Source organism: Pseudophryne corroboree, chromosome 3 (genome assembly GCF_028390025.1).
Source record: "Pseudophryne corroboree isolate aPseCor3 chromosome 3, aPseCor3.hap2, whole genome shotgun sequence".
NCBI classification, from domain to species: domain Eukaryota; kingdom Metazoa; phylum Chordata; class Amphibia; order Anura; family Myobatrachidae; genus Pseudophryne; species Pseudophryne corroboree.
In genome coordinates this window covers 545,517,416-545,805,773 of record NC_086446.1, presented here as the reverse complement: position 1 = coordinate 545,805,773, position 288,358 = coordinate 545,517,416, and the positions used below count along the sequence as shown (strand labels likewise).

Genomic DNA, 288,358 nt, shown 5'->3' with positions numbered 1-288,358 from the left:
AAAAGAATTCTCAGGGAGTATCCTTTCCCTAATGGGGCCAGGATACAATGGGAATCTTCCCCTAGGGTGTACAAGGCATTGACACGTTTACCCAAAAAGGTAGCGCTGACTTTACAGCTATCCGCAGGGATCCTGCAGATAGCATGCAGTAAAAGTACTTTGAAGTCCATTTACACACATTCTGCTACACTACTTAGACCGGCGATTGTGTCGGCATGGGTTTATAGCGCTGTAGCAGCATAGACAGATATCTTATCAGCGGAGATTGAAACCCTAGATAAGGATACCATGTTGTTGTCCCTAATATATATATATACATATATATATATATATTTATATGTAAAAGATGTTGTCATATATATATAAGACATGCCCAAAGAGACGTTAGCCTACTGGGTTCTAGAGTCAACGCTATGTCGATTTCTGCTAGACGTGTCCTGTGGCACATCAAATGGACAGGTGATGCCGACTAAAAGAGGCATATGGAGTTGTTGCCTTACAAGGGTGAGGAATTGTTCGGAGAGGGCCTCTCGGATCTCGTCTCCACGGCTACGGCAGGTATTCCCTCACAATCTAAGAAAACGCCTCATTATCAAATGCAATTCTTTTGTTCCAATAAAAACAAGAGAGCACGTGGTTTGTCCTTTCTTGCCAGAGGTAAGGGCAGAGGGAAAAAGCTGCACAACACAGCTAGTTCCCAGGAACAGAAGTCCTTCCCGGCCTCTGCTAAATCCACCGCATGACGCTGGGGCTCCCCTGAGGGAGTCAGCTCCTGTGGGGGCACGTCTTCGACTGTTCAGCCACGTCTGGGTCCACTCACAGGTGGATCCATGGGCAATAGAAATTGTTTCCTAGGGTTACAAGCTGGAATTCGAAGAAGTGCCTCCTCGCCGGTTTTTCAAATCGGCCCTACCAAAACAACCCCTGGAAAGGGAGATAGTGTTACATGCGATTCAAAAATTGTGTCTGCAACAAGTGGTGGTAGGGGTTCCCCTGCTTCAAAGAGGGCAGGGGTACTACTCAACTCTGTTTGTGGTTCCGAGACCGGACGGTTCGGTCAGACCATTTTAAATTTAAAACCCCTGAACCTTTACTTAAAACGGTTCAAGTTCAAGATGGAATCACTCAGGGCGGTCATTGCCAGCCTAAAAGGGGGAGATTTTTTTGTATCTCTGGACATAAAGGATGCATACCTGCATGTCCCCATATATCCTCCTCATCAGGCGTACCTGAGATTTGCGGTACAGGATTGTCATTACCAATTTCAGACGTTGCCGTTTGGGCTTTCCACGGTCCCGAGAATTTTCACCAAGGTAATGTCGGAAATGATGGTGCTCCTGCGCAAGCAGGGTGTCACAATTATCCCGTACTTGGACGATCTCCTCATAAAAGCGAGATCACGGGAGAAGTTGCTGAGCAGCGTATCACTTTCACTGAATGTGTTACAGCGACATGGCTGGATTCTCAATATTCCAAAGTCGCACCTGAATCCTACAACTCGTCTGCCCTTCTTGAGCATGATTCTGGACACAGACCAGAAAAGGGTTTTTCTTCCGAAGGGAAAAGCGCAGGAACTCATGACTCTAGTCATGAACTTGTTGAAACCAAAACAAGTGTCAGTACATCATTGCACTCAAGTTCTGGGAAAGATGGTGGCAACATACGAAGCCATTCCATACGGTGGTCCGGGTCGTATCTGCAATTGCGTCAGCGGATCACCCTGTCCCCCAGGGCCAGAGTATCTCTCCTGGGGTGGCTAAACAGTGCTCACCTAGAGGGCCGCAGGTTCGGCATTCAGGACTGGATCCTGGTGACCACGGACGCAAGCCTCCGAGGTTGGGGAGCGGTCGCACAGGGAAAAAATTTCCGAGGACTTTGGTCAAGTCAAGAGACTTGTCTTCACATCAACATCCTGGAACTAAGGGCCATATACAACGCCCTACGTCAAGCGGAGATCTTATTTTGCAATCGACCAGTTCTGATCCAGTCAGACAACATCACCGCAGTAGCTCATGTAAACCGCCAAGGCAGCACAAGGAGCAGAGTGGCAATGGCGGAAGCCACCAGAGTTCTTCGCTGGGCGGAGAATCATGTAAGCGCTCTGTCAGCAGTGTTCATTCCGGGAATGGACAACTGGGAAGCAGACTTCCTCAGCAGACACGCTCTGCATTCGGGAGAGTGGGGACTTCATCAGGAAGTCTTCGCGCAGTTTGCAAGTCGGTGGGGACTACCCCAAATAGACATGATGGCATCCCGTCTCAACAAAAAGCTACAAAGGTATTGCGCCAGGTCAAGAGACCCTCAGGCGGTAGCTGTGGACGCCCTAGTGACACCGTGGGTGTTCCAGTCGGTATATGTGTTTCCTCCTCTTCCTCTCATACCCAAGGTGTTGAGGATAATAAGAAAAAGAGGAGTGAGAACAATTCTCATTGTTCCAGATTGGCCACGAAGGACCTGGTATCCGGATCTGTAAGAAATGCTCACAGAAGATCCGTGGCCTCTTCCTCTAAGGCAGGACTTGTTACAACAAGGTCCCTGTCTGTTCCAAGACTTACCGCGGCTGCGTTTGACGGCATGACGGTTGAACGCCGGATCCTAGCGGAAAAAGGTATTCCGGATGAGGTCATTCCTACGCTAATAAAGGCTAGGAAGGACGTGACATCTAAACATTATCACCGAATATGGAGAAAATATGTTTCTTGGTGTGAGGCTAGGAATGCTCCTACGGACCAGACTATACCCTATGGTACTAAATGGACCCCATTGTCCTCTAGGAAGGACGTAAGGGAAAATATATTAAAAATAAAAAAACTAAGAAATCACTTGTACATAAGTATTCACAGTCTTTGCCATGAAGCTCAAAATTGAGCTCAGGTGCATCCAGTTTCCAATGATCATCCTTGAGATGTTCCTACAGCTTAATTGGAGTCCACCTGTGGTAAATTCAGTTGATTGGACATGGGCCCTCATTCCGAGTTGATCGGTCGCAAGGCGAATTTAGCAGAGTTACACACGCTAAGCCGCCGCCTACTGGGAGTGAATCTTAGCTTCTTAAAATTGCGACCGATGTATTCGCAATATTGCGATTACTAACTACTTAGCAGTTTCAGAGTAGCTCCAGACTTACTCTGCCTGTGCGATCAGTTCAGTGCTTGTCGTTCCTGGTTGACGTCACAAACACACCCAGCGTTCGCCCAGGCACTCCCACCGTTTCTCCGGCCACTCCTGCGTTTTTTCCGGAAACGGTAGCGTTTTCAGCCACACGCCCCTGAAACGCCGTGTTTCCGCCCAGTAACACCCATTTCCTGTCAATCACATTACGATCGCCGGAGCGAAGAAAAAGCCGTGAGTAAAAATACTTTCTTCATAGTAAAGTTACTTGGCGCAGTCGCAGTGCGAACTTTGCGCATGCGTACTAAGCGGATTTTCACTGCGATGCGATGAAAAAGAACGAGCGAACAACTCGGAATGAGGGCCATGATTTGGAAAGGCACACACCTGTCTATATAAGGTCCCACACTTGACAGTGCATGTCTGAGCACAAACCAAGCATGAAGTCAAAGGAATTGTCTGTAGACCTTCGAGACAGGATTGTCTCGAGGTACAAATCTGGGGAAGGATACAGAAAAATATCTGCTGCTTTGAAGGTCCCAATGAGCACAGTGGCCTCCATCATCTATAAATGGAAGAACTTCGGTATTGTGTGTAGAATTTTGAGGGAAAAAATTAATTTATTCCATTTTGGAATAAGGCCGTAACATAACAAAATGTGGAAAAAAATGAATACTTTCCAGATGCACTGTACATGTGTGAATACAGTACAATGATCATTGGCTGGAAAGCCCAGGGGCCATATTACTTACAACGGTTGTGAGCAACATATAAGATGCTAATTATCTGGAGAGACTCCAAGAAACATGAAGGTTTATGGGACAAAGTGTGAACTGTAAGCAGGCATGAAAGAAGCAGGTCTGAGTGTGTTTCAGTATAGGCAGATTATATGGGTATGAGGCAGACTAGCACTGGCAGGGTTGTGAGGGATACGTCAGTCAGACATCTGGAATCTGTGCCAAGGGGATCAGGGGTGAGAAGGAAATCTCATAATGCGCTATTGAAAGCTAACTGCTATACAACAGGGAGAAACAGTGAGACTCAGGCCATGGACAGTATTAAACCAACCTGCTTTATCTACATATAACCAAAATCTCACAAGATTATTACTAAGGAAATACTGCCATTGACTAAATAGTGTATAAACAGCACAGAGCCATACTGTAAACACTTGGTAGTATTTGTATTTTTCTTGCACCCTATACAGTAGTACTTTACTGCCTCGTTATAATGTGTGACATATGTGTCTAACACCAAATAGACACGTATCCTGTGCTGAAGATTGTGTATCTTCTCCTGAAGAGTCTATTCCATGTACTCAGGACTGCAATGTGCTTTCCCAACATGTCGAATCCGAACCCCCGGATTTCAGGGTATGATATCACAGATTTCATCAAGGATGTCACATAATGAGAAGAAACGCAGTTTTTGAGAAAGTCTGTAGAGGGTTTGCAGCATACAGCTCCTACGCCCTCAAATACCCCACCTACATACCCTAAAAAACGTACACTTGCCCAAATAATGCAAGTTGACACTGATACCGACTCTGACACAGGGGACGGTGATGGGGATATGCAGGGGGGGGGGGATGCATCCCTTGCTAAGGTTGTGAAGTTGATGATTGAAGCCATTAGGGATGTTTTGCATATTACTGAGAAGGTACCTGAGCAAGAAGAGGAATCTTATTTTACGGAAAATAAGAAATCCTCCCTTACCTTCCCTGCTTCTAAAGAGCTGAACTCTTTATTTGAAAACCCAGAGAAAAAATTCCAGATCCCCAAAAGAATTATCATTGCTTTTCCTTTCCCTGATGAGGATAGAAAGAAATGGGAAAACCCACCTATAGTAGACGCTTCTGTATCTAGGTTGTCGAAAAAGGTGGTTTTACCTGTCCCTGGTTCAACCTCCCTAAAGGAGCCGGCTGACCGCAAGATTGAGACTACGCTCAAATCTCTATACACTGCTACAGGCGTGGCTTTAAGGCCCACTATGTTTGTGCGTGGATTTCTAAAGCCATAGTAAAGTGGTCAGGCACATTACTAGAGGACTTAGATACTATGGATAGGTGTGACATTGATTTGTTTTTGCGTCACATACAGGATTCTGCTGGGTTCGTGGTGGAGGCCATGAAAGACCTTGGAATGCTAAATGCAAAGGCTACTTCCATGGCGGTATCAGCACGCAGAGGACTCTGGCTATGCCAATGGACTGCAGATGCAGAATCTAAGAAAAGTGTGGAGAACCTACCCTTCACATGTCCTTCACATGTCAGGCTCTGTTTGGGGATGCGTTGGATGCGTGGATTTCCACGGCAACTGCTGGGTAATTCAACCTTTCTTCCCTCAGCAGTTCTACCGACTAGGAAATCTTATCCTACGTCCACACTGCAGTCCTTTCGGAGCGCAAAATTTAAAAAATCAAAATCCCCTTCCACCTTCTTAAGGGGTGGTCGGGAAAAATCAAAAAAACCTGCACCAACAGGTTCTCAGGAACAAAAACTAGGTTCTGTTTCCTCAAAATCTTCAGCATGACGGTGGACCTCCCAACCTGGAGATCGGGCAGGTGGGAGCGAGACTAAAAAATTTCAGTCACATCTGGGCGTCATCAAGCCTAGACCCCCTGGGTGACTGACATTGTTACCCAGGGCTACAATCTGGAGTTTCAGGAACTCCCACCTCACAGATTCTTCAAATCAGGCTTACCAGTTTCACTGACAGACAGCCATTCAAAAATGGTAAAAACAAATGTTATTGTCCCAGTTCCACCTCATCTACACCACAGAGGTTATTACTCAAACCTGTTTGTGGTGCCAAAACCGGATGGTTCGGTAAGGCCGATTCTAAACCTAAAGTAATTGAACCCCTACTTAAGGGAATTCAAATTCAAGATGGAGTCTCTGAGAGCGGTGATCTCAGGTCTGGAGGAGGGGGAATGCCTAATATCCCTGGATATCAAGGATGTGTACCTTCACATTCCGATCTGGCCACCTCACCAGGCTTAGCTCAGATTTGTGCTGCTGGATTGTCACTATCAGTTCCAGGCACTGCCTTTTGGCCTCTCCACAGCACAGAGAGTGTTCACCAAGGTCATGGCAGAGATGATGCCACTCTTCCGCAGGCAATGAGTGAACATAATTCCATATCTGGACGATCTCCTGATAAAAGCATCTTCCAGGGAGAGATTGCTGCAAAGTATTGCTCTCTCAGCTCAACTACTCCAGAATCATGGGTGGCTCATGAACCTTCCAAAGTCACATTTTGGAACTGACAAGGAGACTGCCTTTCCTGGGGATGATACTCGACACGGAAGTGTAGAGGGTGTTTCTACCGGTAGAGAAAGCGTTGGTGATCCAATCAATGGTACGGGATGTCCTCAAGCCAGCCCGGGTATCGGTTCATCAGTGCATTTGCCTTTTGGGGGAGATGGTAGCCTCTTATGAGGCTCTTCCCTACTGAAGATTCCATGCGAGGTACTTCCAACTGGATCTCCTAGACAAATGGTCGGGATCACATCTTCACATGCACCAGCGGATACGCCTGTCGCCTGAAAGCCAGGATTTCGCTCCTCTGGTGGCTGCAAACTTCTCACCTCGTCTAGGGTCACAGGTTCGGGATTCAGAATTGGATCCTTCTAACCACGGATGCAAGTCTCAGAGGTTGGGGAGCGGTCACCCAAGGGGAAAACTTCCATGGAAGGTGGTCAAGTCTGGAATCCATCCTTCCGATAAACATTCTGGAACTAAGGGCCGTATATAACGGCCTTCTACAAGCGGCACATCTTCTACAAGACTAGGCCGTTCCGGTTCAGTCGGACAATGTAACGGCAGTGTCCTACATAAACCGACAGGGCGGAACGCAGAGCTGCAATGTCAGAGGTAACAAGAATCCTCCTCTGGGCAGAAAAGCACGCAGTGGCGCTATCAGCAATCTTCATTCCGGGAGTGGACAACTGGGAAGCGGACTTCCTCAGGAGACACGATCTCCATCCAGGAGAATGGGGCCTCCACCCGGAGGTATTCGCAGAGGTGACAAGCCATTGGGGCGTACCTCAGGTAGACATGATGGCCTCTCCCCTCCACAAGAAGCTTCGCAGGTACTGTTCCAGGTCGAGAGACCCACAGGCTGTGGCGGTGGACGCACTGGTAACTCCGTGGGTGTTCCAGTCGGTGTATGTGTTCCCTTCACTTCCACTCATCCCAAGGATTCTCAAACTAATAAAAAGAGTTTGGGCGATCCTCATTGCTCCGCACTGGCCAAGGAGGGTTTGGTATGGGGATCTTCTGGAATTACTCCTGGAGGATCCGAGGCCACTTCCTCTTCGCGAGGACCTTCTTCAACAGGGGCCGTTCGCTTATCAAGACTTAGCGCGGCTACGTTTGACGGCATGGAGGTTGAACGCTAGATCTTAGCTCGAAAGAGCATTCCGAAAAAGGTCATTCCTACCTTACTTCAAGCTAGGAAGGGAGTTACATCTAAACATTATCATCAAATTTGGAAAAAAGATGTGTCTTGGTGTGAATCCAAGAAGTTTCCAACTGTAGAGTTTCAACTGGGACGGTTTTTCCTCTTTCTACAGGCAGGTGTGGATGTGGGCTTACCCTTGGGCTCCATAAAAGTCCAGATTTCGGCTTTGTACATTTTCTTACAGAAACAATTGGCTGCCCTCTCTGAGGTTCAAACATTCTTGAAAGGGGTTCTGCACATCCAACTACCCTTTGTGCCTCCTACGGCACCTTGGGATCTTAATGTGGTGCTGCAGTTCCTGCAATCGGATTGGTTCGAGCCTTTGCAGGAGGTGGACGTCAAGTTTCTTACTTGGAAGGCGGTCACACTGTTGGCATTGGCATCTGCTAGACGTGTGTCATAATTAGGGGCATTGTTATGCAAGAGCCACTATTTGATTTTCCATGAAGATAGGGCTGAGCTCAGAACGCATCAGCAGTTTCTTCCAAAGGTTGTGTCGGCTTTCATATCAACCAACCTATTGTGGTGTCAGTGGCTACTGACTCCTCAATTACCTCAAGCTCTTGGATGTGGTGAGAGCTTTGAAGATTTATGTGAAGAGAACCTCTCGTCACAGGAAGTCGGATGCTTTGTTCGTCCTTTTTGATCCCAACAAGGTTGGGTGTCCTGCTTCTAAGCAGACAATTTCTCGTTTGATCAGGTTTACTATCCAGCATGCTTATTCTACGGCAGGCTTGCAGTGTCTACTCGTAAAGTGGGTTCTTCCTGGGCAGCTTCCCAGGGGTCTCAGCTTTACAGCTTTGCCGAGCAGCTTCTTGGTCTGGGTCAAACACGTTTGCCAGGTTCTACAAGTTCGATACTTTGGCCTCTGAGGACCTAAAGTTTGGTCAATCTGTTCTGCAGGAACCTCAGCACTCTCCCTCCCGTGTTGGGAGCTTTGGTACATCCCCATGGTACTAAATGGACCCCAGCATCCTCTAGGACGTAAGAGAAAATAGGCATTTAATTACCTACCGGTAAATCCTTTTCTTGTAGTCCGTTAAGGATGCTGGGTGCCCGCCCAGTGCTTCGTATTCCTGATTTGTTACGTGGTTCAGTATTGTTGTTTCAGCCATTGCTGAATTGTTCCAAGTTGGTTAGCTTGGCTTTCCTTTTTGTTATGTGTGAGCTGGTGTGAATCTCGCCACTATCTGTGTATTTCCTTCTCTCGAAGTATGTCCGTCTCCTCGGGCACAGTTTCTAGACTGAGTCTGGTAGGAGGGGCATAGAGGGAGGAGCCAGCTGACACTATTAAACTCTTAAAGTGCCAATGGCTCCCAAAGGACCCGTCTGGACCCCAGCATCCTCTACGGACTAGGAGAAAAGGAGTTACCGGTAGGTAATTAAAGTCCTATTTTCTCTAGCATCTGTAAGGGATATTGAGGGATTCTAGTACGATGGGGTATATACGGGGTCCAAAGGTGCCTCCCCTCTATGCCCCCTCCCACAGGCAGTTTAGAAAAAAGTGCCCTCAGAAGAGGTTGCATACTCTGGGAGCTCCAGAGAGTTTTGTTCAGTGTCTTTTAAAACTTTTATTATTTTTGGTATGCTGTTTGGGCAACAGCATACCTGCACCGTGGGAGTGGGGGGTGGGGTCACCAGCTTTGCGAGGTGTCAGAGCCGCTTCCCCGCTGCAGGACCACCGTCCTAAGAGGTTGTTGTACAGCGGTGCACTGCCCCTTGGCGGTCACAATCGCAACACGCCGCACACCCCTAACAATAGCCTGAAGGTGACGACAGTGGTGAGTACAAACCAGGGGGCCCCGCTAGGGGGGTCCCCCGATTCAAGGTGCAGCTGACACGCAGGGGAGACATACGGGACCCTCCTGGGGGGACCCACTATATCCCTCTGTGTACACTGGCTAGCGGTGGCTTAAACTAACACTTGTGTGATGTTTTTAAGCTGTTTGGGATACACTGCCAGTATAAAAAACACTGTAGCTCCGGCGACATTGGGGGGCGGAGCTACCTCAGAGCGGGACCAGCGGCGTTTGGTGCCTTCCTCTGCTTACAGCTGCAGCAACAGACACACACAGCTCGTCCAGATTCTCAGGAAACACTGGAAAACTGGTACAGGGGTGTAGCAGAGGGGGAGAGCCACTATTGAGAACAATCTGTGTCCTGTAAGTAATCATAGGTGTAATATTAGCTTGCAGCCTCACTGGGGCTGTTTAGCTTTGTTGTGCTGTTCCCTTCCTTTTGTCTCCCTCTCACATACAGTAAGGGCAGGCTTGCTCATTTATTACTTGTCTGTGTGTATGTGGATGTAAGTGTGATTTACTGTGACCATGCTAAAATACAAATTATGCAGTGTGTGTCACACCAGATTTTCTCTGACGTCCTAGTGGATGCTGGGGACTCCGTAAGGACCATGGGGAATAGCGGCTCCGCAGGAGACTGGGCACAAAAGTAAAAGCTTTTAGGTCACCTGGTGTGCACTGGCTCCTCCCCCTATGACCCTCCTCCAAGCCTCAGTTAGATTTTTGTGCCCGAACGAGAAGGGTGCACACTAGGTGGCTCTCCTGAGCTGCTTAATGAAAAGTTTAAGTTTAGGTTTTTTATTTTCAGTGAGTCCTGCTGGCAACAGGCTCACTGCATCGAGGGACTAAGGGGAGAAGAAGCGAACTCACCTGCGTGCAGAGTGGATTGGGCTTCTTAGGCTACTGGACATTAGCTCCAGAGGGACCGATCACAGGCCCAGCCATGGATAGGTCCCAGAGCCGCGCCGCCGGCCCCCTTACAGAGCCAGAAGACAGAAGAGGTCCGGAAAATCGGCGGCAGAAGACGTCCTGTCTTCAACAAGGTAGCGCACAGCACTGCAGCTGTGCGCCATTGCTCTCAGCACACTTCACACTCCGGTCACTGAGGGTGCAGGGCGCTGGGGGGGGGCGCCCTGAGACGCAATAAAACACCTTGGATGGCAAAAAAAATGCATCACATATAGCTCCTGGGCTATATGGATGAATTTAACCCCTGCCAGAATACACAGAAAACGGGAGATAAGGCCGCCGAAAAGGGGGCGGAGCCTATCTCCTCAGCACACTGGCGCCATTTTCCCTCACAGCTCCGTTGGAGGGAAGCTCCCTGGCTCTCCCCTGCAGTCACTACACTACAGAAAGGGTTAAAAAAGAGAGGGGGGCACTAATTACGCGCAGTATTAAATAATACAGCAGCTATAAGGGGAAAAACACTTATATAAGGTTATCCCTGTATATATATAGCGCTCTGGTGTGTGCTGGCAAACTCTCCCTCTGTCTCCCCAAAGGGCTAGTGGGGTCCTGTCCTCTATCAGAGCATTCCCTGTGTGTGTGTGCTGTGTGTCGGTACGTTTGTGTCGACATGTATGAGGAGAAAAATGATGTGGAGACGGAGCAGATTGCCTGTAATAGTGATGTCACCCCCTAGGGGGTCGACACCTGAGTGGATGAACTGTTGGAAGGAATTACGTGACAGTGTCAGCTCTGTATAAAAGACAGTGGTTGACATGAGACAGCCGGCTACTCAGCTTGTGCCTGTCCAGACGTCTCATAGGCCGTCAGGGGCTCTAAAGCGCCCGTTACCTCAGATGGCAGATATAGACGCCGACACGGATACTGACTCCAGTGTCGACGGTGAAGAGACAAATGTGACTTCCAGTAGGGCCACACGTTACATGATTGAGGCAATGAAAAATGTTTTACACATTTCTGATAATACGAGTACCACCAAAAAGGGGTATTATGTTCGGTGAGGAAAAACTACCTGTAGTTTTCCTGAATCTGAGAAATTAAATGAGGTGTGTGATGATGCGTGGGTTTCCCCCGATAACAACTGATAATTTCTAAAATGTTATTGGCATTATATCCTTTCCCGCCAGAGGTTAGGGTGCGTTGGGAAACACCCCCTAGGGTGGATAGAGCGCTCACACGCTTGTAAGAACAAGGGCTCTACCCTCTCCTGAGATGGCCGCCCTTAAGGATCCTGCTGATAGAAAGCAGGAGGGTATCCTAAAATGTATTTACACACATACTGGTGTTATACTGCGACCAGCAATCGCCTCAGCCTGGATGTGCAGTGCTGGGTTGGCGTGGTCGGATTCCCTGACTGAAAATATTGATACCCTAGATAGGGACAGTATATTATTGCCTATAGAGCATTTAAAAGATGCATTTCTATATATGCGTGATGCACAGCGGAATATTTGCCGACTGGCATCAAGTCTAAGTGCGTTGTCCATTTCTGCCAGTAGAGGGTTATGGACACGACAGTGGTCAGGTGATGCGGATTCCAAACGGCATTTGGAAGTATTACCTTATTAAGGGGAGGAGTTATTTGGGGTCGGTCTTTCAGACCTGGTGGCCACGGCAACAGCTGGGAAATCCACGTTTGTACCCCAGGTCGCCTCTCAACATAAGAAGACGCCGTATTATCAGGCGCAGTCCTTTCGTGGGCAAGCGGACAAAAGGTTCCTCATTTCTGCCCCATGACAGAGAGAGAGGAAAGAGGCTGCAGAAATCAGCCAGTTCCCAGGAACAGAAGCCCTCTCCCGCCTCTGCCAAGCCCTCAGTATGACGCTGGGGCTTTACAAGCAGAATCAGGCACGGTGGGGGCCCGTCTCAATGAATTTCAGCGCGCAGTGGGCTCACTCGCAAGTAGACCCCTGGATCCTTCAGGTGATATCTCAGGGGTACAAATTGGAATTCGAGACGTCTCCCCCTCGCCGTTTCCTAAAGTCGGCTTTACCGATGTCTCCCTCTGACAGGGAGGCAGTTTTGGAAGCCATTCACAAGCTGTATTCCCAGCAGGTGATAATCAAGGTACCCCTCCTGCAACAGGGAACGGGGTATTATTCCACACTGTTGTGGTACCGAAGCCGGACGGCTCGGTGAGACCGATTCTAAATCTAAAATCTTGAACACTTACATACGGAGGTTCAAATTCAAGATTGAGTCACTCAGAGCAGTGATTGCGAACCTGGAAGAAGGGGACTACATGATGTCTCGGGACATCAAGGATGCTTACCTTCATGTCCCAATTTACCCTTCTCACCAAGGGTACCTCAGGTTTGTGGTACAGAACTGTCACTATCAGTTTCAGACGCTGCCGTATGGATGGTCCACGGCACCCTGGGTCTTTACCAAGGTAATGGCCGAAATGATGATACTCCTTCGAAGGAAGGGAATTTTAGTTATCCCTTACTTGGACGATTCCCTGATAAGGGTAAGATCCAGGGAACAGTTGGAGGTTGGTGTAGCACTATCTCAGGTAGTGTTGCGGCAGCACGATTGGATTCTCAATATTCCAAAATCACAGCTGATTCCGACGACTCGTCTTCTGTTCCTAGGGATGATCCTGGACACAGTCCAGAAAAAGGGTGTTTCTCCCGGAGGAGAAAGTCAGGGAGTTATCCGAGCTAGTCGGGAACCTCCTATAACCGAGCCAAGTCTCAGTACATCAATGAAAGGGTTCTGGGAAAAATGGTGGCTTCCTACGAAGCAATCCCATTCGGCAGATTCCACGCAAGAACTTTCCAGTGGGACCTGCTGGACAAATGGTCCGGGTCGCATCTTCAGATGCATCAGCGGATAACCCTGTCACCAAGCACAAGGGTGTCTCTCCTGTGGTGGTTGCAGAGTGCTCATCTTCTAGAGGGCCGCAGATTCGACATTCAGGACTGGGTCCTGGTGACCACGGATGCCAGCCTGCGAGGCTGGGGAGCAGTCACACAGGGAAGGGATTTCCAGAGCTTATGGTCAAGCCTGGAGACATCACTTCACATAAATATCCTGAAGCTAAGGGCCATTTACAATGCTCTAAGCTCAGCAAGACCTCTGCTTCAAGGTCACCCGGAGTTGATCCATTCGGACAACATCACGGCAGTCACCCACGTAAACAGACAGGGTGACACAAGAAGCAGGAGGGCAATGGCAGAAGCTGCAAGGATTCTTCGCTGGGCGGAAAATCATGTGATAGCACTGTCAGCAGTATTCATTCCGGGAGTGGACAACTGGGAAGCAGACTTCCTCAGCAGACACGACCTCCACCCGGGAGAGTGGGGACTTCACCCAGAAGTCTTCCACATGTTTATAAAACTCGACAAGTATTGCGCCAGGTCAAGGGACCCTCAGGCAATAGCTGTAGACGCTCTGGTAACACAGTGGGTGTACCAGTCAGTGTATGTGTTCCCTCCTCTGCCTCTCATACCCAAGGTACTGAGAATCATAAGATGGAGAGGAGTAAGCACTATATTCGTGGCTCCGGATTGGCCAAGAAGGACTTGGTAACCGGAACTTCAAGAGATGCTCACGGAGGATCCGTGGCCTCTACCTCTAAGAAGGGACCTGCTCCAGCAAGGACCCTGTCTGTTCCAAGACTTACCGCGGCTGCGTTTGACGGCATGGCGGTTGAACGCCGGATCCTGGAGGAGAAAGGCATTCCGGATGAAGTCATTCCTATCCTGATCAAAGCCAGGAAGGATATAACCGCAAAACATTATCACCGCATTTGGCGAAAATATGTTGCGTGGTGCGAGGCCAGTAAGGCCCCGACGGAGGAATTTTCAACTAGGTCGATTCCTACATTTCCTGCAAACAGGAGTGTCTATGGGCCTGAAATTGGGGTCCATTAAGGTTCAAATTTCGGCCCTGTCAATTTTCTTCCAAAAAGAACTAGCTTCAGTCCCTGAAGTTCAGACGTTTGTAAAAGGGGTACTGTATATACAGCCTCCTTTTGTGCCTCCAGTGGCACCTTGGGATCTCAATGTAGTTTTTGGGTTCCAAAAGTCACATTGGTTTGAACCACTTAAATATGTGGAGTTAAAATATCTCACATGGAAAGTGGTCATGCTGTTGGCCCTGGCCTGGGCCAGGTGCGTGTCAGAATTGGCGGCTTTATCCTGTAAAAGCCCTCATCTGATTTTCCATTCGGACAGGGCGGAATTGAGGACTCGTCCTCAGTTTCTCCCTAAGGTGGTTTTCAGCGTTTCACCTGAATCAACCTATTGTGGTGCCTGCGACTACTAGGGACTTGGAGGACTCCAAGTTGCTAGACGTTGTCAGGGCCCTGGAAATATAGGTTTCCAGGACGGCTGGAGTCAGAAAATCTGACTCGTTGTTTATTCTGTATGCACCCAACAACCTGGGTGCTCCTGCTTCTAAGCAGACTATTGCTCGTTGGATTTGTAGTACAATTCAGCTTGCACATTTCTGTGGCAGGCCTGCCACAGCCAAAATCTGTAAAAGCCCATTCCACAAGGAAGGTGGGCTCATCTTGGGCGGCTGCCCGAGGGGTCTCGGCTTTACAACTTTGCCGAGCAGCTACTTGGTCAGGAGCAAATACGTTTGTAAAATTCTACAAATTTGATACCCTGGCTGAGGAGGACCGGGAGTTCTCTCATTTGGTGCTGCAGAGTCATCCGCACTCTCCCGCCCGTTTGGGAGCTTTGGTATAATCCCCATGGTCCTTACGGAGTCCCCAGCATCCACTAGGACGTCAGAGAAAATAAGAATTTACTTACCGATAATTCTATTTCTCGTAGTCCGTAGTGGATGCTGGGCGCCCATCCCAAGTGCGGATTGTCTGCAATACTGGTACATAGTTACCAAAAAATCGGGTTATTGCTGTAGTGAGCCATCTTTTCTAGAGGCTCCTCTGTTATCATGCTGTTAACTGGGTTTAGATCACAAGTTATATGGTGTGATTGGTGTGGCTGGTATGAGTCTTACCCGGGATTCAAAATCCTTCCTTATTGTGTACGCTCGTCCGGGCACAGTATCCTAACTGAGGCTTGGAGGAGGGTCATAGGGGGAGGAGCCAGTGCACACCAGGTGACCTAAAAGCTTTTACTTTTGTGCCCAGTCTCCTGCGGAGCCGCTATTCCCCATGGTCCTTACGGAGTCCCCAGCATCCACTACGGACTACGAGAAATAGAATTATCGGTAAGTAAATTCTTATTATCTCCCTCAACATCTGATTCTGTATCCTGTGAACAATGCAGCCAATCTTCACAACTCAGTGAGGGGGCTGGAGGGGAGGGTCAAGAGCCTTCCTGGCTAGGTGCCATTAAAACTTTGATGTCATCTCAACTCACTGCTAATGCACAAAAAACTCAGCTACTGCATCAGTCTGTTGCAGACCTCGCTGCAAGGGCAGGTGCTCCACAAACCCCCCCCTCCCACTCGGGACCACAGAAACGTGGGTTGCCCGCTTTTCTCTTAGATTCAGATGAAGAGGTACAGGAGGACGGGGAGGACTTGGATCCCATTAGTGGGGATTCCCCTCATTTTGGCTATACGGGACGTGTTAAAGCTCCCTCTAGAGGACGCTGCGGCACAGCAGTCGTTCTTCTTTACACAGAATAAGCAAAGTGTAACTTTCTCCGATTCTGCAGAGTTAGATCTATTTAAGTTAGCCTGGAAAAATCCAGATAAATACCAAGTGTCAAAAAGGTTTTTGAACACTTTCTCATTTGCTCCTGAACGCAGGAAATTCTGGGAAGAGCTCCCGGCTGTTGACGTATCAGTCTCTCGCCTATCTTAGAAGGCGATCCTGCCTGCCCCGGTCTCCTTTACCCTAAGGGACACTGGGGACAGAAAAATAGAGACTACGCTGAAGTCTATCTACACTGCAGTGGGTGTATCACACGTGGGCTACTCAAATTCAGGAGGGCCTCTCCGGCGATATGCCCCTGGTTACCACAGTGACTCTCCTAAGGCACATTCAGGACATGGCTCACGTCCTGTGTGACTCTCTCAAGGAGATGGGCAATATTAATGCTAGGACCTCTGTCATTGCAGTGTCAGCACTCAGGGCCTTGTGGTTGCACCAATGGATAGTGGACGCAGAGTCCAAGCGCAGTGTGGAGTCTCTCCCCTTTACTGGGGAACGGCTCTTCGGGGTTGAGTTAGATACGTGGATTTCTAGAGTTACTGTGGGAAAATCCACGTTTCTCCCCTCTGGGGCCCCGCCGGCTAGGCGTACCTACCCGGGGCCTTCTGTTCAGTCCTTTCGGTCTAACAGATTTCATTCTAGGGCCAGAGGTGCCTCCAGTGCGGCTAGAGGTGCCAGAGGTAAGACAAGAAAACCAGCGATCGCCGGTTCTCAGGATCAGAGCACTGGTTCAGCTTCCACCAAGGCCTCAGCATGACGGTGCCCATCCGCCCCGAGGGGATCACGAGGTGCGGGCTCGGCTGCATCACTTTAGTCGCATCTGGGAAGGGTCCTGCCAGGATGCCTGGGTACGGGACCTCATTTCTCAGGGCTACAAGCTGGAGTTCGATGGTACTCCTCCCAAATCAGCTTACCAGCTTTGGAGGATACACAAGTTACGCTGCAGCAGGCCATCCTAAAGTTGGTCCAGTCCCAAGTCATTGTTCCAGTGCCAATACAACAACAGGGAAAGGGTTATTACTCCAACCTGTTTGTGATACCGAAACCGGACTGTTCGGTAAGGCACATTTCTCTAACGTCCTAGTGGATGCTGGGAACTCCGTAAGGACCATGGGGAATAGCGGGCTCCGAAGGAGGCTGGGCACTCTAGAAAGATTTAGGACTACCTGGTGTGCACTGGCTCCTCCCACTATGACCCTCCTCCAAGCCTCAGTTAGATTTCGTGCCCGGCCGAGGTTGGATGCACACTAGGGGCTCTCCTGAGCCCTTAGAAAGAAAGTATAGTTTTAGGTTTTTTATTTTCAGTGAGACCTGCTGGCAACAGGCTCACTGCAGCGAGGGACTAAGGGGAGAAGAAGCGAACTCGCCTGCTTGCAGCCGGATTGGGCTTCTTAGGCTACTGGACACCATTAGCTCCAGAGGGATCGACCGCAGGCCCAGTCCTTGGTGTTCGGTCCCGGAGCCGCGCCGCCGTCCCCCTTACAGAGCCAGAAGCAAGAAGAGGTCCGGAAAAACGGCGGCAGAAGACATCAGTCTTCTCCAAGGTAGCGCACAGCACTGCAGCTGTGCGCCATTGCTCCTCATGCACACTTCACACTCCGGTCACTGAGGGTGCAGGGCGCTTGGGGGGGGGGCGCCCTGAGCTGCAATAAAAACACCTTGGCTGGCAAAAATACCACAATATATAGCCCTAGAGGCTATATATGTGGTAAATACCCCTGCCAGAATCCAGAAAAAAGCGGGAGAATAGGCCGCGGAAAAGGGGCGGAGCTATCTCCCTCAGACACACTGGCGCCATTTCTCCTTCACAGATCCGCTGGAAGGAAGCTCCCTGGCTCTCCCCTGCAGTCTACACTTCAGAACAGGGTAAAAACAGAGAGGGGGGGCACTAAATTTGGGCGCAATACATATATAGTATAAAAAGCAGCTATAGGGGACATAACTCAGTTAGTCCCTGCATTATATAGCGCTCTGGTGTGTGCTGGCATACTCTCACTCTGTCCCCCCAAAGGGCTTTTGTGGGTCCTGTCCTCATTCGGAGCATTCCTTGTGTGTGTGCGGTGTGTCGGTACGGCTGTGTCGACATGTTTGATGAGGATAATGATGTGGAGGCGGAGCAGATGCCTTTAGAAGGGATGTCACCCCCTGCGGGGCAGACACCTGAGTGGATGGGCTTATGGAAAGTAATGAGTGCACGTATAGACTCCCTATATAAGAAAATCGACGACATGCCAAATGTGGGACAGCCGACTTCTCAGCTCGTGCCTGCCCAGGCGTCGCATGGGTCGTCAGGGGCTCTAAAACGCCCGCTACCTCAAGCAGACCCAGATGTCGACACTGATACTGACACCAGTGTCGACGACGATGAGTCAAACCTGATGCCCACTAAGGCCATTCACTGTATGATTGAGGCAATGAAAGAGGTGTTAAACATTTCTGATATAACTACTGGTACCACTAAAAAGGGTATTATGTTTGGAGAGAAAAAACTACCCGTAGTTTTTCCCCCATCAGATGAATTAAATGAAGTGTGTGAAGAAGCGTGGGCTTTCCCTGATAAAAAATTGGTAATTCCTAAGAAGGTACTAATGGCGTTCCCTTTCCTGCCAGAGGATAGGTCACGTTGGGAAACACCCCCTAGAGTGGATAAAGCGCTCACACGTTTGTCTAAAAAGGTGGCACTACCGTCTCCGGATACGGCCGCCCTCAAGGAACCTGCTGATAGAAAGCAGGAGGCGATCCTGAAGTCTGTATATACACACACAGGCATTATACTTAGGCCAGCTATTGCGTCAGCTTGGATGTGCAGTGCTGCCGCTGCTTGGTCAGATAAACTGTCAGAAAATATTGACACATTAGACAGAGACACGATCCTGTTAACCATAGACCATATAAAAGACTCAGTCTTATATATGAGAGATGCACAGAGGGAAATCTGCCGACTGGCATCTAAAGTAAGTGCATTGTCCATTTCTGCTAGGAGAGGCTTATGGACTCGCCAGTGGACAGGAGATGCAGATTCTAAAAGCACATGGAAGTGTTGCCATATAAGGGTGAGGAATTATTTGGGGATGGTCTCTCGGACCTAGTTTCCACAGCAACGTCTGGGAAGTCAGCATTTTTACCCCATGTCCCCTCACAGCCTAAGAAGGCGCCGTTTTATCAGGTTCAGTCCTTTCGGACCCAGAAAAACAGGCGTGGAAAAGGCGGGTCTTTTCTGTCCAGAGGCAGAGGTAGGGGAAAAAGGCTGCAACAAACAGCAGGTTCCCAGGAGCAAAAGTCCTCCCCCGCTTCTTCTTCCAAGTCCGCCGCATGACGGTGGGGCTCCACAGGCGGAGCCAGGTACGGTGGGGGGTCGCCTCAAAAATTTCAGCGATCAGTGGGTTCGCTCACAGGTGGATCCCTGGATCCTGCAAATAGTATCTCAGGGGTACAAGCTGGAATTCGAGGCGTCCCCACCCCACCGGTTCCTAAAATCTGCCTTGCCAATTGCTCCCTCAGACAGGGAGGCGGTGCTAACGGCAATTCACAAGCTGTATTCTCAGCAGGTGATAATCAAGGTACCCCTACTTCAACAAGGCCGGGGTTATTATTCCACACTATTTGTGGTACCGAAACCGGACGGTTCGGTGAGACCCATTCTAAATTTGAAATCCTTGAACACATACATAAAGAAATTCAAGTTCAAGATGGAATCGCTCAGGGCGGTTATTGCAAGCCTGGACGAGGGGGATTACATGGTATCCCTGGACATCAAGGATGCTTACTTGCATGTCCCCATTTACCATCCTCACCAGGAGTACCTCAGATTTGTGGTACAGGATTGCCATTACCAATTCCAGACGCTGCCGTTTGGACTGTCCACGGCACCGAGGGTATTTACCAAGGTTATGGCGGAAATGATGATACTCCTTCGAAGAAAGGGAGTTTTAATTATCCCGTACTTGGACGATCTCCTAATAAAAGCGAGGTCCAAGGAACAGTTGTTGGTGGGAGTAGCACTATCCCAGGAAGTGCTGCACCAGCACGGCTGGATTCTGAATATCCCAAAGTCACAGCTGGTTCCGACGACACGGCTACTGTTCCTGGGTATGATTCTGGATACAGTCCAGAGAAAAGTGTTTCTCCCGGAGGAGAAAGCCAGGGAGTTGTCATCTCTAGTCAGAGACCTCCTGAAACCAAAACAGGTATCAGTGCATCACTGCACGCGGGTCCTGGGAAAGATGGTGGCTTCTTACGAAGCAATTCCTTTCGGCAGGTTCCATGCCAGAATCTTTCAGTGGGACCTGTTGGACCAGTGGTCCGGATCGCATCTTCAGATGCATCACTTAATAACCCTGTCTCCAAGAACCAGGGTGTCTCTACTGTGGTGGCTGCAGAGTGCTCATCTTCTAGAGGGCCGCAGGTTCGGCATACAGGACTGGGTCCTGGTGACCACGGATGCCAGCCTTCGAGGCTGGGGGGCAGTCACACAAGGAAGAAACTTCCAAGGACTATGGTCGAGTCAGGAGACTTCCCTTCACATAAATATTCTGGAACTAAGGGCCATCTACAATGCCCTAAGTCAAGCAAAATCCCTGCTCCTACACCAGCCGGTGCTGATCCAGTCAGACAACATCACGGCAGTCGCCCATGTAAATCGACAGGGCGGCACAAGAAGCAGGATGGCGATGGCAGAAGCCACAAAAATTCTCCGATGGGCGGAGAATCATGTACTAGCACTGTCAGCAGTGTTCATTCCGGGAGTGGACAACTGGGAAGCAGACTTCCTCAGCAGACACGACCTCCACCCGGGGGAGTGGGGACTTCACCCAGAAGTCTTCCAGATGCTGGTAAACCGTTGGGAAAAACCACAGGTGGACATGATGGCGTCCCGTCTCAACAAAAAGTTAAAAAAATATTGCGCCAGGTCAAGGGACCCTCAGGCGATAGCTGTGGACGCTCTAGTGACACCGTGGGTGTACCAGTCGGTTTATGTGTTCCCTCCTCTGCCTCTCATTCCAAAGGTATTGAGAATAATAAGAAAGCGAGGAGTAAACACAATTCTCGTGGTTCCGGATTGGCCAAGACGAGCGTGGTACCCAGAACTTCAAGAGATGCTCTCAGAGGACCCGTGGCCTCTACCGCTCAGACAGGACCTGATACAGCAGGGGCCCTGTCTGTTCCAAGACTTACCGCGGCTGCGTTTGACGGCATGGCGGTTGAACACCGGATCCTAAAGGAAAAAGGTATTCCGGAAGAAGTCATTCCTACGCTTATTAAGGCCAGGAAAGATGTTACGGCAACGCATTATCACCACATATGGCGAAAATATGTTGCATGGTGCGAGGCCAATAAGGCCCCAACAGAGGAATTTCAACTAGGTCGATTTCTGCATTTCCTGCAAGCAGGAGTGGATATGGGCCTAAAACTAGGCTCCATTAAAGTACAGATCTCGGCTCTGTCGATTTTCTTTCAAAAAGAACTAGCTTCAGTACCTGAGGTTCAGACTTTTGTAAAAGGAGTGCTGCATATTCAGCCCCCTTTTGTGCCTCCAGTGGCACCTTGGGATCTCAACATGATGTTGAGTTTCTTAAAATCACATTGGTTTGAGCCACTAAAAACCGTGGATCTGAAATATCTCACGTGGAAAGTGGTCATGTTATTAGCCTTGGCTTCAGCCAGGCGAGTGTCAGAATTGGCGGCTTTATCATGTAAAAGCCCTTATCTGATTTTCCATATGGATAGGGCAGAGTTGAGGACTCGTCCCCAATTTCTCCCTAAGGTGGTGTCAGCGTTTCACCTGAACCAGCCTATTGTGGTGCCGGCGGCTACTAGTGAATTGGAGGACTCCAAGTTGCTAGACGTTGTCAGGGCCCTGAAAATATATGTTTCCAGGACGGCTGGAGTCAGAAAATCTGACTCGCTGTTTATCCTGTATGCACCCAACAAGCTGGGTGCTCCTGCTTCTAAGCAGTCTATTGCTCGCTGGATTTGTAGTACAATTCAGCTTGCACATTCTGTGGCAGGCATGCTACAGCCAAAATCTGTAAAGGCCCATTCCACAAGGAAGGTGGGCTCATCTTGGGCGGCTGCCCGAGGGGTCTCGGCTTTACAACTTTGCCGAGCAGCTACTTGGTCAGGGGCAAATACGTTTGCAAAATTCTACAAATTTGATACCCTGGCTGAGGAGGACCTGGAGTTCTCTCATTCGGTGCTACAGAGTCATCCGCACTCTCCCGCCCGTTTGGGAGCTTTGGTATAATCCCCATGGTCCTTACGGAGTTCCCAGCATCCACTAGGACGTTAGAGAAAATAAGAATTTACTCACCGGTAATTCTATTTCTCGTAGTCCGTAGTGGATGCTGGGCGCCCATCCCAAGTGCGGATTGTCTGCAATACTTGTAAATAGTTATTGTTAACAAAAGGGTTATTGTTGAGCCATCTGTTGAGAGGCTCAGTTGTTTTCATACTGTCAAACTGGATATAGTATCACGAGTTGTACGGTGTGATTGGTGTGGCTGGTAAGAGTCTTACCCGGGATTCTAAATCCTTCCTTATTATGTCTGCTCGTCCGGGCACGGTGTCCTAACTGAGGCTTGGAGGAGGGTCATAGTGGGAGGAGCCAGTGCACACCAGGTAGTCCTAAATCTTTCTAGCGTGCCCAGCCTCCTTCGGAGCCCGCTATTCCCCATGGTCCTTACGGAGTTCCCAGCATCCACTACGGACTACGAGAAATAGAATTACCGGTGAGTAAATTCTTATTTTCTCTGACGTCCTAGTGGATGCTGGGAACTCCCTAAGGACCATGGGGAATAGCGGCTCCGCAGGAGACTGGGCACAAAAGTAAAAGCTTTAGGACTACCTGGTGTGCACTGGCTCCTCCCCCTATGACCCTCCTCCAAGCCTCAGTTAGATTTTTGTGCCCGGCCGAGAAGGGTGCACACTAGGGGCTCTCCTGAGCTTCTTAGTGAAAAGTTTAGTTTTAGGTTTTTTATTTTCAGTGAGACCTGCTGGCAACAGGCTCACTGCATCGAGGGACTAAGGGGAGAAGAAGCGAACTCACCTGCGTGCAGAGTGGATTGGGCTTCTTAGGCTACTGGACACCATTAGCTCCAGAGGGACCGAACACAGGCCCAGCCTCGGAGCTCGGTCCCGGAGCCGCGCCGCCGGCCCCCTTACAGAGCCAGAAGCAAGAAAAGGTCCGGAAAAATCGGCGGCAGAAGACATCAGTCTTCAACAAGGTAGCGCACAGCACTGCAGCTGTGCGCCATTGTTACTCAGGCACACTTCACACTCCGGTCACTGAGGGTGCAGGGCGCTAGGGGGGGGGCGCCCTGAGCAGCAATGTAAAACACCTTGGCTGGCATAAATACACCACATATAACCCCCAGGGCTATATGGGTGTATTTTAACCCCTGCCAGAACTTACCAAAAAAGCGGGAGAAAAGGCAGCCGAGAAGGGGGCGGAGCCTATCTCCTCAGCACACGGGCGCCATTTTCCATCACAGCTCCGCTGGAAGGACGTCTCCCTGACTCTCCCCTGCAGTCCTGCACTACAGAAAAGGGTAAAAAAGAGAGGGGGGCACTAATTTGGCGCAGTTTTATACTAACAGCAGCTATAAAGGGAAAAGCACATTTTATAGTGGTATTCCTGTATATATATAGCGCTCTGGTGTGTGCTGGCATACTCTCCCTCTGTCTCCCCAAAGGGCTAGTGGGGTCCTGTCCTCTATCAGAGCATTCCCTGTGTGTGTGCGGTGTGTCGGTACGATTGTGTCGACATGTTTGAGGAGGAAAATGAGATGGAGGCGGAGCAATTGCCTATTATACAGTTGTCACCCCCTAGGGAGTCGACACCTGAGTGGATGAGCTTGTGGAAGGAATTGCGTGACAGTGTCAGCTCCTTGCGACAGACAGTTGACGACATGAGACAGCCGGCTACTCAGCTTGTGCCTGTCCAGGGGTCTCAAACGCCATCAGGGGCTTTAAAACGCCCGTTACCTCAAATGGCAGACACAGACACGGATACTGACTCCAGTGTCGATGATGAGGAGACAAACGTGACTTCCACTAGGGCCACACGTTACATGATTGAAGCAATGAAAAATGTATTGCATATATCTGATAATACAAGTACCACTAAGAAGGGTATTATGTTTGGTGAGAAAAAACTGCCTGTAGTTTTTCCTGTATCCGAGGAATTAAATGAAGTGTGTGATGAGGCGTGGGTTTCCCCCAATAAAAAACTGATAATTCCTAAAAGGTTATTGGCATCGTACCCTTTCCCGCCAGAGGATAGGGCACGTTGGGAAACACCCCCTAGGGTGGATAAAGCGCTCACACGCTTGTCTAAACAGGTAGCACTACCCTCTCCTGATACGGCCGCCCTGAAGGAACCTGCCGATAGAAAGCTGGAGAATATCCTAAAATGTATATACTCTCACACGGGTGTTATACTGCGACCAGCAATAGCCTCAGCCTGGATGTGCAGTGCGGGCCTGGCGTGGTCGGATTCCCTGACTGAAAATATTGATACCCTAGATAGGGACAGTATATTATTGACTATAGAGCATCTGAAGGATGCATTTCTATATATGCGTGATGCACAGAGGGATATTTGCCGACTGGCATCAAGAGTTAGCGCGCTGTCCATTTCTGCAAGAAGAGGTTTATGGACGCGGCAGTGGTCAGGGGATGCGGATTCTAAAAGGCACATGGAAGTATTGCCTTATAAGGGGGAGGAGTTATTTGGGGTAGGTCTATCAGACCTGGTAGCCACGGCAACTGCTGGAAAATCCACATTTTTACCCCAGGTAGCTTCTCAACCTAAGAAGACGCCGTATTATCAGGCGCAGTCCTTTCGGCCCCATAAGGGCAAGCGGGCAAAAGGCGCCTCATTTCTGCCCCGTGGTAGAGGGAGAGGAAAAAGGCTGCAACAAACAGCCAGTTCCCAGGAACAAAAGCCCTCTCCCGCCTCCGCAAAGTCCTCAGCATGACGCTGGGGCTTTACAAGCGGACTCAGGCACGGTGGGGGCCCGTCTCAAGAAGTTCAGTGCGCAGTGGGCCCACTCGCAAGTGGACCCCTGGATCCTTCAGGTGGTATCTCAGGGGTACAAATTGGAATTCGAGACGTCTCCCCATCGCCGTTTTCTAAAGTCTGCTTTACCGACGTCTCCCTCAGACAGGGAGGCAGTATTGGAAGCCATTCACAAGCTGTATTCCCAGCAGGTGATAATCAAGGTACCCCTCCTACAACAGGGAAAGGGGTACTATTCCACACTATTTGTGGTACCGAAGCCGGACGGCTCGGTGAGACCAATTTTAAACCTAAAATCCTTGAACACTTACATACAAAGGTTCAAATTCAAGATGGAGTCACTCAGAGCAGTGATTGCAAACCTGGAAGAAGGGGACTATATGGTGTCTCTGGACATCAAAGATGCTTACCTACATGTCCCAATTTACCCTTCTCACCAAGGGTACCTCAGGTTTGTGGTACAGAACTGTCACTATCAGTTTCAGACGCTGCCGTTTGGATTGCCCACGGCACCCCGGGTCTTTACCAAGGTAATGGCCGAAATGATGATACTCCTTCGAAGGAAGGGAGTTTTAGTTATCCCTTACTTGGACGATCTCCTGATAAGGGCAAGATCCAGGGAACAGTTCGAAGTCGGGGTAGCACTATCTCAGATAGTGCTGCGCCAGCACGGTTGGATTCTCAATATTCCAAAATCGCAGCTGATCCCGACAACACGACTTCTATTCCTAGGGATGATCCTGGACACAGTCCAGAAAAAGGTGTTTCTCCCGGAGGAGAAAGCCAGGGAGTTATCCGAACTAGTCAGAAAGCTCCTAAAACCAGGCCAAGTCTCAGTGCATCAATGCACAAGGGTTCTGGGAAAGATGGTGGCTTCTTACGAAGCAATCCCATTCGGCAGATTCCACGCAAGAACCTTCCAGTGGGATCTGCTAGACAAATGGTCCGGGTCGCATCTTCAGATGCATCAGCGGATAATCTTGTCTCCAAGGACAAGAGTGTCTCTCCTGTGGTGGTTGCAGAGTGCTCATCTTCTAGAGGGCCGCAGATTCGGCATTCAGGACTGGGTCCTGGTGACCACGGATGCCAGCCTGAGAGGCTGGGGAGCAGTCACACAGGGAAGAAATTTCCAGGGCTTGTGGTCAAGCCTGGAGACATCACTTCACATAAATATCCTGGAGCTAAGAGCCATCTACAATGCTCTAAGCCTAGCAAGACCTCTGCTTCAAGGTCAGCCGGTGCTGATCCAGTCGGACAACATCACGGCAGTCGCCCACGTAAATAGATAGGGCGGCACAAGAAGCAGGAGGGCAATGACAGAAGTTGCAAGGATTCTTCGCTGGGCAGAAAATCATGTGATAGCACAGTCAGCAGTGTTCATTCCGGGAGTGGACAACTGGGAAGCAGACTTCCTCAGCAGACACGACTTCCACCCGGGGGAGTGGGGACTTCACCCAGAAGTCTTCCACATGATTGTGAACCGTTGGGAAAAACCAAAGGTGGACATGATGGCGTCCCGCCTCAACAAAAAACTAGACAGGTATTGCGCCAGGTCAAGGGACCCTCAGGCAATAGCTGTGGACGCTCTGGTAACACCGTGGGTGTACCAGTCAGTGTATGTGTTCCCTCCTCTGCCTCTCATACCCAAGGTACTGAGAATCATAAGAAGGAAAGGAGTAAGGACTATACTCGTGGCTCCGGATTGGCCAAGACGGACTTGGTACCCGGAACTTCAAGAGATGCTCACAGAGGACCCGTGGCTTCTACCTCTAAGAAAGGACCTGCTCCAGCAGGGACCCTGTCTGTTCCAAGACTTACCGCGGCTGCGTTTGACGGCATGGCGGTTGAACGCCGGATCCTGAAGGAAAAAGGCATTCCGGATGAAGTCATCCCTACCCTGATCAAAGCCAGGAAGGATGTAACCGTACAACATTATCACCGTATTTGGCGTAAATATGTTGCGTGGTGCGAGGCCAGGAAGGCCCCTACAGAGGAATTTCAACTGGGTCGTTTCCTGCATCTCCTGCAAACAGGACTGTCTATGGGCCTAAAATTAGGGTCCATTAAGGTTCAAATTTCGGCCCTGTCGATTTTCTTCCAAAAAGAACTGGCTTCAGTTCCTGAAGTACAGACGTTTGTCAAGGAGGTACTGCATATACAACCTCCTTTTGTGCCTCCAGTGGCACCTTGGGATCTCAATGTAGTTTTGGGGTTCCTAAAATCACATTGGTTTGAACCACTCTCCACTGTGGACTTAAAATATCTCACATGGAAAGTGGTAATGCTGTTAGCCCTGGCTTCAGCCTGGCGTGTCTCAGAATTGGCGGCTTTATCCTATAAAAGCCCTTACCTAATTTTTCATACGGACAGGGCAGAATTGAGGACTCGTCCTCAATTTCTCCCTAAGGTGGTTTCAGCATTTCACTTGAACCAGCCTATTGTGGTACCTGCGGCTACTAGGAACTTGGAGGACTCCAAGTTGCTGGACGTAGTCAGGGCCCTGAAAATATATGTTTCCAGGACGGCTGGAGTCAGAAAATCTGACTCGCTGTTTATCCTGTATGCACCCAACAAGCTGGGTGCTCCTGCTTCTAAGCAGTCTATTGCTCGCTGGATTTGTAGTACAATTCAGCTTGCACATTCTGTGGCAGGCATGCTACAGCCAAAATCTGTAAAGGCCCATTCCACAAGGAAGGTGGGCTCATCTTGGGCGGCTGTTATTGTTACAAAAATCGGGTTATTATTGTTGTGAGCCATCTTTTCAGAGGCTCCTCTGTTATCATGCTGTTAACTGGGTTCAGATCACTGGTTGTACGGTGTGATTGGTGTGGCTGGTATGAGTCTTACCCGGGATTCAATATCCTTCCTTATTGTGTACGCTCGTCCGGGCACAGTATCCTAACTGAGGCTTGGAGGAGGGTCATAGGGGGAGGAGCCAGTGCACACCAGGTAGTCCTAAAGCTTTTACTTTTGTGCCCAGTCTCCTGCGGAGCCGCTATTCCCCATGGTCCTTAGGGAGTTCCCAGCATCCACTACGGACTACGAGAAATAGAATTATCGGTAAGTAAATTCTTATTTTTGAATCTAAAATCCTTGAACCCTTACCTAAAGGTTTTCAAGTTCAAGATGGTATTCTTGCTAGCAGTGATTGCGGGCCTGGAAGAACAGGAATTCATGGTCTCCCTGGATATCAAAGATGCCTATCTCCATATTTCAATTTGGCCACCTCATCAGGCTTACCTGAGGTTTGCCCTACTGAACGATCACTACCAGTTCCAGGCTCTACCCTTCGGCCTGTCCACAGCTCCGAGGGTGTTCACGAAGGTAATGGCGGAGATGATGTTCCAGCTCCGGGTCCAGGGGATCAATGGTTGTCCCTTACCTGGACGTTCTCCTGATAAAAGCAAGATCCAGGGAGCTTTTATTGCTCCATATCGACCGCACTATCCAACTTCTGTCACACCATGGGTGGATTCTCAATTTACAGAAGTCCCACCTGGAGCCAACTCAGCGGCTCCTGTTCCTGGGGATGTTGCTGGATACTGTGGCCCAGAAAGTGTTCCTCCCTGGGACAAAGTGAGAACATTTCAGGAGATGGTCTGCATGGTTCTCCGACCTGCTCGAATATCCGTCCATCTTTGCATAAGGTTGTTGGGGAAATGGTAGCCTCATACGAGGCAATCCAATATGGAAGGTTCCATGCCAGAACATTTCAATTGTATCTCCTGAGCAAGTGGTCTGGATCATGTCTTCAGATGCACCGGATAATACGGTTGTCAACTCAGACCAGGATTTCCCCCCTGTGGTGTCTGCAGTCCTCCAACCTACTGGAAGGCCGGAGTGATTGGATCCTCCTCACAACAGATGCGAGTCTCAGAGGATGGGCAGCTGTCACCCAAGGGGCTCCGTTCCAGGGCAGGTGGTCAGCCCACGAAGCCCTCCTTCCGATCAACAATCTGGGACTTAGGGCGATCTACAATGCTCTGATTCAGGCCTCTCCTTTACTCAGGGATCACGCGACCGAAGTAGTCGGACAACGCCACGGCAGTGGCGTACATCAGTCGACAAGGAGGGACAAAGAGCAGGGCCTGCATGTGAGAGGTGTCAAGGATACTCCTCTGGGCAGAAAGAAATGCAAGAGCAATGTCCGCTATCTTCATTCCAGGAGTAGACAACTGGGAAGCGGACTTCCTGAGTCGTCATGATCTCCACCGGGGAGATTGGGGGCCTCACCATCAGGTGTTTCAGCAGATCATTGACCGGTGGGGCTGTCCACAAATAGACATGACGACTTCTCGACTCAACAAGAAGCTTCATTGGTATTGCTCATGAACCAGGGACCCTCAGACCAGGGCTGTAGATGCACTGACGTCGCCTTGGCCTAACTGGCTGGTCTACCTGTTTCCTCTGATTCCATTGCTCCCAAGGGTGCTCAAGCGAATCAGGAATCAAGGAGTTCAATTCTGATTGCCCCGGATTGTCCCTTGAGGGCTTGGTACGTGGATCTTCTGGGCATGTCCCTCGAAGACCCTTGGCCTCTACCACTGAGGAGAGATCTTCTTCAGCAGGGACTATTCGTCTACCCAGGCTTAACGGCGGCTTCGTTTGACGGCATGGAAGTTGAGTGGAACATCCTAGCTCACAAGAGCCTTTCCAAAAAGGTTATTGCTACCATGGTTCAGGCCAGAAAACCTGTGACTTCAAAACACTATCATCATATCTGGAGGAGATATGTCTCTTGGTACGAGGACTGCACGTATCCGCCTGCGGAGTTCCACTTGGGAAGTTTCCTACGTTAGCTGCAGGCTGGTGTGGATAATGGCTTACGTCTGGGTTCCATCAGGTCCAGATTTCAGCTCTCTCCATCTTCTTCCAGAAGAAATTGGCAGTGTTGCCAGAAGTTCAGACTTTCTTGCAAGGGGTAATTCACATACAACCTCCTTTTGTGCCGCCCACGGCATCCTGGGATTTGAATGTAGTGTTGGAATTTCTACAATCCTACTGGTTTGAACCTCTGATGACGGTAGAAGACAAGTACCTCACGTGGAAGACCGTGATGTTATTGGCCCTGGCTTCTGCTAGGCATGTCTCAGAATTGGGGGCCTTATCGTGTAAAAGTCCCTACCTGGTCTTTTACAAGGACAGAGCGGAGCTCAGGACTAGGCAGCAGTTCCTGCCGAAGGTCGTCTCTGCGTTCCACTTGAATCAACCTATTGTGGTTCCGTCAAGTTCTGGCACTTCTGCTCCTTCAGAGGCATTGGATGCTGTGCGAGCCTTGAAGATCTATGTCAAGAGAACAGCTCGGATCAGAAAGACTGATTCCTTGTTCGTTCTATATGATGCACAGAAAAAGGGTTGCCCTTCTTCTACGCAGTCCATTGCTCGTTGGTTTAGGTTTACTATCCAACAGGCCTATGTGTCGGCAGCCTTGCCCGTTCCACAGTCTCTGAAAGCCCACTCTACAAGATCGGTGGGGTCTTCCTGGGCGGCTGCCGTGGAGTCTCGGCCTTGCAACTATGCCGAGCTGTTACCTGGTTGGGGAAGAACACCTTTGTGGAGTTTTACAGGTTTGATACCCTGGTCAAAGAGGATCCCCAGTTTGGGCAGGCGGTGCTGCAGACGTCTCTGCACATTCCATCCCGTTCTGGAAGCTTTGGGACATCCCCATCCTACTAGATTCCCCCAATATCCCTTATGGATGCTAGAGAAAATAGGATTTTAATTACCTACCGGTAAATCCTTTTCTCGTAGTCCATAAGGGATATTGGGCGCCCGCCTCAGTGTGTTGACTTTTCTGAAGGTTGTCTCTTATATGGTTACCTGTTCAGTTGTTGCTGTTTTGTTACTGGCCGTTGCTGGTTGTTTTATGTTAGTGGTGTGCTGGTGTGTAAATCTCACCACTCTTTGTTCTTATGTTCCTTCTCTCAAGTATGTCCTTTCTCCTTCGGGCACTGTTTTACCTATAACTGCCTGTGGGAGGGGACACAGAGGGGAGGAGCCAGCACACCCAGCTGAAGAAATTTAAAGTGCACTGGCTCCTTTGGACCCCATCTATACCCCATCGTACTAGATCCTTCCAATATCCTTTATGGACTACGAGAAGAGGATTTACCGGTAGGTAATTAAAATCCTATTTTCAAAAATCTAAAAAAACTTTTTTTATATTGTCATTATGGGGTATTGTGTGTAGAATTTTGATGAGAAAAAATTAATTTATTCCATTTTGGAATAAGGCTGTGACATTGCAAAATGTGGAAAAAGTGAAGCGCTGTGAATACTTTCCGGATGCACTGTATGTTTACTGTTTATACACTAGTTCTTTAAAGTAGACTAAAAAAACATTGATATTGAAGAAGTATTCCTGCTTATTAGAAAACAGAACATGGTTTGTAGAGGAACCTTTTCATCACTTTCTGTGTATATAAATAATAGCTGGTACAGAACCTTGGAATAATGGCAATTTGTGTTTTAATGATTAAGTCCTAGTGATTGACCCAGCCAGTGTTCACCATGTAACGGTGGGAGAAGAGAGATAAAAGGTCTTGTAATCTGCCACTTAACCTTATAGAATTGGGATGCGGTCAGCATTCCGGCAGATCCTACTTGGATAATTACATGATAAGAAATAATAGTCTTTTCATAAGTTCTTATTTATTGACTTTCGTTGCTTCAGTCTAAAACTACTACTTCTAATATCCTGTAGTCTTCTGCCTCCGATAATTCAAAACCTATACGGAAAGAGAACATATCACCTTCACCACGTGGCCACCACATGAAGGGTGCTCAGCCCGTTCATTCTCCGGCTTCCTGGAAAGAGGGTGACACATCGCTGCGGGACGTTTGGAAAATATTGGATATGGGATCAAGCCCTTCACTGATCAGCTCTGAGGAAAGCAATCATCGTGGTAAGAATGGCACCTAGTTATGTATTTTGTTCTATTCAGTAAGAGAATTAATTTCACCGATATATTCCTCAGTGTGTGTCCTGATGCACATATAATACAGACTCATACTGCACCACCTACTTCATTCCTGAACGTACAGATCTGTCCTATATTGGGCATTTCCTCAAATATATCTCAAAGCGATATTTTCCAAGTTAGTGTAAGGTTAGTGCAAAGCAGCTCCTTATCCGTACTGTATACATGCATTGTCTCATTACACCCATGAAGGTGTGGGGTGTTTATGCTATTCAGAAGACTTTAGAGCAGGCATTCCCAACCTTGGCCCTCAAGGCACACTAATCGGTTATAGTGATATTTGAACCGAACTACAAGAAAGAAAGGCGCCTCCCTGAACCTATGTTGAAAATGCTGCCTGCCGCTCCCAGAGGATTAGGGTATTAGCAGTCCCTAAGCAAGTGAAAAACCAAAACTAGACAAGAGCGCAGGCAGACTCCACTGAAATATCACAATTTTAATATACACAGTGATCACATAATAAAGTATACATAATTAATACTAATTAGAGCCAATAAAAATCAATAAAATTCAATAAAAATCCGCACTAAAATTTCATATAATTCCACACAATTTAGTGCACTGATAACCTGATATGATGATAATGTATGGATTAATATGTCCTGAAAGTTGGCAGCTGATGTTTAGATGTTGAAAGTCTGGATATTATCCATATAGCAGACTGATATTTGAAAATGCTTTGTTCAGGTTAAAGTCAGATGAATACAAAACAAGTGCACTGTTGATTATAGATTAGACCTCTATTATCCCAAGTCGACACCGCACCAGTTCTGCTCTGTTTAGTGTAGCAGCATAATGTGGTGATATCGCTTACCACTTCCTCTGTGTATATAGAACACTGACAGGTGCTCGGGTGCCGCTAGCTCCGGCGGCTGAGTCCGATGCTCTCTCCTTACTGCAGCGTATCAGACCAGTGGTCGCTCGCCGCTTCTACGGATCATCTGGCGGTACTGTATTTATCCAGAATGCCGCTGATCCGAGGTGATGAGCTGGCAGCCACGGTCCCCGTATGGCAAAAGGGACCAGTGCAGGTGGCTTTGCTCGGGCAGATTTAACCCGACAGTGGAGTAGAGCTGGAACGGGTGAAAAGCCGTAAGAGGTTAGGTGGTCAGATGAAAAGTGGTCGGATCCTGAAACAGCGCTGACGCGTTTCTCGACCGGCACAGTCTGGTCGTTTCCTCAGAGGGTTATCATGATCCCATCCTACTGGTTCCTCACATTTAAAGGACTCCTGGGATGGTCATTATTACAGGCACCTGGAAAGCACCTGTTTGGCTCATTAATAGACGTGGGTGCAGGCGGAGTCATAATCAGCTCCACAGACAAACAAACATATCTATACATACTCATTCCTAACTGAATAAATAAGCAATTAAATAGAATACCATAAAGTAAAAATTTACTTATAATTATTATTCTGATATAGTTCTTTAATATACTTTTTCTTATTGGCAGAGCGGGAGACAGCAGTATAACACTCTTAGTACAATTATTATGACAAATCCATATTCATAAATTAGATTAAACATACATATAATGGATAAATCAATACAACTGAGACAGTCACTAGTCAAATATATTCTTATCAATGCAATATGAATTTTCCAGTAATAGATCAGACATATTTATATTAATATTTATAATATTATAGGACTCTTCTAAGCCCTATATCTATAGGGGAAATATTCCCACTCGAATTTATCTGACCATAAAATATCGCACCTTATAGGGCACAAATACAAAGGAATCCATATGCACTCCATATAGATAAAAATAGAAAAATTAGAATGCACATAGAAAAAATATATACATTCCTATTTGTTACATCTAGACAATTGGATAGGTAAATACAGATAACATTACCTTAATGGTACAGAAATTGATAGGGGGAAAAAATTTGATAGGGGAAAAAAATTGAAAATCTATCCTCTTCCTCTCCCCTTTTATAGGAAAAAAGGGGGAAAAAATGTATTTATACTGAATCGGGGGAATGGACGAACCCACCCCAAAAGGGCAGAGAGATATATTTAAACTCAACCTGCCAAAATGGGGTGGGTAAATCGTCCACTCCCCCGATACCCACAAAGGGACAAACAAAAAAACCAAGTACAGAAATATAGAGGGCAATTCTTGGGGATAACTATACTTTACCCCATAATTGGGGACAAAACCTTCCCCCACCACTCACATTGCCTATCAAAATTAATGTAGAAGGAGAGGTTAATTAGATAGCATTGAGTTCCACCGTGTCGTTAAGACCATGTGGACTCAATGTGTGTAATTGAAAAATCCAGAATGCTTCGCGCATGCAAAGTTTTCTATATCTATCGCCTCCCCTCATGGTTACTTTTACGTGTTCTACTGCTCTAATGGTCAAACCATTAACAGCACCCTTCTGACACCAAGAAACATGACTGGACAGACTATGGGTTTTAATATTCTTTGTGATATTCCTCTTATGTTCCATAAACCTTTCATGGAGGGGGCGGATAGTGCGGCCAACATACTGTATGCCGCACTTGCATTGAATGACATATATCACAAAGTTGGTCCTACAGTTCATAAAACCTTTTATCTCAAACTCTTCTGATCTACTAAAGGATTTGATCTTTGTACACTTATTTTCTGCAAAAAGACAGGTTACACATCTGTCCTTACCACATTTAAAGAATCCATTAGGTTTAGGTGGTAATCTCAAAATGTTTTCTCCCATTTCTTTAGATTTTCTTTTAAATAAACTTGGTGCTAGTTTTTGCTTCAATGAATCAGCTTTTCTAAACACCACCAGATTTTTTCCGGTTAATGTTGTCTCTAAAAGTTTATCTGATTTCAGAATGGCAGAATTTTTAGTGATAATTCTTTTGATATCCTTTGCAGCTGTATTGTACTGCGTAATAAACGCTATTTGTCTATCATTAGGTTCTTGTTTCTTAACTGCCGAATGGACCAATGTATTCCTAGATTTAAATTGGGTCTCTATGAGGGCTTTATCCAAAATCTGTGCAGGATATCCCTGCCTTCTAAATGCATTATACATACTCTCTACTTGATTCTTAAAGGCCTCCTCAGTGGAACAGTTCTGTCGTAACCGTTGGAACTGTCCTTTAGGTATATTTAGTTTCCATGGTTTATAGTGACTGCTAGTGAAGTGTAGGTAATTGTTACAATCCACATCTTTGATGTATGTGGAAGTAACTAGTCTACCATCCTGAATAGTGACAGTGATATCAAGAAAATTGATAGATACTTTACTAAAAGTGTTAGTGAATTTTAAACCAATTGTGTTTGAATTAAGAAGACCAGTAAGATGTGAAAAAGGTGAAACATCCTCATCCCAAATAAAAAACAAATCGTCTATGTATCTGCCATAGAGGACCAGGCCCGCACCGAGACCCCCACCCCAGATGAGGCGCTCTTCAAAGCACCCCAAAAAAAGGTTGGCAAAGCTCGGCGCGAATCTGGTCCCCATGGCAGTACCCTTGATTTGTGAATAAAACTGTGAATCAAATGAAAAATAATTGTGTTCCAAAATAAACCTCATAGCTGACAAAATAAAAGTGCGAAGAGAAACATTAACCTCTGTGTCATAATATAGATAATGATTAACCGCCAAAAGACCCAGATCATATGCTATATTAGTGTAGAGGGATTCCACATCGTATGTCAAAAGTATGTAGGAATCCTTCCAAAGTATATCCTCCAGTTTTTGAAGGAAATGTGTCGTATCCCTAATGTAAGAAGGCAGGGCCTGAACATATTTTTGTAGGTGTGCATCTATATATGCAGATAGATTAGATATTTTTTCTATGTGCATTCTAATTTTTCTATTTTTATCTATATGGAGTGCATATGGATTCCTTTGTATTTGTGCCCTATAAGGTGCGATATTTTATGGTCAGATAAATTCGAGTGGGAATATTTCCCCTATAGATATAGGGCTTAGAAGAGTCCTATAATATTATAAATATTAATATAAATATGTCTGATCTATTACTGGAACATTCATATTGCATTGATAAGAATATATTTGACTAGTGACTGTCTCAGTTGTATTGATTTATCCATTATATGTATGTTTAATCTAATTTATGAATATGGATTTGTCATAATAATTGTACTAAGAGTGTTATACTGCTGTCTCCCGCTCTGCCAATAAGAAAAAGTATATTAGAGAACTATATCAGAATAATAATTATAAGTAAATTTTTACTTTATGGTATTCTATTTAATTGCTTATTTATTCAGTTAGGAATGAGTATGTATAGATATGTTTGTTTGTCTGTGGAGCTGATTATGACTCCGCCTGCACACACGTCTATTAATGAGCCAAACAGGTGCTTTCCAGGTGCCTGTAATAATGACCATCCCAGGAGTCCTTTAAATGTGAGGAACCAGTAGGATGGGATCATGATAACCCTCTGAGGAAACGACCAGACTGTGCCGGTCGAGAAACGCGTCAGGGCTGTTTCAGGATCCGACCACTTTTCATCTGACCACCTAACCTCTTGCGGCTTTTCACCCGTTCCAGCTCTACTCCACTGTCGGGTTAAATCTGCCCGAGCAAAGCCACCTGCACTGGTCCCTTTTGCCATACGGGGACCGTGGCTGCCAGCTCATCACCTCGGATCAGCGGCATTCTGGATAAATACAGTACCGCCAGATGATCCGTAGAAGCGGCGAGCGACCACTGGTCTGATACGCTGCAGTAAGGAGAGAGCATCGGACTCAGCCGCCGGAGCTAGCGGCACCCGAGCACCTGTCAGTGTTCTATATACACAGAGGAAGTGGTAAGCGATATCACCACATTATGCTGCTACACTAAACAGAGCAGAACTGGTGCGGTGTCGACTTGGGGTAATAGAGGTCTAATCTATAATCAACAGTGCACTTGTTTTGTATTCATCTGACTTTAACCTGAACAAAGCATTTTCAAATATCAGTCTGCTATATGGATAATATCCAGACTTTCAACATCTAAACATCAGCTGCCAACTTTCAGGACATATTAATCCATACATTATCATCATATCAGGTTATCAGTGCACTAAATTGTGTGGAATTATATGAAATTTTAGTGCGGATTTTTATTGAATTTTATTGATTTTTATTGGCTCTAATTAGTATTAATTATGTATACTTTATTATGTGATCACTGTGTATATTAAAATTGTGATATTTCAGTGGAGTCTGCCTGCGCTCTTGTCTAGTTTTGGTTATAGTGATAGCCAGGCTCCAGCACAGATGGTTAAATCAAAATAACTGAGATACTACTTAAGACACCTGCTCTCATGCATGGATATTACTAAAACCTGGACTGTATATTGTGCCTTGAGAACTGAGGTTGGGAGTGCCTGCTATAGAGTGCAAGCTTTGACGTAGAGATTCATCAATGGGAAATAGCCGTAATGCATTGGATGCTGCACCTGAAATGAGCCTTTAACAGTTTCTGTTGGAGATTGGGCATATTTTAATTCTGTCCTGATTTTGAATGGCACACTGCGTGAAAGGTGGGGAATAAACCTTGGTACAAGTAAATTATGTCTTAAAATGATCAGTTTTAACCCTGTATATTTACTACACTATGAGGTATTATGATTCGGGGGTGTTGCTAACGACAACCGGTAAAGGTAATTGAAAACAACAAGAAAAAGAAAAGACGCTGTCATAAGGTAGTGCCACCTTATGACAACTTATTTTCTTTTTCTCTAACGTCCTAGTGGATGCTGGGGACTCCGTAAGGACCATGGGGATAGACGGGCTCCGCAGGAGACATGGGCACTTTAAGAAAGAATTTAGGTTCTGGTGTGCACTGGCTCCTCCCTCTATGCCCCTCCTCCAGACCTCAGTTTGATACTGTGCCCAGACGAGCTGGGTGCTTTTCAGTGAGCTCTCCTGAGTTTGCTGAGAGAAAGTATTTTGTTAGGTTTTTTATTTTCAGGGAGATCTGCTGGCAACAGACTCCCTGCATCGAGGGACTGAGGGGAGAGAAGCAGCCCTACTCTCTGAAGCTAGGTCCTGCTTCTTAGGCTACTGGACACCATTAGCTCCAGAGGGATCGGTACGCAGGATCTCACCCTCGCCGTCCGGTCCCAGAGCCGCGCCGCCGTCCCCCTCGCAGAGCCGAAAGACAGAAGCCGGGTGAGTATGAGAAGCAAAGAAGACTTCACAGGCGGCAGAAGACTTCATGATCTTCACTGAGGTAACGCACAGCACTGCAGCTGTGCGCCATTGCTCCCACACACCTCACATACTCCGGTCACTGTAAGGGTGCAGGGCGCAGGGGGGGCCGCCCTGGGCAGCAATATAAACCTCTTATTTGGCAAAAGGAGCATATATACAGCTGGACACTGTATATATGCAGGAGCCCCCGCCAATTTTACACTTTTAGCGGGACAGAAGCCCGCCGTCCAGGGGGCGGGGCTTCTCCCTCAGCACTCACCAGTGCCATGTTTTTTCTCCACAGCACCGCTGAGAGGAAGCTCCCCGGTCTCTCCCCTGCTTATACCACGGTAGAAGAGAGGGTTTTAAAGAAGAGGGGGGGCACATAGTTCGGCGCAGATAATAACAGCGCTACTGGGTAAACATTAAATTGCTGTGTTTTTTCCTGGGGCATATAGCGCTGGGGTGTGTGCTGGCATACTCTCTCTCTGTCTCTCCAAAGGGCCTTGTGGGGGAATTATCTTCAGATGAGCATTCCCTGAGTGTGTGGTGTGTCGGTACGTGTGTGTCGACATGTCTGAGGTAAAAGGCTCCCCTAAGGAGGAGATGGAGCAAATGTGTGTGTGAGTGGTGTCTCCGTCGACAACGCCGACACCTGTTTGGATATGTGAAATTAAGTGCTAAGGTAAATTTATTGCACAAAAGATTAGAGAACAGACAGGGAATCTACCCATGTCTGTCCCTACTGTATGTCGCAGAGACCTTCAGAGTCTCACAACGCTCACTATCCAAAATAATAGACACTGATATCGACACGGAGTCTGACTCCAGTGTCGACTACGATAATGCAAAGTTACAGCCAAAACGGCAGGAAAGTATTCAATATATGATTATTGTGATAAAAGATGTTTTGCATATCACTGATGACTCATCTGTCCCTGACACGAGGGTACACATGTTTAAGGAGAAGAAAGCTGAGGTAAATTTCCCTCCTCTCATGAAGAAAAAGAGCTGGAATCTCCAGACAAGAAGCTGCAGCTTCCCACAAAGAATTCTCAGGGAGTATCCTTTCCCTACTAGGGCCAGGATACAATGGGAATCTTCCCCTAGGGTGGACAAAGCTTGTCACGTTTACCCAAAAAGTAGCGCTGACTTAACAGCTATCCTCAGGGATCCTGCAGATAGCATGCAGTAAAAGTACTTTGAAGTCCATTTACACACATTCTGGTACACTACTCAGACCGGCGATTGTGTCGGCATGGGTTTATAGCGCTGTAGCAGCGTGGACAGATACCTTATCAGCAGAGATTGAGACCCTAGTATGTGTGTGTATATATATATATATATATATATATATATATATATATATAAAACATGCCCAAAGAGACATTAGTCTACTGGGTTCTAGAGTCAACGCTATGTCGATTTCTGCTAGACGTGTCCTGTGGAACATGCAATGGACAGGTGATGCCGACTAAAAGAGGCATATGGAAGGTTTACCTTACAAGGCTGAGGAATTGTGTGGAGAAGGGCTCTCGGACCTGGTCTCCGCAGCTATAGCTGGTAATTCTGATCTTTTGCCTTATATTCCCGCACAGCCTAAGAAAGCACAACATTATCAAATGCAGTCCTTTCGATCACAAAGAAACAAGAAAGTCCGAGGTGCGTCCTTTCTTGCCAGAGGCAGGGGCAGAGGAAAGAAGCTGCACAACACAGCTAGTTCCCAGGAACAGAAGTCCTCCCCGGCCTCTACAAAATCCACCGCATGACGCTGGGGCTCCACAGCGGAGCTAGGCCCGGTGGGGGCACGTCTTCGAAATTTCAGACACAAGTGGGTTCACTCCCAGGTGGATCCCTGGGCAATAGAAATTGTGTCTCAGGGATACAAGCTGGAATTCGAAGAGATGCCCCCTCACCGATACCTCAAATCGGCCCTACCAGCTTCCCCCCACGAGAGGGAAATAGTGTTAACTGCAATTCACAAATTGTATCTTCAACAGGTGGTGGTCAAGGTTCCCCTCCTTCAACAGGGAAGCGGTTATTATTCGACCATGTTTGTAGTCCCGAAACCGGACGGTTCGGTCAGACCCATATTGAATTTAAAATCCCTGAACATATACCTGAAAAGGTTCAAGTTCAAGATGGAATCGCTGAGAGCGGTCATCGCAAGCCTGGAAGGGGGGGATTTTATGGTGTCTCTGGACATAAAGGATGCATACCTTCATGTCCCCATTTATCCACCTCATCAGGCGTACCTCAGATTTGTGGTACAGGATTGTCATTACCAATTTCAGACGTTGCCGTTTGGTCTCTCCACGGCACCGAGAATATTTACCAAGGTAATGGCGGAAATGATGGTACTCCTGCGGAAGCAAGGGGTCACAATTATCCCATACTTGGATGATCTCCTCATAAAAGCGAGATCAAGAGAGCAGTTGCTGAACAGCGTATCACTTTCTCTGGAAGTGTTATGGCAACACGACTGGATTCTAAATATTCCAAAGTCGCAGTTGGTTCCTACGACTCGTCTGCCTTTCCTGGGCATAATTCTGGACACAGACCAGAAAAGGGTTTATCTCCCAATAGATAAAGCTCAGGAACTCATGACCCTGGTCAGGAACTTATTAAAACCAAAACAGGTGTCAGTGCATCACTGCACTCGAGTCCTGGGAAAGATGGTGGCATCATACGAGGCCATTCCCTTCGGCAGGTTCCATGCGAGGACCTTTCAATGGGACTTACTGGACAAGTGGTCTGGATCACATCTTCAGATGCATCGGTTAATCACCCTATCCCCCAGGGCCAGGGTGTCGCTCCTGTGGTGGCTGCAGAGTGCTCACCTTCTCGAGGGCCGCAGATTCGGCATTCAGGACTGGGTCCTGGTGACCACGGACGCAAGCCTCCGAGGTTGGGGAGCAGTCACACAGGGAAGAAATTCCCAAGGTCTGTGGTCAAGTCAAGAGACTTGCCTTCACATCAACATCCTGGAACTAAGGGCCGTATACAACGCCCTGCGTCAAGCGGAGAACTTGCTTCGCGACCAACCGGTTCTGATTCAGTCAGACAACCTCACCGCAGTGGATCATGTAAACCGACAAGGCGGCACAAGGAGCTGAGTGGCGATGGCGGAAGCCACCAGAATTCTTCGCTGGGCGGAGAATCACATAAGCGCACTGTCAGCAGTGTTCATCCCGGGTGTGGACAACTGGGAAGCAGACTTCCTCAGCAGACACGACCTCGAAGTCTTCGCACAGATTACAAGTCGGTGGGAACTGCCACAGGTGGACATGATGGAATCCAGCCTCAACAAAAAGCTACAGAGGTATTGCGCCAGGTCAAGAGACCCTCAGGCAGTACCTGTGGACGCCCTGGTGACACCGTGGGTGTTCCAGTCGGTCTATGTATTTCCTCCTCTTCCTCTCATACCCAAGGTGCTGAGGATAATAAGAAAAAGAGGAGTGAGAACAATCCTCATTGTTCCAGATTGGCCACGAAGGACTTGGTATCCAGATCTGCAAGAAATGCTCACAGAGGACCCGTGGCCTCTTCCTCTAAGACAGGACCTGTTGCAACAGGGGCCCTGTCTGTTCCAAGACTTACCGCGGCTGCGTTTGACGGCATGGCGGTTGAACACCGGATCCTAGCAGAGAAGAGCATTCCGGATGAGGTCATTCCTACGCTGATAAAGGCTAGGAAGGACGTGACAGCTAAACATTATCACCGTATATGGCGAAAATATGTTTCTTGGTGTGAGGCCAGGAATGCTCCTATGGAGGAATTCCAGCTGGGCCGTTTCCTTCACTTCCTACAGTCCGGAGTGAATTTGGGCCTAAAATTGGGCTCCATTAAGGTCCAGATTTCGGCCCTATCCATTTTCTTTCAAAAGGAGTTGGCTTCTCTACCAGAAGTTCAGACGTTTGTAAAGGGAGTGCTGCATATTCAGCCTCCTTTTGTGCCTCCAGTGGCACCTTGGGATCTTAACGTGGTGTTAAGTTTCCTGAAATCCCACTGGTTTGAACCACTTAAAACGGTGGAGTTGAAATATCTCACATGGAAGGTGGTCATGCTATTAGCCTTGGCTTCGGCTAGGCGTGTGTCAGAGTTGGCGGCTTGTCACATAAAAGCCCCCTATCTGGTTTTCTATATGGATAGAGCAGAATTGCGGACCCGTCCACAATTTCTGCCGAAAGTGGTTTCATCTTTTCATATGAACCAACCTATTGTGGTGCCTGTGGCTACTCGTGACTTGGAGGATTCCGAGTTGCTTGATGTGGTAAGGGCTTTGAAGGTTTATGTAGCCAGAACGGCTAGGGTCAGGAAAACAGAGTCGTTGTTTATCCTGTATGCATCCAACAAGCTTGGTGCTCCTGCTTCAAAGCAAACTATTGCTCGCTGGATCTGTAACACGATTCAGCAGGCTCATTCTGCGGCTGGATTGCCGCTGCCAAAATCAGTTAAGGCCCATTCTGGGCTCTTCTTGGGCGGCTGCCCGAGGGGTCTCGGCATTACAACTTTGCCGAGCGGCTACTTGGTCAGGTTCAAACACTTTTGCAAAGTTCTACAAGTTTGATACCCTGGCTGAGGAGGACCTTGTGTTTGCTCAATCGGTGCTGCAGAGTCATCCGCACTCTCCTGCCCGTTTGGGAGCTTTGGTATAATCCCCATGGTCCTTACGGAGTCCCCAGCATCCACTAGGACGTTAGAGAAAATAAGATTTTACTTACCGGTAATTCTATTTCTCGTAGTCCGTAGAGGATGCTGGGCGCCCGTCCCAAGTGCGGACGACTTCTGCAATACTTGTATATAGTTATTGCTTCAATAAGGGTTAAGTTATGGTTGCATCAGGGTTGACCTGATGCTCTGTTATTTGTCATACTGTTAACTGGTTGTTATAAACTCATGTTATACGGTGTGATTGGTGTGGCTGGTATGAATCTTGCCCTGGATTACCAAAATCCTTTCCTTGTACTGTCAGCTCCTCTGGGCACAGTTTCTCTAACTGAGGTCTGGAGGAGGGGCATAGAGGGAGGAGCCAGTGCACACCAGAACCTAAATTCTTTCTTAAAGTGCCCATGTCTCCTGCGGAGCCCGTCTATCCCCATGGTCCTTATGGAGTCCCCAGCATCCACTACGGACTACGAGAAATAGATTTACCGGTAAGTAAAATCTTATTTTCTTGGTGTTTGCAATTTGAATGACACAAGGCAAGTCTGTATTACCCGCTAAAAGAGTCTTAAAAAAAAAATCTGTACTTTTTTCATAATTTTCAAGCCAGAGCAGGGAAATAAGGGTATTCCTTACTGTGCACAGCGACAAGAGCCATTTCCACACCACAAAAGCACCTTGTCTATGCATAGTATATCAGAGCTGGTAATGACACAGTTTGCCCCTCCCTTTGCTTTTCTAGGTGCACTTTATCTTATGTAGAAAATATAAAAAAGTTTCAAACACAACTGTTAAATGTAATAATGAGGCTCAGTACCTCCTCGTTCTTATGATTAATTTAAGCCAAAAGCAAGACTAAACCAAGGAGTATTATAAGAGATACACTAAAACGTGTTGCTCAGTATTATGTGTAGTGTAAAGCGGTAGAGGTTGGACCTTGATGTAGTGATTACACTTTTGCACAGTGCCTCTCTCCAGATATTCCCGCCTCCTGACAAACCCAGGTGCATTTCTACTCTGTGGAAGTATCACCCAAGAGCAGATAGTAGACACACACCTTGATATGCACTGGTGGAGGACATCTTGGTATTAACCAAGGTCATTTCTCATCCAATGCGCTTTATAAATGAGGTCTATTGTAGATTTGGGGGGGGATATAATATTTCTCCTGTAGGGTCCACGGGTTACCCACAGGATCAACATCGAGATATGAGGTAGCGACAGCGGATTGGCACCAACGATCAAAGCTTTCAGCCTCCCAGAATGCAATGGGCTAGTCCCCTATATCCCCGCCTCCTGGCTGAGGAAATTCAGTTTTTTGTTTGGTGCGACAGGAGCCAGACTATGGTCAAATGGGCTGCTGGTTTAGCAGCCATAAGCTTTTTATTATTTTATTTATATAGTCTTACTCTTTTTTTTTTTGAGTGATCTTTCTGAAAAGCGTCTTATACGTACCTTAGAAAGAGTCGCTCCAGCAACTCCCCGAGTCGCGACAACGTTTACCCACGTGTACAGTGCTGTTTCAGCATCTGTGGCATCTGTGTAGGATGTACTAGCAAGTCCAGCAGACGTTACCAGGCGGTGGCTGGATCATGGGGAGAATGTGCGGCACCATTTCCGCTTAGCAGGGGAAACGCATAATACGGCCGCTCTGTTTCGGGATGGAAACTACCGAACAGTCGCTGACACGGCTGCTGCCTCGGGTGCACAAGCGCTAGGCCTCAGGGATCATAGGCTCCAGGGGTATGAGGCCGCGATTCCTGGGGTTGATTTTATTTGTGGGGAGTAAGACGCTCCCCCTGTTGCCCCTCCCCCCGGTTCATGACCAGTTTACTCCAAGTTTCCCGCCATGAACTGGTTTCCCGCTTCCATCTGAGACGCTGTGTATCTAAAAGTACCCAGTCGCACCATAGGCGGCTGTATGACAGGTGCGTCGGTGTTCACTTGGGCGTCTGTGTTCACTGTGGGTTCACGGGACGGTTGTGTATACTAATAGCGTCTAGATCCACTCAGCATTCACTAACGTTTTGATCGATCCTGGAAGCGGGGTGAATTCTCCCCGTATCCCACTTTCCTGAGCTGGGTGATACAGCACTATGGGGGTCATTCCGACCCGTTCGCACGCAGCGGTTCTTCACTGCGGCGTGAACGGGTCTGGAATGCGCATGCATGACTTTGCAGCCGGGCAACGACGCTTACAGAGAAGAAAGCGGTCGCAGCGTCAACCGCAAGAAGATTGACAGCGGAGAGGCGTTCAGTAACGAGGTGCAGCGCAGCGGTAGCGCTGCGCTCCATGCTCCCACACACATCGCCAACGGCACTCGCAGGGTGCAGGGCGCTGGGGGGGAGCGCCCTGGGCAGCAGTTACTGAGGTCACCCAGACTGGCTAAAGGCATATTCGGTGCCCGGGCACCGTATATAATACCCCCGCCAGTATAAATTATCAAATTTGAGCGGATCTGAAGCGCGCCGGGAAGGGGCGGGGCTTATCCGCACAGCTCACCAGCTCCATTTTCTTCTCTCCACAGCCGCTGCAGAGATGCTGGCCCGGGACCTCCATGCTCCTCACAAGTAAAAGGGAGCAAAACGGGGGGGGGGGGGGGGGCACAGATAAATTGGTGCTTTTCTGATTATTTCAGCGCTACTGATATATATTATACTTGTGTAGTATATGGGCGCTGGGGTGTGGGCTGGCACACTCCCTCTGTGTTTCTCTCTCCAGGCTTCCCTGTAGGCTGTCCCCTTTATTGGCCAGTGTGAGTGTGGGGGTGTCGGTACTACGTGTCGGCATGTCTGAGGCTGAGTGTTCCTCCCCGGAGGAGGTTACTGGGGGCGCAGAAAAGGGGCTGGAGATGGCTCTGTCGGCACAGCCGACTGCTGATTGGGTTACTATGTTAAGTACACTTAATGCTAATGTGGCTTTATTGTCTTAAGAGGCTTGATAAATCTGATGCTCAGACTCAAACAAAGAGAAAATCCATGGAAGATGCTTTGGCTCAGGTGCAGACCCCCTCAGGGTCACAAAAACGTTCATTTAACCAGATGGTAGATACAGATGCTGACACGGACTCGGATTCTGATGTCGACTTTAATGAGGCTACTTTACACCCAAGGGTTGTTAAGAGTATTCAGTACATGATTGTGGCTATTAAAGATGTTTTACATATCTCTGACGAACCTACTGTTCATGAAACAAGGGTTTGCCTCTTTAAAGGGAAAAACCCTGAGGTGAAGTTTCCCCCCTCTCATGAAATAAATGCTCTTTGTGAAAAAGCTTGGGAGTCGCCGGACAAGAGGTGGCAGATTCCCAAGAGAATTTTTATGGCGTATCCTTTCCCCTCTGATGACAGGGAAAAATGGGAGTCGTCTCCAAATGTCGACAAGGCTCTATCCCGTTTGTCCAAGAAGGTGGTGCTTCCGTCCCTTGACACAGCTGCTCTCAAGGATCCGGCGGATCGCAAGCTGGAGACGTCTTTGAAGGCCATTTTCGTTAATACTGGTACATTGCTCAGACCTGCTGTGGCGTTGGTATGGGTGAGTAGTGCTATTGCTAAATGGGCTGATAATTTAGCTTCTGATATGGATACCCTTGATAAAGATAATATTCTTTTGACTCTTGGTTATATCAAGGACGCTGCAGATTACCTAAAGGATGTGGCGAAGGATGTTGGCCTCTTGGGATCAAGAGCCAATGCCATGGCGGTCTCGGCCAGGAGGGCGCTGTGCAGAGCCGGCCCTAACCAATATGATGCCCTAGGCAAGATTTTGGCTGGTGCCCCCTAGCACCACCGCTGGTTCTGCCTCTGACCTTGTACCTCTTTCCCAGCACCATCACCCCTCACCCATAGCAGTCCTTGTACCCCCTATATTTTAAATAGGAACAGTTCACACATTTGACGCACAGCCCAAAAAGGGGCATCTTCTTGCTGGGAAGGGGCATGGCCACACAATAGTAACCCCAATTCCAATTACGCCACACAGTGCTGCAATTTTATTCACATTTTACCTTGCGATAGTGTCCATAATTCATATTACATCCCACAGTAGTATCACTTTACCTTATAAACGTTACTCCTCACAGTAGAGCCCCTTATTCACATTACATCACACTGAATTGCTCCTTATTCACATTACACCACACCTTATTGCTCTTTATTCACATTAGACGACACAGTAGTGCCCTTTCAATATGCAACGCCACATAGTAGAGCACCTTATACACATAATGCCATACATTAGTAATGCATTTATACACAATTCCACACAGTAATGCCCCTTACACATATGAGACACATTAATGTCCTTATAAACATAATGCACCTTACACATTATGACAACCTTTATTAATGCCCTTTTACACATTATACTGAACAGTCTGAAGTGGCTAAGTGCCCATGGATCCAAGTGTCTAGTTCCCTTCGTGGAGAGGACCTTTGCTGTGCGGTGCGCGATGACGTCAACGCGCACCGCACATCATTACAGTAAAGGTCCTCTCCACGAAGGGAAACTAGACGCGTAGCGTCTAGTTTCCCTTCACAGCGGGCAGCGGCACGGGGGGCACAGCAGCAGCGGATTTTGCCATGGTGCGGCGCCCCGGGCAAAAGTCCTGCTTGCCCGTGGCAAGATCCGCTACTGCATGGGGTATAGACAGGTCCACTTGGATCCATGGGGACTATAGAAGTTTGCTAATGTGTGCTGGCTCCTCCCTCTATGCCCCTCCTACCAGACTCAGTTTAGAAAATGTGCCCAAAGGAGCCGGTCACATATCTGGAAGCTCCTGAAGAGTTTTCTGCATTTAATTTCAAAGTTTGTTATTTTCAGACAGGAGTGAATGGCACCAGCCTGCCTGCTTCGTGGGCACTTAGACACATAAAGCCAGTATAAAGAAGAGCGGGAAGACCGCGTGCCATTGAAGGGAGCAGGGATTCACTATGAGCGGATCCAGCAGCTCACAGGCGCCATTTTGCCCTACTGCAGCTACACAGATGCTGACTACAGGGACGCACTACTCCTCTGGAGAGCCTCCAGATGACATCAGCGGTACCAGTGGGTCATAGTAGGGTGGAGCAATACACTAGTGTACTAAGTCCCTAATCTAGGTTCTTAGTCTGCGACCCAGCTAAGCTTGGCTTTAGCGATAAGGGCGCCGTGTGCTGGTTCTATCCTCTCTCTGTGTCTCATTAAAAGGGCTCTTTGTGGGTTAATTGTGCATTTAACCTTTTCCTGTGTATGTGCTGTCACTGCTGCAGTATGTCAGGCAAAGAGTGTGTTTCATGTAAGGCACAGTGTTCCTCTTCTCCAGGGGGTTCACTAGCGTGTACTCAGTGTAGTATCCCTTCTCAGGCTAGTGGGGCGGAGCCAGCATGGCTGGACTCCATTAGGGGGATGATTTCCACCATCTCTACTAAATTATCTTGTAATGAGAAAGAGACACTGTACTTAAGACAGTCTATGGCTGAGTTATGCAAAAGGACTCAGTACTCAGACCAGCGTCTCAGTCCTCTACCATTTGTCCACAACAACGTACTTTGGCCCATATACTGCATTCTGACACTGATAATGAAGGGTCAGAAATGGAGGAAGGTGAGGTGGACATAGAGGTGTGGGGTGGACATAGAGGTAGGGGAGGGAACTCTGTCGCAGGGTGTTGAGGCTCTCATAGATTCTATCAGAGAAGTCCTAAATATCCCTGATAAGGTGACAGAGGAGTGTGAGGAATCTTCAGCCACTTTTCCCGTATCAAAGGAACTAAATACCCTGTTTGAAGAACCGTGGGTTAATCCAGATAAGAAATTTCAAATTCCTAGGCGGTTATTATCATCTTTTCCTTTTCCTCCTGAGGATAGGAAAGAGTGGGAGAATCCACTGATAGTGGATACATCAGTATCCCGACTCTCATGTAAAATAGTATTACCTGTTCCTGGGGCAGCCTCCCTAAAGGATACAGCTGATCGTAAGATTGAGACTACACTCAAATCTTTGTATAGAGCTGCAGGGGTGGCCCAGAGACCCACTATAGCATGTGGGTGGATTACTTGAGCCATTGCTAAATGGTCTGGTAATTTAATTGTGGGGTTAGACACCTTACCTCAAGAGGAATTTGTTTTATTCCTGCAGCACATACAAGACTCTGCAAACTTTAAGGTGGAAGCCACTAAAAGAGATAGGTTTGCTTAATGCACGCACTACAGCTATGGCAGTGTCGGCACACAGGGGATTATGGCTGCATCAGTGGACTGCTGACGCGGACTCCAAAAAAGGTATGCAAGGCCTGCCTTTCACAGGTGGGTCATTATTTGGCAACAAACTCGACAAGTGGATCTCACAAGCTACTGCGGGTAAGTCCACTTATCTACCTTCTGCAGCTCCGCCAGCTAGGAGGGCCTACTCAGGACACAATTTACAGTCCTTTCGGACTGCCAAGTTTAGGGGCAGGAACAGAGGTTCTTCTACTGCCGCCAGAGGTGCTAGAAGTAAGCCACGCAAACCAGCATCTGCTGGTTCACAGGAACAGCTCAGGCTCTGCCTCCTCAAAACCTTCTGCATAACGGCGGACCGCGATGACTGGAAGACAGGCAGGTGGGAGCCCGGCTAAAATTCTTCAGTCTCACCTGGTCAAGATCTTGCCAGGATCCCTGGGTCATAGACCTTATATCCCAGGGCTATAGGCTGGAGTTCCAGGATCTCCCACCTCACAGATTCTTCAAATCAGGCTTACTAGTATTACAAGAAGCAAGAGTAACCTTACAAGGGGATCAGTACTAAATCCTGCTGGACGGGATCCCGGCAGTCGAAATACCGACGCCAGAATCCCGACCACACAATCCCGACAGGGGTGGTGAGCGGAACACAGCCCCTTGCGGGCTCGCTGCGGGCACGGTGCCTCGCTACGCTCGGCACACTAATTTATTCTCCCTCTATGGGTGTTGTGTACACCCACGGAGGGAGAATGTCGGGATTCCGGCATCGGGATTTCGACCGCCGGGATTCCGTCCGGCGGGATCTTGACCGCATCCCCTTACAAGAAGCCATTCAAAAACTGTACCAGTCCCAGGTCATTGTTCCAGTTCCACCTCATCTACAAAACAAGGGATACTATTCCAGCTTGTTTGTAGTTCCGAGACCGGACAGTTCGGTAAGACCGATTCTGAGTCTCAAATCATTGAACTCATACTTGCGAGGGTTCAAGTTCAAGATGGAGTCTCTGAGAGCGGTGATCTCAGGTCTGGAAGAGGGGGAATTCATGGCATTTCTGGATGTCAAGGATGCGTGCCTTCACATTCCGATTTGGCCGCCTCATCAGGATTATCTACGGTTTGCACTGCAGGACTGTCACTACCAGTTTCAGGCCCTGCCATTTGGTCTCTCCACGGCACTTAGGGTGTTCACCAAAGTGATGGTAGAGATGATGATGTTACTCCGCAGACAGGGGGTAGACGTAATTCCTTACCTGGACGATCTCTGTGTCCAGGGAGCAGTTGTTGGAGAACATTTGTCTCACGACCAGATTACTCCTGGATCATGGGTGGATTTTGAACCTACCAAAATCTCACCTAGAACCAACGCAGAAGCTTCATTTCCTGGGAATGATAATGGACACAGAGTCTCAGAGAGTGTTCCTTCCCTTGGAAAAGGCAATGGTGATCCAGTCGATGGTTCGGGCTGTCTTGATGCCGACCCGAATCTCAGTACATCTGTGCATCCGCCTACTGAGGAAAATGGTGGCTTCTTACGAAGCAATTCAGTACGGAAGGTTTCATGCGAGGACCTTCAAGCTGGATCTGTTGGACAAATGGTCCAGATCGCATCTTCACATGCATCAGAGGATTAGTCTGTCGCAAAAGCCAGAATATCCTTCCTGTGGTGGCTACGAACTTCTCACCTAGTGGAGGGTTGAAGGTTCGGGATTCTGCTAACCACAGACACAAGCCTCAAAGGTTGGGGTGCAGTTTCAAGGAAGATGGTCAAGTCAGGAAATCGTTCTTCCAATAAACATCCTGTAACTCAGGGCTATCTACAGTGCCCTTCTGCAGGCCTCATCTCTTCAGAATCAGGCCATTCAAGTTCAGTCGGACAACGTGACAGCGGTGTCTTACATCAACCGACAGGGCGGAACGAAAAGCAGGGCTGCAATGTCAGAGGTGTCAAGAATTCTCCTCTGGGCGGAAAAATACGCCGTGGCATTGTCGGTGATCTTCATTCCGGGAGTAGACAACTGGGAAGCAGACTTCCTCAGCAGATACGACCTGCACCCGGGGAAATGGGGCCTCCACCCGGAGGTGTTCCAGTTTCTGACACGTTGGTGGGGTTATAGATCGACATTATGGCCTCTCGACTCAACAAGAAGCTCAAGCGATATTGTTCCAGGTCGAGGGATCCACAATCTGTATCGGTCGACGCCTTGACAACTCCATGGGCCTACCAGCTGGTGTACTTGTTTCCTCCCATTCCTCTGATCCCAAGAACAAATAAGGAAAGAGTTCAAGCAATTGTCATTGCTTCGGACTGGCCATGAAGGGCCTGACATGCGGATCTTCTCGAGATGCTAATCAAAGAGCCATGGCCTCTACCTCTTTGAGAGGATCTTCTGCAACAGGGCCCATTCGTCTATCAAGACTTACCACGGCTACGTTTGACGGCATGGAAGTTGAACGGCTGATTCTAGCCAGGAGAGGGATTCCTGACAAGGTTATCCCGACTAAGATCCAATCCAGGAAGGGGGTAACGTCAAAACATTACCATCGTATCTGGAAGAAATATGTGTCTTGGTGTGCGAGCAGACAATATTCTACGGTGGAATTTCATCTGGGACGTTTCCTGCTTTTTCTGCAGTCGGGAGTTGATGTTGGCCTACGCCTAGGCTCCATAAAAGTTCAGATTTCAGCCTTGTCTATTTTCTTTCAGAAACAATTGGCTTCTCTCCCTGAGGTCTAGACGTTCTTGAAAGGTGTTCTTCATATCCAACCTCCCTTTGTGCATCCCACGGCACCTTGGGATCTCAATTTGGTTCTGAAATTCCTCCAATCGGACTGGTTTGAACCGTTACAGGAGGTAGACGTAAAATATCTTACGTGGAAGACTGTCACGCTATTGGCCTTGGCTTTAGCAAGACGCGTATCGGAGCTGGGGGCGTTGTCTCACAAGAGCCCCTACCTGATTTTCCATGAGGACAGAGCTGAACTCAGGACTCGTCAACAATTCCTTCCTAAGGTGGTGTCAGCGTTTCATTTCAACCAGCCAATTGTGGTTCCGGTTATTACTGACACCTCTGCTACATCAAAGTTTTTGGACATTGTAAGGGCTTTGAAGGTATATGTAAAGCGAACTGCTCATCACAGAAAATCGCTGTTCATTCAGTGATGCCAATAAAATTGGGTGTCCTGCTTCAAAGCAGTCTATTGCACGCTGGATCAGGTTCACTATCCAGCATGCTTATTCCACGGCAGGTTTGCCGATTCCAAAATCTGTACTGGCACATTCTACTAGGTCGGTGGGTTCCTCTTGGGCGGCTACCCGGGGGGGGGGTTTGGCATTACAGCTCTGCCGAGCAGCTACTTGGTCGGGTTTGAACACGTTTGCCAAGTTTTACAAGTTCGATACCTTGGCCTCTGAGGACCTTCAGTTTGGTCAGTCAGTTCTGCAGGAACCTCAGCACTCTCCTACCCAGTTTGGGAGCTTTGGTACTTCCCCATGGTACTGAATTGGATTCCCAGTATCCCCTAGGACGTAAGAGAAAATAGGATTTTAATTACCTACCGGTAAATCCTTTTCTCATAGTCCGTTGGGGATACTGGGCGCCCACCCAGTGCTTCGTTCTTCCTGCAAGGTTACTTGTTTAAGTGCTGTTTTTGGTTCAGCTGTTGCTGTCCTTGTTTTCAAGTTTGGTTAGCATGGCTTTCCTCTTGTTCTGGTTGTGCTGGTTCGTAATCTCACCACTTTCCTTCTCTATTTCTTTCTCTCAAAGTATGTCCGTCTCCTCGGGCACAGTTTCCTAGACTGAGTCTGGTAGGAGGGGCATAGAGGGAGGAGCCAGCACACTTTATCAAACTTCTATAGTGCCCATGGCTCCAAGTGGACCCGTCTATATCCCATGGTACTAAATTGGATTCCCAGTATCCCCTATGGACTACGAGAAAAGGGTTTTCCGGTAGGTAATTAAAATCCTATTTTTGGAGTCAGAAGCAGACTCCAAGAAAGTGAAGTTTCCTTCTACACACAAATCCAAACCTAGATTTCCAGCTTTTCTGACTTTTCGGACTCAAAGAAAAGCAAAAGGAAAGGGTAACTAAAAAGCATTGGGCTACCAGAGGGCCGGCTTCCAAGTCAGAAGATAAGCCATCAGTTTAATGGTGTGGGCCTCCACCTGGAGGACCCCAGGGTGGAAGGCCGAATTCTCAGTTTGCACAGATCTGGCAACAGTCTACCACAGATGCTTGGGTGCAAGAAGCAGTATCTCACGGTTATGCGTTTGCTTTCAAGAAACACCCTCCTCAAATGTTTTTTCGTACCAGCCCGTCTTCAGTGGAAACGAAGGCCAGGGCTTTGCAAAAGGCGGTTCAGAAGTTGCTTCAGTCAGGTGTGATAATTCCAGTTCCTCCTGCACAACGAGGACAAGGTCTTTATTCCAACCTGTTTCTAGTCCAGAAGCCAAATGGGTTGTTCCAGCCTATACTCAATCTCAAAGTGCTGAACAAGTACATTTGGGTGCCTCGGTTTCATATGGAGACTTTACGTTCCATTATTTTGGCCATGGAGCTGGAGGATTTTATGGTATCCCTGGATATCCAGGTTGCTTACCTGCATGTTCCTATAGCACTGTCCCATCAGCTCTATCTCAGGTTTGCTATCCTCCTGCAACATTATCAGTTTCGGGCCCTATCATTTAGACTGGCCACAGCTCCCAGAGTATTCCCCAAAATAATGGTGGTAATGGCAGCTTATCTCCGTCAGCAGGGAATAATGATTTTTCCATACCTTGAGGACTTATTCATCCTGACACAATCTCAGGAATTGTTTCAGTGTCATCTGCGGCAGACAATAGCTTGTTTGCAGAGACATGGTTGCCTCATAAATTGGGCAAAGTCGTCCCTGGTTTCGTCACAACGGATGACTCACTTTGGGGATGTGTTAGATTCAGGTCTTCAGAAAGTAATTTTACCTCTGAACAAAATATCCAAAATTCAGTCGAGGATCCAGGAGCTGCTACACAGTCAAAGGGGTATCCATTCACGCAGCAATGCGCATGATGGGATTGATGGTGTCGACATTCGACATGGTGAAGTATGCTCAGTTTCTCTCGAGGTCTCTGCAATGTCTGATCCCAAATGGAATGGTTTTCATCAGACAATAAAAACGCAGACTTTGGTCCTTCCCTTGGAAGTAAGGAGGTCATTAGCCTGGTGGCTACAGACATCTCATCTAAACAAAGGGAGACCCTTTTGGATATCAGATTGGGAAATTCTGACAACAGATGCCAGTCTTCAGGGCTGGGGAGCAGTGTCAGGAAGAAGTTGCTTCCAAGGACAGTGGACCAAGGAAGAAAGTTGCCTCCCAATAAATATATTGGAACTTCGGGCCATTTATATGCCACTCATTGAGGCAAAGGACATTCTTCAGGGGAAACCAGTTCAAATTCGCTCAGACAATGCAACAGCAGTAGCGTACCTCAATTATTAAGGAGGAACTCGCAGCCAAAAAACAATGAAGGAGGTAAGCCGCACGTTAAGGTGGCAGAACTTCATCATCCAGCCTTGTCCGCAGTGTTTATTTCAGGAGTCCTAAACTGGGAAGCGGATTTTCTCAGTTGACACGCCATTCATGCAAACGAATGGGCTTTACACCCCAAGGTCTTCCAGACTCTGGTAGACAGGTGGGGGTTACCGGAGATAGATCTCATGGCTTCCCGTCAGAACAACAAAGTTCCCACATACGGGTCAAGAACAAAGGATCCCAGAGCAACCTTTGTGGATGCCCTGTCAGTTAGATGGGACTTTCGTCTGGCCTACAGTATGTGTTTCCACCGATCGCCCTGTTGCCCAGGGTGATGCGATAAGTAAAACAAGGAAAGGGCGCCGTGATACTAATAGCTCCGGCTTGGCCCAGAAGACATTGGTACACAGATCTGCAGAGGCTGTCGATAGATGCTCCATTTCTACTCCCTCAACGTCCAGATCTACTGTCACAGGGTCCTTGCTATTTCAAGCACCTGGATCTACTGATTTGACGGCGTGGCTCTTGAGACTTCTATTCTGAAAGCAAGAGGATTCTCACAACAGGTGATTCAAATGCTCGGAGCAAGGAAACCACCCTCAGCTCGCATTTATCAACGAATATGGCAAGCTTATATTCAACGGTGCAGTGACTGGAAATTTGACCCTAGGTCTTTCAGAGTTTCCAGAGTCCTAGCATTCCTTCAGGCAGGAATGGACAAAGGGCTATGGGTGGCTTCCTTGAGAGTGCAGGTGTCAGCATTGACTGTAATGTTCCAAAAGAAAATTGCTAACCTACAGGATGTTTGCACTTTCTTCCATGGAATGCTTCACATCCAACCTCCCTTTGTTCCTCCTGCAGTGCCTTGGGATTTAAGTTTAGTCCTAAAGGCCCTTCAAGTTGCTCCATTTGAACCACTAAAGCAAGTGGATCTTAAATGGCTGACAGCTAAAGCTTTCTTTCTACTGGCTATTGCTTCAGCTAGAATAGTTTCAAATTTAGGGGCATTATTATGTCACCCTCCTTTTCTGATTTTTCATCCAGATACAGCGGTTTTTAGAACCAAATCTGGTTATCTTCCTAATGTGGTGTCTAAATTCCACCTTAATGAAGAAATTGTTGTCCCGGCCTTCCAAGGGCCAGACCTTTCTGCGGGAGATGCATCACTGGACGTAGTCCATGCCTTAAGGATCTACGTGGATCGTACCAGTGCCATAAGAAACACAGACACTTTATTTGTTCTCTACGGATTTCACAAGAGTGTCTGCTTGCCTGCTAACAAGCAGACACTGGCGAGGTGGCTTCGGGTGACGATTTCAGAAGCATATTCCCAAGCTGATCTCCCGATTCCGGCTAATGTCTCTACTCACGCTACTCGTAAGGTAGGTCCATCATGGGCAGCACAACGTGGTGCTTCAGCTGAACAGATATGTAAGGCAGTTACATGGTCTTCCATTAACACATTCATTAGACATTATGCCTTTGATACATTTGCCTTTCAGTACACTGAATTGAGGCGAAGGATTCTCCTGTCCAATCAGGAGCGTCCCCACCACTAACTTTGCTTTGGGACATCCCTTCTTGTATGGAAGTGTGTGCATGTGTGTTCTTCTCGCCTGATTAGGGCTCTCTGTGATGCTCCTGCCCTGAGCTTTGAAAAATAACTGAATTGCCTATGACAGGAGGCTGGGATATAGGGGATTGGCCCGTTGCATTCTGGGAGGCCGAATGCTTTGATTGTTCGTGCCAATCCGCTGTCACTACCTCATATCCCAGTGTTTATCCTGTGGATATTGTGGACTTAGGAGAAATAGAGTTATCAACGGTAAGTCTACCATAACTATTACCGTATATACTCGAGTATAAGTCGACCCGAATATAAGCCGAGGCACCTAATTCTACCACAAAAACCTGGGAAAACTTATTGACTCGAGTATAAGCCTAGGGTGGGAAATGCAGCTCTAGCCGTACACAGCCCTCAGTGCCAGATATGCCCTCATAGTGCCAGATATGCCCCCACAGTGCTGCCAGATATGCCCCCACAGTGCTGCCAGATATGCCCCCACAGTGCTGCCAGATATGCCCCCACAGTGCTGCCAGATATGCCCCCACAGTGCTGCCAGATATGCCCCCACAGTGCTGCCAGATATGCCCCCACAGTGCTGCCAGTTATGCCCCCACAGTGCTGCCAGATATGCCCCCACAGTGCTGCCAGATATGCCCCCACAGTGCTGCCAGATACGTTCCCTCCCCAAGTGCCAGGTATGCCCCACAGTGCTGTTACTTACCCCTCCGTCGATCCCGCGCTGTCTTCTGGAGGGACACGAAGCACACAGCGTGCGCGGCTCTCCTGTGTCCCTCCTGCATCTTCGGCGGCCGCGGCGGGTCTATTATAGGAAGTGCCGGTTCGTGATCAGAGGTCACGAACGGGTATTTCCTGTAATAGAACCGCCGCTGCTGCCGCCGGAGATGCAGGAGGGACACAGGAGCGCCGCGCGCTGTGCGCTCCATGTCCCTCCTTCACACTGCTCTGCCTCTGCCTGCACTGACTCGAGTATAAGCCGAGGTGGCTTTTTCAGCACAAAAAAAAGTGCTGAAAAAGTCGGCTTATACTCGAGTATATACGGTATTTGTAATATTGACAGCCTCTATATCTCCTTACTTAGTGGTGACCTCTTCACTGGGGCAGGACATGCAAATTTGAGTGGTACTTCCACAACATTATTGATCACGCTGCTCAGGTTTACACATGGAAAATGAAAATGGGGATGTGTGTGTGCTGACCACATTTACAGTATATGTGCTGACCACATTTATATGTGCTGATCATTAAAAATATACATATTATACTGTACTGTGGACACACTTCCTAGTCTATTGAAATGGACTTCAATCAAAAGATGATTTTGAAGCATTACAACATTAATCTCCCTGTTGTCATGCACTGTAACTTTATTTTTTAATGTTTATTGAAAATATTTATATATATATATATATATATATATATATATATATATATATATATTTTTTTTTTATATTTTTTTTATTATTATTATCATTATTATTTTTTTTAAAAGGTAACAGTAGAAAGCGGGGTAGTATACAGAAAGAAAGGGGAATGCAGCCAGCAGTATACATGTGCACAATATATATTGGACTTTGACCAAAGGACAGCACAACAATGAAACAAAGAAATATATACAAGATGACATGGGTCATTCATTACAATTACAGATTACAATTGTGGAATTACAATAGTAAGCAAAAGTCAAACGGTTCACAGGTTAGCTAAGCTCTGGGCAGAATCACTCAACAGGAAAGAGACCAAATGGACTTTGTAATACTCTAGCCACAGGGACCTATTTGCAGAAAGTGTAACCAGAGTGTTAGCAATCTTACATAAGAGAGGTATTAGTTTATAAACAATCCATGTACTCTTTGCAATAGGGTAGAGGGAGAGAGGAATAGTCCACTTTTTAAAAAAATAAAATAAAAAAATAATATGACATTTAGTAGCATTTACAAGATGTCCAATTTATTGTTGAATGAATTTTTGGGGCTATCCGGAATGTATTCTCCCAACAAGTAAAGAATGTGTAGAAGTAAGAAGCATCCAAACTTTGGTGATAGTAACGGTAAGCTGATGAACTGCTTTCCAAGAAGACACAGCTTCATTGACGCCAACGTAAAGATAAAGCATCCAGAAAAATCTTCTATACTGTACGTATGTACCAGGACACCAAGTACCACTGAAAGAAAACATTTGCGTGAATTGTCTCTGCTACATACACTGGATGCAGATATTGATCCTTATATTTGACCAGGTTACATAATACAGCTGGTATATTGTAGAAAGCAAACCCTTCTCAGAAGATAAAACCTGTGGCGTGCATAGGTGTTGTACTTGGCCAATGCATGTTCTGCTGAGGAGGTGTAGTTTAACTGCATGACTTGTCTAACTTGCTGATACTGGTGGGATTGTCCTCTCTCAAAGATGAACAAGTCTTCTAGGTTAGTGAATCTGTACCTGTACTGGGGAGTTCTCAGGCACAATGCATCTGCTTGGACAATTTGAAGAACATGTGTGAGAATGGGCATTGGGAACGGTGGTTTGCCACCAATGGTAATGATTGGAGAGGGTGATGGGGACAAATTGGCCATCTTGCCCAGATTAATAGGTAGAGGAGGATCACTGGATGTGTGCAAGTAAGAGACATCTGTCGGTTGACATCAGCCAAAGAAGAGAACACACTACTTAAGTTTCCATGTCCACCCATACTACGGTGGAGGGGGAGTTGCCAGAGAACACAGCCAATCGAGCTGCGTAATATTTTTGCAAAATTTAAGAATGCCCATGCACGTGCCCCTGTGTGAGTGCTAAAAAAATGTGAGCTTGGGTAGTTTGACTATTCAAGGCAGTCAAGTCATTCTTAATGTAGTTCAAAGGGAGAGGATAATTGGAAAGTACTTCAACCTTCTTGGGAAGCATGATCCCCATGTATTTGAGCTGATTAGCATACCAGTTAAACGTAGAGTTAAGTTGCAAGAGCTGATTTTGTTTCAAATGCGACCAAGACATATGTCTTGGTTGTATGCAACTTGAAATTGGAATAGGCGTCAAAGCGTTGAATCTTATTAAGTACACACTGGTTTGAGCTCAGAGGATTTGTTGCAGTCAGGAGAATGTCATCGGCATAGTATTCTACTTTGTAATTGGAGGAAGAACGATATACACCTGCCACATCTCAATTTGATCTCATTTTAGTGGTCAAGCTCAATAGCAAAAGCAAAGCTAAGAGGAGGTGGGGAGCACACCTGTCTAGTGCCATTACTGATAAGGAAATGACTGGATTGCACCCATTAAGCCACAGTACATAACCCTGTAGCATTTTGAGATGTCTTCTGCAGTTAATCTCCTGTGAACATTAGACATACAGTAATGTACAGTGCGTGCGATAGAAAATAATAAATGTAAAGCAGGGGTCAGTTATAACCCCCTCATTTGATGACTGCCAGATTAATATAATAGTAAAACAAGCCATGAGTGATGACTTTTCATTTTAGTTTTTATTATGCATGCATATTTGCTACACAGGACAGCTTACAGCAGCAGCATGTGCATGTTTTACCCGTCCATACTCGGCACAAGATGGCGTTCGGCGTGGTAACGTGGAAATATTTCATAGTCGCTAGTAAATTCAGACTAACCGTTCTAAAACAAGTGCCACTCCCCAAACAAGTACCTCCCCTGCTTAATGGGAAATTCACCACTGGTTTTTTTTTTTATGATTATTTAAAGAGATATATCAAAATGATCATTACGTTGAAAGCAGCCTGCTACTTGTGCAATATACCTATCTGAGAGCAATATGCTTCCAAATGTTGCTGACAGCAAAAAGCAAGTGCATCAACATTGTGTGGTAAATTACATACTTTATTAGACTGACTACTTGGTATTTAGAGGAGATTTTTAAATGAAAAAATATAATAAATAAGATCAATTTATCAAGAGAGCGCAAAAGCAATTTATTATATCAATAAATTTCCATAAAAATTACTCAGTTTAAAATACACACACACAGACAGTAAAACATTACATACAATAGTACTCTGTAATGGTAATAATAAAACTATAGCTCCTATAATGAATATGGAGTCGTTATAATCACCATTTGTTTATAAATTCCTTAATTCAGCTGGATCCAATCCATTTGATGTGCTTAAAAGGGCTAATTGTTAAATGCTTGTAACAAACAGTATACCGTTCACGTCTCCTGTAGGGTACACCTGTTAATGACAAGTTGAATCCCTGGTGCTAGAATCACCTTACTACGCTTTCACAGGTATTAGCAGAGAAGGACTATGGGCCTAATTCAGACCTGATCGGTGCTGTGCGTTTTCACACAGCAGCGATCAGGTCTGAACTGCGCATGCCAGACAGCCAACGGCTGTCTCAGCCCTGCGATCGCCTCTGCCTGATTGACAGGCAGAGGCGGGAGGGGGTGGGCCTGTGGCGTTTGGCCACCGCTCAGGGGGCGTGGGCCGGGCAATGCAAGCGTGCCCAGACCGTTGGGGGGTGGCGGACCGCGACAGCTGCGACCCTCACAGCGGCGAGTAGCTCCTGTCAGCAGCGCGCAGGAGCTTTGCTGGCAGGGAGCTACTATTCCAGTACAAAAGCATCGCTGTGTGATGCATTTGTACTTGTGTGGGGGGGTTGGACCTGACGTGGGGGGACTAGCTCTGTGCCGGGCGTCCCCCCACATGCCAGGGAAGCTGATCGTAGATGTGCTAAATTTAGCACATCTACGATCAGGTCTGAATCACCCCCTATATGTGATGAGGAGACACAGTGTTGTACGCTTCGTAGCCCTGATTGCAGTCAGATATTGTCTCTAAGAGACAGGGCAGGGAGGGCGCTATAAGCGCTGGAAATCACAGCATTATGCTCGACCCGTCTCTACAGAATGCCGCTGCACTTGTCATGTATAGGAGTTCAACGTATTACTTCCAGCTGGGAGATGAGTTTATTTGCAGACCTCTTGGTTAGGTTATTTAGCGTACCTGCCGTTCCTTAGTTCGCCTGCGTAATGGTTGGGAAGAATGAACTCCAGTACACTTGGGGACCCGCTGAGAGTAAGTTCAGTGCAAGTCCAAAATGCCTATTTCTCCTTCCTTACATGTTTCTCTGCCGATATGCAATGGCAGTTTCATCAACTTGTCATTAACAGGTGTACCCTACAGGAGACGTGAACGGTATACTGTTTGTTACAAGCATTTAACAATTAGCCCTTTTATGCACATCAAAAGGATTGGATCCAGCTGAATGAAGGAATTTATAAACAAATGGTGATTATAACCACTCCTTATTCATTATAGGAGTTATAGTTTTTTTATTGCCACTACAGAGTAATATTGTATGTCTTTTCTAACTCTGTGTGTGTGTGTGTGTGTGTGTGTGTGTGTGTGTGTGTGTGTGTGTGTGTGTGTGTGTGTAAAATTGCTAATGCGCTCTCTATTTTTTTCCAGTCTCTTTATTGTTGCAACACGACTCATTGGACAAAATGCAGATTGGTGGGGCCACAATGTGTGTTCTTTTCCTAGCCAACCAAATAGCTACCCAAGGTTAATCTCTTATCATTAGTTCAGAAACTGATGTGCTGTGAATATTAAGAAGGCACTCTGTTGTTGAAGTCCAATGTCAATATTTGACCTGGTCCTTACACCTGTGTTTTGCAACACAATTGGTAGATTACATAAACTGTGAGTTTCATTGGCCTGCTGTATGATTGCATCACACAGATTACAGCTGTCATTGGGTTATCTGTGCACTTCCCCATCAGACACAATGTCAACAGTGTTCACATCAGGCTATTGGGCTATAGTGAGCTGTTGTCTGGGTGAAATGCTACACATTGCTAAGTATTAGTAAATCATTTACTAGCTAAACATCTCCTGAGTCTACTGCAGAATAACTGGCTGCATGTGAAGATGACAATTCTACCTTTCTACATACAGCATTGTATGCTATCCCAGGCTATTTATACTAATACACTAGTGAGAGGATAGACCATTACGATTTTATTTAAAGGGCTTATAGTGTGTTTGTAAGATTACGAATGTAACAAAATAACACTTCACAATATGTATAATGAGTCCATTCCTCACTTTTTGTTATGTCCAAAAAATAAGGGTGATCCAGAAAATAAAGACCGTTTGGCTGTTAAAATAAAAAACAAAATTGTTTATTTTTTAAACACAAAGTACCTATTTCTCTACATAATCACCTCCTTCATTTAAGCAATTATCATATCTGTCCACGAACTTTAAAATCCCATTGTTGTACTCTGCTGCCTCCATTCCATTGACCCAGTTGCTGACTGCAAGCTTCAACTCAACATCACATACAAAAAGTTTTCCCCCAAGGAACTCTTTGACCTTAGTGAAAAAGCAAAATTGATTGGAACAAGGGGCCAATTCATGTTTATACGCAATGGCCGTTGTTCACATAATGGAGTGATTATTATGCGCATGTGTCATGATCGCAATGCGCATGCATCAAGGTGCCGCTACGATTTCTCACGCAATGAGAAATGCATGGAGAAGTGATTGACAGGAAGTGACCGTTTGGAAGTGTTAATGGGGAGTGGTTGGAAAAACATAGGCCATTTTTTTTCGGTGCGTGTATCTGCTGTCAGCTGTGAATTTGTACATACACAAAACATGGCGCCTGCGTAGCTACTGCTTCGTCCAGTCTGCGCAGCCATAGGCCAACCCTTAGCCTCATTGTTCCCCTTATTTGCATACAGGTTTCCGAATGTGTATGCAATTGTGAATGAGTGTGCAATGGCTGTGGTGGTTGTCTCTTTTCGTTCCTGGGCGGCAGTTTCACTTGCTAACATTAGCAGCTTCGTAGCCTAGAAAAATCGCAATTGCATTTGCGTACAAACATGAATTAGACCCAAGGTCTGGACAGTAGGGTGGTTGATCGAAAACCTCCCACTAAAACTTTGACAAGTCATGGGTTGAACTTCAACTTATACGTTTGTTCGTCCATTAATGAGCATATCACACCACATTCTCACATCACCATACACCTGCTTTAATTGGCATACATCTCAGCAGGCCTCGCTTTCTGCGCATTCAAGATATGAAAAACACTTCTCACTTCACAGTCGGATGGATTGTGTATTATAGGGTTCATTTTAACAACACACAACGTTACCAAAAACAACCATACAAACTCGCCACTCACAGAGAAAACAGGTTAGGGAGAGCGCCTGGTCATGATTTGAGGAGGGCAAATGACGTGTGCTGTGGGATTACGCAAACTGTCTTACTTTGTGGATTACCCTTGTATCTTGGTTATGTTTTGAAGCTTACCATCACTACTTGTCATTATAAAAAAAATAGTGTTTCAATAAATACCAAGCTTACATCAAGTAATAACACATTCATACCACTTAGTTTCTTAATGAGCATTTAAGGTCTAATGCTCTTACTAATTTGTTTATGTCTTACACACAGTAGTTTCTACAAGAGACCAGCCAAGACCGGGAAATACAAGTAATAAAATATCTTCATTGAACACATTGAAGAAAAGTCCTGAGAAGATCAGCAGACCAGTGATTACCAGACACACAAAGAGTCGCGGTTCCAACACCACCCCAAAAATCCGGAACTATAATTTAAGAGACTAATGAAATAACTGGACATTTATAGGAAGGGTGGTCTTCAGTATGCCGCCGGCCGGGATCCCGGCAACCAGCATACCGGCGCTGGGATCCCGACCGCCGGCATGCCGACACATATTCTCCCTCTTGGGGGTCCACGACCCCCCTGGAGGGAGAATAAATAGCAGTGCCCGCAGCGTGGCGAGCCTGCAAGGGGCTTATTAGCGCTCGCCCATCTGTTGGTATGCCGGCGGTTAGGATCCCAGCGCTGGTATGCTGGCCCCCGGGATCCTGGTCGCCGGCCACTCATACTACACCCTATAGGAAAACTGCTGTCCTCATCTTGAAGTTCAAATGCACTATTACATCTCTATCCAATGGATAGTTTTATTAGCAATAAATATAATAACAAATACCATAATTATAAATCTGAATGTTTCTTTTGGGGAAATCAAACAAGTGACTGTAAATATTGTAAGCTAGTCAATTTCAAGGTATACTGTAATTGGTTATTGCTTTATGGTTTCATCTTTTATTTGGATACAGTGTATTTGGAATTGCATATTATGTACAAATGTGTCCTCATACATTAGTGCTGTAGTCAAACACAGGCCCTCTAAGCGTGCTGGGTACCATTAGATTCTGCTAGCGTCAGGCATCTTTTTGCCGAAAATGTGTCTTAGTCTCAGTAGGACTAGGATGCACCAGGAGACTATGCTGATTACTTTGATATGCAACACTGTGTGTGACTGAGTCTGTGAACCTGTATTCAAAGTGCTATAATGCAGTGGGTGCAGCTATTTTTCCATGCCAAGTTCCATTGTGCTTCATATACAGACTCAGTTGCACACGATATACAAGTGTCCTATATCAAATGAATTAGCATAGAGATGCATTTCGTTAAAAAAAAGTGCCTGTTGCTAACCAATTTTCATGGGACCTGACCGCTCACTCATGCCAGGCTGTGTCACATATTGAGGTTAGATGTGTGAGGACACATCTGTTTATCCATGAGAAGTTCTTTATAAAGTTTTTGGAGTGAATTCAATTGGGTGCGAGGTAAAAAACCTTGGGTACCTCGCACCCAATTTTGGATTACTGCGGGTATACACGTTCCCAATATCTGCGTTCTCATTAAAAAAAATGTGGTACCTATCCGGTGGTCTCCCCTTCATCTTGCCACTGTGGAGGGGGCTGCTGGGAGTCCCAGGAGTACAGGGAAGCGCAAGGACTGCTGGGAGATGCAGTTCTTCCAGTGGCTTGCTCTGGAGGGATTATTACACTGCACAGGGGGATTCACACACGCCGAAGGTCATTGACACACACACACACACACACACACACTATTACTCACTGCTGCTATAGAGGTCTGGCTCACAATTTTAGAGGAAGATCCCACTTCAGGAATATTGACTAAGCTAATTTGAAATTTCCAAGTGCTTAATTTGTCCTCAAGGGGGGATGCCGCCAAGTTAAGTCCTGGTGATTTTTCCTAAAAATAAAGGTTTTAGAAAAAATCAGACTTACTCTGGAGGTGTGTGAAAAAAGGTGCAGTGATTTCTATAGAAATCACGTCCCATTTTCTGTCCCACAATTGAATACCAAAACCCTGCACTGCAGGAAAAACCCCACCGGCAATTCGATTTCGCCATTGGTGTTTTGGATTTTTTGTAGACCTCATTTTATCAAAAGATACAACAACTAATACCCCTTTCAGACTGACAGAGTCGGGTCACACCCGGGAATGTGTTCCGGGACGCATCCCGGGATTGACCCCTTTCAGACTGCACTTAGACCTGGAATCGACCCGGGACAGCCCCATTCATACTGATCCCTGGAAATCCCTGCAAATGCATATGTATGTAATTAGAAATGGACATTTTTCTGGCCTGGCTCACATAGATGAGGTCACAATAGGAAAGCAAAGGGAGGGTGGGGCCTGCTCATTGCTGTTGTGTACGTATAATGGGGGTAATTCCAAGTTGATCGCAGCAGGAAATTTTTTAGCAGTTGGGCAAAACCATGTGCACTGCAGGTGTGGCAGATTTAACATTTGCAGAGAGAGTTAGATTTGGGTGGGTTATTTTGTTTCTGTGCAGGGTAAATACTGGCTGCTTTATTTTTACACTGCAAATTAGATTGCAGATTGAACACACCCCACCCAAATCTAACTCTCTCTGCACATGTTAAATCTGCCTCCCCTGCAGTGCACATGGGGGGTAATTCCAAGTTGATCGCAGCAGGATTTTTGATAGCAACTGGGCAAAACCATGTGCACTGCAGGGGAGGCAGATATAACATGTGCAGAAAGAGTTAGATTTGGGTGGGGTGTGTTCAATCTGCAATCTAATTTGCAGTGTAAAAATAAAGCAGCCAGTATTTACCCTGCACAGAAACAATATAACCCACCCAAATCTAACTCTTTCTGCACATGTTATATCTGCCTCCCCTGCAGTGCACATGGTTTTGCCCAGTTGCTATCAAAAATCCTGCTGCAATCAACTTGGAATTACCCCCATGGTTTTGCCCAATTGCTAACTAAATTCCTGCTGCGATCAACTTGGAATTACCCCCAATGCCTCTTGCTTCAAGCAGTTTTGCAATATTTTTACAAATGACTGTATCCTTCACTGTGCCTGTGATCTGTTTTATAATTTCCTCCTCACCCCTTATGCTGAGCAGCTCTTTCACCTCCTGATCTGTCCAGGTTGCCATGACTGTCTCCTCCGCTTCCTGGACGCTTCCCCGGGCTCTGGATGATGACATCATCTTTTCTGAGCCCAGGGACGCTCCAATGAGAGGCCTTTTAACAGTCCCGGGTACTGAATACCGGGTAGGGCCCATTCACACTACACTGCATCCCGGGACGATCCCGGATTCAACCCTGGTCGAGACCTGGGATGAAATACCGGGACGCTCGTCCTGGGATATTGTTCCTGTACCCTTTCACACTGAGCAATTTCCCGGGTTGATGCGCGTTCATGTGCAATAACCCGGGAAATTTTTGTCAGTCTGAAAGGGGTATTCGTAACATAAAAGGGGTTTATGTAATAGCCTGCGAGACGCAAACTCTGTTGAGATTCCGTTGAGTCTAGCTGTATTTATAAAGGGGCAGCTATTTAAATAGTAACAACCTGGCATTGCCTGTTTAAATAATTGCCGATTTAAAAATACAGCCAGTCTTGCTGGAATCTCGCCAGAGCATGCATCTCGTAGGCTGTTCCATAAATCCCAAAGTCTTTCCCAAGCGTGCTATACATACAGGGACAAAAGTTTCATGTTCTTGCTCCAGTAAGCCTTGTACTTAGAGGATGCAAAAATAAAGGGATAATGGAACAAAAGTCTCCAGGCCCCTCTTATAATAGGCCCAGTGACATAATGCAGCATTCTGAACGGAAATAATGCAGCTATTTACCACTTGCAGTGACTGGCTGGAGCACAAGTTGCTCATCAAAGAAACAATTATGAAAGCTTGCCCTTCTTTGGTGGTTTCCTGATTAATTAGTGTTGATTGTGCCGTCTGATGCAGCAGCTGTTGATTTTGTCACACACATACCTGCTGGTTGTTCTGAAAGGGATGATTAGTTCTGTGTACAACATGATGCATTTGTCATTGTATAATGGCAACAGAATGGGATTCTGCGTAGTGATAACCAGAATGCAACTGTTGTATAATGTTTTTTTGACAATGGTCTCTATCTTGCAGGTCCCATTTTTATTCTCACATAATCTAGCTCTGAGCTCTATAGTGGTCATAATGTATGGCCCTACATTGCATAACAATCATATGACTTTCTACATTGTGCAGTGGCTAACTGGTGAGGCTCTTTATTGTACAGCAGTTATCAGATGGGTTTCTCCTATGCACGGTGGCTATTAGCTGAGGCTCTCTACTGTCAGCCACCATTAAGAAAGACTCTTCATTGAGCAACAACCATAAAGTGAGACTCTTCAGTTTACAGCAGCCATCAGATGAGGCTCTTTATTATACAGCTGCTGTCAGGTGACCTTTTCATTGTACATTGCCAACACAGCCTCTACATCACACAACAGATGTGCATCAGCCAATAGAGGACGCTCTCCATTCTGCAGTCATCCCGTATGTTCTCCACTGTACAGCATTTGTCAGATAAAGCCCTCTATTCTATATCATTATCACATGAACTCTCCATTGCACAGTGCTTATCATATGAGGCTCTCAATCTTACATACACTAACAAATGAGGCTCTCTGTTGTACAGCGTCCATTATGGTTGGCCTTCCATAGTCACTATAAAGTTTTGCCATAGTACAGTGACCATTAGTGAGACACTCCATTATACAGCAGCTATCTTGTGAAGCTTTCTATGGAAACATAACGTTTTCCACTGGGTGACTCCACTTCCATTCTGACTGGTTAGGGACGGCCATCGGTGGGTTATTCATCGATGGTCACCATTGATGGTTAAGCTTGATGGTGTGAAACCATCTGCAAAGGAACCATCGATAGTTTCACCCACCGATGATCACCCCTGCTTTATTATTTATTAAGCTATGGGCCAACAGAGCCTGTGGGCAGAGCTAAGCTCTGTCCCAATACCTTAAAAAATATATAATTGGTAACTGTGTTTCATCGATGGCGGGGAACCATCTGTTTCTCCCCCATCAATGGAAAAACTATTCTACATCAGCCATAGACCATGTTCAATGGACATCCATATGACCTCCATGTGTGTACACCTATTAATGCTGACCAAAAAAAGCTGCAGCACCTATGCCTGCTGTACCACAGTATAATTAGAATCTCTTTTTGGAGAAAATAACTCAAATTGTACTATAGGGAATTTGCTCATTGCCAGCCGAAAAGGGGTGTGGCCTCATGGGCAGGGGCATGAGCTGATGACCTGGACCGCCGTTTTTGTCACTCCAGGGGTACGAGAGATGCGGGCTGCCTCCGGTGACATCTGTGACTGCAGTGCCGGCTGATACACTGTGATAGAAGCTGGGTGATGCACGTAATGTTACAGTGCAGCACCCGGCTCCTGTCACTGAGCAGGAGTCAGCACTTTGCTGTCAACCCTCAGCAGGTGACACTCGGGTGCGGCCCACACCCCCCTAGTGAGGCCACTGAGGTTGCGTAGTCTTTTAATGTAGGTTTGCTGTTACAGTGCTCAGCTTTGGTTAACATTGGCAAATATTTTGGACTCTGCAAATACGTTTGGAGCTAAATAAGGTATTTTTAGAATATTGAGAACTGACCACTTCCAGAGAGAATGTTGGGGGTTATTCAGAGATGGATGCAGATCTTGCTTCCGCAGCAAGATCTGCGTCCATATACTCACATGTTGGGGGCCGACCAGCACAGGGCAAGCCCGCCCAGCATGTGTGTTGCACTGCCCCACAATGCATTCGCAATTTAATTGCAATTGCATTGATTAGAGGACGACCCCTGCACCATCAGGCGACCCAGCACCATCTTTTGTCTCACCCCGAAAATGGTCCGGACACACCTGTGTTGTCTGAACTACGCCCACCAAACAGCAGCCGATGTCAATCCTTTCGGGATGCGGATGCATGGTGAAGGGTCACACATGCACACTATGGCCCGTGTGCGTGCTCAGACCCTATGGACGCGGCCGCTGTATGCGAACACAGCAGGCTGCGTCCATCTCTGAATAACCCCCATAATGTATCTTGCACATCACATTTCCCAGCTGTCCTGCCTATCTCCCTCCCCCTGTAAACTCTGATAATCTTGAACAGAATCTTTCCATTGTCTCACCTCACACAGGTTGAGATTTATCATAGCTTTCAGAGAGGTACTTTATATGCAGTGGTGGTGGTGGTATTTAAGATCCAGTGTATTAAATAGGTTAATGATCCCAGTAGAGAATGCATATCAGGATTATTGAAGCTGCTGAGACAAGTCCCCTTATGCCGATAAAAGATACAGGTATACACAAGGACATGCGGTGAATTATATGGCACACGAGGTAGAGATGAGCGGGTTCGGTTCCTCGGAATCCGAACCCGCCCGAACTTCAGTTTTTTTTACACGGGTCCGAGCGACTCGGATCTTCCCGCCTTGCTCGGTTAACCCGAGCGCGCCCGAACGTCATCATCACGCTGTCGGATTCTCGCGAGGCTCGGATTCTATCGCGAGACTCGGATTCTATATAAGGAGCCGCGCGTCGCCGCCATTTTCACACGTGCATTGAGATTCATAGGGAGAGGACGTGGCTGGCGTCCTCTCCGTTTATAGAGATTCGAGAAGAGAGTGAGACAGAGAGAGACACAGTAGTAATTTTGGGGAGCATTAGGAGGAGTACTACTACTACTAGTACTTGCTGAAGTGATAGAGATAGTGTGACTGTATTATCTGACTTGTGGGGGAGACACTGACAGTGGGGAGCAGTTAGAGTCTGAGAGCAGGACTCAGGACTCAGGAGTACATATAACGTACAGTGCACACTTTTGCTGCCAGAGTGCCAGCCACACTGCCATTGTTTGTGACCACACTGAACACCAGTATAATATATATTGTGATTGTCTGCTTAGGACTCAGGAGTACTACTTGCAAGTTGCTGATAGTGTGACCAGTGACCTGACCACCAGTTTAATAATCACCACCAGTTTATGAGTTATATATATATATATATATATATATATATATATATATATATATATATATATATATATATAATTGTATATAATATATATATAATATTGTATACCACCTAGCACCTACCCATGTTTTTTTTTTTTCTTTCTTCTTTATACATACTACTATAGTAGCTTACTGTAGCAGTCTGCGGTGCTGCTGAGCTGACAGTGTCCAGCAGGTCCGTCATCAGTCATTACATAATAAATATATATACCTGTCCGGCTGCAGTACTAGTGATATTATATATACATATATATTGATTTCATCTCATTATCATCCAGTCTATATTATCAGCAGACACAGTACGTTAGTCCACGGCTGTAGCTACCTCTGTGTCGGCACTCGGCAGTCCATCCATAATTGTATACCACCTACCCGTGGTTGTTGTTTTTTTCTTTCTTCTTTATACATACTACTATAGTAGCTTACTGTAGCAGTCTGCGGTGCTGCTGAGCTGACAGTGTCCAGCAGGTCCGTCATCAGTCATTACATAATAAATATATATACCTGTCCGGCTGCAGTACTAGTGATATTATATATACATATATATTGATTTCATCTCATTATCATCCAGTCTATATTAGCAGCAGACACAGTACGGTAGTCCACGGCTGTAGCTACCTCTGTGTCGGCACTCGGCAGTCCATCCATAAGTATACTAGTATCCATCCATCTCCATTGTTTACCTGAGGTGCCTTTTAGTTGTGCCTATTAAAATATGGAGAACAAAAATGTTGAGGTTCCAAAATTAGGGAAAGATCAAGATCCACTTCCACCTCGTGCTGAAGCTGCTGCCACTAGTCATGGCCGAGACGATGAAATGCCAGCAACGTCGTCTGCCAAGGCCGATGCCCAATGTCATAGTACAGAGCATGTAAAATCCAAAACACCAAATATCAATAAAAAAAGGACTCCAAAACCTAAAATAAAATTGTCGGAGGAGAAGCGTAAACTTGCCAATATGCCATTTACCACACGGAGTGGCAAGGAACGGCTGAGGCCCTGGCCTATGTTCATGGCTAGTGGTTCAGCTTCACATGAGGATGGAAGCACTCAGCCTCTCGCTAGAAAAATGAAAAGACTCAAGCTGGCAAAAGCACCGCAAAGAACTGTGCGTTCTTCGAAATCCCAAATCCACAAGGAGAGTCCAATTGTGTCGGTTGCGATGCCTGACCTTCCCAACACTGGACGTGAAGAGCATGCGCCTTCCACCATTTGCACGCCCCCTGCAAGTGCTGGAAGGAGCACCCGCAGTCCAGTTCCTGATAGTCAGATTGAAGATGTCAGTGTTGAAGTACACCAGGATGAGGAGGATATGGGTGTTGCTGGTGCTGGGGAGGAAATTGACCAGGAGGATTCTGATGGTGAGGTGGTTTGTTTAAGTCAGGCACCCGGGGAGACACCTGTTGTCCGTGGGAGGAATATGGCCATTGACATGCCTGGTGAAAATACCAAAAAAATCAGCTCTTCGGTGTGGAAGTATTTCAACAGAAATGCGGACAACAGGTGTCAAGCCGTGTGTTGCCTTTGTCAAGCTGTAATAAGTAGGGGTAAGGACGTTAACCACCTCGGAACATCCTCCCTTATACGTCACCTGCAGCGCATTCATAATAAGTCAGTGACAAGTTCAAAAACTTTGGGTGACAGCGGAAGCAGTCCACTGACCAGTAAATCCCTTCCTCTTGTAACCAAGCTCACGCAAACCACCCCACCAACTCCCTCAGTGTCAATTTCCTCCTTACCCAGGAATGCCAATAGTCCTGCAGGCCATGTCACTGGCAATTCTGACGAGTCCTCTCCTGCCTGGGATTCCTCCGATGCATCCTTGAGTGTAATGCCTACTGCTGCTGGCGCTGCTGTTGTTGCTGCTGGGAGTCGATCGTCATCCCAGAGGGGAAGTCGTAAGCCCACTTGTACTACTTCCAGTAAGCAATTGACTGTCCAACAGTCCTTTGCGAGGAAGATGAAATATCACAGCAGTCATCCTGCTGCAAAGCGGATAACTGAGGCCTTGACAACTATGTTGGTGTTAGACGTGCGTCCGGTATCTGCCGTTAGTTCACAGGGAACTAGACAATTTCTTGAGGTAGTGTGCCCCCGTTACCAAATACCATCTAGGTTCCACTTCTCTAGGCAGGCGATACCGAGAATGTACACGGACGTCAGAAAAAGACTCACCAGTGTCCTAAAAAATGCAGTTGTACCCAATGTCCACTTAACCACGGACATGTGGACAAGTGGAGCAGGGCAGGGTCAGGACTATATGACTGTGACAGCCCACTGGGTAGATGTATGGACTCCCGCCGCAAGAACAGCAGCGGCGGCACCAGTAGCAGCATCTCGCAAACGCCAACTCTTTCCTAGGCAGGCTACGCTTTGTATCACTGCTTTCCAGAATACGCACACAGCTGAAAACCTCTTACGGCAACTGAGGAAGATCATCGCGGAATGGCTTACCCCAATTGGACTCTCCTGTGGATTTGTGGCATCGGACAACGCCAGCAATATTGTGTGTGCATTAAATATGGGCAAATTCCAGCACGTCCCATGTTTTGCACATACCTTGAATTTGGTGGTGCAGAATTTTTTAAAAAACGACAGGGGTGTGCAAGAGATGCTGTCGGTGGCCAGAAGAATTGCGGGACACTTTCGGCGTACAGGCACCACGTACAGAAGACTGGAGCACCACCAAAAACAACTGAACCTGCCCTGCCATCATCTGAAGCAAGAAGTGGTAACGAGGTGGAATTCAACCCTCTATATGCTTCAGAGGTTGGAGGAGCAGCAAAAGGCCATTCAAGCCTATACAATTCAGCACGATATAGGAGGTGGAATGCACCTGTCTCAAGCGCAGTGGAGAATGATTTCAACATTGTGCAAGGTTCTGATGCCCTTTGAACTTGCCACACGTGAAGTCAGTTCAGACACTGCCAGCCTGAGTCAGGTCATTCCCCTCATCAGGCTTTTGCAGAAGAAGCTGGAGACATTGAAGGAGGAGCTAACACAGAGCGATTCCGCTAGGCATGTGGGACTTGTGGATGGAGCCCTTAATTCGCTTAACAAGGATTCACGGGTGGTCAATCTGTTGAAATCAGAGCACTACATTTTGGCCACCATGCTCGATCCTAGATTTAAAGCCTACCTTGGATCTCTCTTTCCGGCAGACACAAGTCTGCTGGGGTTCAAAGACCTGCTGGTGACAAAATTGTCAAGTCAAGCGGAACGCGACCTGTCAACATCTCCTCCTTCACATTCTCCCGCAACTGGGGGTGCGAGGAAAAGGCTCAGAATTCCGAGCCCACCCGCTGGCGGTGATGCAGGGCAGTCTGGAGCGACTGCTGATGCTGACATCTGGTCCGGACTGAAGGACCTGACAACGATTACGGACATGTCGTCTACTGTCACTGCATATGATTCTCTCACCATTGAAAGAATGGTGGAGGATTATATGAGTGACCGCATCCAAGTAGGCACGTCACACAGTCCGTACTTATACTGGCAGGAAAAAATAAGATTTTACTTACCGATAAATCTATTTCTCATAGTCCGTAGTGGATGCTGGGGACTCCATCAGGACCATGGGGAATAGCGGCTCCGCAGGAGACAGGGCACAAAAGCAAGCTTTTAGGATCACATGGTGTGTACTGGCTCCTCCCCCTATGACCCTCCTCCAAGCCTCAGTTAGGTACTGTGCCCGGACGAGCGTACACAATAAGGAAGGATCTTGAATCCCGGGTAAGACTCATACCAGCCACACCAATCACACCGTACAACTTGTGATTTGAACCCAGTTAACAGTATGATAACAATGAAGTAGCCTCTAAAAAAGATGGCTCACAACAATAATAACCCGATTTTTTTGTAACAATAACTATGTACAAGTAATGCAGACAATCCGCACTTGGGATGGGCGCCCAGCATCCACTACGGACTATGAGAAATAGATTTATCGGTAAGTAAAATCTTATTTTCTCTAACGTCCTAGTGGATGCTGGGGACTCCGTCAGGACCATGGGGATTATACCAAAGCTCCCAAACGGGCGGGAGAGTGCGGATGACTCTGCAGCACCGAATGAGAGAACTCCAGGTCCTCCTCAGCCAGGGTATCAAATTTGTAGAATTTAGCAAACGTGTTTGCCCCTGACCAAGTAGCTGCTCGGCAAAGTTGTAAAGCCGAGACCCCTCGGGGCAGCCGCCCAAGATGAGCCCACCTTCCTTGTGGAATGGGCATATACATATTTTGGCTGTGGCAGGCCTGCCACAGAATGTGCAAGCTGAATTGTACTACAAATCCAACGAGCAATAGTCTGCTTAGAAGCAGGAGCACCCAGCTTTTTGGGTGCCTACAATATAAACAGCAAGTCAGACTTTCTGACTCCAGCCGTCCTGGAATTATATATATATATATATATATATATATATATATTTTCAGGGCCCTGACAACGTCTAGCAACTTGGAGTCCTCCAAGTCCCTAGTAGCCGCAGGCACCACAATAGGTTGTTTCAGGTGAAACGCTGACACCACCTTAGGAAGAAACTGGGGACGAGTCCGCAGTTCTGCCCTGTCCGAATGGAAAATCAAATATGGGCTTTTGTAAGACAAAGCCGCCAATTTTGACAATCGCCTGGCCGAGGCCAGGGCCAACAGCATGGTCACTTTCCATGTGAGATATTTCAAATCCACAGATTTGAGTGGTTCAAACCAATATGATTTGAGGAATCCCAACACTACGTTGAGATCCCACGGTGCCACTGGAGGCACACAAGGGCTGTATATGCAATACTCCCTTGACAAACGTCTGGACTTCAGGAACTGAAGCCAATTCTTTTTGGAAGAAAATCTATAGGGCCGAAACTTGAACTTTAATGGATCCCAATTTGAGGCTCATAGACACTCCTGTTTGCAGGAAGTGCAGAAATCGACCTAGTTGAAATTTTTTCGTGGGGCCTTCCTGGCCTCACCCACGCAACATATTTTTACCACATGTGGTGATAACGTTGTGCGGTCACCTCCTTCCTGGCTTTGACCAGGGTAGGTATGACCTCTTCCGGAATGCCTTTTCCCTTAGGATCCGGCGTTCAAACCGCCATGCCGTCAAACGCAGTCGCGGTAAGTCTTGGAACAGACAAGGTCCCTGCTGGAGCAGGTCCTTTCTTAAAGGCCGATGCCACGGTTCCTCTTGGAACAGACATGGTACTTGCTGAAAGCAAATCCCTTCTTAGCTCCCGAGGCCATTAGTCCTCTGTGAGCATCTCTCGAAGTTCCGGTTACCAAGTCCCTCTTGGCCAATCCGGAGCCACGAGTATAGTTCTTACTCCTCTATGTCTTATAATTCTCAATACCTTGGTTATGAGAAGCAGAGGAGGGAACACATACACCGACTGTTACACCCACGGTGTTACCAGGACGTCCACAGCTATCGCCTGAAGGTCTCGTGACCTGGCGCAATACCTGTCCCATTTTTTGTTCGGGCGGGACGCCATCATGTCCACCTTTGGTCTTTCCCAACGGTTCACAATCATGCGGAAAACTTCCCGATGAAGTTCCCACTCTCCCGGGTGGAGGTCGTGCCTGCTGAGGAAGTCTGCTTCCCAGTCGTCCACTCCCGGAATGAACACTGCTGACAGTGCTATCACATGATTTTCCGCCTAGCGAAAAATCCTTGCAGTTTTGCCACTGCCCTCCTGCTTCTTGTGCCGCCCTTTCTGTTTACGTGGGCGACTGCCGTGATGTTATCCCACTGGATCAATACCGGCTGACCTTGAAGCAGAGGTCTTGCTAAGCTTAGAGCATTATAAATTTGCTCTTAGCTCCAGTATATTTATGTGGAGAGAATTCTCCAGACTTGATCACACTCCTTGTGTGACTGCTCCCCATCCTCTCAGGCTGGCCTCCGTGGTCACGAGCATCCAATCCTGAATGCCGAATCTGCGGCCCTCTAGAAGATGAGCACTCTGTAATCACCACAGGAGAGACACCCTTGTCCTTGGATATAGGGTTATCCGCTGATGCATCTGAAGATGCGATCCGGACCATTTGTCCAGCAGATCCCACTGAAGAGTTCTTGCGTGAAATCTGCCGAATGGAAGCGCTTCGTAATAAGCCACCATTTTTACCAGGACTCTTGTGCAATGATGCACTGACACTTTTCCTGGTTTTAGGAGGATCCCGATTAGCTCGGATAACTCCCTGGCTTTCTCCTCTGGGAGAAACACCTTTTCCTGGACTGTGTCCAGAATCATCCCTAGGACCAGCAGACGTGTCGTCGGAACAACTGCGGTTTTGGAATATTTAGAATCCACCCGTGCTGTCGTAGAACTACTTGAGATAGTGCTACTCCGCCCTCCAACTGTTCTCTGGACCTTGTTCTTATCAGGAGGTCGTCCATTTTCTTTGAAGACGAATCCTCCTTTCGGTCATTACCTTGGTAAGGACCCGGGGTGCCTTGGACAATCCAACGGCATCGTCTTGAAACTGATAGTGACAGTTCTGTACCACGAACCTGAGGTACCCTTGGTGAGAAAAGGCAAATTTTGGGACATGGAGGTAAGCATCCCTGATGTCCCGGGACACCATATAGTCCCCTTGTTCTTTGCTGTCACTGCTCTGAGTGACTCCATCTGGATTTGAACCCTTGTAAGTGTTCAAATTTTTCAGATTTAGAATAGGTCTCACCTAGCCTTCAGTACCACCATATAGTGTGGAGTAATACCCCTTTCCTTGTTGTCGGAGGGGTAATTTTATTATCACCTGCTGGGAATACAGCTTGTGAATTGTTTTCAATACTGCCTCCCTGTCGGAGGGAGACATTGGTACAGCAGACTACAGGAACCTGCGAGGGGGGAAACCTCTCGACATTCCAATCTGTACCCCTTGGATACTACTTGTAGGATCCAGGGGTCCTGTACGGTCCCAGCGTCATGCTGAGAACTTGGTAGAAGCGGTGGAGGGCTTCTGTTCCTGGGAATGGGCTGCCTGCTGCAGTCTTCTTCCCTTTCCTCTATCCCTGGGCAGATATGACTCTTATAGGGACGAAAGGACTGAGGCTGAAAAGACGGTGTCTTTTTCTGCAGAGATGTGACTTAGGGTAAAAAACGGTGGATTTTCCAGCAGTTGCCCTGGCCACCAGGTCCCATGGACCGACCCCAAATAACTCCTCCCCTTTATACGGCAATACATCTTTGTGCCGTTTGGAATCTGCATCACCTGACCACTGTCGTGTCCATAAACATCTTCTTGCAGATATGGACATCGCATTTACTCTTGATGCCAGAGTGCAAATATCCCTCTGCGCATCTCGCATATATAGAAATGCATCCTTTAAATGCTCTAAAGTCAATAAAATACTGTCCCTGTCAAAGGTATCAATATTTTTAGTCAGGGAATCCGACCAAGCCACCTCAGCTCTGCACATCCAGGCTGAGGCGATCTCTGGTCGCAGTATAACACCAGCATGTGTGTGTATACTTTTTAGGATATTTTTCAGCCTCCTATCAGCTGGCTCCTTAAGTACGGCCCTATCCGTAGATGGTACCGCTACTTGTTCTGATAAGCGTGTGAGCGCCTTATCCACCCTGAGGGGTGTTTCCCACCGCGCCTTAACTTCTGGCGGGAAAGGGTATACCGCCAATAATTTTCTATCGGGGGAAACCCACGCATCATCACACACTTCATTTAATTTATCTGATTCAGGAAAAACTACAGGTAGTTTTTTTTTTTCTCACACATAATACCCTTTTTTGTGGTACTTGGAGTATCAGAAATATGTAACACCTCCTTCATTGCCCTTAACGTGTGGCCCTAAAAGAAAATACGTTTGTTTCTTCACCGTCGACACTGAAATCAGTGTCCGTGTCTGGGTCTGTGTCGACCGACTGAGGTAAATGGGCATTTTACAGCCCCTGACGGTGTTTGAGACGCCTGGACAGATACTAATTTGTTCGCCGGCCCTCTCATGTCGTCAACCGGCTTGCAGCGTGTTGACATTGTCACGTAATTTCCATAAATAAGCCATCCATTCCGGTGTCGACTCCCTAGAGAGTGACATCACCATTACAGGCAATTTGCTCCGCCTCCTCACCAATATTTTCCTCATACATGTCGACACACACGTACCGACATACAGCACACACATAGGGAATGCTCTGATAGAGGACAGGACCCACTAGCCCTTTGGGGAGACAGAGGGAGAGTTTGCCAGCACACACCAAAACGCTATAATTATCCAGGGACAACCTTTATATAAGTGTTCCTCCCTTATAGCATTTTAATATATATACATATCGCCAAATCAGTGCCCCCCCTCTCTGTTTTAACCCTGTTTCTGTAGTGCAGTGCAGGGGAGAGCATGGGAGCCTTCCCACCAGCCTTTCTGTGAGGGAAAATGGCGCTGTGTGCTGAGGAGAATAGGCCCCGCCCCCTTTTCGGCGGGCTTCTTCTCCTGAGTTTTAGATATCTGGCAGGGGTTAAATACATCCATATAGCCTCAAGGGCTATATGTGATGTATTTTTCGCCATACAGGTATTATACATTGCTGCCCAGGGCGCCCCCCTCCAGCGCCCTGCACCCTCCGTGACCGCTGTGTGAAGTGTGCTGACAACAATGGCGCACAGCTGCAGTGCTGTGCGCTACCTGATGAAGACTGAGAGTCTTCTGCCGCCTGGTTCCGGACCTCTTCATCTTCAGCGTCTGCAAGGGGGGTCGGCGGCGCGGCTCCGGGACGAACCCCAGGGCGAGCCCTGTGTTCCGACTCCCTCTGGAGCTATGTCCAGTAGCCTAAGAATCCAATCCATCCTGCACGCAGGTGAGTTGAAAATCTCTCCCCTAAGTCCCTCGATGCAGTGAGCCTGTTGCCAGCAGGACTCACTGAAAATAAAGAACCTAAAAACTTTTTCTAAGTAACTCTTTAAGAGAGCCACCTAGATTGCACCCTTCTCGGCCGGGCACAAAAACCTAACAGAGGCTTGGAGGAGGGTCATAGGGGGAGGAGCCAGTACACACCATGTGATCCTAAAAGCTTGCTTTTGTGCCCTGTCTCCTGCGGAGCCGCTATTCCCCATGGTCCTGACGGAGTCCCCAGCATCCACTAGGACGTTAGAGAAAGAGGCAATTTGGAGGCCCTTGCACAAACTGGCTTTATTCTACCTAAGTTGCCCTCCCACAAGTGTGTACTCCGAAAGAGTGTTTAGTGCCGCCGCTCACCTTGTCAGCAATCGGCGTACGAGGTTACATCCAGAAAATGTGGAGAAGATGATGTTCATTAAAATGAATTATAATCAATTCCTCCGTGGAGACATTGACCAGCAGCAATTGCCTCCACAAAGTACACAGGGAGCTGAGATGGTGGATTCCAGTGGGGACGAATTGATAATCTGTGAGGAGGAAGATGTACACGGTGATATATCGGAGGATGATGATGAGGTGGACATCTTGCCTCTGTAGAGCCAGTTTGTGCAAGGAGAGATTAATTGCTTCTTTTTTGGTGGGGGTCCAAACCAACCCGTCATTTCAGTCACAGTCGTGTGGCAGACCCTGTCACTGAAATGATGGGTTGGTTAAAGTGTGCATGTCCTGTTTATACAACATAAGGGTGGGTGGGAGGGCCCAAGGACAATTCCATCTTGCACCTCTTTTTTCTTTAATTTTTCTTTGCGTCATGTGCTGTTTGGGGAGTATTTTTTGGAAGGGCCATCCTGCGTGACACTGCAGTGCCACTCCTAGATGGGCCAGGTGTTTGTGTCTGCCACTAGGGTCGCTTATCTTACTCACACAGCTACCTCATTGCGCCTCTTTTTTTCTTTGCGTCATGTGCTGTTTGGGTAGGGTTTTTTGGAAGGGACATCCTGCGTGACACTGCAGTGCCACTCCTAGATGGGCCCGGTGTTTGTGTCGGCCACTAGGGTCGCTTATCTTACTCACACAGCTACCTCATTGCGCCTCTTTTTTTCTTTGCGTCATGTGCTGTTTGGGGAGGGTTTTTTGGAAGGGACATCCTGCGTGACACTGCAGTGCCACTCCTAGATGGGCCCGGTGTTTGTGTCGGCCACTAGGGTCGCTTATCTTACTCACACAGCTACCTCATTGCGCCTCTTTTTTTCTTTGCGTCATGTGCTGTTTGGGGAGGGTTTTTTGGAAGGGCCATCCTGCGTGACACTGCAGTGCCACTCCTAGATGGGCCAGGTGTTTGTGTCGGCCACTAGGGTCGCTTATCTTACTCACACAGCTACCTCATTGCGCCTCTTTTTTTCTTTGCATCATGTGCTGTTTGGGGAGGGTTTTTTGGAAGGGCCATCCTGCGTGACACTGCAGTGCCACTCCTAGATGGGCCAGGTGTTTGTGTCGGCCACTAGGGTCGCTTATCTTACTCACACAGCTACCTCATTGCGCCTCTTTTTTTCTTTGCGTCATGTGCTGTTTGGGGAGGGTTTTTTGGAAGGGCCATCCTGCGTGACACTGCAGTGCCACTCCTAGATGGGCCAGGTGTTTGTGTCGGCCACTAGGGTCGCTTAGCTTAGTCATCCAGCGACCTCGGTGCAAATTTTAGGACTAAAAATAATATTGTGAGGTGTGAGGTATTCAGAATAGACTGAAAATGAGTGGAAATTATGGTTTTTGAGGTTAATAATACTTTGGGATCAAAATGACCCCCAAATTCTATGATTTAAGCAGTTTTTTAGTGTTTTTTGAAAAAAACACCCGAATCCAAAACACACCCGAATCCGACAAAAAAAATTCGGTGAGGTTTTGCCAAAACGCGGTCGAACCCAAAACACGGCCGCGGAACCGAACCCAAAACACAAAACCCGAAAAATTTCAAGTGCACATCTCTAACACGAGGCACTGTCTAGTACCAGAGCCATATTTACACACAAGATATGAGCCAAAGGGTTCGTGTGGGCATTATACACAGGTGCAGCAGTATATACATGTGGGCATTACACAGGTGCAGCAGTATATACATGTGGGCATTGCACATATGCAGCAGTATATACATGTGGGCATTACACAGGTGCAGCAGTATATACATGTGGGCATTACACAGGTGCAGCAGTATATACATGTGGGCATTGCACAGGTGCAGCAGTATATACATGTGGGCATTACACAGGTGCAGCAGTATATACTGCTGGAAATTCGATGAATTATGATTAGATATGAGTAGAAAAGATTGGGACCTGCCATAGACTTTTTACTCCAGAGTTTTGACTAAAAAATGATTAGAATAATACAAAGAAGATATTTCTAATGGGATCCGGTCTGAAGATCGACAGTGTCTAGGTCGACAATGTTTAGGTCAACCACTATTGGTCGATAGTCACTAGGTCGACATGGATGGAAGGTCGACAGGGTTTCTAGGTCGACGTGCTAGGTCGACAGGTCTAAAGGTCGACATGAGTTTTTCACATTTTTTTTTCTTTTTTTTTTCTTTTTTCTTACTTAACGATCCACGTGGACTACGATTGGAACGGTAAAGTGTGCCAAGCGGTAGCGGAGCGAAGGCACCATGCCCGAAGCATGGCGAGCGAACGCGGTGCACTAATTTGGGATCCCGGTCACTCTACGAAGAAAACGACACCAAAAAAAAAAAAATCCTCATGTCGACCTTTAGACCTGTCGACCTAGCACATGTCGACCTAGAAACCCTGTCGACCTTCCATCCATGTCGACCTAGTGACTGTCGACCAATAGTGGTCGACCTAAACATTGTCGACCTAGACACTGTCGATTTGATGAACCACACCCATTTCTAATATGTTCTTTGTATTTTTCATGTACTTTACATAGTCAAAACTCTTCATGACAGGAAAGTATGACAGGAAAGGCTCTACCTCACCTCACCGCACACAACTGGGTATATATATATGTTGATTAACAGCATCTCACAGTCCACTGCATATAGCATAATTAGTATGCTATCGGGAACCCTTCCAGATTTTAGAAGGCAGGGCATCAGTAGGCTTATTAAATAATGAACAACTTCGTGTTAGGATGTCTAAGACTGAGAAAAGAAAGAAATCTGAAATGGTTTCATTTGGCATTATTTAGCAAATGGGGTTCTGTTCATTTAGAATACTGGGAATCCTGCCACAAAGCTCAATATTCCCATGGACTATAGACCCCTATTCAATGGAGGGTCCTAGATTTCAATGCTGGCGGCTTAGCTGAGGTTGTGGTGTCTTGGCCTGCCTTCACTGGGTTTTCTTTATCAACCATCACAGAGTAAAAAGAATTCTGCCTTGTGCCTGATTAACCCCTATGCACCCAGAACCTGCATTAAAGCAAGAGAAAGCATAGGGGGTCATTCAGACCTGATCGCTCGCTAGCGTTTTTTCCAATGCTGCGATCAGGTCAGAACTGCGCATGCGTATGCACCGCAATGCGCAGGTGCATCGCACAGGTACAAAGCTAATAGTTGCTGTGCGATGGGTTTTACAAAGAATCCATTCGCACAGCCGATCGCAAGCAGATTGACAGGAAGTAGGCGCTTGTGGGTGGCAACTGACCGTTTTCAGGGAGTGGTTGGAAGAACACAGGCATGTCCAAGCGTTTGCAGGGCGGGTGTCTGACGTCCGTTCCAGTCCTGGACAGGCTGAAGTGATCGCAGTGGCTGAGTAAGTCCTGGGCAACTCAGAAACTGCACAAAGTTTTTTGTACCGCTCGGCTGCACGTGCGATCACACACTTGCACAGCTAAAATACACTTTCCTGGTGGGCGGCGACTATTGAACGCAGGACTGCAAAAACCAGCTAGCGAGCAATCAGGTCTGAATTACCCCCATAGTTCTTTGTATTTACAGTTGAAGTTGGCTGTTTGGTACAGTAGCATATACTTTGTCATGCAGCTCTTCCTGAGCTGAACACAACAGTGTCAGCAAAATATTAACTTTTTACTTTATTTTACTGGGTATATTTATCAACCAATCAGAGTTTAGCTATTAACTTCTATAAGGTGCTAGCAGGGCCGGTCCTGGGGCTCTGTACGCCCCGGGCGGCAATAGGGGGCGTGGCCATTTACGCCCCCTGTACAGACTGAAATGATATGCGGTGCGCGATGACGTCATCGCGCACCGCACAGTAAAGGACCTCCACGAAGGGAAACTAGACGCGTACTTCACAGCGGCAGCGGGGGGGCAGCGAGCAGGGGAGCAGCGGGGGGCACACAGCAGCAGCAGATCTTGCCCTGGTGCGGCGCCCTCCGGGCAAAAGTCCTGCTTGCCCGTGGCAAGATCCGCTACTGGGTGCTAGATAAATGATAAGTAGAATCTGATTGGGTTCTACTGTATGGGCAAACTCTCCACTTCTTGTAACCAACTCTTTAGTAAATATACCCCTTAGAATCAATAAAGTTATAGCACTAATAGTTCACCTGGATGAAATGGGATTTATGTCAGGCAAGTCTTAGGTATTTGTTCATGCATTTCCAATTGCCCCATGCTTGGCATCCGATGGGGAGAAGGTGGTGGTTATGGTGGCCAATCCCAGGATGGGGATGGGCGGTAATTTCTGGGATTTGGGGATAAAATTGGACAGGATTCAATCCCGGGATTCCAGGATTTGCCACCGCCTTACTTTTTTCTATGCCGGTCAGCATTGAGTGTCTTCAGGAGGCTCATATGCTGCCCAGCTCCTCCTGCTCAGCTCCCCCTGCCCTCAGCTGTGTGCACTGTGCAGTGTGACCTGAAGTCAGAGGTCATGCAGCGCAGCCAGTTGCCCATCGGAATTTACCGCCTACACTGCCCTGCATCTCAACTCTGCTCAGTAAGTGACCCACCCCACACCCCGTCAAGATTAGGGTCTGTTATGTGAGTTGGGCAGGATGTGGGGGGAGGGGGGGGGGGACAGAAAAGAAATTGACAAAATTGCCTGGGATTGGCCACCCTAGTGGTGGTGATCTCCCTGGATGCCACTGAGGAGGTCAGTTCATTGAATTGCCTTACCTGTGGCAAGGTACCTGTTGGTACAATATGCCTGCTTTTATTTTTTTTCCCTCAGACCCTTGCGCACTACAAATAAACATGAGGCCACTATGCAGACATAGGCATAGCGTCCACCTGAGTCAGGTCTATAGTTGGTTGTTGATTCAGAGTCGCACGGCATTGGCTGCATAGAGCGCACAGAAAAAAATGTGGATGTTCACTCATGTGCAGAGTTGCACGCATCTACTGTTCCGCAACTATCTGCTTGTGAAAATAGCTGTCCTCTCTATGGATAAGCAGTTGTACCAGCTCTATATCTGGTGCTAGAGATTCATCCGAAAACAGATGGATCTCTGTGTCAACTCTCCATACAGTAGCCTGCAAATTCACCCTCCCAATACTTCGCCTACATGCAAAGGTTCAGTTATCGCCAAGTTACACTTATTCACCCACAAATGGAGATGCTACTGAGATGCATACGACTCACCCATGTATGTTTTCAGAGGCGTCACCGGGTCCAGTGACAGCCGTGCACACTCTGTTGCCTCCCTTGCACGCCAGAGGCACGTGCACGCAGAAAAGAGGCATGGCATAAATTAAAGGGGCGGGCCTCGGCAGGAATGCCGGTGACATCACTGGAGAAACTGTGTTGTCCCCAGAGACCAGTGCCCGCACTGTCGTCTCCTCCTCTAAACAGGAGCCGGGCGCTGCAGGATAATGTCACACTGCAGTATCCAGCTCCTGTGACTGTGGAGAAGCTGGCATTTTGGTGTCACCCCCTTCCGAGGGTGACACCTGGGTGTGGGACGCACGTCCCTTTTGACACATCTGTATGTTTCATCCCACAATGGAGTTGCATGCAACTCTAAATAAGACCCATTCCCATAAACTGGTAAGAGTTACTTGTATAGGCATCAGTGGTGTCACAAGGGGGGTGCGGGTTGCTTCCGGGTGTCACCCTTCCTGCAGTGACAGGAGCTAGGTGCTTCAGTGTAACATTAACCTGCAGCACTTGGCTCCTGTCACACAGAAGGAGACAGCAGTGTTGGAAGAGTCTCCGGAGACAGCCCGCATACCCCCCAGAGTTAGGTAGTCAGGGGCTTCCCTCATAAAGCCACACCCCATTTAGTGATGTCAACGGGGCTCCCGTGAGATCATGTCCCTTTACATAAAATGATAATGACATAGCAAACAAGCAAAACAAGTTTTTTTCAATGGTATTTACCAGAGAGGACCAAATGCTGGGTCTAACACAAAATCTCAACAAAGATAATGTCCCACTGCTAAATGCTTATTTATGTGAGGAGGTAGTCTGTGACCGATAACAAAAGTTAAAGATTAATAAGTTACCTGGTCACGATGGAATTCACCCGAGGGTTCTTATGGAGCTGCACGCTGAACTAGCAAGACCTCTATTTTTGATCTTCATGGATTCAGTTAAATCGGGTATGGTTCCCAAAGACTGGCGTATAGTGCCGATATTCAAAAAGGGGAGCAAAACTGAACCAGGTAATTATAGACCAGTTAGTCTTACATCTACAGTATAGCGGGGAAAGTATTGGAAGGTATTCTAAGGGACAGTATTCAAAAGTTCCTTGAAGCAAATAAGGTAATTAAAAGGAACCAACATGGATTTGTGAAGGGCAGATCATGTCAGACCAACTTACTTGGCCTTTATGAAACAGTAAGTGCGAACCTGGATCAGGGTAAGGAGGTGGATATCATCTTTTTGGACTTTGACAAAGCTTTTGGCACTGTACCACACATGCGTCTAATTTACAAGCTACAAGAAATAGGGCTAGGGAGCACAATATGCACTTGGGTCAGAAATTGGTTAGATAATAGGGAGCAGCGCGTTTAGTCAATGGATCATTTTCAAATTGGACTAAAGTACTAAGTGGTGTGCCACAAGGGTCTGTACTTGGACCACTTTTGTTCAACATATTCATCAATGACCTAACAGTAGGTCTAGAGAGCATGGTATCAATTTTCGCAGACGATACCAAATTGTGTAAGGTTATAAATATGGAGGGGGATGCTGAGTCTCTTCAGAACGACCTAACTAAACTGGAAACATGGGCAGCAAAATGGAGAATGAGATTCAACACAGACAAGTGTAAGGTAATGCACTGTGGGGGCAAGACCAAAAATAACACCTACATACTAAATGGGGTCATATTAGGAGATTCTGTACTGGAAAAAGACTTAGGGGTTCACATAGATAACAAATTAAGCAGCAGTACCCAAAGTAGGAGTGCAGCAAAGAAGGCTAATAAGATATTTGCATGCATAAAATGGTGAATTGATGCAAGGGACGAGAGTGTTATACTCCCCTTATATAAATCACTAGTGAGACCTCATCTTGAATACTGTGTGCAATTTTGGGCACCATATTCCAAAAATGATATCCTGGAGCTAGAAAAGGTTCAGAGGCGGGCGACCAAACTAATCAAGGGCATGGAGACGCTGGAATACGAGGAAAGGCTTGCAAGGCTAGGCATGTTTACATTGGAAAAGAGGAGACTAAGAGGGGACATGATCAACATCTACAAATATATAAGGGGTCAATACACAGAGCTTGGGAGGGACCTGTTTTCTAGAAAATCAGCACAGAGGTCACTCGTTTAGGTTAGAGGAGAAGAGTTTCCACACATTGAGGCGAAAAGGTTTTTTCACAGTAAGGACAATACGTGTTTGGAATTCCCTGCCTGAGAGAGTAGTAACTGCGGACTCAGTAAACACCTTTAAGAATGGGTTAGATAAATTCCTATTGGATAAAGATATTCAGGGTTATGGTGCGTAGGCACGCACTATCAGAGCCGGCCCTAACCAATATGATGCCCTAGGCAAGATTTTGGCTGGTGCCCCCTAGCACCACCGCTGGTTCTGCCTCTGACCTTGCACCTCTTTCCCAGCACCATCACCCCTTACCCATAGCAGTCCTTGTACCCCCTATATTTTAAATAGGAACAGTTCACACATTTGACGCACAGCCCAAAAAGGGGCATCTTCTTGCTGAGAAGGGGCATGGCCACACAATAGTAACCCCAATTCCAATTACGCCACACAGTGCTGCAATTTTATTCACATTTTATCTTGCGATAGTGTCCATAATTCATATTACATCCCACAGTAGTATCACTTTACCTTATAACGTTACTCCTCACAGTAGAGCCCCTTATTCACATTACATCACACTGAATTGCTCCTTATTCACATTACACCACACCTTATTGCTCTTTATTCACATTAGACGACACAGTAGTGCCCTTTCTATATGCAACGCCACATAGTAGAGCACCTTATACACATAATGCCACACATTAGTAATGCATTTATACACAATTCCACACAGTAATGCCCCTTACACATATGAGACACATTAATGTCCTTATAAACATAATGCACCTTACACATTATGACAACCTTTATTAATGCCCTTTTACACATAATGTCCCTTACACATATACCGCACATTATTAATGCCCTTATACACATAATGACACACATAGTGCCCCCTACACATTTGCTGCACATTATTAGTGCCCCTATACACATAATGACACACATACAGTAGTACCCTGTTACACATATGCCGCACATTATTAATGCCCTTATACACATAATGACACACATAGTGGCCGTTTACACATATGTTGCACATTATTAAAGCATTTTTACATGACACACATAATGCTCCTTACACATATTCTGAACACTACTGCACAACCAACCCACTCACATGCACACAGCACTCACACTTCCACTAACACTGTGACCTCTGCCTCTGCTTGGATACAGATGTGTCCTCACAAATCTTGCATCAATGCTAACGTCGGGCACCTTTTTTTTTAATGAAAATGCATCTTATTTGCATTGCTATGTGGCTAGGATGCACAAGCAGCTTCTGCTGATTAAACTGATATGCAGCATGCCAATATACTGTGTGAGACTGTGGCTGTATCTGCATATGAAATGCTACATACAGAATATAGGCATGCCGCATATCATTTTAATCAGCAGAAGCTGATGATGCTCCTAGGCATATCAAATGCCCTAGGCAATTGCCTAGTTTGCCTTTGCCTATGGCCGGTTCTGCGCACTATAGTTAATATAACTAGTCCTAACATAAAAATAACTAGTCCTATAATAAGACTGCATAGGAGACCACAAATAGGTTGAACTCGATGGACAATTGTCTTTTTTCAACCTTAGTTACTATGTTACTGTAAAGCCACACCCCTTTTCAGTTACGCACACCTTCAGCACGTGCAGGGGGCCCCTTGGCTGCAACATATGTCACTGAATCCGGTACCGCAACTGCTCTGCATCTTTGTATGGGGTAATAATAGGTTAAGCTGGGAGATAAATGTGGGAATATTCAAGAGACAGAATGGGTATTAATGCTTTGTGGCTCAAAAAAAAGTCTGTGTCTTCCCTCAGATTTCAGCAGATGTGAGTTCTGTATCCCACGTGGAGCTTTACCTGTCAGAATAGTAAAACTTAGTGGTGGTCATACAAGTTGCCCTAAGGCTTGGGCCACACATAGCGGTTTAGCGGGTCCCATTCAGCGGGAGCCGCTTGGCAGGAAGGAGCGTTTTGGGTTCATACACTAGCCTTTCTGCAGGATGCCGCTGCACAGGATCCGGCCAGTGCTACGACCAGATTTCAAGTAGAACACAGTCAGGCACAGCTGCACTGTGTGAACACATACATTCAAATGTATGTGTTCTAGTTGAAATCCAGTCGTCCTGTCATCCTGCTCAACCACAGCATGCTGCGGTTGGAGCCGGTGGATACAGCACCATTGCATATCTGTGGATGGCCACATAGGAGACCATGTGCAGGCGGCTTCCTGCCAAACTAAACCATTGTGTGTGGCCCAAGCCTAATGTGGAGGACATGTCCTCCCTCAAACATTTGGGAATTGGATCTGGAAATGTCCTAAATTATAGTATTTTGGGGTAGCAGAACAGATATTGCTATGTCTTTTGCTATATCTGATCTGGGTACCTGCGTTTATGGGTTAAAAATGCCAGATAGGATAAATAAAACTGATCAACAGAATATAATCAATTTGTTTAAACTGTGTTTATTTTTGGAGTTTTCAAATTTTCACACCCAAAAATGACAATATACAGGATAATGAGGAGACATGACCAAATGACAAATAAATCAAAGATAAATTCAGAAGCCTATGATGGTAAATTAATATAAAGAGGATAATAAAAGGAGCAGCATAAAATATAACATGGCGAGCTACTGAGTTGCAGCCGGCCCGGGGCAACCACATAATAGTATCACACATAGGGGGTCATTCCGAGTTGTTCGCTCTGTAAATTTCTTCGCATCGCAGCGATTTTCCGCTTAATGCGCATGCGCAATGTTCGCACTGCGACAAGTAAATTTGCTATGCAGTTAGGAACATTACTCACGTTTTTTTCATCGTTCTGGTGATCATAATGTGATTGACAGGAAGTGGCTGTTTCTGGGCGGAAACAGGCCGTTTTAGGGGCGTGTGGGAAAAAACGCTACCGTTTCTGGGAAAAACGCGGGAGTGGCTGGAGAAATGGAGGAGTGTCTGGGCGAACGCTGGGTGTGTTTGTGACATCAAACCAGGAACGACAAGCACTGAACTGATCGCACTGGCAGAGTAAGTCTCGAGCTACTCAGAAACTGCACAGAGATGTCTTATCGCAATATTGCGAATCTTTCGTTCGCAATTTTAAGATGCTAAGATTCACTCCCAGTAGGCGGCGGCTTAGCGTGTGCAATGCTGCTAAAAGCAGCTTGCGAGCGAACAACTCGGAATGACCCCCATAATACACAGGATCGGTGGGAGGAATTTATTTAGCTACAGTAATTTACTGCAGGCTAATTGATTTCCCAGGACTATTCATTTAGCCGTGTGTCATGATCACGTTAACCAGTGACGAGAGGTGAGACAGGTGAGGCAGAGCCTTTCCTGTAATACTAACGTATACGCCAGAGTACTGACTATATAAAGTATATAAAAACTACAAAGAATATATTATAAATTTCTCCTGCAGGGTCCACAGGATAAACATTGGGATATGAGGTAGCGACAGCGGATTGGCACCGACAATCAAAGCTTCCGGCCTCCCAGAATGCATCGGGCCAGTCCTCTATATCCCCGCCTCCTGGCTCAGGCAATTCAGTTTTTTGTTTGGTGTGTCAGGAGCTGGACCATGGTCAACGGGCTGCTGGTTTTTAGTAGCCATAAGCTTTTTATTATTTTATTTTTATAGTCTTACTATTTTTTTTTTAAGCGATTTTTCTAAAAAGCGTCTTATACGTACCTTAGAGTCGCTCCAACAACTCCCCACCGGGTCACGACAGCGCTTACCCACGTGTACAGTGCTGTTTCAGCGGGCATCTGTGTAGGATGTACTAGCAAGTCCAGCAGACGTTACCGGCTGTGGCCGGAGCACGGGGAGAAGGTAAGGCATTGGTTCCACTTAAAAGGGGAAACGCAAGACACAGCCGCACTGTTTCAGAATGGAGACTACCGAACAGTCGCTGATTTGGCTGCCACCTCGGGTGCACCAGTGCTAGGCCTCAGGGATCATAGGCTCCAGGGGTAGTATGAGGCTGCGGTCCCTAGGGTTGATGTCAGCAGTGAGGAGTAAGACGCTCCCTTGTTCGCCCCCCCCCCCCCCCCCCCCCCCCCCGGTTCATGACCAGTTTCCTCTGAGTTTCCTGCCATGAACTGAGTTCCTGCTCTTGTCTGGGACGCTGTGTATCTAAAGGACCCAGTCGCAGCATAGACAGCTGTATGACTGGTGCGTCGGTGTTCACTTGGGCGTCTGTCCACTGTAGGTTCACGGGGGGGGGGGGGGGGGGGGGTTGTGGGTTGTGTACACTAGCATTTAAATCCACTCAGCATTCACTAATGTATTGATCGATCCTGGCAGCTGGGTGAAGTATCCCTGTATCCCACTTTCCTAAGCCGGGTGATGCAGCACTAAGTCTCTATCTACCTTTGAGTACAAATAGTTGGATAAGTGCCTGATGCATATGAGTCTGTAAACTATTGCTGCTGTTTCTTTCGCTGTGCGACTGAATACATTTAAAGTCCTATATACAGTAAGGTAATGCAGTAATATGTTTCTCCTATATACTTGAAATGTATCTGTAGTTGATTATGTGCTCATATTGCTTATTATACTTATGTACAACCTGTGACTGATTGCTAGTGTGATTGCTGACATTACTATAATTCTGTCAGTTTGTGTATTCCGATCTTCAATGCTGGTGCTAAGCAGGGAGGGATCGGATTGTATGTCACTTTAACAAATTTGAAAGTGATTGCAGTCACAAATTGTATAGTTAACAGGTTTGTGATATGTTTATCATGTCTAAGAGAGGCAAGGGTGAGGAGGATACACTCTCCACAGCAGCACCAACACTCATTTCATGTTTGTCTTGCAAAGCTGGGTTAACCTCTCAGGATCTGGTTCAGAATGGTTTATGTGCAAACTGTTTTAGCTTTCACCAAAGCCTCCTGAATAATCCAAGGAAGGCACAGGTTCAAGTTGAACCCCATGGGCTACTTTTGCACAGACATTATCCAGTATAGCGAGCGGATAATGTCAGCTCCTATACCAGGGTTAGGTTGTCCTTTTAACCCTTACATGCAACATTCCCCATGTGATGTACCACATCCAGTACAGGAATCTGCAGCCTTTCATCATAAACAGGCTGAAAGGCCGGTGGTAAGTAAATCACATAGACATGAAACAACATCTTCACAGTGTACACATGTTTCAGATGAGGACTCATCGGAGGATGAGGACTCATCGCACTCCGGGTCACAGAGACGAGAATGAAGGCCTCAGCTCAGTGGACATACTTGAGCTAATTAGTGCTATGAAAGCCATTCTATCCTTAGAGGAAGCAGCGGAAACTTTATTCAAATTTAAGGCACCGGTCTTTAAATGTCCCAAAACAGTTAGGACTGAGTTTCCTGGGTCAGAACAGCTGACGGAAATTATGCAAGAGGCTTGGGTTACACCCAGTAAGAAGTTTAGAATTCCAAAGAAATGGAATTCCAATTATCCTCTCCCAGCTACTCCCAAAGTAGATATGCATGTCATTCGATAGGTGCAAAAATCTTCATTACCTCTGCCTTCAACATCATTAAATGATGTCATGAATAGGAAAATAGATGGTTTTTTAAAAACCATTTTCTCCTTGTCTGGAGCAATCGTAAGACCAGCCATGGCTTCAGTCTGGATGGTAGTAGCAGTGGCAGCCTAGGCTGATGCATTGGAGGGTGATATTTCACTGGCATCTAGAGAGCAAAAATCCCATATTGCACATATTAAACAGGCGGCTATTTTTATGGAAGAAACAGCCTTGGATATGGGTACAATTGCCTCTCAAGCATTAGCATCAGCAGTAGCAGCTTGCAGAGCAACTTTGCTGCGTACATGGAAAGCTGACTCAGAATCTAAGAAGGTTCTAGAGTCTTTGCCTTTTACTGGAGATATTCTTTTTAGTAAAGAATTAAACAGTATTTTGGAATCAGAAGCAGACTCCAAGAAAGTGAAGTGTCCTTCCACATACAAATCTAAGTCTAGATTTTCAGCTTTTCTGCCCTTTCAGACTCAAGGAAAACAGAAGGAAAGGGTTATGGCAAACAGTCTCAATCTGACAAATATGGTAAGACAAAAAGCACTGGGCTACCAGAGGGCCGGCTTCCAAGTCAGAAGATAATCCATCAGCCTGATGGTGCGGGCCTCCACCTGGGGGATCTTAGGGTGGGAGGCCGACTTCTTCATTTTGCACAGATCTTTCAGCAGTCCACCATGGATGCCTGGGTGCAAGAAGCGGTATCTCACGGCTATGCGTTTGCATTCAAGAAACACCCTCCTCAAAGTTTTTTTCGTACCAGCCCAGCTTTAGTGGAACGAAGGCCAGGGCTTTGCAAGAGGCAGTTCATAAGTTGTCATCTGCGGCAGACAATAGCTTGTTTGCAGAGACACGGTTGGCTCATAAACTGGGCAAAGTCGTCCCTGGTTCCGTCACAACGGATGACTCACTTGGGGGCTGTGTTGAATTTGAGTCTTCAGAGAGTAATTTTGCCTCCAAACAAAATATCCAAAATTCAGTTGAGGATCCAGGAGCTGCTACACAGTCAAAGGGTATCCATTCACGCAACAATACGTGTGATGGAATCTATGGTGTTGACATTCGACATGGTGGAGTATGCTCAATTCCATTCAAGGCCTCTACAACGTCTGTTCCTTTCCAGATGGAATGCGTTACATCAGACAATGAAAACACAGACTATGGTCCTTCCTCTGGAAGTAAGGAGGTCATTAGCCTGGTGGCTACAGACATCCCATCTGGACAAAGGGAGACCCTTTTGGATATCAGATTGGGAAGTACTAACAATGGATCCCAGTCTTTAGGGCTGGAGAGCAGTGTCAGGAAGAATTTGCTTCCAGGGGCAGTGGACTAAGGTAGAAAGTTGCCTGCCAATAAATATATTGGAACTTTGGGCCATATATATGGCACTCATTCAGGCAAAGGACATCCTCCAGGGGAAACCAGTTCAAATTCGCTCGTACAATGCAACGGCAGTAGCGTACCTCAATTATCAGGGAGGAACTCGCAGCCAAAAAGGAATGAAGGAGGTAAGCTGCACATTAAAGTAGGCAGAGCTTCATCATCCAGCCTTGTCCGCAGTATTCATTCCGGGAGTCCTAAACTGGGAAGCGTATTTTCTCAGTCGACGTGCCATTCATGCAAACGAATGTGCTTTACACCCCGAGGTCTTCCAGACTCTGGTAGACAAGTGGGGGTTACCAGACATAGATCTCATGGCGTCCCATCAGAACAACAAAGTTCCCGCATACGGGTCAAGAACAAAGTATCCCAGAGCAACCTTTGCGGATGCCCTGTCAGTAAGATGGGACTTTTGTCTGGCCTATGTGTTTCCACCGATCGCCCTGTTACCCAGGGTGATGCGAAAGGTAAAACAAGGAAAGGGCACCATGGTACTAATGGCTCCGGCTTGGCCCAGTAGACATTGATACACAGATCTGCAGAGGCTGTCGATGGATGCTCCATTCCTACTCCTTCAATGTCCAGATCTACTGTCCCATGGTCCTTTCTATTACAAGCATCTGGATCGACTGCCTTTGACGGCATGGCTCTTGAGACTTCAGTCCTGAAAGCAAGAGGATTCTCACAACAGGTAATTCAAACAATGCTCAGAGCAAGGAAACCATCTTCAGCTTGCATTTATCACCGAATATGGCAAGCTTCTATTCAATGGTGCAGTGACCGGAAATTTGACCCTAGGGGGTAAATTTACTAAGATGGGAGTTCTATTTAAGATGAGATGTTGCCAATAGCAACCAATCAGATTCCAGATATTATCTTCTAGAAGGTGCTAGATAAATGAGAAGTAGGTTCTGATTGGTTGCTACGGGCAACATCCCATCTTAAATAGAACTCCCATGTTAGTAAATTTACCCCCTAGGGTCAAATTTCCGGTCGCATTTATCAACGAATATGGCAAGCCTATATTCAATGGTGCAGTGACTGGAAATTTGACCCTAGGTCTTTCAGAGTTTCCAGAGTCTTAGCATTTCTTCAGGCAGGAATGGACAAAGGTCTACGGGTGGCTTCCTTGAGAGTGCAGGTGTCAGTATTGACTGTATGGTTTTAAAAGAAAATTGCTAACCTTCAGGATGTTCGCACTTTCTTCCAGGGAATGCTTCACATCCAACCTCCTTTTGTTCCTCCTGCAGTGCCTTGGGATTTAAGTTTAGTCCTAAAGGCGCTTCAAGTTGCTTCATTTGAACCACTAAAGCAAGTGGATCTTAAATGGCTGACAGCTAAAGTTCTCTTTCTGTTGGCTATTGCTTCAGCTAGAAGAGTTTTAGATTTAGGGGCACTAATATATCGTATATCGCCCTCCTTTTCTGATTTTTTTATCCAGACAGAGCGGTTTTTAGAACCAAATCTGGTTATCTTCCTAAGAAGAAAAATACGCTACTGTACAATGGCTACTACCATCTAAATATGGACTCAACCATCAGCAGATTGAGTTTGATATGTTAGAGAAGACCTCAGCACTTGAACACAGGAGATATGTGTTATTTCCTGCATTCATCCTTTAGTAAATTGCAGTGACACATACTGTACATCATGAACACACCGGAGTTTCTGTATGTTTTTTTTAAGTAGGCCCCTCAGTCTACTTGCACAGTTTTAGTGAGCTATCTTTTCGGGAAGAGCTCTCCATTGCGTTATTACTACCGCTATGTATGTGGTAAGTGGCGGGATGTATTGCATCCAAAATGCGATACTTGGTACATCTCGCCTTAAGCTAGTATATAATAACTATGCTTGTATTTAAATACAAATTATTTTTTTTTAAATGGCCATTTTCAGCTAGATATGCCTTTACATGGAGATTATTTACTGGGCAGTGTGATTGTGGTTAATCACTGCGCATGGACAGAATCATTTCTGATCACTTAGTAATACAGTACAATTGTTTAACCACAAACTATTGGACCAGTTTATGGTTAAATGTGGCCAAATGTGGATATATTTCATATGACTGCATTCTGCACATTGCACCTCAAGTTTGTGCATCTCTGTATTTATGATCTGAAACTGCCGATGCCTCATTGCTTCTGTGGTCCCTGTGTAATAACATATATGCTATATATGACAATGCAACAGTGCCCCCAGAGGTTAGATTTAATGCTAAATACAATATAATACTTGCACGGTTTACTACAAATAACTTTAATAATGCTTTTATTACAATCATATAATAAGTATCTCAGTTTTATTCCACAAGAAATTATGTATATTCCTAAAACGAGTAGTATTTAAGTATAATGTCAAATGAATTACTTTTTTTACTATGACATGCTAGGACAAACTGTGGCTCTACACTATAAATCCCAGAATGTTCTGCCATAATGTAATCATCTCTTACCACTTATGATATATATATAGGCAACCATACAGAATGGCCTACCAGCCTTTTAATCACTTCTCTAGTTGTGGTATGCTAGCACAATCTGTGCCGCTCCAGCTTCTGAGGAATTCCAGTTAGTTTATTCTGGGACTTGTTGTTCCCCAGCTGCTGAAGTGCAACACAATGCCCAATCTTGGCTTATTCTGCTTGAGAGCTGTGCTGTATAGCACAGTTATAGCAGCCAATAGTTACATGCAATGCACTGCCAGCTCGTCCACTGGTGAGATAACAAAGCCAGCCTGTTTCACCCTCACTAGGCGTGCTATTTATTATTGCTCTTTACCCAGGAACATAATGTGATGAAATGTTGCAAATTCAGCTAATATTGTGTCATTGAACTGGTGGAAATCAGACCTAGTTTTTGTACTAGACTCCTGTAAAAGTGAACTGTAGTAACCCTTTAAGGATCTGATGCTGGAGGTGAATGACCTGGAGTAAGACTCAGCGGCGAGAGGCTTATATTGCATCACTGCTGGCTTCATTTCTGTAGCAAGACCTGCCCACTTGTACCAGTCATCACATCACCCTATCTCCTAGCAACACCCACACATCTCTGCTGATTGGTTAGGAAACACCCACTGCTGCACACCTCAGACGTGAATGAGGGTTGTTCCATTAACAAAATACCTAGCAGCAAGAATGATCATTTTACATTGCTAGCAGGGACTTCTAGTGATCTGCTTTACAGTAACAAGACAACAAGCAGTAATAGATTCCTGCCAAACAATATTCAAGCAGCGCTTAGGGATAAACCAATACTGTTCAGAGGGTAATCCTATATGTTTAGAAGGTGGTTTCCTGGACCAGTGACGGTGATATATGTAAATTGGGTCATCATAGCAGCACATTGGTTGAGAAGATCTGCATGACTGTAGGGAGAAGCAGGTCACACAGGGTTACCAGAGTTCAGACAGCACTTGCACTGTTGATTTACATGCAACAGAATGGGATATACAACAGAATGGAATGATTTAGAAGTACAGTTCAAAAGATCATCATATACATGTGTATCATGTATATACATATATAAAGCACCAATACACGTTTCTGTCGAAAGCACCAATACACGGTTTTGCTGTTTGAAAGTCTCCGAGTGCCGCCTCGTTTCTTCATGTATATGTGTGTATATATATATATATATATATATATATACACACACAACGCATACATACATACATACATACATACATACATACATACATACATGCACATCACTGGTGTCTCTATAATGGGTACAGAGTGTGCGGGCCCCTGAGTCCAGGAGAGCTCACACCACACACTATTCACCCATTTCTTGAAGACTTACCCCCTGGCAGCAGCGCTATTGCAATCACACTGAAAATGGTGCTGCGGCCATTTTCACAGCATTTTACACATCCGCAGGAGAGAACTCACTGGGAAAATGTACGCCGCGCCATTTTCCTGGAGATCTGCGCATGCGCATTAGAGTCTGAGCCCTCTAGTGTGCTGCCGGCAGAGAGGAGGGGGCCCGGACAGAGAAGGCTGCACATGGGCTTCCTCTCATAAAGCGCCCCTAGTACACACACACACACACACACACATACTGTACATACATACATACATACATACATACATACATGTCTTTTCAGAAATTAGTAAAAAATAAGCAAACACACATTTGTGATATTATATAGTGTTAGATTTACAGCTTAAATGGTCATTGTATACGTGTGTGTGTGTGTGTGTGTGTGTGTATATATATATATATATATATATATATATATATATATATATATATATGGGTTGGGTATGCATGACAGAGATCGCCGGTCAGCATACCTCCACCGGTATCCCGGCAGCGGAAAGCCAGTGGGGGTGAGCGCAACAAGCCCCTGGCGGGCTCGTTGGCGACCGGACAGCCACGAGTGGTAATAGTCCCTGCTAGTCGGCATGCTCTCTGTCGGGATTCTCAGGGGGAAGGATGTATGGGGAAGGTCACATAACTACATCCCATATATCTACAGTATATATGCACCTGCATTAATAATATTATTATTATTATTATTATTATTATTATTAATATTATAATCGTTTATTTATATGGTGCCACAAGGGATCCACAGCGCCCAATTACAGAGTACATAAACAAATAATCAAAACAGGAAAATAGTGATTTACAGTTGTAGACAATATAGAACAAGTACAGGATAAATAAACATAGCTACAGGCAGCAGCTGACAACGCTGACATTAGTATCAGGGTGGCAGAAAACCATGGGATTTTGTGCCGTTGAAGACTGTTTACGTAAGCAAAGGATAAGCACATAAGTGTTGAGGACCCTGCTCATAAGAGCTTACATTCTAAAAGGGAGGGGCAGACAGACCGGTGTGACACAGATGGGGTAGACGGTAAGCGTGGAACAGAAGGTTAGGATGAGATTAGGCTGGGTTTGGGGAAGCAGTGGGTCTTCAGAGCTCGTTTGAAGTTTTGTAGAGAGGTGAAGAGTCTGAGGGGAAGCGGTAGATAATTCCAGAGAAAGGTAGCAGCACACGAGAAGTCTTGAAGGCAGGAGTTGGAGGAAGTAATCAGTAGGCAGGAGAGGTGACATGCATTAGCGGAGCACAGAGGATGGGTGGGGGTGTAGAGGGAGATAAGGTCAGAGATATAAATGGGAGAGGAGTGAGTGAGGGTTTTGTAAGTGAGTGTGAGAAGTTTGAATTGGATTCTGAAAGGAAAGGGAAGCCAATGAAGGACCAGTAGGAGAAGAGAGGTGGATGTAGTGCGTTTGGTGAGGAAAATGAGCGTGGCTGCAGCATTGAGGATAGATTGGAGTGGCGAGAGGTATTTGTCAGGAATGCCAGTTAGGAGGAGATTACAGTAGTCCAGTCTGGAAATAATCAGTGAGTGGATAAGAGTCTTAGTAGCATCCTGGGTCAGAAAGGGTCTGATCCTGGAAATATTTTTTAGATGAAAACGGCAGGTTTGCGAGAGGTGCTGAATGTGTGGTTTAAAGGAGAGGGAGGAGTCAAGGATTACTTCAAGACAGCGCACTTGGGGGCTAGAGAAGATAAAAGTGCCAGCAATAGATAATGAAATTGTGGGAGGTGAGGTTGTGCGCGGGGTGGGAAGATGATCAGCTAAGTCTTGAGCTGGGACATCCAAGAAGATATAGCATAGAGACAGTTGGAGATACGAGTGAGGAGAGGAAGGGAGAGATCAGGGGAGGAAAGATACATTTGAGTATCACCATTATAGTTATGGTATTGGAAGTTAAAAGAGCTAATAAGTTCACCTAAAGATGATTAGAGAGAGAGAGAAAAGGAGAGGACCAAGTTTTATATGCACCTGTATACAAATATATATATATATATATATATATATATATATATATATATACATACACACACACACACACACACACACACACACACACACACACACACACACACACACACACACACACACAACAGGCTTGGCCCGTAGATTTTGCTGCCTGGCTACCAGATTTAGCAGGAAGGAAGAAGATCCTCTTCAGCTCTAACTGCCCCAGCGGAGATTTTTGGAGGCATGCCTATATTGCACACCAATTTCTTGCACAGGACTGCATGTGCTAAGTGTCTGTCCCGGACTGCGCCGAATGCTGTGACTCTCTGTCGCATCCTGCTCTGTCTGATGTCTCCAAACTCCAGCTGCATAGAGATCTCCAATGAGTGATTATACGTGGCCAGGGATTGCGGCTTCGGAAGGCAGGTGATGTGGCCACAGGGTAGGAGGGATTGTTTGCCCGGTGGAAGGCTGCGGAGTGGTTGTTTGCCTGGAGGTACCCGCTTATTTGTGTGACCGAGGAGGTTAGTTGCTCATTAATGTGGCCGCTGGGGAAGGTGGTTGTTGTTTGCCTGGTGGTAGTGCAGTGTGGATGTGGAGGGCTGGTATGCCAGGGGGTGGGGTATGCCTTGGTTGTGTGGCCATGGGAAATGGTTTGCCTGGGGGGCGCGGTGGTCTGGCTCCTACACTTTCATCCTGGGTCCTAGATTTGAGAAAAAATTGTCAAGCCATGTATATATATATACATATACATACATACGTGCGTACGTACGTACGTACGTACGTACGTACGTACGTACATACAGTACATACATACATACATACATACATGCCTTTTGAGTAATTAAGTAAACACACATTTGTGATATTGCATTGAGTTACATTATTACTTTTCTGCCTGTGTATAATTTAGAGTATTCCATAATTTACAGGACTGGACCCTGCATTCTTCTGGATAACTTCCATAAGTTGTTTTTATTAACACTCATATAGATATGACCAGCTGCTCAATAATCCTTTTCTCAGTAATATTTAATTTTCTGTGTATGATAAACTGTATTTTTTATTTTATTTTACTTAAATACGCTGCATATATGGGGAACTGCACAAGCGTGTATTTTAGTATATATTTAATCAGTTGTCATAGTGCCCTTTATCAGTTGTGAGGGTACATAAGGAATAACCAGATGAATATAATCAAATAATAATAATAATAATAATAATAATAATAATTAATACAAAATAATCATGAAATAAAACTGTGACTTGGTGTCTATTTGGTATAAAACACCCAAATTATATGCCCAACCTGCTGCACTAATGGGCTCAGGACATAGTTGCCTACCCTCCCTCATTCTGCAGGAGACTCCCTGAAATAGCAGCAATCTCCCTGACAACCTGAATAGACCTGCAATCTCCCTAATTTCACCATACCCCTATTCTGCAGCTGTTACATTCTTGGGGAAACAAAAGCAATCTGAGATAAACACATTTAAATGGGATCATCAGTGCCATATCCCTGCATTGCTCATAAGGCACAATGGTGGTCATTCCAAGTTGTTCGCTCTGTAAATTTCTTTGCATCGCAGCGATTTTCCGCTTATTGCGCATGCGCAATGTTCGCACTGCGACTGCGCCAAGTAAATTTGCTATGCAGTTAAGAATTTTACTCACGGCATTACAAGGTTTTTTCTTCGTTCTGGTGATCGTAATGTGATTGACAGGAAGTGGGTGTTTCTGGGCGGAAACTGTCCGTTTTATGGGAGTGTGTGAAAAAACGCTACCGTTTCTGGGAAAAACGCGGGAGTGGCTGGAGAAACGGAGGAGTGTCTGGGCGAACGCTGGGTGTGTTTGTGACGTCAAACCAAGAACGACAAGCACTGAACTGATCGCACTGGCAGAGTAAGTCTCGAGCTACTCAGAAACTGCACAGAGAAGTCTTTTCGCAATATTGCGAATCTTTCGTTCGCAATTTTGATAAGCTAAGATTCACTCCCAGTAGGCGGCGGCTTAGCGTGTGCAAAGCTGCTAAAAGCAGCTTGCGAGCGAACAACTCGGAATGAGGGCCAATGTTGGCTACATGCATTTTAAATAAGGTTTCTGGTGGCCACTTACAGTATACTTACAGTATACTAGGTGGCTCATCGCGCCCTACCGGCGCTCTTCACACCGTCGTAAGGGGCTACGCCCCCTTATCCCTTGCACGCCCTTGGGCCGTGCCATATTTAGATTATATGGAGTATTAGTTCCAATTATAATTCTGTGAATGCTTATATATTGCATGGACAAAGGGCGTGCGATGGTTAAGGGGCCGTAGCCTCTTGTGACGGTGTGAACAGCGCACGCAGGGGACGATGGGGAGAGGGTCCGGGGGTGCCGTGGGTGGGGGAGGGGTCGGTTGCGGGGGTGCTGCGAGTGGCGGAGAGTTGCAGTGGAGCGGCGGATGGGGGAGGGCCGTGTGCGGGTGTGCTGTGGGTGGGAGTCCAGAGCCATCGCGGGTGGGGGAGGGCCGCGTGTGGGTGTGCTGTGGGTGGGAGTCCGGAGCCACTGCGGGTGGGGGAGAGGCAGGTGCGGGGGTGCCGTGGGAGGGAGGGACGGTTGCAGGGGTGGCGCTGGTGGGGGAGGGACGGATGTGGGGGTGTCGTGGGTGGGGTAGGGGGTCCTTTGATGCCGCGGGTGGGGGAGGGGCGGGTGTGGGGGTGCTGCAGATGGGGGAGGTATGGTGTGCAGTGTATGTATGGTGTGTAGTAATGCAATGTATGTATGTATGTATAGTAATGCAGTGTATGATGTATGTATGTATGTAATGTGTGCAGTGTATATGTATGTATATATATACTGTATGTAATTTGTGCAGTGTATGTAGTGCAGCAGTGCACTGTATATGTATATATATATATAATGTGTGCAGTGTATGTATATATGTAATGTGTGCAATGTATGTATGTATATATGTAATGTGTGCAGTGTATGTATGTGTATGTAATGTGTACAGATGTATGTATATATGTAATGTGTGCAGTGTATGTATGTATGTATGTATGTATGTATATATGTAATGTGTGCAATGTATGTATGTATATATGTAATGTGTGCAATGTATGTATGTATGTATGTATATATGTAATGTGTGCAGTGTATGTATGTATATGTAATGTGTACAGATGTATGTATATATGTAATGTGTGCAGTGTATGTATGACTGTCCCCCCACTGTTGCCGACTACCAAGCGCTATCTCCCCCTTAGCTATGCCGCTGTGGAGAGCGGTGATGGCTGCTCGCGGCAGCAGTGTAGCTGCCCGCGGGCGAATTAGGGGAGCGTGCGGTCCACGGCAGCAGAGACAGCTGTCCACGGGCTGAGAGCAGTGGTGACGGGCGGCCTTCAGCTAAGAGGTGACCGGGGATTTCCGGGGAGCGGCGGGTGGCCAACAGCGGCAGTGAGACTGACCACGGCTTGGCGTTGAGCGGCCTCTCTCTGCCTCAGTCTGGTAGTCTCTGATGGCCAGGGAGGGCGGAGAGAGGAGGAGGCGGGGGCGGGAGACAGAGCGGCCATACATACAGCGGCGCCTCTGACTGACTGAGGGGCGCCGTCCGCCTCCTCCTATTTGTCTAGCTCTGTGACTCTGTGATTGTGACTCCACCCAGCGTTAGTCACACAGTCACAGAGTGACAGATCTGGGCAATTATATAGGAGATGTTACCTCTTGCAAAACATAATACACAAACAAATCCTGAAATATATCAGTGCCTTTTCTTCAACATAAGATCTTACTAACTTTGGGGTAATTTACATTTTCATATTAAGGGGGGTACTCACGGAGCGATCGCTTCTTAAAATCTAAGCAATCTGACTAGATTGCTTAGATTTTAAGCACGATCGCTCCGTGTGTAGCCCCCTTAGCGATAGCGATGCGCAGCCCCGCGCATCGCTATCGCTGCTGCTAGATTGGCCTGCATGCAGGCCAATATAGCAGGTCGCTCACTTCACCCGCTGGGTGAAGTGAGCGCCCCCCCCCCCCCCCGTCTCCCCCCCGCACGCTCAGCACAGATCGCGCTGTGCTGAGCGCCGGGAGAGATGTGTGCTTAGCGGTTCGCTCAGCACACATCTCTCTGACATCGGCCAGTGAGTACTGGCCTTAAGTCATTTTTATAACAGGCCTCTCAGCTGTAGCAGTACACGTCTACGCTGATAGGTGTTATTGTCACAATCTCCCTGAAATGCTTTTGCAAAAGTAGGCAAGTATGGCTCAGGAACCTCAAGTTATTTTATTTTTCATTCCAGACACTGTATTTTTTAGAATGCTCCTGGATACTATTATTTTAACCACACAAAATAAGCAGCAGCTTCAGTGCAGTATATAGAGATCAGCATGGCATGACCCCACAGTGATATGTTTCATAGGGGAGGTAAGTAAACAGCTAATAGCAAAATGAAAATCACACTGACTGCAACATTAATGCAGATATTTCATAGTGTTATCAGCACAGCGAGAAGACTAAAGGTGTCTACACACGGTGCGATGCCTGACATTGACTGTTCGACGTGGCCGGAGCCCGGCCCCGCTGATATAGTCAATGTTGGGCTGCCTGCACAGTCTATTTTTCCTTGCGATGCCAATCCCGCGGGACCGGGCATCGGCATCACATGGACTATACACATGGGCCCTCATTCCAAGTTGATCACTCGCTGCAGATTTTCGCAGCGCAGCGATCAGGTATAAAAACGGCAAAACTGCGCATGCGTACGGGCTGCAGTGCACACGTGCGACGTATTTTCACACAAAAGTATGTAGATTTACACAAGGTCTAGCGACTCTTTTCCATCGCTCTGTTGATCGGTGATTGATTGACAGGAAGTGGGTGTTTCTGGGTGGTAACTGACCGTTTTCTGGGAGTGTGCTAAAAAACGCAGGTGTGTCAGGTAAAAACGCAGTCGTGCCTGGAGAAACAGGGGAGTGGCTAGCCGAACGCAGGGCGTGTTTGTGACGTCAAACCAGGAACCAAACAGTCTGAAGTGATCGCAAGGAAGGAGTAAGTCTGCAGCCACTCTGAAACTGCATGATAAAAATTCTGCACTGATCAGCTAACCTTTCGGTCGCACTTCAGAGGGCGGCGGCTTAGCGTTTGCACTGCTGCTAAAAGCAGCTAGCGAGCGATCAACTCGGAATGAGGGCCATGGTGCGATATGCACTATATTTTCTTATGATTTTGACTATATAGTCAAAATCGAAAGAAGAATTGCACCGTGTGCATGCACCTTAAGGGGCTCATTTATCAACGAGTGATAAAACTCATTGTGGATGATAAAACTCATTGCATATGATAAATGGTGCTCCAGGCAATCAGCTCCTGTTATGTGTTTGAAAAATGACATTTAGGAGCTGATTGGATGGCGCACCATTTATTATACGCAACAACTTTAGCATTCACAAACTTTATCATCCCTAACTTTTAACTAATTACACTGCGCATGCGCCACAATAGTCTTGCAATGGTGGTCGGAGAGGGGGTTTATTTGCAAAGTGATTGATGGTCAGGGAGCGTTTGTGGGAGGTAACAGGAGTGGCAGCTCAGGCGCAGGCATGTTGCAACCATTGCAGGGGACGTGTCACAGCTTGCGACTGCTATCCTATAAGCAGTTACAATGGCTCCGGAGGCCAGGCCAATTATTAACCAATGTGCATCTGATGTCGGGTTTGACACACTGCCAGTGGGCATCTTAATACACAGCTGCAACATTTGCACATTTTCACACAGCCACTGCGTACTAGATTGCAACTGCGATGGCATTTGCGTCCATCTGTAAATCATGCGCTAAGAATCAACACACTACACTGAAACTTCAGTAGTACCCCTTTTACACCAACCAGCATATAACACGGGTTATTGCACATGAATGCGCATAACCCGTATTTCTGGTTGGTGTAAAAGGGCCGAGTTGGAATAATCTGGTTCGAGTGACCCAGTATTCCAACTCGGGTAGCTTGCAGGGTTGAACACGAGTTCAACTCGGCAAGCTGTGCTGTGTAAACGGAAGCCGGGTCGATGCGACCCAGCTCCCGTTCACAGTGTGTGGAAGGGTGGCGCTGGGAGATCATGTGATCTCCCAGCGCCGCCCCCGCTGCATCACTGGCAACATCGCAATATGCCGGGGTTGGTGACTGCAAATGAAAAGGGTGCTGACACGTGTCGCAGCCGGGCAGCACCCGTGTCAGGCTCCCGGCTGCGACCTGCGTTTTAGGTGTAAAAGGGGTTTAAGTGTTGAGAATTCCTGAAAGAGAGGCTGGAAAGGAACAGACATCTAAGAGTGGGTACACATTAGAGTGACAGCCAATCATCCCAATATCATTCTCCTGTGTAACCACCCTAAGAGGTCAATCCAATCAGCCGCGATGATCTCATGGGTGCAAGTCATATCAGCAGTGGCCACACTTTAGGGAAGCCCGAATTTGCACAAAAGTGCTCACCACCCCACAGAGGTCCGAGCAATTTTGAGCGAATTCAGGCAGAATCCAGACTGCGAATGGTGCGAGTTCGGGTGCCATTGCCTACGTTTAAAAGCTGCGGCACTTCACACCCTTCACAGCTAATTGGATTGAACACTTGGATTGAACACTAAGAGTGCTATTCTACGCATTCAGTGATCGCAGGAATAGTCATTGAACTTTTCTTACAAAATAAGTATTTGGTGTTATTAGCATTGACAAACCACCTCTCCTCTTGCTTTTATGTTATACGCTGGTCTTTTTTTCATGGCCTTATTATGTATGCATTAGAGTACACACACAGGTGTTCTCTTTGTGTCCAGTCAATCACATTAGAGAATTCAATACAAACATCACGTGTCACCAAGTCTTTATATGTACACTCATATTTTCATTCAGTCAAACGTCACTCTCAGTTCACATTGTAGTGGATTCTCAAGACCTAAGTTTATAGAAATAGTGTTGTATGTTATGATTGTGTCTCAGAGTAACAGTGAAAAGAAAGCCTCAGTGTTTGTGTGCCTATATAGGCAGATATTTATTTAATATACCATAAATACTCATAGGCAAACACAGGGGGGTTTCCTGAAAGGGATGTGAGAAATCTTATTGGGCGCTTGAAAGAATGGGGGGCAGCCTAGGTTATACCTCTGGGGTTTTCCTCTATCCCCAAAATTAGAACGAAAATTTGCAAATATGCACCACTCCATATTTGCAAACAGGGGGGTTTCCGATTGCCGGGAAACCCCCCTCCTCTTGGCAAGCGGCTCAAATTATGAAAACAATAGCAATGGTATATAATACGATAACTAGAGCTACCACCACACAAATTAGTTTAAGGGACAGAGCAGAGCTGCTGCACATGCCCAGTGGTAGCATCTTCTTCTACCAAGTTTGCTGTGTGAATACTCAATCAGTACTGGACAAGAGAGTAGCTACCAGGAAGAAAAGACAGGAGTCTTACCATGAGGTGGGAGAATGTGCGCTTAAAAAGTGCAGGACTGGTTCTATTATGTTTGTGTGTTTATTTATTATGGTATGTTTAATCTTTTTCCTGACCACTTATTTATATTATTTAAAAGTGTGATATAACCTATACTATAGACCATCTATATTGTTAAATATTAATATTGAATTCTATACAGTATACATTAATGTCCAGGGTCTTTACTAGGTTCTTCTACCGCTCCCACATACTCCCACAATTGCTTCAACGTTCCGCAGAGTGGGAGATTCTGTACTGCATTTGGAAACCCCCCTCTAGAAATCCTGCGTTTGCCACTGATACTGTAATAACAATGACTATATTCTGTGGTGATCTTGTGTTTGAGGTGTAGTACCCATATGCCCTGCTTGAATACCCAAAACTTTTCTGAACAAAAGTGAATTATTTGCTAGTTAACATATATTTGCTAGTTGGATATAGCTTTAAAAGTTGCATTACTGGTCTCTTTGTTTCAGTAAGACAGCAGGATCTTTCACATGTTGACTATGCTGTGTGCTGAGCTGCAGTGTGGCTAAGGTGGCTGATGTCTCTGAGGATTCAGTATAATATCCCCGCTGTCGGGATCCCAGCGTTCAGGAGACCGGCGCTAGGATCCCGACAGCCAGAATACTGGCGATGAGTGGAGCGTGTCCCCTCGTGGGTTCGATATGCTCACCGCGCTTTGGGCCCAGTGGTGCCCTACGGTCGCCACAGGGTTATATTGCAGTGACGTGCGGGGTGAGGCAGAGCCTTTCCTGTCATACTAACATACTTTGTGCCAGAGTTTTGACTGTATAAAGCAGGCATGTCCAAACTGTGGCCCTCCAGCTGTTGTGAAACTACATATCCCAGCATGCCCTGACACAGTTTTGCTGTCAGAGAATGCTAAAGCTGTGTCAGGGCATGATGGGATGTGTAGTTTCTCAACAGCTGGAGGGCCGCAGTTTGGACGTGCCCTATAAAGTATCTGAAAAATACAAATATGTTTGAAAGAGTTCGGTATGCGTGACTGCCGCTGGGGATCTCAGCGGTCAGCATACCAACAGCGGGATCCCGGTGGCGGACGAGCGCAACAAGCCCCTTGCAGGCTCAGCGGCATGATGCGCTCGCCTCAGGTTCTATTCCCACTCTATGGGTGTCGTGGACACCCACGAATGGGAATAGTCCCTGCTAGTCGACATGCCGACTATCGGGATTTAGAGGGGGCAGAACGTAGCCGTTGGTTATGTGACCGGTGGTCTCCTGACCGTCGGTCACATAACTACATCTCGTTTGGAATATCTTCTTTAAATATCTTCTTTCCATTATTCTAATCATTTTTATAGCCAAAACTCTGGAGAAAAAGTCTATGGCAGGTGAGGCAGTGCCTATATTTTCCAAACATCTCTGATCAAAACTCCCCAAATTTCCAGTAGTTTATACTGCTGTACCTGTGTATGACACAATTGCGGGAAATATCAATGTGCTTCTAAAAGCAGACAAACATGAACTGAATGGTAAAAATGTGTCACCACACACTTCACAATAATCAAATACAAAATATCACCACTCCTGTCCACAGGCGCTTGATGGTTAACCCAGAGCAATAATCCTCAGTGGAAATATGTTGTCTATATTTCTCATAAAAGGAACCTCGTGTCTCCACAATACAAAAAGAAAAACAAAAAAATAAGATTTTAAACCTACCGGTAAATCTTTTTCTCCTAGTCCGTAGAGGATGCTGGGGAGTCCGTAAGGACCATGGGGATAGACGGGCTCCGCAGGAGACATGGGCACTAAAAAGAACTTTAGATATGGGTGTGCACTGGCTCCTCCCTCTATGCCCCTCCTCCAAACCTCAGTTAGAGAAACTGTGCCCAGAGGAGACGGACAGTACGAGAAAAGGATTTTTGTTAATCCAAGGGCAAGATTCATATCAGCCCACACCATCCACACCGTATAACATGGAATATACGAACCAGTTAACAGTATGAAACAAAACCACATCAGCCCGAGACTGATCAAAACTGTAACATAACCCTTATGTAAGCCAAAACTATATACAAGTCTTGCAGAATTTAGTTCGCACTGGGACGGGCGCCCAGCATCCTCTACGGACTAGGAGAAAAAGATTTACCGGTAGGTTTAAAATCTTATTTTCTCTTATGTCCTAGAGGATGCTGGGGACTCCCTAAGGACCATGGGGATTATACCAAAGCTCCAAAACGGGCGGGAGAGTGCGGATGACTCTGCAGCACCGACTGAGCTAACATGAGGACCTCATCAGCCAGGGTATCAAACTTGTAGAACTTTGCAAAGGTGTTTGAACCCGACCAAGTCGCCGATCGGCAAAGCTGTAATGCCGAGACGCCTCGGGCAGCCGCCCAAGAAGAGCCCACCTTCCTAGTGGAATGGGCCTTTACCGAATTTGGTAAACTGCAATCCAGCCGTAGAATGAGCCTGCTGAATCGTGTTACAGATCCAGCGAGCAATAGTCTGCTTAGAAGCAGGAGCGCCAAACTTGGTGGCTGCATACAGGACAAACAGTGCCTTTGTTTTCCTAATCCGAGACGTTCTGGCTACATAAATTTTCAATGCCCTGACCACATCAGGGGACTCGGAATCCTCCAAGTCCCGCGTAGCCACAGGCACCACAATAGGTTGGTTCATATGAAAAGAGGAAACCACCTTAGGAAAAAATTGAGGACGAGTCCGCAACTCCGCTCTATCCACATGGAAAATCAGATAGGGGCTTTTATGAGATAAAGCCGCCAACTCAGACACTCGCCTTGCCGATGCCAAGGCCAACAACATGACCACTTTCCAAGTAAGATACTTTAATTCCACCGTCTGAAGAGGCTCAAACCAGTGAGGCTTAAGGAACCGCAACACCACGTTAAGGTCCCATGGTGCCACAGGAGGCACAAAAAGGAGGCTGAATATGCAGCACTCCCTTCACAAAAGTCTAGACTTTTGGGAGAGAAGCCAATTCCTTCTGAAAGAAAATGGATAGGGCCGAAATCTGAACCTTAATGGAGCCTAATTTTAGGCCCAAATTCACTCCAGTCTGTAGGAAGTGAAGGAAACGGCCCAGATGGAATTCTTCCGGAGGAGCATTCCTGGACTCACACCAAGACACATGCTTCCTCCATATACGGTGATAATGTTTCGCTGTCAGGTACTTCCTAGCCTTAATCAGAGTAGGAATGACCTCAGCCGGAATGCCCTTTTCCGCTAGGATCCGGCGTTCAACCGCCATGCCGTCAAACGCAGCCGCAGTAAGTCTTGGAACAGACAGGGCCCCTGTTGTAACAGGTCCTCTCTGAGAGGAAGAGGCCACGGATCTTTTCCTGCAGATCCGGATACCAGGCCCTTCGAGGCCAATCTGGAACAATGAGAATTGTCTGTACTCCTCTTCGTCTTATGATTCTCAATATCTTGGAGATGAGAGGAAGAGGAGGGAACACATAGACCGACTGGAACACCCACGGTGTCACCAGGGCGTCCACTGTTACCGCCTGAGGGTCCCTTGACCTGGCGCAATACCTCAGAAGTTTCTTGTTGAGGCGTGACGCCATCATGTCTATTTGAGGCAGTCCCCACTGACTTGCAATCTCTGCAAAGACTTCCTGATGAAGTCCCCACTCTCCTGGATGTAGATCGTGTCTGCTGAGGAAGTCCGCTTCCCAGTTGTCCACTCCCGGAATGAAGACTGCCGTCAGAGCGCTTACATGATTTTCCGCCCAGCGAAGAATCCTGGCGGCTTCTGCCATTGCCACTCTGCTCCTTGTTCCGCCTTGACGGTTTACATGAGCCACTGCGGTGACGTTGTCTGACTGAATCAGAACCGGTAGGTCGCGAAGCAAATTCTCCGCTTGACGAAGGCCGTTGTATATGGCCCTTAATTCCAGTACGTTGATGTGTAGACAAGCCTCCTGGCTTGACCATAGACCTTGGAAGTTTCTTCCCTCTGTGACTGCTCCCCTTACTCGGAGGCTCGCGTCCGTGGTTACCAGAACCCAGTCCTGAATGCCGAACCTGCGACCCTCTAGAAGGTGAGCACTCTGCAGCCACCACAGGAAAGATACCCTGGCCCTGGGGGACAGGCTGATCATCTGATGAATCTGTAGATGTGACCCGGACCACTTGTCCAGAAGGTCCCACTGAAAAGTCCTTACATGGAACCTGCCGAATGGAATAGCCTTGTAAAATGCCACCATCTTTCCCAGAACTCGAGTGCAGTGATGCACCGACACCCTTTTTGGCTTCAAGAGGTCCCTGACCAAGTTCAGGAGTTCTTGGGCCTTTTCCATCGGGAGAAAAACCCTTTTCTGGTCTGTATCCAGAATCATGCCTAAGAAAGGCAAACTGGTCGTTGGAACCAACTGTGACTTCGGGAGATTGAGAATCCAGCCGTGCTGCTGCAACACCCTCAGGGAGAGTGCTACGCTGTTCAGCAACTGCTCTCTTGATCTCGCTTTTATTAGGAGATCGTCCAAGTACGGGATAATTGTGACTCCCTGTTTGCGCAGGAGCACCATCATTTCCGCCATTATCTTGGTGAAAATCCTCGGGGCCGTGGAAAGCCCAAACGGCAACGTCTGAAATTGGTAATGACAATCCTGTACAGCAAATCTCAGGAACGCCTGATGAGGCGGATATATAGGGACATGAAGGTATGCATCCTTTATGTCCAGGGACACCATATAATCCCCCCCTTCCAGGCTGGCGATGACCGCTTTGAGTGATTCCATCTTGAACTTGAACCTTTTTAAGTATAGGTTTAAGGATTTTAAATTCAGATTTTTTTTGCAGTTGGGCAAAACCATGTGCACTGCAGGGGGGACAGATATAACATTTGCAGAGAGAGTTAGATTTGGGTGGGCTATTTTGTTTCTGTGCAGAGTAAATACTGGCTGCTTTATTTTTACACTGCAATTTAGATTGCAGATTGAACACACCCCACCCAAATCTAACTCTCTCTGCACATGTTATATCTGTCTCCCCTGCAGTGCACATGGTTTTGCCCAACTGCTAAAAAATTTCCTGCTGCGATCAACTTGGAATTACCCCCATTGTCGGGTCCATAGGGCTCGCCTAGCAGAAATCGCCATCGCGTTGGCTCTGGAACCTTGTAGGCCAACGTCTTTCTGAGCATCTCTCATATATAGGACAGCATCCTTAATATGACCCAAGGTCAATAAAATGGTTTCCTTATCCAGCGTATCAATATCAGCAGATAAGGTATCTGTCCATGCTGCTATAGCGCTACAAACCCAAGCCGACGCTATCACCGGTCTGAGTAATGTACCAGTATGTGTGTAAATAGACTTCAAGGTAGTCTCCTGTCTGCGATCAGCAGGATCCTTGAGGGCTGCGGTATCTTGAGACGGCAGCGCTACCTTTTTGGATAAGCGTGTCAACGCTTTGTTCACCCTTGGGGAGGATTCCCACCGTATCCTGTCCTTAGTCGGGAAAGGATACGCCATAAGAATCCTCTTGGGAATCTGCAGTTTCTTGTCTGGAGTTTCTCAAGCCCTTTCAAATAACTCATTTAGCTCATGAGAAGGGGGAAAGTAACCTCAGGCTTCTTTTCTTTAAACATGTGTACCCTCGTGTCAGGTACCGAGGGGTCATCTGTTATATGCAACACATCCTTTATTGCAATAATCATATAATGAATACTTTTAGCCAATTTAGGCTGCAACTTCGCATCATCATAGTCGACACTGGAGTCAGAATCCGTGTCGGTATCAGTGTCAACTACTTGGGATAGTGGGCGCTTCTGAGACCCAGAAAGTCCATGCGTCATAGTGAAAGGCAGGGCTTGACTCCCTGTACAGTCCCTGGACTCCGCTTTGTCCAAACTCTTGTGTAATAAATTCACATTTGCATTTAAAACATTCCACAAATCCAACCAATCAGGTGTCGGCGTTGCCGACGGAGACACCACACTCCTTTGCTCCACCTCCTCCTTAGAAGAGCCCTCCGTTTCAGACATGCCGACACACGCGTACCGACACCCCACACACTCAGGGAAATCTCTAATCTGGAGACAGTTCCCCAACAAGGCCCTTTGGAGAGACAGAGAGAGAGTATGCCAGCACACACCCGGCGCCAATGACCCTGGAAAAATCCCAGATATATAGCGCTTTTCTTTATATAATAACTGCGCCAAATTATGTGCCCCCCCCCCCCTTCTTTAAAACCCTCTGTCACCGTGTTCAGCAGGGGAGAGTCCGGGGAGCCAGCTTTCCAGCGGTGTGCTGTGGAGAAAATGGCGCTGGTTAGTGCTGAGGGATCAAGCTCCGCCCCCTCAGCGGCAGGCTTCGGTCCTGCTCGATTTCTTCAAAACTGGTGGGGGATTTAAATATACAGCCCGCAGAGCCTATATATCTATACAGGCCAGTCCTAGAGGTTTATTATTGCTGCCCAGGGCGCCCCCCCTGCGCCCTGCACCCATCAGTGCCTGCCGCTGTGTGTTGTGTGTGGGAGCAATGGCGCGCAGCGTTACCGCTGCGCGTTACCGCTGAGAAGATCTGAAGTCTACTGCCGCCTCTGAAGTCTTCTATCTTCTTATACTCACCCGGCTTCTATCTTCCGGCTCTGTGAGGAGGACGGCGGCGCGGCTCCGGGACGAACAGCGAGGGGAGACCTGCGTTCTGACTCCCTCTGGAGCTAATGGTGTCCAGTAGCCTAAGAAGCAGAGCCTAGCATTTAAGTAGGTCTGCTTCTCTCTCCTCAGTCCCACGATGCAGGGAGCCTGTTGCCAGCAGGGCTCCCTGAATATAAAAAAACTAACAAAATTCTTTCTTTCAGAAAAACTCAGGAGAGCTCCCTGTAATGCACCCAGTCTCCTCTGGGCACAGTATCAAACTGAGGTCTGGAGGAGGGGCATAGAGGGAGGAGCCAGTGCACACCCATATCTAAAGTTCTTTTTTGTGCCCATGTCTCCTGCGGAGCCCGTCTATCCCCATGGTCCTTACGGAGTCCCCAGCATCCTCTAGGATGTAAGAGAAAATACAATAGTGCAATACTGTATTGAAACATAGATTTAGATACTGTGTGCTGTTTATGGATTAATCTCGTACCAGAATTTTTTGTCTACTATTACGGTAGACAAAATTTGCATGTGTGTGAGAAGGTCTAGTCCTGCGAAATATCCATCCACCAAATCCTTCTTCCACTGTTGGTACTGGTATGTTCAAACCTCCATCAAAATGAGAAAACACTGGCATAGTGTAACACCATTTTTATTGCACACAGATACTAAACAATGAATAAAAACCAAGGTGCAAGTTTGACTCTCACTGTGTGGATTGTGTCTACTGGCAACAGCAGACTAACAAGACGGTATGTCAACAATAACCAGGCGTGCCTAGATCATCCCTTTGGCTCATATATTGCATGTAAATCTGGCTCTTGTGCTAGCCAGTGCCTCCTGAGCCATTTACCTCACCACACGTCCCTGTTATATTCCCCCTCGGGTGGTGGTGTGGACCACCACCCAAGTGGGGATTCTGGGCTTCAGGCGGGATTCAGACTGCCGGTATTTCACAGAGTGTCAGGATTTTTGCGGCGGTATCCTGACCGCCGGGATCCCGGCAGCCGGCAACTTGATTGCCTCCCATCTCTGAGCAGCAGTGGTCTCCTCTGCCTGTGTGGGTGAGGGTAGTATTCACACTGATTTTGCGCCCCCTCCGGGATTTGCTCCTGGCTAAGGAGCTCACAGTTTCCCTTGCCCAGCGCAAAGTGCAGCAAAATACTTTTTTCTGGATTATTTTCTAAAGGGGTGGGGTCACACCTTCTGCAATTAGGCCATGCCCCTGAAAAGTACCTGGGCCCGGCCAGGCTCTCTAGTGCCCTGGCGGCGGTCCCTCCATTTCCATTTCTAATTTTCCACGGGGGATGCGATGTTGTCAGATGTATCCAGAATTTGGTTCCCGCAGCTGGCATTAGCCCATTGTAGCCTATGGGTTACAAATTTAGCCTGCAGAGGGTTCCCCCGGAACCCACCCTAGCAATGGGCACGCCACCGCCTGGTGGCACCAGTCCTGCTACCATTCTGAACACATCGTAGATATGGGCTCCCTTCAACTGTTTATTAATACAGCAGACTGGTGTAACCGCATACTACAATGCCATTCTAGACGCTAATATTGCACCCAGATCACACGGCATGTGGAGTATAGATAAATAGACCCTTTAGTCTCTTTCAGTATAGTTTTTACAGTGATTTATTCATTAATGTGTGAGTGGAGGTATGTTAGCATCAGTAATCTCTACCCCCCATCACCTCCTAGGTATCCGGTCACTAGGTCGACCACACTTAGGTCGACAGTGTCTATTGTCTACTGTCACTACAGTAACTAGGTTGACAGGGTCTCTAGGTCAAAAGATCGACATGAGTTTTTCACAATTTTTTTTTTCTTTTTTTTAACTTTTCCATACTTAACGAGTTTAAAAAAAAAAAATTGGTTTCGTTTTCTCTGTACAGTGACTGGGAACCCCAATTAATGCACCGTGTCCCCTCGCATGGCCTGTTTCGCTCGCCAAGCTTCGGACAGGGTGCATCGCTCCGCTACCGCTGCGCTCGGCACAGGTTACTTTTCCCAATCGTAGTCCACGTGGATCGTTAAGTATGAAAAAGTTCAAAAAGTCACGATCACGAGACGCCCCTGTTTTCCATCACTATTGGGGCATGCCCAGTGTTCTGTGAGCTGCTGGCATGCCCCCAGCCCCTCTGTCTCCCCTGCTAAGCAGAGCAGTGCGTGACATGAGCCTCCCACTGTGGCCCACGGGTGGGACAGCGGGACAGTCCCAAAACAACGGGACTGTCTCACGTAAATCTGGACAGTTGGGAGCTATGCAGCACCTAACTGCCATCACAGGCTGCGTTTGAAAAACGACAGTTAGGAGCTGGTTGGTTGGCACTTTGGGGTCTATTCATGAAGCAGTGAAAAGAGTGGAGAAGTGAGCCTGTGGAGAAGTTGCCCATGGCAACCAATCAGCTGCTCCATACAATTTTATAGTATGCAAATTATAAATGTTACTTCAATGCTGATTGGTTGCCATGGGCATCTTCTCCACTAGCTCACTTCTCCACTCTTTTCACTGCTTCATGAATAGACCCCTGTATCTCTGTTCACTTTATCTCTCGCCAAGGCTTAGTACATAGACCGCTAAATCTCTCTGGCACAGCATTTAAAATATTTTATGATGCTTCAGTACAGAATATAACACTATAATAAAGTCCTATTGTCTGCGTGATGTGCATTTTAAACGTTCACGTTCCCTTTATATATGAATATTTTGTATAGAATGCATGTGTGTCGTTTCTGCAAAAGCTTTTCCCCTCAGGTTATGACTCTCACCCTTGTCTGTCTCTCCTCCTCACATTTGGGGAGGGGGGTGTGGAATCACCCCACGGCCGAGCCCCGATGCCCGGCCTCCCCTCTCATTGGATGCTAGCAGGGAAAAGCTGTCAGCCCATGTGGCGTGGCCGGCATAGGATGTCTGTCATTTAAATAGTGTGAGGAACGAGAACTAGTAGAGGGAGACCGAGAGGAGGAAACCCGGAGACAGAAATCACACGGGAGAGATAGCAGGGAGGGGAGAGAGATCACACGCAGGAGGGGAGAGAGATCACACAGGAGGAGAGGCAGAGAGGAGGAGACAGCTGTAACCTGCTGCATCAGGAGGGATAATAATACCTGCTCAGGCATTACAGACACCCGGGAGAGACATCCTCACCAGCAAGGCACAAGATCTTCTGCAGAGGTAAGTGCCCCTTCCCTTTCATGCCTCCATTATAAAGGGCGGATGCAGCAGAGATGAGAACTGGGGCACATCATGCCAGCTCACCCTGCGTATATACAATGGAGGAAGATGGAGGGAGGAGAGAGACAGCTCTACCACATAGGACAATGCGCATGCAGAGATGTTCCACCATCTGTCTCCTGCCAGGGATGGACCACTCTGTGGTGGGGATGGGTACACAATTACAGGGCAATTAGAGGTGGGCATGCATGTCAGCACATGGCACGCCGGCCGGGTTCCTAGGTGGCTTTATGTGAATGTGATGCAGTTTGGATCGCATTTGTTAGGTAGGATCCTCAGTGTTCTCTCATCGGTGAGAAGTCGGCACTTCACTGCTGTTTTCATGGCCCAGTCAGAAGTGTTATGTAGAAGGCGGTCATTGGGAGCATAGTGGTCTGATGCTTCCATGCACAGCTGTGGGTGGAATGGTCAGTAAATGTAAGGATAGAAGATGACCTCGTCACTCTCTGCAATGTATGATATAACAGTGCTCGGGGATGACCTTACTGCTGTGCACAGAGCACAGTCACTGAATGGATAGATCACACCTGAGAGATACAGCCCTTCTCCATTGCTGCTGCAGAACTGCTTTATTGCAGGCAGAACTTGGACCTCTTGCTGCTTTGCAGGGGTCATTTACTTGTGTATATTTGGATTTAGGGTTAGATGTTATATTTGGTAATTTTACAACTTGTGTGTAGATGACAAATATTTGAATAATGAACATTTCTGAAAGTGACTGTATGGGGGATATTCAATTGTTTGAAAAGTCAGTTGGGTGTCTGTTTTTTTCCTATCTGATAGACAGGAAAAAAACAGACACCCAACCGACTTTTCAAACATTTGAATTCCCCACTTAGGGGTTTATTCATGAAGCAGTGAAAAAAGTGGAGAAGTGAGCCACTGGGGAAGTTGCCCATGGCAACCAATCAGCTTCTCTGTATAATTTTATAGTATGCAAATTATAAATGTTACTCCAGTGCTGATTGGCTCTTCTCCACTGGCTCACTTCTCCACTGTTTTCACTGCTTCATGAATAGACCCCTTAATACATTGCCATGTGTAACACATCTGATTGTTCAACAAGCTTGATACAGTGTTGCAAATACCATTGAAACCCAAGCATGGTTGCACAGTCCATTAAATGGCTACATACACACTAACATTTTAAATGTTTCATGGTAAAATACAAGTAAATGCATATATTTTAATTTTATGTTTTGACTTTAACATGCATCTAAACAGGAAGTTGATGTAGTGTTCAATCCAAGCACACTTATAATTAGGTTCACCATTCATTCCCATTGGGAGGAATGGAAGTTTTCATCCGCATTGGTGCACTATAATGGGACAGGAAGAGTGTAAACTAATGTAAGTGAAGAGAACATTCTAATGCCACTTTGTATGGCCTCATTTGGTGCAAATTTATTTTTGCATCTATTTAAGTAAACATGATTTAAACGAAACTACATTATTTGACATCAGTGGGTATGTGCTTTATGTTATTGTGACTTACTGTAGTTGTAGCCTATACTTATTAGGTGATCTATAATATGCCAGACCATAAACAACATGTAGTACTATAATACAGAGCAGTCCTGTGCAATGCTTTTTTACCTTATTCAAATAAATCCTGTGCTGTGAAACTATATGCAGTACATTGTATTATATTACCTCCTTATTCTCCCATTGCAGTTATTTAGGATGAGTTATTTTATTGGCGTTAAAAACACATCACATACAATAGAATGTACTTTATACTGTGATGTGATCGCTTCTTGTTCCTATAGACAGTATCTTCCAAAATTGTCCTTTTTATCATGTACACATTGGTCTTCTGCAGTTATTCGTACTTATTTTTCCCCCATTGTTATAATTTTGACTGACTCTAGTTTATTGCTAACTAAGGCCCAGATTTATCAAGCTTTGGAGAGTGATAAATTGCAAGTACCAACCAATCAGCTCCTAACTGCCATGTTACAGGCTGTGTTTTAAAAATGACAGGAGCTGATTGGTTGGTACTTTATAACTGTGCAATTTATCACTCTCCAATGCTTGATAAATCTGAGACTCAATCATATATTTAAAGGGGAACTCCCATCAATTATTATTTCAGAAGAAGCAGATTTCCCCAGCTACTAGATCCACCCATTTACCCATGTGATGCTGGTATGTGACAACCTGTTGAGTGCACCCTGTACCCAGGGCCAGATTAACAATGGGGCGGATGGAGCTCCAGCTCCAGGCCTCCACATAAAAATAGGCCCATCATCATGGCAGCATGATGATTACTAGCCACCAGATGGCCACATGGTCGGGCATAAATCATAACTATTAAGATTGCATTTCTATTTTTCTCACAAAATTATGCATTTTATATATTTGTACATATTTAGGGAGACAGCTGATATTGTAGGGGATGTACACGCCCACATGTCTCTGGCCACACCCACACAGCACTGATCACACATCCCCCATTTCTCACAATAGACCCTTGAATATTTTCAGCTCCAGGCCCATGTGGCCCTTAATCCGGCCCTGCCTGTACCATAGGGATACAGAACATGGAACCCTGCAGTCTTACTAGTTGAGGGAAAGGCAGACACTGTGATAAATACTAACTTCTGCAGTGCGTTTAATGCAAACAATGGTCACTTTATTATGTATACTGCGGAAGTCCAATTATGCCAATGCTCAACCTTTTCCTGCTCCATAAAAACTAAATATAGTAGCTATAGGTCTTATTAAAATTACTCGTAAATACTGCATTTTATGTACAGTCTCTCAAATAGACTAAGCCAGTACAGAGATGTCATATATGATCAATGTATTACAGGGTGCAGCATATAATTTGCTAATACAATCACTTCCTATCCCAATGAGGTAATCGCTTCATCCCCTCCATCACATGAAGGTCTACGCAGTACACAACAGAAGGCTTTGTAGGCCACGATTAATCCTCAGCTGAATCCTTTCTCTGCATAACATCAGTGCCTGTATCTCCGTAGTGAAGGTATTTTCCTATGGTATCTAGAAGCATGTGCATGCTAAGATGGTGTTCGGCCCCTTATGCACTGAGACACAAAATGCCTTCCGTTACAGTAGGTGCTTGAATCAGGCTCCCATTCTCCTGGTGCACTCCCATGCACAGTTATATGTCCTAGCAAGACCATGGGAAACAGGGCCCCGTTGCTAATTCAACAAAGCTTTGTGTTCATTTCAGATGGAGCTTGAAGGGGTAGACCCCTCCCTCCTGTATTGCCCGTCTGATGGCAGGGTCTCTCTTTTATGCTTTTATATCAAATAATACTTTATTAGTCAGCTTAGGAAAATCTGTTTTCAGTTATTCTAGCTACCATCCTAATGTGTGGCAATTCCCAGAGGTACTCTGTTATTAGGAGGCTGCGTTACAGTACCAATGTCATTTTATAGCTTGGCTGTTTATATTTCAGCAATACTGTATACTATTTCCTAATGAGGGCATTCGAATTTTGGAACAAGATATGACAGCTAATGTAGATCAACCCTGCTTCTATTTTATTCTGTATACCTTAAGGTGCTTATTTCAACATGACTTTTTATAACTAGTAATTAAACACTATCAGTATATTTCTGCCAAAAGAATATTGTTATATACTAAAGCATTTTCATTTTGATATTTTTATTATAATTGCCAAAAGAATATTGTTATATACTAAAGCATTTTCATTTTGATATTTTTATTATTCAAAATATTTACTAATTGTGCCCTCAAAGCTCACAGGTAATTCCTAATCAATGACAAAGAATGGATAAAGGAGAGAAGGAAGAAGGAATAAACAGAAATTCTAGTAGACTAAAAAGCCAGAAGATGCATATATGCTGTATTGTTTTGTACACAGTCATCTAAACCAGTTCACAAACTCGGTCCTCAAGTAGCACTAATCAGTCCAGTCCAGGTTTTAAAGAGCTCTTAAGACAGATAATGAAATCATATTACCTGAGGTGCTAATTAAGGGGGAGATGTACTAAGCCTTGGAGAGTGATAAAATGGAGAGAGATAAAGTACCAACCAGTCAAATCACAGGAGCTGGTTGGTTGGTAGTTTATCTCACTCTACTTTCTCTGACGTCCTAGTGGATGCTGGGGACTCCGTCAGGACCATGGGAATAGCGGCTCCGCAGGAGACAGGGCACAAAAGTAAAAGCTTTAGGATCAGGTGGTGTGCACTGGCTCCTCCCCCTATGACCCTCCTCCAAGCCTCAGTTAGATTTTTGTGCCCGGCCGAGAAGGGTGCAATCTAGGTGGCTCTCCTAAAGAGCTGCTTAGAGTAAAAGTTTTGTTAGGTTTTTTATTTTCAGTGAGTCCTGCTGGCAACAGGCTCACTGCATCGAGGGACTTAGGGGAGAGAAGTGAACTCACCTGCGTGCAGGATGGATTGGCTTCTTAGGCTACTGGACACCATTAGCTCCAGAGGGAGTCGGAACACAGGTCTCACCCTGGGGTTCGTCCCGGAGCCGCGCCGCCGACCCCCTTGCAGATGCCGAAAAGTGAAGAGGTCCAGAAACCGGCGGCAGAAGACTTTTCAGTCTTCATAAGGTAGCGCACAGCACTGCAGCTGTGCGCCATTGTTGTCAGCACACTTCATAGCAGCGGTCACTGAGGGTGCAGGGCGCTGGGGGGGGCGCCCTGGGCAGCAATGATAGTACCTTATTCTGGCTAAAAATACATCACATATAGCCCCTGGGGGCTATATGGATGTATTTAACCCCTGCCAGGTCTCAGAAAAACGGGAGAAGAAGCCCGCCGAAAAGGGGGCGGGGCCTATTCTCCTCAGCACACAGCGCCATTTTCCCTCACAGAAATGCTGGTGGGAAGGCTCCCAGGCTCTCCCCTGCACTGCACTACAGAAACAGGGTTAAAACAGAGAGGGGGGGCACTTATTTGGCGATATGACTATATATATTAAAATGCTATAAGGGAAAAACACTTATATAAAGGTTGTCCCTGTATAATTATAGCGTTTTTGGTGTGTGCTGGCAAACTCTCCCTCTGTCTCCCCAAAGGGCTAGTGTGGTCCTGTCCTCTATCAGAGCATTCCCTGTGTGTGTGCTGTGTGTCGGTACGTGTGTGTCGACATGTATGAGGACGATGTTGGTGAGGAGGCGGAGCAATTGCCTGTAATGGTGATGTCACTCTCTAGGGAGTCGACACCGGAATGGATGGCTTATTTAAGGAATTACGTGATAATGTCAACACGCTGCAAGGTCGGTTGACGACATGAGACTGCCGGCAAACCAATTAGTACCTGTCCAGGCGTCTCAAACACCGTCAGGGGCGTTAAAACGTCCTTTTACCTCAGTCGGTCGACACAGACACGGACACTGACTCCAGTGTCGACGGTGAAGAAACAAACGTATTTTCCTTTAGGGCCACACGTTACTTGTTAAGGGCAATGAAGGAGGTGTTACATATTTCTGATACTACAAGTACCACAAAAAAGGGTATTATGTGGAGTGGGAAAAAACTACCTGTAGTTTTTCCTGAATCAGATAAATTAAATGAAGTGTGTGATGATGCGTGGGTTTCCCCCGATAGAAAATTATTGGCGGTATACCCTTTCCCGCCAGAAGTTAGGGCGCGTTGGGAAACACCCCTTAGGGTGGATAAGGCGCTCACACGCTTATCAAAACAAGTGGCGGTACCGTCTCCAGATAGGGCCGCCCTCAAGGAGCCAGCTGATAGGAGGCTGGAAAATATCCTAAAAAGTATATACACACATACTGGTGTTATACTGCGACCAGCGATCGCCTCAGCCTGGATGTGCAGCGCTGGGGTGGCTTGGTCGGATTCCCTGACTGAAAATATTGATACCCTTGACAGGGACAGTATTTTATTGACTATAGAGCATTTAAAGGATGCATTTCTATATATGCGAGATGCACAGAGGGATATTTGCACTCTGGCATCAAGAGTAAGTGCGATGTCCATATCTGCCAGAAGTTGTTTATGGACACGACAGTGGTCAGGTGATGCAGATTCCAAATGGCACATGGAAGTATTGCCGTATAAAGGAGAAAAAGACAACGTCTTTTCAGCCTCAGTCCTTTCGTCCCCATAAGGGCAAGCGGGCAAAAGGCCAGTCATATCTGCCATGGGATAGAGGAAAGGGAAGAAGACTGCAGCAGGCAGCCCATTCCCAGAAACAGAAGCCCTCCAGCGCTTCTGCCAAGTCCTCAGCATGACGCTGGGGCCGTACAAGCGGACTCAGGTGCGGTGGGGGGGGTCGTCTCAAGAGTTTCAGCACGCAGTGGGCTCACTCGCAAGTGGACCCCTGGATCCTACAAGTAGTATCCCAGGGGTACAGATTGGAAATTCGAGACGTCTCCCCCTCGCAGGTTCCTGAAGTCTGCTTTACCAACGTCTCCCTACGACAGGGAGGCAGTAGTGGAAACAATTCACAAGCTGTATTCCCAGCAGGTGATAATCAAAGTACCCCTCCTATAACAAGGAAAGGGGTATTATTCCACACTATATTGTGGTACTGAAGCCAGACGGCTCGGTGAGACCTATTCTAAATCTGAAATAGTTGAACACTTACATACAAAGGTTCAAATCAAGATGGAGTCACTCAGAGCAGTGATAGCGAACCAGGAAGAAGGGGACTATATGGTGTCCCGGGACATCAGGGATGCTTACCTCCATGTCCCAATTTGCCCTTCTCACCAAGGGTACCTCAGGTTCGTGGTACAGAACTGTCACTATCAGTTTCAGACGCTGCCGGTTGGATTGTCCACGGCACCCCGGGTCCTTACCAAGGTAATGGCCGAAATGATGATTCTTCTTCAAAGAAAATGGACGATCTCCTGATAGGGGCAAGGTCCAGAGAACAGTTGGAGGTCGGAGTAGCACTATCTCAAGTAGTTCTACGACAGCACGGGTGGATTCTAAATATTCCAAAACCGCAGCTGTTTCCGACGACACGTCTGCTGTTCCTAGGGATGATTCTGGACACAGTCCAGAAAAAGGTGTTTCTCCCGGAGAAGAAAGCCAGGGAGTTATCCGAGCTAGTCAGGAACCTCCTAAAACCAGGAAAAGTGTCAGTGCATCATTGCACAAGGGTCCTGGGAAAAATGGTGGCTTCTTACGAAGCGATTCCATTCGGTAGATTTCACGCAAGAACTTTTCAGTGGGATCTGCTGGAAAAATGGTCCGGATCGCATCTTCAGATGCATCAGCGGATAACCCTGTCTCCAAGGACAAGGGTGTTTCTTCTGCGGTGGCTGCAGAGTGCTCATCTACTAAAGGGCCGCAGATTCGGCATTCAGGACTGGGTCCTGGTGACCACGGATGTTAGCCTGAGAGGCTGGGGAGCAGTCACACAGGGAAAAAATTTCCAGGGAGTGTGATCAAGTCTGGAGACTTCTCTCCACATAAATATACTGGAGCTAAGGGCAATTTACAATGTTCTAAGCTTAGCAAGACCTCTGCTTCAAGGTCAGCCGGTATTGATCCAGTGGGACAACATCACGGCAGTCGCCCACGTAAACAGACAGGGCGGCACAAGAAGCAGGAGGGCAATGGCAGAAACTGCAAGGATTCTTCGCTGGGCGAAAAATCATGTGATAGCACTGTCAGCAGTGTTCATTCCGGGAGTGGACAACTGGGAAGCAGACTTCCTCAGCAGGCACGACCTCCACCCGGGAGAGTGGGGACTTCATCGGGAAGTATTCCACATGATTGTGAACCGTTGGGAAAGACCAAAGGTGGACATGATGGCGTCCCGCCTGAACAAAAAACTGGACAGGTATTGCGCCAGGTCAAGAGACCCTCAAGCAATATCTGTGGACGTTCTGGTAACACCGTGGGTGTACCAGTCGGTGTATGTGTTCCCTCCTCTGCTTCTCATAACCAAGGTACTGAGAATTATAAGACGTAGAGGAGTAAGAACTATACTCGTGGCTCCGGATTGGCCAAGAAGGACGTGGCACCCGGAACTTCAAGAAATGCTCACAGAGGACTCATGGCCTCTGCCGCTAAGAAGGGACTTGCTTCAGCAAGTACCAGGTCTGTTCCAAGACTTACCGCGGCTGCGTTGACGGCATGGCGGTGGAACGCCAGATCCTAAGGGAAAAAGGCATTCCGGAAGAGGTCATTCCTACCCTGGTCAAAGCCAGGAAGGAGGTGACCGCAAAACATTATCACCACATGTGGCGAAAATATGTTGCGTGGTGTGAGGCCAGAAAGGCCCCACGAAGAAATTTCAACTCGGTCGATTCCTGCATTTCCTGCAAACAGGAGTGTCTATGGGCCTCAAATTGGGGTCCATTAAGGTTCAAATTTCGGCCCTGTCAATTTTCTTCCAGAAAGAATTGGCTTCAGTTCCTGAAGTCCAGAAGTTTGTCAAGGGAGTATTGCATATACAACCCCCTTTTTGTGCCTCCAGTGGCACTGTGGGATCTCAACGTAGTTCTGGGATTCCTCAAATCACATTTTAAACCGCTCAAATCTGTGGATTTGAAATATCTCACATGAAAAGTGACCATGCTGTTGGCCCTGGCCTCGGCCAGGCGAGTGTCAGAATTGGCGGCTTTGTCTCACAAAAGCCATATCTGATTGTCCATTCGGACAGGGCAGAGCTGCGGACTCGTCCCCAGTTTCTTCCTAAGGTGGTGTCAGCGTTTCACCTGAACCAGCTTATTGTGGTACCTGCGGCTACTAGGGACTTGGAGGACTCCAAGTTGCTAGATGTTGTCAGGGCCCTGAAAATATAGGTTTCCAGGACGGCTGGAGTCAGGAAAACTGACTCGCTGTTATCCTGTATGCACCCAACAAACTGGGTGCTCTTGCTTCTAAGCAGACGATTGCTCGTTGGATTTGTAGCACATTTCAACTTGCACATTCTGTGGCAGGCCTGCCACAGCCTAAATCTGTCAAGGCCCATTCCACAAGGAAGGTGGGCTCATCCTGGGCGGCTGCCCGAGGGGTCTCGGCATTACAACTCTGCCGAGCAGCTACGTGGTCGGGGGAGAACACGTTTGTAAAATTCTACAAATTTGATACCCTGGCTAAAGAGGACCTGGAGTTCTCTCATTCGGTGCTGCAGAGTCATCCGCACTCTCCCGCCCGTTTGGGAGCTTTGGTATAATCCCCATGGTCCTGACGGAGTCCCCAGCATCCACTAGGACGTCAGAGAAAATAAGATTTTACTTACCGATAAATCTATTTCTCGTAGTCCGTAGTGGATGCTGGGCGCCCATCCCAAGTGCGGATTGTCTGCAATACTTGTACATAGTTATTGTTACAAAAATCGGGTTATTATTGTTGTGAGCCATCTTTTCAGAGGCTCCGCTGTTATCATGCTGTTAACTGGGTTCAGATCACAGGTTGTACAGTGTGATTGGTGTGGCTGGTATGAGTCTTACCCGGGATTCAAAATCCTTCCTTATTGTGTACGCTCGTCCGGGCACAGTATCCTAACTGAGGCTTGGAGGAGGGTCATAGGGGGAGGAGCCAGTGCACACCACCTGATCCTAAAGCTTTTACTTTTGTGCCCTGTCTCCTGCGGAGCCGCTATTCCCATGGTCCTGACGGAGTCCCCAGCATCCACTACGGACTACGAGAAATAGATTTATCGGTAAGTAAAATCTTATTTTATCACTCTCCAAGGCTTAGTACAGCTGCTCATAAGTTACATGTGGCCAAGCATGGATATACTTAAAACCTGGTTTGTTATTGCTCCTTTGTGAACTTAGGCCCAGATTTATCAAGCCCTGGAGAGTGATAAATTGCACGGTGATAAAGTGCCAATCAATCAGCTCCTAACTTTCCTTTTTCAATCACAGCCTGTAACATGTCAGTTAGGAGCTGATTGGCTGGTACTTTATCACTGTGCTATTTATCACTCTCCAAAGCTTGATAAATGGGGACCCGAGTTTGGGAACCACTGATCTAAAGGGTGGTCTTCAGTATGCCGACTGACGGGATTCCGGCGCACAGTATACCGGCGCCGGCATCCCGACAGCCGGCATACCGACACTTATTTTCCCTCGTGGGGGTCCACGACCCCCCTGGAGGGAGAAGGGGCTAATTTGCGCTCGCCACACTGTCGGTAAGCCGGCGGTCGGGCTCCCGGCGCCGGTATGCTGGTCGCCGGGAGCCCGACCGCCGGCATATCGTAGTGAACCCGATCTAAACCATTCAGGGTTTTGCAGAACTACATTCGGTCTTATGCAAGAGTAACACGTCTACTTCTTTTCAAGCCTTCAGATTGGTTTGTCTGAGCATATTAGGGATTTTGTCTGTTTCTAATGATCAATAATGTCTTTTTTAGTATTCCAATAATAATCACTTGTTTGTCTTGCACAAAAAAAGTCAGCAAACCAAGAAAGCACTCTAATGGGCAAAACCATGTTACACTGCAGGTGGGGCAGATGTTACATGTGCAGAGAGATTCCGATTTGGGTGGGTTATATTGTTTGTGTGCATGGTAAATACTGTCAGCTTTTATTTTTTTTATCTCATTCTTGCTGCACATGTTACATCTGCCCCACCTGCAGTGCACCTGGTTTTGCCCATTAGGGTGCTTTTTTGGTTTGCTAACAAACCTGAATAAGGCCCAGTGACTGTTATAGGCCCTACACACTGGGAGACATCACTCAAAGATATGAACGGTATCTCGTTCATTAATGAACGAGATACCGTTCATATCTTTGAGTGTGGAGGCACAAGCGATGAACGATGCGCGGCCCCACGCTCATTCATCACTGGTGCCCCGTCGGCTGTGCATGCAGGCCAATATGGACGATCTCGTCCATATTTGCCTGCACTGCTACGGAGCCGGGTGACGGGGGGAATGAAGAAACTTCACTCCCCCGGTCACTGACCCCCCACCGCCGGGACGCCCGTCGGTCGTATCCGCCGTCGGGCAGCTCGGCGGCGGATCGGCCAATGTGTAGGGCCCTTACGAGTTATTTCTTATATGTCACTGATCAATTGCACTTGGTTTAAGCAAGACTATAGTACTTATAGTCAGGTAGCTGAATTTATTGCTCCAGGATACCAACAAATAACAGGATACATTCACACCCATAATCACACCCCAAATAACCATATCTCCCACAGGTGCCTTTTTGGTTTGGAAGACTCCTGTTCGTCTTTTGTGTTTTTCATAGATAGTTATGTATAAAAATTAGTTCAGTGTCTGTAACCAAATCCAGCACATGTTATAGTGAGTTTTCACTCTGTTATTTGCATAATCAGTATCCCACTCCATTTCATTCGGCCCTATAGGTTAATGACCAAGAAAGGGATAAAATAGATTTGTTTAGTTGAAGATGACCAGCTAATGTTCCATGTCGTGTTACGCTATACAGTTTATCTGATCTGGGCAAAGTAAAGTTCAGCCCACAATATTCCCTTGGTTTCAACAAAGTAACAACACTCTCAAATAAATACAGTCCTTCTCATGGCCACTCAATGGCTGCGGCACGTGTTGAGGTTATATTTGGAGGACTGTATTTTCTATCCTGCCATTTGGTATTTTGTTTATTTATTAAGACTTTAATGATTCTTCTGGAGCTCAGTACACTATTATTTTGAGGTATTTAGATCAGAAATGGTCCATGTGTCTGTTATTTAGAACAGCTAATATGTAAGACATTGCTTGCATGGTTTAAATAACAGAATAGTGCTGTAGCTCACAGAAACCAGTCACACATTAGATTTCATTTATATATATATTTTTTTGAATAGAGTATTTTTATTCAACAGAATGGAAGAGTTACAGACATTTCAGTGTATACCGGGAGATCCGGGTGATGTTATATAACATTTATAGTTTGCATAGCCTCGCCACACCATATACACACAAGTTTAAACATGACCGGCAGACATAAGGCTATCTAATAACAACCCACCAAAACAGTTTTTTTGAAGTCTGAAAGTAAATGTCAACACATTCGTAAAACATTTTAAAATTTCTCCCCAAACTAGCTCAATTAACCCCCCAACTATAAGGCCAGATACGGCCTAGTGCACCAAACAAAGGTGCCTAAAATAACCATAATTATCCAAAAAAACACAAAAAAAAAGATAGATAAAATAAAATAAATAATAATAAACAGAAACATAAGCAGAGTAAAACAAATCAATACCATCAAGCCTATGGTCTCGTAGTCGTGCGAGGCGAGGTACAAAATCCACATAATATAAATACCAAAACGGGTGGAGGAACCCAGGTCGGTTACATAAGTCCCAGAAAACCAGGCCACCATTAAGGCACGATACGTCTCAAAGCTTGAGGGCAGGGGAGGAGTATCTAGAATTGATCCAGAAGGACCATATTTTCCCGTATTTAGAGAGAGCATTGTTTTTCATATAAACATACCGATCTTTCAATACGGTGTCGTTCACCAAGGCTTTGAATGCAGACATCGTAGGAGAATGTGGGGCCATCCATGTCCGCGCTATGCATACCTTAGCAAGGGCGCAAATGCTACGAGCATACAATCCTTCCCACCGGGGCCCAGAATCAGGCCCTCCCACCCCCAAAATGCAGAATCCCGGAGTCAGCATGCCTCTCGGTATTCCCGTATGTTCCAGAATCGACCCGACCCCAGCCCAAAACACCTGCAAGGATGGACACTCCCACACTAGATGCCAGAATGATCCGCCAGCAGTCCCGCATTTAGGACAAGTGGCAGCACCACCAGCCCCGAATCTGGCCAACCTGCTCGGCGTCATATACGATCTGTGCAGTATAAAGAGTTGAATTTGTTGGAACCGCAGTGATTTGGTGACCTGGCCGAGTTCCCCAGCGCGACCCCCCACTCCTCCACATCTATAGGGCCTAAGTCATGCTCCCAACGTTCCCGAAGGTTCGAGAGCGGGTCTGCATGAATTGTTGCAAGAAGGTACGAGTAGGTGAAGGATATCACCTTGACCCGACCCAATGCACATAAAAAGGTCTTAATGGGGAAGGGGAGGAGCGCCGGGGGAGAATCCCCGAACTGTGATTGTAAGGCGTGTCGGAGCTGCAAATATCTGTAAAAGTAAGAGTTCGGGAGACCAAACTCCTCTTTTAGGTGCTGAAAGGATTTCAGAGCACCGTCGCTATACAGCTGGGATATGGAAGTCACAGAGTACGGGGCCCACACCCCCGCTCCCTCCAAGGACCCCATCTCACGAAGCGATGCGGAGTGCCAAAGAGGAGTATCCGGGTCCATACCATCATACCCAAACATGCCTGTCAAGGCCAGCCAAATCTTCATGGCCTGAAAAACAATAGGAGGAGACAGTCGGGAAGCGCTCCCTCCCACCAATATCTGCGCCGGGGAAAGGTCCGGGTAATAGCACCTGAGAAACGCCCAACATAACTCGGCCTCCTCTCCTCTCCGTAACCAAATGCCAATGTGAGCTAACTGGGCCGCATAATAGTACAGTTGGAAGTGAGGCAAGGCCAATCCCCCGTCTGCTTTTTGTCTAGTAAGGGTAGTCAACTTTATTCTAGGCCTTTTATTGGCCCATACCAGTGATGTCAATATACTGTTTAACTTCTTAAAGAAGGCCAAAAAGACGTACACAGGGGATTGTGAAAAAACATACAGTAGCTTGGGCAAAACTATCATTTTAATAAGGCTAACCCTACCCGTCATTGTCAGTGGGAGTTTACACCAGGCCCTTGACTTGCGTACGATCATGTGTACAAGAGGGTCAAAGTTCAAGGGTATATAGTCCGAGGGGTCGTTAGTAACCTGGATCCCAAGGTATTTAAACTGGCTCGTCCAGCACAGTGGGAGGGGTATCTTCGGGACCTGGGGAGGAGAACCCATGATGGGCATTATAAATGATTTGGACCAGTTTATACGGAGACCTGAGAAGCTGCCAAAGGTCTCTATGACCTGCAGCACTACAGGCATATCCACGGCATAGTCATGTAAGAACAGCAACAGGTCATCCGCATAAAGGGCTATTTTGTCAGTGCAGGGGCCCGTTACAACTCCCCCAATGTCCGAATGCGATCTAACCAGACAAGCCAGGGGCTCGATGGCTATGGCAAATAAGGCGGGGGAAAGGGGGCATCCCTGTCTGGTGCCCCGAGTCAGGGTGAAGGAGGAGGATATATAGCCGTTGACCAAGATCCTGGCACGTGGATTTTTATAGAGTAGTTTGATCCATTGTATAAAATTAGGACCAAAGCCCATATATTTCATGACTCCCCACAGATAGGACCATTCAACGCTGTCGAAGGCCTTAGCCGCGTCCAGCGAAACTACAACCGCGTCCGAGGGGAAATCATGTGGAGCCTGTAATACAGTATAGAGCCTACGCAAATTGATGGACGTGGATTTCCCCGGCATAAAGCCAGATTGATCCCGATGTATTACCGTTTGGATAACCAGGTTAAGCCGTACCGCGAGGATTTTTGCCAGGATCTTGGCATCGGTAGGGATAAGGTAGATTGGTCTATAGGACTCCATCAATTTGGGGTCCTTGCCGGGCTTTGGCAGTACAATAATAACTGCCTCGGACATTGAGGGAGGAAGGTGATTGGAGGCAAATATATCAGTGTACATCTCAAGTAGTTTTGGGCCAAAGAACTGCACATACTGTTTGTACAGCTCGGTGGGAATGCCGTCACTTCCCGGAGACTTACCACCGGGACACATTCCTATCGCCGCCGTCATTTCCTCTAAAGTCAAGGGCGCATCTAAAGAATCCCTAGCCTCAGGGGGAAGCTTTGGAAGGGGTATATTAGACAAGTACATATCTAAGTCCCCCTCGGAGCACGTCATCTGAGAGTCATAAATCTCCCTGAAGTACGAAAGGAACAGCTGTACCATGTCAGGGGTATTGCTCACCATGGAGCCGTCAGGGCCAGACATCTGCACTATCGTATTCCCAGGACGATCATAGTGCACCAAATGAGCTAATAAACTACCTGGCCTGTCTGCCTGCATATATATAATAGTTGCCCTGAACAAGAGGGAGCGTGCATTTTTGTCGGAGAGGTGAGCCAGCCAAGCCTCTTTAGCTAACAACCACCGTACCATTAGAGCGGAAGTGCCCTCCGCCAAGTATCTGGTCTCTAGAAACCTATAGTCATACTCAAGCTGTCGCTCCATCGCTCTGTACTCTAACTTGCGGGTAGCAATTTTTTCCAATCAGTGTACCACGCAAATATGCTTTGAATGTGTCCCAGACAATATGTACCGGGACCGAGCCCACATTATCCGCAGAAAAGCCCTCCCACCTGGACTTTAAATCCGGGCATTATCATAACTGAATCAACCAGGATGGATGCAACCTCCAGTAAGACTGTCCCCTCCGGCACTCCACGTCGAGAGACAACAACATGGGCGAGTGGTCAGACACCCCGCGCGCTTCATAATGAACATCCGTTACACTAGGTAGAAGCTCGGGCGAGACCAGGGCCAGGTCGATTCTGGAGAATGTGCCATACGTACCAGAGTAGCATAAGTACTTCCTAAGTGTAGGGTGCCGAACCCTCCAAATATCCACCCACTGCATGCTATCTATAACATCCGCAAACTTAGAGTGAGAAGTTGACTGGCCACCTCCCGCCCCCGGACCTCGAGAGGACCTCCATCTATCCAGGGAGACATCCAGCACGTTATTAAAATCCCCCAGACATATAACAGGAATATGGGGGGATGAAGCAATAAACGATGCAGATTTCAGCAGGACATCATATGAAAACGGGGGGGGGGGGGGGGATGTAGACAGACAAAATGAGTAAAGCACGGGAGTTCAGCTTACATTCCATAAACACAAACCTGCCGTATGGATCAGTGTTCACCGTGATCAATTCAAACTGTACGGTTCTCCGTATCATTACCGATACTCCCCTGGAAGAGGAGGAGTAAGAGGAATGATACTCCCAGCCCACCCAAGGCCTATGGAGCGACAACAGCGTATTTCCCTCCAAATAAGTTTTGCTCAAACAGATGACGTCCGGGCCATATTTCTTAATCATTTTGAATACCAGGGACCGCTTTACTTTATTATTAATGCCCCGGACGTTCCATGCCAAAATCTTTAAAGCAGACATGTCGTACCATGCATATTCTGAGACGCAGCGCCTTGTGAAAGCCCAAGCAGCAGCATTGTCTGGGCTCCTACCTGCCCCTGCAGAGTGCTACCCCGGAACCCATGACCCCTGAAATAGCACAACCTCACCTCGCATAAGAATAGGCCATCATATGAAAAACAAAAAACAATACAAAACAGAAATAAAAACATATCAGAAAAATAAACAGCATCCCCACAATATCCCCCCTCCCCGTATACCTCCCTGAACTGTGACATACACATATCCCTAACAAACCACCAACCCTGGTAGCCCAAGAAAGCCTACGACAGCACTATACACAGCAAACAGACCCAAAGGGAAAGAAACCCTTAATACTGTATGTAAAGTCACTGCTCAACAATGTCTAGAACAACCATGACCAGGGGAAGCACCCCGGACGTATACTTGCGTATTGATGGCCCATGGAGAAAGGTAGCTGGGCGTCAGTCCGGAGCCAGCTGGCGGGCACCCGGAGCATATCTGTCCAGCCAGGCCGCCGCCTCCCTCGGAGTGTTGAAGAACTTAGTTTCCCCGTCCGCCACCACACGCAGCCGAGAGGGGAACAGCATCGAATAGGGGAGATTCAGGTCGCGAAGTCGCCGCTTGACAGGCAGAAACTGGGCCCGGTCTTTTTGGACATCCGCAGCGAAATCCGGAAATACTGACACCCGGACACCATTTCGAATCAGGGGGCCCTTCGTGTGACCCAGGCGTAGAACAGAGTCTCGGTCTTTATAGTGTAGAAACTTGGCTATAAATGTCCGCGGCGGGGCCCCTGGGGGCAGAGGCCGGAACGGTACCCGATGCGCCCGCTCCACTGCAAACTGGGATGTAAAGGATTCAGCGCCATACGCTTCTGTCAGCCAGGATTCCAGGAAGTCCTCAGGATGTGCCCCTTCCTCCTTCTCAGGCAAGCCCACGAATCTTACGTTGTTTCTGCGAAGTCGTCCCTCCATATCCAGGAGTTTAGTTTGCAGTGTAGAGACTTGCTGTGTAACCGCAGAAACAGACCGTTGGAGGGGGCCGCTGAGGTCTTCCAAATTAGAGACCCGCGTCTCCGTTTCTCCCACTCTCTCCCGGACCCGCTGAACATCCTGGCGTAATAAGGATAGGTCACACTGCACCTTCTCCATTTTGTCCGACAGTCGCTGTTCACTGGCCGTTATGGCCTCCAGGACCTGCTGAATGGAAGGAGGAGGTGGCTGCACGTCCGCGCCCGAGTCGGCCCCAGCCGGGGGAGTCGGCTGAGCAGCCGGTTGACGGGCAAACTTCTCCAATTTAGCCGCCGCCGCACTCTGGCCACCCTTCACCATGGTGGCAAGGCTCAGGCAGCACTCAAGGTCCCTGTATTCAGTGTCAGAAAGCACAGCAGAGGGGAGGAGGTATAATGTCAGCAGCACTCCAGGGCATCCAACAGGAGAGTACAGCGGAGGGGGGGGGGGGGGGGGGGGCAAAGGGGCCTGGGGCGGTATGATAATGTATAATATGTAGTGTTCCACAAAGATAGGACAGTCCATGCCCAGAGCAGTTCCCTCAGCCCTGCAGTCCCCACGAGTGCATAGAGTCACTCAGGCAGGATATGTGAGGAAAGCTGCAGCCAAGATGGCCGCCGGATTATGCAGTCTCTACCTTCCCTGTACAAGGAGCTCGATTCCAGGCTCCAGGGGGGCAGAAGCGGCTGGAAGAAACAACCAGGGGACACAGGTGAGGGGCGCCGCTCACCCCAGGCACAGGGGAAGCCAATTCCCGGCGCAAATTGAGCTCAGGGATCCTCTGGTGGCCTAGGCCCAGGAGTCGGGCGGCCGCTGGTGCAGGCTGGGAGCTCCGGAACAGGTCCGCAAATGATGCCCGCCGCCTCCCCACAGACAGTGCTCTATGCCAGGCCGGGTTTGAGCCTCAGAAGGGGCCCCAGGATGGGTTCAGGATCTATCCGTCCGGGGAGCTCCACCAACCTGCTTCCTACCTGCTCACCGCCGTGGCCACGCCCCCAGATTTCATTTATATATTTAAATTAATTTTATAATCTGGGTTGTTGTTTTAGGGGGTCATTCAGACCTGATCGCTGCTGTGCATTTTCGCACAGCGGTCGATCAGGTCCTCACTGCACTTATGCACCGTGACGGGATGGTGCGAAAAATCCAATTGCACAGGCGTTCGCAAGGTGATTAATAGGAAGAGGCCATTTGTGGGTGGAAACTGACATTTACAGGGAGTGTCATGAAAAACGAAGGCGAATATACACTTCCCCTGGAGGTGGCGACTATCTGAACGCAGGACAGCAACATTTGCAGCCCAGCGATCAGATCTGTTGACCCCCATAGTTTGTAGCTCTTTGTTACACAATGGGGCTGATGCAAGGTTTGAAAACAATTTATTCCTACACTCCGGGTGTAATAAGCAGTGTCGGTATACTGACCTTCGGATACCATACTGATCCACATTCAAAGTCAGGCTTCTGTTGTGAGTATCTTCATCATCATTCTGTATTTGCACCTGCTAGTTATATGGCCTGGACAGGTGTTTCTGTGTCTCTGTGCACCTACTTTAAACCCCCATACATCAGTGATGTATTGGGGCAGTGTCCCGATCGTTCAACAACTGGGGCGGGGAATTGGGAATATTGATACCGGTTGAAACTGCCCTGATCGGCAAATCAAGCATTTTTAACATGTTTAGATTCCCTGATAGATCGCTGATCATTGCTGGTAACTGATCCTCAAATTCGGTCGGCAGGTCCCGCTTCATCAGGGAATCGCTGGATAGATATATAGGGGCCTTTACTCAAGTTATTTAAGTCCATCCCTTTCCTCACTCATCCCGCCCCTCTAGATGGAAGCTGGAGTACTGGTCACATTCACGCAAATCTGTACAGGGGCATATGTGTGATACTCAAACTGGTTTAGGTCTCACATACAAGCATTGGGGTATATTTACTAAGGTCCCGATTTTGAGCGAGATGCCGTTTTTTCATCAAAGTGTCATCTCGGTAATTTACTAAGCAAAAATCACGGCAGTGATGAGGGCATTCGTAATATTTTGGAAGTCCTAGGAAAAAATCACGAATCAATACACCATCGGTCAAATACGCCTGCAATTTGCTAGAAATCGGGAATTTACTAAAAAGTGCAAAACACAAACACTGCCGACAATAGCCAAACACTGCCGTGATAAAATACAAATCGTGAAAAAGTGCTAAAAAAAAACAGACCTGCTTTTTTATCCCGTGTTTATATAGGCATGCACGGATCCATGAGATCCGTGCATGTTTTTCAGTGGGAACGGGGGGGAAATGTTATAAATTTTCTGAAAAAAAAATTGCGTGGGGTCCCCCCTCCTAAGGCAAACCAGCCTCGGGCTCTTTGAGCCGATCCTGGTTGCAGAAATATGGGAAAAAAATGGACAGGGGTTCCCCCATATTTAAGCAACCAGCATCGGGCTCTGCGCCTGGTCCTGGTTCCAAAAATACGGGGGACAAAAAGAGTAGGGGTCCCCCGTATTTTTGAAACCAGCACCGGGCTCCACTAGCTGGACAGATAATGCCACAGCCGGGGGTCACTTTTATACAGTGCCTTGCGGCCGTGGCATCAAATATCCAACTAGTCACCCCTGGCCGGGGTACCCTGGGGGAGTGGGGACCCCTTCAATCAAGGGGTGTCCCCCCCCCCAGCCACCCAAGGGCCAGGGGTGAAGCCCGAGGCTGTCCCCCCCATCCAATAGGCTGCGAATGGGGGGCTGATAGCCTTTGTGAAAAGTGATTGATATTGTTTTTAGTAGCAGTACTACAAGGCCCAGCAAGCCTCCCCCGCAAGCTGGTACTTGGAGAACCACAAGTACCAGCATGCGGCGGAAAAACGGGCCCGCTGGTACCTGTAGTACTACTACTAAAATAATACCCCAATAAAGACAACACACACACACCTTGAAAGTATAACTTTAATACATCCATCCACACCTCCATATACACATACTTACCTTATGTTCACACGAGGGTCGGTCCTCTTCTCCAGTAGAATCCATTGTGTACCTGTAGAAAAAATTATACTCACATAATCCAGTGTTTTCGGCCCCTCGGTAAATCCTTTTGTAATCCACGTACTTGAAAAAATAAAAAAACGGATACCCGACCACGAACTGAAAGGGGACCCATGTTTTCACATGGGTCCCCTTTCCCCGAATGCCAGAAACCCACTCTGACTGATGTCTAAGTGGGTTTCTTCAGCCAATCAGGGAGCGCTACGTTTGGCACCCTCCTGATCGGCTGTGTGCTCCTGTACTGTATGACAGGCGGCACACGGCAGTGTTACAATGTAGCGCCTATGCGCTCCATTGTAACCAATGGTGGGAACTTTCAGGTCAGCGGTTGACCGAAAGTGACCTCACCGCTGACTACAAAGTTCCCACCATTGGTTACAATGGAGCGCATAGGCGCTACATTGTAACACTGCCGTGTGCCGCCTGTCAGACAGTACAGGAGCACACAGCCGATCAGGAGGGTGCCACAACGTAGCGCTCCCTGATTGGCTGAAGAAACCCACTTAGACATCAGTCAGAGTGGGTTTCTGGCATTCGGGGAAAGGGGACCCATGTGAAAACATGGGTCCCCTTTCAGTTCGTGGTCGGGTATCCGTTTTTTTCTTTTTTCAAGTACGTGGATTACAAAAGGATTTACCGAGGAGCCGAAAACACTGGATTATGTGAGTATAATTTTTTCTACAGGTACACCATGGATTCTACTGGAGAAGAGGACCGACCTGCGTGGGAACATAAGGTAAGTAATAAGTATGTGTATATGGAGGTGTGGATGGATGTATTAAAGTTATACTTTCAAGGTGTGTGTGTGTTGTCTTTATTGGGGTATTTTTTTAGTAGTAGTACTACAGGTACCAGCGGGCCCGTTTTTCCGCCGCATGCTGGTACTTGTGGTTCTCCAAGTACCAGCTTGCGGGGGAGGCTTGCTGGGCCTTGTAGTACTGCTACTAAAAACAATATCAATCACTTTTCACAAAGGCTATCAGCCCCCCATCCGCAGCCTATTGGATGGGGGGGACAGCCTCGGGCTGCACCCCTGGCCCTTGGGTGGCTGGGGGGGGGACCCCTTGATTGAAGGGGTCCCCACTCCCCCAGGGTACCCCGGCCAGGGGTGACTAGTTGGATATTTGATGCCACGGCCGCAAGGCACTGTATAAAAGTGACCCCCGGCTGTGGCATTATCTGTCCAGCTAGTGGAGCCCGGTGCTGGTTTCAAAAATACGGGGGACCCCTACACTTTTTGTCCCCCGTATTTTTGGAACCAGGACCAGGCGCAGAGCCCGATGCTGGTTGCTTAAATATGGGGGAACCCCTGTCCATTTTTTTCCCATATTTCTGCAACCAGGATCGGCTCAAAGAGCCCGAGGCTGGTTTGCCTTAGGAGGGGGGACCCTACGCAAATTTTTTTTAACATTTAAACTTTATTTTTTTGTTAAACAAAGTGCACATTGAAGCCCAGCACGGATCTCTCAGATCCGGCCGAGATTCATTGTATTAAAGTCGGCAGTGTTTTACAAGTCACTCACGTAAAACACTGCAAAAAAAAACGAATGACATCGACATCGGAAAACCCGAAAATGCAGAATACGGCAGCTTAGTAAATTAGTCGTAATCAATTCAAAAAGTTGCATATTTACACTTTCGATGTCATTCGTGATTGAACTTTGACCTCATACGGGAAAACACGAATCTTAGTAAATTTACCCCATACAATTTGAATGTTAAGACTCCTGGAATTTTAAAATGAGTTGTACACAAAAATGTAAGTAAATATTTATATTTACAACAGTCTTGCTATTTTAACAGGCTAGTAATGCTTACCTGCGCAATATATGTCTGTATCTGAAATAGGGTTAATATATAAGAATGTTGTCGATGATGGAATGTACCACACAAGTCTGTCTCTAGAATAGGATTATTGTTAAAGAACGTTGTGGATTATGGGATGAACCACACAAATCTGTTTCTAGAATATAATTATTATTAATAGTTGTTGTGGAATATGGCAGTGGTTCCCAAACTGTGAGCCTAGGCACCCTGGGGTGCCTCGGGACACTTGCAGGGGTGCCTTGGATTGGTGGTCCAGGACCAATTCAAATTATTTATGATTAATGTAATAGGCAAAACCAGTGCTGGTGGCTGTCAATCATAGAATATGTGGACAAACAGAAGCATATCCTGTCCCTCACCACATAACTGACCCTAAGGATGACATATAAACACAATTTAATTCATTTAACATTTATTTCTAAATTTCTCAATCAGAAAATTTGGCCTGGGGTTGCCGCGTAAAAGATTCTGATACTCTAGGGCGCCATGATTCAAAAATGTTTGAGAACCACTGGATTATGGGATGAAACACAAATCTGTTTCTAGAATAGAATTGTTATTAAAGAATGTTGTGGATTATGGGATGAAACACACAAATCTGTCTCAAGAATAGAATTATTATTAAAGAATGTTATGGATTATGGGATGAACCACACAAGCTTGTCTCTAGAACAGAATTATTATTAAAGAATATTGGAGATATTGGGATGCGCTATACAAGTCTCTAGAATAGGCTATTTTAGAATATTGTGGATAATGCTAATGGAATTTACCAAACAGGTCTATCTCGGGGGGTGGTATTCAGTTTGCAGGCTGTTGGGATCCCGGCGCTCGTTATACTGGCGCCGGCATCCCGACACCCGGCATATTGACACCTATTCTCCCTCTTGGGGGTCCACGAACCCCTTGGAGGGAGATGAGCGCCACCATGTCCGCAGCATGGCAAGCGCAGCGTGGCGAGCACAGCGAGCCCGCAAGGGGCTCATTTGCGCTCGCTCCGCTGTCGGCATGCCGGCGGACGGGATCCTGGCACCGGTGTGCTGGCCGCCGGGAACGTGTCCGCCGGCAAACCATACTACACCCATCTCGAGAATAGATGTATTTTTGTACAGCATTGGTGTAATGGTTAGCATTACTACATCACAGCAATGAGGTCTTGAGTTCGATTTCTATCACCAACCTAACTGTGGAGTTTCTATAGTCTCCCGTGCTTGCGTGGGTTTCCTTCAGGTACTCAGGTTTTCTCCCACTATCCAAAATATACTGGTATATATATTGTCTACCAACAAAAATGAACCCTAATGTGTATGTGTCTACACATGATAAGGAATTTTTAGATTGTAAACTCCTTGGGCAGGAATTGATTGTGAATGGACAAATTTTCTCTATAAAGCGCTACAGAATATTTTTGCGCTATATGTTGTGGATTATAGGGTTCTTTAGAATATAATTATTATCTGAGAATGTTGTGGATGATGGAATGCGCCGCACAGGTCTATGTTTCAAAAAGGATTATTATCTAAGAATATTGTTGATAATGAGAAATATCACGCAGGTCTTCTCCATATGATTATTATCTGAAAATGTTGTGGATGATGAATTATAACCCTCAGATTTGTGTCTATAATATGATTAATATCTGGGAATATAGGGTTAAAAGGATATCACAAATATATCTTTGGATTATGATTATTTGGAAATGTTGAGGCTGCTGGAATGTACCACACTGATATGTCTCTACCATATAGGACTGTCTGTAGAATAGTGTTATTATATGGGAATGATGGGGTGTACCTAGGGTTGCCACCTCTCCCTGATTTCCTGGATTCTCCAGTATTTGGTGGCAACCCTCCAGGAGGTTTTTCGGCACATCTTCCTCAGCGTCTTCCCGAGCTGCGGTGGTGAAGTAATGCCGGCCCGGCTCATGTGAGAAGAGCAACGAGAGCTGACAGGCATGTCACACATATATTTATAATATAATGAGCATGCATGAAACAAATAGAGGCTCAAGTTATATATAGATTTATGTATATTTTTTAATCACTAACAGACACCTTTTAGTAGTGCATTTGTTTGTTTAACCTGTTGAAGCTTGATATTGATTAGGTTGTGTGCAACACTTACACTTCCATGATTCTTCCCTCTTTCACACAATCTAGTTTAAGGCACCAAATGCCTGTAATGTATCCAAGTGGCGACTATTATATTCCTATTTATATAGATACACTGTTTCATTTACATTGTTTGTATGTAAAATATTTTATAAATATGGTGCATCATTTTATTTACATGAGCATTGCTTGGGGCCGTGGGGGGGGGTTGTTGGGATTAGGGGGGTGGATCTCCAGGAATCGATGATGCATGAGGTGGCAACCCTAGGTGTACCATATACAATGACCTCTAGAGTAAGTTGTTATCCAGAATATGTGGATAATAGAATGTGACGCCCAGATCTGAAAATGATGACGGTGATGGCTGTAGAATACAATATTATAATAGTATCTAAGAATATTGTAGATAACTGGACGTATATAGATCTTTGAATAGTATTTATATGACATTGTTCTAAATGATGGTATGTTACACCAGGCATGTCTCTAGAATAAATGTATTATCTGAGAATGTTGTGGATAACGGGATGTAGCACACAGGTGTGTCTACAGAACAGAAATAATATAGCAATTTTAGGGATTATAGGATACCAGTCAGATCTCTCTCTACCATATGCAAAAATATTGTATATTATGGGATATTGTATAATATTGTATATTATGGGATTGCCCCCGCTAACATCACTGCCTCTTCATTACGGGTTCAGTCTGGATGCCTCAATACCACCAAAGCAGCCCAAACCCCACCCAAAAGAGAATCACCTAGCTTCATCAGGCTGGTGTGCCGTTCCCCAGCAAGTGTCGCCCATAGGAAAAACTACCACTGCATCTGAGACTATTGAAGATGATATTGTGTACCATACAGGTGGATCCCAGGATGGGCTCCTGGGATCCGCCTGCATGGTACACCAAGGAAAAATGCATTGTTATTTAAATTAAGAATAATAAATTAGTAATAATAACTTATGTTTTTATTTTTAAAGATTTTTTCAGTGTAATTTTTTTGTCAGCAAGTGCAAATGAAAGCTCAAGACAGAGCTTTCCCTTCCACTGTGCGTGTGCCACTGGATAGTGGGATGACTCATGCAGATATTATTGCAGACTGGACCAGTGTAGGGATGGCCATCGGTAGGTTATCCATCAATGGTCACCATCGATGGTACCATTGATGGATAACCTCGATAGTGTAAAACCATCTGTAAAGGAACCATCGATGAGTTTACCCATCAATGGTCACCCCCTGTATTACTGTTCCCTGTAATACAGGCCAATCAGAGCCAGGGTGTGTGGCTTCACAGGTGTCAGGGGGCGGGGCTAGTCTCAGTGCTCTGACACTATGAGGGAAAAAAATAATAATTCGGTAGCACTAAACCATCGATGGTGGGAAACCACCTGATTCTCCCCCATCGATGGTAAAAGTATTCGACATTGGTCATAGACCATCGATGATTTTCGAATCATTGATGGTCGATGGCCATCCCCAGGCCAGTGTGATCTTATTGCTGTTGTCTGCAGCTATGCTTATGATTTTACCACCAGTATTTAGCAATACTTACCTTACAGGGACATGTGGCAGTGTCGGCCTCCTTAACATTCTTATTTTCTTGGTTTCCAGAAGCCTGATGCTACCAGTGAAGGGTGAATGTGTAGTGCACATGCGCATAGCTGTTTATGCCAGCGGGGGCCCAGCAATGTCCCCCTATTGCCGGCAATGGGAGGGGGACCTTATCATAACACTCTATATGGAATACATATGGGAGACTGGCAGACAGGATGCCGGCTGTCAGTATACCGACAGCGGCATCCCGTCAGCTGAAATCCCTGCGGTGAGGTAGCGAGACCCCTCGCGGGCTCGCTGTGCTCACCACGATTCCGACTCGGTGGCCTCGCTTCTGATCCAGTGGCCACGCCACCATCCGAGTGGGAAAACGGTACTGCGGTTGGGATTGTGACCGCCGGCATTTCACCAGCTGTCGGGACTCCATCGTCGTTATCCTGAATGCTGGGATCCCGAAGGCCGGTATATTAACTGCATCCCCTGTATATAGATGGTGTTACCCAATGGTGGACAGCTAGGATTTCTTCCGCTTAATAAATATAGTTAAGCCACCTACCCCATAGGGTCTATGTGGACAGTGGTAATCCACAGTCAGTGCAAGTGGGAAGCCGCAACTTTATAAACTACTGCTTAATAAATAAACTCCACACAGTGAGGAACCATCTTCTCAACGGTGTACAAAACCCCTGTACGATGAACTAAAGATTTACATTTATTACTCATTGGTCCATAAGACCTTCTTTCAGTCTGCGGTAGTCCAGTAGGGAAGGGGGTATGTATTGCCCAGACAAGACTCTTTCATTTCTGCAGAACATGTAAGCTCTTATCCTATTACTTGTTCCCTGAAAATCCCTTTTTTGTACAAATGTACACTTTCTTTTATGGACTAATAAACTTTTTTTGTTTTTTTTAATCCTCTAGCAATTTGCTTTCCGTTGTACTTGTACCATTTCAGGTTATTCACTGAATTGAGCTCCTTAAATTTTAATTAAAACAGGAAAAATGGAGTAGTCTCTTTTCACGGTAGTGTATGTATACAAGTAGAGGATTCATCCATTGAATTTTGAAACTAGGGATTATAAACCTTATTAATTTGCACTAAAGGACATTAAACTATTATAGAACTGTAAAACCCCAGGTGCAGATTAAATAAATATTAATACATTTTTCATAACTGCAGATATTTAGTATCACCCAATTGTATCACAGAGAGATCGAAGCGGATATCTCCAATACCTGCTATGATCCCTCCATTCCCGACTTCAGCTGCAGCCCCCGCAGGTTTTTATTGGGGATGCGATGCTGCCAGATTTGCCAAGCCATTCCAGGGCTTGGTCCCTCGTTACCCTGTTGAAGCATATGGTCTACACTTTGCAAATTTAGCCAGGAGAGGGTTCCCCCAGAGCCCTCCCCTGCAATGGCTGCCGAGTTGTGGCGGCTCCAAAGGTGGGGTGCAACGCAGTCCAAATTTCAAATGGGGAGCCACACCAACTGCCAGTGAGTCAGTTTGGAATGACGGTGTGGTTCCCCTATTTGAACTTTGTGCTGCAGTCCCACCTCTGGAGCCACCACCACATGACTAGCATGCGTGGTCAGCAGGGACGTGCGGTGGGGTAAATGGCTCAGGAGGCACTGGTTAATACCAGAGGCAGATTTATACACAAAATATGAGCCACACAAATAAGATACAGCAGTATATACTGCTGGAAATTTGGTGAGTTTTGATCAGAGATGTGCGGAAAAGATAGGCAGAGGTCTACTCTTCTGGGATGTGGGAGATTATATTGAAATTTGTCAGAGTAGACAAAGAGTATTCAAGTGTGCCTTATATTGCTTAAAACTTTCTCATAACCAACCATAGATTTATCTGCAAGAGTTGGTTTGGGAAACGGACATATGGGAGACCTTGGAGCCACAGGTGTTGGCTTAGATTGAAGAGGGCTCCATGAAGGCCTTTATCTGTGTCCGAATAAAGGAAAGCAAATATAGAATATTATATTAATGATATCTACTCCCACCCTTCTCTGGGCCGTTTTACCAATAGCATCTGAACGCTCTTGGAGGGAGTATGGGGCTGAGGGTACCCTGGCTAATATAGGGTTGGGTAAGAAATCCCGGTGCTCAGCAACATAGCAGCCAGACATTTGCTGGTGCAGACTAGATACTGCATAATTACTGCCATTCCTCTCAGAGGGCCCAAACTTACTCTTGGCAGCTCTGTATACTAACAATTTTGTATTTTGTTTATATTTTTGTTCCTGCTTACCTCCAGTGAATTGTTATACAGTGGAGGCAACTGACTAAAAAACTGATTAACAATTAGAATAATTTGAAGTCCCTCCATAGACACAAATATGCAGATACGTTACTGATGTCCTGGAGCACAGACTTCCTATCCAAGTGCTGGCCTGTGTCATTCTCTGACTACCCACTGGGCAGATATTGATTTCACAAAAATTTGTATTTCAGGAATGTAATATATGTTTGTCTCTAGAGTTACCACAAAGTCTCCTGACCTTAAGTGTTTTTATTATTTTATGAAGGCCGTGGTGTCTGGTAGTTTCTAGGGGATCAGTGTGATATCTAGGCTGTCGAGATCCTGGAGGTCAGCTCGCCACGCATTGGGCCCGGTGGTGACCTTCAGTCGTCACACTGATCTATTCTCCCTCAGGTGGTGGCATGGACCACCACCCAAGTGGGGATTCCGGGCGGCGGGCGGGATTTTGACCACCGGCATTTCACCAGGTGTCAGGATCCCGTCAGCCGGCAGATTGCCTGCATACCGTTTCTAGCTATGCCCTTTTTGGTCATCTCTTAGCTCCCTGTAATTTACATTGCCATACTTTGCCTACCATTTGGGCGACATGAAGTGTAGCACTCAGTGTTTCAGGGGCAAAATGCAGATGCTCAAGTACTATAAAATCTGCCCCAGAGTGACAATCAAATATTCCAACACTTGTTCCAGACCCAAAGATACAGAGGAGCATGTACAGTGGTGGAGACACTTTCTGGTGCCGTGGCATTCAGCTTAAACTGCAGAATTTGGTGCCAACTCCTCTCAGTCTGTATTCTACGTAATGGACTCTTATGGTCCAGGGTTTGGAATTCTTCAATCTGAATAAATGCTTGTAAGCAGCAGACAGATGATACTGATGGATTGAAATACTTATTGATTATTACATAATCACAAATTACTTTGTGTTTCCCATCACCTCATAGAGCTGTCAATTGACATCTTCCTCAGGATTGTAGACACTCAGCACTGTTGTGACCATTGTAACTCTACTTATGTTACAGTATATACTGTCTTCTTTGCTACCCATGTGTGTCCTTTCCAATCATCATAATGAAATACAGGCATGTTGAGACCATGTTAAAAATAAAAACTAACAACAATTCCATTGGAAATCACAGAACAACTTATTGTGGGAATGATTCATGAGTGGACGCAGTAGTGGCTGCGACTTTTGCTGGATAGTAATGATGCAGCCAGGGGGCATCCTATTGAGACACCCACTGGCCTCAGCTCTAACCCGCCAATGTTCACACAAAAGTGCACCATCAATTGGACATCAACCTCACAATCGGACAGTACAGCAACCCTATAGTTGCTCAGAATGGGGGTAATTCAGACCTGATTGTTCGCTAGCTGGTTTATGCAGTCCTGCGTTCGCTTAGTCGCTGCCCACCGGGGAGTATTTTAGCTGTGCAAGTATGCGATCACATGTGCAGCCGAGCGGTACAAAAAACTTTGTGCAGTATCTGAGTTGCCTAGAACTTAGCCACTGTGATCACTTCAGCCTGTCCGGGACCGGAACTGACGTCAGACAGCCGCCCTGCAAAGGCTTTGACACACCTGCCTTTTTCCAACCACTCCCTGAAAACAGTCAGTTGCCACCCACAAACGCTTCTTCTAAATGGATTCTTCATAAAACCCATCGCACAGCAATGATCCGCTTTGTACCCATGCAATGCACCTGCGCATTGCGGTGCTTACACATGCCAGTTCTGACCTGATCGCAGCGCTGCAAAAAACTTTAGCGAGCGATCAAGTATGGATCACCCCCCATGTATGACGGTACGTGGCTACCAGCGCTAGTGAATTGCACAAACCCGCCATGCCCACCCCTGATAACCAGCCCCCAAATCACCGCCCAGGAACGCCTATTGGAATTGCATGGATCTCCATGCAATCCCAAACTGCGTCCCCAGCTGTAACCTTTGGGACACATGTGCTGAAGTAACACATCAGGAGCTAGCACCCTGTGATTTACTTGCGTACACCTCGGAATCACCCCCTATATCACAGAGAAGTACAATGTGGCCATAGTTTGCCTATTCACAGCTGTCAGTAGCTCTAATAGGTGGAATGCCACCAAATTTAGTAAGTATACCATTCAATGACACACAAGGAAATGTGTTTCTAAAATTTGCCAATAGCAGAAAATATGGCGATGTACAAGGCAAAATGCATGAGTACCAATAACTTTAAATTCAGTTTAAATTGTTTATTTTTCCTGTTTGTAAAAACTGAAAAAGAAACTGAACTGACCTTAAATTTTAATTCCAAAATCAGAAATGTGCACACTGAATTTAAGAGGGCAGGTACCTTTTCATATATTTCACCTTGTATGGCGCCATATTTTCCCCTATTGGCAGATTTTAGAACTAAATTTTCCCCCCACATAATCCTCCCAGTACCTTGAATAGTAGACTTATTACATTTGGTGACTATTAGTTAGAGCTACAGACAGATACGAATAGAGAAACTTCAATTAAGGCAACGTGGTATATAAATCTGTAGGGTGTCAGGGTGCCCCTTATAGTTTTCTTCAGCTCCTTTGTTAGTATAACCCTGTAAAGGAATGAGTTATCATGTAATACAACTACTATAAACTAGTAAAATTAATGTATTAGTCTTAAAGTGACAAACAAACAGAAACAAATGACACATAATCTCGGTTGTTGATACCTTGTGTATGGATCTTACGAGCTTCCTTTGTTTAACTAACTGACTCTCTGGTGGGTTCTATCAGGTCATCCAGCACATCTAAAGGTCTGAGCAGGTGTTCTGTAGGGATGGGCCTTGCACACGATATCAAGGGGCTTTCACTGTGACCAGTGTCGGACTGGAGCACGAAGGGCCCACCAAGGGTATGCAGTGGTAGGGGCCCATGATTAGAGGTGTGGCCAGCCTCCAAAGGGGGTGTGGACAGCCACCACAGAGGTTTGGCTAACCATTATAGAGTACCTGGTCTGGACTCCTTGATAATTTATATAGTAATTAATGCTAGTGCATGCATGATAATGTGCCAGATTAATGACAGCAATATACTCTAGAGAATACATCATAATCTTGTGCAGTATAAGGTAACATGTATAATATATAATTCAAGTGCACAGTCTAGAACCTGATCCCTAGAAGATGGAGGGCCCCCAGGCAGTGGGGCCTACCAGTGGTTTCCCCTGTACCCCTGTGGGCCAGTCCAAGCCTGACTGTGACCATCTATTGGTAACATTCTGCTACAGTAACCATCTAGTTTATTTCCATGTGGAATTGGTCTTTAAAATATAAAATAAATAAAAGTCAGTGGACATACATGAGAATAAAGTTAGAGAACATCTTGTCCTCGTGAGAGCTAACAGCCAAGAGAGAGGGGGAATATTTTACATGTCTGTGAATGCCCATAAAAATATACAAAAATACAACACTGATATACCTCTAACATTCTGCATTTGCCCCAGGTTTTTAAAATGTTTTCAGTGAATAGATTGATTGTTACCAAATCCAAACATTCACAAATCAGAGACCAAAGTGGCATAGTCTACTGAAATACTGGTCGGTTTTCATGGACAAGAGACGTGACGATTGCTGCATTTACATTATATTTAAGTTTGAAATTATGAAAATTTCTGAGAGAAAATAAAGTAACAAATAAATAAACAAAGTAACTCCCTCATATAGAACCCTGCATCAGGCATAATAGCAATGACCTTTTAGCATAGGGTTGTTCCTGGTGCATTAAGTGACCAGTCTGGACCTGCCAGCCTATGTAATGTGATGAAAGGTACGAAGGAACACTGACTATCCACTGTCAGGTGCTTAGAGCATTTTCTATATTCTACTTGTTATTGACCCTATTAATGAGGGATAAAGAGGGCAGAGCTATAAGTCAGACATGATCAAACAGTGCTTGTAATTAGTCACTATTATGTATATAAAGATTCCGGTTCAGTATGATTTCCCGATGGATGGGATGCCGGTGGTTAGAATACCGACAGCGGCATCCGTCCATCAGAGTCCCGACAGCCCCCTCTAAAATCCCCTACCCTAACCACTCCCTTGTGGGCTCCTAAACTTAACCCTCCCGGGTGACTCCTAACCATCCGGGTGGTGCCTAACCCTCCCCACTTGATAACTAACCCTAACCTCCCCTTCTGTGTGCCTAACCCTCCCTCCTGGGTTCCTAACCCTAACCTTCCGGGCCCTGCACCCTAACCCTCCTCCTGATTAAACCTAACCTCCCCACCCCACCCCCGCATCAGGACGCCAGTGCGTCCCGTTGTCAGGATGATTGGGATGCTGGCTTTTGATATTGTGATGCCGGTATCACGTGCGGCGTTGGTATCTAGACGCCGGAATTGCGTCCTCCTTTGGGATTCTGGCATCGGTATATCGATCGCCGAGATCCCGTCTGTCGGGAAGCTAGCTGCTTCACAAAGATTCACCAACCATCATACTTAACAGTCAGTGTAGTCAGTGGGGCATGTAAAGCTGGGTACACACCTATGCAGTTGTTGGGCTGATCTGGCCGTGCACACTGATCAGAGAATCACTCCGAGGAATGGAGCGTTTATTTGATCTGCTGAGTGATCTGCACGGTGTGTACCCAGCTTCAGAGTGAGGGATCTGGGACACATATTGAGGCTGATTCCAACTAGTTGGGAGCAAAACAAAAAGGGGTAACTTTGCATTTGCACCCGGGCAAACAATATTTCCATGCAGGGTAAATACTGTCTGCTTTTGCATGTAGCCCACACATACCGGTAACTTTATACGTACAATTCAATTTAGGTTTAAGCTAGGATGCGCTGCTCCCAAATGTAAATCTCTCTGCACATTTTAAATCTGCCCCACCAGAAACATGGTTGTGCCCAGGTGTATAGTGAGTTACTTGCTTTGTTTTTGCTTTGCCCCCAACTCTGAATCAGAACCAAAGTTTCAGAGATGCTTCCATCTGTAGAAAGGCCTCTTACGCCACAAAATGTGTTTCTCCTAAAGTTACAAGATGGGTAAATTAAGTAACATTACCTGTTAGCTGAAACAGAGTTCCAAACATTTTAAGGAGCTACATAGTCAAATGAAGTCCATTCTTGTAGTTTCTAATACAGTTTTCACACCGCAAACGCGGGTCGCACCCGGGAATTGTACACGGTTCCTTCTCGGGTGTGACCCGCCATGAGACCCCTTTCAGACTGGCAACGTGACCCGGCAGTATGCCAGGTCGGGTTGCCATCGGGGGCGGAGGTGGCGCTGGCGACATAGGGGGGAAGTTGCTGAGGCAGCGCTTGGAGATGAGGTCATCGTCACGCTGCCTCCTCCATAATGTGAACAGGTTCTGGAACACATCGTCCCAGGTAACCCGTTCACACCGCACCTGACCCAGTAATAACCCAGGAATAACCGTGCTTTATTCCCAGATTGAAATACCAGGTCAGGCAGCTCAGCTATTCAGGACTTACCCCTTTCACACAGCACATCGACCGGGCAATATACCGGGTTATTTGTGCGGTGTGAAAGGGGTATAAGATAGAAATAACCTTGACATAGAGAAACATTTTTATGTCAAGAACTTGGGTAAGGCACATTTAACTGGACATCTTATAAGGCTGTACATATTAGTTTTGGTACAGTGGGCTCTGTATGTTAGACTGGATTCCAGATAAGGCTCTGCATATTAGTCTTGGTACCGTGGGCTCTGTATGTTAGACTGGATTCCAGATAAGGCTCTGCATATTAGTCGTGGTGCAGTGGGCTCTGTATGTTAGACTGGATTCCAGATAAGGCTCTGCATATTAGTCGTGGTGCAGTGGGCTCTGTATGTTAGACTGGGCACCAAATGAGGCTTTGTGTATTAGTGTTGGTACAGTGGGCTCTGCATGTTAGACTGGACACCAGATATGGAGCTGCACGTTAGATTGGCACCTGATTTAAGTCTTTTTATTCGACATGACATGAATGGCTCTGCATATTAGACTGGACACCTGCGGGTATGTTTAGTAAAGATCGATTTCATCTATTTAAATTGACCAACATCGATGTTGTAGTTCTGGGTCTAAATCACACATTTACTAACAGATGATTTTTTACACTGTTTTTATAAACTATGTAAATTATGTGTGATTTAGACCCAGAAATACAACATCGATATTGATTGATTTAACTCGATTTAAAAATCAATGAAAATCAATCTTTAGTAAATATACCCCCTGCTATGGGACAGTCTATTAGACCCGGCACAAGACATGGTTTTCTTTGGGTGGCACTCAATATACCGGCTGTCGGGATCCCGACCGCCGGGATACTGACAACTATTCTCCCTCTTGGGGTGTCCACGACACCCCTGGAGGGAGAATAAATAGCGTGATGCACGTAGCGCGCTACAGTGCCAGCAGCGTGGCGAGTGCAGTGAGCCCACGCCCTGCTGCCGGCCACTCATAGTACATCCGTTTTCTTTATAGATGCAGCAAATATGGTTCTGCAAATTGATTATGCATCTTAAATGAGCACCACATACTGTATGGTCTTGCATATTACACTGGGCACCAAATATAGGCCACGCATGCAACCAGACAGACAGGGCACAAGGTACAAGTCTGCATGTTTGAGTAGGCATCAGGTATTGATCTGCATGTAATAGGCCCTACACACTTACCGATTACACTGAGCAATATGAACGATCTCGTTCATTAATGAACGAGATATCGTTCATATCGCTCAGTGTGTAGGCACCAACGATGAAACGATGCGCGACCCCGTTGTCCTTCATCGTTGGTGCTGGCTCGTTTATACATGCATGCCAATATGGACAATCTCGTCCATATTAGCATGCAGGGCTATGGGGCTGGGTGACGTCAGGGAGTAAAGAAACTTCACTCCTCCCGTCAGCGACCCCCCGCCTCCACGCCGCCGGGTCGTCTGTCGGCCATATTGGCCGTCGGTCAACTCGGCCAGTGTGTAGGGCCCTTCAGACTGTGCACCAGATATGTATTGATCTGCATATCTTTTGAGAGAGATAAATACCAACCAATTGGCTCTTGTCATTTTTCAGACACAGCCTGTAAAGTGGCAGTTAAACGCTCATATATGTATCAATGTGCAGCAATCATGGGTACTGGACATATTTGATAGCTGTGGATACTGAAGGTGCTTCTGGACCATGTTAAATGTATACTGAACTGACGCTGAACCAGGAAGCTGCTGTACAGTCATATACAGTAAGCAAGGCAGGCTCCGTCAGGCAGTGAGGGAAGGTTGCTGCTACAAGCTGTAACAATAGTTGCTGAATGCATTGTATTGTTGCCCAGGGTTCCACTTGTTTTATAAAACTAACCGTGCTGCTGCTGACTAGTAGCCTATTATAATCACTCAGTACTGTAAGTACCCTTAAGTACTACCATGGCATATTACTTGGTGTTATTGCTGTCATATCACTGGATACCTGTAGATAACTATGATATTGCTAAATAACCATGCTAGCATTTTATGGGGTGCTTATTTAAAAGGTGGTGATTGTTGGGTTTCATAAATGACTGAGAAAGAAAACAACTGGCTGTTGAATAGCGCCCCAAAATTATTTGAATGTATACACATAAATATCAATGACAATAATGATTATAATACTATCCTGGAAGACTGCGCATCCGTGAACACTATGTGTGATGTTATCAAATTGAAGAAAAAAAGGAAGGGGGGTACGGATGCGCTGAGTTTCAGGAAATAAGTAAACGTTGAGAGCCAACAATTAAACAGAACATATAAATTTATTGATATTAAAACCACATATATAACCTTAAGATAATATATTCGAAAACACCTATAAATGATCCAGTTCTAGGTGTCTAATAAGCATGAATTAGTGTTGGTTATGAATAAGAATAATGTCCATAGTTCATATAGCACTACTAATAATTTGGGCAAATAGCCGGCAGATGAAGTTAGAATGCAGTCCCAGGGTGTAACAAACTGAATTGGTTTTGAAATAAACGGCTGATAGTAAAATATCGAGCTGCAGTCTCGAAATTGTGAATGTGTGATATCACTGCATCTGAGCTGACTGTTTTACCTCTCCTGTGGGCTGGCGGCGGGCCGAGCGTCCTCGGCCAGATGTCCTGCAGTGCCCACTTGCGTTATGCAGCGTGATGGAGATGGAGGTAACCACCGAGATGTTCAGAATGGTTTCAACGATGGATTTGCAGAGCCGTGGTTAACCGTGGTTAACGGAAATGAAGGAGCTCAAGAACACTCACACTGGAATGATGCAGGTGATGAATTGTAACGACACCTGGGTGAAGGTGAAATGAGGGCGGAGTCCTAATGGACTCCGCCCTCATTTCACCTTCACCCAGGTGTCGTTACAATTCATCACCTGCATCATTCCAGTGTGAGTGTTCTTGAGCTCCTTCATTTCCGTTCACAATTTTGAGACTGCAGCTCGATATTTTACTATCAGCCGTTTATTTCAAAACCAATTCAGTTTGTTACACCCTGGGACTGCATTCTAACTTCATCTGCCGGCTATTTGCCCAAATTATTAGTAGTGCTATATGAAATATGGACATTATTCTTATTCATAACCAACACTAATTCATGCTTATTAGACACCTAGAACTGGATCATTTATAGGTGTTTTCGAATATATTATCTTAAGGTTATATATGTGGTTTTAATATCAATAAATTTATATGTTCTGTTTAATTGTTGGCTCTCAACGTTTACTTATTTCCTGAAACTCAGCGCATCCGTACCCCCCTTCCTTTTTTTCCATAAATGACTGACTACTCCTTGCTATCCACAGAGTGAACATGGAGGACATAGTGATAGCAGGAATAGCGGGGAGGCTGCCGGAATCAGACAATCTGCAGGAATTCTGGGAAAACCTCATAGGAGGAGTGGACATGGTAACAGAGGATGACAGAAGGTGGAAACCAGGTAAGTGTCACTGTTTAGCTTATTAGACTGGGTCTTAGTGAAGGACCTTATGAATAGCGCCTTTCCCAGTTTCCTGTACAGAAAAGGCAGGAGGAACATACAAATATCTATCTTTGTAATGAATTATACTGCAAATGTAACATCTCCGACTTGAATTCAGGGTCAGATTATGGAGCAGGTGGGGCTACAGCTCTAGGCCCTCACATAACAATAGACTCATCATCATGACAGCATTATGCTTAGCCACCAGCTGGCCACGTGATTGGCCATACATCAGAAGTTTTAAAATGTTATCTTTATTTTCCTCACAAAATTATGCAATTTTTCTACTTTCCGTATTTAGGGAGACATTGGGGCTGATAGTGTAGTAGATGTACACATCCAGATGACTCCGGCCACACCCACAAAGCAACAGCCACACCTACACAGCAGTGGTAACTGCTTCCCTGCTTCTCACTAGGGCCAGATGTACTAAGCCTTGAAAAGTGATACATTTCACACTGATAAAGTACCAACCAATCCGCTTCTAACTATCATTTTTAAAACACAGCCTGTGACATGGCAAGTAGGAGCGGATTGGCTGATTCTTTATCTCTGTGAAATGTATCACTTTTCAATGCTTAGTACATCTCCCCCCTATAGGCCCTTGATTTTCAGCACAAGACCCATGTGGCCTTTAACCTGGCCCTGCTTGAAATATATACATTTATAGGTACTCTTTATGTATTCACATAATAGAAAAAATTATTTCAGAAAAGCGTACAGTATCTGATATCCAATTTCAGAAATAAAAATATGTATTTTCTTTGATTTATGCTAAACCAGAAACCTGCTTGGATTGATGTTTATATATGATGTGTTTTCATTGACATTTATACATATATTTTATTTTATTTTCATCAGGACTGTATGGATTACCAAAAAGAAATGGAAAACTTAAAGAAATCAACAAATTTGATGCCTCATTTTTTGGTGTTCATCCTAAGCAAGCTCACACTATGGATCCACAGTTGCGCTTACTCTTGGAAATTTGCTACGAGGCCATAGTAGATGGAGGTGAGGTAACTATGAGTTGGGGATGGCTTATTTAAGGGGCTAATTGTAATAGTCAAAGCTTTCTCTAATAGGCTCTTCAGTCTTTTAATGATGGATGATGGTATTGTGTGCCCCCTCAGGCAATGACCTAACCATTCTTATTCACTGTTGGGTTACTAATACAATTATATGTTACTTTAAACAATGGGGGTCATTCCGAGTTGATCGCACGCTGCAGATTTTCGCAGCGCAGCGATCAGGTTATTACTGCGCATGCGTATGCACTGCAATGCGCACGCGCGTCATACGGATACAAACAGCATCGTTGTTGGGCAATGCTTCTAGCGACGAATCCATTTGCACGGGTGATCGCAAGGAGATTGACAGAAAGAGGGCGTTTATGGGTGTCAACTGACCGTTTTCTGGGAGTGTTAGGGAAAACACAGGCGTGTCCAGGCGTTTGCAGGGCGGGAGTCTGACGTCAATTCCGGGACCGGACAGGCTGAAGTGATCGCAAGGGCTGAGTAAGTTCAGACCTACTCTGAAACTGCAAAAAACGTTTTCGTCCCGCTCGGCTGCACATGCGATCGCACACTTGCAAAGCGAAAATACACTCCCCCGTGGGCAGCGACTATGCGTTTGCACGGCTGCAAAAAGTAGCTAGCGAGCGATCAACTCGGAATGAGGGCCAATATCGTTAAAGACATATTCTGTATGTAAAAAACAACAATAGAAGTGGGCTCTAGTGCACTGGCTGTGAGACACTTAATATAATTGCAGACACTTCTCATAGACTGCAGCTTCACACTTTGAGGGTCTAAACCTCAAAAAATGTATGCAGAAACTAAGAAAAGGGAAAGGAAGCGCTGCCTGTAAAAGTATCAAGCAATCCACAATTTATTACAAATACAATATATACATTCTACTGATCACACTGAACATAATAAAAAGAAAATACAAAATATATAAAACGATATAAAATCACACTCTCTTAGAGCCAGTGAATGTTCTGCAGACCCAGCGCAGAAAAAGGAAATCAATTGTATCCTTTTTCATAACTAAGGAAGGAACAGGTTTGTATCCAAATGATAAAGTTCTCCTTGTTACTTTGTAACAACAATTTGTGAAGTGTTATTTCAGGACACTGAGATTCCACACAGCGGTAGCTGATTTGTGCAAGGTAAATGCAAAGTTATTATTATTATTAACAGTTTCTTATATAGCGCAGCATATTCCGTTGCGCTTTACAATTAGAACAAAACTGGGTAAAACCAGACAGACATAGAGGTAGGAAGGCCCTGCTCACAAGCTTACAATCTATGGAGTTTGTTAGCTGATAATTTATTGTATGTTACTTGTCAGCAGAGACATTCATGTTTAACGTTGGTATAGTCGGTTAATGTAAAACATAATATGTTCCATGATAAAATGCCTCATTATTGCCTCAAACTAATGGTCTGTAACTAATCACTGTTTTTATCAGGGAGCATATTATGTTTTATATTAACCGACTATACCAACGTTAAACAGGAATCTCTCTGCTGACAAGTAACATACTGTACAATAAATGATCAGCTAACAAACTTTGCATTTACCTTGCACAAATCAGCTACCGCTGTGTGGAATCTCAGTGTCCTGAAATAACGCTTCACAAATTGTTGTTACAAAGTAACAAGGAGAACTTTATCATCTGGATACACACCTGTTCCTTCATTAGTTATTAAAAGGATACAATTGATTTACTTTCAGCGCTGGGTCTGCAGAACATTCACTGGCTCTAAGAGAGTGTGATTTTATATCGTTTTATATATTTTGTATTTTCTTTTTATTATGTTCAGTGTGATCAGTAGAATGAATATATTGTATTTGTAATAAATTGTGGATTGCTTGATACTTTTACAGACAGCACTTCCTATCCCTTTTTTAGTATATACTGTATATGTTCAATCATAAATATGATCTCAGGATAAATCCAAGGTGATTTAAATCTTATCTTATACATTTGTTCTTAATTTTGAGACTTTTGTTGTTTAAGTTTAATATAATTTGTCGGTAAGAAAGCAGTTGATAATTGAGCTGTGTACAGCACTATGAAACTTGACATTGTATGTACAAGTTGTTTTCTAATTTCTTATGTGGGAATGCAATGGTTAACGCCACATGTTCTTATAATCTAAGGACAGAATAATTATGACTTTAATAAAAACATACATACAATGTATAACAAACTGGAATAGGATATTACTCTTAACGTTTTAAGTATGAAAACTTCCATTTACTATATAATAAATCTTATGAGATCTATGAAACATTTGACATATATAAAACCTGGACTAACAAGAGTATGACTATAAAACTAATAGCACCTAAAATACATAGTAAACATCAGATGATTTTACAAATGTTTCAAGATATCTAAACTACAGTAGCCTCCAATTTCACATAATACCTATAAATGTTAACCCTTGCAATTTTAATATGGGGTTTCAGCTTTGAAAAAGCTCACCAAGCAAAACGCATGGCGCAAGTGCTCCAGTGTCATTATAGTCCCAGAATATCAAACTGGAACTCTTATGCACATATATTTAGTACAATTCACTGGTAGGTATAACTCTTGCAAATAAATTGCCAGAACTAAAAGTTTTTTAGGCCCTGATCCTGATAAGTGACAGCAGCTAATACACTTGGGGGGGGGTTATTCAACGATGAACGTATTCATCTCTGCACATGTTGGGGGCTGCCCAGCATAGGGCAAAGCTGCCCAGCATGTTTGAGGCCACCCTCTGATGCGTCTGCGCTGTCAGGCGGCCAACGGGCATCATCTTTATCAGAGCAGCTTCTCGTGATGCAGCAGCCCCAAAAACGCTCCCAACATGCGCCCGTTAGGTACACCCGCCCCCCAGCGCTGCAACGACACCCTTCTGGCGGCCACCGCTGTCAATCACATTGCCGCTGCAATGTGTAAGGTCATGCCCGAGCACTGCGGTCAGTGCGCGTGCGCAAACAAGTTGGATGCGGCCACTGCGAGCGATCACCCGACTGCATACCTCCTAAATTATATGACTTCCGACCCAGGGCTCCTCTGCTTGGATAATGCCACGACCGCCTGCCTCCTATTTTAGTCACGGAGAGGGCATGCCCAGCGCTGCCCATCTATGTCCATGGTAAGAGCGTTTGAACAGGGCAGGCTGACGTTACCCCAGTACAGCAAGGATATTTTCATGCTCCTTATGTATTATGTAGAGGGGAAACAGCCTCCCTCATGTCTTCTAGGAGGTATATCTGTTGTAGCTGCCTCCCTTTGGCACTAGATCCATAACCATACTCATCAGCAGGAACTCTGATAGACCTGGAAAAGGGAAGATGAAGAAATAAAAGGGTGCTGTAGTATATCTTGACCTATTTGCTTAAAGTATGAAAATACAAATTATATGTAATATGCACAGTTGCAGCATTTTAAAATAACCGTAGTACTTCATATTACGGAAATTGCATTTTTTTCTTTTTTTATAAATCAGTTTAGTTTTTTTTTTTTCCTGTTCTGAGCCCCAATGTGTCTATTTTAATTGAACACATATATTGCTGTTTTAAGTTTTGCTGGCAAACAGTGCTGTAATCAGTGGTTTTGAAAACCAACCAGTTTAGTAATACCCCTTCTCCACCAAAATCCCGGGTTCGACCAAGGACTTGGAACGCAGACCCCTTTCACATTGTGGCTCCGACCAGGGTTATCATCATCTCCAAGCGCCAGGAAATCCCCCCCCCCCCCCCCCTTCTTTCTTTTTGTCGCAGCTGTCAACCGGGAAGACAGGGAGGGACAGGTCTGGACCATACTCGGAGGCTGTAAAGACACCTTTTCATTTTTTACCCAATCACCATGCTGTAAATGGGACCCATTTACACTGCCTCTTAACCCGTGTCCTTCCTAAGTCCAATTCTGGTCGCTAGTAGGGTAGGATTCCCAGGTCACTGGACCCAGGATTTTTTGGAACCCCTTTCCACTGAGCTGCGTCCCTGAGTTATCACGGCAATAACCCAGGTTTTAGCATCAGTGGAAAGGGGGCATAACTAGACCTCTATATGACATATAATATAACACAATTTTACATAGTGAAAACAATTCTCTGTGACGGATAAGGAACAGACACACATGGATTAACCTGATCACAGCAAAAGCTCAATTCAAGAAACTTTAACCCAGAGTTTCCCCAAACCCCGCCACAACAGTCCAGGTTTTAAGGAAATCCATGTTTGAGTCCAGATGGTTAAATCAAATTAAGTCACCTGTGCTCAAGCATGGATATCCTTAACACCTGCACTGTAATGGTGGAGTTTAGGAAACTGTGCACGTCAATTACTTTCATCCAGTTTTGGAAATTGAAATCCACTCATATCTTTATGATATGCATATTTATTATTATAACAACTTACAATACAGTGCAGGTTGAATGTGATTTCCAGTGATTATAGGAGACTAAAGTGATTTGTGATATATAAATGAATTTAATTACCGTATTTTTCGGGCCATAAGACGCACCTGACCATAAGACGCACCTAGTTTTTAGAGAAGGAAAACTGGGAAAAAAATATTCTGACCTCCAAGAGATATTTCTGTGATTTCTCAGACTCAAGAATACAGTGCAGCCTTCTGTCAGAGCCAGCATACACAGACACACACACACTTCAGAGCGAGCATACACACACACACACTGACAGTACCAGTGGTTCCCTGCGTCTCCTGAGAAGGGAGGAGGTGGGGGGGAGCGGGGGAGTCATATGACGCCGGCTCTGCTGCTGAGATGTGGCCGCTCTGCTCTCTGATGATGACGGCACAGCAGCAGCAGCAGCAACCAGGACCCGCCGCTACCCGCCGGCCGCCGCTACCCGACAGTACCAGTGGTTCCCTGCTCTCCTGAGGAGGGAGGAAGTATGGGGGAGCGGGGGAGTTACATGACGCCGGCTCTGCTGCTGAGTTGTGGCCGCTCTGCTGATGACGGCGCAGCAGTAGCATCCAGGACCCGCCGCTACCCGCCAGCCTCCGCTTCCCGCCGGCCGCCGCCACTACCCGCAAACGTCTTATTCGCTCCATAAGACGCACATACTTTTTCCCCCACATTTTTGGGGAGAAAAAGTGCGTCTTATGGTCCGAAATATACGGTATATGCCCAAAAGAACAGAAGCCATTAGCTAATAACCAAATTAGTGTATGATAGTAATCTGGCGCAGATATGCACTGTCTGTAATATGGTTTTCAAAGTAAGATACAAAATCTAAGAAATATTTCCAATAGTAACATTGGAACAATTTTATTTTAAAACAATTTTTCTTCTTTAACACATATTCAATATTTTCATTTATTTTGATGGTGTTAGTCTACATTTATGGGAACAGAACATTTTACATTTAATTAATAAAGTAATTAAAATAAAATAAAAAGCACCATACTCCACTAATTCCATTTTTTAGCTTATCTTTGGTTGGTTACAAGTCATTCTTTATTTTAGGTTCTCAGTGACTTCCTCCTGATTTCCTTACAAAGTATAAACAGATGTGTCCTCATACACTAATATGCATTAATCACTGCGATGCAACAAAACTGTTTCAAGGGGTTAGTATCGGGATCCCGATGGTTGGGATGCCGGCAGACAGCGGCACCCTGGCCTTGAAAATACTAATTCTAACCCTAACTCCCTCTATCCCTATCTCACCTTTACCACAGCCCCCCCCCCCCCCCCCTTCCTTCACAGCCTATCCTTAACCCTCCCAGGTGGTGCCTAACCGTAACCTACCCCTTCCCGCAGCCTAAATCTAACCTCCCTCCCCCGCATCCTAACTAACCCTCCACGTTGGTGCCTAACCCAAACCCCCCTTCCCGCAGCCTAACCTTAACCCCCCCCCCCCCCCACACACACACACGCAGCCTAACCCTCTCCCCGCTGCCTAAACCAAACACCTCTACCCCCACTGCTTACATGTCCGGCTGCCTGCAACATCCCCATTCCGGGAACCGGGATAGTCATCAGTGACGAGATCCCGGTACCGGCATTCTCAGTTGTGTCGGGATTCCTGCGTCGGTATTTTGACTACCAGGATCCTAACTGGATCCTATTTCAAGAGACTGCACTGATTCATTTGATATTCAACACATGTATTATGTGTGTGACTGAGTCTGAATCTGTATATGAAGAACTACAGATTCCGTTGCGCTTCATATACAGATTCAGACTCAGTCGCACACAGATAAACAAGTGTTGCATATCAAATGAATCCGCTTGAAGTGGTTTTGTTGCATCACATTGTGGTTAGGATGCACATTCGAGTGAAAAAGACGTTACACTGCTGTTGGTGGCTCACTTGCATGAGGCGTCTGATGCAGCATGGAGTACTGAGACTAGCTTTGTAAGGACACATCTTTAAACAAGGGCTTGTGGCTAAATGGTTTTGCCTTGGAAACAATTGCTGCTCTAAAAAATGGGCAGACTTGCAGAAAGTCCCGCACCTCCGTCAACTCGGAGGTTATTACATTTAGCCTTTCAAGTGTACAGAATCACAGACCACCAGCTTTTTCTCTTTCAGCATATCATTACTTTTACAGAATAGCTGATATGGAAGTGGTTGTAGCTCTGTATAGTTCTTTTCTACTAATCAATGAAAAGTGTAGGTTTATTAGTTCACTTTACTGTATGTACTGTTTGTAAATTGTGTATTGTACAATAGAATTAGAGATTCCTTCTCATGATATTCCTGTTTTATTCATCTAGGTATTAACCCATCAGATCTACGTGGCACAAGCACAGGGGTCTGGGTAGGCGTTAGTGGATCAGAAGCGGGTGAAGCCTTTAGTCGGGATCCAGAAGAGTTGCTGGGGTACAGCATGACTGGATGCCAACGTGCCATGTTTGCAAATCGTATCTCATACTTTTTTGATTTAAAAGGTATGGTCTGACTGTGGTGTATCTCTATCTATCTATCTATCTATCTATCTATCTATCTATCTATCTATCTATCTATCTATCTATCTATATCTAACGGTGGGCATGTTGTCTGTTTTCAGGCCCCAGTTTGGCTATTGACACCGCATGCTCCTCTAGCTTATTGGCGTTAGAAAATGCATACAAAGCAATCTACCATGGGCAGTGCAACGCAGCCATCGTAGGGGGAGTCAACTTACTTCTAAAACCCAACACATCAGTACAGTTCATGAAACTGGGCATGCTGAGCCCTGACGGAACCTGCAAGTCTTTTGATGCCTCCGGTGAGTGAAGAGTGACTGTTGCAAATAATGCTTCATAGGCTTTGTACTTTGCTTTGTGCTGCACAGCCTGGTGCATGAAAACACCCTAATAGAGCAATGGTACACACCATAGAATTAACTACTACCATGACACCCAGGCTTTCAACACAGAAAAATTAAGCAATTTAAGTAAATGAATTGAGCTTAGAGTTATTAGCCACCTAATGGACAGTGCACCCAAGGACTGTGCTCCCATGGCTTGGGCTCCTAATTCTCCAGTTTTCCATGTAGAATCTAGGATATTATTTCTAGAAAGCTAGAATTTAATTTCTACACTTCTATTATTCTGCCTCTTATTGCATCTGTTTGTACTGGATTAGAGGGAATATGTTCAAATGACTCTTCATTTAATTATGACCTAATAGGAATAGTAGGGAATGTATAGCTGCCTTCATGGTACTTGTCAGGTCCACATTTTACCATTATTTAAGAAGATTGTCAACTTAATTACAGTAAATTTCTTTAGTTCATATACTCAAATTACAACTGATATAGGACCTTATTTAGCTTCCGTTGCAGTTTTACTAAAATAGCAAAAGTGCAACTGGCTGCGATCGCATGCTAGGGGCCGCTCAGCACAGGGCAAGGCCGCCCAGCATGCAAATGTCCATCATCACATTGCCTCTGCAGCCAGGCTGCGTGTGATGTCACGCGGCCGCACCGAGCCCGTCCTAGTTTTCGCCGATGCCCCTGCAACGCTGCGCTACCGCCCAGTTCTGCCTCACGAGTGCCTCTGCCTGTCAGTCTGGCAGAGACGTTGGCATGAGTGATCTCACTGTGTGTGCATACGCAGTACGGCTGCTGTGCATGCACACTTTGCACGGGATCATCAGTATGTGATCGCATTAATGATGTGTCGCATACTGGATAGGGTCCATAGGACCTTATTCAGGTTTGTTAGTAAACCAAAAAAGTTAGTAATTGGGCAAAACCAAGGGCCTAATTCAGAGTTGATCGTAGCAGCAACTTTGTTAGCAGATGGACAAAACCATGTGCACTGCAGGGGGGCAGATATAACATGTGCAGAGAGAGTTAGATTTAGGTGGGGTATGTTAAAACTGAAATCTAAATTGCAGTGTAAAAATAAAGCAGCCAATATTTACCCTGCACGGAAACAATGTAACCCACCCAAACCTAACTCTCTCTGCAAATTTTATATCTGCCACACCTGTAGTGCACATGGGGGGTAATTCCAAGTTGATCGCAGCAGGATTTTTGTTAGCAATTGGGCAAAACCATGTGCACTGCAGGGGAGGCAGATATAACATGTGCAGAGAGGGTTAGATTTGGGTGTGGTGTGTTCAATCTGCAATCTAATTTGCAGTGTAAAAATAAAGCAGTCAGCATTTACCCTGCACAGAAACAATATAACCATGCTTGCCTACCTGACCCTCTCCATGAGGGAGAAAATGCTCTGTTCCTGGACTTTCCTGGTAATGTATGATTGCCATCACCTGTGGTGAAACGCCTTTCTTATCAATTAACTAGCTCACCACAGGTGATGGCAATCATACATTACCAGGAAAGTCCAGGAACAGAGCATTTTCTCCCTCATGGAGAGGGTCAGGTAGGCAAGCATGAATATAACCCACCCAAATCTAACTCTCTCTGCACATGTTATATCTGCCTCCCCTGCAGTGCACATGGTTTTGCCCAATTGTTATCAAAAATCCTGCTGCGATCAACTTGGAATTACCCCCACGGTTTTGCCCATCTGCTAACAAAGTTGCTGCTGCGATCAGGTCTGAATTACCCCCCATGTGCAGTACAGGTGGGGCAGATGTAACACTTGCAGATAGAGTTAGATTTGGGTGGGGTGTGTTCAAACTGAAATCTAAATTGCAGTGTAGAAATTAAGCAGCCAGTATTAGCCCTGAACAGAAACCATATAACCCACCCAAATCTAATGCTCTCTGCACATGTTATATCTGCCTCCCCTGCAGTGCATGTGGTTTTGTCCAATTGCTAACTTTTTTGATTTGCTAACAAACCTGAATAACCCCCATAACCGTCAGTTTAGTCATTTGTTATGCTCCATTATGTTTTAGAATTTAATATAAGCAACTCACGGGAGGCATTTGATATGCCGCCTGTCGGGATCCCGGCACTCACCATACCGACGCCGGAATCCCGACATCCGGCATACCTACAACTATTGTCCCTCTTGAGGTGTCCACAACACCCCTGGAGAGAGAATAAATAGTGTGGCGTGTGCAGCGTGCCACCGTGCCCGCAGCATGGCGAGCGCAGCGAGCCTGCAAGGGGCTCTTTTGCGCTAACCCCGCTGCCTGCATGCCGGCGGTCAGGATCCCAGCACCGGGATCCTAAGCGCCGGCATAACATACTACACCCCAACTTACAGATGCCTTTTGACTGAATTCCTGTCATTTATGTTCCTAAAATAATGTTCATATTCAGCAATTGAAAACACCATTTGAAATTAAATTCTGAGCATATGAAATAAATTGTCCCTGTTCAATACAAATGTCACTGCTATCCAGTGGAATAAAAATAAACAATACTTTTGGATAATATAAAGGCATTAGTGAAAAGCACAGAAGGATAAAGCAATGTAAAGGCACTAAGGGACAGATTCAGTAAGCTGTAGGAGTTACCACCTCTCCTAAGGTGCAAACAAAAATCTGTGAGGATCATTGCAGGCTTACCACGGGCTGTAATTGCATAACTCCAGGCACTTAACCTTGCCGCAGTCTTACCGAGGGACATAGTTGAATAACTCTTGGCACTTAACCCATGGGATAAAATCCCATGGCAAGTCCCTTAGCTAACTGCATCTGCAGCTACATGTCTGCTGAAGGTGTGGGTTAGGTTTAAAGTGCTATTAAGAGCAATATTGTTTTCCGCGCATGGCGTACAGTATAAGCACTTTAGGCATACAAGTGAAAACATGTAAAATGACATTGTATAGTAGGATTACACGTCTGTCTAATGTGTTTGATGCTGTCGCTTACACCCACCTTTATTTCTTTGCACAAGGAAATGGATATTGTCGTTCTGAAGCTGCTTGTGCTGTCCTGGTCACTAAGAAGTCTATGGCAAAACGGGTTTATGCAACTATTGTAAATGCTGGAAGCAATACAGATGGCTATAAAGAGCAAGGTGTGTAACTTCAAAGAGGACAACTGTCATACGTATACTGCAAGTCTGTGTTTCTATGATATCCGTCACTCTAATATAGGGGGTGATTCAGACCTGATCGCAGTCTCTGCGCAGCCCAAGACTTACTCCTTCAGTGCGATCACCACAGGCTGATCGGGCCGGAGCTGACGTCAGGCACCCTCCCTGAAAACGGTTGGGAACGGCTGCGTTTTTCCGAACACTTCCAGTAAATGCTCAGTTGCCACCCACAAATGGCCACTTCCTGTCAATCACCTTGTGAATGCCCGTGCAAATGGAATTTTCGCACCATCCCGTCGCTGACCGGCGATGCCCATTGTTGTTGTCCGACGCGCATGCACATTGCGGTACATACGCATGCGCAGTTAGTACCTGATCGCCCGCTGTGCGAAAACGCACAGCAGCAATCAGAACTGAATGACCCCCATAGTACTGCATTGGTGTCTCAGTAATTTACCGTAGATAATGAATTCCTCCAGGGATATTCAGTTATCCCTGCAGCCGGTACTGATCGGGGATTTTGTTTCACAAGCCAAATCTCCGTAACCATGCATTGTCTCCTGATCATGTCTGCGAATACAGATTGGTCCGTGACTTTACATAGATTCTGTGTGTTTTCGGACAAAATAAAAACATTTTCATGCACAAAAAATTGGCACTAAAACAAAAATCTCGAAATCCCCTGTTTTTCACACCCCAAAACTTTTCGTGTCAAATTGAATATCCCCCTAAGCTGTGCAAAGGTATTTTTTCAAATATACTTCTGCGTCCTGCTTCCCAAAGCTGCTGCCACAGTTACTGTATTTTATGAATGGATATTCCTTCAAGCTGTAACTAGTGTTCAAATGAAGAAGCATAACTTCAGGGTCAGTGATAATATCATTTTATATTCTTTGTTCCTAAAGTAAATTCATGTCTATTTAGGGTAACTGAGATGTCACTCTTTCCACCAAGGATCATAAACTAATTCAGATGTTAATGACTTCCTTCTGCCCACACACAGGGCCTGATTCAGTGGTTGCATTATGCTATTGCATATTTTTCCGCCTTCGTGGCTGTGGTAATATGCAATGCTAGTTTCAGGCATCCCCTGGTATACTTGCGTGTGCTGGACTGTGCAAGCCCTGAGACGCCCACTTTCAATGGCCATGGATGGTGTACATCCGCCATTGGTTGTAGAATCATACAGTCAGGGAAACTCATGCACTGTAGAGGTTTTCAGGACTTTTTGTACAGTAGCAAATAATTGCTCAGCTGTGAAAAACTCAGCACTGTGTTTACCTCTGAATCAGAACCACACTCTCTCTATCATTTGAGCCTCCTCCAAGCACTGGCAGGATAAAAATCAAATTTTGTACTTGAGACACATGGCGGCATGTCTTGTTTCCAGAGCTCTGATTGATTAGCAGGGGTGCATCTAAAGAGGAGGAGGCCTGCGTGCATGCTCCGTCTGGGCCCCTCCTCTGTAACTAGCAGCGCTATAGCTCTGGGCCCTAGGGTCACTAGGGGACCCTAGCGCCATCGCAGAGTCTAGTGCGCATGCTCAGGTCTCTGGCAAAATGACACAGTGGCCATTATCCCAGTGATTTCCTTACTCCACATGCATGAAACGCTGGGGAAATGGCTGCCGTGCCATTTTCCTAGTGATTTCTGCAGTGCTGCCGACGCGTGACTCTGGAGGGTCAGTGTTTATTAGTGTTCTTGACGTGACAAACTCTTGTGTTGAAAAGGCCTGATTGATTGCCCTCAGCTACATTAAATTATGAGGTGAAAAAAAAGGGATGTAGATATTTGACCGGCGGTCAGGAGACTGACGGTCACATAACCTCCCCCTACATCCCACCCCCTCACAATCCCGACGGTCGGCATGCCGACCAACAGGGACTATTCTCACTCGTGGGTGTCTACGTCACCCATAGAGTAGGAATAGAACTCGCGGCGACCGTAGGTCGCCACCGAGCCCGCAATGTGGCAAGTCCAGCGAGGCCGCAAGGGGCTTGCTGCACTCACCACTCCCCACCGGGATTACACTGCCGGGATCCTGGCGTCAGTATGCTGACCGCCAGTCATGCATACCACACCCGGAAAAAAAAGTGCTGATACATAATTTTATATGGGCTTGAGTTATGTGGAGTTTTGTTTAGGATAAATATCATTTAGGGCAATGATGGGCAAAGGGAAATGGGGCCGCATGCTGCCCTCTGATCCTTCAGTTGTGGACTCCATTTTTTCCTTGTTTGTTTTTTATGGCTAGTAAAACTATGCAGACCAAGGCAAAGTTACAGGGCCACTCAATATGGCCCCTGAAGTATATCAAGTGGTCTATCATTGAGTTAGACATGTGACGCAGCAATGTGTCCCTCCTGGAAACTGTAACACACTCAAATATAGATCTCAGTGTCATATTTTACATCTTATAGTCCAGGATTGGGAAATCTGGGACTCTTTTGGTGATATAAAAGCACCCACATAAAGCTCAACATTTCTTGAACTGCAGTTTAGGCCTGTGAATTAAGGAGAACTTTTATATTTTCTTATCCATGGAGTGGAATTTGCAGGGGGGTGGGGTGTTGGTGTAAGTCATTGTACAGCAGAGCGCTCTGTGCGGAGTAATGACCGCCATCTCATCTGTATTCTGCTGTGCTGTCTTCTCTGGCTAAACTTTCTGCATATTGCTAATAGGAGTGACCTTCCCATCCGGAGAAGTGCAGCAGCAGTTGCTGAACTCTTTGTACAGAGAGGCCGGAATCCAGACCAGTGAGGTGGAATACGTGGAAGCACATGGCACAGGCACTAAGGTAGTTGCCTCAAACAAATACATCCATTGTCATCTTGTGTGCTCAAATACTATTTTAAATTGAATTGAGAAATATATTACTCATTACTGTAAAACTGTATCATGTATTGAATTAAAACAACTATTAGTCAGCATATCTAGGGATGGCCATTACCTATAGATGGTTTCCTGCCAATGGTCAAGATTTTGCCATTGATGACTGAGGTCCAGTATTTCACTGCTGTCATTGGTTGTGGCCTGATGGTGACGCAACCATGTATCACACTACTGGAATCCAGTGAACTGTGGACACCTTTCCCCGACACATTACAGGGTACATCATTTTAGCCCCACCCACCTTCTTCTATTGGCTCTACCATTGTCACGTGTCCCGTTAGCAACATCCATCGATGGGAAGCTTGGTTTCCTGCTATCAGTGGACAGTATGGATGGATACAATCAATGGATAACCCTTCAATGGAAAACCCTATTCCCACCTCTTTGCTTTAGACTGACTATCAAACTGTCAGTGATGAGATGGAGCTTCTTCTTCTTACATAACTCGGTAATAAGGAATAAAGAGAGAGGGAGCTGAAGGTTTGCATCAATGGCTGGCAATTTGGCCTGTATTTAATGGGTGGTTTAAGGTATAAAACAATGGATATTACATTTCACCTAACAGCTCTATTTAACATGCAATGCAATATTACATCCAGGTCTGTAACTAGACATTAGTGTGCTTCATAAGAATCCCCAATTGCATGAAGCCAATCATTTCTCACCTCCTCACTAATCTCCCTCTACTGATCAGTCCAAGACTGCTGATATAATGCCAGTAGAAAGCGACCACACTGGTAACCAGTGCTAGGCTTTTTTTGTTTGTTTGTTTGTTACTGTGACAGCAGCACAATCTGGTGACTACAGCGATCCAGAAAAGGAGAGAAATAGGAGCTTAGACCCCGGGTTTGTGGCCACTACTACAATGTATAGGAAGAGAAACGGTCATGAATCTCTAAGGGACTGTAATTAATGTGACTACTACATCCTATTTACACTGTGAGCAAATTCAGAGGCTTGAGTATACTTGTTGCAGATTTTGGTCATGGTTTCAGTCCATTGTAGACTGCAAATGATGTCATACTTTGAATAATGTCGCACATATCTTCTGCTAATATATTATATTGATGGAACTGTACTAAATGATAGACTCTGCTAATATATCGATGGAACTGTACTAAATGATAGACTTCTAAGCACCTGCACAATCTTACAATACACAGGTTGGAGACCCACAGGAAGTAAATGGGATTGTCAATGTTTTCTGCAAGTCAGAACGAGAGCCGTTGTTAATTGGATCCACCAAATCAAATATGGGCCATCCAGAGCCTTCCTCTGGTCTTGCAGCATTAGCTAAGGTAAGATGTAAAACATATGATGAATATTATGCTGAAGAACCAAAGGCAGGCCGCTGTAGATAGGGGAAGGTCAAGTGTAAGTGGTACAACGGACCCCATGCTAAATTCTTATGGCTTGTAATGTGTGATTGGAAGTCTGGCTACGGAATGATTCCCACACACTGCTATTCCATCAGCAATGGTGAATTTTCCATTAGGTACATGAGGCACGTGCCTAGGGGCAGCACTTGTTTGGGGGCACTTGGATGCTTGGGTTGGCACTGTTAGCTTTCAAAAAATGGTAGTAACTTCATATTTCCACTGTACTGTACCATATGCAATCTTGAATGGAGTGTAAATGGGTTGGACATGCACATAGGGCCTCTGTAAGCTGTCCTACTTAGTAAATATGTATACATAATTAAAATGTCATAGTTAGTGGCTTTTTTGTTATTCTATTAAATTCACTATCATCAATTGAGGGCTTAATACCAAACAAAAATAATAAAATTAGGCAGGCGGGGAAGGGAGGGGATGGGGGTGGGGATGGGGTGGGGTGCGGCATTACTGTTGTGCCTAGGGGCGCCCTCACCCCTAAATCCACCCCTGCCAGTCAGGTCATACTTGAGTAGATACTACTGCATGTATGGCCCAAAAGCGTGAGCCAATGGCAAACAACGAATGTTGGATGACACCATTTCTCTTTTCACAAACATTTGCCAATGTTAAATTCAATTTTGATGAACCCTAATCTTCAGGATATGTACTGTTAGGTATTTCAGCACTTTGTCATGCCTCCGATATAATCCTCTTCTCACAAATAGAAAAACATTAATAATGTGTGAAGGCGGCAATGGAAAATTAGAAGCTGGCACCCTTCTAGACCATTTTCCAGTTAGGGATGAAGGGGGCAACTTGCAATTGCGAACTGTGTAGAAACGCCAGCAACAACTGCGGAATTTGCCCCCTTCCAGCCCAATCTTGCCCCAGATTCTGGGATTTTTGTACACAGCACTATGGAGCTGAAAACAAAAATCCATTGTTGGTATGGTAAGTGCGGCACATGGTAAGTCCAGCATATAGCTATACTTTCCCGTAGGCTTCACATGTTGCGCCTAATTGAATCGAGCCCCTAGAATTAATGTCAGACACCGACTGTGGAAGCGGAATCTGGCGCACTCTCAGGTAAGAAGAAACATTTTGTTATCCCTAATGCACACTGAGTAAAAAATAATACTACATAATAATCAGATAATACGGAGATCTTAGTTGCGTATATCTGCAGATATAGGGTTAAGCCCCCAGGCCGATCGGCAAGGCGTCTCCATCACTGGGGGTCCCTAATACTAGGTGTGGGTCCGGGGTGCAGGACCCCATCACGTAGGCTACCCCAGGTCAGCACACAGGTGAAAGTTAATAAGGGTTAATAAGAAGCACATAAGTGCTATGTAAGTGAAGTGTGATTAAAATAATCCAAAAATATATACAAAGTGATAGGGAAAATCATAAGTGTTAATAAAGTGTTAGGGTGTGCCAACCTGAAGCCGCCCAGCCATACCGACACAGGGGCCACCGCACCCCACACCCACCCCATAAATAATTACACATATTTCTGGGTCTGAATGCCCAGTGTAAGGCCACATGATAATGGCTCCTACAGAATCTGAGAGCCAGCTTACCTGGAGACACCCCCAACTTCTCCAATGGCACTCTGGAGTCAGCAATCCCTCCTCATGCTGACCCATCCATGCCTCTCTAACTACAATGCACATATATTGGTAAGCTGCTCAATCAGACTGTGATGTCACTCAGGTGCTAAAAGGGAGGGGTAATTCTGTGTAAGAAAAAACAATTTGTTATCCCTAATGCACACTGAGTCAAAAATAATACTACATAATAAGCAGATAATACGATATAATACGGAGATCTTAGTTGCGTATATCTGCAGATATAGGGTTAAGCCCCCAGGCCGATCGGTAAGGCGTCTCCATCACTGGGGGGTCCCTAATACTAGGTATGGGTCCAGGGTGCAGGACCCCATCACGTCGGCACAGGTCGGCTACCCCAGGTCAGCACACAGGTGAAAATTAATAAGGGTTAATAAGAAGCACATACCGTAAGTGCTATGTAAGTGAAGTGTGATTAAAATAATCACACTCTCAGGTAATACAGATATTGTCATATAACAGCAGGTGTGATATTGAGCTTTTCTGCATGTGTAATGTTACTTTTGTCATCTTGGCAGCAGCCGCACCCCTGTTGTATAAGTGATTACGTCAGGATTTCCCGAGCTCATTGTAGTGAGAGTCATGTTTCGGGAATAGTAAGAACAGACTCCTTTTCTGTCATCTGCATCTGTAAAGCAGCTGTGTGAGCTGCACTTACATCACTCTATACACAACCTCTGAGAATATCTGCCTCTGCTTTAAAAAAACAAAAACAAAATGGAAACATGCATGAAGATTCCCTTAATTTGTTTCAGAGTGGTAGAAATTAGGGAAGTATGTATAAGTGTATTTACTATACCGTGCAGCATTAGCTAATCCTGCTTGTGGCTGTGTCATGACAAGGACGTCAGTGTGTCATAGTGGAAGCACTGCCCCTGCTGCACATGGCAGGCCAATGCCTGCTACCAAGTTATTTTATATTGTCTACACTTTGTACATTAGCTTTGATATGTGGCCATATTTTATAGCTCCCAGTATGACTTTTGGTCATAGTTGTACCCGTTGCCGATATTTGCGCAATTAACGATTATTGGTAAACTGTGCATGTGCCTCTGCAGCAATGCGCATGTGCAGCGATTGATTCGCAATTACGCTCGCACTGAGGATTCATTCGCAAGTGATTGACAGGAAGCGGACATTTTGTGGGAGGTAACAGGGAGTGGCTGCAAAAACGTAGGCGTGTCTGGACTGTTATAGGGGCGTGTATCTGCCGTCGACTGTGATATTGTTCGCAGGAGTCGCATCTTTGGTGTCTCATTTGTGACAACCATCCTGAGCGACTGTAGACTTACTTGTGAAGTTGTTGTTTTCCGGATCTGCATCGATGCTGCAAATTTTGTAATGAGTTGCAGGTAGCTCTGTGGGGCATCTCAAAAATCACATCTGCGACAGCATTAGCATACAAATAGAAATCAGGCCCTCATAGCGTAAGGAGCTAAGGGATTCAAATCATGCACTAGGACAGACCATGTAGCAGTACAAGGGCTGTAAATGCAGGGAAACTCCTGTCTGCTTTTCCATGTAGCACACACTTATTGGGCAGTGTTAAGAGGGGGATGCAGGGCATACTGTACCCCGGGCCCCTCTTTGTCAGCCCCCCCCCCCCTCCCGGCCAGAGTACACTGACATCATTAGCTTTCCCCCTTCAGCAGCAGAACCAGCAGCCAGATTGTGAGCAGGACAGTATACAGTGCAGGCAGAGACACAGGAATATCATGTTTCATGAGCTTCCGACAGAGCTTTCTGACCAGAGGAGAGATGGGAGTGTTGAGAGAGCTGTAAGCGACACATCCCAGCTTTTACTCCTCCGCTCCTGGGTGTCTGAGTCCTGTGTAAACTGTAATGCACCTAAACCAATTAGGTCTAGAGATAGAGACACACACAGAGAGTCCTCCTGAGTCCTGTCCCAGTGTGTAAGTAGTACAGAGGCTGCTGCTATTCTTGCATGTGACAAGATAAATTATTTTATTTTTCTATGTGTATTTTAAGGTTAAGTTGTCTTTGTTCCACTACAAGAAAAGTTTATAAAATAGTTGTCTTTCAATTAGGTGGAGCTATAAACAGTACCCAGGCATTATTACAATATTAGTTAAAACTAATACACACCATTGGTTTACATTTAATATACACAATCTATTCCTCCCACCATGACCCATTCCAGGAGGGACAAAACGCTCTCTACCTGGACTTCCTTCTTAATTTATGATTGCAGTCACCTGTGTTGAAGTCACTTTCTTATCAATTAAGTAGTTCAACACAGGTGACACCAATTTTATATTAAGTGGGTAGTCCAGGTAGAGAGCATTGTGTCCCTCCTGAAATGGGACATGTTGGGAGGTATGTACAATTTAAAATACATCCCCAACTTTCCATCGGGGCCCTCCTGTCTTAAGTGCGCAGGGCACCCCCAATGCTTAATCCGGACCTGGTACCATATGCCATATTGAATAGAGTGTAAATGGGTTGGACATGCCCATACTGCCCCTGTAAGCTGTCCTACTTAGTAAATAAGCATACATAATAAAATAATGTCATAGTTAGTGGCTTTTTTATTTTTCCATTAAATTGTCTATCATTAAAAGGGCTTATAACCAGTCAATAAAAATAATAATATTTAGGGTGGCAGGGGGAGGCCGTTACTGTTGTACCTAGCGGTGCCCTCACCCCTAAGTCCGCCTACTGTGATTTACATCCTCCCATCCCTGCAATTAAACATTGTTTAGCCAAGGTACAAAATTGTACTTTCTAGCAGGATTACACCTAATTGTAATGGGTTTCGTTACTTTCAGGCGTGTTTAAGCCCAAAATGTAAAAAGTCAACGCTTTCAATAGCAAAACATGCAGTGTTTATAGTAAACCCCTAAATGAGTATGTATTGTCTGTTTTATACTTCCTGAAAGTAACCTCAAAATGAATTTATATGTAAACATATACAAACAATTCGGTTATCTGCATTTTATGTATAGAGTCAAAGAAATTGTGCTGGTCGGTTGGTCAGCTTTAAAAACGTAATGACATTTTCAGGTACAGTTTCCAGGAACAAATGTGAAGTAAGGGACAGAAGATAATTATGTTATTGTGAATTCATATCCTACACTAATTATATAATATAGATGATCATATTTTTGTAAATCCTTTGAGTTGATTTTGATATGCAATATGTTATAAGTCGCTGTATGGCATGTTAAATAACATTATACGCATTCTGTTACCCATAAGAACCAGTTAGTGCCATCTCATATCTATCTATCTATCTATCTATCTATCTATCTATCTATCTATCTATCTATCTATCTATCTATCTATCTATCTATCTATCTATCTATCTATCTATCTATCTATCTATCTACCGTACGTATCTCCCTGAACTGTTACCAGCACATTAAGGCATGCTCCCTCTGTGTGATGTCCTATTAATGCAGTGTGTGGTTGTGGAACTTTCCACAAACACACAGGTGTGGTTGTGGCTTTAGATATTTGTCTTGACCATTGAATCCTAATGAAAGACATTATCTGACTGGTATCTAGGGGCTACAGAACATCCGCGCCATTTTCATGTTAAAATCAATAATCATTAGATCCAAACAAATAAACTTCAGTTCATTTCACAATTTACCCCCTTTACTTTGCCCTGTCTTATCTATTTGAGTCTGCATTTTACAGTTACTCAGATGTGTGTAAATAAGGTGCTTTCTCTCTATTAATGCTATGTAAAGAGCTTGTAGCCCAAGTATGAGTTGTTTGTATTGCGGCCACATTCACTCTTCAACAGATCTCCTCTATTTTCAGCTGCTTATGTCATACAGTATCAAAATCAGATTTCTCTATCGTCCTAGTGGATGCTGGGGTTCCTGAAAGGACCATGGGGAATAGCGGCTCCGCAGGAGACAGGGCACAAAAGTAAAGCTTTCCGATCAGGTGGTGTGCACTGGCTCCTCCCCCTATGACCCTCCTCCAAGCCAGTTAGATTTTTGTGCCCGGCCGAGAAGGGTGCAATCTAGGTGGCTCTCCTAAAGAGCTGCTTAGAAAAGTTTAGCTTAGGTTTTTTATTTTACAGTGAGTCCTGCTGGCAACAGGATCACTGCAACGAGGGACTTAGGGGAGAAGAAGTGAACTCACCTGCGTGCAGGATGGATTGGCTTCTTGGCTACTGGACATCAGCTCCAGAGGGACGATCACAGGTACAGCCTGGATGGTCACCGGAGCCTTGCCGCCGGCCCCCTTGCAGATGCTGAAGTAAGAAGAGGTCCAGAATCGGCGGCAGAAGACTCCTCAGTCTTCTAAAGGTAGCGCACAGCACTGCAGCTGTGCGCCATTTTCCTCTCAGCACACTTCACACGGCAGTCACTGAGGGTGCAGGGCGCTGGAGGGGGGCGCCCTGGGAGGCAAATGAATACCTATTTTGGCTAAAAATACCTCACATATAGCCTCCGGAGGCTATATGGAGATATTTAACCCCTGCCAGAATCCGTTAAGAGCGGGAGACGAGGCCGCCGAAAAAGGGGCGGGGCCTATCTCCTCAGCACACAGCGCCATTTTCCCTCACAGAAAGGCTGGAGGGAAGGCTCCCAGGCTCTCCCCTGCACTGCACTACAGAAACAGGGTTAAAACAGAGAGGGGGGGCACTAATTTGGCGTTAGAAATATATAAAAAAGATGCTATAAGGGAAAACACTTATATAAGGTTGTCCCTATATAATTATAGCGTTTTTGGTGTGTGCTGGCAAACTCTCCCTCTGTCTCTCCAAAGGGCTAGTGGGTCCTGTCCTCTATCAGAGCATTCCCTGTGTGTGTGCTGTGTGTCGGTACGTGTGTGTCGACATGTAGGAGGACGATGTTGGTGAGGAGGCGGAGCAATTGCCTGTAATGGTGATGTCACTCTCTAGGGAGTCGACACCGGAATGGATGGCTTATTTAGGGAATTACGTGATAATGTCAACACGCTGCAAGGTCGGTTGACGACATGAGACGGCCGACAAACAATTAGTACCGGTCCAGACGTCTCAAAAACACCGTCAGGGGTTTTAAAACGCCCGTTTACTTTAGTCGGTCGACACAGACACAGACAGGGACACTGAATCCAGTGTCGACGGTGAATAAACAAACGTATTCCTTATTAGGGCCACACGTTAAAGGCAATGAAGGAGGTGTTACATATTTCTGATACTACAAGTACCACAAAAGAGGGTATTATGTGGGATGTGAAAAAACTACCATAGTTTTTCCTGAATCAGATAAATTAAATAAAGTGTGTGATGATGCGTGGGTTCCCCCCGATAGAAAATTATGGGCGGTATACCCTTTCCCGCCAGAAGTTAGGGCGCGTTGGGAAACACCCCTTAGGGTGGATAAGGCGCTCACACGCTTATCAAAACAAGTGACGGTACCGTCTATAGATAGGGCCGTCCTCAAGGACCAGCTGACAGGAGGCTGGAAAATATCATAAAAAGTATATACACACATACTGGTGTTATACTGCGACCAGCGATCGCCTCAGCCTGGATGTGCAGAGCTGGGGTGGCTTGGTCGGATTCCCTGACTAAAAATATTGATACCCTTGACAGGGACAGTATTTTATTGACTATAGAGCATTTAAAGGATGCATTTCTATATATGCGAGATGCACAGAGGGATATTTGCACTCTGGCATCATGAGTAAATGCGATGTCCATAACTGCCAGAAGATGTTATGGACACGACAGTGGTCAGGTGATGCAGATTCCAAACGGCACAAAGGTGTATTGCCGTATAAAGGAAGAGGAGTTATTTGGGGTCGGTCCATCGGACCTGGTGGCCACGGCAACTGCTGGAAAATCCACCGTTTTTTACCCTAAGTCACATCTCTGCAGAAAAAGACACCGTCTTTTCAGCCTCAGTCCTTTCGTCCCTATAAGATCATATCTGCCCAGGGATAGAGGAAAGGGAAGAAGACTGCAGCAGGCAGCCCATTCCCAGGAACAGAAGCGTTCCACCGCTTCTGACAAGTTCTCAGCAGGGCGCTGAGACCGTACAGGACCCCTGGATCCTACAAGTAGTATCCCAGGGGTACAGATTGGAATGTCGAGATGTTTCCCCTTCGCAGGCTCCTGAAGTCTGCTTTACCAAGGTCTCCCTCCGACAAGGAGGCAGTATGGAAAAAAATTCACAAGCTGTATTCCCAGCAGGTGATAATTAAATTACCCCTCCTACTACAAGAAAAGGGGTATTATTCCACACTATATTGTGGTACTGAAGCCAGAAGGCTAGGTGAGACTTATTCTAAAAAAAATTTTTTTGAACACTTACAAAGGTTCAAATCAAGATGGAGTCACTCAGAGCAGTGATAACGAACCAGGAAGAAGGGGACTATATAGTGTCCCGGGACATCAGGGATGCTTACCTCTATGTCCCAAATTTGCCCTTCTCACTAAGGGTACCTCAGGTTCGTGGTGCAGAACTGTCACTATCAGTTTCAGACGCTGCCGTTTGGATTGTCCACGGCACCCCGGGTCTTTACCAAGGTAATGGCCGAAATGATGATTCTTCTTCGAAGAAAAGGCGTCTTAATTATCCCTTACTTGGACGATCTCCTGATAAGGGCATAGTCCAGGGAACAGTTGGAGGTCGGAGTAGCACTATCTCGGATACTGCTACAACAGCACGGGTGGATTCTAAATATTCCAAAATCGCAGCTGATCCCGACGACACGTCTGCTGTGCCTAGGGATGATTCTGGACACAGTCCAGAAAAAGGTGTTTCTCCCGGAAGAGAAAGCCAGGGAGTTATCCGAGCTAGTCAGGAACCTCCTAAAAACAGTGCATCATTGCACAAGGGTCCTGGTAAAAAATGGTGGCTTCCTACGAAGCAATTCCATTCGGCAGATTTCACGCAAGAACTTTTCAGTGGGATCTGCTGGACAAATGGTCCGGATCGCATCTTCAGATGCATCAGCGGATAACCCTATATCCAAGGACAAGGGTGTCTCTCCTGTGGTGGTTATAGAGTGCTCATCTTCTAGAGGGCCGCAGATTCGGCATTCAGGATTGGATGCTGGTGACCACGGAGCCCAGCCCGAGAGGCTGGGGAGCAGTCACACAAGGAAAAAATTTCCAGGGAGTGTGATCAAGTCTGGAGACTTTTCTCCACATAAATATACTGGAGCTAAGGGTAAATTTATAATGCTCTAAGCTTAGCAAGACCTCTGCTTCAAGGTCAGCCGGTATTGATCCAGTGGGAAAAACATCACGGCAGTCGCCCACGTAAACAGACAGGGCGACACAAGAAGCAGGAGGGCAATGGCAAAAACTGCAAGGACTTTTCGCTGGGCGGAAAATCATGTGATAGCACTGTCAGCAGTGTTTCATCCCGGGAATGGAAACTGGGAAGCAGACTTCCTCAGCAGGCACGACCTCCACCCGGGAGAGTGGAAACTTCATCGGGAAGTTTTTTCCACATGATTGTAAACCGTTGGGAAATACCAAAGGTGGACATGATGGCGTCCCGTCTGAACAAAAAACGGGACAGGTATTGCGCCAGGTCAAGAGACCCTCAGGCAATAGCTGTGGACGTTCTGGTAACACCGTGGGTGTACCAGTCGGTGTATGTGTTCCCTCCTCTGCTTCTCATACCTAAGGTGCTGAGAATTATAAGACGTAGAGGAGTAAGAACTATACTCATGGCTCCGGATTGGCCAAGAAGGACTTGGTACCCGGAACTTCAAGAGATGCTTACAGAGGTCTTAGGGCCTCTGCCGCTAAGAAGGGACTTGCTTCAGCAAGTACCATGTCTGTTCCAAGACTTACCGCAGCTGCGTTTGTCGGCATGGCGGTGGAAAGCCGGATCCTAAGGGAAAAAGGCATTCCGGAAGAGGTCATTCCTACCCTGGTCAAAGCCAGAAAGGAGGTGACCGCACAACATTATCACCACATGTGGCGAAAATATGTTGCGTGGTGTGAGGCCAGGAAGGCCCCACAAAGAAATTTCAACTCGGTCGTTTCCTGCATTTCCTGCAAACAGGAGTGTCTATGGGCCTCAAATTGGGGTCCATTAAGGTTCAAATTTCGGCCCTGTCGATTTTCTTTCAGAAAGAATTGGCTTCAGTTCCTGAAGTCCAGAAGTTTGTCAAGGGAGTATTGCATATACAACCCCCTTTTGTGCCTCCAGTGGCACTGTGGGATCTCAACGTAGTTCTGGGATTCCTCAAATCACATTGGTTTAAAACCAGTCAAATCTGTGGATTTGAAGCATCTCACATGAAAAGTGACCATGCTCTTGGCCCTGGCCTGGACCAGGCGAGTGTCAAATTGGTGTTTTTTTTTCTCAAAAAAGCCCATATCTGTTTGTCCATTCGGACAGGGCAGAGCTGCGGACTCGTCCCCAGTTCTCTCCCTAAGGTGGTGTCAGTGTTTCACCTGAACCAGCTTATTGTGGTGCCTTGCACCTACTAGGGACTTGGAGGACTCCAAGTTGCTAGATGTTGTCAGGGCCCTGAAAATATGTTCCAGGACGGCTGGAGTCAGGAAAACTGACTTGCTGTTATCCTGTATGCACCCAACAAACTGGGTGCTCTTGCTTCTAAGCAGACTATTGCTAGTTGGATGTGTAATACAATTCAGCTTGCACATTCTGTGGCAGGCCTGCCACAGCCAAAATATGTAAATGCCCATTCCACAAGGAAGGTGGGCTCATCTTGGGCGGCTGCCCGAGGGGTCTCGGCTTTACAACTTTGCCGAGCAGCTACTTGGTCAGGGGCAAACACGTTTGCTAAATTCTACAAATTTGATACCCTGGCTAAGGAGGACCTGGAGTTCTCTCATTCGGTGCTGCAGAGTCATCCGCACTCTCCCGCCCGTTTGGGAGCTTTGGTATAATCCCCATGGTCCTTTCAGGAACCCCAGCATCCACTAGGACGATAGAGAAAATAAGAATTTACTTACCGATAATTCTATTTCTCGGAGTCCGTAGTGGATGCTGGGCGCCCATCCCAAGTGCGGATTATCTGCAATACTTGTACATAGTTACAAAAATCGGGTTATTATTGTTGTGAGCCATCTTTTCAGAGGCTCCGCTGTTATCATACTGTTAACTGGGTTTAGATCACAAGTTGTACGGTGTGATTGGTGTGGCTGGTATGAGTCTTACCCGGGATTCAAAATTCCTCCCTTATTGTGTACGCTCGTCCGGGCACAGTACCTAACTGGCTTGGAGGAGGGTCATAGGGGGAGGAGCCAGTGCACACCACCTGATCGGAAAGCTTTACTTTTGTGCCCTGTCTCCTGCGGAGCCGCTATTCCCCATGGTCCTTTCAGGAACCCCAGCATCCACTACGGACTCCGAGAAATAGAATTATCGGTAAGTAAATTCTTATTTTTATAATGTATTTTTCTACCTAGAATTTAGAACTCCAGGGGGGATATATTAACTAAGCGATGGCTTTTCCCAGCTGCCGCTGTCAGCATTTCTGGCCATGGAATTTGAAAGGGCAATAATATTAAATGCAAAACCAAATGTCAGAAAGGTTTTGCATGTAATAATATCGCCCTTTTAAATACCTCAGCCAGAACCACCAACGAGCAGTGGAAATATAAACCCAATATACAGTACTTTCCCATCTACATTTTATATATATCAATCATTTATTTTAATATCTGAGTTTCCAGTTGAATTAAAGCTTTGCAGATTTCAGCAGTATGTCTTTGCAGTCCTTAATGTTTCAGACGCCATAGGTGTTTCTGGTTTAATGAGAAGGATTTAATATATGAATTTACGCTCTAGTAGTGCCTGTTTTTGAAAAAACAGTTTGGGAGCTCATAATCAGTATTTTTGAAATTGTTAAGGTTTCATAAATCCTCCCAGTCTCATTTGCTCCTCCTGTTAATTAGTGAGACTGCATCAAACAATTTGAAAGTCTCATTATTTGTGTGTTCCTACAGTATATAGCACTTATAGGGTGGTAATCAATTAGCCGTGGTAATTTACCACAGCTAATTAAATCACCTATTTGCTATCCTATTAGCCCCGATGAGGCAGATGAAACCAAAACCCTCATAAGAAACCATTTTTTCCACGACCAGACCGCGGCTGTTCATGGATCCTATGTGTTTTTTAATTGGTTGCACAAAAACAAACAAACAAACTATAAGTGGATAGCCCGATAATGACCATCGGGCAAAAATTGAGATAAAAGCCATTTCTTTCATTTGACCAATTACCCCCATAGTATGTATCAAATACTGAATGCACAGAGACCCAAACAGATGGATATTGGAGGTGTTTTGTTTGAGGTTCATGATGCATGGTATTGCTGAAAACATCATATACTGTATAATGATCACATTTCTTGCAGTGATAGAACATAGTGCCTCCTATAGGCGTGTGATGTACTGCATTCAATCAATGAATTGTCAGCAAACATCTCAATGTTTAATTTATGCAATTTTAACTATTCTATTACTGATTGCCTTTTCCATGTTCCATGTTATTGTCTTTTTAGTTCAGATCACTTACCACTATTCTACATCTTGGGGGTAATTCTGAGTTGATCGCAGCAGGAATTTTGTTAGCAGTTGGGCAAAACCATGTGCACTGCAGGGGAGGCAGATGTAACATGTGCAGAGAGAGTTAGATTTGGGTGGGTTATTTTGTTTCTGTGCAGGGTAAATACTGGCTGCTTTATTTTACACTGCAAATTAGATTGCAGATTGAACACACCACACCCAAATTTAACTCTCTCTGCACATGTTAAATTTGCCTCCCCTGCAGTGCACATGGTTTTGCCCAACTGCTAACAAAATTCCTGCTGCGATCAACTTGGAATTACCCCCCTTATTTTAACAGGTATTACCGTGATCCGCAAACTGTACTGTCCAGTTGTGTTGTAGAAACAGTTCATGCTTAGGGGAAGTTGTATCAAGCCTTGGAGAGAGAAAATGGAGGAGTTTCCCATAGTAACCTATCATCTTCTAGCTGCCATTTGTCTAGCACAGTCTAAGATATGACAGAAACTGGTTGCTTTGGAAAACGTATCCACTTTATGTCTCTCCAGAGCTTAATACATCTACCCCTTAGTGTATAATATGACACACGCTAATCTGATATTTTACCTACATGTTATAATAGGTAATTTTATCCCTGGAGCATGGTGTCTGGGCCCCAAATCTACATTACAAGAATCCAAACCAAGATATTCCAGCTTTGCAAGACGGCAGAATCCAAGTAGTGACTGAGCCCATCCCAGTTAAAGGCGGCATTGTTGGTATCAACTCTTTTGGTTTTGGTGGCTCCAATGTCCATGTGATCTTGAGACCAAACACGAAGAAGCTGACCTCTAGTGAGGGGACTCTGTCTCTTCCCCGTCTGGTTCAGGTCTGTGGCAGGACACAGGAGGCAGTTGAGTATCTGATAGAGAAGAGTCAAAAACTTGCCACAGATGCCACATTTGTGGACTTGTTGAATAACATCTCTGGGATTTCCCCCTCATCCATGACATATCGGGGTTACACACTTGTGGGCACGGAAAGTAACGTGAAGGAGATCCAGCAGACACAGGCATCCGGCAGACCCCTTTGGTACATCTGTTCAGGTAACAAGAAGTTTTCATCAAACTTATTATTATGCTTTAAAACTAATCAAGTTACCTCCTGAAAGAGCAGATTGTCCCTCCAGCCACAGCTGGTAGTTGTGTAGGGAGCAGCATGTAGTGCAGGCATCCTGTTCTATAAGGGGAAATCACAAGCACTATACTCTAAACATAAATATATTCTGTGGACATTCACAATTTCATGGGTTTAATTATAAAAGTAATGCAGCCAACCATAGAGGAAGAAAGACCAGGATATTTCACATTCATGACTTAATCCAAACTGTATTACAAATATATCAACGTCTTTTTCTGAAACAGAGACTATAGACTTTAAAACATTCATCCAATCATAACTATCTGCAAAATTTTCATAAAGCCGATGTGAAGATTCTTCAGAACTTCTCCAGACAGAGACATATCTGTAAAAGCATTGCTGAATTTTATGCTGTCTTTAATCATAGAAAGGTATCGTGTGGAAACACACTGACTGTCTGAGTTTTTAAATCTTTGAAAATAGGTTTCTTTTGGCTTAATACTTGTTTTGTTTCTGTTATTTGTTATGATATAAAGCTGGTGTCGGCTGAGTATAACAGCCGCTGATGCCGGCTTGTCAGCGCGCTGTACTGGAAGTCAGATAGACGTCTCAGGTGCAAGGTCCAATAGGTCAATGCAACGGGGCAATGCTTGACGCGTTTCTCAGCCTAATTTCATGGCTGTTTAATCAGAAGTCTGACAAGCCTGCGTCAGCGGCTGTTACACTCAGCGGACATCAGCTCTTTGTGACGGAAGCGGTAAGCTCCGTCTTTTTTGGCTCACACGGGTGCTGGACAGTGCGGCTCTATTCCACAAGCGGCTCAGAGCTCCTGTATGGGAGAGATCTAACCCCGACATTGCTAAACACCTGGATTTCAAACAAACGACAAGTGAGGGGTAAAACTTTATGGAGCTTTGAAGCGGTGAGACGTATATTAGGACTTGTATTGAAGTGTTTGCTGGAGACTTTGCTACACTTGGGAGAACCAACTAATATTCCAAATCATATATAAAGGAGTCCGCTGTATGAAATAGTACTAATTATCTCAAAAAAGTTGCAGTGCTGCTATTTTGTCATTTTTTACATTATTATTGAAAGTGATCCTACTAATAATAAGAACGCTTCTTTACCAACAGCTGTTGAGAATTTTATTGCATGCTTACCATCGACTAATGGACACTTACTAACAAATTAACAGACTGTTATATATGGAGTCAACTAACGTTTATACAGTTGGGGATTGTTTATTGTGAATGTTTTTAGACTATCTATGAAATACTTTTTAATCCATTACGTTTTCTACTTTATGGATGGCGCTTATTTAAAATCAACGTACAAACAAATGAATATTAATGAATAGTAAAATCCAGAATATTGTATAAATATCAAAGCATGTAAGGACCAAGTAGAGGGGCTGAGGCAGAAGTGGACGCTATATCGATTTTTATGCAAATGGATGATTTTTGTTTTCTTTTACTGGGAATGCGCCGAAGCCGCAGTCTACATGTCCATCAATGGTACTAGGGATCCAGTCACAGTGCCCTGGATACTAACCCTGAATGACTCTGACCATTCGGGGGCAGGTTGGGGGCTGAAATGATGAACATTTAACAAAATGGGGTGTCAATGAACCTTTTGTAGGCGTGCCAAGGCAAGTGCCTTTGTCATCCAATGCTAATGCCACCCCGATGGCGATCCCATGGTGCATCTTCGGACCGTCTTAGAGAAAAAGTTTGCGCCTTTATAATGAAGATGCCTCCTGAGGCTTTTGCACAGTATCGCACCGCATTACCATCCACCTCTGGATCAGACCCAGAATCCCTAGAGATATAAAGGTCCTTTAATCAATAGGATAATCTTATCTATATTTTGCCTTTTGCAGGAATGGGAACACAATGGAAAGGGATGGGACATAGTCTTATGAACCTAGATGCCTTCCGTGAGTCCATTATGCGGTCTGATGAAGCATTAAAAGGAACTGGACTAAAAGTGTCAGACCTTCTGCTCCATGCTGATGACAGCACCTTTGAGGACACTGTACATGCATTTGTTGGGCTTGCTGCTATTCAGGTAGGGTCTTTATTTGTCACCCACTTCATGTCTTACAAAGTTACATTTATATCAGTACAGTGTATATGACAAAGCAGAAATATTGTCACTTATATCTCCTACTAATATAGAAACCATGGAGTCATTTTTCCAGAAACAAAATCACATCTTGTAATTAGTTCCTTAGTGTCTGTGCCGTCAGAAGCTTTCTGCCTGAGATAGTCTGATCACCCTACTCAGAACAGATTCCTCTGTGTGTCTGATGAATGGAACTTCACACTGTCTTACAGATTGCCCAGATTGATATGCTGAAAGCAATGAAACTGGAACCTGATGGCATTGTTGGGCACTCAGTTGGAGAATTAGCCTGTGGTTATGCAGATGACTCCCTCAGCCATGCTGAAGCCATCCTTGCCGCTTACTGGAGAGGTCGATGTATCAAAGAGGCAAAGCTTCCGCCAGGTGGAATGGCTGCAGTTGGTATGTTCAGACAACATTGTTGTGTAACCTAATAATTAATGCTGGCAAAATAGAGCTATAGATGTGTCTGTCTCTTGTAATTACCATACTCTCACCTGTAGCACAGTTGCAGCTCCCACTCTTACTAAGAAACACAAACAAACGTTGCTGTTTAACCAGTTTCCTGGTAGTCTCCTTTCCTAAAGCGTGCATGTTGTCTTAGAACCTTACCTAACCCTTCTCATGGTTTCTGAGAGACTATCCCACTGGATGTCTCTCTCAATAGAGCTTCTTAGGCCCAGTGAAAACCCATGTCACACACTGATGAGTCCACATTATGGCTTATAGAGTCTATCCGTAGGTGCTAAATCTCTCGCCACTGGTCATTGTCTTGTTCTGAATAGATGCTTGGTAAAACATTGACCATGCGCTACTATGTACAGCAAACTAATTTTCCCAGAAGTAAGTTTTACAAAAATGAGTTGGTCATTTCTTGTAAAGCAAAATACTGTAGTATTCTATATGTACAGTACATGATAATAAACATCCATAAATACTATAGATGTAACAAAACAAAGGCCAAAAACTAAAATTGTTACTGGAGATGGCATTTCATGGGGTTATTTAGCTCTATCCACCGACAGTTCAGCTACTAATATTAGGGGTCATTCCGAGTTGTTCGCGCGTTGCCGATTTTCGCTATGCTGCGATTTGTTGCAAATTGCGCATGCGCAAGGCACGCAGGGCAAATGTGCTTAGTTATTTAACTGAAAACTTAGCAGTTTTGCTGTGGATCCTGCGGCGCTTTTCAGTTGCACTGCTGATCTGTGAATGATTGACAGGAAAGGGGCGTTTCTGGGAGGTAACTGAGCGTTTTCCGGGAGTGTGCTAGGGAAAACGTGGGAGTGTCTGGAGAAATAATTGAGTGGCTGGCCGAACGCGGGGCGTGTTTGTGACGTCAAACCAGGAACTAAACGGACTGAGCTGATCGCAATCTGTGAGTAGGTCTGGAGCTACTCAGAAACTGCAAAGAATTATTTATTAGCAATTCTGCTAATCTTTCGTTCTGATAAAGCTGAATATTTATCGTGTATATAACCCTTTATGAGGTCTAAGAAAACTGTACGCTATCTACGTAAGAAGTACCGTAAGGGTACGCAAGTTGCGTATCGATCGCTTAGCCGTGATCGAGACGCTCAGGCGTCACGTTCACTCACGGCCAAGTGATCACAGGCAGGCAGACTATTGGCTGTTGACTATCGTAATGAATCGCTATAGCGTAGCGGCGCTCGGGACCACGAGGAGATCACCAGCGATGCAGACCTCACAACGTTAAACCTTTATATCTATACCTTTAGCAATGAAATACACAGCAAACCTTAATGTAGAGACAAAGTGTAAGTGCAACCTTGTGTAACCTGATTAACTACAAAGCTGCTTGAGCGTCACCGATGCTCAGGGAATATTTAACACTAAAAAGAATACACAGATACCTGGGCTTAGGGTCCGAAACCTATTATATGTATTATGACTATTATACTTGCAAAAAGAATCACAGTACAAAGCATACACTACAATATAACATAAACCAACTAACCAGATAACTACACAGGAAATACAATACAATACAATTCAAGTCTAATCAAGGAAAAATACGAGAGAAAGAGAAGAGAGGGAGAGAGAGAAATGGCTCACAGTAAGACAATGATTACGGAGAAAACTTACGCACAAGGGGAAACGTTCGCATGCGCCTCGATATCCAGCTCCCGATTATCAGCAATGAGAACCGTTGAAGAGAGTGAAGTTGGATATGGTCGGCCTGCTATTTATGCCCCACACACAATACAATTCAATGGTCCCTACAATCTCATTGTTCATTGGACACAGGAATTCGGCTCTGCATTATAACAAAAGGTCATAGGTTGATTCATACAGGTGGGCTGTGACTGTTTCCAACTGTTCAGGTGGGTGGGATACTGGGTTTCCCGCCGCATGATTAAGTAAGAACAAATAATAGTAAATGGACATAAACTTCTTATGTCCATAACTATTCGCACGAGCGATTAATCCGCTCCAAACCAACACCGGAATATTGCTATTTAAATACTCTTCCGATGGGTACCAAACACCACTGTATTACTCCTCTCTGACCCTTCGTATCAAACAAAGAGGGATTCCTCTGTTCATAAACATTCTATATTAACCAAACTTTCAGAATCTATCAAAGGGACCATGATCTACAAAATACATTATTAGTGAAAATATGTAATGATTGAGTCGCACGCTACGATCGCATAAACTCTACCGTAAATACGCATACCATGCACCAGCGGGTGCACGCAACAGCGGGTATGCGCCTTCACGGGAGAGCGCACGCATGCGCAGCGCGGACCAGTGTGAGGTGCAAATATGGCAGTGTGTATAGAGATATTTTTCTGACTTTGACAGTCCACCCTTTGGCAGTCAATAATAACTGCCACCTTTTAAAACATTTCAAAAGGAGAAAAATATATGTCAGGGGTTAATTCATTTCCATGGTTGGGTGAGGGAGGAGAGAGGAGTAGGTGTGAAGAGGGTATGACCTAGTGTGATAGCAGAAGCATGTGTGTATGAGTCCATGTTTGGGGGGTCATGTATCATCGTGCCGTACGTGTTGTAAATCAAGCTTCGAGGTATTGCGAAGTATACATTTGAATTCCTTCTTATCCCGTGGTACGGGTCTGTGGATGGGCTGTCAAACTTTACCGAGCTCTTTTCGGATTTTGAACAAAATGGGGAGCACATTTTAGTTGATGATACATGAATGGGGGAATATGTGATTGCTGATATCTGTGCCTGTATTCCCTATACTATGTGTGTCATTACCTGAGGGTTGTAGAAATGAAGAAAAGACATAATTACGGTAAATGCGGTGGTATTCTATGTCAGGTTAATGTACATCTGTCGGTTGAAGTTTTGTTCGGTATCAGTTGAAAGTCGTCTTCTTTGCGCTGTTTTGCTCATTAGGCGTGAGCAATAAGCTTTGTCAATGCCATTAGATTTACAAAAAATGTTGGGCTAGCGTAATTTTAAGAATTCTAGGGAAACTGGGGATCCATGGCAAAGTTCATCAAGTGTCCATATCTCAAGTGGTCAAAACTTCTTCTTTGATCTATCCGTGGTCTGTATAGCGTCTCGTCAACTTCCTCGTCCAAGTGGGTCTTTTTATCTTGGAGAAAAGCAGAAAAACAGGTGAAAGAAACGGACCGTAGAAATCGCATTTTCATCACATCATTGTTTCTATCATTGGGTCATAAATCAAATCCAGGTTAATTACAGTTTCCTCACTCCTCAAACTCATCACTCTGGTACTTTGTTTGCACCTCATTAAAGCCTGCCCGCATCTAAATATCAATCCAATCGATATAACGACACCTAAGATACATAGTAGAAACTTCCCAACATCCATTATGACTCCTTGAGCCCAGTCTCCCAAACCGGAGAACCAATTTCGCGGGTTCAACCATGACACCCAACCAGTCAGCTCATTACCTACAGCAGCAAGAGTGAGATTGTGTTTTCGGCGAAATTCCCACTTTAATTGGAGAATATCGTCCATCTTTTGGTCTATGACCTCTACCGGATCCTCGGTGCTATTCGTGATATACGTGCAACACTTCACGCCGTACTGTGTTGCCAATGTAACACAATATCCGCCTGTCACTGCTGTGAGGTAATTAAGAACCATTCTATGCTGTACCAGTTCTGTTTTATAAGCTTGAAGTTCTCTTCCAGTATATCTAAACGTGTCATCATACATTTCAGTGATATTATCTAACAAATTGGCGAGTGCGGAAATGTATCTATAATTCATCACTCCTCGAGCGGTGCGAGTGAAATCTAACGCCACCAGAACCTGAATCCCGGTGGATTCATGGATCAGATCAGAGGCCGGATGCTCTAACCTTTCTGACAGTTGTCTTTTAACGAGGTGCTCGTAATGAGTGTGAGTATAAGGAGCTTGGGCACCACGGTGTATGTCTTTCATTTTGTCATGTGTTACAGTCATTACTTCAGGCAATACTTTTCCAATATAACACAATCCTTCCGAGTTTGGGGCAAGCCACTTGTACGCCTTTCTCCCGCATATGAAATATGCATCATCGGGGAGAACATATGGGACGGAGAAAGACATTACCATATTACACACCTTCCAGGTGAAATCTCCTAGCCCTAATTCTTCCATCTGCTTAATGCACGTATAAGGTTGTACGATATGTGCACAGTATCCTGGTGATACTTCTCCAACTCTAGTAATCCTATTTCCTAAGGTGTACCTATACCGGAAAGATTTTCCTCTACTGGCTATGTGGCGTACAAGCTCTGTATCTGTAGGCATTCTATCTGCTCTATGCGAAAAGGTCATGGTGTGGTTACTCCATGACACTTCCCAATTTCCCGGCTTTCTGGGATTGGAGATGTTGAAACATAATAGGGACCTATCCACGTGGTATTGGTGGAGCTTCAAACTAGGAGGGCTGGAGATATTAAACCTCCGGTCCACCGGTCTCCCACCATTTAACTCAAGTACCTCCCCTATCGTTAAAGGAAATGGTACTAGTCCTGATTTGCTATGACCTTGAGGTACTTGAGAGCATACCCAACAATCTGTTTTGTTTAACACATTACCCACTAAGGAGTGATAGTCACTCAATGGATGCCGGTCCATATGGATATTAAAACTGGATTGGCATTTCTTAATGCACCCATCTTCAATGACATTGTTACAGAGCCTACAGATACAGTTTTCCTCAGCTAACAATCCGTCACAATTTCTTCTATGATCAATGCTATCGGATCGTTTTCTGATACTCGCCTTTGCTTGTTGGTTAGGTTGATCTTGGAAAACTACGCCTCCATCTTTATCATCAGAACTCATTCCAGAACCTCTATCGACCTCCATGGTACTCTCGCCGGAACAGACTGCTCTGGTCAACATCATGGTCAACAGGAAAATCCGGATCACAGTCTCTTGGGGCAAGTCCATCTTATAGGAGGAAACGGAGAAGAATGAGAAGGAGGAAAAAAAAAATTTGAGGGAGAGGGGATGGGAAGTGGAGGAAAACAATAAAAGGGAGTGGGAAGTCGACAACAGCTCTCGGTCTTCAAGGCTCAGGTGCCGCCTCAGTCCTCCTGGAACAGACACTCCAGTGATACAACCTCTACCGTCTGTTCCTTATCACGGGACTTCTCTGGATCAGCAACCTTCTTGCAGTGGGATGAATGGACCCAAGTCTCTCTCTCAGCAACTTTCAATGCTGTAGTGCTAGTCAATAAGACCTGGTATGGTCCTTCCCATCTGTCAATAAGGCAACCTGAGCGTAGAAAATTTCGTATCATTACATAATCCCCAGGTTCAATGTCATGACAATTACTATCAGGTAGATCAGGAATCACCAACTTTAGATTATCATTTTGATTCCTTAACTGTTTACTCATGTTAATCAAGTACTTTACAGTTACTTCATTGTTACATTTCAAATCATCCTGAGGGTTAATCATGACATGCGGTTGTCGACCAAATAAGATTTCAAAGGGGGACAGATTAAGAGGGGACCTGGGAGTGGTTCTGATACTGTACAATACAATGGGTAAAGCTTCTGGCCATGTCAATCCTGTCTCTGCCATCACTTTACTCAATTTATTTTTAATAGTGCTGTTCACTCTTTCGACCTTCGCACTCGCCTGTGGACGGTACGGAGTGTGCAGCTTGCTATCAATTCCCATCAACTTACACATTCCTTGAAAGACATCACCTGTAAAATGGGTACCCCTATCACTTTCGATTATTCTAGGGATACCATATCTACATACAAATTCCTGCACAATTTTCTTAGCTGTAAACATAGCGGTATTTGTAGCTGCAGGAAATGCTTCGACCCAATTCGAGAAAACATCTATACAGACAAGTACATATTTCAAATTCCGACAAGGGGGTAATTGAATGAAGTCAATTTGTATTACCTGGAAAGGGCCGCCGGCAGGTGGGATATGGGATGGTTCTGTAGGTATTGCCTTTCCAATATTCTTTCTCAGACAGGTAAGGCATGACATTGCTCTTTTACTCGCATGAGAGGAGAATCCTGGGGCGCACCAATATGCTCTTACCAATTTGCACATTCCCTCCTTGCCTAGATGAGTCAGCCCGTGAGCTGCTTCAGCCAGACATGGAAGATATGCTCTGGGGGCCACTGGTTTACCATGTCCATCCGTCCAGAGTCCTGAGGACTCTTGGCCACATCCCTTTGCCTTCCAGACTGCCTTTTCCTGTGTGGAACACAAATTTTGCATTTCACACAACTTCTGTGTGTTAATGGTATTAAATACCATTAATTGTGTGGTGTCTGTCTGTATGGGGGTAGCAGCTGCTAACTTAGCAGCTTCGTCTGCTCGGCTGTTACCAAGTGATACTGGGTCTTGGCTATATGTGTGTGCTTTACATTTGATAACAGCCACTCTGTCGGGTTCCTGTATCGCTGTTAGAAGCCTTTTTATGTGAGCTGCATGCGCTACCGGTGTACCAGCTGCCGTCATGAAATTTCTGAGGCGCCATAGGGCTCCGAAATCATGGACTACCCCGAATGCGTATCTAGAATCGGTGTAGATATTGGCTGACTTACCCTTAGCCAATTCACATGCTCTGGTTAGGGCGACCAGTTCAGCAACCTGGGCTGAGTGAGGTGGGCCTAGTGGTTCCGCTTCTATGGTGTCTTGGTCATCTACGACTGCGTATCCAGTACACAAGTCTCCCGAGTCTGACTGTCTGTGACAACTACCGTCCGTGTAGAACGTGAGTTCTGCATCTTCCAGTGGGTTGTCACTGATGTCAGGCCTTGCGGTAAAATTTTGGGTCAAATATTCCATACAATCATGTGTATCTTCCTTTGTATTAAATCCTCCTTCCCCATCACTCTCACCTTCCACCCTTTGTGCCTGACCAGGCACACCTGGGAGATATGTTGCAGGATTTAATGCACTGCATCTCCTTATGGTGATGTTTACGGGGGCCATTAGTGCTAATTCCCATCTTGTAAACCTCGCTGATGAGACGTGTCTGGTTTGGGCAGAATTCAATAAGGCTGATACCGCATGTGGCGTATGGATTGTGAGGTTGTGGCCTAGCACGACATCTTCGCTTTTTGTCACTAGCAATGCTATCGCAGCAACGCTTCGCAAGCATGTGGGGAGGGATCGCGCTACCGTATCTAGCTGAGCGCTGTAGTATGCAACTGGCCTGCTGGCATCACCGTGTTTTTGGGTTAGTACGCCTGCCGCGCAACCAGCACTTTCTGTTCCGTATAGTTCAAAGGGTTTCCCATAGTCTGGCATACCTAGTGCTGGTGCCTGCGTTAGGCACTGTTTGAGTCTCTCAAATGCTGTTTCGGACTCGTCTGTATGCGAAATCCTATCAGGTTTGTTTGAGGAGACCATTTCCTGCAAAGGTAACGCCAAAATGGAAAACCCTGGGATCCAATTACGGCAATACCCACACATTCCTAAAAACGTTCTGATCTGTTGCTGGGTTTGTGGCAGGGTCATGTCTCTAATTGCTTGGATTCTATCAGCGGTCAGGTGTCTCAGTCCTTGTGTTAGACAGTGTCCCAAATATTTTACCTTAGTTTGGCATAATTGCAACTTGTCTTTGGACACCTTGTGTCCGGTGTCTGAAAGATGAAACAGGAGCTGTTTCGTATCCTTCAGAGATGCTTCCAGTGAATCTGAACACAGTAATAAATCGTCCACATACTGTATCAATACTGATCCACTGTCTGGTTGGAAAGACTGTAAACAATCATGCAAAGCCTGGGAAAATATACTTGGACTATCTATGAAACCTTGGGGTAGTCGAGTCCACGTGTATTGGACTCCTCTGTATGTGAATGCAAACAAATATTGGCTGTCAGGGTGCAGAGGTACCGAAAAGAAAGCGGAGCAGAGGTCAATAACAGTGAAAAATTTGGCAGTGGGAGGGATCTGCATTAGGATGACAGCTGGATTTGGCACTACGGGGAACTGACTCTCAACTATTTTGTTAATCCCCCTTAGATCCTGCACTAGCCTGTAACCCCTCCCCCCACTCTTTTTAACAGGGAAGATGGGACTATTGGCAGTGCTGGACGTTCTTACCAGAATGCCCTGTTGTAGCAAGCGCTCTATTACTGGGTAAACTCCTAACTCCACCTCTGGCTTCAGAGGATACTGTGGGATTTTTGGAGCTATCCTACCATCTTTTACTTGTACAACTACTGGAGCTACGTTTGCCATTAATCCAGTGTCCTGTCCGTCTTTTGTCCAAAGTGACTCTGGTATCTGAGATGTCATCTCTTCTACTTGGGATGGATTCCTATTTGTCATAATGGTATGTGACATTAATTTTGATGGGGAGTCTAACATGTCTCGCACTTCCTGAGCGTGATTCTCAGGTATGTCCAAGAATACACCTTCAGGAGTACAATAAATGACGCACCCCATTTTACACAGTAAGTCTCTTCCCAGGAGATTGGTTGGTGCCGATGCAGCCAGCAAAAAGGAATGCTTGGTATGCAAAGGCCCTATTGTAATCTCGGCTGGTTTGCTAACAGGGTAGTGCTGGACTACTCCTGTTACTCCCATGGCTGGAATTGTCCTACCAGTGGTTCTCATGCCCACTGTTGAATTTATCACTGACTTGGCCGCCCCTGTGTCTACAAGAAAGTTTAAAGTTTTACCAGCTACATTAATTGCGACCTCGGGTTCACTTTCAAGGTTGGCAATCAATTTCACTGGCTGCAGATTACAGGTATGGCCACACCCCTATTGGGTATGGTGACCGGCCTGTATCCCGCTGGCAGCAACTACTTGTGAGGGAGTTAGCTGGGAACTACCAGAGGCATGCCAGTCTCTGTTCGGGGGATATCTTTTTGTTTCCCCTGTATGTGGCTCATAACTCCGTTTCTGCGGACCTTGCTCCCAATGTCGTGTGTCGTGTCGTTGTCTAGGGGGTTGGTATGATCTTTGCGAATTTTTCGCTCTACAGTCTCGTGCATAGTGTCCCTGTCTTTGACAAGAATAACATGTTACCATAGTTGACTTACCCACAGGGTTGGATGGTACATACGCAGGCTGCTTTGTGGTCAGGGCCTGTATACTTACTGACATTAGCTTATCGCTCTGCGACTCCCTGTGTCTGGTGATGTTTCGGTCGTGATCAATAGCAGCCTCTCTCAAAGTGGACACTGACAGACCTCGCCAACATGGTTGCGTGGTCTGTACCCTTGCCTTTAATGTTTCCTTCAAACCATCCATTAGTACAGATACTGCTACTTCTCGATGGTTTGGATTTGTCCTAATGTCCTCTATACCAGTGTACTTTGCTATTTCTAATAGTGCCCGGTGAAAATATTCTGCAGCTGTTTCTGACTCTTTTTGTTTAATGGAAAATATTTTGTTCCATTTAACAACTGCTGGGAAATGCTCCTTTAACTGTAAGTTTATCCTTTTTACGTTATCTTTGTTGTACACATCTGTAAGAGGTACATCCAGATCTAGTCCACAATCAGCTAAAAATTGAGCTGAGTCGACATTGGAGGGTAAACAAGCTCTTAGCAATATCTGCCAATCTTTATTATTGGGCTCTAAAGTGTTTCCTAAGTCTGTGATGTATTTTTGGCTGGCAACTAAATCTTTTCTAGGGTCAGGGAATTCAGACACTATGGTCCTTAATTCCATTCGGGAAAATGGGCTGTACATGGCAATGTTCCTTATGGGAGTGGCTCCTGATACATCTGTTTTCCCATTGGGAACTGCTATTACCCTAACAGGAGTAATTCTAACAACCTCATTCTGTGTAGATTCTACAGCTTGTGGTGAAATTGTTTCAGTATAATGCATGGTGCCGTACTTACCAGTCGATACGACCTCACCTATCCCTCCGCTAGGGGCCTTTACTAATCTCGTGGGTGTTGCTGTGCCTACTGTGGTCTCTGCTATGGTGGCTGCTAGAGAGAGCGCTGAAATCGTTGTCGCTTCGTCCTCTTGATCACACTCCTGAGGAAAGTTTAAAACAGGGTACAACTTGCACGGGTTAATACTTGCATGGGTTAATGGGTTAACATTATCATTAACATTTACACAGTTACTAAGTGATTTTGTGTTACACCTTAGTGCGTCTTTCTCCGTAATCAACTTCTCTCCTGATATATATGGTGGCGGCGGGGCCGTGGCAATCAGTTTTCTGTTAGAGCCAGATCCTGCCGCCTGAGCCAAACCTCTCTGTATCTCACCTTCCTGTTGCCACAACTGTAAATAATCATAATGCTGAACTCGTCTCTTTGTTGATTTTATGAGACATATCCTCCTCCTTAAATTTTGTAACACCTCTGGGCTGAAGCTACCTATTCTTGGGAATTTCTCCCGGTCTTGTACCGTCATTCTCTCCCATTCATCACATAAAACCTCTGTGTGACTTCCATATTTCTCACACATGATATACCTGGCCGACCCAATTGGTCGGACCACTGAATCAACCCGAACCGAGGTTGATCGCCCCCTACCTGAACAACTGGCCCCCATAACTCTGCAGGCGTTGCTTGCTCTACCTCTGATCTCTATATCAAGGTCTTCAGCGAACCCTTACAGAAAACCAGATTGTTCACAATAGGCTGACGGTGGCGGTTTACCGAGTACCCCACTCACTCGCCCACGCCGACCAATGCGACCTGATCACACCGATATGGTGCTGGCGCACTCGACCCAGGGCACCTATAAAAACCGTTGTTTACTGGAACATGCGAGGGTTATCCGCAGAACACTTACTCTTTCCAGTAAAGGTGAGGTTGTCAGATAGTTCCTGAGTGACCAGCGAACTTCCCTTCTTGAAAAATAAAAAATTACACAAATCACGTCAGAATGTACAAATAGCGTTTGTGACCCCTTTACTCTAATGGTACTAGGTCAGATTACTAACTACTGTACACAATTACGTGCGGTCCAGTCGTTCAGTACACAAACAACTAAGCTTGTGTACGGAAAGACCAATGGAATCGAAACTTACGACTGCGAATTCCTTCAGCCAGAGCTTGTACGGCCTATATGGGTCTTGCACCAACCCTTCTTTTGGTGTTGTGCCTCTGAACTGTATAGCGGACTTCCCTGTTTACTGTACCTGGACCTGCTGGTCTACTATGACCTCCTGGTCTTGTTCTGTACGACCTCCTGGTCTGACCTCCTGGTCTTGTTCTATACTGGTCCGCTATACTCTAATGCTCAAATATTATGTTTAACCAAGGATGCCTCCCTAGCCACCGTGCACGTCACTTACACGCGTGTACCTCACGAGTACTCGACTTTTCTTGTGGTTCAACCTTTAAGTTATATAAACTTATGTAATACAAAAACACTCACTCATCACATGTACACTTTTGCTTCTATTTCTATTTCTGCGCAGAAATTTTTCTTTAGCCCAGCTGTGTTACCAATTAGAAGCAGGATCTGTTAATTTAAATTTCGGATTTCCAAAAATAGACTTGCGTTATTTATCGCCTGTGGCGCTATTTACCGCTTTGCGTTACTTATCGCGTTGCGTTAAAAATCAACTTATCGTGACTTGAGCTACGTGGGCGTAACCGGACGCTCCGTTGCGTAATGTACGCTGCGTGCGTCTGCCTTTGGATTGCGTACACAAGTCTTTTGTTAGGGACACGTGTACGCAAAGCAAAGATCCACCGTAACACAATTTATATTTTTATCAATGTAGATGATCCTTGATCATCTACCACACAACACACTGACTTCGCCTTATCTCCCAGGCAAAACTGTGTGTTTGTCTATCTTTTAACTATATTACCTTTACTCTTAAACTATGAAATAACAGCAAATCTTTTTTTAGCACTTTTTTTTTTTCAACTATAAAACTGGCAGACAGGAGAGTGATATACGAAAATGAAAAAGAAATGCAGATATATATGTGTGCGTGCGTGTGTACGCAAGACAGAAAAATACAGTTTTAAAAGACACTAGCGTTTTGTTCTTACCTCCGGTTCCCGGATTCCTTCAGCACTCTTTTATCTAAGCGAAGCAGACGCTTATCCCGTCAGCACTACGAGACAACCTCCCGCCCTTTGCTGAGGGATAATGTCTGCTGATCTACCTAGTGCAGATATGTGAAGGACAGGACGAGCCGCCAATTGATAAAGCTGAATATTTATCGTGTATATAACCCTTTATGAGGTCTAAGAAAACTGTACGCTATCTACGTAAGAAGTACCGTAAGGGTACGCAAGTTGCGTATCGATCGCTTAGCCGTGATCGAGACGCTCAGGCGTCACGTTCACTCACGGCCAAGTGATCACAGGCAGGCAGACTATTGGCTGTTGACTATCGTAATGAATCGCTATAGCGTAGCGGCGCTCGGGACCACGAGGAGATCACCAGCGATGCAGACGCTCACAACGTTAAACCTTTATATCTATACCTTTAGCAATGAAATACACAGCAAACCTTAATGTAGAGACAAAGTGTAAGTGCAACCTTGTGTAACCTGATTAACTACAAAGCTGCTTGAGCGTCACCGATGCTCAGGGAATATTTAACACTAAAAAGAATACACAGATACCTGGGCTTAGGGTCCGAAACCTATTATATGTATTATGACTATTATACTTGCAAAAAGAATCACAGTACAAAGCATACACTACAATATAACATAAACCAACTAACCAGATAACTACACAGGAAATACAATACAATACAATTCAAGTCTAATCAAGGAAAAATACGAGAGAAAGAGAAGAGAGGGAGAGAGAGAAATGGCTCACAGTAAGACAATGATTACGGAGAAAACTTACGCACAAGGGGAAACGTTCGCATGCGCCTCGATATCCAGCTCCCGATTATCAGCAATGAGAACCGTTGAAGAGAGTGAAGTTGGATATGGTCGGCCTGCTATTTATGCCCCACACACAATACAATTCAATGGTCCCTACAATCTCATTGTTCATTGGACACAGGAATTCGGCTCTGCATTATAACAAAAGGTCATAGGTTGATTCATACAGGTGGGCTGTGACTGTTTCCAACTGTTCAGGTGGGTGGGATACTGGGTTTCCCGCCGCATGATTAAGTAAGAACAAATAATAGTAAATGGACATAAACTTCTTATGTCCATAACTATTCGCACGAGCGATTAATCCGCTCCAAACCAACACCGGAATATTGCTATTTAAATACTCTTCCGATGGGTACCAAACACCACTGTATTACTCCTATCTGACCCTTCGTATCAAACAAAGAGGGATTCCTCTGTTCATAAACATTCTATATTAACCAAACTTTCAGAATCTATCAAAGGGACCATGATCTACAAAATACATTATTAGTGAAAATATGTAATGATTGAGTCGCACGCTACGATCGCATAAACTCTACCGTAAATACGCATACCATGCACCAGCGGGTGCACGCAACAGCGGGTATGCGCCTTCACGGGAGAGCGCACGCATGCGCAGCGCGGACCAGTGTGAGGTGCAAATATGGCAGTGTGTATAGAGATATTTTTCTGACTTTGACAGTTCGCTATTCTGCTAAGCTAAAATACACTCCCAGAGGGCGGCGGCCTAGCGTGTGCAATGCTGCTAAAAGCAACTAGCGAGCGAACAACTCGGAATGAGGTCCATTGATCCATGGTATGCAATGATTCCTGGATGTACTCATGTTCCTTTACTCTACAACGGGTACATCCTGTTTGGTGCTCACTTTTACAGCATTGGTGACTGGTTATAACCTATATGGAAATGCATTTAATAATATTCTGTAGTCATAGATGAGTTCCTGTGACATTTGACAGAACATCAGTAATAATAGATGTAATATACATATTTTAGTTATTGGAACATCAATTAGTGGTATTTACAAAACAAAACAAAAACAAAATCATTTCTGCTATAAACATGGTGAGTGCCCCTTACCAGGGCTGATCTGCAAAACATAAAAGTTCATAGTTTCCCTGATTCTGAAAAAAAGGATCTTTCATGTAAAAATCAATAAATACTTTTTGATGAGAATATTACAGGCATTGGGGACATACTGTAGGGCCGGATGTAATACCGCCTGAGTTCAGAGGCCCTGCGGAATGCCGGCCAAACTCTGACATTTTTTTTAAAGTGGCAGTTATTTACTAGGCATGGTTTTGCCTTGCAAGTGATTGCCCCTGAGTTTGGCCGGCAACCTGCAGCTTCGGCAATGTCGGACAGCATTACATGTGATCTACTTACTCAATCAAAGCATTTAATGGTTTATTTAGTGATGCGTCTAAAGCAAGTCTTTTTGTTTATTCTATTTTATATTGTTTTAAACCCAAAACTTAGGGCCCGATTCAGACCTGATCGCTGTGCTGCAAATTTTGCTGTCCTGCGATCAGATAGTCACTGCCCAAGGGGGAGTGTAAATTCGCCCGTGCAAGTGTGCGATCGCATGTGTACGCCGTGCAAAACTGTCCTTCAGTCAGCGGACAGTTGCAAATCCGTTCGCCACTCACTCACCATCTAATGGTTTTTCCACTGTGTGCAGTGTGTGCGCAGCCCAGGACTTACTCCTACAGTGCGATGAGAACAGGGTGATCGTCAGCTGACGTCACTCACCCTCCCAGAAAATGCTTAGGAACGCCTGCGTATTCCCTGACACTCCCAGAAAAAGGTCAGTTACCACCCAAAAAATGTCTTCTTCCTGTGAATGGCTGTGCGGTTGAAAGTTTTGCACCAGCTTGTCGCTGTTTGGCGACGCATGTGTGCATTGCGGTGCATACGCATGTGCAGTCAAACGATAATCGCCCACTGTGTGAAAGCACACAGCAGCGATCAGGTCTGAATCGGGCCCTTAGTTCTGATATCTTTTAGCAATCATTGCATAAATATTCACATTGCTCCTTTTAGCTATATAGTTGTGGCATGTGCCAGCAGATAAATATTCCATGTTTGCTCTTGGCAGGGTTGACTTGGGAGGAATGCAAAATTCAGTGCCCACAGGGTGTGGTACCTGCCTGCCATAACTCAGAGGACACGGTCACCATATCGGGTCCCCAGGTAACAGTTCTGTGTTATGCTATTAGTCAGTGACTAATCACTGGCAGCCAGTGTTGGCCTGTGGGAGAATGTACAGCTTGAGACATTGCTGCTCAACTCTTTGCTGTTATAGCATTCCATTGACGAGTGTCCTTATTTTCCTGTGTCTTAGGATTCTGTGCGAGACTTTGTTGCAAAACTGAAGCAGGATGGGGTATTTGCCAAAGAGGTGCAGAGTGCGGGGGTGGCCTTTCACTCATATTACATGGCATCTATTGCACCATCCCTTCTCAGTGCCCTGAAAAAAGTAAGTGAGGATGTTCCTGGTCATTATTGTTTTTTAAATTAGCTATTTTTATTTATTCTCGAGTCTTCTGCAATATATTTCGTCACATTAGAGTTTATTTTCTTGTCAAAGTCGGGTATGTAACTTAAAAAAAAGCTCCCCATCCTGAACCAATTAAATCTGAGGGATAGGAACATGACTTACCTAAATAAAAACCACTATCACCTGTTATCTAGAGAATCGGATCTCAAACTCCATCAAATCTGTATCAAGTATGTCTTTTATGTCTTCAATGGAACTCAGTTTTCAGCTTGGGTGTCATGTTCTCCTGTATCTTTCATAGCCTATAAGAGCTAATCTATTGTGCTAGTCTGTAGTCTAGCACTAAGCACACTCGCTTCTTTCAACTCCCCTTCCCCCCTCCCCCACTCGCTCCCACTCAGAGGCTATAGATAAAGGGTTTTTACTAATGAGTTTTAGCTATTTTAAATTGGTTGCATATGATAAATGGTGCTCCAGCCATTTTGCAAACACTTGACAGTTAGGAGCTGATTGGCTGTAGCACCATTAATCATACGCAATGGGCGATATGTAATGGACTCCGAGTCCGGCAGCTGTGCGGGATGCCGGCCGAACTCTGACGTTTTTTTTAAGGGGCAATCATGTACAAGGCATAGTTTAGCCTTGTACATGATTGCCCCTTTAAAAAAATATCAGAGTTTGGCCGGCATCCCGCACAGGCAACGGACTCGGAGTTCATTACATCCCGCCCAACAAGTTTAAAATAGCTAAAACTCATTGATAAATAGGCCCTAAAGAGCCATAAACCATAAAGCTTACATATGGCATTACAGATCTGGTCCACCCTCAGGATTAACCTCACAATTTGGATGTACATTTTAAAGTAAGGGTATCACTCCTGATATCAGGGTTGCTAAAATTATTGTTCACCAGTCATTCTTGAGATAACTTAGCTTGCATATATATTTAGTGGTGTATTTAATAGATGTCGGATCCTTTCCGACGAAAAAGGATCCGACAGGATTTGGCCGTTCCCGACAATGCCAATCCGACTTTTTTTAAAGTCGGATTGACATAGTCGGAAACGGGGCTAAAATCTGTCGGATTTGGCCGCGTTTCCGACAAAACACGAAAGCACGTCGATCGGTGGAATAGCCGCGGATCCACGTGTTTTCCGACAAGTCGGAATTCCCAACTTGTCGGAAAAACGGAGGGAGGATTGAATAGGTCAGAACACCTTTCCGACCTAAAAAAGTCGGAAACTGCCATCTTTCCGACAAAACGGAAGTTTCCAATTGCAATTGAATACACCCCATAATGTGCATTTACAAATATTTACTATTTCATAATTTCTTTTATGAGTTTTACTGTCTTATTTCTTGTTAATATTGTTTCCCAGGTTATTACTATTCCAAAACGGCGTTCTCATCGTTGGATCAGTACGTCTATCCCTGAGTCTCAGTGGCAGAGTGACCTTGCTCAGTTCTCATCAGCCGAGTACCACGTGAATAATTTAGTCAGTCCAGTCTTATTCCAGGAAGGCTTACAGAGCATCCCCGAAAATGCTGTAGTGGTGGAAATTGCCCCCCATGCCCTTCTTCAGGTAAATTCCTATGAAGATTGTGGGGAAAACATTGGCTGTTTTTTTTTTTTTTTTTTTTAATGTAGATTGCAAACTGCCACACATCAAATACAGTTCTCTGAGCCAAACTGCATGCACAGTGCGGAAGTGTGTAGGTGACATTCAGTTTTAGAGCAGACCATTGGTTTTCACACATAAACCTCCAACCGCACATAAATAACTCAGAATTCCCTCTGTAAAACATCTTGATTCTGTTTCTTTCTTCTGAAAGATTTAAGAATTCGAAAGCGTTATTTGGCAGCTTAATTGACATGCGCCATATATAATAATATGCACAGACACAGGCAATTATAAAAAAAACAAACAAACAAACATTTGTTTACATCAAATAAAGTATTTTCCTATTATCCATTGTTTTTATCAGTTTCTATTACTTGAGTTGTACTCAGTTTAAATCTATCAGGAGGATTCAGTTTGTGTTCTTGTGGAGCAAGATGTAATTTGCAATACAAAAGCTACTGTAAAAAACAAAACAATCCCTCTGCTGAAAACAGTATGCGCACTAAAAAAATTACATTTCTTAACATTAAAATGCATTATGCTTACTATATTAGCTATAATATTCACAGTTATTCACTTCACCATTATTATTTAGTGCCTCATTAGTATGTTTTCTGCAGGAGAATTAAAAAATAAAACTACTAAGGTACATATACTGTAGGGCCATAACTATGGGTAGTTGAGTGTTTCTGCTGGCCAAGGTGCATTGCCTAGGTAGAAGCACCGTCACTGCCCCATGACACCTGTATTTGGCATGCATGGAACCCTGCAGCCTAGAGAGCCACCGTCTGGAGTGTACTTACCACTGCAGATGCTCAGGTTCTCCCTGGGGAGTCTGGATCATTTTTGATTACTCAGCTTCCCCCAGGTCCTGGCAGCAAGCCGGCACAGAACAGCCCACAATGTCCTTAGCTGCTCCATCACCCCGCGACCTTCATTACGATGACACAGTGTCGCGTGTTCAGGGGCACAGGGCACATTTTCCCCCTGCCAATGACCATATTTGTACATATTTGTTAAAATAAATCCCGGGGCCTGAGTTAAAAAAAAGTTGGGAGTACATCTATTGATCCCCTATCCCCTACTCATCAATAGCAATCCTTTGTTCTCACATAGGGGCAGATTTATTAAGCTCGGTGATTTGATAAAGTGGAAGGTGACAACGCACCAGCCAGTCAGCGCCTGTCATTTTTCAAACCCATCCTGTAACATGGAAGTTAGGAGCTGATTGGCTGGTACTTTATCACCTTTCCCTTTGTCACTTCACCAGGCTTAATAAATCTACCCCATAGTGTATTACATACTGTAGCTTCGCCGCTCCTGTCTCAAAGCAAAACACATATGTCCATCCCATATACAGTAAATCTGGGCCCCACCCCTGTTACTTTAAAGTTTCTCTAAGTTGTTAACCCTTGTTAAACTGAATCTATATATCTATAAAGAACTACATTGCTTCTGGCACTCTCAGTAATCTTGCCACTGTTGCTTTTCTCATTATTATAATATATAAGTAAACATGGAATGAGGCGGCACTGATAAACAGCTCAGCTAGATCCAGCTTTTCAGTGTTATTGTGTACTTTCATAAGTGATACAGTACATATATAAACACTTAAATAAACCTTGTGGCACAAATTAAAGGTGTGATTTAGCATGTTGCAGCTAAATTAAAATAATATTCTTCTGTATCAGTAAAGAATAAAATGTACTGTATAGAAAAAACTACTTAGAATGATGCCTGTACTGTTATGTAAACTAGATTTAACAGATGAGAAAAAGGCTGAAAGAAATTCTAAGCACATAAGAGATGAGGCAACAGTGACATCTACTGGCTGATAAAAAGTACTAGCTTTATTTTACACAAGTCAGTGGTTCCCAAACTTTCTTGAATTATGGCTAGTGATAAATGTGGAAAAAATATTAAAGTAAGTAAACTGTGCCGATCTGTCATCCTTAGGTTCAGTTATGTGGTGGTGTACAGTTGTCCACACATTTTATGATTGGCAGCCACTAGCACTGGCTAGTTTGATTAGGTACTGGACCACTAACCCGAGGCACCCCTGCAAGAGCCTCGCGACACCCCAGGGTGCCTATGCACACAGTTTGGGAACCACTGTTTTAAGTGCATGAATACTATTGTTTCTCGGTTTATAGGTTTTAATGCTTTTAATCAATATATATAGAAGTATTTTAGTACTGATTTTCAATCTTAAGCTACAATGTTCTATATCCTAATTTTTACAGGCAATCTTGAGGAGAAGTTTGAAACCAACCAACACAATCCTCCCATTAATGAAAAAAGGACATAGTAACAATCTAGAGTTTTTTCTTGCAAACATTGGAAAAGTCTACTTGAATGGGTATGAAACATTGTTGCTAATTATTATACATTTTTACTACAGATGTTTTTGGTTTTATGTTTTTAGAGCTAAGTACAAAGTTTTTCATAAGATATTTATAAGGGAAGTGTTTTCCTTTGATAAAGCCTAATATTTATCTTACTTAAAACCCTCTAAAAGGTGAAAGAACACAGTACGCTATTGGCGTATGGTATACCGTAAGGGTACGCACGTTGCGTAACAATCGCTTAGCCGTAGTCGAGACGCTCGGGCGTCACGTTCGCTCACGGCCAAGAGATCACAGGCAGGCACGCTATAGGCTGCCGACTAACGTAATGATATACTACTAGCGTAGCGGACGCTTGGGACCACGAGGAGATCACAAGCGGCGCTGATGCTCTCAATGTTAAACCTTTATAACTATACCGTAAACAATGTATTTATGCAATAAACCTTGGTGCAGTGATAGGGTGTAAATGTAACACAGTGTAACCTTATTAACTTGGAAACTGTACGAGCGTCTCCGACGCTCTGAGAATACTTAGAAATATAATAAATACACAGATACCGGTATTAGGTTCTAACACCTTATATGAACGTTCTATTTGCAAAAGAATAATACAATACAAGTCATACACTACCAAAATAACATTGACTACCTAACCAGAAAACTACACATGAGATACAAATAACAGTACAATAATACTTAAGAGAGAGAGAGAGAAAGAGAAGAGAGAGAGAGAGAGAGAGAGAGAGAGAGAGAGAGAGAGAGAGATATGGCTCACAATAACAATAAAGGCAATATGGTTGCGGAGAAACTTACGCTCAAGGGAAACAATCGCATGCGCCTCTGGATATCCAGCTCCCGATTATCAGTGGTGAGAACCGTTGAAGAGAATAGAGAGCTGGCCCAGAGTGGCTTGTCCTTTTATACCCTACACATAATACAGTACAATGGTCCCTATATTCTTATTGTTCATTGGACACAGGAATTCGTCTTCGCATTATAACAAAAGGTCATAGGTTGATTCATACAGGTGGGCTGTGACTATTTCCAACTGCTCAGGTGGGTGGGAAACTAGGTTTCCCGCCGCATGGATAATAAAGTGCAAATAATAGTAAATGTCCATAAACTTCTTATGTCCATAACTATACGCACGAGCGATTAATCTGCTTCAAACCAACACCGGAATATTGCTAATTAAATACTCTTCCGATGGATACTAAACACCACTGTATAACCCCTGTCTGACCCTTCGTATCAAACAAAGAGGGATCTCTTTGTCTATGAACATGCTACATTAACTAAACTTTCAGATTCTATCAAAGGGACCATAATCTACAAAATACATTATATAGTTAAAATATGTTACGAACGAGTCGCCCGCTAGACGCACATAAACTTTACCGTAAATGCGCACACCGTGCGCCTGCGGGTGCACGCAATAGCGAGTATGCGCACGCACGGGAGAGCTCATGCACTCGCAGCGGGGACACGCATGAGGTGCAAATATGGCAATGTGTAGCGTGATATTTTTCTGACTTTGACAGTCCACCCTTTGGCAGTCATCAATAACTGCCACTTTCTTTAACATTTCAAAAAGAGAAAAATATATGTCATGTATAAATACATTTCTATGATTGGGTAGGGGAGGAGAGGAGAAGGTAGGAAAAGGGTATGACCTAGTGAGATAGCAGAAGCATGTGTGTATGAATCCATGTTTGGGGGGTCATGTATCATCGTGCCGTACGTGTTTTAAATCAAGCTTCGAGGTATTGCGAAGTATACATTTGAATTCCTTCTTATCCCGTGGTACGGGTCTGTGGATGGGCTGTCAAACTTTACCGAGCTCTCTTCGGCTTTTGGTTACAACAAAATGGGGGAGCACATTTTAGTTGATGATACATGAATGGGGGAATATGTGAGTGCTGATATCTGTGCCTTTATTCCCTATCGACTATGTGTGTCATTACCTGAAGGTTGTAGAGATGAAGATAAAGAACACTTATGGTAAATGCATTGATATTCTATGTGAGGTTAATATACATTTGTTGATTGAAGTCTTGTCTGAAGTCTTGTCTGAAGTACATGTTGACTGTAGTCTCTTTGTGCTTTTGCTAATAAACGTAAGCAAAGCTTTATCAATGTCCATAGACTTACAAAAAGTGTTGGGCTAGCGTAAAATTAAAAGTACTAGGGACATGGGGGTCTATGGCATAGTCCATCTGATGTCTGTGTACAAGGTTGTCAAACTTCTTCTTTGGTCCATCTGTTGTCTGTATACCGGGTCATCAAATTCCTCTTCCATGCGGGTCTTTTTACCTTGGTGAGATACAAAGGAGAAACAGGTGAAAGAAACGGACCGTAGAATCACATTTTCATCACAACAGTGTCTCTATCGTTGGGTCGTAAATCACATCAGTCGTTGTTATTACAGTATCTTCACTCCTTAAACTCATCACTCGGGCGCTACGTTTACACTTCGTTAAAGCCTGAACGCATCTAAATATCAAGCCAATCGATATGACAACACCCAAGATACATAGAAGAAACTTCCCTACATCCATTATAACTCCTTGAGCCCATTCTCCTAAACCGGAGAACCAATTTCGCGGGTTCAACCATGACACCCAACTGGTCAGCTCATTACCCACAGCAGCAAGGGTGAGATTGTGTCTCCTGCGGAATTCCCACTTTAATTGGAGAATGTCGTCCATCTTTTGGTCTTTGACCTCGACCGGGTCCTCGGTGCTATTCGTAATATAAGTGCAGCATTTTACGCCGTACTGCGTTGCTAGGGTGACACAATACCCACCCGTCACAGCTGTGAGATAATTGAGAATCATCCTATGCTGAACCAGTTCTGTTTTATAAGCTTGGAGCTCCCTTCCAGTATACCTGAATGTGTCATCATACTTTTCAGTGATATTGTCTAGTAAATTTGCAAGCGCAGAGATATATTTATAATTTATCACTCCTCTTGCGGTGCGAGTGATATCTAACGCCATTAAGAATTGAATCCCGGTGGATTCACTGATCAGGTCAGAGGCCGGATGCTCTGTTCTTTCTATCAGGTGCCTTTTAACTACGTGCTCGTAATGGGTGTGAGTATAAGGAGCTTGGGCACTGCGGTGAATATCTTTCATTTTGGTATGCGATACAGTCATTACTTCAGGCAGTACTTTTCCAATACAACATAACCCTTCTGAGTTTGGGGCAAGCCACTTATACGCCTTCCTCCCGCATATGAAATATGCATCATCGGGGAGAACATATAGGACGGAGTAGGACATAACCATATTACACATTTTCCATATGAAATCTCCTAACCCTAATTCTCCCATCTGTTTAATACACGTATCAGTTTGTATGATATGTGCACAGTATCCTGGTGATACCTCTCCAACTCTCATGGTCCTACTTCCTAGGGTATACCTATATCGGAAATATTTTCCACTACCGGCTATGTGGCGTATAAGTTCTGTATCTGTAGGCATTCTATCGGCTCTGTATGAAAAGGTCATGGTTTGGTTATTCCATGACACTTCCCAATTTCCCGGCTTTCGGGGATTGGAAATGTTAAAACATACTAGGGATCTATCCACATGATATTGGTGGAGCTTCAAACTAGGAGGACTGGAGATATTAAACCTCCTGTCCACCGGTCTCCCACCACTTAGCTCAAGTACCTCCCCTATAGTTAACGGGAAGGGCACTAATCCTGATTTGCTATGGCCTTGAGGTACTTGAGAGCATACCCAACAATCTGTCTGATTTAACACTTTACCCACTAAGGAGTGATAGTCACTCAATGGATGCCGGTCCATGTGGATATTAAAACTGGATTGGCATTTCTTGATACACCCATCCTCAACTACACTGTCACAGAGCCTACAGATACAGTTCTCCTCAGCTAACAATCCTTCACAATTCCTTCTATTGTCAATGCTACCAGATCGTTTTCTGATACTCGCCTTTACTCGGTGATTATGTTGTTCTTGGAAATCTACGCCTCCATCTCTGTCATCAGAACCCATTCCAGAACCCCTCTCGACCTCCATGGTACTCTCGCCGGAACAGACTGCTCTGGTCAACATCATGGTCAACAGGAAAATCCGGATCACAGTCTCTTGGGGCAAGTCCATCTTATAGGAGGAAATGGAGAAGGATGAGAAGGGGGAAAGAAATAATTGAGGGAGATGGGATGGGAAGTGGAGAAAAACAATAAAAGGGAACAGGGGATCGACAACTGCCTCTGATCTTCTCAGGTGCCGTCTCAGTCCTCCTGAAACAGACACTCCAGTGATACAACTTCCTCTACCGTCTGTTCTTTATCACGGGACCTCTCTGGATCAGCAACCTTCTTACAATGGGACGAATGAACCCAAGTCTCTCTCTCGGCAACCTTCAATGCTGTCGTGCTAATCAATAAGACTTGGTATGGTCCCTCCCATCTGTTAATAAGGCAACCTTTTTGTTTCCCCTGCATGTGGCTCATGGCTCCGTCTCTGCGGTCCCTGATCCCAATTTCGTGTGTCATGTCGTTGTCTAGGGGGTTGATATGATATTTGTGTTTTTCACTCTACAGTCTCGTGCAAAATGTCCCTCTCTATGACAGAAATAACAGGTTACCACATTTGACTTACCCACAGGGTTTGGAGTTTTATACAAAGGTTGCCTTGTAGTCAGGGCCTGTATACTTACGGTCATTAATTTATCACTTTGTAACTCCCTGTGTTTGGTTATATTCCGATCGTGATCAAGGGCGGCCTCTCTTAAAGTAGCCACCGACAGACCTCGCCAACATGGTTGCGTGGTCTGTACCCTAGCCTTCAATACCTCCTTTAATCCATCCATTAACACAGATACTGCTACTTCTCTATGATTTACATTTGTCTTGATGTCTTCTATGCCTGTATACTTAGCCATTTCCTGTAATGCCCTGTGAAAATAGTCAGCAGCTGTTTCTGCCTCTTTTTGTTTTATGGAGAAAATCTTGTTCCATTTAACTACAGCTGGAAAATACTCTTTTAACTGTAAATTTATTCTCTTTACATTGTCTTGGTTGTACACATCCGTAAGGGGTACATCCTCATCTAATTTACAGTCAGCTAAAAATTGTGCTGAGTCGACATTGGAGGGTAAACATGCCCTCAGCAATATCTGCCAGTCTTTGTTATTGGGCTCTACCGTATTCCCTAGGTCTCTAATGTATTTCTGGCTAGCAACTAGATCTTTTCTAGGGTCAGGGAATTCAGACACTATTGCTCTTAATTCCATTCGGGAAAATGGACAGTGCATGGCAATGTTTCTGACAGGAGTGACTCCTGAAGTATCCGTTTTCCCATTTGGCACTGCTATTACCCTAACGGGATTAAGTCTACTTACATCATTCTGAATAGATTCTACAGCCTGTGGTGATATGGTTTCAGCATAGTGTATGGTGCCGTACTTACCCGTTGATACGACCTCACCTGTCCCTCCGCTAGGGGCTTTTGATACTAATCTCGGGGGTTGGGACGTGCCTACTGCTGTTTCTGATATGGTGGCTACTAGAGAGAGCGCCGATATTGTTGCCGATTCGTCCTCTTGATCACACTCCTGGGGAAAGTTTAAAACAGGGTACAACTTGCACGGGTTAATACTTGCATTACTCATCTTATTCGTATTATCCTTAACATTTATACAGTTACTAAGTGCCTGTTTATTACACATTAGTGCGTCATTCTCCGCAACCAACTTCTCTCCCGTTATGTAAGGTGGCGGTGGTGCCGTAGCTATCAGTTTCCTGATAGGGTTAGATCCCGCCGCCTGAGCCAATCCTCTCTGTATTTCACCCTCCTGTTGCCATAACTGTAAATAATCATAATGTTTGATCCGTCTCTTTGTTGATTTAATGAGACATATCCTTCTCCTTAGATTTAGTAACACATCTGGGCTAAAGCTGCCTACTCTTGGGAACTTCTCCCCGTCATGTACAGTCATTCTTTCCCATTCATCACATAAAACCTCTGTGTGTGAACCGTATTTTTCACACATTACATACCTTGCCGACCCGATTGGTCGGTTTACTGAATCAACCCGAACCGAGGTTGATCGCCCCTTACCTGAACAACTGGCCCCCATAACTTGCAGGTGTTGCTTTCACTACCTCTGACCTTCAATCAGGGTCTTCAGCGAACCCTTACAAAAACCAAGATGTTCAAGATAGGCCGACGGTGGCGGTTTACCGAGTACCCCACTCACTCGCCCACGCCGACCAATACGCCCACACACTGCCTTAGCGCTGGCGTACTCGACCCAGGGCCCCTGCGACCTGAACCGCTATTTACTGGAACATGCGAGGGTGATCCGAAGAGCACTTACTCTTTCCAGTAACTATTGGTTGCTGGATAGTTCCTGAGTGACCAGCGAACCTCCCTTAAAATAAAAAATTTACACAAATCACGTTAGAATGTACAAATAGCGTTTATGACCCCTAGCGTACGCAAATGGCACTGGGTCAGATTACTAACTAATGCACACAATTACGTGCGGTACAATCGTTCGGCACATAAGCAACTAATCTTATGGGCGGAGCGACCAGTGGAATCGAAAATTGCGGCTGCGAATTCCTTCAGCCAGAGCTTTAATGGCCTATATGGGTTCTGCACCAACCCCCTGGGTTGTGCTCCTTTCTCTATAGCAGACTTCTTAGTCTGCTGTACCTGGACCTCCTGGTCTGTTCCGGACCTCCTGGTCTGCTATACTCTAATGCTCAAATTTATGTTTAACAAGGGATGTCTCCCTAGCCACCATGCACGTCACTTACATGTATGTACCTCACGAGAACTCGACTTCTTGTGGTTCAACCCAAAAATTGTAAAAACATATATATATAAACACTCACTCACCACATGTACACTTTACTTTTGTTTCTATTTCTGCGCAGAAATTTCTTTCCTTTAGACCAGATGAGTCGTAAATTTAAAGAAGGATCTATTAGTTTAAATTTCGGACACTAAAATTGACTTGCGCTATTTATCGCGTTGCCACCTTTTCGCCTGTTAAAATAATAGTATAGTGTGGTTTGAGTTACGTGGGCGTACCCAGACGCTCCGTTGCGTAATATACGCTGCGTGCGTCGGCCTTTACGTTGCGTACACTAGTCTAACCCTTTTGTTAGAAACACGTGTATGCCAGCCAGATATGTCCACAGAAATACAATTAACACGTTTATCAATGTAGATGGTCTTCAATCATCTACCGAGCACCACCCAGGTCTTTCCTTGTATTTTAGGCAAAGCTGTGTGCGTGCTTTACAAATTACCCCTTAAATGTATTACTTTTACTCTTTAACTACTAATAGCAACAAATCTTTCTTAGCACGTTATCAATTGTGAAATGGCAAACAGGAGAGTGATATGTGAAAATACACGAATGAAAAGAAATGCAGATATATGCGTGCGTGCGTACGCAAGACAGAAATAAACAGTTTTTAAAAGACACTAGCGTATTGTTCTTACCTCCGGTTCCGGATTCCTTCAGCACCCTTTACTAAGCGAAGCAGACGCTTATCCGGTCAGCACGACGAGGAATATGACCTCCCGCCCTTTGCTGATGGATAATGTCTGCTGAAATTACCTAGTGCAGATATGTGAAGGACGGACGAGCCGCCAATTGATAAAGCCTAATATTTATCTTACTTAAAACCCTCTAAAAGGTGAAAGAACACAGTACGCTATTGGCGTATGGTATACCGTAAGGGTACGCACGTTGCGTAACAATCGCTTAGCCGTAGTCGAGACGCTCGGGCGTCACGTTCGCTCACGGCCAAGAGATCACAGGCAGGCACGCTATAGGCTGCCGACTAACATAATGATATGCTACTAGCGTAGCGGACGCTTGGGACCACGAGGAGATCACAAGCGGCGCTGATGCTCTCAATGTTAAACCTTTATAACTATACCGTAAACAATGTATTTATGCAATAAACCTTGGTGCAGTGATAGGGTGTAAATGTAACACAGTGTAACCTTATTAACTTGGAAGCTGTACGAGCGTCTCCGACGCTCTGAGAATACTTAGAAATATAATAAATACACAGATACCGGTATTAGGTTCTAACACCTTATATGAACGTTCTATTTGCAAAAGAATAATACAATACAAGTCATACACTACCAAAATAACATTGACTACCTAACCAGAAAACTACACATGAGATACAAATAACAGTACAATAATACTTAAGAGAGAGAGAGAGAAAGAGAAGAGAGAGAGAGAGAGAGAGAGAGAGAGAGAGAGATATGGCTCACAATAACAATAAAGGCAATATGGTTGCGGAGAAACTTACGCTCAAGGGAAACAATCGCATGCGCCTCTGGATATCCAGCTCCCGATTATCAGTGGTGAGAACCGTTGAAGAGAATAGAGAGCTGGCCCAGAGTGGCTTGTCCTTTTATACCCTACACATAATACAGTACAATGGTCCCTATATTCTTATTGTTCATTGGACACAGCAATTCGTCTTCGCATTATAACAAAAGGTCATAGGTTGATTCATACAGGTGGGCTGTGACTATTTCCAACTGCTCAGGTGGGTGGGAAACTAGGTTTCCCGCCGCATGGATAATAAAGTGCAAATAATAGTAAATGTCCATAAACTTCTTATGTCCATAACTATACGCACGAGCGATTAATCTGCTTCAAACCAACACCGGAATATTGCTAATTAAATACTCTTCCGATGGATACTAAACACCACTGTATAACCCCTGTCTGACCCTTCGTATCAAACAAAGAGGGATCTCTTTGTCTATGAACATGCTACATTAACTAAACTTTCAGATTCTATCAAAGGGACCATAATCTACAAAATACATTATATAGTTAAAATATGTTACGAACGAGTCGCCCGCTAGACGCACATAAACTTTACCGTAAATGCGCACACCGTGCGCCTGCGGGTGCACGCAATAGCGAGTATGCGCACGCACGGGAGAGCTCATGCACTCGCAGCGGGGACACGCATGAGGTGCAAATATGGCAATGTGTAGCGTGATATTTTTCTGACTTTGACACCTTTGGTTTAGTGATAATACAGTATACACTGTCTTGTGGTTTCTTTTCACAGAATTAATGTTCAGTGTAATAATATCTACCCTTCAGTGGAGTATCCTATTCCCGCTGGAAGCCCCCTCATCTCCCCTCTTATTCAGTGGGATCACAGCCAAACCTGGGATGTCCCCAAACCTGAAGATTTCCCTGCTGGTTCAGGGGGATCATCATCCGCCACTGTCTATAACATAGGTAAAGTAAATAGACTTATTGGTTGCACACAGCAGCCTGTAAACTCAGCATATTTTGTGTACAAATAGCATTGTGTATCTCTTTATTAATTGTGTTTGGTTTTCTTGCTGTTTTGCTTTTTTATTTTTCCTGGTCTTAGGTTCTCATCATAGTTTATTTTGCTTTTTTGTCAGATATGAGCCCTGATTCTCCTGATATTTTTATGAATGGACATTGCATCGATGGTCGGGTTCTGTACCCAGCTACAGGATATTTGGTTTTGGCATGGAGAACGCTAGCAAGATCCATGGGTGTTGTTATGGAACAGACACCTGTCATTTTTGAAGAGGTTACAATCCACAGAGCAACAATTCTCCCAAAAACAGGTGATTGATACAGCTAGGGAAAAAGCCAGACGTTTCACAACTAGAGGATACCAGATTACTACAGCAGCTGTCAATATTCTAAATAAATTCTGCTGCTCCTGGAAAAAGATTATTACTATCTTGAATACAAATATAAACCAAAAGCATAAAGAGGACACCACTGTAGAGTTGTGTCCAGTTTTCCAATAAATCACTATGTATTGGTGTAGCACACATATGGGCATATGTGATAAGATCTGAGTTTGCTGGAGGTGCTGGACGTTTTTTAAAGTGGCAATCATTTACAAAGCCTGGGTTTGCCTTGTAAATAATTGCCACTTTAGAAAATGTCTGAGATTGAATGGCATCCCGCACCAAAAGCAAACTCGGACCCTATTGCATTTGCCCCAGAAAAAGAATTTTGATATACAGTGTCATACCTTCAAAATTAAAAAAAAAAATTGTGGTTATGTTATTAATACTGTATTAAATGCTATTCCATTTATATTGTTAAGTTATGACCATTTCATATTGCTAAATTCATACATTTTTGGTGCGTTACTGATGGAATGAGCATACACAAAAGAACATAAAATTTTAATACAGATAAATCTGCAACATGAAAACCATAGTGTAAAACTGACCAGTACTCCATTAGATGACAAATAGTAAATGAGTAGAACGAAATTCTTTAGGTAACACCCTGAACAGTAATATCATAATCTGCTTCTCTATTAAATAAATCCTTATGTTGAAAATATAGAGACAAACGGTCCCTCCTAAAGGAAATTACTGTCCCACAAAATGACGCTGTGTCAGAAGCCAATACGTAGTACATTTGACGTCATTTATCTTTTTAAACATAGTAGTTTTAAACGTTACAGATCTATTTGTATTAATCTTTTATTTTCTTTGTGCACATTAAAATCATTTGTATGTGTCATACAGTGATAGTGTCATAGTGATTTATGAGAGAATTGAACACATAATTTAACAATCTTTATGCTTTTGGCTAGTTGGTGTAATTTAGATAAAGCTGCAGTAGTACCTCACCTAAATACTACAGTAACCACCGGTGAATTGACTGCTGCTGTACCCATCTATCTCTGCACTCCTAAATATCATATCTGTCTCTATAGACAGTATATAATATATAATGTAGTCTTACATTTTATTGGTGTGTTATACCATGTAGTTACACTGCCTTTATACTTCTTGTCATTAAGAATCAACTACTGCAAATGGGCCAGTCATGTCATAGATTTGCAGTGATCAATATGAGGAAAAAATGCTTTCATTTAGAACATGATAAATTATCCCTGCTTTTACACTGTTACTAAACCAACCTAGAGCAATAATATCTTTGTTTCTCTGCAGGAATTGTCCAGCTGGAGGTCCGACTCACGCCAGCGTCAAAGCGGTTTGAGGTCTCTGAAAACGGAAATCTGTCCGCTAGTGGTGGGTTGAAATGACATGTGTATAACATTATTGCTTTGCGTTTGCTAGGTTTTAAAGTTGGCAAACACTGGTAAAACATAATATTTTTGTTTCTAGGTAAGATTTCTATCATGGAGGAAAATAGCTTGAATGATTTCCGAAATCAGCAAAATCAGCTGTCAGATTCAGTGACCAAGAGCAATGAAACGGAAGATTTCTTATTGTCAGACAAAGACGTCTACAAAGAACTGCGGCTGCGGGGGTATGACTACGGACCAACTTTCCAAGGAATTATAGAGTCCAACAGCAGAGGTTGGTTATGGCCAGTGCTTTGTTTAGTGTTGCACACAGTAGGCCTGTATTTATGGGTGGCTGAGGGGCGGGACTTCCCCTGTGCAGTGCGCGTGTCAGGTATTTTCTCATTTCATCACCACAGTAAGAGGAACTCCCAGAGTTCCATAAGTTACATTGAGGTAGTAAATTGTGCAGTAGAACCACTAGCTCCTGCTCTGTGACAGGACCAGTCAGACTACAGAATGGAAAGAGTTTTGGCTAGTGCACGGGGCAGGCTTGCATGTTCTAATTATGTAACTGTGGTTATTCAGGTTGTTTGTGGAGAATTAGGGGTGCAGAGAGTATATTAAATGTTATATTTATAAAGATATGAGTTGTCTTCAATAATAACTGTGAATGACATAATAGAACACTGTGTGTAACCTGTCCGGTATGAGCAGTAAACAAGCACACAAATCAAGTGTCTGCAAGGGTCTTATTATTAATCACAAGAAGAATGATTTGAATAGTTTTTGGCTTCAAGTGGTAGTCACAGTTTGTCCTTTAATCTCCATTATCTCTTGTATCGCTAGGATTCCAGATGTCTTTATCCCCCTACAGATTGCCTATGGCCTACATCACATTAAGCAACATTCCCTGCAGTGACCTTCAGTGCACTTATAGAGTAACTGATGTCTGCACACGGATGCCAAAGGGATAGGGTGGGGTTGGACTCGTCAGGAAGGTGCAACTGTGACCCCCAAGATGGCACGGCCATGCCCCACTGATCAATCTGGGGCATAGTTTCTTGAAGGGAGAGCTGATGGGGCAAACCACTACTCACCACGCCTCTGCCAGTGTCGGGCACTGGCATCACTGGCAGGGGAGTGCCAGTGTGGGGCCCCTCCGAGCTAATGGCATCAGAAGCGGGATAATTCCAAAGTAGAGATGGTCTATGGTCATGAACTTCTAACTTGTACATGGTCTATGTAGGTGCAAATGCAATTAATTACAATTAAGACACATCCATATAATAAATCTCTAAAACGGTGTCCTTAATTTGCGTCATCCTGCCCTTATTGTACAGTACTTATGACGCCCCTGATCTGCCATTCCATATGCAGTGGGCCACAAGATACATGTAGTTCCAAGTGATTCACATGCACAGTGTGTAAATTCTGTGCCTGTATGTATCATTACGCTGCACAAATGTGTTTAACTTAAAAACAAGCCCATTGTGTAATTCATTCTTCCTGTTCCTAAGTAACTAATCACTGCTTGATATTATCCAGGGGACAAGGGAAAACTGCTGTGGACTGGCAACTGGGTGACATTCCTGGACAATATGCTGCAAATGTTGGTTTTAGGGATAAAAGGCCGTAGCCTTCGTTTACCAACAAGGATCCTCTCTGTCTACATTGACCCTGCAATACAAGAAGAAGGAGCATGTGTGTCTCCAGATAACAGACAAGGTACATTTCTGAAATGTGTATTTTCATTCTCCTCAGCATATACATCTCATACCCATTACCTACATGACATATGTGTGATCTTTTGAAGAGGCCTCTGTGAGTGTACAACATCATGGGGCTTGTTCTGAGTCTCACGAATAGTGTCTGTAGTTGTGGGGAGTCGCCGAGCCTGTTTTACTATTTTATGCTAATACAAGTATCTGTTCAACTAATGCATTGATTCGTGTGTGTGCAAACAGAAAACCATGTCTCCCATTGATTTTACACCAGCCATCACAGCTGTCTTTATTAGTGTCTGCACTTGCACCAGCCCCATGCTAACTGTAAGAGATCTGTCAGAACAGTCTTAGCTTCCCCATGTGCACGACTCAGAATTGCATGTAGATTTTGAAACATGCCCACAATACTCCCACAAGACTGGCTGGTTACATGCAATCGCTTTGCCACTGCCTAGTTCACACCCCAAAATGCCTTATTTCATGGAGAGATACATAGACTTTCTAGTGAAGGCATTATATGCATAACAGCACAGCATTTAGAACACACATTGCTCTGCCTTTTTGCTCTGTATGACTGGCACAGTGGCAACAGAGACTCTAGAACCCTGCGGGATGTGGACTTGAAATTGAAGTGAAGGGGAAGATCCTATTTAGTAAGAAGATATACTAATTTCCCTACCAATATCCTGTCAGTGTCTGTTCATAGAGACATCAGTCCAAACTTGAAATCAAAAGCAGAGAGTTTTCTCATTCATTGTGAATGAATCCTCTGCCTATGAATGAAGCCGTCTGCTGGTTTGGCTACAGTTGTGTCAGAAAAAACTTCTACTGATATGACTACTGTGTTTGACTGACTGATGCAATCACAATGCAGTCACTATTCTGGCAGTCAGACAGCAGATCAGAGCATTACTAAGGCTGGGTACACACATTTGCCAATGTCACATTAGATGTGACATTGCGCAAGATCCCCCCCCCCCGCAAACGATATCGTTCGTACACACTGAACAGTATCATTTGCTTCTTGTTAGTGACTGCATGCACCCACATCTAGGTGCATGCCGTCTTGTACACTATCTGTGAAAACTAAAGATATTATACATCGTTAACGACCCGCAGCAGCGCGCATCGTTAACGATATAGGGAATACACACTGTATGATGTGACCGATATATCGTCCGATCCGCAGGATCGGGCGATATATCGCATACACATCGGCAAGTGTGTACGGAGCCTAAGACAACCATTGGATTCAGCTGGCCCCACACAGACTGACCAAGCCCTGATAGGTGGCTCTAGGTGGAACAGTAATACACTAACTTGGGTGATATCCTTGTGGTATGCAGACCACATCTTCTGAAGAACATATGCAAATAACTGAATATATAAAAGTACTAGTATAAAGTGAATCTAATCATAAAGGGCCACAAGCAACAGGACATCTATGAAATGTAGTTATAGAATATCAGGCTTTGCCATTCCCCTTTATACACTGTATTTACTACATCCAATATGTATTTTGTTATCATTTCAGCTATTCCTGTTGCTGTTAACACCTGTTTAGAGAAAATAGTGTCTGGAGGAGTTCAGATATCTGGGCTCCATGCCACCACAGCACCCCGGCGGCAGCAGCAGCAAACGCCACCTACCCTAGAGAGCTTCATATTCACCCCTTACTTTGAAGACAAATGTCTACGAGACAACCATGACCTACAGTCTCTTCTAGAGCAATGCACAGGTACTATTGTATACTACAATTACCATATATACTGTACGTCCAGAATAGACTGTTGCCTTTGCTACGTCAGGTCTGCCTTATTTGTTGTAGTCTATGGGGGTTATTCAGATGAGGTTGGAGGTGCTTCGTCCTGCACCGCAAAGTACCGATTATGCACATGATCCATTCTGCATGTAGTCGAACGGGCCCTGTAATGGGAAGGGGGTGTTTGAAAATGGAGGCATGTTGCCGCTGTAGCAGGGGAGAGACAAGGCCAGTATCTCCAGCAGTGGACAAAGATTGTCTGGCTTCTTGGTAGCTCCTGCGGTGCCCAGCTTGCGCAAACCCATGGGTCACGCAGCCGGCAGAATGTGTCGGAGATGATCCGAAACTGCGTTCTAGGACACAGCTCGGATCAGTAATGCATGTAGGAGGCATGACACCCCCTCTGCATTACCATATTAGTCCTATTGCTGCTGCTTTTATGTAAGCCACAGCGATAGCAAGTCCAACCACAGCTGAATAAGGCCCTATGTCCCAAAGCTCTACTGGCAAAATACTCGGTTTACAACTGTATGTATGTTTCGGTCTAGAACCTTGTGCATTCTAATAAAAACTTCACAGCATAATCGTGTAGACAGATGCATGCAGGCTGTGCATTCTAATTACAGTATTAGTATGGTAATAGAGATAAACAGTTTTTATTTAATATTCTCTAGTTGATGAAAACATGATAATTATATAACATACATTGTTATTTATGTATATGGGTCTTGTGTCTGAAATCAATAGGATTCGTAATAATGACTGCCTGTTAATCCTTATTGTGGTTAGGAAAGGGAGAGGAGATTTGTGAGGCTGAACTGCTATGTTTCCATCCTTAATATGGGGTCAGTCCTCTTACTTGCGAGATGGCCAAGTTGTCATTGCAGCTACACGGAAACGCCGGCAATGGCACAGCAACTCGCACCCCTTGCAAGCCCGATCTCTCCCCAGACTCACTTATTTTTGTATGCAGACCTATTGGGCTGTGAACAAATATCAGCGGATCTGGAGATACCCTGAGTGCGCTAAGTGGCTGCACTTACTGTGACCATAAACCAACTCACGGGTAATAGGATTAATCCCAGTTGTAACACTAGTTTAGTTTAGAAACAATTTTTCTGAATCTTTATTTCTCTAACGTCCTAGTGGATGCTGGGGACTCCGTAAGGACCATGGGGAATAGACGGGCTCCGCAGGAGACTGGGCACTCTAAAGAAAGATTTAGTACTACCTGGTGTGCACTGGCTCCTCCCTCTATGCCCCTTCTCCAGACCCCAGTTAGAATCTGTGCCCGGCCAGAGCTGGGTGCTTTTAGTGAGCTCTCCTGAGCTTGCTAAAAAGAAAGTATTTTAGTTAGGTTTTTTTTTATTTTCAGAGAGCTTCTGCTGGCAACAGACTCTCTGCTACGTGGTACTGAGGGGAGAGAAGCAAACCTACTAACTGCGGCTAGGTTGCGCTTCTTAGGCTACTGGACACCATTAGCTCCAGAGGGATCGAACACAGGACCTGACCTTGTCGTCCGTTCCCGGAGCCGCGCCGCCGTCCCCCTCGTAGAGCCAGAAGTCAGAAGCCGGCAGAAGCAAGAAGACATCGAAATCGGCGACAGAAGACTCCTGTCTTCACATGAGGTAGTGCACAGCACTGCAGCTGTGCGCCATTACGCCCACACTACCGACACACTCCGGTCACTGTAGGGTGCAGGGCGCAGGGGGGGGCGCCCTGGGCAGCAATTAGGATACCTCTTGGCAAAAAGACACATATATACAGCTGGGCACTGTATATATGTACGAGCCCCCGCTATTTTATTACACAGACCCGGGACTGAAGCCCACCGCTGAAGGGGCGGGGCCTTCTTCCTCAGTACTAACCAGCGCCATTTTCTCTTCACAGCTCCGCTGAGAAGAAGCTCCCCAGGCTCTCCCCTGCAGTATCAAGGTAGAAAAAGGGTAAAAAGAGAGGGGGGGGCACATAAATTTAGGCGCAAAATTATCATAAACAGCAGCTACTGGGTAAACACTAAGTTACTGTGTAATCCCTGGGTTATATAGCGCTGGGGTGTGTGCTGGCATACTCTCTCTCTGTCTCCCCAAAAGGCCTTGTGGGGTCCTGTCCTCAATTAGAGCATTCCCTGTGTGTGTGTGCAGTGTGTCGGTACGTTTGTGTCGACATGTTTGACGAGGACGGTTACGTGGAGGCAGAACAAGTGCAAGTGACTGTGGTGTCGCCGCCGACGGCGCCGACACCTGATTGGATGGATATGTGGAAGGTGTTAAATGATAATGTAAGCTCCTTGCATAAAAGGTTGGATAATCAGTCAGGGTCTCAACCCGTGTCTGATTCTGCAGCTCAGAGGCCGTCAGGGTCTCAAAAGCGCCCACTATCCCAGTTAGTTGACACAGATGTCGACACGGATTCTGACTCCAGTGTCGATGACGATGAGGCAAAGTTGCAGCCTAAAATGACTAAAGCCATCCGATACATGATTATAGCAATGAAGGATGCATTGCACATATCGGAGGAAAACCCTGTCCCTGACAAAAGGGTATATATGTATGGGGAGAAAAAGCAAGAGGTGACTTTTCCCCCTTTACATGAGTTAAATGAATTATGTGAAAGAGCATGGGATTCCCCCGATAAGAAAGTGCTGATTTCCAAAAGGTTACTTATGGCGTACCCTTTCCCGCCAACGGACAGGATGCGCTGGGAATCCTCCCCTAGGGTAGATAAAGCTCTGACACGCTTATCTAAAAAGGTGGCCCTGCCGTCACAGGATACGGCCGCCCTAAAGGATCCTGCAGATAGGAAGCAGGAAAGTATCCTGAAGTCTGTTTATGCACACTCAGGTACTATACTGAGGCCGGCTATTGCGTCGGCCTGGATGTGTAGTGCTGTAGCAGCATGGACAGATAATCTGTCTGAGGAAATGGATATCTTAGACAAGGATACCATTTTACTGACCCTGGGGCATATAAAGTGATGCCGACTCCAAAAAGCACATGGAGGTGTTACCTTACAAGGGTGAGGAATTGTTTGGGGACTGTCTCTCGGACCTAGTTTCCACAGCTACGGCTGGGAAGTCAAACTTTTTGCCATATATTCCCTCACAGCCTAAGAAAGCACCGTATTACCAAATGCAGTCCTTTCGATCACAGAGAAGCAAGAAGGTCAGAGGTGCTTCCTTTCTGGCCAGAGGCAGGGGTAGAGAAAAGAAGCTGCACAACACAGCTAATTCCCAGGAACAGAAGTCCTCCCCGGCTTCCACTAAATCCACCGCATGACGCTGGGGCTCCACAGGAGCCAGGAGCGGTGGGGGCGCGTCTCCGAAATTTCAGCCACCAGTGGGTTCGCTCACAGGTGGATCCCTGGGCTATACAGATTGTGTCTCAGGGATACAAGCTGGAATTTGAAGTGATGCCCCCTCACCGTTACCTCAAATCGGCCCTGCCAGCTTCCCCCATAGAAAGGGAAGTAGTGTTAGCGGCAATTCACAAGTTATATCTCCAGCAGGTGGTGGTAAAGGTTCCCCTCCTTCAACAAGGAAGAGGATACTATTCCACAATGTTTGTGGTACCGAAACCGGACGGTTCGGTCAGATCCATATTGAATTTGAAATCCCTGAACATTTATCTGAAAAGATTCAAGTTCAAAATGGAATCGCTCAGAGCGGTCATTGCAAGCCTGGAAGAGGGGGATTTTATGGTGTCTCTGGACATCAAGGATGCGTACTTGCATGTCCCCATTTATCCACCTCATCAGGAGTACCTCAGGTTTGTGGTACAGGACTGTCATTACCAAGTCCAGACGTTGCCGTTTGGCCTGTCCACGGCACCGAGAATATTTACCAAGGTGATGGCGGAAATGATGGTGCTCCTTCGGAAGCAAGGGGTTACGATTATCCCATACTTGGACGATCTCCTCATAAAGGCGAGGTCCAGGGAGCGGTTACTGATCAGCGTAGCACTCTCTCAGGAAGTGTTGCAACAGCACGGCTGGATTCTGAATATTCCAAAGTCGCAGCTGATTCCTAAGACGCGTCTGCCCTTCCTGGGCATGATTCTGGACACAAACCAGAAAAGGGTGTCTCTCCCGGAGGAGAAGGCTCAGGAGCTCGTGACTCTGGTCAGAGGCCTCCTAAAACCAAAACAGGTATCGGTGCATCACTGCACGCGTGTCCTGGGAAAGATGGTGGCGTCATACGAAGCCATTCCCTTCGGCAGGTTCCATGCGAGGATCTTTCAGTGGGATCTGTTGGACAAGTGGTCCGGATCGCATCTTCAGATGCATCGGCTGATCACCCTGTCCCCCAGGGCCAGGGTATCTCTTCTGTGTGGCTGCAAAGTGCTCACCTCCTCGAGGGCCGCAGGTTCGGCATACAGGACTGGGTCCTGGTGACCACGGATGCAAGCCTCCGAGGATGGGGGGCAGTCACTCAAGGCAGAAACTTCCAGGGGCTGTGGTCAAGTCAGGAGACTTGTCTGCACATCAATATCCTGGAACTAAGGGCCGTATACAACGCCCTGAGTCAAGCGGAGCCTCTGCTTCGAAACCAACCAGTGCTGATTCAGTCAGACAACATCACGGCAGTGGCCCATGTAAACCACCAGGGCGGCACAAGAAGCAGGGTGGCAATGGCAGAAGCCATCAGGATTCTTCGGTGGGCGGAGAATCACGTACTAGCACTGTCAGCAGTGTTCATTCCGGGAGTGGACAACTGGGAAGCAGACTTCCTCAGCAGGCACGACCTCCACCCGGGAGAGTGGGGACTTCATCAAGAAGTCTTCACGCAGATTGCAAATCGATGGGAACTGCCACAGGTGGACATGATGGCGTCCTGTCTCAACAAAAAGCTAAAAAGATATTGCGCCAGGTCAAGGGACCCTCAGGCGATAGCTGTGGACGCACTAGTAACACCGTGGGTGTTCCAGTCGGTCTATGTGTTTCCTCCTCTTCCTCTCATACCAAAGGTGCTGAGAATTGTAAGAAAAAGAGGAGTGAGAACAATACTCATTGTTCCGGATTGGCCAAGAGGGACTTGGTACCCGGAATTGCAAGAAATGCTCACAGAGGACCCGTGGCCTCTGCCTCTCAGACAGGACCTGTTACAACAAGGGCCCTGTCTGTTCCAAGACTTACCGCGGCTGCGTTTGACGGCATGGCGGTTGAACGCCGGATCCTAGCGGAAAAAGGCATTCCGGATGAAATTATTCCTACGCTGATAAAGGCTAGGAAGGATGTGACAGCAAAGCATTATCACCGTATATGGCGAAAATATGTTGCTTGAGGTGAGGCCAGGAAGGCCCCTACAGAGGAATTCCAGCTGGGTCGATTCCTGCACTTCCTACAGTCAGGAGTGACTATGGGCCTGAAATTAGGGTCCATAAAGGTCCAGATTTCGGCCCTATCCATTTTCTTCCAAAAAGAACTGGCTTCACTGCCTGAGGTTCAGACGTTTGTTAAGGGAGTGCTGCATATTCAGCCCCCTTTTGTGCCACCAGTGGCACCTTGGGATCTTAACGTGGTGTTGAGTTTCCTGAAATCTCACTGGTGTGAGCCACTTAAGACCGTGGAGCTAAAGTATCTCACGTGGAAAGTGGTCATGCTGTTGGCCTTAGCTTCGGCTAGGCGTGTGTCAGAATTGGCGGCTTTGTCATGTAAAAGCCGCTATCTGGTTTTCCATATGGATAGGGCAGAATTGCGGACCCGTCCGCAATTTCTGCCAAAGGTGGTGTCATCCTTTCATTTGAACCAACCTATTGTGGTGCCTGCGGCTACTGGTGACTTGGAGGATTCCAAGTTGCTTGACGTAGTCCGGGCTTTGAAGATTTATGTAACCAGAACGGCTGGAGTCAGGAAGACTGACTCGCTGTTTGTCCTGTATGCATCCAACAAGCTGGGTGCTCCTGCTTCAAAGCAAACTATTGCTCGCTGGATCTGTGGCACGATTCAGCAGGCTCATTCTGCGGCTGGGTTGCCGCATCTAAAATCAGTGAAGGCCCATTCCACGAGAAAGGTGGGCTCTTCTTGGGCGGCTGCCCGAGGGGTCTCGGCATTACAGCTTTGCCGAGCTGCTACTTGGTCGGGTTCAAACACATTTGCAAAGTTCTACAAGTTTGATACCCTGGCTGAGGAGGACCTTGAGTTTGCCCATTCGGTGCTGCAGAGTCATCCGCACTCTCCCGCCCGTTTGGGAGCTTTGGTATAATCCCCATGGTCCTTACGGAGTCCCCAGCATCCACTAGTACGTTAGAGAAAATAAGATTTTACTCACCGGTAAATCTATTTCTCGTAGTCCGTAGTGGATGCTGGGTGCCCGTCCCAAGTGCGGACTTTCTGCAATACGTGTATATAGTTATTGCTTACTAAAGGGTTATGTTATGTGGCATCAGTTGAGTGATGCTTGTTTGTTGTTCATACTGTTAACTGGGTAAGTTTATCACAAGTTATACGGTGTGATTGGTGTGGCTGGTATGAGTCTTACCCTGGATTCCAAAATCCTTTTCTTGTAATGTCAGCTCTTCCGGGCACAGTTTCCTTAACTGAGGTCTGGAGGAGGGGCATAGAGGGAGGAGCCAGTGCACACCAGGTAGTACTAAATCTTTCTTTAGAGTGCCCAGTCTCCTGCGGAGCCCGTCTATTCCCCATGGTCCTTACGGAGTCCCCAGCATCCACTACGGACTACGAGAAATAGATTTACCGGTGAGTAAAATCTTATTTTTTCCACCAGGCAGCAGAAAATGTAGCAATAATTATAATTCCTAAATCATCTTGTTATTCATTTGAGGATAGGGAAGAATATGACATGTTTATAATTGAACAGAAATTTAATTTAGTTCTCTTCAAATGTTGTATGTAATAATTCCTAGATACTCTACACAAGGGGACAAAGTACACTATAAGTGTTTAAATAAACAACAAAAATCTGCAAAAATGCACAGTACATGACAAGTGTATTCTTGTACTACAATAATAAACTTCCATTGTGTTGTTTTGCAGATAAGATTTATGAATTAGAGTCAAAAGTAGCACAGCATGGATTAAAAATCGGTATTCCAAGCACCAAGACTGCCAGAAGAACCAGAAAGGACAATAGGATTAGTAATTCCGCAGACCACGGCCTTCTAAATGTCCTCACAGAGATCTGCAACCTTGAGCTAAACGGCAACCTGCACTCTGAACTGGAAGAAACTCTGATGCAGAAGGACAATCAGCTCCGAGATGACCCTCTTCTGAATGGGTTGCTCTATTCTCCGAATCTTAAAACATGTCTAGATACAGTCTTGGAGAACAGCAATGCAAAAAAAATGAAGATTATTGAAGTGAGCTTCTTAATGTTGCTATGAAGCCTGTTTGTGTAATAGTTGCCAAAATGTGAATAAAATTGATGGATCAGTGCAGCCTTTTTCACCTGTGGGTGACCCTCAATAGATACTGTGGCTTGCATCTATCATCCAGAAGTCATGGTGGGCAGTTGTCCATGACAAACAGAAAATGGTCATTTATATCCAGCTTTAAAAAACAGTAGTACTTTAATATACACCTGGTCAATATAGAAAAAAAAGACATTTCTAGGACAGTATATATAAAAATTAAATGTGACTTTTTGTCGAAACTAAATACACAATATACATAACTAAAAAATTTTGTGTTTTTTTCCTACAGGCACTGTCCGGAAATGGTAGCCTGTCTTCTTGTGTTCTAAGTCTGCTGAACACCCAGCCAATGCTTCAGGTAGACTACATTGCAACTGACCAAACTTTGAAAGTACTCTCCGCACTGGAGGACAATCTAAAAGAAATTGGGGTTTCTGTGGAGCAGTGGGACCCATTGAACCCACCTCCTAGCAATTTAGGTGGTGCTGATCTGCTAGTGTGTAACAGTTCAGCTCATCTGCTAAGGGATCCAAGACAGGTTCTCCTGAATATGGCAGCAGCTGTGAATGAAGGAGGATTTGTTTTGCTTCATACTCTTCTTAAAGGAGATACTCTTGGAGAAACCATAGCCTTTCTGAGGACACAGAACCTCCAGGAAAAAGATGGTCTCCTCTCCCAGGTACGACACCCTTCTTGTTATAATAATGCACATACACCATGATGGAATCTATATGTTTTATGGTGCAACAAAACAAAATAATAACTGTTTCCTTAGTCCTGGTAAAAATGTGTGTCCAAGTATAAAAACTTTTCTTTGAGCCATATATATTTCAAAGGTACTCTTTTACCACTAAGGATGAATTCAGTTAGCTGCAGCAATTTGCCATGGCTAACTGATCCCCCGGGGACAATCCAATAAGCCCTGATGCCAGTACTTATCGGGCATTTTATTTCTGGTCCCAAAACAAAATCCCCAATGAGTGCATATTTTTCATGGCCGCAATCACAAAAACCACAAAGGTCCGGATCCTGTGTGTTTTTGTTCAAAATGGGCTTTAAATGAATTGCTTGAATAAAAAAACATTGGGCAAAAAATTGCGGTAAAGCCCTTTTTTTGTGCAAAAAATGTTTCAGGCACATTTGAATTCCCCCCTAAATGCTGTTGATTAATTCTAATGAACAGTGGTGAATGAAGAATTCTAAATAAAGGTTGAGCCTACATACATTGGATATTGCATACTAAACTTTGCCAATTTAATTAGAATTGCTCTTGCTAGGCTTACACTATTACAGTGTACACCCCATGCCTACTAACACTTCAGGAAACATGCCTAAACACTGTTGATTTAAACAACCAAGCCACATGTATCCAAGGCAATGTCCCCAAACTGGGAAGCCACATGCAAATTGTGTTTGCCTGGTATCAGGTTGGGGTGGCTGGCATAAAATCAGTGGGTTGCAGAGGTTTCTGCTGGCAGCCACACAAACTCCTGCATTAGCCCTACAGATTCTCTCACAGTAGCATAAAGTAGTACATCTGGCTTCCATGGCTATGCACAACTACAGCCATTCTGCATGCTACTCAGAATCATCCTCATTGTCTGTAAAACACCATAGTCTAAGGATGGAGATGGCAGTTAGCTATAAAGTTTTCAACAGCCTTCCATCATAGAGGCATGCCTATTTGTTTGTAGGAGGCACTCATCACTGATACACTATTACTAATAAATATGCAATATTTTATTGAAATACATATGAATATGCCAAGTGACATGTAAAAAAGTGGCTTTATCAGAAGAGCACACAAAAGAGCTTTATTTAATAAAATTAAGCATGTGCTGAAACTAAAGCAACCATTCAGATATGGATTTTCTTTTTTTATGATATAATTGGCATCTGATTGTTGCTCTTTGCGCCATATCAATACAAAAGCTCCATAGCATTGCTGCCTGTAGCAAAACATACTTAGGTGTCTGTTCTCTTACCACTGACTAGGCAGAGTGGGAGAAGTTGTTTGACAGCGCCTCCTTGGACCTGGTTGCTTTGAAAAAATCCTTCTACAGCTCCGTCATTTTCTTATGTCGTCGACGTATCCCTGTGAAGACGCCGGTTTTCCTATCTGTTGAGGACATGGACTGCACTTGGGTGGAATCACTGAAGGTACAGCAGTTCATGGTGACCGTAAATTCAGTCTTGCTGGTGACCATTAATTCAGTCTTGCTGGGGCATCTATGTACAGGTTATTGGTTATTATTGTAAATGTCATGTTTGCTTCACACAGAACTCTATGGCAGACACAACAGATGACCATATTTGGCTTACATCCATGAAGCAACCCAATTCTGGTATTGTGGGGATGTTAAATTGTCTGCGCCAGGAGCCTGGAGGGCACAGAATCAGGTAGGACAAACAGAAGATACATTGTACAAGTAAGAAATATTGCACAAACACACAGCACTGTCTCCTCTGGTCAAGGAAGTGTTAATCAGGTGGTGAGGAGTGACAAACTAAAGATGGTGGTTTCCAAAGGGCATAAGTACGTGATCTTGACTATTACTGCCAGCTTTGTTATGGTGGCTCATCTGGCTATCAATGTGGCAAAAGCTTGTAAGCAATACAGAGTTGAGTATCCAAATCTGTGCAGTGATGATCCAGAAATGGTGACATTTTCAACTACAGGTACATCAAAATACTGTAGAATCATACACTGCTTTTCTCTTCTTCCTCGTTGCTGGAGGACTGACACAGCCACGTGATGCTAGTGCACTGTGAGCTGCCTGGATCATTGGCAGGGAGCTGGATGCTTCTGGATACTCTACAGGAGATCCAAAAGAGATCCCAGATGTGTCATTGGTTCTTTCACGCTACTCTGTCTCTTTGGTACTACTGTATGCCCTGCTGTCAAACTACTCAGCCCAACGTTCAACCCAAAGACCTGGGGCCAAATGTAATGCTGCCTGAGTTTGGCGGCCGTGCAGTATGCCGGCCAAACTCAGAATTTTTTTTAAAGGGGCAATCGTTTACAAGGCACAACCATGTCTTGTACATGGTTCCCCTTTAAAAAATGTCCAAGTTCAGCCGGCATCCAGCACGGCCGCCGATCCTGGGCGGCATTACATCTGGCCCCTGGTGTTAAATCACCAGAAGTAGTGGAATATGGGACCAGATGTGTTCATTTACAGATGCCAATTAAATTCATGCTAATCCCTGACTTATCTCTTTGCACTATGTAAGAGGGATGGTTAGGGCCTATTGGCCTATGTATCTTTAAATTAGACACCTTTAATCTAATTACCTTGTATTTTCTAAATTAACTTGTAAAACCCAAAAAAGTTGTACAGTCAAACAAATGTTAGTCATGAAGAGGCAATCATTGCATATGGTAGTACAATAAATCATTGAGCAAGGCATTACATAAACAAAACAGAAAACAAATTGAATTATATAAAAGAGCAGTTGCACCCACAAGTGTATATCCAAGTATCTTTGAAATTGACCAGAAATCATGATATTTCAGACAAGGCTTTCATCAGGAGGAAGACATTTTCTCATACATTCCCTACTTCCTGTGTGTAAGGCTAACATTACAAGGCCACTTCCTATGTTGAATCTTGTATGGTGTGCAATCCTTTACATACATACTTATTAATGTTACAAGATGATCTTTCACCACAAATGTACAATATTTTTAGTTTGGGGGCCCTTTAAAGTGTGTTGTCAAATAAACATACTGTTGCCATCATGCCACTGTTTTGTCATTGGACTGAATGTCTCATTAAAAAAAATAATTCTTAAGACTTACAGCTGAAGAGATAATTGCATCTTCCCATTCTAATTCCAGGTGCATCTTTAATTCTGATGTGAAATCATATGATGTTTCTGATAATGAGCTTCAACAGCTGCAGCATAAGGATCTGGTGATGAATGTCTACCAGGGAGGAAAGTGGGGAGCTTTCCGTCACGTCTCCTTTCATAAGGGTAAGTAAATAAAAATCTATTCAAGTGCTTTGTTCCATTAATTGTAAACACTTATGATGAGTTTGTGAAGAGCAATATCAAGTGCCTCTGTCATTGGCTGAAAAGGGAAAGTCAGTATGTGTGGAGTAGTGTAGAAGTGTTATATTCATTTCACAGCAATTGTTAGCCTTGTGAGGGCAATAAGGGAATTAAGTAGCATATAGCTACTGATTGCAGGAGATACGAATGTCAACAGGCCCATGGGTACCGGCCTCTTGTGTAAGTTACATCTACCTGAATTGACCCGATATAATTTATCAGTAATCGCTAATTACCTGACTTTTTCCAGATAAAGCCTAGTACTGCAAATATGTACTAAAACTATAGTAACCAATCAGCAGTGATATATTATCTGTTGAGAGCAATTTGCACAGTAATAGGCCATTTCTAATTGTTTTGTTTGGGTGCATATTTGCACATTTAAGCAATGTTGGCAAATACAGATGTGACCTCTTACATCTTTGCTCCGTGCTCTACAAGTCGCATTACACATAACACATGAGTGCTGTGTGACTCGGTAGCGACGAGTGACTTTTTTGTCATTTTTGCAGCGAAAATGCATCTTAGACGTAAAGTAATGTAATAGAACGCACAGGGAGCTTCTATTGATTAAAATGATATGCAGCATGCCTATATTCTGTGTGTGACTGCGACTGTATTTGCATACAAAATGATATTCTACAGTTTTCCTGGAAAGCACTGTAACGTGGCATTTTGGATGAAGATACAGCCGCAATTACACACCAAATATAGGCATGTTGCATATCATTTTAATCAGCAGGATCTGCCTGCGCATCCTATTGCATTTCTTTACGACTTAGACACATTTTTGTGAAAGCACACAAAAAAATTTGCTTAGCGCTACCGAGTGCCGCCACTGCATGCCGAGACTTGAAGGACTGTTTAGCGTGACTGCAGCAAGGATGTAAGAGGACACATCTGTCCCCCTCATTGTTCGTGATTCACATAATAAAGACCTATAGCTAATTATATTGTCAGGTGTTTATTCTCTGTTATATAACATTCTCCTTCTCTAGAACAAGCTCAGGATAAAACAGCTTTTGCCTTCGTGAATGTACTGACCCGTGGGGACCTTTCCACGTTACGCTGGATAGCCTCTCCTCTACGCAACTTTCAGCCTACCAATCCTAATGTGAAACTGTGTAAAGTCTACTACGCATCGCTCAATTTCCGTGACATTATGTTGGCCACTGGGAAGCTCCCCCCAGATGCGATCCCTGGTAAGAACCTGTATAATACAGACAAATCATTACAAATGGTTGCAGACATTCAAATGTATCCCATACTTGTAGTACTATTTAGGCATCTGTTATCTATAATACCCCATACAGGGCTCCTAGAGCTCTGGTGTTGTCTTAGGATAGGTCTGCTGTTTTGTGTGGATACAAAAAATGCTTGCTCAGTGGAATATATTTATCTCTGAATATGGAATGGAACTTTTAGGTATTTACTTTGCTGAGAGTCTATATTCTTTTTGTTCAGGTGACATGGCACTACAGCAGTGCATGCTGGGAATGGAGTTTTCAGGTCGTGACCCTGCTGGCAAAAGGGTCATGGGGCTTCTTCCAGCAAAAGGCCTCGCTACTGTGGTAGATGCCGACCAGCGATTTTTGTGGAATGTTCCAGAGGACTGGTAAATCTCTTTAATTAATTCATTAATGAATTGCCAATAGTAGTGTTAACGTAAATTACGTTTGCAGTGTTACTTTTATTAAAAATAAAAATCTATGTGAAACATATCACTTACAAATATGAATTCACATATTTTTAGGAATATAACAGACATTAAGCCGCTTATGCAGATCTCTCATAGATTGATTCTAAAATGGTTAATAAAACAGACCATATACATTATAAAGCTCTGTTGTACTAATGGTGTTTTATATGCACATTAATGCCTGCTACAAAATGCCTTCCTGATGCTTAATAAAAACAAGACCTCATTGATTCAGATCTATTGTGGTTGGAGTTGCTATCCCTGCTGCTTACATAGAAGCAGCAGCAGTGCAATAATATGGTAATGCAGCAGGAGGCGTCACACTTCTTGTATGCATTACTGATCCCAGTTGCATCCTAGGGCGCAGCATCTGATCATCTGCGACACCATCAGCCAGCTGCATGACCCAAGGGGTGGCCAGCAGGCCTTCTGCCACAGTTCCTACAAAGAGGCCAGGAAATCCCTGTCTGCTTGTATCACCATACGGTGCTATCACTGGTTCTTCCAAGGAAGCAGCGGTGACAGCAACTCCAACCACAGACCGGATGTAATGACGCCCAAGATCGCCGAAGCTGCGAGATGCCGGACGATCTCTGGCATTTTTTTTAAGGGGCAATCATTTACAAGGCATGGTTTTGCCTAGAAAGTGATTGCCGTTTTAAAAAAAAAACGTCCGAGATTGTCCAGCATCTCACACCTACGGCGATCTTAGGCGTCATTACATCCGGTCCCCATCTGAATAACCCCCTATGTGCAGCACCTCCAACCACATTTGAATCAGGCCCAATGAGCACAGAGCACATCAATACAAAAAAAACCTGTTTATCAGCAGATATGTAACCAATTTACAATCTAAACTACTGTAGCTCCACACACTGTAGCTGATGTTTTGCTATCCTGTATATATAGTGATCATTACTGAAATGTTGACTGGCCCAAATATAATAGTATGCAAGTTGCAAACACCGATTCGATTTCTGATGTAGCCACTAGATTTAAAGCAAAAGAGATTTTTTTATTTTAATTAAAAGCAACAACAGAAAAAAACCTCAGTGCTAAAATAAAAATATAAACACCACAAATTAAACACTGCAAACAAAGAGGACACTTGCTAAAGTCCAAAATTAGTCAAGGGGCCTAATTCAGAGGCGATCACTGCAACGGCAGCGGACACACTGCGTGTGCACACCCAGTGAGATGCGACGTCACATGCAGCTGCTGCGACCCAGAACATGGCGGGTAGGCTGCGCAGGCAGGGAGCTACTTGGCAGGTGCGAAACCATGGCCACTGTGCGATGCTTTTGCACCTGTGCGGGGGAGGCAGGGCCTGACATGCGGGGCTGAATAGCCCTGTGCTGGGCTTCCCCACCTATGTCAAAGAATCTGATCGTAGATGTGATAATTTTAGCACATCTACGATCAACTCTGGATCACCACTAAGGCCGATATCCTATTAGGGAGCTGGTTATCAGGGACTCTGCTTTGCGAAGCAGAATAACTCACCGCAGCTAATAGGATATCGGTCTAAGGGGGGCATGTACTAAGCAGTGATAAAAGTGGAGATGTGAGCCAGTGGAGAAGTTGCCCATGGCAACCAATCAGCATTGACGTAACATTTATAATTTGCATTCTATAAAAGTATACAGAGCAGCTGATTGGTTGCAATGGGCAACTTCTCCACTGGCTCACTTCTCCACTTCTCTCAGTGCTTAGTACATCTCCCCCTTATTTATCAATGTTTTTTTCCCCCATAATATTATGTAGAAATTGCATCATTTTATGTATTACTGCTATGTACTAATAGCCTAATTCATGAGCTTTAGAAGGCTAATTAGCACTGCAGCCTCTGTCCAGCGCCGGCCCAGATTGCGGTAACTGACAAAGTGCGCAATGTCCGATTCCCCCGGAGTAGTCTTTCACAAACGTGAAAAACTCCTCCAAAATGCCGGGAAGTTAGTTACTCGCAGGGACAATAGTTATCGCTGCCGCTGTCCCTGCTAGTTACGCTTAGTACATAGTGGAGATATTTTCATTAAGAATAAACATCAAGCTGCTTCTAAAAAGAATCTATTACATAATCCCCAGAGTCTCTCAAAGCAGAACAATTAAGCTTATAATAAATAACAGCACATAAAGGTAGCATATTCAGTAATATACATAATTATTCAAGCAGGAACTTTATAAACATACATATGTGTCAGTATTAGCTATGTAAGCATACAGTATTTTTACATAAGTATGTATACAGAGCCTAATTCAGTAATGATAGTTAAATAAAAAAAAAACGCAAAAGAGCCAATTATCGTCAGACTACACATACGCTGTGAACGCATTGCACGTGCTTGAAGAACAAAGTCTGTACGCTCTGCAAGCACAAGCCCAGTGAAATGCGACCGCAATGTGATTGACAGGAAGTGAACGTTTGGGAGGCAACCTGGCGTTTGTGCAGAGTGGTTGGGAAAATGCAGGCGTGTCATGGCCATTTTCGGGGTGTGCATCTGACATCAGCTGGGATCGCTGCGATGAAACATATGGCACCCGTGTATTTTGAGTAGGCATGGGTCAACCACAACTGTCGATGGAGCTCGATTTCTGCATATGCATCGCAGTTATGTAAGTGCATATGCAAATTTGTGAATGCAGTGGTGGGCGTCTTTTTCCTTTCTGGGTGGCTCTTCACATGCAATTTTTAGCAGATGCAGTTTTGAGACAATCGCTATTTCAGCCTCAGTAGCGATCCTTACTGAATTATGCCCACAGTCCTTGTATTAGTGCGTCTGTTGTTAAGGTTCAAAACACTATAATCATTATGGATAGTCCCTGAGTGTTAGTATTCTCACCAGGCTTAGTTTGTCTTAAGTTTCTATTGTGCTGGACCGATAGTAAGCAAGCTTTAATGCATTAGAGATCTCCCGTGCCTTAGGATATGCTTACACATAATAGGCAGTATAAAAGTCCCAATAAGAGAGGAATTACTTATTTCCTGGTCAGGGAGTCTCACTGTCTCAGTCCTGATCAGGGAGTCTCACTGTCTCAGTACTGGTCAGTGAGTCTCACTGTCTCAGTCCTGGTCAGGGAGTCTCACTGTCTCAATCTCAATGCGCACAGGACTATGCAAAATGTAGCCTGACCTCCATTGCCGATGAGATGGTATACTGAAATATTATCCTATCAGGGAACACAGCAAAACCTCTTACAAGCCGCTTTACAGGTACATGTTGTCCCTCCAATATCCCAGTAGCATTAACGCGTTTCGTTCAAACTAATTCTGCCACACTCAGTTATCGTCTGCCCAGTTCAATTATTGCAGTGTGTACGCAGCACCCAGGGTTGTTCCAAAACCCATTAGATCTGCTCCGATATCAGGAGTGCTGCACAGCATTGCACAATCCCGATGGGCCTATATCATGCTGCAAATTTAGTGTTTATGTGATCAGGCCAACATAGTGCATTTAAAAACAGCACTTCAATGAACTTTAGTCATTTTAATTATCCCAATAGGTACAATCAATTAGTAGTGTGTACAGTGAAATAAGATGTTCATAGGATCATATCACCTCTCAGAAAAAGAAATTGTGGATTCTTTTTGTAATCTGTCACTGTGTACCTGTCATACAGCAACAACAAGGTAAAATGTAAAACCAACCTGGTATTGACTTTAAACTAATGTAAACTATTGGGGATTTAAACAGCGGCTAAATAGCTGAAATGCGTTGGTGTCTGTAACTTGGATGCTATTTTATTTGAGCCTGTATGCTTTTACTGTTCACTACTTTTGTATGCAGAGTAAGGGGAATCTGTGTAAGCCCTAAATTCCCTTTTTTGTAGGTCCTTGGCTGATGCAGCCTCAGTCCCAGTGGTCTATGCAACAGCTTACTATGCCCTTGTAGTACGAGGACGTTTAAGAAAGGGCGAGAGTGTTCTCATCCACTCTGGATCAGGAGGTGTTGGCCAAGCCGCCATAGCAATATCTCTCAGCTTGGGGTGCCGTGTATTCACCACAGTCGGTAGGTTGTCTACTCGTTTCCCATGCACCAAACACTAGATAGTAAGCTTAACTTGTCAAGGGAAGTTGAGCCTAAATATATAAAGAGTAAGTACGTAAACTGCAGGTGTATAATCAGCAAAGCCCTGTGAAAATATCTCTGAGAATTTTACTATTTTTACCAATCAAGAATGGAATTAGGAGAAATCATAGAGCACGTTCCAACAATTTGGATCTCAGAAACATAGACATTCAAAACCGTGCTCTGATAGATCCATTATACACATGTATGTTACTGGGAAACATTATATTTTCGAGGGCCTTCCATGTCTTTCATAGATACTGACTGTGTAACTCTGACATGTTGGCACTATGCCCGCCTAACACACACAAAATTTGTACAAAACATCGCCATTCCCTGACCACCGTATGACTGCCACCGATGTGGTGCGGTGGGAGATCGGCAGAGTGGCATGTCTACATTCATGTAATAATGTTACTGACAGCAATGATTTATATCACCTATGACCAAAATAAGGAACACAAGTAATATATGGCTGTCCAGACTGTAAATATCCCATGTATCACTCAGGATCTGCAGAGAAACAGGAATACCTCCAGAGTAGGTTCCCACAGCTTCATGCCGACTGCTTTGCTAATTCCAGAAACACATCTTTTGAACAACATGTTCTCCATGCTACTGGAGGGAGAGGTAAGTGCAGCTGCGGCACCTAAAACTAATACTTTGGTTAGATGAGTGGTCCTGGCCACCGTCAGACTCATGTTACTCTTTCTTCACAGGCATCGATCTGATTTTAAACTCTCTGGCAGAGGAAAAGTTGCAGGCCAGCCTCCGCTGCCTAGCACGTCATGGCCGTTTCTTAGAAATCGGCAAATATGATCTGTCTAACAACAGTCCATTGGGTAAGTTCAAACAAAGTTTCCAGTGTGTTATAATGTCAGCTCTGCAGTGGTAGCTCTCTATAATAATAATAATAATAATAATAATAATAATAATTATTATTATTATTATTACACTTTATTTGTAGGGTGACACAGTGGTCCACAGCACCATACATAGGGCACAGGGTAAAACAGTACAGTAACCAGAACATAACAATGAACACGTACCAACACCACAATTCTCAGTGCACAATACAGCTGGGAAGCAATGGATGTAAGGAGAGTATTCAGCAAAGACTGAAACCTGTATCTAATAGTGTGGGCGCACCTTCCATGATTAGAGCCGCTGAAAGAGACGTCAAGGCTAAAAATAAGTGGAGTGCAGGGGTATAGGGCTAAGGAGGTGGTTTTAGGTTATGTGCAAGAGAAGAAGGCTGTGAAAACAGGGAGGAGGACCCTGCTCCTAGGAGCTTACAATCTAAGGGTAGGTGGGAGATTAATGGATAACATGAATAGTGAGCTAGTGTAGGGGACCTGAGGGCAGGAAACAAGAGAGGTAGAGAAGGCCAAAGCAGGGTGTGCGTTTTCAGCACCCATTTGAAGCTATGCAGGGAAGAAGAAAGTCTGATAAAACAAGGGAGATCGTTCCAGTGTAGGGGAGCAGCACGGGAGAAGGCTTGGGTTTGGATTGAAACGTACAGATGTGCCCAGTGTCATCTTGCGCATAATCGCCTGGGCGTGTGTACGCATTACGGCAGTGATTATGTACAGCCTGCCAAAACTAGTCGTGACTTGTTTGTAAGATCATGCTGGGCACATCTGTAGTAAGCAGGGTTGAGGAGGGCGTCAGTCATTGGCCGACCAGAGAGGGCGGGAGGGAGTATGTGCAAAGATGAGGTTGGAGATGTAGGGATCAGTGGAGTTAGAGAGGGCCTTGTATGTGAGGGTAAGGAGTCTGAAGATGATTCTTTAGCAACCAGAGAGGAAGATAAGCCTATATGCAGCATTGAGAACAGATTGGAGGGGAGCAAGGTGGGAGCAGAGGAGGTCAGTAAGGAGAAAGTTTTAGTAGTAAAGATGAGATATGATCAGTGAGTGAACAATAGTTTTAGTAGCATCCTGGGAGATTAATGTTCTAATTCAAGTGATGTTGTGGAGCTGGAACTGACAGGATTAAATGTGGAGGACTAAGGAGAGGGAAGAGTCAATTACAACACCCTAGCAGCAGAATTGGGGAACAGGTGAGATAGTTGTGTTATTGAGAGTTATAGAGAGATTGGGAGGAAAGGAGACTCTGGATATAGGAAGACAATGAGTTCAGTTTTAGCCATGTTGAGCTTGAGAGGGTGCTCAGACACCCAGGAGGAAATGGTAGAGACACAACTGGACATTCGAAAGAGTGGGGAAAGGGAGAGGACAGGAGAGGAGAGGTATAGTTGAGTGTTGTCATCATAGAGGTGATATTGGAGGCCGAAGGAACTGATGAGTTCACCCAGGGATGAGGTGTACAGAGAGAAGAGCAGAGGGCCAAGAATAGAACCCTGCGGGATGCCCACAGGAAGGATGAATTGGGGAGGTGAGGTGGAACTGGAGGCAGAGACAGAGAAGTAGCGGTTGGCGAGGTAGAAGTCTGAAGTGTGCAAAATAGGAGAGGTTGAATCATTGTGTTAAAGGACACAGAGGGGTCCAGGAAGATGAATAGAGAGAAGTGGCCCGTGGATTTGGCCGAAAGCAGATCATTGGTGACATTGGCAAGAGCAGTTTCAGTGGAGTGGAGGGGTGGAATTCAGATTGGAGAGGATCAAGGATAGAGTTTTCAGACAAGTAGCCGGTGAGACGGTTGTAAACAAGCCACTCATGTATTTTGGAGGCAAACAGGAGAAGAGAAACGGCCCGGTAACTAGAGGGTGAGGATAAGTTAAGATTGAGACAAGAGAAAAATGGGAGTAGGCATTGGGGAAGAGTGAGTGAAAAAGGCAAGATTGGACATAGTCCAGGTGGCAGGTAGGGGGGTTAGAGGATAAGAGGAGTGAGTGGTCTTCGTCACTTGTGGTGGGGAGGAAGGAGCACAAGGGGAGATAGCTGGAGGGAGGAGGGATGGGGCATTTTGTGACGGATTTCCTCTACAGATCATAGTGTATCCCAGAAGCCATGCACCCACTGGTGTTGCATTTTGTAACACTATTAAAGAAGCAACTATAAAATGCAAATATATTTCATGCATGTGTTGTTGTTTTTTTATTTTATGTTTTTGTGCATTTTTACGAGCTTTGGAACATTGCTGTACACTTACCAAATGCATTTAAGCCGAAGTAGAACATAGAAAATAGAAAACAGAGCTGGTATAAACGGGGTAAAAATAGTTTCCATTTACAGACCCAATTACATGTGTAACAGATGCTAGTAAAATGCATGAAATTAACTCCAGCAGGCACAAGGCCTAATGTGTCTGTCTGCAGTAACTCTTCCAGAAGACCAACCTTTTCCAGTGCCAAAGCCATGTTCACACCAGGATAAACACATTCACATAAATAAAATAATGCTTTGCGCATTTTTCTATTCCTGTTCTGTAAATTGACCACCTGAAGTCTGGGCTGTATAGTGTGTACACTGTCATTATGTACGTGCCATAAATTTCAGGTTTCCTTCCATACATTTCAGCACTGACAGTGAATCTGTAGTTGAGTGGCACAACCTAATATAGAAAAATATAAAATAAATACTGAAGCAAGAACCAGCTGTCAGGTGGCTTGGGCCTTTCTCCTCCAGTATGACAGACAGGACACCGACAGAAGCATTGAGTAACAAAGCCCTGTCTTGCTGTCACTCTGCAGGGATGGCTCTGTTCCTGAAAAATGTGGCATTCCATGGAATCCTACTTGATGCCCTCTTTGAAGATGGAAATAAAGAATGGGAAGAAGTGTCAGATCTGTTAAAATCTGGAATAAAAGATGGAGTGGTGAAACCATTAAAATGCACTGTCTTCACCCGTGATGAGGTGGAGCCAGCCTTCCGATTCATGGCCCAAGGAAAGCACATTGGCAAAGTGCTCATAAAGGTACTTCAGTATATTGCTTTTCTAAACTTATATTACGACGACAGAGCTAGCTGATATGCTACTGATGTTTCTAGTCTTAAAATTACTAATTGTTGTCCTGTCTGTTCCTCTAAGTCTTACTTAGTCCAGATAACTCTCCCACCTACTGTAGGTAACTGTGTAGGTCAGGTAACACTAGTACTGTGTAATAAGGAACACTACATATAGATACACACTGCCTCTGTGGCTTGTTATATGATGATATTTAGTTTAAACTAAGAATAAACTGATGTCAAAATTAGATGCACATTTGATAAACCAAAAACATTGTTACTGTAAGGTGATCCATACTTTCATATCGCTGTCTGTGGGATGTAGTCATTATGTTGACAGCCAAAAGGTCAAAACCATAATGTAGACACCCAAGGCATTGACACCTGCAAAATGTTGACGCTGTAATAATGTTGACAGAGGAAATGTCAGCAATAGAAATTCTACAGTTAGGTTAAGACTTAAAATTGGGTGTTAACTTTTTGTAACTGTAGACATTATGGTGTCTACATAATAACTGTCATCATTTTGATTATTAAAAAATACTGTACCCCTGTCTGTGATATACTATATGCCCCATGGAAAACATTTTAGTCTAAAGGTGGGTAAACACTATACGATACGTATCGTGCACTCTCAGTACATATGACGATATACCTTGTGGTCATGTATTGTATATGACGGTGCAATATATCGTTACATCGCGTTGCCACGGTGCTGGGTCACATCATCAAGTCCGTACTTAGCTTAAGAGATATTGAAAAGTTTGCTGAGTGTTTTCTGTTGAGTACAGCATACAATATATAGTAGATAAAATGTATAATTGCGCTTACACTGTACAGAGATGCAAATTTCTGGATACGAAGCTTTCATACAATCAAATGAATGAAACAATGGACCATAAGGGAATTGGATCCCTTGAATGGTGTAACTAAAAAAAAAAAAGAGCAATAGTGCAAGTACACCAATACAGTGTATAATTTCCTTTAATGATCTGTATATTGAACTCACAAATGCAGGTTTTTTGAAAGCATATCACAGTAAAGGTGGTTCACGATTAGGAACAATTGATGAATCCCATACTTCTTTCTTATAGCAAGGTTGAGAAGACTGGTTACTCCCAGCAGTTATCACCTCATTCATTCAGTTCCATTTGTTCAGTTACCAGTGCATATTCAATCTTGTGGCTTCCAGTTATCATACCTTGTCAAGCCTGTCTGCAGTAACCATTCCCGAATGGTTGTGAGTTCAATATACAGATCATTAAAGGAAATTATACACTGTATTGGTGTACTTGCACTATTGCTCTTTTTCTTTTTTAGTTACACCATTCAAGGGATCCAATTCCCTTATGGTCCATTGTTTCATTCATTTCATTATATGAAAGCTTCGTATCCAGAAATTTGCATCTCTGTACAGTGTAAGCGCAATTATACATTTTATCTACTATATATTGCAATTTGTGGAAAAATTGGTGATTTTTTCTTTAAGTATATATGCTGCTAATTTAACACTGTACCTTTGCGCAGTCAGCACAATATCTACATTTTATTCGCTTTGAGTACAGCATACAGACATATCATGAATGCCCAATAAGCGATTCTTCCTCTTATAAAGAAACCTGTGTAAGAAAGTAGAGAAATTCAGTGTGCTGAGTAGTGGTATTATTATTATTATTATTATTATTATTATTATTATTATTTTGTTTTTAATAACACTTATAGGTTGTATTCTAAAACAGACTTATTATATGTATAGGTGCGTGATGAAGAGGTGGGGTCAGCTCGTGAGTCTGAAGTTCTACTACCAGCAATTCCTCGGACATCCTTCCCTCCAACAAAGTCCTACATCATCACAGGGGGCCTTGGTGGATTTGGTTTGGAGTTAGCTCAATGGTTAATTGAAAGAGGTGCTCAAAATCTAATCCTGACGTCTCGATCTGGGATACGAAATGGTAATCTTTGGTTACAGCCATACATATACAATATCAATAAGAAAAAAAATATTTTGATTCTTCTCTTTAAGGGTTTAGAAGATTCAATTAGCTTTTGTTTTTACTTTTAGGCTATCAAGCCAAACAAGTCCAGAGTTGGAAGGAAGCTGGGGTTACTGTGATTGTTTCTACCAAAGATGTAGCCTCCATAGGTGGAACTCGGCAACTGATAGAAGAAGCATCACAGTTAGGACCTGTGGGTGGAATATTTAACCTAGCTATGGTGAGTACATCAGTGTGAGTGCAACTTTAGCATGAACTTTCCACACGGATCACATTATTGAAGATGGAAATGATCAACAAATTCATGTGTGTATTGAAAGATCAGCAACTGAAACGTTGAGTATTTGTTTACTGCAGGAAAATAATGTCCATGTATGTGCTGAAGGCAATGTGCGCATATGTGGTGGAACTTGGTGGTATGCTGAAGGGGAGTGTTTCTGGACAGATGAGTGGATTATACTATAAAAAATGTTGATGCTATTTATCTACTAAAGAGGGGCTGTGTGCTATACTGGTAAAAGTATTTGCTGTCTTGATGGATGGAAATTATTTATTGAGGTCTTGTTTGCAGAGACGTTTGTAGGGTAGTATAGAGGTGGAAGAGACCCTACTTTTAAAGATAATTGTGGTTAATTAGTAAGAAAAGGGGATGTAGTGTTGGATAATTGTGGGGTGTTTGTATATCCTCCCCGTGCTTACATGGGTTTCCTTCGGGTGCTTCGGGTGCTCTGGTTTTCTCCCAAAATATACTGGTGGGTCAATTGGCTCTCAACAAAATTAACCCCAGCGTGAATGTGTGTGCATGTACATGTGGTACGGAATATAGATTGTAAGCTCCACTGAGGCAGGAACTGATGTGAATGGGCAAATATTCTCTGTAAAGCGCTGCAGAATATGTGTGCGCTATATAAATAACCGATAATAATAAATAAATAACGTAAGCCCGAAAGACAGTGAGCTGGGTGGACATCTTGTCTGTATATTGGTGACATATTTTGGAATCTGGCCCTCAACCACACAAGCTGAAAAATATACAGCCCCCCTTACAAAGTACATTGGACAACAATGCTTTAGACAAGAGCAACCTGCTTAGCTACATAAAAACGGGTGTAGTATGGTAGGCAGGCGGTCGGGCTCCCGGCGACCAGCATACCGGCGTCGGGAGGCCGACCTCCGGCTTACCGACAGTGTGGCGAGCGCAAATGAGCCCCTTGCGGGCTCGCTGCTCTCGCCACGCTGCGGGCACGGTGGCGCGCTTTTTTATTCTCCCTCCAGGCGGGTTGTGGATCCCCACGAGGGAGAATAAGTGTCGGGATTCTGGCGCCGGTATACTGTGCGCCGGGATCCCGACAGCCGGCATACTGAAGACCACCCATAAAAACATGACAATACATAGACTGTATTCAGAACTACATTGTTTCCAGTGTTTTATCCATAAAAAATAGTTTTAATGGTAACCTCTTTTTAAAATAGATTTTAGAGGCATATCAAAAGACATATTATAGTCTGGGAAATAGTTTTGTGCAGGTTTTAATGTGATATTTTTGTTTTGTGTACAGGTTCTTAAAGATGCCATGATTGAAAACTTATCCACAAAACTGTTTCAGGATGTGAACAAACCAAAGTATGATGGTACTCTCAACCTCGACAGGTAAATATGCCCATTTATGGATAATGGAGCTGATTCTGAGCTGGGGGCAAAGATAAAAAACAAGTAGCTTTGAACCGGGAACAATCCATGTTACAGTGTGAGGAGTGTAGGTATATGTATCTTTGTATTACGCAGGGTAAGCATTGGCTGCTTGTGGATGTAGCCCACAAATGCTGGACAACTTTATTTTTACACTGCGATTTAGATTTGAGCTAGTACACAATCCTTCCCATACCCTCCCGCATCATGTGTAATATGCGCATCTCATACTCTAAGCCGCGTCGCAGATGTAGCAAAACACCACTCACAGTGTACCAGAGGCACTATTCTGTGACTTTAACAGCACAGGAATTAGTTTTAAACACAAATAAAAGATAAAGCACAACGGAACTTGGCCTAAGGAAAAGCCGCAGCCGCTGCATCATAGCACTTCTTACATAGATTCAGACTAAGGGGGATAGTCAATTAGTGCTGAGTTTTCCGACAGTTGGAAAATCGGCACTAATTTGACTGTTTTCGACAGTTTTTTGCTCTGTTTTTGCCATGCCTTTTCGTTTTTATTTGTTGAGCCGGCATGGGCGAAAAAAGACCAAGAAACTGCACACAAATTTGACAAAACACATGGATTGGTGGCGAATTTGCCGAACCACGTGGTTTTCGCCTGAGCGTATTTTTTGCCAAGTCGAAAAATCGGAACTGGCTTTGAATAGGTCGGATGTGAATTAGACTTACAAATGGGCTGAAAGTGCAGTTTTTTCCACTAGCCGAAAAAACAGCACTAATTGAATACCCCCCCATAAGTCACACACAGATGTACCAATGTTTCACATCTAATTGATCAGTGCAATATAGCTAAGCAGTTTTGTTGCTTCCAATTGGTTTATTTGCTCGAAAAAGATGCACATTATGGCTGAGTCACAAGGGTCTCACCAGGGACCTGAGGCACCAAGAGGGACTGTTTAGCACGACTGAAGCCACAGTGTATGAGGACACGTGACTGAAGCCACAGTGTATGAGGACGCGTGACTGAAGCCACAGTGTATGAGTACACGTGACTGAAGCCACAGTGTATGAGGACACGTCACTGAAGCCACAGTGTATGAGGACGCGTGACTGAAGCCACAGTGTATGAGGTCACATCTGTAATCTGTTTTTCCCTGGTGTCACATTCCATGTGTTACAGCTTAAAACAAGTAGAACTTCAAAGTGGAAACTTATGTGGTCTTTATAGTTGTATAGGAAGGAGCTCAGATATACCCGGGAAGTCAGTCATTATAAAATATTTTAGTTTCGTTATGGCAAGATGTTTCTTGTACAAACTTTACCTGGGTCGTCAATACCCTAAATCCACCCTAAATTTAGCATTTTTCAGAAGTGTTTAGCCCTTTTTTCTTGAGAACGGCACATTTAAGGGGAGGTATATTGGTAAAGATCTTGTGAATTGTTTCTGTATCCAAATAATAAACTAACCCTGGCCTCATGAAAGCTGAGTGAGAGGAGAGGTACAGAAGGATATCTTCTTGTGTAGTATTTACACTAACAGCTGGTTTGAAGATACTTGAAGATATGTAGCTGACTGAGGTTAATGGAAGACAGCTACTAGATGGTATAAACTTTTAGAACATCTCTCCATATCTGTCTACAAATAGAGAATATAATGTCAGTCTAAGAGTTTACAAGTAAGAGAGGGAAAATGATAGTCATGATATGTAATAGAGAGGAGGGGATTCCTGTGTTCTGAATAAGATGTTCTGTATAGATCCTAATAATGAATATGGGTAATTGACTTAAATTCTAATTGATCCTGGTATCAAGAAAGAAAATGTAGTATGTAAAGTAAGGACAAGAAGGAGGGGAAGTCAGAAAGTGGGAACGAGTAGATGGGGACTGGGGAAAAAGGAAAAGAAAGGGAAAGAATGAAAGGGACTAATTGTGGAGGAGGCATTTAGTGGGTAGGAGGGATGAACATAGGAGGTTTATATGGAAAATTAGATTGGGGCGAATAATTTCATCAGCCATCTTCCTGTGCCCTTTTAGTTCACAAACTGTTATCCATTCTGATGTATGAGTAGACTCTTCTATTAGATACCAAATGTCTGCTGGGTTTGAATTACCTTCAGAAATTTAATTTGCATGAAAATTAGTTTGTCATTTGTAAAATTGTAATTTATACTCGTATATTTGACTCATGTGATATAGCAGCGTAATATTGTTCTTAGATGAGTTTTGATGATAGTGATAAATTGTCCCATAAACCCGTTTCTGGGCTGTCATGTGAGTGTACTATTATGACTACGTATTGCTGAGAAGTTCTGTTATCCCACAGGGTCAGCCGAGAAAAGTGCCCGGAGCTGGATCACTTTGTGGTATTTTCATCTGTGAGTTGTGGTAGAGGAAATGCTGGGCAGAGCAACTATGGATTTGCCAACTCAACAATGGAACGTATTTGTGAGAAGCGACGACAGGACTATCTGCCAGGTATGGAAAACCCCTCTCTGCAATGTCCTCTAGAACAGATCACCATCTGACATAAAGTATCCATCTACATGTGTTACTTATTTGCAGCTAAAATGTAGTGCGTGGTATGTGTTTTTGCATAATACATAGTAATTGGTAGTGTGTACCTGTCTCTGCAGGCTTGGCTGTGCAGTGGGGAGCTATTGGCGACGTTGGAGTCGTGCTGGAAACAATGGGAAGTAATGACACCGTGATAGGTGGGACATTACCTCAGAGGGTTAGTTCCTGTCTGGAAGTTCTGGACCAGTTCCTAAACCAGCCTCATCCCGTTATGTCCAGTTTTGTCCTAGCTGAGAAAACCATCTCTGTCAAAACTAAAGGAGTTGGGCAGCAGGATTTGGTGGAAGCTGTGGCTCACATTTTAGGTAAGAATTTTGTGTTATAAACCAAAGTGTTCTAGAAGCTGGGAGTCAATGGGCAAAGTCTTTTCCATTAGCAATTCCAGCTCCTTGCAAGCCTTACCTTATTGTTTTGTAACACATCTGATATATTTCTTGGTGTTCTTACAAGGTGTCCGGGAGGTGAGCAGTCTGAATCCTGATACTACATTGGCTGACTTGGGACTGGATTCTCTAATGGGTGTAGAGGTGCGACAGACACTGGAGCGTGATTATGATATTGTCATGGCAATGAGAGAAGTTAGACAACTAACAATCAACAAGTTGCGTGAGCTGTCTTCCAAACCGGGAAATACTGAAGGTAAGGAAAGAAGTGATAAGCAATATATCCTGTAGCTCACTAGGTTAAGTTACCATGGCATAATTAACTGCCAGCTGGTCAATTTTGTATAAATGTCAGTGGCGTATCCACTGTAGGTGCGGGGTCCTGCACCGGCTTGTCCAGTGATTTTTCCTAACCTGATCCCAGACAAGCCCAGGGGAAGGTTCTCTAGAGTCCTGCCAGCTTCCAGAAAGTTCCTGACACAGTCACTTTAACTATATTTGTGTGGACTTTTGGGGGCATGTTTCAGTACTGCCGTACACATTGCAGGAGAACACTCTGACAAGCAGCAGGGAGCCTCACACACCCCCTCCCTTAATGTAAAGCAGAGCCAGCAGCCTGGCTAGGTGTCTGTTTGTCTTAAGTGGATGCAGCAGAGATGGGATCTCACAGTCAGGTGGTTCTGGTAAGGTCAGGAGACCACAAAGGAAAGAATATATGGCAACCGTCCTGTGTTAAGTGATGTGGAGGTTGGGTCAGGGGGTGTATATGTTTATTGATAATTAGGATGATGGACGTGATTGTGCTAATAGGGCAAGGTGTTAATGATTTATGCTGATGGGTGTCAATAATTCTGCTAATGGGAAATCTGATTACATTGGTGTGATTGATTATAAATTAGCTTCATCATCGTTATCACTTCCTTAGGATTAGGACAACCCATGTCCTGGTCACACCAAGTTGTTTCGTTGAATAGGTCCTAATGTGTACCAGGAAAGTCGGTCTTTATGAAAAGTGTTAGTTTTGTCATGGCAAAAGTGTGTTTCATGTGAAATCATTACCTGGGCCGTCATTACCCGAAATTCACCCAGTACAACTGAGCATTTTTTAGGAATGTTTAGCCCTTTCTTGTTGAGTAAGACACATTTCTCTGACGTCCTAGTGGATGCTGGGAACTCCGTAAGGACCATGGGGAATAGACGGGCTCCGCAGGAGACTGGGCACTCTAAAGAAAAGATTAGGTACTATCTGGTGTGCACTGGCTCCTCCCTCTATGCCCCTCCTCCAGACCTCAGTTAGAATCTGTGCCCGGCCAGAGCTGGGTGCTCCTAGTGGGCTCTCCTGAGCTTACTAGTAAAGAAAGTATTTATTAGGTTTTTTATTTTCAGTGAGCTTCTGCTGGCAACAGACTCACTGCTACGTGGGACTAAGGGGAGAGAAGCAAACCTACCTGCTTGCAGCTAGCTTGTGCTTCTTAGGCTACTGGACACCATTAGCTCCAGAGGGTTCGAACACAGGCACCTGTCCTCGATCGTCCGTTCCCGGAGCCGCGCCGCCGTCCCCCTCGCAGAGCCAGAAGAACAGAAGCTGGAAGACGACGAAATCGGCGGCAGAAGACTCCTGTCTTCATTTAAGGTAGCGCACAGCACCGCAGCTGTGCGCCATTTCTCCCAGCACACTTACACACTCCGGTCACTGTAGGGTGCAGGGCGCTGGGGGGGGGGGGGGGCGCCCTGGGCAGCAATTGAAGTACCTTTTGGCAATAAAAATACATATATACAGTCTGGCACTGTATATATGTAAAAACCCCCGCCATTTTTTTTACACAGAAAGCGGGACAGAAGCCCGCCACTGAGAGGACGGGGCCTTCTTCCTCAGCACACCAGCGCCATTTTCTCTTCACTGCTCCGCTGGAAGCAGCTCCCCAGGCTCTCCCCTGCAGTATCCAGGTACAAGACGGGTTAAAAAGAGAGGGGGGGGGGGCACATAAATTTAGGCGCAAATAAGACATATAAAGCAGCTATTGGGTAAATCACTTATTATAAGTGAAAATCCCTGTGTTATAAAGCGCTGTGGTGTGTGCTGGCATACTCTCTCTCTGTCTCCCCAAAGGACTTTGTGGGGTCCTGTCCTCAGTCTGAGCATTCCCTGTGTGTGTGCGGTGTGTCTGTACGGCTGTGTCGACATGTTTGATGAGGAGGGTTACGTGGAGGCGGAGCAAGGGCAGATAAGTGTGGTGTCGCCCCCGTCGGGGCCGACACCTGATTGGATGGATATGTGGAAGGTCTTAAACGACAATGTAAACTCCTTACATAAAAGGTTTGATGACGCTGCAGCCTTGGGACAGCCGGGGTCTCAGCCCGCGCCTGCCCAGGCGACTCAGAAACCGTCAGGGGCTCATAAACGCCCTCTATCTCAGATGGTTGACACAGATGTCGACACGGAGTCCGACTCCAGTGTCGACGATGATGAGGCACATTTACAGTCTAAAATGACCAAAGCCATCCGATACATGATTATTGCAATGAAAGATGTATTACACATTTCTGAGATTAACCCTGTTAATACCAAGAGGGTTTATATGTTTGGGGAGAAAAAGCAGCCAGTGACTTTTCCCCCATCTGATGAATTAAATGAATTGTGTGAAGAAGCGTGGAGATCCCCTGATAAGAAACTAGTGATTTCTAAGAGGTTACTGATGGCGTACCCTTTCCCGCCAACGGACAGGTTACGTTGGGAAACATCCCCTAGGGTGGACAAGGCGCTGACACGCTTATCTAAAAAGGTGGCCCTGCCGTCTCAGGATACGGCCGCCCTAAAGGAGCCTGCGGATAGAAAGCAGGAAGCTATCCTGAAGTCAGTGTATACACACTCTGGTACTCTGCTGAGACCAGCTATTGCTTCAGCCTGGATGTGTAGCGCTGTAGCAGCATGGACAGATACTCTGTCAGACGACATAGATTCCCTCGACAGGGATACTGTTTTGCTAACCCTGGGCCATATAAAAGACGTCGTCTTATATATGCGGGATGCTCAGAGGGACATTTGCCTGCTGGGCTCTAGAATTAATGCTATGTCCATTTCTGCCAGGAGGGTCTTATGGACTCGGCAATGGACAGTAGATGCTGATTCTAAAAAACACATGGAGATTTTGCCTTATAAGGGTGAGGATTTGTTTGGGGACGGTCTATCGGACCTCGTGTCCACAGCGACAGCTGGAAAGTCGACTTTCTTGCCTCAGGTTTCCTCACAGCCTAAGAAACTCCGGTGCGTATTATCAAATGCAGTCCTTTCGTTCTCAGAAAGGCAAGAGGGTCAGGGGCGCATCCTTTCTTGCCAGAGGCAGGGGTAGAGGTAAGAAGCTGCACCATGCAGCCAGTTCCCAGGAACAAAAGTCCTCCCCTGCTTCCACTAAGTCCACCGCATGACGTTGGGGCTCCACAGGCGGAGCCAGGTGCGGTGGGGGCGCGTCTCCGAAACTTCAGCAACCAGTGGGTTCGCTCACAGGTGGATCTCTGGGCTATACAAATTGTATCTCAGGGATACAAGCTGGAATTCGAAGCGACTCCCCCCCGCCGTTACCTCAAATCAGCCTTGCCAGCTTCCCCCATGGAAAGGGAGGTAGTACTGGCGGCAATTCACAAGCTGTACCTCCAGCAAGTGATTATCAGGGTCCCCCTCCTTCAACAGGGAAGGGGTTACTATTCCACAATGTTTGTGGTACCGAAACCGGACGGTTCGGTGAGACCCATTCTGAATTTAAAATCCTTGAACACTTATATAAAGAAATTCAAGTTCAAAATGGAATCGCTCAGAGCGGTTATGGCAAGCCTGGAAGAGGGGGATTTTATGGTGTCGCTGAACATCAAGGATGCTTACTTGCATGTCCCCATTTACCCACCTCACCAGGAGTACCTCAGGTTTGTGGTACAGGACTGTCATTACCAGTTCCAGACGTTGCCGTTTGGCCTGTCCACGGCACCGAGGATATTTACCAAGGTAATGGCCGAAATGATGATACTCCTTCGGAAGAAGGGAGTTATAATTATCCCGTACTTGGACGATCTCCTCATAAAGGTGAGGTCCAGGGAGCAGTTGTTGATCAGCGTAGCACTCTCTCAGGAAGTGTTGCAACAGCACGGCTGGATTCTGAATGTTCCAAAGTCGCAGCTGATTCCTACGACGCGTCTGCTTTTCCTGGGCATGATTCTGGACACAGAACAGAAGAAGGTGTTTCTCCCGGTGGAGAAGGCCCAGGAATTAGCATCTCTGGTCAGGGACCTCCTGAAACCAAAACAGGTATCGGTGCATCACTGCACGCGAGTCCTGGGAAAGATGGTGGCTTCATACGAAGCCATTCCCTTCGGCAGGTTCCATGCAAGGATCTTTCAGTGGGATCTGTTGGACAAGTAGTCCGGATCGCATTTTCAGATGCATCGGCTGATCACCCTGTCCCCAAGGGCCAGGGTGTCTCTTCTGTGGTGGCTGCAGAGTGCTCACCTTCTCGAGGGCCGCAGGTTCGGCATACAGGACTGGGTCCTGGTGACCACGGATGCAAGCCTCCGAGGATGGGGGGCAGTCACTCAGGGAAGAAACTTCCAAGGGCTGTGGTCAAGTCTAGAGACTTCTCTACACATAAATATACTGGAACTAAGGGCCATTTCCAACGCCCTGAGTCAAGCAGAGCCCCTGCTTCGAAACCGGCCAGTGCTGATTCAGTCAGACAACATCACAGCAGTCGCCCATGTAAACCGCCAGGGCGGCACAAGAAGCAGGATGGCAATGGCGGAAGCCACAAAGATTCTTCGATGGGCGGAGAATCACGTGCAAGCACTGTCAGCAGTGTTCATTCCGGGAGTGGACAACTGGGAAGCAGACTTCCTCAGCAGACACGACCTCCACCCGGGAGAGTGGGGACTTCATCAAGAAGTCTTCACACAGATTGCAAAGCGATGGGAACTGCCACAGGTGGACATGATGGCGTCCCGCCTCAACAAAAAGCTAAAAAGATATTGCGCCAGGTCAAGGGACCCTCAGGCGATAGCTGTGGACGCCGTAGTGACACCGTGGGTGTACCAGTCGGTATATGTGTTTCCTCCTTTTCCTCTCATACCCAAGGTACTGAGAATAGTAAGAAAGAGAGGAATAAGAACAATACTCATTGTTCCGGATTGGCCAAGAAGGACTTGGTACCCGGAACTGCAAGAAATGCGCACAGAGGACCCATGGCCTCTGCCTCTCAGACAGGACCTGCTGCAACAAGGGCCCTGTCTGTTCCAAGACTTACCGCGGCTGCGTTTGACGGCATGGCGGTTGAACGCCGGATCCTAGCGGAAAAAGGCATTCCGGATGAAGTTATTCCTACGCTGATAAAGGCTAGGAAAGACGTGACAGCAAAGCATTATCACCGTATATGGCGAAAATATGTTGCTTGGTGTGAGGCCAGGAAGGCCCCTACAGAGGAATTCCAGCTGGGTCGTTTCCTGCACTTCCTACAGTCAGGGGTGACTATGGGCCTAAAATTGGGGTCCATAAAGGTCCAGATTTTGGCCCTATCCATTTTCTTTCAAAAAGAACTGGCTTCACTGCCTGAGGTTCAGACGTTTGTTAAGGGAGTCCTGCATATTCAGCCCCCTTTTGTGCCACCAGTGGCACCCTGAGATCTTAACGTTGTGTTGGATTTCCTGAAATCCCACTGGTTTGAGCCACTTAAGACCGTGGAACTAAAGTATCTCACGTGGAAAGTGGTCATGCTGTTGGCCTTAGCATTGGCTAGGCGTGTGTCGGAATTGGCGGCTTTGTCATGTAAAAGCCCATATCTGATCTTCCATATGGACAGGGCAGAATTGAGGACTCGTCCCCAATTTCTCCCAAAGGTGGTATCATCGTTTCATTTGAACCAACCTATTGTGGTGCCTGCGGCTACTCGGGACTTGGAGGACTCCAAGTTACTGGACGTAGTCAGGGCTTAGAAAATATATGTTTCCAGAACGGCTGGAGTCAGGAAGACTGACTCGCTGTTTATCCTGCATGCACCCAACAAGCTGGGTGCTCCTTCTTCAAAGCAAACTATTGCTCGCTGGATCTGTAGCACGATTCAGCTGGCTCATTCTGCGGCTGGATTGCCGCATCCAAAATCAGTAAAAGCCCATTCCACAAGGAAGGTGGGCTCTTCTTGGGCGGCTGCCCGAGGGGTCTCGGCTTTACAGCTTTGCCGAGCGGCTACTTGGTCGGGTTCAAACACCTTTGCAAAGTTCTACAAGTTTGATACCCTGGCTGAGGAGGACCTTGTGTTTGCTCATTCGGTGCTGCAGAGTCATCCGCACTCTCCTGCCCGTTTGGTAGCTTTGGTATAATCCCCATGGTCCTTACGGAGTTCCCAGCATCCACTAGGACATCAGAGAAAATAAGAATTTACTCACCGGTAATTCTATTTCTCGTAGTCCGTAGTGGATGCTGGGCGCCCGTCCCAAGTGCGGACTTTCTGCAATACGTGTATATAGTTATTGCTTAAATAAGGGTTATTGTTATGAACCATCCGTTGAGTGAGGCTCAGTTGTTGTTCATACTGTTAACTGGGTAAGGTTATCACAAGTTGTACGGTGTGATTGGTGTGGCTGGTATGAGTCTTACCCTGGATTCAAATTTCCTTTCCTTGTAATGTCAGCTCTTCCGGGCACAGTTTCCCTAACTGAGGTCTGGAGGAGGGGCATAGAGGGAGGAGCCAGTGCACACCAGATAGTACCTAATCTTTTCTTTAGAGTGCCCAGTCTCCTGCGGAGCCCGTCTATTCCCCATGGTCCTTACGGAGTTCCCAGCATCCACTACGGACTACGAGAAATAGAATTACCGGTGAGTAAATTCTTATTTTAAGTGGCAATATATTGGTAAAGATAGTGTGAATAGTTTTGAGATCTAAATAATAAACTAACCCTGGCCCTGAGAGAGATTCTGAGTGAGAGAAGTATGGAAGGATGGCTTCCTGCTATTAGAGTAGTAGTTTACAAAGAAAGAGTTGATGTGAATGTTTTTGAAAATATGTAATTGACTCGGAACGTTAGTGGAAGACAGCTACGAGATGGCATGAACTTTCAGAATATCTCTCAGCCATTTCAGTCTACATAGAGAATTTATATTCACACCTGAGAGTTTACAAGTAAAAAAGGTGAAATGCTTGGCATGGTATGTGATATAGAGGGGTTCCTGTGTTCAGAATAGGATGTTCTATATAGAACCTAATGAGGCATGAAATGTTAATAATAACTTATATTCACATTTTACATTAATTCTAATTGGCACTGGTATTCGCAAAGAAGGAAAATATAGTATTAAAAGTAAGGGAGTGATTATTGAAGGAGGCGGAATTATAAAGTGGGAAGGGGTAGACTTGGAATGGGAAAGCAAGAAAGATGGGCTAATCGTGGAAAAGTGGGAAAAGGAAACCAAAAGATATGAGGCAGATGATGTTTGGCTAAGGGAGAAGGAGACAATTTTTTAGTGGGTAGGACATGTAAAAGGGGAGAAAGGATAACCAAAGGCGGGTACATGGTGCTATAATGTTACTCATAATATTACATTGGATTTTATTAACATTGACTTCCAGTCATAGGGGGATATCCAATTAGCCTCGGTAATTTACCGGGGCTAATTGTCCCGCCGGGGGCTATCTAATTAGCCCCGATAAGCCGGCGCGTGCCGCGGCTTATCAGGGATTTTGTTTCACCTGCCTCCGGCAGGCGAAGCAGAATCCCTGGAAACAGCCCCGTTTTCGTCCGAAAACGGGGCTGTTTCACACGAAAACACACAGGTTTCACTGAACCTGTGTGTTTTCGGGAGAAAGGTTTTTTTTTTTTTTACAGGCGATCAATATGGATAGCCTGTAAAAAAAAATATCGGTCAAACATCGGAAAAAAAGTCAGAAAAACTGTCGTTTTTCGGACCCGATGTTTTAACGGGGATAATTGGATATCCCCCATAATCGACTTTTATTTTCCTATTTAATTTTCCTATTTCCTATATTGACCTGAAGTATATTTGGAAGACTTTTTCATTGGTTTCGCTTTTTAATCAGATGAACATTACACTCTATTAGCATAATTTCTGCAATTAGCTGTAACTTCATTACTCAGTCATGTGTCAGGGATCAGTAACCATCTGACATATCTGACAGAGTCCTTCTCCCAATAAAAATTGATGGATCATTATCAATATTCATGTCATTATGTGTGCTGTATTTTTCACTGTTGTTTGCTATGTAGCATGTGCATTTATGTGTTTAATGACTTATGTGGCTATAGGTTCAGGTTATGAAGTGATCTACAGGCTCACATCACCAGTACCATTCCTAGGCCTCAAATATCCAGCTGATTCTGTGCTGCACTTTTCAAGCATTACCATAACAGTGTGAACCAAGGGAAATATAGTATAGAGGACAGACCGTCTACCTGATGGCCAATCCTGCATAATACAATTTGGTGATACAAAGAAATGAGGGTTCCCAGCTGAAACCTGCAAACAGTAAGGAAGGCAGGCAGGCCTATTGTAGGGGTCACAATTTAGCGCATTTCAGGCTATAATATGCTTATGCACATGCCCTCTTGCAACTTTTGCTGAATAAATGGTTTGCAATGTTTAGCGTCCTTCTGTTACTCTTTTTTGCTTATCGTTGCAGTCTTTATATTACTGAGGCATAGTTGTTTCATGTTTGTTGCCTTTTGATTTGCAACAGAATGTTTATGTGTATATAGTTATATCCGTTCTACAACTCTGACTCGATAATATAAACACCAGCAAAATCGAAGGAATCCAGAAACATAAAAACATTTAGTAAACAATGCAGAAGGATATTTACAACCAATAAATAAAGCTCACCTATTGGTGGGCATGGTATTTGATATGCACAACATAAGATTTGCTTCTTTTAACTATTTCTAGAATCCAAGCCCTCTCAGAAATCCTCTGTGCAGCCAGATCTCAGTTTCCTGGATCTCAACAACCTCCTGGTGAATCCTGATGCTTCCACCATCACTAAGCTTAACGATGTGCAAAGTAATGACCGTCATCTCTTCCTGGTGCACCCTATTGAGGGGTCAATTGCAGCATTCCAGAGTTTAGCATCCAAACTCAACATATCTTGCTATGGACTCCAATGTACTAAAGGTAATAATGACTTTATCGAGGTGATATCTTGTAAATTACAGGGGTAGATGTATGAAGCAGTGAAAAGAGAGGAGAAGTGAGCCAGTCGAGAACTGGCCCATGGCAACCAATCAGCTTCGAGGTAACATCTATTAGGTGCATTCTGTGACAACCAATCAGCATTGAAGCAACATTTATAATTTGCATACTATAAAATGATACAGAGTAGCTGATTGGTTGCTGTGGGGAACTTCTCCACTGGCTCACTTCTCTACTCTTGTCACTGCTTCATACATTTACTCCATAGTCCCTGATGTCACCCACTGTGATGATACCAACCATTCTGATGGAGAATCAACAGTGGGAAGTCACTCATTGTGATGTATCACATTCTGATATCATCCATGAAATTGATCTATTGCAGTGTTTATCCATGATGTCACCCATTGTGATATTTACTATTCAGTGCCAGTCCCACAATTATGATGTCATTGCTTTTGATGCCATTGGTGTTGTCTCTCACTCTGACATCACTGTGTGAGGAACATGGACTCTACTGCATCTGCCACTGATGAGTTGGACTCAGCATTACTGTGCTGCTGTCTATGTTCTTCTGCATTATCCCCTCTTCATGTTGCTGTAGGCAACATATTAATTTTGCTGCAGCGTCTGAGCCGGGATTTATATTGGCTTGTTACTTTCAGTAGTTGGAATGACAGCATGAGTGCCGGCTGCCTTCTGATTGGTTGGCAGGCTGCACTAGAAGGTTAGCCATGCAGCTGGGAACATTTTACTCTGCAGTAAATGTCAGGGTATGTCAGCGCCAGCTGTGTCTGTGAGGCCGGTCGCGTTGGTTGTTTTTATGGAACCAATTTATTGAGATTCACTATTGGTATTAAACAATTTTTCAAGAAAGTCATCAGTCTGGGTATTATTTATTTGTTGCTAATGACTTTTGATGACTTTTGGTATCTGTAATACAGTTTCTTTATTAGAATGTTCCTAGTCGGAAGTGTAGACATAGGCGTGCGTAGGGGGGTACCTGGTGCGCACAGGCACCCCCTAATGTCCGGCACCCCCCTCAACAGTAGAGGATTTACCCTGCTATGCTGGTCCGAGGGGGCCCTGCGACATGCCCGAATCTGAGTAGGAGCTGGCACTGCAGTGATCAAACTGAAAATAAACTACAGCTCCCAGCAGCCCTTGCTGCCGGAACTCCCGGCAGCAAGGGCTGTCAGGAGCTGTAGTTCATGTTCAATTTGATCACTGTAGTGCGGTGCGCAGGGGCGAATGGGCCAGTTCAAATGTCCCCGACCCTCAGTGGCCTTCCGGCCAGAAGATCCTGTCCGCACCACCCACCACTCTGGCGCTGCACCTGCACCGCCCACCCACCCACCACTGGTCCGCCGAACAATGCCTGTGGTGCTTGACTGCAGCAGGGCAGCTCCCACTTTGTTAGGGCTGCTTCTAGGAGGACAACCGCGACGCTAATGCTTCCTGACCTCAGCCAGCTGCCTGGCCTCACCGCTCACCAGCTCCTGGCTCCCAGAAGGTGAGGGCAGCTTGCAGGACACATAGATAAGAAGGGGGAGGGGACACACACACTGGGCGTTTTCAATTCTTTTCACCCCCTTCTACACCCGTTCTGTTTCTGCTGACGGGCGTGGTATAATAATTTCAACTCGCTACCCCCGCGATAGTGAGGGCACCCAACCCATTATGCAACTAAACCTGATTACTATGGGCGCAATATGCATGTTAACGGGGATCACTTTAGAAAGGAGATTGATATATCATTTGAATACTGTCCATAGAGACATAGAAGGTGGGGGTGGGGGGACACACAGAGATACATAAAAAGAAGGGGGGAGGCAGAGAAATAAAATGTGGGATGATGAAAGACGCAGGTGGAACATGATGGTTTGGCAGAGAGACACATCATGAGATGATTATGTGGCTGAGAGCTGACACAGTGGGGGAGATGATGGTGTGCTGACAGACAACGCTAGAGGGGGAGATGGTGTGCTGAGAGATTGCACAGTGGGGGAGATGATGGTGTGCTGACAGACAACGCTAGAGGGGGAGATGGTGTGCTGAGAGATTGCACAGTAGGGGAGATGATGCAGCTGAGAGACGACACGGGGGGGGGGATGGTATGGCTGAGAGGCAACGCAGGGAGGACATGATGCGGTGTCTGAGAAACGCAACCTGAATTTCGACTCATACCATGTGGCATAATGTGAATTTCAGCTCATACTGCTCATACTGTGTGGCATAATGTGAATTTCGGCTCATACTGTGTGGCGGAATGTGAATTTTGGCTCCTACTGTGTGGCTGTTATGATTCCAGCACTCTGGTCTGAGGTGGTCCTATTGCAAGGACCGGAGCACTGGAACGGAATGCTGGGGAAGGGAGCGGGAATAGAAAGTAGCCCCTGGCGCCCTAACTCCGTTGTCTCGCCCGTGTTGTCAGAAATCCCCTGCGAGACTATGGTTGCTTGAGCCCATGGCAGCCGCGTTTGAAGGGCGGATTATGTCTGCCCAACTCCGATGCCCCCTCAGGTCTTAATGGGAGACAAAGGGAAATCCGAGACAGGGTGATAACAAGGGGCCCTCTGACTAAACAACCAGGCCAGGGGCTACAAGCTAACTGACTAAACCTGAGGTATGTGCGGTAACCCGCCAGGAAAAAGGACAACCAAAATCCACTAGTCCGTACTCCTACCCAGCACCGCTGGATACCAGAGTGGATCTGTGGGAGCGGAATCCTCCGCAAAAGCTCCGAAACACAAATAATAAATGACAAATAATAAAGCGGCCCAAGCCGCAACACACGGCTACGCCGTGACTCACGAACACCACTGGATGTTCAAAAGGTGCTCAGTCAGGACTCCAGGAACAGATGACGACTTCCGAGTTCAGGACAACTGAGAACAGGAACGACCGGATACAGCAGGACTGGAAACACTCACAGCAAACAGATTCAGCATGCAGGAAGCTATTACCGGCGTCTGTGAGAAGCCCAGGAAGTGTATTTAACAGGGAGTCCTCCAATCAGCTGTTTGGAGGCTGATTGGATTAGATGCCATACAGCTGCCAAGCTGCATGGCCAGGAAAACAGATATCTATTAATTAAATTGAACCCAGCAACGGGGAAACGCAGTCCGTAAGTGGCGTCCCCGTTGCTAGGGTCCGTGCGGCTCCGTGCGCCCGGCGTCTAGCGTTGCCAGGGAGCCGGCGGCTGAACGCGCACGGCGTCCCTGGTTGCTAGGCGCCGGGCCGCACCGACGAGCGGACCCCGGCGCCTAACAGTACCCCCCCCTTGAGGAGGGGTCAAGGAACCCCTAAAGCCAGGTTTCCGAGGAAATTCCCGAAAAAATGCCCTCTTGAGCCTCGGGGCATGGAGATCCTTATCCAGGACCCAAGACCTTTCCTCTGGACCATAGCCTCTCCAGTGCACCAGAAAATAAAGCCGACCCCGGGACAATTTGGAATCGAGAACCTTCTCCACCAAGAACTCCTGATGACCCTGTACATCTACTGGTGATTTCCCCTGAGAGATCTTCCGAGGAAATCTACTGGAAGAAACGTATGGTTTCAACAAGGAGCAATGGAACGTATTTCCGATCCGGAGAGCTCTTGGTAAACGTAACCGGAAAGCAACTGGATTGATTTTTTTAATAATATGAAATGGTCCAATAAATTTGGGGCCCAATCTAGCTGAGGTTTGTCGAAGTTTAATGTTACGAGTCGACAACCATACCCTATCTCCCACCTTAAAAGTGCAAGGCCGCCGGAGCCTGTCAGAAAAATTTTTCTCTCGAAATGCCGCTTTTCTGAGAGCAAGGTGCACTTTTCTCCAAATGAGTCTGAGATGAGAGGTTAAGGTTAGCGAGGAGACAGAGGAATGTTGAAAAAAAGAATTAGCTCTGGGGTGAAAACCAAAAACTGAAAAGAATGGAGACACATTAGTGGAGGAATGACAAGAATTGTTGTAAGCAAACTCCGCCAAAGGAAGAAACTCGGACCAATCATTCTGGAGTTTGGCTGAGTACAAACGCAAATACTGTTTTAATGATTGATTAACTCGCTCGGTCTGCCCGTTGGATTGGGGATGGTAGCCGGACGTTAAAGACATTTTCATCTTTAATGAGGCACAAAAAGACTTCCAAAATTGTGCAATGAATTGTGGACCCCGATCAGAAACAATATCAGTGGGTAACCCATGAAGTCTGAAAACATGGCGGAGAAACAAAACTGCCAATTCCTGGGCAGATGGCAGTCGGGGAAGAGCAATGAAATGGGCCATCTTGCTAAAACGGTCCACTACCACCCATATGACTCGGAATCCGGCTGACAGAGGGAGGTCTACCACAAAATCCATGGAAATATGAGACCATGGCCTGAGAGGAACATTTAAGGGCATAAGTTGCCCGATGGGTAAGGAACGGGGAACTTTATGCTGTGCACAGACCTGACAAGAAAAAACAAACTCCTTAATGTCTTTAGAAAGACCAGGCCACCATACTGAGCGGGAGACTAATTCCAAAGTCTTAGAGGTCCCCGGATGCCCGGCAACTTTGCTATCATGAAACTCAGTCAAAACAGTAGCTCTCAAAAACTCAGGGACATAAAGACGACCAGCAGGAGTATTTCCAGGAGCTTGATGTTGAAGCTGCTTTAACTGGGTAAATAAATCTTGTGTGAGGCCTGCCCAAATGACTGAAGACGGAAGTATGGGAGTAACAGGACTGTTATTATGAACTGGAAGAAAACTGCGTGACAGGGCATCCGCCTTGGTATTCTTGGAACCTGGCCTGAAGGTGATAATAAACTTGAAACGAGTAAAAAATAAAGCCCAACGAGCCTGCCGGGCATTCAGCCGTTTAGCTGATTCGATGTACTGAAGATTTTTGTGGTCAGTCAATACTGAAATGGTATGTGTTGCTCCCTCAAGCCAATGCCTCCACTCCTCGAAAGCCCATTTAATAGCCAGTAACTCCCGGTTACCAACATCGTAGTTGGATTCAGCGGAAGAGAATTTCCTGGACATAAAGGCACAAGGATGTAATTCTAGAGAGTCCGGATCCTTCTGAGATAGGATAGCCCCCACTCCAACCTCCGAGGCATCAACCTCAACAATGAAGGGCAATTCTGGGTTGGGATGTCTGAGGACTGGGGCTGAGACAAAAGCTTGTTTCAAGGCCTGAAATGATAACTCAGCTTCACGTGACCAGTTGGTAGGATCCGCTCCCTTCCTAGTCAGTGCCACAATGGGAGCAACCAGGTCGGAAAAAGAATGAATAAATCTTCTATAATAATTCGCAAACCCTAAAAAGCGCTGAATTGCTTTTAAGTTGGTGGGTTGCGCCCAACTAAGGATGGCTTGGAGCTTCTTTGGTTCCATACAGAATCCCCGAGGGGAAATAATGTACCCTAAAAAGGATACCTCCGTGACATGAAACTCACACTTCTCCAGCTTGGCATAAAGGTGATTTTCACGTAATTTTTGAAGAACCTGACGCACCTGGGCAACATGTTGTTCCATAGAGTCAGAATAGATCAGGATATCGTCTAAGTAAACGACCACGAATCTTCCAAGAAAATCACGGAGCACATCGTTAATGAGATCCTGGAAAACTGCCGGAGCGTTAGACAAGCCGAACGGCATCACCAGATACTCGTAGTGACCCGACTGAGTACTGAACGCCGTTTTCCACTCATCTCCCGACTTGATTCGGATGAGGTTATACGCTCCCCTCAGGTCAATCTTAGAAAAAATCACAGCCGAACGCAGCTGATCAAAGAGGACAGAAATCAGCGGCAGAGGGTAAGTATTTTTAATTGAGATCTTATTCAGAGCTCTAAAGTCAATGCAAGGTCTGAGTGATCCATCTTTCTTCTCCACAAAGAAGAAGCCTGCACTTAAAGGGGATTTAGATGGCCTGATAAATCCTTTCCCTAGGCTCTCCTTAACATACTCATTCATGGCCGCAGTTTCTGGTCCGGACAATGCATATAACCTTCCCTTTGGCAATGTGGCACCAGGAATTAGCTCAATAGCACAATCATAAGGCCGATGGGGAGGCAGAATGTCCGCATTGCCCTTGGAAAATACATCAACAAAGTCCTGGTATTCCACGGGAATGGGTTCAGGAATGGCAGCAGCTATTCTGACGGGAAACGTAATACATTCCTTATTACAGATGGTACCCCATTGTGAGATCTCCCCCGACTGCCAATCAATGATGGGATTATGAAAGGCCAGCCAAGGGTGACCCAGAACCACTGGAACTGCTGGGCAATGGGTAAGGAAAAACTCAATCTTTTCGGAATGAAGAGCTCCTACCGTAAGTAGTACAGGGGGTGTACAGAGGGAAATAACCCCATTGGACAAGGGACTCCCATCTAAACCATGCATGGTGATACACCTACCCAATGTTAACTGAGGAATACCTAAGGCCTTGGCCCACGTTAAGTCCATAAAGTTCCCTGCAGCTCCACTGTCAACAAAAGCCGACACCGAAGAACTGAGGCTGCCAAAGGAAACTTTAGCTGGGACTAACAGGGAGTTACTCGAGGAGATAAGCTGCAGACCAAAGTGAACCCCCTCACAATTCACTTGGTCGAGGCGTTTCCCGACTTGTTCGGACAATTACGGGCAAAATGTCCCTTACCCCCACAGTACAAACAAAGACCAGAGTTTTGCCTTCTGGCTCTTTCTTCTGGAGACAGCCTGGAGAGACCCATCTGCATGGGCTCCTCTATGTCTTCAGGAATGGAAAATACACAAGGAGTAGACCTGACAGGTGCTCCTTTTTCAGCCCTCCGCTCTCTGAGACGACGATCAATCTTAATAGAAAGCTCCATGAGTTTATCGAGCGTCTCAGGAGCGGGATACTGAAGGACACTGTCTTTTATAGACTCAGATAAGCCGAGGCGAAACTGACTGCGCAGAGCTGGGTCATTCCAGCCACAGTCGTTCGACCAACGGCGAAACTCTGTACAATAAACCTCTGCAGGATCTCTACCTTGTCTGAGAGCGCGTAACTGACTCTCGGCGGATGCCTCCCTATCAGGGTCATCATACAAAAGCCCTAAAGACCCCAGAAAGGCGTCTACTGACAACAATGCCGGATCCTCTGCTTTTAAACCAAAAGCCCAGGTCTGGGGATCCCCCTGGAGCAAAGAAATAATAATTCCGACCCGCTGAGATTCAGTACCTGAGGAGATTGGTCTTAAACGAAAATAAAGTTTACAGGACTCTTTAAAATTAAAAAACTGCTTCCTATCACCAGAAAAACGGTCAGGCAAGTGCATTTTTGGTTCAGGGACTACCCTCGGGGAAGTTCGTAAAAGATCTTCCTGCGACTTCACCCGAAGGGAAAGATCCTGAACCATTTGAGTAAGTTCTTGAATCTGGCTAACTAGAAGCTGGCCAGGATTTGGCCCTAAACCAGTGGGATTCATGGGGCCGACAATTCTTACAAAACTGAATAAGGGAAAAAATCAAACCCTGTTTAATTTTAAGTTTTGGTTTGGGCCGGTAATAATGTTATGATTCCAGCACTCTGGTCTGAGGTGGTCCTATTGCAAGGACCGGAGCACTGGAACGGAATGCTGGGGAAGGGAGCGGGAATAGAAAGTAGCCCCTGGCGCCCTAACTCCGTTGTCTCGCCCGTGTTGTCAGAAATCCCCTGCGAGACTATGGTTGCTTGAGCCCATGGCAGCCGCGTTTGAAGGGCGGATTATGTCTGCCCAACTCCGATGCCCCCTCAGGTCTTAATGGGAGACAAAGGGAAATCCGAGACAGGGTGATAACAAGGGGCCCTCTGACTAAACAACCAGGCCAGGGGCTACAAGCTAACTGACTAAACCTGAGGTATGTGCGGTAACCCGCCAGGGAAAAGGACAACCAAAATCCACTAGTCCGTACTCCTACCCAGCACCGCTGGATACCAGAGTGGATCTGTGGGAGCGGAATCCTCCGCAAAAGCTCCGAAACACAAATAATAAATGACAAATAATAAAGCGGCCCAAGCCGCAACACACGGCTACGCCGTGACTCACGAACACCACTGGATGTTCAAAAGGTGCTCAGTCAGGACTCCAGGAACAGATGACGACTTCCGAGTTCAGGACAACTGAGAAAAGGAACGACCGGATACAGCAGGACTGGAAACACTCACAGCAAACAGATTCAGCATGCAGGAAGCTATTACCGGCGTCTGTGAGAAGCCCAGGAAGTGTATTTAACAGGGAGTCCTCCAATCAGCTGTTTGGAGGCTGATTGGATTAGATGCCATACAGCTGCCAAGCTGCATGGCCAGGAAAACAGATATCTATTAATTAAATTGAACCCAGCAACGGGGAAACGCAGTCCGTAAGTGGCGTCCCCGTTGCTAGGGTCCGTGCGGCTCCGTGCGCCCGGCGTCTAGCGTTGCCAGGGAGCCGGCGGCTGAACGCGCACGGCGTCCCTGGTTGCTAGGCGCCGGGCCGCACCGACGAGCGGACCCCGGCGCCTAACAGTGGCATAATGTGAATTTGGCTCATAATGTGAGTAAGGAGCACTACTGTCAGTAGCTGGTGAGCATGGGGACATGTGTGACAAATGCTGGTGTCCTGCAGAGGTGGGGTCTGATGGCATAGAAAGAGGCAAATGTGGCTCGAATGGCACATGTGTAAATGTTAAACTTTACTTGTGTTATAGTAAAACTCAAATGTTTGGCCCGCTAAATCATTTTCAGAGTGGCCCACTCAAAATCAAGGTGTAGGTGCTGGGGGGCGCAAGGGGTGGGTGTGTGTTGGGGGGGGGGGGGGGGGGAGTGCATATGCATCTTGGCTCACCACTCTCCACCGCTGGGTCAGAGCTATGGTTGGGGAAGTGTAAGCAGTGATAGGGTGCAGCGGCAGCTAGGACTCAAATATGCCATAGCGGACAGTCAGTAGCAGCTGGTGGTTGCACCATTATGTTTCATTTTATTTCTTTAGGGTGTATTATATCTACTTTTATTATTAGGAACTAGTGAGAAATTAGATTAAGCCATGTGATTTTACAGAGAGAATGTAAAATAGTGCTAGACACGCCCAAAAGGTGGCGCTAGACACACCCAAAAAGCGGTGCTAGACACACCCCTCCGGCGGTGCACCCCCAGATAAAACTAGCTGGGCATGCCTATGAGTGTAGATGCGATCAGAAAGGAGATTGGGCGTGGTATATCATTTAAATACCGCCCTTTGGCATATTTCAGAAGTTAAAATAATAAAAAATAATAATTATCATCACAATATCAACATATATCCCTTGGATTTCCTTTAGAACTTCAGGTGTATATACACATGTAGGGCAGAGATGACAATTATTATCTTCACTAATTACCAGCCCGTCAAAATGGCGGAACAACATAACAGTAATGTCAGCATCGGTGGCTGTGCGTGCGCACTTGAATTGCTCCATCTGGCGCCATCTAGTGGCCGTTGACACAGAAAACACTTGAATCCCCCAGCAGAGGTGAGGAGCAGCGTTAAGGGTCTATTTGCTAAGCCATCGATGGAGATAAAGTCTCAGCCAATCGGCTCCTAACTGCCATGTCAAGGTCTGGGTTTGAAAAATGACAGTTAGCAGCTGGTTGGCTGGTACTTTAGCTCCATTGACTTTATCCCCGTCCAAGGCTTAGTAAATATCCCCCATAATCTTTTATTATATAGAATCTGTTTTCAAAATGTTCTGTGTACATGCAAATGAGGCTGAAGAGATGTGTAGGTATCAGTATCTGGTCAGAATGTCGACATGAACATAAAATTGACATGATTAAAATGTCGACATGTTCACAATGCCGGCCTTTAACATGTTGACAGTACATTTTTAGGTTATTTTTAGAGTAAGGCTAAAATAAGCAAAACAACTGTAGGCGGGGTGTTAATGTCAACATTATGAACATGTCCACATTTTAACCATGTTGATATTCTGGCTGTTGACATTCAGAACCTGTCGACATTCTGAAGGCCAACATCCTGCCCCGCTCTTGGCAATATATTGTCCCTGGATACATATGGGGAGAAGACAATATCTTATTTAAGTCTTGAGCATTGAATATTGTTGTATTATTTTGCAGCTGCTCCGCTGGACAGCATCCAGGACCTTGCAGCCTTCTACATCCAGTGCATAAAGCAAGAGCAGGCAGAAGGCCCTTACTGGATAGCCGGATACTCATTTGGAGCTTGTGTGGCCTTTGAGATGTGCTCCCAACTGCAAGCCCAGCAGGACAGCTCACATGCACCTGACAGTTTGTTCCTTTTCGACGGGTCACATTCCTACGTTGCTGCACATACACAGGTAAGTTCACATATTTATAGTTGTAAGGGAAAATACTTAAATCTCTCTTGGACATCGCTATATATTTCATTTTTTGACTAATTGATCTCTTGAACAAATTGTATAGTGACACTTTGAGGCTGATTCTGAAGTAGATGGATTTCTATGCTCAAATAGTGAGCTGTGTATACATCGCATACGCAGATCCTATTCTGAGTCATCTGTCTTTCCGGGATATTTGGCATTTCAAAGTGGTAACAGTGGGGTCTATTCATGAAGCAGTGAGCAGGTGGAGAAGTTGCCCATGGCAACCAATCAGCTGCTCCGTACAATTGTATAGTATATACAGTAGTGGCTCTTGTCACCGGCAAGCAGGTTTATTGCCCAGGGCGCCGCTGTCCCGAGGGCGCCGCCGCCATGGCAAGAGCCGCTACTGGTCATCATGCACCGCACAGCATTGTGGGAGCGGCCACAGATGCTAGAGGTCATAATTGACCTCTAGTGTCTGTGCAGTGCTATGGGAGAGATGTCATGACGTCTCTCCCATAGATCCGATGAGCGGCGCTGGCGGCCAGAGACGGAGGGCAGCAGCGGTCAGGAAGCAGGGGCGGGGCTGGTGAGTATTTTTTCTCTGACGTCCTAGTGGATGCTGGGAACTCCGTAAGGACCATGGGGAATAGCGGGCTCCGAAGGAGGCTGGGCACTCTAGAAAGATTTATGACTACCTGGTGTGCACTGGCTCCTCCCACTATGACCCTCCTCCAAGCCTCAGTTAGATTTTGTGCCCGGCCGAGGTTGGATGCACACTAGGGGCTCTCCTGAGCCTTTAGAAAGAAAGATAGAAATTAGGTTTTTTATTTTCACTGAGACCTGCTGGCAACAGGCTCACTGCAGCGAGGGACTAAGGGGAGAAGAAGCGAACCTGCCTGCTTGCAGCCAGCTTGGGCTTCTTAGGTTACTGGACACCATTAGCTCCAGAGGGATCGACCGCAGGCCCAGCCTTGGTGTTCGGTCCCGGAGCCGCGCCGCCGTCCCCCTTACAGAGCCAGAAGCAAGAAGAGGTCCGGAAAATCGGCGGCAGAAGACATCAGTCTTCACCAAGGTAGCGCACAGCACTGCAGCTGTGCGCCATTGCTCCTCACACACACTTCACACTCCGGTCACTGAGGGTGCAGGGCGCTAGGGGGGGGCGCCCTGAGAAGCAATAATAACACCTTGGCTGGCAAAAATACCACAATATATAGCCCCAGAGGCTATATATGTGGAAAATACCCCTGCCAGAATATAGGAAAAAGCGGGAGAATAGTCCGCGGAAAAAGGGCGGAGCTATCTCCCTCAGCACACTGGCGCCATTTCTCCACAGATCCGCTGGAAGGAAGCTCCCTGGCTCTCCCCTGCAGTCTACACTACAGAAAAGGGTAAAAAAGAGAGGGGGGGCACTAAATTTAGGCGCAGTATACAATTATATAAAAAAAGCAGCTATAGGGGACATAACTCAGTTAGTCCCTGCATTATATAGCGCTCTGGTGTGTGCTGGCATACTCTCACTCTGTCCCCCCAAAGGGCTTTTGTGGGTCCTGTCCTCTGTTGGAGCATTTTCTGTGTGTGTGCGGTGTGTCGGTACGGCTGTGTCGACATGTTTGATGAGGATAATGATGTGGAGACGGAGCAGATGCCTTTAGAAGGGATGTCACCCCCTGCGGGGCAGACACCTGAGTGGTTGAGCTTATGGAAAGAAATGAGTGCACGTATAGACTCTTTACATAAGAAATTTGACGACATGCCAAATGTGGGACAGCCGACTTCTCAGCTCGTGCCTGTCCAGGCGTCGCACAGGTCATCAGGGGCTCTAAAACGCCCGCTACCTCAGACCGCAGACCCAGATGTCGACACTGATACTGACACCAGTGTCGACGACGATGAGTCTAACCTGATGCCCACTAAGGCCATTCACTGCATGATTGAGGCAATGAAAGAGGTGTTACACATTTCTGATATAAATACAGGTACCACTAAAAAGGGTATTATGTTTGGGGAGAAAAAACTACCTGTAGTTTTTCCCCCATCAGATGAATTAAATGAAGTGTGTGAAGAAGCGTGGGCTTTCCCTGATAAAAAATTAGTAATTCCTAAGAAGGTACTAATGGCGTTCCCTTTCCCGCCAGAGGATAGGTCACGTTGGGAAACACCTCCTAGGGTGGATAAAGCGCTCACACGTTTGTCTAAAAAGGTGGCACTACCGTCTCCGGATACGGCCGCCCTCAAGGAACCTGCTGATAGAAAGCAGGAGGCGATCCTGAAGTCTGTATATACACACTCAGGCATTATACTTAGACCAGCTATTGCGTCAGCTTGGATGTGCAGTGCTGCCGCTGCGTGGTCAGATAAACTGTCAGAAAATATTGACACATTAGACAGAGACACGATCCTGCTAACCATAGACCATATCAAAGACTCAGTCTTATATATGAGAGATGCACAGAGGGAAATCTGCCGACTGGCATCTAAAGTAAGTGCATTGTCCATTTCTGCTAGGAGAGGCTTATGGACTCGCCAGTGGACAGGAGATGCAGATTCTAAAAGGCACATGGAAGTTTTGCCATATAAGGGTGAGGAATTATTTGGGGATGGTCTCTCGGACCTTTTTTCCACAGCAACGTCTGGGAAGTCAGCATTTTTACCCCATGTCCCCTCACAGCCTAAGAAGGCGCCGTTTTATCAGGTTCAGTCCTTTCGGACCCAGAAAAACAGGCGTGGAAAAGGCGGGTCTTTTCTGTTCAGAGGCAGAGGTAGGGGAAAAAGGCTGCAACAAACAGCAGGTTCCCAGGAGCAAAAGTCCTCCCCCGCTTCTTCTTCTAAGTCCGCCGCATGACGGTGGGGCTCCACAGGCGGAGCCAGGTACGGTGGGGGGCCGCCTCAAGAATTTCAGCGATCAGTGGGCTCGCTCACAGGTGGATCCCTGGATCCTTCAAATAGTATCTCAGGGGTACAAACTGGAATTCGAGGCGTCTCCACCCCACCGGTTCCTAAAATCTGCCTTGCCGATTGCTCCCTCAGACAGGGAGGCGGTGCTAGCGGCAATTCACAAGCTGTATTCCCAGCAGGTGATAATCAAGGTACCCCTACTTCAACAAGGCCGGGGTTACTATTCCACACTATTTGTGGTACCGAAACCGGACGGTTCGGTGAGACCCATTTTAAATTTGAAATCCTTGAACACATACATAAAAAAATTCAAGTTCAAGATGGAATCGCTCAGGGCGGTTATTGCAAGCCTGGACGAGGGGGATTACATGGTATCCCTGGACATCAAGGATGCTTACTTGCATGTCCCCATTTACCATCCTCACCAGGAGTACCTCAGATTTGTGGTACAGGATTGCCATTACCAATTCCAGACGCTCCCGTTTGGACTGTCCACGGCACCGAGGGTATTTACCAAGGTTATGGCGGAAATGATGATACTCCTTCGAAAAAAGGGAGTTTTAATTATCCCGTACTTGGACGATCTCCTAATAAAAGCGAGGTCCAAGGAACAGTTGTTGGTGGGAGTAGCACTATCTCAGGAGGTGCTGCACCAGCACGGCTGGATTCTGAATATCCCAAAGTCACAGCTGGTTCCGACGACACGGCTACTGTTCCTGGGTATGATTCTGGATACAGTCCAGAAAAAAGTGTTTCTCCCGGAGGAGAAAGCCAGGGAGTTGTCATCTCTAGTCAGAGACCTCCTGAAACCAAAACAGGTGTCAGTGCATCGCTGCACGCGGGTCCTGGGAAAGATGGTGGCTTCTTACGAAGCAATTCCCTTCGGCAGGTTCCATGCCAGAATCTTTCAGTGGGACATGTTGGACCAGTGGTCCGGATCGCATCTTCAGATGCATCGCTTAATAACCCTGTCTCCAAGAACCAGGGTGTCTCTACTGTGGTGGCTGCAGAGTGCCCATCTTCTAGAGGGCCGCGGGTTCGGCATACAGGACTGGGTCCTGGTGACCACGGATGCCAGCCTTCGAGGCAGGGGGGCAGTCACACAGGGAAGAAACTTCCAAGGACTATGGTCGAGTCAGGAGACTTCCCTTCACATAAATATTCTGGAACTAAGGGCCATCTACAATGCCCTAAGTCAAGCAAAATCCCTGCTCCTACACCAGCCGGTGCTGATCCAGTCAGACAACATCACGGCAGTCGCCCATGTAAATCGACAGGGAGGCACAAGAAGCAGGATGGCGATGGCAGAAGCCACAAGAATTCTCCGATGGGCGGAGAATCATGTACTAGCACTGTCAGCAGTGTTCATTCCGGGAGTGGACAACTGGGAAGCAGACTTCCTCAGCAGACACGACCTCCACCCGGGAGAGTGGGGACTTCATCCAGAAGTTTTCCAGATGCTGGTAAACCGTTGGGAAAAATCACAGGTGGACATGATGGCGTCCCGCCTCAACAAAAAGTTAAAAAGATATTGCGCCAGGTCAAGGGACCCTCAGGCGATAGCTGTGGACGCTCTAGTGACACCGTGGGTGTACCAGTCGGTTTATGTGTTCCCTCCTCTGCCTCTCATACCAAAGGTATTGAGAATAATAAGAAAGCGAGGAGTAAACACAATTCTCGTGGTTCCGGATTGGCCAAGACGAGCGTGGTACCCGGAACTTCAAGAGATGCTCTCAGAGGACCCGTGGCCTCTACCGCTCAGACAGGACCTGCTGCAGCAGGGGCCCTGTCTGTTCCAAGACTTACCGCGGCTGCGTTTGACGGCATGGCGGTTGAACACCGGATCCTGAAGGAAAAGGGTATTCCGGAAGAAGTCATTCCTACGCTTATTAAGGCCAGGAAAGATGTTACAGCAAAGCATTATCACCGCATATGGCGGAAATATGTTGCATGGTGCGAGGCAAAAAAGGCCCCAACAGAGGAATTTCAGCTGGGTCGATTTCTGCATTTCCTGCAAGCAGGAGTGAATATGGGCCTAAAGCTAGGCTCCATTAAAGTACAGATCTCGGCTCTGTCGATTTTCTTTCAAAAAGAACTAGCTTCAGTACCTGAAGTTCAGACATTTGTGAAAGGAGTGCTGCATATTCAGCCCCCGTTTGTGCCCCCTGTGGCACCTTGGGATCTCAACGTGGTGTTGAGTTTCTTAAAATCACATTGGTTTGAGCCACTAAAAACCGTGGATCTAAAATATCTCACGTGGAAAGTGGTCATGTTATTGGCCTTGGCTTCAGCCAGGCGAGTGTCAGAATTGGCGGCTTTATCATGTAAAAGCCCTTATCTGATTTTCCATATGGATAGGGCAGAATTGAGGACTCGTCCTCAGTTTCTACCTAAGGTGGTGTCAGCGTTTCACCTGAACCAGCCTATTGTGGTGCCTGCGGCTACTAAGGATTTGGAGGACTCCAAGTTGCTAGACGTTGTCAGGGCCCTGAAAATATATGTTTCCAGGACGGCTGGAGTCAGAAAATCTGACTCGCTGTTTATCCTGTATGCACCCAACAAGCTGGGTGCTCCTGCTTCTAAGCAGACTATTGCTCGCTGGATTTGTAGTACAATTCAGCTTGCACATTCTGTGGCAGGCCTGCCACAGCCAAAATCTGTAAATGCCCATTCCACAAGGAAAGTGGGCTCATCTTGGGCGGCTGCCCGAGGGGTCTCGGCTTTACAACTTTGCCGAGCAGCTACTTGGTCAGGGGCAAACACGTTTGCGAAATTCTACAAATTTGATACCCTGGCTGAGGAGGACCTAGAGTTTTCTCATTCGGTGCTGCAGAGTCATCCGCACTCTCCCGCCCGTTTGGGAGCTTTGGTATAATCCCCATGGTCCTTACGGAGTTCCCAGCATCCACTAGGACGTCAGAGAAAATAAGAATTTACTCACCGGTAATTCTATTTCTCGTAGTCCGTAGTGGATGCTGGGCGCCCATCCCAAGTGCGGATTGTCTGCAATACTTGTAAATAGTTATTGTTAACTAAAGGGTTATTGTTGAGCCATCTGTTGAGAGGATCAGTTGTTTTTCATACTGTCAAACTGGATATAGTATCACGAGTTGTACAGTGTGATTGGTGTGGCTGGTATGAGTCTTACCCGGGATTCAAAATCCTTCCTTATTATGTCAGCTCGTCCGGGCACAGTGTCCTAACTGAGGCTTGGAGGAGGGTCATAGTGGGAGGAGCCAGTGCACACCAGGTAGTCATAAATCTTTCTAGAGTGCCTAGCCTCCTTCGGAGCCCGCTATTCCCCATGGTCCTTACGGAGTTCCCAGCATCCACTACGGACTACGAGAAATAGAATTACCGGTGAGTAAATTCTTATTTTTTTTACTATGGGTATAAATACAGGGGCACAACTCTACAAGGGGCACAGTACTGAGGGCACAGTACAGGGGGCACAGCTACAGAGGGCAAAACTACTGAGGGCACAGTACTTGGGGCAAAACTTCTGGGGACACAGCTACTGAGGGCACAACTACTGAGGGCAAAACTACTGGGGGGCACAGCTACTTAGGGCACAGCTACTGGGAGCAAAACTAATGGGGGCACAGTACTGTGGGCAAAACTACTGAGGGCACAGCTACAGGGAGCAAAACTACTGGGGACAGAGCTACTGGGGGCAAAACTACTGAGGGCACAGCTACAGGGGGCACAACTCTACAGGGGACAAAACTACAGGGGGCATAACTGTGACCACACCCCTTCCACGCCACGCCCCTATTTTTTTGACGCACGCCTGTGGCGCGCACTAACCCTGTTTTGCCTGTCGGGGAAGGGGGGGGGGGGGCACATGGTCTAGAACCGGCCATGAGTATATAAATTCTAAATGTTACTTTAACGCTGAATGCTTGCCATGGGCAACTTCTCCACTGGCTCACTTCTCCACTCTTTTCACTGCTTCATGAATAGACCCCAGTGTCCTGAATTGTGGGATTGTCATGGGTGTGAATCTAAAGTGATTCTGAGGCCGTTTTCTGACAGATCCCTGGCACCTAGTACCTGACAGATCTGTTGTTCCTAGTACAGAACTAGTGCACCACTGCTAATAATGATGGTTGCGGTGACTGGGGTAAAATTAGTGAGAGGTTTAAGCTTACAGGTGCACCATTCCCTGCATTAGCCCTACGAACTCTCGCATTGGCATAATGTAATCAAGTTCTGCGGCTGCCCGGTCCTGTGGCTTCTACTATTTATGGAAATTGGATGAGTAGTATTACACCTCTTGTACTTTTTCTGAATTTAGGGTATACATTACTTACTATCCATAAAAACTAAGATAACCATAAGATATACATGCTTAGTACCATAATAGTGCCTCATTACAAAAATAAAGTGAAAATTAAGCATGGTGAAATGTTAAAAAGCATTAGTCCGTCAACATAGGCTTACTTACATATATCCTGTGGTACAATGAGCTTTGAGTGGTTGATTACATTAGGCCTCATTTACAGTATTGCTGTAGGGTAGGTGTAAACCTATAAGTGCCTGTTTCAGTGGTTCCAGACTGGCGCTTTTAGCACTATGAGAGAGATTCATCAAAGCTTGGGAAGTGATAAAGTAGAGAGAGACAAAGGAACAACCAGTCATTTCTGGTCATTTTTTAAACACACCCTGTAAATTGGCAGTTAAAAGCTGATTGGGTGATACTTTATCTCTCTCCAATCTTTGATAAATCCCCCGCCTATGTCTATTCAGCTAGAGAAGCACTTTCATGCTCTTGTGAAGTGAAGAGGGAAGCCTCCTCCCCTGTCACGTGGGAATGAGTAACGCTGAAGATGTTGCATGTAAATTTTACTAAACATAATCGCTTCCATGTGACAGAGGGCACGTTCTCCCTTTACGCCAAGCTGCCAGCATAGGACTGAGTGCTATGAGCATTAGCTCTTTTTTTTAGTAATCCTCTAACACCATCTTTTCATTAAAAACAAATGTATTTGTGCTGTCAATTATGCATTGACTAATGGCTCATCTAACCTGTTTCCAGAGCTACCGTGCCAAATTAACTCCGGGCAGTGATGCCGAGGCTGAAACAGAGGCTCTCTGCGCATTCATCCAGCAATTCACTGGTACAGAATATAACAAGGTAATTGTTATGCTACTTGACACAGTAGATATAGGTTGCTTATGCAGAATCACTGATAGATACTCATTTACCTTGTCTGCCTACAGCTACTGGAAACTCTCCTCCCGCAGAAGGACTTGGAGGCCAGAGTCAATGCTGCAGTGGAACTGATAACACAGAGTCACAGGTCCATCAATCCGGAGGCCCTACAATTTGCAGCCTCCTCCTTCTACTATAAGCTGAAAGCCGCAGACCAGTATGTCCCAGTTGATAAGTATCATGGAAACATTACGCTGCTGAGGGCAAAGACACGAAATGAGTATGGAATTGGCCTTGGAGCAGACTACAGACTGTCAGAGGTGATTAGAGGATTATTATTCACTTGTTCTAGCAATGAATCTTTTTTCTTTCTAGAAATTTTGTCTGCAATGTCTTCTTTTTACAGCTCTTCACTGGGGTATCTATAATGGATGCAGGGTATGTGGTGCACATGGGCCCATGGGTCAAGGGGCCCACACCACATACTCTGCACCCATTGAATTTACTTTCCTTGTGGCCACCGGGGCCATTTTCTAGATGCTTGCTTCAGAAATATGGCGCTGGTGAAACTACAGAAGAAATCACTAGTAAAATGGCAGCAGCACCATTTTCCCGTAGATTTGCACATGCACAGTAAACTCCTTCTAGAGGAGTAGCCCCAGTGGAGTTTGCATATTCTCCCCCTTCCTGATAAAACACTCCTGTAAAGGGCCCTACTCACTGGCCGACCCGCCGCCGAGCTGCCCGACGGCGGATACGGCCGACGAGCGACCCGGCGGCGGGGGGGCAGTGACGGGGGGAGTGAAGTTTCTTCACTCCCCCCGTCACGCGGCTGCATTGAAGTGCAGGCAAATATGGACGAGATCGTCCATATTGGCCTGCATGCACAGCCAACGGGAGACCAGCGATGAACGAGCGCGGGGCCGCGCATCGTTCATCGCTGGAGTCTCCACACTGAAAGATATGAACGAGTTCTCGTTCATTTATGAACGAGATCGTTCATATCTTTCAAAAAATCGGCCAGTGTGTAGGGCCTATAACTCTTCTTTGTTGCTGTGCCTATAATCACTGCAATCCCCTCTCCTCATTACACAATTGCCCTCTCCTGACAGCTATGTATCTCCAGAAAAAGCAAAAATAAATAAATAGAACCAACGCTAATTGATGAATCCCAATAAAGTATAAAAGTAGTTACATGAAAATGTAACATAAAATGTGCATGCCCATAGGGAAAACATACAAATAGGATAAACATGAATCCACAATGCAGATAGTTATCTAAGACATGTTGAACATGATATGTTTTAAGAACAATAGAGAATAAATAAACATATATACACTTGTCATCCTTGTCGTCTGCATGGGACACACTTGCACAAACATGCTCTTAGTGTAAAAATAAAAAATATATACTGGGAGCACAGGCAGCTATATTTAGCAATTTAATAATAAATGATAAGTAAAATATACTGTATAAAATGCAATAATCCATGAAAAAGTAAAAACATATAAATCCAATTAAGATTAATAATCAAGTGTCAACTATAAATCACAGAGCTCATCCTCATGGGAAACACAAGTTCCAAACTGCAGTGTGAGTCCAGCAAAGGAGAAAGGCATCAATGTTGCGCAATGTTATTGCAGTAATAAATTGTATCAATCCAGCTGCTGTTCTGTTATAAAATGTAGGGGGATAACTTTCATAGTTCCCCCTCTCACTGAGGCCGGGATGTACAAAGACAATTGATACTAATTGCATACGTACTAACGTGATTAGAGAGCTGCCCCTTGCAATACCTGTGCCGCGGGGGGTGAGGGGGTGTGCTGCTCTCCTGCACCTCCTTGCTCCGGGATGTGACGTCTGCAGGGAGTCCCTGTAGCCGGAACGACAACTGGCTGTGTTGCTTCGGGAGGAGGAGGTTGGGGTATCCTAGAGCACACCAGGGACACTGGGAGCGGATGGGGCTTAGTACATTGTACATTTTTCCTTTAGAACATCCCGGCCTGAGTGAGCAGCATCTAAATATACAGTATATTTACATTTTCTTACAATCATTTTAGAAGCGCCTGGGTATTTCTCCTATTTTTGAATTTAATGTCCTCAATGTACTCAGCAAATGCACCCTCTATTCCCTATTCCACCTCTGTAATGTAAGAAGGCATAAGTGCAACATATATCAGAATCTACATAGACATAGGGAGTGATTCAGGCCTCATCGCTGTGCTGCTATTGTTGCTGTCCTGTGATGGGATAGTCGCCGCCCAAGGGGGAGTGGATATTCGCCTGTGCAAGTGTGCGATCGCATGCTGGCAGCTGCAGATCCGTTCGCACCTAGCTCAGTGTTGTGCGCAGCCCAGGACTCACTCCTACAGTGATAAAAGTACAGACACCCTCCCTGAAAACACTTGGTAACGGCTGCTTTTTTCCGGACACTCCCAGTAACTGGTCAGTTACCACCCACAAATGACCTCTTCCTGTCAATCACCTTGCGAATGCCCATGCGAATGAAATTTTCGCATCATCTTGTCGCTGACTGGTAATGCCCGTTTTTGTTGGCCTGCGCGCGTGCGTTTTGTGGTGCATATGCATGCACAGTTATTACCTGATCGCCCACTGTGCGAAAAACGCACAGCAGCGATCAGGTCTGAATCGTGCCCGTAGAGAAGTAAGATTTTTTTGTGTGCATGTATAAATGGTAAAAAGATGCAATTTATGCAAACATGCACTTCTACTGTACATGAGCCTGCATATGCTCATCATGCTACAGAGTAACAACAACATCATTCCTAATGTATGGCTACATAGATGCAGATGCAGCTTATTCTCAGATGCAGCTTATTCTCAGAGTAGATGTGTGCTTGGATTTGTGTCTCTGTGGTATTACTGTGCTGAATCTAGTTAGAAATATGTTTCTTGTCTTTTCCAACAGGTGTGCGATGGGAAGGTGTCCATTCATGTCATAGAAGGGGATCATCGCACCTTCCTGGAAGGAACTGGAGTTGAATCCATTATCAGCATCATTCATGGTTCCCTAGCTGAACCTCGCACCAGTGTCCGGGAGGGTTAGACAAATGCACTGAAGCAGTCATCTCCTTGCCAGGTTTACATAGGCTCCACGCTCACAAAGGAGAAAATGGCTTCATAGCAAAATAAACAGGACATTTGGTTTTTCATCCAGGCATCAGCACAGTCAAGTAGGGCAGGGCCCCACCCACACTGCCCAGTGCCATAATGGCCGCTCCAGTGGTCATCCCTGGAGTGCTACCCTTCTTCACCTTCTCTGCTCTATGTTGTACTGAACACAGTAAAAGATACCATGCCTCCTACATATGATAGGAGTAAAGTTCATTTTGCAGCATGTTGTTATTATCAGTATTCCAAAGGCAAGACATAGCACTTAGAAAACCATGCACCCCCACATAAGAGTAAATAGGATTTGTTCTCTGAGGCATCGCCATGCCTGTGAAGGGACCAGGAAGTCTGACAATGACACAGGTCTTTGTAAAGTGGAACCTCTGTCAATCTTACTGTCTGGGTGTCTGTGTTTTATTTTTTTTATAATTATTATTTTGTTTTTAATGTTAAGTATTTATTGTATCTCTTATTTTACACCGGGTCACTCATTCACTGGTTGGAGATGCATTTAGCATCAATCCTGTATCACTTATTAGAGTAAAACTAATCCCTGATGTATGCATATAGTAGGGACAGTTTGAAAAAAATCTTCCCTGTATGTATAAGATTAACCTATAAGATAGGAAAGGGAAAGCAAGAGTTAATTCTGAACAATGGATTTAATATGCAGATGGTAAGAGATTCTCTGCTCTGCCTGTCCCTTGTCGCTAAATAAAAGCAAAGACGTTAAGTTAGCGCCATATGTCTGCAAGACATATTTCTGTAATAACGGACAGAACTTGGGATCTTTCATTCATTATTTGTCATTTGAAGTCTTTCTTTATAGCAAGGGCTGGCAATACCTAGCACTTTGGTAAACTGCAAGTCTATCAATAATAAGAGTTTAAAAAAAGCATAAAGTGAAAGTGAACTTGCTTTGTAAGGCTCAAATAAGTTAAAATCTCAAGGGAGAAATCAAATTAGTTAGGGTGGGGGGTGGGGGGGGGGGTGCATCTTCTAGTGGGAGAGTGAACCTGTCACCTGTATGATACAGGTGTTCTACACTAGAATTTTCCTTGAAGGAAATGAAAAGTTCTGCTGCACTTATGACACAGAGATGAGAGGTGGACAACGGTATAATGTACTGTCATCTGAAGACTCAGGAACTCTAGTTGCATTAAGGAGTATGGCCTTTGCAGATCTTAAGAACCTGCTAGGACTTTCACTGTCAGTTAAAGTACCTTTTGTGATCCTCCCTCTGTTGACCGCAGCAGACCAAGTGTAATGTAGGTCTATATATTTTAGTAAAAACAAATAATTGTGATGGTTTCTTTTTTTCATACATTATTTTCTTGCTCCTGTTAAATATTGCTGCTTCAAGATAGTCTTGTGTATGTTGCACTCTCATATTATTAAAAATGAGGTAAACAAATATGTTGTTGTGGTGTCCTCCTTCAATTTCCCTCCACCTAGTAATATGTACTTTCAGTCACATTGTAAAATGGTGTATAGTTACTATGTTAACATTCAGAATATCAACAGGTTCAGAATGTTGACATTCTGTATGTCGACACTAACAAATGGTCTTTACTTTATGAACCTTGATCATTATGCACTTCATTGCACATAGTAACCCCCTTCTACTGCTGCAAGTTGGACCACTTCATGGCTTGTATTATCAGGACTGCCATACTCAGAACATTGTTATTGCACTGAATCAGTTACCTAGATAGGAAGGTTGGGCTATTTAATTAGCTCGGCCGGTAACGAGTGCAGTTACGCCCGTAAACACACAGGTTCAGTGAAACCTGTGTGTGTTCGGGTGAAATAGCCCCGTTTTCAGCTGAAAACGGGGCTGTTATCGGGCATTCTCCGTCAGGCGAAGCAAAATTCCTGATAAACTGCGGCACGCACCGGCTTATTGGGTCTAATTAGATAGCCCCCGGCGGCGACACTTTATTGAATATCCCACTTTATCACTCTCCAAGGCTTAGTACATCCCCCTTTCCCCATGAGATTTCTTTGCTTTCTAGATTTTCTAGCTTGGAGCACGGTCGAGTTAAGCTTATCTCTGCTGGTAAAAAAGGTCCTTGAGTTAACCGTTCCTGTCATAGTGGAAGAACAACCAAACTACTGACATTCTGAGAAAGGGTACCATGACTGTCTTGGTCAGTCTAGTGCTACTGACAGCATTCAGTCATCTTTCTACTGTACTACTTTTAGGATGTGTAGAAGCATTATCACCTGAGTGTAAAGTTAAATTAGCTGAAAATTCCATGGTACTATCATAGCATCAAGGCTCCCTGCCCAAAACGTTCCACCTTTTGGTTTAATCAGGGTGGCATCTGCTTGACCCTATCTCTCCACAATTTGTTAAAAGTCTGAGTTGAGGGATCACTCTCTAGGCTGCAGGACTTGACTGTTGAGGTATTGGGCCTCCCAATTTTCCTTCCCTGGTATGAATATGGCAGACATTGCTGGAACATTTCGTTCTGCTCAGTGCAGTATCATGTTATTATTATTATTATTATTATTACATTTTACTTACAGAGCGCCACAAGCGATTTGCAGCGCCATACAAAGGACAGTACAGATAGACAAAACTTAGCATTACAGTAAATAAATAACAAAAATAGAGTACAGGTAACAAAGAGCACCACAATTCTCAGAACATAATACAGCTAAGATGTAAGTAGCGAGGGAGTAATCATTGTACTACTTGGGGCTGGCGGCCATAGATAGAGATGAGGCTTTACCAGCAGGAGAAAAAGCAGGTAAAAGGGGTAATTCAGAGTTAATCGCAGCAGCAAATTCGTCAGCAGCCGGGCAAAACCAGGTGCACCGCAGGTGTGGCATACACAACACTCGCAGAAAGAGTTAGACCCGGGTGGGTTATCTCGTTTCTGTGCAGGGTAAATACTGGCTGCTTTATTTTTATACTGCAATTTAGATTTCACACTCCATTTCCTTCATTGCCCCCACGCTGTTGCAGGGAAGGCCTGGTCCTTCCTCAACTGCCCCTCTTTGCCATCACTAGAGTACAGTAAGTTTGCCGGCTCCCAGGTCTCTGATTCTATAGTATTCTTCCCTGTGTACTTTGATTCTTTAGGAACATTTTGCCATGCTATAACATTCATTTTCAGGGAGCCCAGTTCTCCAAAAGAGTAGGTGATCTTCCCCCATCACACCCACTTCCTACTGAGATGGGCAATTATTTGAGCTCCCCAGTGACAGTTCATCACAAAGAGTAACAGTTATTTCTCTAACGTCCTTGAGGATGCTGGGACTCCGTAAGGACCACGGGGAATAGACGGGCTCCGCAGGAGATAGGGCACTTTAAGAAAGCTTTGGACTCTGGGTGTGCACTGGCTCCTCCCTCTATGCCCCTCCTCCAGACCTCAGTTTTACACTGTGCCCAGAGCAATATTGGTGCACTGCAGAGAGCTCTCCAGAGTTCTCTGCCTAGAAGCATTTTTGTTTGGATTTTTTTTTTTCTACCTTTTACTACTTTTTCACAGGGAGCACTGCTGGCAACAGGCTCCCTGCATCGAGGGACTGAGGAGAGAGGAGCAGACCTTCTTGTCAAAGATAGGCTCTGCTTCCTCGGCTACTGGACACCATTAGCTCCAGAGGGGGTGAATACAGGTTCTTACTGGGGCGTCCACCCCCGGAGCCGCTCCGCCGTTCTCCTCACAGAGCTAGAAGTACAGAAGACAGAAGTCATCAGGCGGCAGAAGCCTTCAGCTTCACTGAGGTAACGCACAGCACTGCAGCTGTGCGTCATTGCTCCCATACACCTCACATACTCCGGTCACTGTAAGGGTGCAGGGCGCAGGGGGGGGCGCCCTGGGCAGCAATATAAACCTCTGCATGGCAAAAAGACTATATACATGTACAGGTGGGCTCTGTACATGTATATAAAAGAGCCCCCGCCATATTTTACTAAGTTTGAGCGGGACAGAAGTCTGCTGCCTAGGGGGTGGGGCTTCTCCCTCAGCACTCACCAGCGCCATTTTCTCTCCACAGCACTGCTGAGAGGAAGCTCCCCGGACTCTCCCCTGCTTACACACGGTGAAAGGGTGCTTAAAAGAGAGGGGGGGGCACATAATTGGCGGTTTACATATAATACAGCGCTGCTGGGGAAAAACATTTTGTGTTGGTCTCCAGGGTTATTGCGCTGGGGTGTGTGCTGGCATACTCTCTCTCTGTCTCTCCAAAGGGCCTTGACAGGGATACTGTCTTCAGGAAAGGGGTTCCCTGTGTGTGTGTGAAGTGTGTCGGTACGTGTGTGTCGACATGTTTGATGAGGAAGGCTCGCTTAATGTGGAGGGGGAGTGCTTGAATGTCAGGTCGCCGTCGGCAACGCCAACACCGGAATGGGTGGATATGCTGAATGTCTTGAAGGCAAATGTCAATCTATTGCATAAAAGATTAGACAAGGCAGAAGCTAGGGATCAGTCAGGTAGCCAGTCCATGCCTGTCCCTGGGGCGCCAGGTCCTTCGGAGTCTCAAAAGCGCACCATATCCCAGATCAATGACACAGATACCGACACAGATACCGACTCTAGTGTCGACTATGAAGATGCAAAATTACAGCCGAAGGTGGCTAAGGGTATACGGTACATGATTATTGCCATTAAAGAGGTTTTGCATATTACTGAGGAACCCCCTGTCCCTGACACGAGGGTACACATGTATAAAGGGAAAAAGCCTGAAGTCACCTTTCCATCCTCATTTGAATTAAGTGACTTGTGCGAAAAGGCTTGGGAATCTCCGGATAGGAGACCACAAGTTCCCAAAAGGATTCTTATGGCGTATCCTTTTCCACAAACTGATAGGATATGCTGGGAATCTTCGCCAAAAGTTGACAAGGCGCTGACACGTTTGTCCAAAAAGGTGGCACTGCCTTCTCAGGATACGGCTTCCCTCAAGGAACCTGCTGATCGCAGGCAGGAAATTACCTTAAAGCACATTTACAATCATTCCGGTACTATTGCTCGACCGGCTATGGCGTCGGCCTGGGTTTGTAGTGCGGTTGTGGCATGGGCAGATTCCTTATCTACGGAAATTGACACCTTAGATAGGGACGCCATTCAAATGACCATAGAGCATATCAGAGATGCTGCCTTGTATATGAGGGATGCTCAGAGAGACATTTGTTTATTAAACTCCAGAATAAATGCTATGTCTATTTCTGCTAGGCGGCTCTTGTGGACCCGACAGTGGACGGGAGATGCCGATTCAAAGCGGCATATGGAGTCCTTGCCTTACAAAGGGGTGGAGTTGTTTGGAGACGGCCTCTCGGATCTTGTCTCTACGGCTACGGCTGGTAAGTCAAATTTCTTACCTTATGTCCCCCCGCAGCATACAAAAAAGGCACCTCATTATCAAATGCAGTCCTTACGTTCCAATAAAAACAAGAAGGTACGTGGATCATCCTTTGTTGTCAGAGGGAAAGGCAGGGGAAAAAAGCTGCACACAGCTAGTTCCCAAGAGCAGAAGTCCTCCCCTGCGTCTGCAAAGTCCACCACATGACGCTGGGGCTTTCCGAGGGGAGGCAGATCTGGTGGGGGCTCGTCTTCGGTTTTTCAGCCACGTCTGGGTTCACTCGCAGGTGGATCCCTGGGCATTAGAGATTGTTTCTCAGGGATACAGGCTGGAATTTGAAGACTTGCCTCCTCGCCGATTTTTCAAATCGGCTCTGCCGGCTTCCCCGTCAGAGAGGGAGCTAGTGTTGGCAGCAATCCAAAAATTGTATATGCAACAGGTGATTGTCACAGTTCCTCATCTCCAGCAAGGAGAGGGATATTACTCAACCCTGTTTGTGGTCACGAAACCGGACGGTTCGGTCAGACCCATTTTAAACCTGAAATCTCTGAACCTGTACTTGAAGAGGTTCAAAATGGAATCACTCAGGGCGGTCATCGCCAGCCTGGAGGGGGGGGATTGGATGGTGTCCCCAGGACATAAAGGATGCTAACCTTCATGTTCCGATATTCCCCCCGCATTAGGCGTTCCTGAGATTTGCAGTGCAGGACTGTCACTACCAATTTCAGATGTTGCCGTTTGGGCTTTCCACGGCCCCAAGGTAATGGCGGAAATGATGGTGCTCCTGCGCAGGCAGGGGGTCACAATTATCCCATACTTGGACGATCTCCTCATAAAGGCGAGATCTCGGGAGAGGTTGCTGGACAGCGTGTCTCTGTCCATGAAGACGTTGCAGATACACGGCTGGATTCTCAATATACCGAAGTCCCAGCTAGTCCCTACAATGCGTCTGACCTTCTTGGGGCTGATTCTAGACACAGACCAGAAAAAGGTTTTTCTTCCGATCGAAAAGGTTCAGGAACTCATAGCCATGGTCAGGAACCTATTAAAACCAAAAAAGGTTTCAGTGCATCATTGCACACGGGTCCTGGGGAAGATGGTGGCTTCCTACGAGGCCATCCCTTTCGGCAGGTTCCATGCGAGGACTTTTCAATGGGACCTCTTGGACAAGTGGTCCGGGTCCCATTTACAAATGCATCAAAGGATCACCCTGTCTCCCAGGACCAGGGAATCTCTCCTGTGGTGGCTGAACAGTGCTCACCTACTAGAAGGTTGCAGGTTCGGCATTCAGGACTGGGTCCTGGTGACCACGGACGCAAGCCTCTGAGGCTGGGGAGCAGTGACACTGGGAAGAAATTTCCAAGGTCTCTGGTCAAGCCTAGAGTCTTGTCTCCACATCAACGTCCTGGAGTTGAGGGCCATATACAACGCCCTGCGTCAAGCGGAGGAATTGCTTCGGAGAAAACCGGTTCTGATTCAGTCAGACAATGTCTCGGCAGTGGCTCATATAAACCGCCAAGGCGGAACAAGGAGCAGAATGGCCATGGCAGAAGCGACCAGGATTCTACGCTGGGCGGAAGGCCATGTAAGCGCACTGTCAGCGGTGTTCATCCCGGGGGTGGACAACTGGAAGGCGGACTTCCTCAGCAGGCACGACCTGCATCCGGGAGAGTGGGGACTTCATCAAGAAGTCTTCGCACAGATCACGGATCGTTGGGGACTGCCTCAAATCGACATGATGGCATCCCGTCTCAACAAAAAGCTAAAGCGGTATTGCGCCAGGTCAAGGGACCCTCAGGCGGTAGCGGTAGACGCTCTGGTGACACCTTGGGTGTTCAGATCGGTCTATGTGTTTCCTCCTCTTCCTCTCATACCCAAGGTGTTGAGAATAATACGAAGAAGCAGGGTCAGAACAATACTCATTGTTCCAGATTGGCCACGGAGGACTTGGTATCCGGAGCTGCAAGAGTTGCTCGCAGGGGATCCGTGGCCTCTTCCTCTAAGGCAGGACCTGCTGCGGCAGGGGCCCTGTCTGTTCCAAGACTTACCGCGCCTGCGTTTGACGGCATGGCGGTTGAACGCCGGATCCTAGCGGAAAAAGGGATTCCGGAGGAAGTCATTCCTACCCTGATCAAGGCTAGGAAAGACGTGACGTTAAAACATTATCACCGTATATGGCGGAAATATGTTTCTTGGTGTGAGGCCAGAGCTGCTCCTCCGGAGGAGTTCCATTTGGGCCGTCTACTTCACTTCCTTCAAACAGGAGTGACTTTGGGCCTAAAATTAGGGTCCATAAAGGTCCAGATTTCGGCCTTATCCATTTTCTTTCAAAGAGAATTGGCCTCTATTCCTGAAGTACAGACCTTTGTGAAGGGAGTGCTGCATATTCAGACTCCCTTTGTGCCTCCGGTGGCGCCTTGGGATCTTAACGTGGTGTTACGTTTCCTCAAGTCACCTTGGTTTGAACCACTCAAAACTGTGGAGTTGAAATACCTCGCGTGGAAAGTGGTCATGTTGTTGGCGTTAGCTTCGGCAAGACGTGTTTCCGAATTGGCGGCTTTATCACATAAAAGCCCATACTTGGTTTTTCACGTGGATAGGGCAGAGTTGAGGACTCGCCCTCACTTTCTGCCAAAAGTGGTCTCATCTTTTCATGTGAACCAACCTATTGTCGTGCCTGTGGCTACACGGGACTTGGAGGATTCCGAGTCCCTGGATGTAGTCAGGGCTTTGAAGATTTATGTGACCAGAACGGCTAGAATCAGGAAGACTGAAGCTTTGTTCGTTCTGTATGCGGCCAACAAGGTTGGCGCTCCGGCTTCAAAGCAGACTATTGCTCGCTGGATCTGTAACACGATTCAGCAGGCGCATTCTACAGCAGGATTGCCGTTACCGAAATCGGTTAAGGCCCACTCCACTAGGAAAGGGGGCTCTTCTTGGGCGGCTGCCCGAGGGGTCTCGGCATTACAGTTGGGCCGAGCAGCTACTTGGTCGGGGACAAACACCTTTGCAAAGTTCTATAAGTTTGATACCCTGGCTGAGGAGGACCTCCTATTTGCTCAATCGGTACTGCAGAGTCATCCGCACTCTCCCGCCCGTTTGGGAGCTTTGGTATAATCCCCATGGTCCTTACGGAGTCCCAGCATCCTCAAGGACGTTAGAGAAAATAAGATTTTACTTACCGGTAAATCTATTTCTCGTAGTCCGTAGAGGATGCTGGGCGCCTGTCCCATGGGGGTCATTCCGAGTTGTTCGCTCGCAAGCTGCTTTTAGCAGCTTTGCACACGCTAAGCCGCCGCCTACTGGGAGTGAATCTTAGCTTATCAAAATTGCGAACGAAAGATTCGCAATATTGCGAAAAGACTTCTCTGTGCAGTTTCTGAGTAGCTCGAGACTTACTCTGCCAGTGCGATCAGTTCAGTGCTTGTCGTTCCTGGTTTGACGTCACAAACACACCCAGCGTTCGCCCAGACACTCCTCCGTTTCTCCAGCCACTCCCGCGTTTTTCCCAGAAACGGTAGCGTTTTTTCGCACACTCCCATAAAATGGCCAGTTGCCGCCCAGAAACACCCACTTCCTGTCAATCACATTACGATCACCAGAACGAAGAAAAAACCTCGTAATGCCGTGAGTAAAATTCCTAACTGCATAGCAAATTTACTTGGCGCAGTCGCACTGCGGACATTGCGCATGCACATTAGCGACTAATCGCTCCGTTGCGAGAAAAAAATAACGAGCGAACAACTCGGAATGACCCCCCACGTGCAGACTTCTTCTGCAAGACTTGTATATAGTTATTGCTTACATAAGGGTTATGTTATAGTTTTTCGGTGGAACCGTGGCTATGTTGTTGTTCATACTGTTAACTGGGTAAGTTTATCACAAGTTATACGGTGTGATTGGTGTGGCTGGTATGGATCTCGCCCTTAGATTTACAAAAATCCTTCCTCGTACTGTCCATCTCCTCTGGGCACAGTTTCCCTAACTGAGGTCTGGAGGAGGGGCATAGAGGGAGGAGCCAGTGCACACCCAGAGTCCAAAGCTTTCTTAAAGTGCCCTATCCTGCGGAGCCCGTCTATTGCCCATGGTCCTTACGGAGTCCCAGCATCCTCTATGGACTACGAGAAATAGATTTACCGGTAAGTAAAATCTTATTTTAAATGAACCAGTATCAGATTGGACAATACAGTATATTTAACTACATTGGCCATGTATAGGGGTACATTTACTAAGCAGTGGCTTGCAAAAGCTGCCGCATGTGTTTAAGCAGTTAATACTAGTCAAAGCAAAACATATGCTTATGCATATATTTGCTCATGATGTTATAACATAATTTGATAATTACCAAATACTATAAGTCCATATAAAAGGTTATTGACTGCGTCATAACACTAATTAGCACTATTTTTGTACCAAACATTTTAAAGATCTCATCAATGAAGGGGAGCAGCTTTCTTTATATTATAGAGCTAATAGCTTTTACCAGGAAGGGAAAAGACAGAATAAAAGATGTACAGAAAATATTCATTGAGAAAGTTTCCAACAGCTTATTTATATTCAACAGAAATAGAGGATGTTAATTCATTGAAACATAGCTGGACTTTAATGCCAAGTGAGTTGAATTTAATAAGGAATAAAAGTTCATGATTTTTGTAAATGCCAGTCTATTAAGGAAATTCCAAAATAGTTAAATTGGAGATTTTGACGTGAGAGAGACAATCTTGAAAATATTAGAGATAGTTATAAATGCCGGTAAGGGTTGTTTGCTGCGACATTCACCAGCTGAAGTCCGGAAGGTGGAGGGGGAGATGGTGAGCTGCAATGTGTGTTATTTGGGCCTGTTGTGAGGGGGGGGGGGGGGGGGGGAGGCAGTTTGCTGCAAGCATATCATGAAGGCTGTGACTTCTTGTGCTGTGTGAACGCATAATAAATGAATGTGTGTGTGTGTCAGTAAGTGCCAGATATCTGTCAGTAAGAGGTATTTGTGTCAGTCAGTGTGTTTGTGTCAGTAATTCGTATCTGTGTCAGTGTGTTTGTGTCAGTAAGTGATATCTGTGTCAGTAAGTGGTGTCCTTGTGTGTTTGTGTCAGTAAGTTGTAACTATGTCAGTAAAGGGTTTCTGTCAGTATGTATGATAGTGTGCCAATAAATTGTGTCAATAAGTGTGCATGCCAGTGTGTCTGTGTCAGTTAGTGGAACCTGTGTCAGTAAGGGGTGTCTGTGTCAGTAAGGGTGTGTGCCAGTAAGCATGTCAGTAAGTGTCTGTAGGCCTAATTCAGCGTGGAACGCTAGTCAGAGAAATTGCAGTTGTCTGCGAGTAGAAAGTCGCCACCCCAACAGGAAGAAAAAGAAGCCCTGTGCAAAATTGCGAATGCATCGCAGATCGCGATGCACTCGCAGATGCAGACGCAATTTCTGGAACATTGAAGAATCTTTGCCGTATGTACAAATGTGAGTAGGTCTGAGGCTACTACTAATCTGTGACTGAGATGGGCTGGAAGTGGTTTGCACTGACTCACCCAGAAAACTGCAGGTTTCCACCAAGAAATGCCGGCTTCCTGTCAAACAGAGGCTACATTGCGATCATGATGTGTACGCAATTTCTGTCGCTATTTCCCCTCACACATGTGCA

At 45.6% G+C, this 288,358-nt stretch overlaps 2 protein-coding genes across 4 annotated transcripts in view; both read left to right on the top strand.

Annotated features, from left to right (window-relative positions):
* CCDC57 (coiled-coil domain containing 57) overlaps positions 1–64,837 on the top strand; it is a 289,296-nt gene extending 224,459 nt beyond the window's left edge. For 2 of the 3 annotated variants that reach the window (XM_063961240.1, XM_063961242.1), the window contains exons 19-20: positions 31,703–31,904; positions 63,537–64,837. In XM_063961240.1, coding sequence (XP_063817310.1) covers positions 31,703–31,904; positions 63,537–63,709 — 375 coding nt within the window. In that variant the 3' untranslated portion in view covers positions 63,710–64,837. The remainder of the gene's footprint in view (positions 1–31,702; positions 31,905–63,536) is intronic. The other variant, XM_063961241.1, reaches the window with a different exon arrangement.
* Positions 64,838–116,497: 51,660 nt separating this feature from the next.
* Positions 116,498–278,830, top strand: FASN (fatty acid synthase). Its single transcript, XM_063961239.1, has 43 exons — positions 116,498–116,788; positions 153,506–153,639; positions 154,543–154,695; positions 161,436–161,609; positions 161,729–161,929; positions 164,966–165,088; positions 167,789–167,904; positions 169,163–169,297; positions 182,100–182,562; positions 184,479–184,666; positions 184,936–185,125; positions 200,105–200,199; positions 200,351–200,485; positions 201,885–202,088; positions 204,371–204,486; positions 213,582–213,757; positions 213,931–214,122; positions 215,479–215,559; positions 215,656–215,850; positions 217,104–217,283; positions 218,817–219,020; positions 226,038–226,360; positions 226,704–227,093; positions 228,410–228,574; positions 228,696–228,814; positions 230,256–230,392; positions 231,469–231,672; positions 231,935–232,085; positions 235,998–236,176; positions 236,747–236,866; positions 236,956–237,078; positions 239,892–240,115; positions 241,904–242,099; positions 242,210–242,361; positions 243,701–243,792; positions 246,119–246,270; positions 246,429–246,674; positions 246,820–247,008; positions 255,685–255,909; positions 266,004–266,224; positions 274,167–274,265; positions 274,352–274,603; positions 277,214–278,830. Exons 2-43 carry the CDS (start codon positions 153,513–153,515, stop codon positions 277,349–277,351), a joined length of 7,545 nt encoding a protein of 2,514 aa, XP_063817309.1. The 5' UTR covers positions 116,498–116,788; positions 153,506–153,512; the 3' UTR covers positions 277,352–278,830.
* Positions 278,831–288,358: the final 9,528 nt, after the last annotated feature.

Excerpts from the sequence above, each read along its gene's own strand:
- FASN (XM_063961239.1), top strand. The coding sequence starts at position 153,513 with ATGGAGGACATAGTGATAGCAGGAATAGCGGGGAGGCTGCCGGAATCA. Across the intron at positions 154,696-161,435 it reads CGAGGCCATAGTAGATGGAG|GTATTAACCCATCAGATCTA; the intron begins GTGAGGTAACTA and ends TTATTCATCTAG. Across the intron at positions 227,094-228,409 it reads AAGATGGTCTCCTCTCCCAG|GCAGAGTGGGAGAAGTTGTT; the intron begins GTACGACACCCT and ends ACCACTGACTAG.